Source organism: Thunnus thynnus, chromosome 6 (genome assembly GCF_963924715.1).
Source record: "Thunnus thynnus chromosome 6, fThuThy2.1, whole genome shotgun sequence".
NCBI lineage: Eukaryota > Metazoa > Chordata > Actinopteri > Scombriformes > Scombridae > Thunnus > Thunnus thynnus.
This window is the reverse complement of record NC_089522.1, coordinates 23,324,539-23,602,987: the sequence shown is the minus strand read 5'-3', so window position 1 is coordinate 23,602,987 and position 278,449 is coordinate 23,324,539. Positions and strand designations below refer to the sequence as shown.

Below are 278,449 nucleotides of genomic sequence, written 5' to 3'. Positions count from 1 at the left end.
TACAGTGAGCTAGTTTAGTCCAGTGGTTCCCAACCTAGGGGTTGGGTCCCTCTAAAGGGTCACTAGATAAATCTGAGGGGTCGTGAGATGATTAATGGGAGAGGAAAGAAGAAATACACAAATCTGCTTTCATTTTCCAAAATGAACACTCATTATCTCAAACCTGTTGTCATACATATCCAATCAGGAAACAGCTCTGAATGAATGCATAAAGGTTTTATCTATTGATCTGAACCCTGATTAAGACCAAGATCTAAACCATTAAAAAATGTTTCATGAATAAGCCATGTTAACAAAACTCCACATTACTCCTGCCTGACATTTGGCCTTTATTTACATGTTTGAAGATTTTTACTCTTTCTCTGCATCTTAAGATTTAGTCATTGAACACATCGCTCTCTTTTTGGACTATAAACACTTCCTGTGCCTTCCACATTTCTAACAATGTGGTCGAGCAGATGTCAGTCTTTCACAATCATTTTTTAGGCAGTGAGGAGAGAAATGTCAGACACATTTTCTGTATTCACTTCATACAAATGTTTATATTTAAAACGGTGCATTGTAATTTAGTCAGCGAAAAACAACAAGCCATCACTCCTGGAATTGGTCTCTTACTGAAAGTCAGGAAACTCAAAGTATAATGACTGAAAATTAAAAAAGAAAGAAAGATGCACAACACAGTACTTATTACTACTCATCTGTACTCACATCCTGGCTGGTATTTATCACATTTCAAAACAGAAGAGAAGCTTTTTTTTTTACAGTAGAGCTCAGCTACATAATCAGTGATCCTGGACCTGCACTCGTCTATAGAAACATTACAAGCATCGTAACATTTATTACACAGATTTGAACTGTGTAAAAATAGTCAAATTCACACACATCGATGAGTACTGTCCAAATTTGAGCCTCACAATGCGAAACCCAGTGCTGAGATGATTTCTGCACTAGTTACTGTGTTTTAATCAGACAAAAGAAGGATATCACTACCCACAGCATGGACTAAAAACTGACAGAAAGGGAAATCAGAAATACTCAGACCAAATCCTAAATGTGAGACAAATACATATTCTGAGATACAACAGAGGAAGAGGTGATAAAATAGTCCTGTGTGTGTTTTTTCAATGTATACAGTCCAACCACCGGGGTAAATCAGGCAAAGATGGTCTCCTCGCGTCTCTTCTTGGTCAGGATGGTTCCAGGTTTGTGCTGAGCGTCTGGGTGGTTGGCCAGCTCTGGAGGGCAGGTGGAAACCGGGCTCTCCAGGATGGCCTGCTTTAGGTCGTAAAACACCGCCGAGTCCTCTTTAGTGAGGAAGGTCATGGCCACACCACTCTTACCTGCACGACCAGTACGACCGATACGATGGATGTAGTCTGCGGGAGGAGAGAGAAGAGCACTTTGTTACCAGGGTGACAACAATAACACCAAGAAAACAAATATACTAGACAAAGAAAAAACTTAGACAGTGAGGAAACACTGCGTGCTTCTTACCTTCGATGTTCTTCGCCATGTCGTAGTTAATGACCATGGAGACGTCCTGGATATCAATACCTCGACCAGCAACGTCTGTGGCCACCAGGATATCTTTGGCTCCTGCCTTGAGGTTGGAAAGCGCAAACTCTCTCTGTTCCTGGCCTTTGCCACCGTGCAACGTGCAAGCATTGTACTGCAAGAAGTGACGGAGAGGGAAGAAGAGACGGGTTAGATTTTGTTCTATATGATCAGCATTCTGGAAATCCAACAGCCCGTTTCACAAAGGTGATTATACACACATCACAAGTAGTGATGGTGAAACCGCCAGACGAGTCTACAGTGACTTACCCCCATCTTCTCCAGAGACTTGGCCAGCACGTCGCAACCCTTCTTCTGGTTGACAAAGATAATGATGGGAGGCTCGAAACCGTGTGCCAACACCTCCAGCAGCTTCTTCCTGCACCACACATAAAAAAAACCAAAAAACACTCAGTACTTGAAGACACTTTGACACAAAGTAAATGTGATGTTTGGGGTTTAAAGTGTCCGTCTCACCTCTTCTCTCCCTCTGACATGAGCAGGACCTTCTGTTCGACTCTCTCGTGAGGTTTGCCTGCGGAGCCGATGTAAACCACAGCGGGACGTCTCAAGTAGCTCCTGGCCAGTCGCTCCACAGCTGGAGGCATAGTGGCTGTGAACATGACCGTCTGCAGGATGCAATAAAATACAGTTTGAGTTTAGAAATGCATACAGACAGTGAGAGCACCTGCACAACAGCATTATTCATAAATGATGTTGGCAAACGTCTGACAGATAAACATACTTGTCTGTATTTATGTTTTCCAGATTCAAAGTTCATCGTCATTTTCTCGGGGTCCTCTGCTTCGTCTGTGTCTGGTTTCTGATTGGTTACTGGGATGTACTCCAGAATCTTCTGGACGTCAGGCTCGAAACCCATGTCAATCATACGATCGGCCTCATCCAGGACCACATAGGTGCAGCGGCCCAGGACCAGGTAGCGGTTCTCCAGCACATCAATCAGACGACCGGGGGTGGCGATCACAATCTGTTAGACGAGTAAAACAAACAGTTGGTGTATATTTGTGTTTTGTGAACACAGTATCATTACCTTAAAACATACCAAAAGGATAAACTTCTTGTTGGCGTTTGCTCGTCTATGGTGTCTGAAAAGAACTTTTTCATTGAATTTCAGAGGTTTGATAAGCTGAAGAAACAGCTGCTATAATTCACTTTTACAAAACAAAATAATTTGTTGTTTTCACCACCATTTAACCCTTTGAACCTGGCTTTTTTGGTCAGTTTTCACTCTGTTTATTTACAGGTTTTTAGCAGAGTCACTACATGTCGTGTCCCTTTACATCTGGTTCTAACATGTGATCTGTATCTGGATATGTTGTCTTGACAGTGAAATCTGATCCACAGGTCTTTGAATTTACACCTGGTTTTAAAGAGCACCAATTTTATGATGTTTAATCGTCACTATGATATAAGAGTGCAAGTGACACTGAATCTAACAGTATGTGCATCATGTCTGTGTATTCAGATTTAAGTAAACAAACAAAATTGTAAGATTGTTTAGGGTACTGAATATAATGAATTACTTATTTTGTTGCAAACATAATGAATCGAGAGTGTAATTCTTCACCAAGAGCTGTTACTGTCAAAATGAGACAACACCAAAGACAGATTTTAGTAACATTTGGTGCTCGCTGAATGCTGAGCCAAAGAACAGAATGTCTATCTACTGTTTCAGTGGTGTTTTGAGTCCACTAAGAAAGTAAAAACGCTGCATGTTTCACCTCACAGCCCATCCTGAGACGGAAGCCCTGGTCCTCTCTGGAGATTCCTCCGATCACAGCCACCGTACGGATGCCGAGCGGTTTACCAAACTTAATGGTCTCCTCTTCGATCTGCTGTGCCAACTCACGAGTGGGAGCCAGGATCACAGCATACGGACCCTGATCAGAGTCCTCAATCCTGCACGAACAGCCAAACAGAGAGCAGATGTGAATAAAAAAAGAACAGAAAGCAGTAAAACTGAAAATCCTGGGATCAAAAATACATTAACGCCTTTTCATGTGATTACTTGAGCCTCGACTGTGTTACCTGTCTATTTTTGGCAGGGTTGTAATCCAGACCAGCAGCGGAATCAGGAAAGCGGCTGTTTTACCGCTACCAGTCTCGGCCACACCAATGATGTCACGGTTCTGTAAGCCGATAGGAATGGCCTGCCTCTGAATAGGTGTCGGATCCTGGATTTTAAGGTGGAAAAAGATATTATTAGTGATTAAATTTACTTAGACTGAGGACAGTTAAGAGATATCAGTTTTCTAGGTCAATTAGAGGACGATTAAAAAAAAAAAGGTGAAATAAAGTATCTGTATTCCACTTATGAAAAGGTCAACGAGGTGACTCAGTGAACTGACCTTGTAGCCACATTTGTCGATGACCTCCAGGATGTGTGCGGGCAGCTGGTACTCCTTCCAGTTCCTGATGGGGTTGGGGATCTTTCCTCCCTTGGTGGTGATGCTGTAGTCCTCTCTGAAGATTCTCCAGTCTCTGTCCGTCATCTCCTCCAGCTTCTTCTGAGACCAGTGTCTGTCATCCCAGCGCTGCTTGGCTTCCTTCTTACGCATCTTCTTCAGTCTTGTCCTGAGAGGAGTAAAGATCGGGGATTGGATAGTGGTTGGTTGGAGGCCAGACAGAGGGTGGAGTAACTTTAAGTGAGTTGCTGAGTCAGTTTTAGGTTTAGTTTTTATGTTCCAGTCAGCTTTATGAATATACGCTCAGCTTTAAGTTTAAAGACTTGAAGTTGCTTTTGGAAACAGTATCCTTTTTAAAAGCCAAACAGAGATGATCATTTTATGTTTTACTCACTCCTCCTGCTCTTTTTCTTCCAGCGTGCGCCTTTTCTCCATCAGGTCACCATAGAAACGTGACTGCTCTCTTTTCTGCTGCTTCAAGTCGATGCCAGCGATGAAGCCTCGTCCGTACAGCTGTACCTGATGTTTTTCTTTGTAGCTAGGAGACAGACGGGGAAACATCGTGTTGTTTTATACATGAAGACGTGCTGGCTAAATAAAACGTCTGCCTCAAATCTAGGAGGTGCATGTTTGAGCGATACTGTGTGTTCATGTTGACTCACATCGGGTTGTAGTCGACTGACGTGTCTTCAGAAGCGTCCCACTCAAACACGAACTTCCTGTCGTTCAGGTGACGCGTTCTCCGGCGTTTCTTGAGCCCGCCCAGGTAACGCTCCTGTGAAAAGGTTAGATATTCAATTTAGTAAAGTACATGATTCAAAGATGCATGAAGAAGCAGCCTTCTCTTGTTATGGACCAAAACTGAGTCCGTCCATAAATATCCAACATGCAAGTTCTGAGGTGATAAATACAAATATGGTGCATTATATATTCAGCTGCCACTAAAGTGCAGTTTCACAGAAGAAATTTAAGGGTTTAATTTGATGAAAAACTAAAACTGCCCAAATACACCAAGACTCAGCTTAATGTTTAAACCTGTACAACATCTAACTCCTCTGCTTAATACAATAGTCAAATTTGTCTAACCTTGATGGCCTGGAGTTCTTTGCCTTTATCTTTCTCCTCTCTCAGCTTCTGTCGTCCGTCATCATCTTCGTTCCCGTTGTTCTCTCGCTCCATTCGCTCTCTTCGCTCTCGTCTCTCTCTTTCCTGCGGGTCCTCTGTGACACACATCCTCAGTTAGGATCAACACACTTCTACAGTGTAACAAAATTGCAGATTGTCTACAACTGAACCAACCAGAGGCTGATACGCACCCAGCATTTTTCGTCCTGTGTCCTGGAACAACCTTCTCTTCTTCCTCTCCTCTTCTATCATCCTCTTCCTCTCCTCTGTCGCCTGCTCACGCCGTTTAATAGCCTCGGCTTCTCGCTCTGCCTTTGACAGGAACTTGGGCTGGAAAGGACCAAAAATCAAAAAGAAGTGAGGACAAAATAATCTTGGGTTTACAAAAGGAAAAGAAAATGTGTATCTCAGGGAACTTCTCACCTTTGCCTCCGCTTCCTCTTCTGCCTTCTTCTTGGCGAGAAGCTCTTCCAAAGATAGTGGCTGGACCTGAACAGAGGCAACACTGGTCAAACACTCAAAATAACAACATTGGAAACGATGCAACACCAGGAAAGATTCAGCCAAACCAGATTCATACCTTCTCTTTCTTCTTTGTATCATCTTCATCCTCTTCTGTTTTTATGTCCTTCTCTCTCTTTAACTTGGAATCTTTTGACTTGGGTGATGTACTTCTGTAAAAAAAAGAGCAACAGACTGAATTTAACATGTGATGAAATTGGATTGACGTGAACACTATTCACAAGTTTAAAAATAGTAATTAAGATAATATGAATGTGGCTTAAATGTCAATTTTTATAAAGTTGTTTGAAAGAGTGCTGTGGGCAAATAGTCACAACCTAAAGTTGTAAACTAAATTACAGCGTAAAAATTTCTTGGTTTTGCTCAAAGAAAATAAATCAGCATTTACTACATTTGTGATCCTTTTCTATCTCACACTGCAGTGCGTTTCAGCCTTCACATACCTGGACCTCTTGCTGCGATCTTTATCACGTCGATGGCTGTCTCTGTCCTTACGGCCCCTGTCTCTGTCCTTGTCTCTGTCACGTTCCTTGTCCCTATCCTTGTCTTTCATGCGACGATCTCTGTAGGCATAATCAAAAAAGGTAGAAAAAAAAAAACCAAACAAAGTTTTTACATCAGACAAGCTGAAGCTTGGCGAAGCAGAAAATGAAACAGCAAGGATTGTCAGAAAACATTTAGAAAGCATAACATTTACAACTTCCAGTTTAGCAGTTTTATTACCTTTCTGCAGATTTGGAGCGATTTCGTTCACGAGACCGATGGCGTTTGCGTGAAGGGGAGGATTTACGATCTCGTTCTCGTGTCCTCTCTCTGTCTTTGGTCCCTGAGGATTCAGCATCCTTTTTGTCTGCGGAGTCGGCTGCCATCTGCAAACACAGCAAGTAGGTGTGGGTGGCTGAATTTACTTGAACTGACTTGTTATACATATAATACATTTTTATAATCAGTTATTTTACTTTCTCTTGGATAGGCAGGTTTTAGATAAGGTACTGCACTATTATTTTTCAGATGGCTTGCATTAATAAACAGCCTGACACTGTAAAAAGGAGCCATTACATTTAAACTTGCACTGAACAATTTTTTCTCATAAAAACTTTTTTTTTTTTAACAGATAAGACTTTGGGCAATTTTCAGGTCATGCGTAATGCATGATGGATAATCTGTGCCTGGTTAGTAATTATCATTAAAAAAAAACTACTTCTTGTTGTAGTCCACCAATAATATTCACTATATTGCTCAGTGTTACCATCAAAATGTCACAAAAAATGTTTTTTCTCCCTTCAGTTTAACTGAACACTTAATTTTACGCATTCAAAAAGGTAGAGTATAATTCATGGACAAATAAGCCACAAATATGAGCAGTACAACAGACAACGACATACATTACCAACATATAATAACTTTTAAAATTCAGCCCGAGTTAGCAAAGGTGATGTTCAATACTTTCAAGTAAAGTATGCAGCCTTATTTCACGTATTATTTCCATGAATTTAACTTCATTTGACTATCAATTAAGCAACGGGTTCACAGTTTTTCCAAGTCTGTCTTAAAACAACAGTCAGCGGCACAAATTAACATTGAAATTGTTTTTTCTTGCCATAATAATTCCTCCTGTTCATTCTGGCCATTAGAAGATCCCTTCATAATGCACTTACAATGTAAGTGATGGGGGACAAAATCCACAGTCCTCCTTCTGTGTGAAAATGTATTTAAAAGTTTATCTGAAGCTAATATAAAGCTTCAGCCATCCAGATGAGTCAAATCAAGTAGATATCTTGCAACGTTACAGCCTTTTTGTGCAAAAGTCCCTCTTTTTGTTACTATACTTCCACCACAACTCAACAGGGAAACACTTTCCGAGGAAACACAAACAGGAAATTTGATGCTAAAAAGACCGTAAATGTGGCAGATATCCACTTGATATAACTAACTCAGACTGCTGAAGCCTCATATAAGCTTCAGATAAACTTTTAAATGACTGTGGACACACTGTGGATTTTGGCACCCATCACTTACATTCAAAGCAGGATTAAAGCGAGGAAAACCTCTTACCGTGTTCATATGGACAGCTGACTGATGTTTTAAGATGGACTTTGAAAAATTGTGAACGCGTCCTTTAACATTAAAAGAAGGCAAAGCTTAAAAAAACACATACATAGAGTTTTCTGCCAAAGACAAAGAAAAACTCGCGCATTACTAGATCATTATTTGACATTAACTGCTTGTGTGGTGGGTTAGCATATGGTTTACATGTTTTCAACATAGTATGTGTATTTTGTTATGTTTTATGTTAAAGTATATTTCCATTCTAATTATTATTGCTTATACTGAGATAACGTACAGCATTAAGTCGTACAGAGAAAGCGTCAGGTTTGTTTTGTTTCCGTCAAAATTCACCATCAATGTTTGCAAAACACAATTTGTCAAATGAAACGTAGTTAATTAAATAAAAGTAAGACGGTTCACTCAGCTTCTGCAGAATGAATGTGGTGTAATAGTGAGCACAAGCTACGTTAGCTAACAACTGAGCAAATAAACGACTTATCTTCAAGAAACTGCACAAACATTAAACTTTAAGACTATAATCAAGACAAATATTTACGCTTCATAAAAGATACATCAAAATGGGAAGTGCGTGGTTCAACATTTAAAGCTTACCTTGGCCACTTGTCAACAAAACTATTGCGATTTCTCTTCGCTTCAAGAAGACGCCATAGCGGTCGACACGAGCTTCAGCCAGCAAGGATTTGTGGGAGTCGTAGTACTGAGCGCGCAAAACAGAGTGGAGGCAAAGAGAGCTTTGAACTACATTTCCCATCGAGGAGGAGGCTTTCTCTCAGGGCCCCGATTGTTTGGCGCATGAATACCTAAATGCCTGCCTAAAAATAATTTTCTAGGCAGCATCTCGGGCACAAGGTGGCAACCGTGTTACAATTTAGGGCGAAACTGTTTTTATATTTATTCTAGCTGAATTTTATACCAGGTGGTAGGTTTAGATTGTACAAATGAAACAGTGTGACCGTCAATTGTCCAGACTTTGATGCATTTGACAGTATTAAGTTTGTATTAAATCTAAATGGAGTTTATCTCTACCATAGATGGTAAGAGAAATACACACTTAAAAACAATGAAAATTGTGAAATACATTCAAAAGAAAATAAATGAAATAAGACGCAAAGTAACATCAGATTAAAAAATGAGCCACAATCAAAAAAATATGTAGGTCATTTTAAACAGTGCCAGACACAGCTAGTTTATGTTCCCCAGACAGGGCATTTCATACTGTCAGGAGTGAAACACAAAACCTGAATCTATTTAGACCAGCCAGTCAGTCTTCAGTGTGGTGGAAAGTAAGTAATTACATTTACTCAAGTACTGTACTTAGGTACAATTTTGAAGTACGTACTTTACATGAGGATTTCCATTTTATACTACTTTACACTTCCACTCCACTACATTTCAGAGAGAAATGTTGTACTTCCTACTCCACTACATTTATTTGACAGCTTTAGTTACTTTTCAGATTAAGATTTAACACAATGGATAATATAGCAAGCTTTTAAAATACAACACATTTTTAAAGATTAAACCAGTGGTTTTCTGCCTTTTTGACTTTGTAGGCCTACATCTTATAAAAAGCAGTGTGTGGTCACATTTCAGATGAGTTGTTAATGGCTCCACCAAATAGTGATTTTTCCCTTTAAACTTCTCACATGGTTTCATTTCAATGAATGTTCAAATGATCCAATATTTCACCAAAAATCAAAGATTAGAGAAAAATTCCAAAAACTTTGTGTATCAGAACTTTGTTTATTCTTCCTCCCTCTCCCATTAATCATCTCACGACCCCTCAGATTTATATGCTGACCCTTTGGGAGGGCCCGAACCCTAGGTTGGGAATCATTGGACTAAATTATCTAACTGTATACAAAGTAGTTCAAACTAGCTCCACCTCCAGCGACTACAACAGTAACATGCTGCTTACACACTGAAGCTTCAGTATTAATAATCTAATGATGTCATATATAATAATATATCAGTCAGAGGGACCAAACCACTACTTTTACTGCAATACTTTAAAGTACATTTTGCTGATAATACTTATGTACTTTTACTTAAGTAGGATTTTTCGTGCAGTACTTTTATTTGTAATGGAGAATTTTTACATTGCTGTATTGGTACTTTTACATAAGTAAAGGATCTGAATACTTGTTTCACTACTGCTTATTAGTCTGCTTTTTACCCGATACAAGACTAAAAGGTCTGCAGTAGGAGCAGGCCGTATCACTCTGTTGCATAGACTGTAGTGTGGCCATGATGAAATAGGTCTGTCAGCTCAGTAGCACTTAAAAATACTAGCCTCAGAGACAGATTAACATTCAAGAAGTGCTGTTAGTGCAGAGACGAGACTGTAATCTAAACCGTCCTCTGGTGTGTATGTGCGTATACATGCTTCTGCAGAAAGATAAAAGACTTTTTAGATGCTGCGAAGCTTGACTACAGTCCGGATTGGCTCAGTGCTGATTCATATTCTGGACCTGCCTCTTCATCCATGGGGAGAACGAGTGAGATTTATGGAGCCCTTCTGAAGGTGAAACACTTTCAGTAGGAACAGATCAAAGTTGATGGGATAAAAAATAAAAATCACAAAGGGGAAAGATTCTGAGAAGAGAACAATGAACTGGTTGGACAGATAAAGTCAGGGTTTGTATTTTATGTACTGAACTATAGTCATTAGCATTTCTTTGTTTTTCTTGATTAGTTTTTATTAAATAATTCTAAACAAGTTTGAATACAAGGCTGAAGATCAAAGCAGCGAATGATGAATTCCCTCTGTCTCATACATTAACTACTAATGTGCAAATGGATATTATTCTTTAATCTGTTTCAGTCCAATAGACCTTTTTTCACAGCAGACATTTTGACTTTTTGACACAGGTATAATTAATAACATTAATGATGGCTCTGTTCCATTTAGGTGTCATGGTCAAGGTAAACTTTATTATACATCTATTAAATGTACAATATGCAGCCCCCCCTTCCATCCCCCTAACACATGTCACACACACACACACACACACACACACACACACACTCACGCACACAAACAGAGCATTTCCAAGCTCCCTCACTCAAGCATACACTGACACACACACACAGACACACTAATGTAGAGACATAAATACTTCATGTACAGTGAACTACATGGTCCCTGAGGAACAAACTCTGCATAAGTAGAACCAACTAATAAAATAAAATATATTGCATCATACAAGTGTTGCACAAGGATTACCACTGCACATAGCCATGGCCAAAAAAACATCAAATCCCATGTTTTGTACTGTCCTTCTCATTTAAAAGTCTAATTGCTGAAGGAACAAAAGACTTTGCTAAACCTGTTTTTTTTTTATTTTCCTTTGCAGGATCCTTCCTTTGCCCCGATAGCTTAGTTGGAACCTGTGACGTAGAGGTTGCGTAGGGTCACTGAGGATGTACTCAGCCTTACTCAGAATGATGTCACAACTGAGCACCTGGCACCTGGTCACACCCAATGACTCTATTCACGTGTTGCTACTTATCTTAGTCTTGGCTGCGTTACCAAACACACAAATCAGGCCAAAGGACAAGACGATCTGAAGGACAGCCTTGTAAAACAGTTGAAGGACATACCGATCAACATTAAAACGTGTACAATTTTCATTAGAAAATCATTCACTGTTACAGTTCACGGTTTAAAAGTTTTGTTGAACTTCAACTGGTCATGAATTTCTATCCCTAAGTATTTATAAGTATTCACTCTTTCAGTGGGTACAGTGTTGACATTTGTGAGTGGGACTTCTCCTTCACTACGTCTAAAATCTGCAACCATTTACTTTGTTTTAGTCACGTTAACCTCGAGGAAATTGTCAGAACACCATTTAATGAAGTTCCCTACCTAACTGTGTCCCAGTAAGCCAAGCCAGTGAGTCAGCATTCATAATATGAGGGCCCTGAAACCTACAGAAATAAATGAAATATACCTGTTAATTTCCTGCTATGACATGTTAAAATGCCCGCCATGAACAAAATCTATTCTGTTTCTCTTTTATTAATCTTTTTTTCTTCCATTCACAAGCTAAACTGTTGTCCTTTTGTCTCAAGGACTAATATAAAGTATATTTTCATGGTGTACTAACTCTAGGCAATGGGCCAGAGACCACAATGTGCTGCTGTTTCTGCATGGTCAGGGTTTGAGAAACCCTGGACTGGACTGACTAGTCATGATGATCTGATTGTCTCTGCCCATTTTGTCACAATCTAGCAAAGCTGGGATAAGACAGTCTTTATCATGAGGCAGTAAGGTTGTGCAAACAAACCCAATAGGCCTTTCTCACAGCAGACATTTTTACTTGTCATAGCAGGAAAAGCACAGGTTTACTAATAACATTAACAATGGCTCTGTTCTATTCAAGTGTCCCAGTAAGCCATGGCGGTGAGCCAGCATACACAGTACCAGGACGCTGTAACTGAAGCAGAAAAATGTTATTCAGACATCATTCATTTTATTATTTACACCTGTGCTTTTTCTACTGTGACATGTCCAAGTGTCATCAGTGGAAAAAGGCCTATGAGCAAAGGCAGGCAGAATAGAAATAGAACTGGCCCACTGCGTCTTCATAGACAGTCTGCGAGGAGTAGTGGCAAACAGATATTACGGTTATGAAAAAACTAGCACTAATTTGGTAATGAGGTGCAGGTGTGCAGGCAGGTAATTAGTTAGCGGGGAGAACTCAGTGGGAACAACTGGTGGACAGGTGCAGAATGGCAGGTCTGGAATAACAGACAGATGTAGGTAAGAGTAGATGATGAAGTCTCCTCAGATTGACCAGTTGTTTTTTATGCTTCAGCGCTCCATTGACATCTTCGTCACTCTTCAGTTTTGATAAACCTTTCCATGACAACTTATACCTTTATCACTTTTTATTAGTGCACCGACATTTTTCTGACCTTCCACAATTGTCAACTTAGCGTTGCCCAACTTCAACCTGAACTGAGTCAATCAGCCAGAATAAATGATAACATCTGTACGGATGTGGAGGGTCATTACAAAGTCTTTCAATCTCATGTTGTCACTTCGAGTGGTTATGAAAGAGAAAAACAACAGAGAAAGAGAATGTAGATTTATAATATGAAAAATATATATGAATGAATAAAATGAATTTCTTCATCTGTGTGTAAGTGAAAACTCAGTGAAACATGTTATAAAATGGACTTTTTATTATGTTTGTGTATCTTATATGGTTACAAATTTCCTGCATTATTTTAACGTATATGTTATATGGAGGTTAATTACTGCGCTGTGTGTATGTACAGTATGTCATGTGGTGTAAATCTACGGTGCTAACTTTCTCATACACAACATGTAATGTATAAAATTTGTACAAAAGCAGCAGTAATCATGTAAACAAAACTCAGAAACATTGTTCATTGATATAAAATAGTAAATTGACAGTAAATGGCACTTTTTTACAATTTCCATGACCATATTCTTATAAATTTATTATCACAACTATGCTTCATCACAACTAAAAACATGAGACGTGAAAGTGTTTGATTTATATAATTTGGCTGTCCGTTTTAGGTAAAATTGTTTGTCATGCATTGGAAACATCAAGGTGGTGTTATTTCTATTCAGTGCCCATAACATATTGTCTCTGCTGGTGTTGGCATGCTTCACTCACACATAAACACGCTTTACCATTGCCATGACTACCCTATGTTTGCCATTAGGAGCCTGTCTTATACAATATGTCTACAGTTGCCCCTAGCGAGTTATTCATAGAGGGAAAATTGAGTACAACAGTTGAATTAAAAAAATATACTCATTATCATAACTCTGTCATGATTCTCCTAACATGCTACTGCCCTATTTTTGGTGTTTTTACAGTGATGATACAGCATACAGGTACAGCAACAAAAGGCAGGAAGATGAGGATTGACAACTGTGACGACGTGGCAGGAGATAAACACACGCAGGCACAATTAATGGAAGATTTTCCAGGTAAGTCCACACATACATTCAATTGGTTTTTTATTCTTATTTTGAGTGAATTGGGAAATTCATTGTGCTTGTGGGGAAAGTTTTGCATTAAAAGCAGGGAAATGTTTTGTAAATGTACTGTAAACAAGCAAAAAATATATATATTTTACCCTTATTCAACTTTTTAATGCATTTTTTACCAGCTGAAGTCTATGTGGTTCCACGTTTTGTTTGCGTCATGGCTAGTTAATTATTCTTCAGGACCGGAAGCTGAATTGCTATCAACCAGCGTTGTGTAATGATGACTATTACCTAATTCTGATCCCTAACAGCTCACTATTGATAACAGTTAGGCATGTGCAAGCAAGAGATCAATATTAGTGGGTTGACAAATCATATTGTCAAGGGTCAATTGTGGCAAAAACACTTTCGATTTAAAGATACAACATGGAAATGACTCCAACTGATAAGCAAATATTTACCCCTTTAAAAGCCCTAGAAACAGCCCTTTGCTGGAGTTGCATGATTGGATGACACAGATATGACTGTGTTTAGCTTTTGAAGGGATGTTTACCAGATGTACACACCACATATCCAACAGTAACCCTCCCTGCCAACTCCTAACTACAGTCATCCCCCCATCTCAGGCACCTCATGTGCCCCAGCCTGGGCTCCCTTCCCCCAATATTCCCCGATGCCAAGTATGGTTGTCTAATTAAACCACTAGAAGAGCACTCATTCTTGACATGCCCTCAGGGTGTGGCAAACGGGGCACATGGGCATGAAAGGGGGGTTGGATCTGGTGAAGGTGAACAGTGTGGGTAAATGGGGGTTTCTGGGGTGCCATAATATGGCGAATGAGGGGGCGGGGGGTTGGATGGGGCGTACCAGGGGACTCTATTTACCTCTGGCAGGGACACAAGGGGTCTTATCATTCCTGCAGACCTGAGCTGAGTGCCGGTGCATGTGAACCTGGCTCACCCCACCTCGCTGCACTGGGAACAAGGAAATATGCAGAGCAGACAAGATAAACTGCTTAGTATACACAGCACACACTGACACACATTCATACATCAATTCGTATGTACATCGTCATGCATGGATGCCCTTAGTTGCAAATACGGTACTCACAGACACACGCATGAACAGATAACAGGACTGCACTGACAGTAAATGAAACAAAGAAACTTGGTTTAATAACAGCAGTCGTAAATGTATAGTTGAATTTTTTTTAAAAATCACAGACGCAGCCTTATATTTATTGAATAGTTGACTTGATTTTCAGCACATTATGCACAGTATGCTAATGCTACCCCGTGATATGGTTAATAATCATATGAGCCAGTCCTCAGGGTTCAGGGCTATATAGAAAGGCTGTAGTTTATGCTGTCTGGTGATGTCTGTGCGCCTCATTGGAAAGTTAAAAAGAAACACACAGACATGCACAGACTGAGCGCTGCTCTGCTGCCTGAATCTGTCACATCAGAGCAGCTTTGGACTAAGAAATCAGAGAGCGAGTGACGGATTGATTGAGTAAAACTTCACTTCAGTAAGTCCTCTACAATCAGACACATTCAGGTATGGTTTTTGTGCCAGTACTGGGTTCTTTTAAAGAAATAAACACAACCACAATTTGAATACACAATAAAAACTTGCATTTGTAATCTAAATATGTCTTTTTCAGTGACGTGAATTATGCAGACCTACAGTAGTGCAGTATATCAAAACAATATCTGGAAAGACATCATAGCGACCATGTCTGTGTGATTGAACCGCAGAGAGGCAGATGCCCATATGGGACACTGGAGAATGTCACTCCTCAGCCAGCTGAGCCTGTGACATACAACCCCATTTTCCATCCTGAGACAGGAGTTATGATACTGTCAGAGCAGCTGTGGTAAGGCTCACTGTTATAGTGGATGTGTGTGTTCGGTGTGCGCGGCGCGGGCATATGAGGGAATGTGATCTATATGTCAGTCTGCAGATAGCTCATCAGTAACCAGGCAGCATAGCTTCGCAAACCCCCCATCCTTCCTCTCATCAGCCCTTTGCTTCCCTCTCTGCCGCTGCAGCGCTGGAGAGGTCTGATAGGTTGATTGTGCGAGTGTGTGAGACTGCATCTTGTGTGTTGTTATGTGTGCCTGCCTGCCTGCGCTGCCATGTCTGATAGATGATGTGCTTATGTGGTAATGAGCCACGCTGCACAGCGTCCATTTTCTCTTGACTCCCCCAGAGGGTTTCGGATGGCAGCACTCTTCTTTAAATCATCCCTCCTCTGGTTCCAGATCCTGATCTGCAGCAGGCTCACCGTCTCCGCTGCAGGCACCTATCTATCCAGGGAGGAAGGGACAAAATGTCTAGACTGCACAGATCACTTGCTGACCTGTTCATTAGTTTACATCATATATGTCAGTTTCATACATGTGTCATTGTTGGCCTGTACAAATCTATTTTCAGAAATTGTCCTGGACATGGTGGTAATTTTATCAATAAATCTACAGCACAGACACCTGTTTTTTTTTTGTGATTGTAGTTTTTATTTTCTGTATGCATTCTCAAGTAGAAAGAAAAGAAAAGAAAGGAAAATAAAATAAAAAGAAAGAAAAAATATAGACAAATCCAGGTTGTAGGTGGAAGTAGACAAGTTGCCATGTGGTCCAGGAGATCCTGTAGAGCTGCTTCTATGTTGAACATATAGTCATCAAAATGTCAGTTTTATCAGACAGCTATTAGTTTTATCAATCATATAACATCTAATTCCATAATTAAAGCAATAATAAAAACGATATATCCCTGAAAACAGGGCCAGGAACCTCCCTTTTCTAAGTTTGGGACAACATAAAGAGGACAGCACATTATATCTGATTTTACAGGAATAGTTCAACATTTTGAGAGATTCACTTATTTGCCTCCTTGCGAACAGTTAAATGCCTTAAATGTGCACCAGGCCACAAAATAGTCCAGCAAAAAAACCCAAAGTATTTTTTGTTTGTACAAATTAAGCAAACAAGATATAACATGTAAATTAGTGAGCTTTAAAGGTGCTGATATGCTTAAGACAGACGCAGGCTAGCTGTTTCCCCTGAGTAGTATTGATCTTCTCTTATAAATCTTGGCAACAAAGCAAATAACTGTTTCCTAACCGTGGAACTATCCCTTTAAATGTAGTCTGCGAGCACAAAAAGGTGCAGTCTTTGACAAAAGAACTGCAGAATCCCAGTGCTTGAGTTTAACATCAGCTATGGTCGTACAGTATAATCACGCCTTGGAGCAACATGTCATAGATGACACGCTCAATACGCCTTCATCAGAGGTTTATCTGATTTGCAGACACGTGTAATGTACATTGGCCAATTTTTGATAAATGTGGGCGTGTGTATGTATGTATCTGTGCACAAGAGACAGGGAGACAGATCAAACGGTATAAAAAGATAAGAAAGAGGAGCTACGTAGACAGACAGGCAGGCAGCCCAGTTTATCCACAAGACAATCAAACCACTGCTCCATTTCAAGCTGTAGAAAATCAATGTTGGAGCAGACAAGAGATGAAATTTATCTGAGTCCAGTGATGCAGAGTATACTCTCACAATTGCCTCTCCTTGTTGTTTAAAGGTGATGGATAAGGAGGTCATGAGTCACTGCTGTATTGTGTGTGTGATAGTTCAGGAATGACAAACAGTAACTACATCCGTGTCGTATCATCGGCGGGCAGACTGTGACAGCCAGGGAGATCCCGATAAGAGCAAATATCAGTGAAGTGAAAGACTAAGCAAATATAGTAATGGAGGTCAGGGAGGATGTTTGCTTACATAAGGAAAAGCAAGAGGAAGGGAAACAGTAAAACCAGAAGTAGCAGTTAAGTAACCTTCAGAGAAAGAGAAAAGGACATGTTACTCACCTGGATCTGTTATGGCCTCAAACACAAGTGAGCCCTTTATGAGCAGGGTAACATGGCTACTGGAGCTGGCAAAGCCTGGTTACTTATAACATAAGTGTTTACTTGGGCATAAGAGATGATAGTAAATGTATAAAATGTGCTGCTGCTGTAGAAACTCTTCTCCATTTGTTGAGGGGCTGCAATAAAAAACCTCTGGTTTGGTATAACAAAGCAAGCAATGATCCAAACTAAAAGAAGGTTATCATGAATAACTGTAATGTTTTAAATACGCAAACTCAGAAAGAATGGATCAGTGAAGCAATAGAAAATGATAAAGGTAGAAAAGGTAGCCTTTAGACTGCAAAACAATGAGACAGAATATGCTGAAACATGAGCACCAGGAAAAGTACTTAATGTCACTATAAAAATCAATCCAAGACCACCACTTTTATTTTTTCTCTTTTTTGACTTAAATTAATAATTGTTGTCTTCTTTTTCTGTCACTGCTGCTCTACCTGTGCTGTAAGATGTAAGTACAGTGAGCATTGAAGCATAGTAATGATGTTTATGACTGATATTGTTTGATGGGTGGGTAAAGGGTTGGTTCAGATTTGTAAATTGGTTTGGTTTCTGTTTTTCTGTTTGTATTTTTGTGAGTCTATAGAAATCAAATGAAAAAAAAACAAGTGTTCACTGAGTGTAAAGTGTTTCACATCACTAACTAAATTAGAATGGATTGCACCATTCAAACTCTAGCTACACGGCGATGAGTTGTTACTAAATATTTACACTTACTAGCTGCTGTGTAACTACTTTGTACTGACTGAAATAACGTTAGCTTGCTAGCTTGCTAATAATACACAGGTAGAATGGAATAAGGTCAATTATGGCCTGCCTCTTGAATAAAACGCTGTTTGATAAGTAAAACAGTTTTTCCACAAAAAACATATTCAATCCACACATTACACTGCATCATGCCGACAATATTAAACTGAATGACCAATCAGTTAGTTCAGCTCTCGCTCTAAACCACTAACGTTAATACACATACAGTATTTGTCCATTTATCTTTACATGAATAAAGCAAGTCATACCTACATTTACAAAGGATTAGTGGTTCACATTTTTTCAATTCTGTCTTAAAACAATAGTCAGGTGCCCAAATGAACATTGAAATAGGTTTTTCTTGCCATAATCATTCTTCCTGTCTACTCTACCTCCTGGGTGGCTGTGGCTCAGGAGGTAGAGTGGATTGTCCACTAATTGGGAGATTCCTCCAGTCCTCCGGTCCGCATGTCGAAGTGTCCTTGGGCAAAATACTGAACCCCAAATTGCTGCCGAAGGCTGTGCCATCCCATCACTGTGTGAATGTGTGTGTGAATTAGCATTAGCACTCCTGATGAGCAGGTTGGCACCTTGCATGGCAGCCTCTGCCATCAATTTATGAATGTGTGTGTGATTGGGTGAAAGTTGGCATGTAGTGTAAAGTGCTTTGAGTGGTTGGAAGACTAGAAAGGCACTATATAAATGCAGCCTATTTATATGGATCATTAAAAATCCCTTCATAATGAACTTACAATGTATGTGATTGGGACCAAAATCTATAGGCAATCCACAAAGTGTTTTTAAAAGTTTATCTGAAGCTAATATGAAGCTCCAGTCGTCCAAATGAGTTAAATTAAGTAGATATTTTTCAACGTATTTTTAGCTCAACAGAGAAACACTGTCCGAGGAAACACAAAGAGGGAATTTTATGCTAAAAAGACTGTAAATGTGGCAGATATCCACTTGATATGACTAACACAGACTGTTGAAGCCTCATATAAGCTTCAAATAAATTTTTAAATGCATTTTTGCACAAAATGACTGTGAGGACACACTGTGGATTTTGGCCCCCATTACTTACATTGGAAGCACATTTGAAGGGGATCTTTTAATAGCAAGTATGAACAGGATGAATTATTACAGTGAGGAAAAACCTCTTTCAGTGTTCATGTGGACACCTGACTGTTGTTTTAAGACAGACTTGAAAAATTACGAACCTATCCTTTAAGTTCAATATTTAGTTTGGCCTCCTAAAAATATTATATCCATACAGGTCATGATGTGACTTAGCCAAGTAAAATATTTTGTAAAACATTTCTGAGGCTCTTAAGCACTAAATCAACCTGATAAATCACTAGTTTGAAACTAGCTAGTGGTCGGACTTTACACACCAAGTTAGTGAAGGATTTATGAATATCTGATAATCATCCTCAGCTGCTCAAGTAGGACACCACAGTATCAACAAATCCCTTTTTTTTCCCCAAACAAAACAATAGAAAGTGGCATGTTTTCAAAACGAATCACACATGTAACATGATGTACTTATGTGTGTGGCATTCGGCATGTGTGTGTTGGGGGAAGGGGTTGATCCCTTAGGCTCTGTTCATGCTTCAGTGATATAACTTCCACAGGCTTGTTTTGACACCATACTGTGTATCTGCCATCATCATCTAATTGTAGGCCATGCAGTCCTTTAGGGACTGGACAAAAAAGTTCAGTTTGATGTCCAGAAATCCAACCCAAACCTGATTGCACTTAATTTTTCACACTGAGCTGAAACAGGTTTAGTGGCATTAATATTATTTTGTAGAGCTGTTAGTCAGTTGGCTTGAAATACAGTAGAGTCGTATGTTATCTGTGTTTTGGTCTTAGTAGGAGCATGAAGTGAACTGCTGTGCTCTTGACCTGGGAAATAAGGATATATTATCATTCTTAAGACAAAATAGACAATGTGCTGCTTAGCTATCAGTCTGTGTTCCTCTTTGGGAGCCTTGAATTTGATTAAATTCCCAAAATAATCATTTTCTGGAATATGATACAGCTCCTGACAATCTGCATGAGACAAAACTGAAATAAAGGGTGAGAGAAGTGTGAAAAGTGTGGCATACAAAGATCATGCAGTGTATTACCCATAATGAGTGTCAGTGATCAATAGATGCATTAAATATCTAAAACAGTCTAATGGATTTTACACAGAAATACACACTGACTAAGAAATTTACTTCAGACATATTTATTTAAATAAAGATTTAAAGATGAAAATAGCGTATGACAATAACAAATACAGAATTCAGTCAATAATTTAAGCCATAATTGGCAATTTCACACAAACATTTTGTTTTGCCTCAGTAACATTCTTCTGGGACTTTTTAACAAACAAGAGGAAGGATATGTACAAAAAAAACAAGTCTGTGTGCCAGAAATGAGCAAGAGAGTAAACTGTGAAATGACAGCTTTACATTATAGCTTGTTTAGGATACCATGATGCTCCAGATAGGACTGAGAAGTGAAATGAATGACTGCAGCAGAGCGACAGAGACACGTTTTAGATGGCGATGTCATTTCCAACATCCCACTCGTGGGCTGCTACCAGCGTGGGGTCTTTTAAAAACCACACAGAGATCATCAACAGTCCGCTGCCCGGCCATCACCTTCGCTGCGGTTTCTGTCTAATGCTACAAATAAAAGGTGAGGCGCCCTCTCGGAGAGCCATCCCTCCCTCTCTCGGTGAGACAGGAACCCCGCTCACGCCTGACCCTGCTCACACTGTTGCTAAGCAACACGTTAAATTCCAGTGTTCTGTACATCCAGAGAACTCCGGGCTTCAGACCTACAAATCATCAAGTCCTCCATTAGCCGAGCTGTCAACAGCCACTAATGCCAGAAGACTCAAGTGAATACAAGAACAACATCAACAGCTACAAACAGAAAAAAACAAACAAACAAAAAAAAAAAAAACCCACCAAAGACAGCCACAAGCAAGTAGAAACATCCAGAAAGGCTATTTTATAAATGGAGAAATGCCAAGAATACTTTTAAGGGAACTTGGAAAAATAAAACCAAATATTTTTAAAGCATAAAAAGAGGAAGAAAAAACATCTCTTTCCCCACACAGGACCAGCCTGTTTGTGTGATTCAACTTAACCTCCCTCCCCCATATTGTCCAACATCAGCTCAGGGACGTTTTATGCGGTGTTAACGCAACAATCAAGGCTGGAAATGGCAGCAGGGGCATCTTGGATAACAGCAAATATTCAGCTTAACCCAGTTACAGTCCAAAGTTCAAAGCTGAGGACTATTTCTCTTGAGGAAGAAGATTCAAAAACAAAGATTTCTAAGACTCCTTTTGGTACATTAAATAAATCCATCCAGGCTGGCATGTGTAAAAAAAAACAAAAAAAACAAACAATATTTGCTTTATATTTTAAAAACCAAGATAGAGTGATTCTTTTTTTTTTTTTTTTTGCTGGAACGTGTATTAAAAACTGGTATCCAATTTTAAGCAGCTCTTAAGGTAGCAGGGGGTAGTGAGATGATGCATCATTAATGTAACACCACTAAAATCAAGGCTTATGGTTAATAACACTGAATTAAGACTGTTGTTATGATGGTTGATGGAAGGGGATCTGACAAAAAAAAAAAAAACAGTCTTTACATGGCGCAGGTTTTTATGTTTGTTTTTGTCACAGCGTGTCCACCCTAGACTGTTAGGCTCATGTGAGTGCTGAGTCACATTGCGCTCCTTCTCCTTCAGATGTGCTCTCAGTTCGTCCTCCCACTGCCTTTTGCAAATGAACACTCCTCTTGCCAAATCGCTCCCCTCTCTACCGTTTTCTCCACTGTCAGCTTTAATTTCAAAATGAAATACTGCAAGGGGGTTGGGGGGGGTTGTGGGGGGTGGGATGGGGGTGGTGGGTGGGGTAATAATTTCTTCAAGGACCACTGTTTTGCTGTTTTAAATTCCCCAAGCCACATTTCTGTAGATACCACTTCCTGTCACTGTCACATTGTACATTTCATCTCGTCACGTAGCCCGTATTGTGACCTTAAGAGACATTCGGATAAAGAGATGGATGGGAAAGGGCGACGCTATCAGAATTTCAAATGGGTCTCATCAGAGTAATGCAGTCAAACGCAGTGTTTACAACCACTTTCCCAATGGAAAAGAGGAGGCACTGACCTTATTTAAGCAGACTCTCTCACAGCAACCTCTACGTGAGGAGTCTTAAAGTGCCTGCTATGCTCTGTTTGTACACGTGTGCAGGATTGTTCTACATATAAAATGCAAGTTAATTATTCAAGGAATATATTAAACATCATTGTCACTCTTGTCTCTGCACTGTGCGCTGGTGACATGTCAAGATCAAAAGTTCAGTGTCAGAGTTGGATATAGAGTGGTGTAGCAGTCTTTTTGAAGTGGTTGACGGGGAGTTTGGGGAGGATGCTGCAAAGGAGAGAGAGGCTTTGTAGAAATCCACATCATAGCTCTCTTTCCCTTGCGCACCCTGCACCCCCGCTGACCACCTGTAGTCTGCTTGTCCTTGCTATCTCTTATTCCCAGTAACAGTATTCACATGATGATGCAGCTCTTGGACTTGTCCTTGCTGAAGGTGGAGGAGAGGAGATCTGTCTTGCTTGGCAGGTGTAGGAGTCTCTTGGAGAGGCGGCGGACCGGGCTGGGTTTATTGGCAGGCTGGAGTTTGTTCATGCAGGCCAGAGCTGCAGCCCGGAAAACACTGTGGATGCTCTTCTCTGACGTGAAGGCGGAGCACTCCAGGTAAGCCTCAGCTCCGAGCTGCTTGGCCAAAGAAGAACCCTGCAACGCGAAGGAAAAGTTGTACGCATGTAAAATGTGTAACTGAGTCTGAGACTATGTCGACATTAAGCCGGCTAAATTCTAAAACAGTTTTTCGAGCAAAAATAACATACATCCATAGCAAGAGTTTCAGCTTGTTTCTGCAAATACCTTTGTCCACATAAAAACACCAAAATGGGTAATTCTCCACCTATTGGGCATGTGTGGAGGACAGACGACAGTCAGCCACAGAAAACCAGCGAAGAAGAAATGGTAAACTATTTCCATTTCTGCAGCTGCTTCCTGACATTTTGTTTATTGCAAGCAGATTACAACAGTTTCAGCGAGAGAAAGGTGGTAGATAGCTACGTTTAACTCTATGCAAGCTACCAAAGTAGACAATAAAGAGAACAACACTTGCACAAAGCTGTCCGCCATTGTCGTTATTGTGTTAATTCTTCTTTCTCTTCCAATGAAATGCCAATGAAAAACAATGAAATGTCAAGCTCCATTTTCCCCTTACACACTACAACACTGTACAGATTTACACACTCTGGAGGCCATTTCTACACAGCTCCATTTTGGGGGGAGAAACACGCTGTTTTAGGGCCAAAATGTGTTTATGAATTTAGCCGGCTTAGTGTGGACATGGTCTGAGTTAGAGTAGATCAAAACCAAGGGCAGGATTTCTTTCTTCTTTAGACAGGACACACACAGAAACCTGAACAGACACACAAAAGAGGAAAAGAGAAGATATGGAACAAACCTGTTCATGGGAGATGGGAGTCTGTTTCTGATTGGACAGCTCCATTCGTGTGCACACATCTGTGCGCAGGTCTGTCTTGCAGCCTATTAGCAGGATCCGTGTGCTGGGACAGAAGTCCTGGATCTCTGCTTTCCACTGCAAGGAAAAAAAAACACAGGTGTCAGCAGTCTGTCATTTGAGTGTGTAATTAGTAAATGGTACAATATGTAAGGAGTGTATATAGGGGAGGGTAGATTATTGACAAAGGAGGCTTCCACATTCAACCAAGTAAGATTAGCAGCCTGTCATGTTCACAATGCAGCAGTTCATACCTTCTTCAGTGCACTGTCTACTGTGTCTGGTCGGCTGATGTCAAAGCATAAGAGCACTGCGTCTGAGTCGCTGTAGCAGAGAGGCCTGACGTTGTCGTAGTATGGAGAACCTAGAGGGACAGAGTAGAGTTTTAGAAAATACCTCAGGTAGCTGAGGGACATGCTCACAATTTATTGAACATGTGGTTTTGGAAGGTGGGCCCTTAACATCTTTAAAATTTAAAACTTTTAGTTAAGTTTTTCCACTTGTCAGAAAGCAGAAATAGAAACAAAATAACTCTCTCTTCAGTTTGAATCCAGCTGACACTATTATAATGTTCTATCACAATCACCCTCTTCACATTCACACTGTACAAACACAAACGGACACCTCTGCCAAAGTAAGTAAGAGAGATAAGAGAGCAATAATTTCACCAAGCCCAACACCTTCCTACTGAGTGGAATTTTTCCAGTAAAGTCAACTAACTCACTGAGTCACAGGTTGTAATTCTGCACTAATCTTATCTTCCATTATTGGTCAGTAGTAAACTTAATAGATCAAACCACTTCCTGTGAGTAAAAAAATAAACTACCAGGAATCAAGTAAAAGTAAATTATCATAAGATATTATCTGTTTGGCATGCATGCTCACTGATAAATACAGACGGTATGTCTGATACAGTCTACAACATCTGAGATCAAAAATTGGCAATTTTAATATCTGTTAAATTAAGTCAGTCTGTATCAGAAAACATTCTATATAGGTATATATATATATATAAAACTAAGTCACTGAAAGAGTTGACTCTTAAAAGTTCATTTACATTTAATGCTGTTATATTAACAAAAATGAAATATAACTAGAATGGGTATTTTCTGGAGAAACTGTGTGTGATTGCTGCCAGCTAAAGATACAGTAAAATGTTCCAATGTTCCAAAAGTCAAACGCTTGAATCGCAATTGTAGAGCCATCCGGTGTCCAATTACACCCAAACTTTACACCATATTCTACAATCCACAGATGCACATAGTCACAAAAATTCAAGCTGACAGAGCATTTCTAACCTTGCCATATTGATGCTGAAATCTGATCTGGAAAAAAATAGCTAATTATGTTGGAGAATATTTAATGAAAACCAATGAAATGACCAGCTGGTCATTTAAAATTACATCTTGCCATCAAATTTTATAGGATTGTTGGATGTTCATACGTGCACGTCACCCAAAGTTGGCTGCATTTGCATGTTGCATTCAAGAGTTTTGTCCAGCTTGCAGCAATCACACTAATTAGACACAAGAGTTAAGCAAAAAGTCAGTAATATTGCTATAGGCTCCATTGGGTTCTTCCATTTGTTCCCCATTAAAAGTTTTTTTTTTAGGGAGTTTTTCCTTATTCTAATCGAGGGTCTAAGGGTAGAGAATTTCGTTATTTGTGATATTGGGCTACACAAATAAAACTGACTATGACTATTTAGACATTAGTTGCAATATTTGATGTGTATCTTCTTACCTTTCAGATATTACTGATGCACTGACATCATTACCACACATTTCTGACCCTGCAGCCGATGCCTTTACTAAAGCAGCCAGTAGTAACTTTTCTTTTCCAACATTTATAACCCCCACTACTCCTAATCCTCAACACAACATACACTATTCATCACCTCACTCAGACAGTCAACCCTGACACTTGAGTTTTGAGAATGTAGTTTATGTGTGCGTTTGTGAAGGAAACATGTTTTGCTTACATTGCCATAAATATCTTTTTTAACTCTCAGGAAGGCTCCTGTGCTAAAAACAGACTGACAGGATGTCCGCTCTCTATTGTCTTCCCTCTGCCACCTAATCACTCCCCACACACCAACACTGAGATTTAATTTCCTACTCTTGTCCTCAGGGGCTAAACATGCACCAGAAGCTTTCCTTGCAAATATAAAGAGGATATAATTATATCCTTAAAATAATATCAGGAATAGATACTTCTAATAAGCTTCTACCGGAACAAACTAACAATCATGTTGCCTTGATGAATTTGGCCCCTGAGACATTAATGAAAAAGGTTTTTATGACAATAAAACCATCAAAACAGCACTTCCATTCAACGAGCCCTGCTGGTTTTTCTCAGTTGGTCTGAATCTTCGGCTTGAATCTGCAAAGTAGGACAACTTATACAACTACAATCTATCAATATCATATTTTTTTTAGAGGGAATCAAAGCGGCCATCACATAACTATCCAGGGTGATGTAAGGCTTGGGAAAGAGGAGGCAGAGAGATCTAAGAGGACACAACTTCTGGCACCTACCACCTCCTACACATTAGCAGCCCCCTGCCTGGACACGCAAACACACAAACCAAACAACACACATACACACACACACACACACAACGGCTTTAGTTGAGCAAAGCACGAATTGATGCATTTGAAAGTGTCCTCGCTACTGTGAACGAAAGAAAGAGAATGGAAGGAGTCATCCTCTGTCCATCTCTTGGTAAAAGATGCAACATTAACTTGAAATATACACTTCTGAGCCTTTTTATAGTGAGAAAGCTTGTGGTACACACAGATTTGAGGTGAAACATTAAACTATAAGTCTTCTCTTTTCTGTTTTGTATGTGAAAGACCATATTATATCAGAGAGGGACACCTGGAGTAATATTATTAGAGCTGAAATCATTTGATTCGATTGGTGAATAGACAAAAAATTAATGACACTTTTCATTGTCTTTTACTTATGTGATGGTTAAACTCAGTATCTTTCAGTTTTTTGGTCTGTTGCTTGGACAAAACATTTGAAGATATAAACTTGGACTTTGGGAAATTGTGATTGTAAAATATGTAGTTTTTCATTATTTTGTAACCAACCACGAATCAGTTAATTGAGAAAATAATGAGCATATTGATCAAAAATAAAAAAATAATCTTTAGTTGCAGCCCTAAATGAGAAGAGGGAGACTGAAAAGACAAATAAAGAGTGAGGGGAACTTTGTGTTTGTGCATGTCTGTGTATTGAAAATGTAAATATGTCTTATGCAATGTTTCCTCTGGAAAGGGCGACTGTCCAGAAAGTTTTTACTCTGTGGGAGATAAACAGACAAACCTACATTAGTTCAGTGTTGGTTTCAGTTACATAAGACCTTTTTTTTTTTTTTTTTTTTTTAGGCAGCACACACCATAAGGCAGTGAGGAGGTCATGCATTTCATTTCTCTCGGTCTCCCTCACTTGCGCCTTCTGTTCACAGCGACTGTACGCCGTACACACATAGTAAGAGAGGACACACATACACACACGCTTGCCAACACTCTTACAGACTTCCACCCCCTGCATGGTCGAGGCAACCCCTAAAACAACCCCTCTGCAGGCCAACTGGCACTGCTCAACTTCCTCTGAGCACAATGCCTCAGCCAATGCTGTTATGAAAGAAATCTATAATGGAGTGCACGGCTTTTCTTATTGATCTTATCTACGTAACTCTTTATGTATGTTTAAGGTCATCATGTCAGTAGGACACTGCAATTAACCCACTTACACAGCTCATTTTAAAAAGGAAGATACTGTATAGATACTAAAACCTTTGTTTTAAAGCCACACTGTCTTGAATACGGGGAAGCAACTATGTTCACTATCAATTAATCTGCTGATTATTTTCTCAATACATCGGTAAGTTTTGTCTATAAAATGTCAGTAAATGGTGAAAAATATCGATCACTGTTTCCCAAAGCTAAAGATGACGTCCTCAAATGTCTTATTTTGTCCTGACCAACAGTCCACAACCCAAAGATATTTAATTTACTGTCATAGAGGACTAAAGAAACCAGAAAATATTCACGTTTGAGAAGCTGGAATTTGGACTTTTTTTCTTAAGAAAAAAATGACTCAATTAAATTAAATCAGAAGAAATAAACTACCTTGTACTTCATATTAAACATGAAAACCATTGTAAAGATCAGTCCATGCAAGTCTCACCGCGAGTTTATTGTCCACTCTTAACTTAACATGTATGTAAGATTAAAGGAACAGTCTCACATTTCAGGAAACACTTTTATTCACTTTCTTGTCAAGAATTAGATGAGAAGATCAATACCACTCTTATATTTGTCTGTTAGCTAACGGTCTCCCTACACCTGGGAGACCGTTAGCTTAGTGTACTTTTATTTAGCGTAAAGACTGAAAACAGGGGGAAACAGCTAGCCTGGCTCTCTCTCTCTGGCTCCTTGAACAGATTAATCAGATGACATGTAACATATTAATTAGTGAGCTTTAAAAGCTCCAATAATACTGTAATAATAGTTTTACTCTCAATATCTTAGAGATCAGACTGATATGTCGGACAAGTTTAGGGTCTAATATCTACAATCATAACATATTTTGCAAAACAATGCTGTTAAGCAATATATGTGTTAATATATATGTCAAGTAGGGCTGCAACTAACAATTATTTTCATTATCAATTAATCTGTCCATTAATTTCTCAATTAATTGATTAGTTGTTTGGCCTATAAAATGTCAGAAAAGGGTGAAACATGTCAAACACTGTTTCCCAAAGCCCAAGATGATGTTCTCAAATTTCTTCTTTTGTCACGAGCAACGAGTCCACAATCCAAAGATATTCAGTTTACTATCACAGAGCACTAAAGAAACCAGAAAATATCACATTTAAGGGGGTGAAATTAGAGAACTTTGACTTTTTTCCCTTAAAAAATGACTCAAAATGAATGAACACAGTTGGCGATTAACTGATTAGTTGACAACTAATCAGTTAATCGACTAATCATTGCAGCTCTAATCTCAAGGCCCAAAATAATATTAATATTACATATATAATATATATAATATAGACACTTAGTATGTAGTTAACTTGATGTGGCTTTAGGGATTTTACATTCCTGGTTATCACTTGGTTGTGTTTTGTTAAATTTAAGTTTCTGAAACTGAGACCCCTGTTTGGTCTTTAGTTGTTGAGCCCATGTTTAATTTAGATTTGGATAATTTGTATTTCATGTAAAACTGTGGTTTTTGGGCCCCGCTGGCCCTGTGAGTAATCCAGATCCATGTTTATTGCTCGGGAGTGTCGTTCATCGCCAGCTCCACTCTACCAAAAGAAGATCTCTCAACAGATTTCATATCAGTGTAAAGCTGCTTAACTGCATCAAAACAGGATTGACAGATAGTGATGTCTGGGTAAACAGCAACAACACTGTTTAGTATAACAATGAATGAGATGGAGCCTCATTTACAGATGTCACCCGACTCCGGCCTGACTGTGTCGTTGGGAGGGTAAACAAGTTCCACAAATTAGCTATGAATACAGCACTAAAACTAGTCAACTCGTTGCTCAAGGACAAACATTGGCAATGAACGCTCAGGGAGAGGTTTAAATTAGCAGTGAGGCAAAGATAGAGGGGAGGGCAAATCATTATGTCTTTAATAGTTTAATGCTGAGCAAGATTTTAATAGAAAATAGCAGAGTATCCTCACCTGATGTGTCCCAAAGGCTGAGCTCAACACGCTGGTCCTCAAGCTCCAGACAGGCTGTGTAGTTCTCAAACACAGTAGGGACATAAGTCTAGAAATGGACAATTGAGAGAACAGCTTAGAGAGCATTTATAATTTCTCTTTTTTATCACAAATTCTAATGGAAAAGTATAAAATTATTCGTCATTTAGTGTAAAATTGAAGAAACGGGAACAAAGAACAACGCCTTGAGTCTCACCAACCACAAAGAGTGTTAAAATAGACAAACAGTGCTTTGCATTTTTGTAGCATTATTATTTTTAAAAGACAATAATCATTATTAATAAGTTAGCTATGATCAATTTATCTCTTAAATAAACTAATCAATATATAAGTTAATCATTTACAGCATATCACTGATCTAACACTGGTATTATTACCACAGAAAGTATTTTGTGACTTAAAGCTTAGTGAATGAAAATTTTTCCTATAGTCAAATATCGTTTATTTCATATACGCCAATAATTATATAAGCTATATAGTATTACACAATGGTAAAATGGGAGTTTAAAAATATAAAACAAGGCTAAAAAGATCACTATAAATTCAATTAAGTACCACTTAGATACTATATGTCTCTAATACTATTAGAAACACACACACACACACAAAAAAAGTATTATATAATATAGTCCAGGAAAACTATGGGCTATGTCCTCATAAATATGAACATTCACTCTCCCTCAGGGAATAAATAAATTGTGTAAACATGAGCTGTAAAATAAATCTTAGATATTATTTTTCTGTTCCAAAATACACCAGAAAAGTATTTGCAGACATAATAAGATTGTAGATAAATCTGGTACCTCTGGATAGCAGTCCTTGGCCAACACTTGTAACATCGCTGTTTTACCGCATTGGACGTCCCCGACCAGCACTAGTTTGCACCGCGCTACAAAAGGCTGCGTGAGTCTTCTTTCCTTCATGGTGAAGATAAATAACACGAGTATCGACTGATGGAAGAAACAGTAGTGGATATAATGACGGTAAACTTTGTAAATCCTCCCTGTGGTCGGCTGTGTTCACTCTCCTGCTCGGTCAGTGAGTGAGTGAGGCAGAGCAGCAGCAGCAGCAGCAGTCAATGAGGGAGTCACTGCGGAACTTTATATTGTCGCGCCAACCAATGAGCGCTGCGGCGCGCGCGAGCCGGCGCTCCCACAGAGGAGGGCAGTGCACGAGACACGAGGTCTGATCTTGTTATTTGTCTAATGATGGAGGAGGATCAAAGGTGGAAGAAGTATTCAGATCCTTTAAGTACAAATACAGCAATGTAAATATTTTCCATTACAAGTAAAAGTCCTGCATAAAAAATCCTACTTAATTAAAAGTACATAAGTATTAGCAGCAAAAAGTAGTGAAAATATTGCAGTAAAAGTATTGGGTTGGTCTCTCTGACTGATTTATGATATATGACATCATTAGATGATTAATACTGAAACGCCAGCGTGTAAGCAGCATGTTGTAGCTGCTGGAGGTGGAGCTAGTTTAAACTACTTTATATACAGTTAGTTTAGTCCAGTGGTTCCCAACCTAGGGCTCAGGCCCCTCTAAAGGGTCACTAAATAAATCTGAGGGGAGATGATTAATGAGAGAGGAAAGAATTAAAAAAAAATTCACATCTGAAATGTGTGTATGTAAATTGTATTTTAAAAGCTTGTTATATTATCCATTGTGTCAAATCTTCATCTGAAAAGTAACTAAAACTGTCAAATAAATGAGTGGAGTAGAAAGTACAATATTTCCCTCTGAAATGTAGTGGAGTGGAAGTACAAAATAAAAATGAAAATACTCAAGTAAAGTACAAGTACCTCAAAATTGTACTTAGGTACTCTATGGGCTAACTTCCCACTACCCTCCGGTTAGCCCTCTGCTAACTTGAATGGAGATAAAATAATTTAATCCTGTGGCTCGTCTAGACTTTCCAAATGTTATCAGTCCTAATGGATCAAATTCTGATAGTGAGACAATTCATTTCGTGGGAGTTGTATTACACTCAAAACTATTTATCCACTGTTTTACAGCCACAACAGTAGTGATGGAGTAGGCTACAGTGGAGTTAGTCTTGTTTTTAATTATTTGAATTGGTCACATTTTATTTATTCAGTGACTATAACAATTAACTTATACTTCCGGTAAATATTATTTTTCAATATGAAGATATATTTCAAAGGCATCTCCACACTGCCAGGAATAAAATTGAATAGGAATAAATGCTCAGGCCTTTGTTTATTTTTAAGTAGTTACATTTTGAAAGCATTAGTAAAAGCTCTGATAAAATACCCTACCTACCTGCTACCATGTGTAGGTTTTTAATAATAGAATATAAACTCCCTGCAAGTCTCACACATACACACACACACACACACACACACACACAGACACACACACACACACACACACACACACACACACACACTAAAACACACACACACACACACATACATACAAAGATATCAGTCCTCATGCTGTGGAAAACCTGATGTGTCTCTTAATAGGCCTAAATTTAATTTTGTTCACAGCTGCAAAAAGTACTCACAAAGATATTCAACAACCTTGCAGGAAATGGTGATTGATGTATGTTATCAGCATTATTTTTTCCTCTGTGTCTGTGTCCATAGCTTGTGTGTGTGCAAGTATATATAGTCACATTCAATAAAACCAGAAGTCATTAGATAGGAACACATCTGTTATCTGACTTGTGTCAATAGTACAAGTGGTTGTGTGCAGGTATCTTAACACATGTTTGTGGAGTTTTATGACTCCAAAGCCTTGTAGTAGCTCAGTTCATAGGTCAGAGCCTCAGCGACATGTAATTTCTGTCAAATGGTTGAAAAATGACAGTGTACATGAAAAGGTTCAAAGGAGGACATTACAAAGATATTCAGCTAATCAGAATTTGCTCTACATGGTAAATAACAACAGTTTTAGTGAGGTGTATTCACAGCCAGGAGGACACACGCATACTGCATTCACAGATTTTAAATGATTTTTACATGAAACATACAAGTGTCGGTATGTGTACATATGTTTATATAATATGTAGCATGTGGTGACGGCTGCTCAAACAGTACAGGGCTTAGTGCTGCCTGCCAACCATAAACAGATGACAGATGGCTTCATCAATCTGAAGTATAACCGAGAATCCAAGTGTGTCAGCCATTCGGAGAGGAAGTGAAGCATGGCGAGTTGTGCTGAACATAAATGGAAACAACTGCTCAACTGTCACAGAGGCTCTTGGATGCCATTAATGTATAGCGTGAAACTCTGAATGGCAACATTAATTGCACCTGCTGCCTAGTGCAGTGAGAAACAAGGTAAACAGTGTCCCTTTGTCAATTAAATTTCTATCTTCTTAATCTGTTCCTTCCCTTTACACTAATGGACACCATCGACTAATAACATGCCATAACCTTGCCATTTTTTTAAAATTAAACTTGTTTTTAGTTTTGGGCTGTTATTACAGTCGACATTAAAGGAAAACTCATCCCCTTTAATCTATTATTTACACTGGATAGTTAAGAAAGGGTGAGTTTAAAGGAATAGATCAACATTTGGGGAAATACTTCTTTCTGTGAGCTAGCTGACAAGATAGATACCACTCTTTGTCTGGTAAACATTGTAAACACCATACATCAATATGTTAGCATTATCAATTGTCATTTTGAGCATGCATGCTGATATTAGCATTTAGCTCAAAACAGTGCAGACCCACTAGCTCTTTTAGTTTTGATGCATCGTGTATGGATTAAACAAATGAAGTACACATGTTAATTAGTGAGCTTTAAAAGGTGCTGATTGGGAGATTTTTTTTTACCTGTTTTGTCCCTTTGTGATCTGAATAGGGATGAATATGGACGACTCAGCTGTATTTCCAGCATAAATGTTTCTTATCATACTATATTTTGATAGGTATTGGCATATTATGTGCCACATAATGGCTTTTTAGACAGGGTCACAAATTTTGACAGCTGCCAAAATGTGTGGCTCTACATATTCAGATATTAGATAGTCTAGACAGTCTAACTGTGATGGCAAAATCCTAAGTGTCTGTCTGTGGAACAATATGACACCATCTAACAATATTTAGTACGTTGGTCTTTTTCATATGAGTGATTCTCTAGTGTCATAGACTTTGATAGGTCGCAAATTTTGATACACCGAAATCACAGCCATCAAACTTTGTGATCCCATCTAAATAATTTGTGGCATCATAAAGCATGAAATAAAGTGTTCAGTGTCACTGCAGACTGTGCTTTAGAGGATTTGTACTGACCTATGTGTCACCAATGTTTTCCTGATGAAGGGCGACAGCACTCTGAGATGGTGGCACACTTTGGTTATCGGAAGATGCAGTGACTTTTATATAATCCTTTAACTATGACTCCTTGTGTACTGCGAACACATTGACCTATTGTGCCGGCCAACTTGCTCCATGGGCACCTGACGACTGTCTGACCTAGATTTATCATACACAACTGGAAGTTACATTTTCACCTTACCTAACTCGCCCCACTGACATTTAGTGTGTGTACATGTGTGTCAATAGATGTTTGCAAGCAGTAGGTATCTGTTATACTGGTACATGCATGATGAGCCACAGGAAAACTGAAGTATAACAGTTAAGAGATGGCCAGTAAGGATATAGGATAGGAGCTACTGAATGTAACGTGCATTAATATGGACCAACGTTGTTAAAATACAGTAAGAATGACAGACAGTGGGTATTAATCCAAAGTTCATTTCAAATAATTTCTAAGAAAGGACCCCCCAAAAAATAAAAATCCATCACATTTCCTTTGCCTTGCAGCCGATGAATTTGCATAATTCAAGTAAGATGTGGTTGAGAGCTCTTGCATTATGTAAATCAGGGTATGATTAAAGAATATTACCATAAACACAAGCGCAATCATGAAGTGGAAATGTATTGGCGACGCTTGTCTGTTAATTGCTTTTGAACATGTCATAGTCAACTGATGCTGCAAAGGAGAAACTATAATTCATTACCATGTATCTAGATCACAGATATTTTACATACTGTAAGTAATGATAGCAGCTGGGTAATTACAGGTTGGGTGTAGTCCTCACTCTCAGCAACTACCTGTGTGACAATTTTGGGAAAAAAACTTAACGGATAAAATTGAGTGCTTAAAAATGAAAGCCTCTTCTGAAGTTAGTAGTGCACAAAAATATTGATATGCTTGTTTTATTTTTTTTCTTAAAAGCTTCATACCATCTAGTTAAAGTTACCGCCAGTGAAGGAGGACGACCCCTGATTTAATACATTTAATAGCAGAGGCACTGTAGTTAAAAAGGTTTTAATACAGAAAAACGTCTTGACATTTGCATTCTGTCATATTTCCATTTTGTGTGAAATGAGGACAGAATGGCAGAGACACAAAGAGAGAAATTATAGAGAAAGGTTCTAATGACAACAATGGACACGTCAGGAGATCAGACAGAGAAGTGGATGAATAAAATTACAAAGCTAGTCATATTTAATGTACAGCAACAGTGCAAAGGGCTAGAGGTATTTTTTTTTATCACAAGTACAATAACTGACAAGAGCTCTTATCGCTGCATAGCCCTCAACCTTCAGTGTGAACAGCACCACTTGAGTCAGAGGGAGTTTGAGACATGCTGGGTGAAAATATAACCATAAAGCCACATTATCATTAAGTAATCAGTGTTGCCGCTGGGTGCAGCAAATGCAGCATCCAGTCTAATGAGTAGGACAAAAAGGGGCACCACCCCTGCCCCTTTTTGTCTTGGATGTAAAAGTGCCCTTTTCAAATGTCAAATCAAAGACTATCCTTGTGCTTTGCATGTACCTACAACTGCATCTGAATGAAGAGAGAATGGCATAAATTTGACCAATTTAACATTTTTTTATCCAGAGAGGAACAAAAGTAAACACTCACTTCCCTGTTTGGCCCATCTGGACCCTGTATCCCGGGTCATATCCATGCCTGTTCTATTTAAAACCAGGGAAGTCCCCTTTTTGTTTTGCACCTCTTTCCAGAGAGTATCTGTGTGTTAATCTCAGCTGACATTTTTACATAAATTATGACAGTGTTCTTACTTTAGTTGCAAGAAAAGAAGAAATTGTATCAGTGTTTCAGTACCATTGATCTCTAATGATGAAAATACCATCACATTTCCTTAGGTGGGGTTCAGTGTGTGGCAACCCTGAATATATTGTCATGGAACTGCACTGCCCTCTAAAGGTGTAGAGAATAAATTACAGTCTACATGCCATGAAATCAGAACACATTGAACAGGGTCTAGTACTAGTTTTTGCTGGTGGATTAAGTAGGCATGGTTTCCTTCTCTGAAACAACAGATTTCTATAGAAAATATCTTGGTACTACTATTATTTGACGGGCAAAGTACAGTATAATTGGAAGTCAGGAACTCATTGCATTTTACAATATAAAGCTAGAGTCTTTAAAGTTTCCCCAAAATTTGCAGCATTTCTAAATGAATTTAAATTGTATAAGATTTTTTTTTTTTTACCAACATAAAAAGTGTACTTTATTATTTTAATAGTTCTTATATTATCAAAACTCCACCTAGCCTAATTGTGTTTTATTTTATGGACTATTTTTTATATTATCTTCTAAGTTGTATTTTACTTAACATTTTATATTACATGTTTCAATATGTTTGTTTTGTTTTCATATTCAGAGGTTTACATTCAGTGTAAAATGATAAATGTCTCTTGTTGTTTTCTAATATGGATAACATACCATAATTGTTTGCAAATTAAACCGTAAATTTTGAGAAAAAAAATCTCCTTATTTACCATCTTGCTTGAAAGAGCTCATGTATGTAACTGACATTATAGCCAAATGACTACACGTCCCATAATGCTCTCTTCCCACTGCAGTTCCGCCTTCTCTTTCATAGTAGGACAAATATTACAAGGTTGAGTTAAACCAAAAGTTTAAGAAAGCCAGCCAAGAAAGCTTAACCTCAACTCGCTTGCGATTACATTTTTTTTATCATAATCTTGCTGTGTGTCCTAACCGAGAAACTAATTATGTTCTTTAAAAAAATATCCGTTGCTAACCGGTTGCTAACGAGCACGTTTCCTAGATTCGGTGACGTCATTGTCTGACCCTCTTCTCATTGGTTCTCTTTCCTGAAAGCGTTTCCCGCGCTATCATCGGTGTAAAACAACACACCGAGCCGTCAGCCCGTTACGGTAGCTAGCTATCTGGTGTCTTTGTGACAACTAAACATACGTTAACACCGGTACCGGAGCTGTTACTATAGCCACGCTATGCCATTAGCATTAACATCATCGTCAGATTATGACCCGGCGTGTTTGCCGGATTTATTACCGCTTTACTACCGGCGGCTGTTTCCATTCTCCCAGTACTATCGCTGGCTAAACTATGGAGGAGGTGAGTATGCTGATTAGACAGTGCAGGAAAGCAAGCAAAAGCTCATTTCAACAAGCTAAGTGACTGGGGCTGTTAATGACATTTTTCACTCTCATGCTTGTCCCTGTTGATACCATATTAGTCTGTCCTGTTCAACATGGTGTCCAGTAATCCATCATGCCTGAGCCAACAACACTAACATGTTCTTGTTTCTTCTACAACCTCAGTGCAGAAGAACTACTTTACGAATCGAGAGTTCTCCTTCACACTCAAAGATGACATCTACGTCCGCTACCAGTCTTTCAGCACACAGAATGAACTGGAGAAGGAAATGCAGAAGATGAACCCATACAAGATTGATATTGGAGCAATATACAGTCACAGGGTATGACTGCATGCTTCCATACTTTCACACGTCTCTGTGTCAGAGCAGACATATATGAAGAGATTTTCTTCTGTTTGTTTGTCACCCACAGCCTAATCAACACAACACAGTGAAGTCAGGAACCTTCCAGGCTTTGGAGAAGGAGCTGGTGTTTGATATCGATATGACGGATTATGATGATGTCAGAAGCTGTTGCAGGTAAATTAATTTATGTGGTGCGTTTTGTTGACTGATGTTTGGAATGACTGTAAACAACCACTTTATTCCATGTCACCTTGACCTAATAATTCAGAATATCCCCACAGTCACATTGCTGAGATAACACTAAGTTTTCAATTTTAGTGCTGCAGACATTTGCTCCAAGTGCTGGACCCTGATGACGGTCGCTATACGTATCCTGGATCGAGCTCTCCGAGGTTTGTTTTTCATTTGTTTGTTTGTTTTTTTTTTGTTGGCTATTATCTATAAGAGCTGCAGTGATTGACAGAAAATTAATCAACAACTATTTTTATAGCTGATTCATTGTTTTCAGTCGATTCTCTGATTCCAACTTCTTAAATTTGAATATTTTCTGCTTTCTTTAGTCAATGAAAGTAAACTGAATATTTTTGGATTGTGGCCTGCTGGTTGGGACAAAACAAGACATTTGAGGTTGCATCTTGTGCTTTGAGTAGCAGTGATCGACATTTTTCACCATTTTCTGACATTTTATCGAATTTGATCAACTAATAGATTAATCTAGAAAATGATTGACAGATTAATTGACACTGACAATGATCGTTATATGCAGCCTTACTATATACTCATGTTCTCTCAAATTTTTATTCAGTGTAATCTGTAGAAAGGTGACTTTGAAAGCAGGCATAATCAGCGTCATACACTTGTGTGATATTCCAGACGACTTTGGTTTCCAGCACCTCCTGTGGGTTTATTCTGGCAGAAGAGGAGTGCATTGCTGGGTGTGTGATGAAGCTGCCAGGAAGCTCTCTGTGGCAGCACGCTCTGCAGTGGCAGAATACCTCAGCCTGGTTAAGGTACCAGTATTTTAGATAACACACTCAAGAGCAGCACTTTGGTTTTTCAGAGCTGTGAGGAATGGGGTAACAAAATGATAGATGTGTACTGACCCAGACTCCTTTATTCCTTTAGTCGACTGCGATTGCTGCCAAAAAATTATGTTGCTATAGAGCAACTTCACTGATCTTTAAGTTGATTTCTATGGTTCTAATGTGGGAAGTACCTATACATAAATGACATTAAACTTTCCTCTGTCTTCCCTGTATTAAAATATCCCTCTTCATCCAGCTGCAAAAGTCTGCCAGATGAAGCAAAATGTGGGAATCTACAGCAATTCTCTTAATTTTCCCAAGTCATAAGGCTCCAATTTGGAAAAGAATTGCACATTTCTACTACACAAGGGACCTAGTTTTAAGAAATCATCCTATTTACAGCAGTGACATTCCTCTTTAATGAACTTTATTCGTCTGCTATATTTAACAGGCGTTACTGGGTATGACCACAGTGTTTAGTGTGATAATAATAAAGACATAACTTAGAAGTTTTAAACTCAGTTTGGGTTCATTATCATTTAGTTTAGTAGAAATGTATGTACAAAGCCAGAGTTAATATTTGAGATGTGATATACTGATCACTGGTATTTTTACAGGGCGGTGATGAGACAGTGAAGAAAGTAGTGCTGACAGATCCAATTCATCCTTTTATCAGGTATCCATGTGTTGTTTTGATGTTGATCTCTAACTGCATAGTCTGTTATCGATGTTGTTGCCTCTGTCGGGTTCTGTGGCTTCAGCTGTACCTTTAATCTCAACAGAGAGTCTTTGGCAGTGGTGGAGCAATACTTTCCCCAGTACGCACTGCAGGAACAGGACATACTAGGCCGCAAGGAATCTGTAGACAAAGTGCTGGCCCTCATGCCTGAAGATATCCTTTTCACAACGTGTTACATATGTATCTCAGGATTGACAAAAACTGCATTTTCTTTCTCTTAGATATGATTCAGATATAGGTGTACAATTGCTTTTTCTGTTGTTTAAAAAATGAGTCGCCACTATGCAGAAATCTTTGTGAAAACGTGTGGATTTGACCCTTAACTCAGCTCTTACATGTTAGAAATGAAGTGCAGCAGGACTTCAAAAATGAGAAGAAACCTGAGATTCGTTGGAAACTGGTCAAAGAACACGCTGCTAGGAAACAGGTTGGTAATCCTTCTCGCAGTTACAGTTATTTAACACATTTTATACACATTTGAAGAAGATTTATTACAAACATGATACAATCTTTCTTCCTCCAGGCCACTGCCAAGAAGGGCCAGCACTTTGAGAAAGAAATCATGCTGCAGTATTGTTACCCGCGGCTCGATGTGAATGTCAGTAAAGGGGTGAACCATTTGTTGAAGAGCCCCTTCAGCGTGCATCCCAAAACAGGTGAGCATAGACCTAATAAGATTTAATCAGGACAGCATGTTGGATACACCGCTGACAAAATGGCTGAGTCTCACTGTGGTCTATCTCTTTTAACTCTGGCCAGGGCGCATCTCCGTTCCCATGGATCTCAAAGAACTAGATACGTTTGATCCTTTTGCTGTGCCCACAATCAGGTATTTGATAATTAAATGTCTCATATTCTGCTGTGTGTAGAGTTTGATACTCGTCAGAGCTGATGTTATAACTTTTTTTTCTAGTCTGATCTGTGAAGAGTTGGATCGGCCAAGGACAGGCGAAGAGGAAGAAAAGGTGGATGATGACAAGGAGAAGGAAAATGAGAAGGATGCAGCAGAGAGACGGAAGATCAGAGGTGCCTGAGAAAATACTAAAAACACACAAGATTTTTTTTTCTTCTGAAAGTTATGAGTTGTTTCACAATAAGTATAATCCAGCAAAATGTGGCAAATGTGTTAAAACAATGACCTGCTGAACCTTGATTTAATTTCCTATTTTAACTATTACAATAGAGTTATAGGAAGATGGGATAGGAATTACTCCATCATTCTTGCATTATTATATAGTTTATAGTTATATTACATAGTATAGTCAAATTTTTGTTCCATCTTTAGTCTCCTCTATTTTATTTTATTCTATTTATTTTTGTATTTCATTTAGTCTTTTTTGTTGTATTTCAATTTCCTATTATTATTATTATTATTATTATCATTATTATTATTATTAAGGATTAATAAAGTCCTCTAACAATCTATGTATATATCTATCTATAAAGCTCAATTATAATAGTTTTTATTTTTTCTAAAAAATAAAAAAAAAACTGAGCAAATTAATGTTTCAGCTCACTGATTATGTTTCTTCACAGATTACAAAAGAACCAGCCTGGCGAAATATGTGAAACACTTTGATCAGTTTCTGGATGGAATGGCTCGTACGTGGAAAGGAGAACTTCTGAGAAAGAGCGGTAAGTTTTAGTTTTATGTGAGGAAAGGAGGAAAGCATCTCTATTAGTTTATGTATTCAATTTTCTTGTTTCTTTTCTCTCTTTTAGATCTTCAGAAGGAATTCTGAGCTGGATCAGTAATCAGGAAGTGATATTCTGAGCAGGCACTGTTTCTAGCTACCTATTACTTCATGTGGATGATGTTGCAAACCGTCCTGTTTTTTGGGGCTTTGTGTGGTGGTGGAATGAAATGTTGCCATTTGTTTTTGATAAACAATTATTTCATCTAAATCTATTTTATAATAATCCTCTCTTTCTTACTGCAGATTTTTGTTGTAAAATGACAATTATGTATTGTTTGTCTACCAGTTGCCTACATGTTGCTATTGTACAGTCAGTTGTGAAAATAAATTTGATACTCATCTCTTTAAAAACTTTGACTCCCAGTTGCTTTTTTACAGAACAGAAGAGGTTTTGTAGCTTTAGTCTTTCCACTTAAATCAAATTATCTGGAAGAACACACAGTTTGTTGTGCCAGTGAAGGGTTACGTATTACCTGGACGTTGTAAAATTTCAGTTGATATGTATTAATGTTTAAATAGGGTCTCTTGTTTTACCAGAGGTTTTTTTAAATTTCCTACCTTTATCCTCCAGATTAATATTATCTAGGTTAATGTATAGAGTATTTCTTCTATTATATAATTCTGTATTGATTTCCTGCAGTTGACTGTAAGAACATTTACTCCACTACTGTGCTCTATTACAATTTTGATAGGTCTTTGGTACTTGGATACTCAGATCCTTAAGTAAAAGTAGCAATACTGCAATATAAATACAAATATAAGTCCTGCATTATAAATGTCAATGTCCCCTGTGAGAGATATATTAACTATTACATTTTTATATATTACAGGATGTTGAAGTAGCATTTTATTGTTGTAGTTGGCCAAGGTGGAACAAATTTTAACTGTTATATATATTTTGAGTATTAAATCTGTAACGATGCATCATATTTTATAAGCTCATGCTGAAAAGTAAACGTTAACTTTAGCTGTCAAATGTGCTGGAGTAAAAAGTATAATATTTCTTGTTTGTTTGAAATACAGTGCAGTATAAAGTAGCGTAAGTACCTCAAATGTATATGTAAGTACACTACTTGAGTAAATGTAATTATTAAATTTCACCACTGTCCATTTTATGCTACTTTAAATTAATACTCCACTATGTTAAAGAGGGAAACATACTTTAAATCCATTACATTAATTTGATTGCCATAGTTTGCAGATTCATTTTTAAAATACAAAAAAATAAAATCATACAAAATACAATTTAGATTAAACAACCCAACAGTATATCAAGTAGTTGAAATTAGCTCCACCTTAACTAATTATATCATTAAAATGCTACTTACACATTAATGCATAAATGAAGATATTTCAATAAAATAGTCTATAAGGATATATGATTTACAGGAGCCATTTTTTGCACATGAGTGCTTTTGCTGCAAAAGTGCATTTTGCTGATAATATGCGTACTTTATAAGATGTTGAATGTAGGCTTTCTACTCGTATGGGTGGTTTTTTTTTTTACATTTGTATTGCTGATATTACTCAAGTACAGGAGCTGGATACTTCTCATATCGCTGTCCTTCTTACTTGATACTTAGGCTAATTCATTCTCATGATATTAATGCCAGTAAAGTTGTTGAATATGACAGTACATACAAAAGATGTGCAGCAGGTAAGTTAATGATGCCACTGTGATTGAAAAATAAATCACAGTTCACTACTTTACACCACCAAAATTGGAGAAAACAAGATTGGAATCTGTTTTCTCCCAAGACTATAAGTTTTCTTGTTTTTGTTGATTTCTGATGCTGTTAAATGGTCGTTTACATCCGCTATATCTGTAAAAACAGCAGGAAACAGGTAATTTGTATCTGCAGGTCTTGAAAAGTCTTAAAAAGCATTGAATTCAATTCCCTCAACAAAAATGGCCTGTTGTGGAATAAGTAAATCCTTCACTTAAAGTCCCTCACCACTCAAAAATGTGTTTTTGTTCTTGTTCCTACAGTTGAAGGTTTGAGCTTCACTGTGCAGAATGATATACATACAGGTGACAAATTAAAGGAAAAACCGGTACAGGTCTGAATGCTTGACCCCTACAGTGAGGGGAAACAGTGGCTCTGGTATGCTTTGGGGGGCATTTTGCTGGCATGGTTTGGGTCCACTTGTACCCTTAGAGGGAAGGGTCACTGCAAATCAATACAGAGTTATGAGTGATCAGCTTTATCCTATGAAGAAACTTTTCTATCATGATGGAAGTGGTCTCTTCCAGGATGACAATGCTGCAATTCACAGGATGTGAGGGATCACTGAATGGTTTAATGAGTATGAAAATTATGTGAATCATATGCTGTGGCCTTCGCAGTCACCAGATCTCAACCCACTTGAACACCTATGAGAGATTTAGGACTAACGTGTTAGACAGTGCTCTCCACCACCATCATCAAAACACGAAATGAGGGAGTATCTTTTTGAAGAATGGTGTTCACCCCTCCAGAAGAGTTCCAGAGACTTGGCAACGCTGAGGAACACCATAGTATTATTAATATGTTTCTGTGTTTTAACTGTGATTCTCATTGTTGAGGTGACACTGTTTTCTCTTCTCATGCGCCATATTTCTTAATAAAAATATTTAAACAAAAAACAAAACATCAATCTGTACATTAGTACCCATTTTCCTTATTTTAAAGTTTTGCATATCTATCCAAAATAAATTTGAACGAGCACAGTGAAAAAAATAAATGAAATATTGTTTCCCCATCTGAATTATGAAGTAGCCTACAGACTGTTCTTGGCCACTTCAGGCTGAATTGTGGCTAATAACTTTGGTGATCCCTAACTTAAACATTAACTGCCATCATCGGGTCCAATTTTTAATTATTTGTCATGTAGTTTGGTTTCTGACCAAATAAAAACAAATGCCATTCCCATCAGCATCAACTGTACTTTGGATTTAATTAGCAAATGTTAGCTAATACGTTTTAAAGTTCGGATAAAAACGGTATTTCTGCATTGTGACGTATTTCTGAGTGAAACAGGATAGACAGGTGGGAGGATTTTGATTTGAACATTGAAACCTGGGCATCTTAATGAATCTTAACTCTGTGCCGCTAAAAGTTAAAGTTTGATTGATGGGTGGATCCCATGCTATTATTGGTTGATATTGGTTGGTTCAAGCCCACGTAAACACACGTCATATTTTGTTTTACAGATGGAAAACATGATTGGATTTTGATATATGAATACAAAGAAAACATTTTTTTGTTATATTTTTTGGCATGTATTGTTAAATAGGTGCACAATATCACTGGGGATGTGATCTAAAACGGTTCAAAAGGCATTTTTCATTTCATCTTGACTTTAACATGGTAAACGTGGCATACTTGCAAAACATCACCAATGTAGCATTGTCATTGTGAGCGTGTTAGCATGCTAATGTTAGCATTTAGCTTAAGCACTGCTATGCCTTACAGAGATAGTGTGGCTAGACTCATGAAGTAGGCTAGTATAATTAAATATAAAAGTGTGGTGGTCCTGAGGTGCAAAACACAACATTTCTCAAAACACAGTGACATTTCACAAAACACAACATTTCTCAAAACACATCAACATTTCTGAAATATTGTTGTTTCCTCAAATATTGTTGTGTTTTGTGAAATGTTGTTGTGTTTTGCACTTCAGTGCCACTGTATGAAAAAGGATTGTAATTTCTATGGTTACAAAAATGAGTCTGTGGCCCTTTAAGTAACCCGGAAGAAGAAGATGCGGCCCTAAACCGGATATTACCGAGAAACGGAGGTTAGAAGTTCTCTCTCACAGCCATCTTGGATATAACGTCCCAAGTCGGTGAGTATCTCCGCTGATAATCCAATATCATCCAGCTATTTTTCACATATTACCGTCCGTACCAACGGTTTCATACGTTTAAGTAAACAGCGGTCATCAGGCCGGTGTAGCTATTATTTACATTTCGTTTCTCTATGCGGTGATATTTGTGCCGTTGTACCGCCGATTACCGGTTCAAAATGGGCGAACATCATGACTACCAGCTCCCTAGCAGCCTGTCAGGGCCGCAGTGAACTGTGTGACAACTGGCTGGTTACTTTGATTAGTTCAGATTGTGGGGAATGTGATGTTATATTTGTTTATTAATTGATAGCTTTCCTCTGTTGAAGCTGACAGATCCTAACATCAGCTCAGTTAAACGTCGCTGTAATACAGACTGAGCTCTCAGGCTAAAGCGTGGTCACCTGTTCAACTAGTTCTGTCAACTGAGAGTCAACGTGAGAATTGGCTAACCCACTCAGTGTTATTGTGCTAAAAAAGCTATCCCAAATTATTACAAGAAGTTTGTATCTGCAGGTCTTAAAAGTCCTAACAGCATTGAATTATGTGTTCTCTTTAACAGTGGTTTTTAAAGTGGGGTCCCGGGACCCCCAGGGGTTTTTTTAGGGGGTCCCCAGCAAAATGGGGAATAATTTATTTTCACTATAATTCCATTCATAAGTAACAGCGATAGGATATATGACTATTTTGATCATGGGTTTCATACACTTTCTGTGATGAAATATCTAAAAAGCTCAAATCTTATCAGACGGGGGACTCTGGTATTAAATCTTATTAAATGGGGGTCTGTGGTGTAATTCATGTCAGCGTAGGGGGTCCATGACGTGAAAAAATTTGAGAACCAATGCTCTATACAATGTTGAATATAGGATTTCTACTCATAGTGGTGTATTTTTACATTTGTACTGCTGACATTACTGAAGTAAGGGAGCTGAGTACTTCTCCCATTGCTGTCTTTACTTGATACTTTGTCTAAATCATTCTCATGATATTAATGCTAGTAAAGTTGTTGAATATGACAGTACATACAAGAGATGTGCAGCAATAAATCACAATTTACTACCTTATACTATCAGAATTGGGGGAAAAAATAAAGAATCGGAGCCTGTTATCCCCCAAAACTAACTTTTTTTTAGTTGTTTGTGTTGATTTCTGATGCTGTCAAAGGGTTGTTTACATCAGCTATATCTGTAAAAACAGCAGGAAATGGGTAATTTGCATCTACAGGTCTTGAAAAGTCTTAAAAAACCTTGAGTTCCCTCAACAGAAGAGGCCTTAGCAGGTTTTAAAGAATCTTACATTTCCTGTCTAAAGGTCTTGAATATTTCCTCTTTCCAGCTGTAGACAGTAACATTAATTGTAAGTTGTACGTGTTTGTACTTCATAAATAATTGCAGGCCTTTTTGTCCCTACTGGTTTTCTCTCATTCATAGAACGGCATGACAGTGAATAATGTATTAAATTACATTGTGTGTAGAATTTTAAAAAGTCTTAAATTTAATTGTCTTTACTTCATTTTTTCTCACCAGCAACCATGCCTGGTGAAGCCACAGAAACGGTCCCAGTCACTGAGCAGGAGATGCAGCAGCCTCAAGTGGAGACTGGTTTGTATATTTTTACTTATCTTGCATGCAATGCTGCATATTGACTGTACTAACGGGGTCCTGGAGCTCAGAGAACGCGTGAATTGTTCAACAAATAGCCGTCTGTTGAAGGTAATTTGTCAAGTAGAGGATCAATATTGGATGATTATTTGGTTCGGGGAGTTGACTCAGCTGGCTGGACACTGAGTTGATGTAACAGGTGACATATTTTGATTGTCACTAGCCAGGTGTTGGGACATTTGTAACAGTTGTTTTCCCACTGAGGGATCTGCATTGGGTTAATATGGCTTGGCTTGAAAAGAGTAATCCAGGACCCCTCCTTTTTTTTTTTTTCTTTTTTTTTTCTTTTTTTAATTCACACAAACTCACAATGGCGTGTGGTGACTTGCACTGACAACTGGATCTAGCGCACAATGCATGGTGATGAGTGTGGTTTCCCTGTGCACAATAAATGCCTTGAAAACCCACTTTGTGTAGATGGGACGTAACCTTGTTAGCAATGGCACAGATCTTTGCATTGCGTATTTATTTTAGCCTCACCTGTAAAGCCTTATCATAGCAATATATATATAGAAACCAATTATTCTCAGTTGGAAAAATGTGGTTAGTTATTTACTTTCTAGCTGTATGTGATCAAACTATAACTTGGTGCCAGCACGACTTACAAAAAGGACTTACAAGTGCTGAAGAAAGAATGAAACAAACTGTGAAAAATAGTGGACAGACTGTGAAAGTCATCATTGTGCATATTGTACGTGATGCTCTGTGACCAAAAATTAAGATAAGTGTTTTTAATAAAGTGAAAAATAGATGACTGTTTTTCATGGTTTAGTTTTAGTCACTGTTGAGGTGGATATGTCAAGGAGGGTGTTGGAGGAAAAAATCCCAAAACAGTGAATCATAAGTGCTCAAATTTCAGCATAACTGTGCAATTGCACATACATCTGTATTAATTCTTGGGTGTCACTTTTTTACCAGTATGCACCAGTTTTCCACTAAAACTGTTCTGTTTGTGGGAGGAGATGCTTGGCCAGGGGTGGGGCTCTGACTCGAACACCCAACTGATAAGTTGCAGTTAGCACCAGTGAAACAGCTAACAGGGCGGCTAGCCCGTCAGTCAGTAGTAGCTATCACTCTACAACCAAATGTAAAAATAGAAAAGAGGGTTCAGAGACATTCACTGCACATGTACTGTTACTGGCTGACATTAAACTGCTGTGAGTTCGATTTGAAACAGTTTCCCAACATTTGTATGTGTGCAGCACAGAGGAGACTTTCAAAGGAAGCAATTAATAGTCAATAACTTTGAACTTATTCATTCAACTCATAAGGGGATTTTTGAGTGGTCTGTAGTATTTAATAAATGCACAATGTAAAGATGAAGAACAATAAGCTCCATAATCTACCCTTTTTATTTTTCCTTTAAAATGTAGTCTCAATTCTCACTTAGTCCATTTGAGATCTGAATTTGAATTTATTGATATTATATTTTTGACTATCAGAGTATTGCTCAACCCCCATCATAAAGCTCTACTGAAAAATACATCTTTGTAGTGCTTTAACTACAGTACATCTGTTAGAAAACTGACTAGAACTTAGAAAATACAGTTTTACTGTGAGAGCAGTGAAATACACATGGTGATTTAATTGTGGTTTGATTTGTACAGTCTCAATAGAGGTTTATTAATGTGACGATGCTTGTCAGCTTATTCATCAGGTAAAATAAACAGAGCTCAATATTTTACATTCTGTTCAGCCATGTGGGAGGAACTTGGTGAAAAATCGTGCTTGCAGTAGTAGCTGTACACTCGTTTGGACATTTTCTGTGCAAATACAAACTCCAAGGAAACAAAAGATGACAGATCCTATTATGCAACAGTCATCAGTAACTGACAATGTTACATGTTTGAGAGAGAACTTCTGACAATGATAAGGACAAATACTGATGCAACTTCAACCCCAGATGGATTAGTACTGTACATTATTCAAAATAAGTGTTGGGTCATTATTTCACAGGGATGTGATTGTGTTGGTGTCATGTGGACCAGAGCTCTTCTCTGACCATAAATGTTCTCATCTTTGAATAAAAGGCCTTTTACAATGGAGGAAGTGTAACTATTAAGTAATTACACCACATAGCCTTTTCCATAAAGCAGTATAGTAATGTACAATGCTGAACTGTCTAAATAATTTAGGATTTTAGTCAGTGTAGTCTAGTTTGTTGCTTTAAAAAGTGATCTTGGACTGTTAATGGATTTATAGCTTACCTTCATGTATGGGCTGTTTTGGACGATGGGTGGTCTTCCAGTGCTTATCTCACGTTTGGACACTGCATGGAGTTTGGGACATTGGGCACTTTTGTTTCTTTTGGAGAGCACCCAACACGCCCCCCTCCCCTACTTTGGCAAATCAAGAGCCATTTCCACATCACTGAACTTTTTTCCACAAACTCATCGTTTCTATTCACGTGTGGAGCACAATTCCCTTTTTCACAAAGTTTGTGTTGAGCTAGTAAAATTGCTCGTTAACTACTGTGACGGCCCTTCCCCCTGTTACTCCTCTTGCTCTTACTTCATCAGCTGCAGGAGTATTGAGTTCTTCTGCTCCTCCTGAGATGGCTGTTCCTTCAGTAAATAAGGCAATCCCATTGGAGAATCCTCCAGAAACCTCTATTCCTGCTCAAGAGATAGGCTCCCCTGAAGAAACTAGCATTCAGGCTCCTGCCGATCAACCAAACGGTGTGGCTGCTGCTCAAGACATGACCAAGCAATCTGAAGAGACTGGGTTGGAGGCAACACCTGTCTCACCGCAAGGGGCAACTGCTGACCCAGCAGCTGATTTGCCTGTTCCTGAAGAGACCGTGCCTTCTGCTGAGGCTCCCGTTTCTTCCTCAGAGCCGCACATTCAGGAGGTAGCAGCTCCCCCTGAAGAGGTTCAAAATCAGGAGTCAGCTGTTGCTGCTGAAGAACCAGCCAGCCAAGAGGTTACACAGATATCTGTTAAAGAAGAGGCCACTGGAGAAGAGCCGGCAGCAGTGGCAGAAAAAATTCCTGATGATCCAAAACCATCTGCCTCTGAGGACGTCAGTGCAAACACTGAAGATGGGAAGACGACTGATGCACCAAAGACTGCGGAAGAATGCCAGAAGAATCTCTGCCCGGACGCAGCTCATGAAGTATTGCCTGGTGATGTGAACGTCGATGTGGCTACTCAAAATGAAAACGTAGACAAGAAGGAACCTGTTATACTTCTCTCCAAGGCCATTCAGTCGAAGGGGACTTCCAAATGTGAAGGTCCACCTCTTTCTACCCGCCACCTGTCAGGTTGGTTTATCTTTTTGTGAAAGGCAGACTCTCCTCTTCCCCATACTTTTTGTCCCCATCTTTGAAAAGAACCTTTGTGATTAGGTTCATTTCAACAAAGGTTTAATGTTTTCCATACAGTGCATATAGTTTGTCATATTTTTCAACATGAGAAAGTTGGCTAAATGGATTCATGCCATTCTGCTGCCTGTGTTAGTGTTTTCTGTCTGGATGGGTCATGACTTATTTTATAGTTAATATTGTTTTTGTCTGCATCTTTAATGCTGTAATATCTAAACGGATAGTTAACATTTTCTATTAGACTTATATAACCCTTGTCTGCAACTGATCATGTCTCCCTTATCACCAGTGAAGAATGTTGGTAATTTTAAAAAATGGAAAATAAATGAGTGTAGTTTGGCTAGGAACTGTTTTTGTTTCATTTAAGTTATTTGTATCCATTCTAATACATATTTGACATATATTAGAGACATTCAGTATGTCGCTCCTGCATTTCACTGCACATTGAGAAATGAGTGACACAAATCTTGACCTGTTTGGCCAGGTGTTGGTCCGTTCTGCTTTGAGGCACCAGTTTAATGGTGCAGTAGTAGTTGCATTTTTGCACTTGCTATGTCTGCGTAACATAGCCCTGTGCTGTGTGATATTTCATTGAGATGTGGTGATGTGCATTGCAAATACTTTTTTGTCTTTAGTGCATCCTGACTAAATATAGAATGCAGTTTTCTGTGTGGAAGTGGGTAGTATGTACCATGCATTTTGAGTAGCAGTTTGCATCAAACTCTAAAGTTAGGTAGGTGTGTCCTTTTTCCTAACCCTAAGAAAGATGATTCCGTCTTGGTTTGATCGTTTAACCCGCATGAGCAAGCCTTCCACTTTCCCTTCAAAAATGTTTAAAGAATCTTTTTCTATTCAGCTACACCTCCTGCCCCAGCGCAGGCAGCTTCTGGCCCTGCTAAGCCCAAAGGCAAAGATGCCAAGAATGCAAAGGGCTCCTCTGCCCCAAAGGCTGTCCCTGGCAGAAGGAAACGCTCATCAATGTCTGCCTCCTCTTCCTCTCCCACCTCACCAAAATCTACTTCCACAACCCCCCTGTCACCTGTGCAATCTCCCCTTGCTTCCTCACCTGCTAACCAGGGTAACCGCTCCGGTCCAAAAGTTGTCAAGGCTGGCAAACAAGGAAAGGCTAAGAAAGGAGAGGCATTTGTGCCTGCTCCAGCCCCTGTGGAGAGCAAGGTCACAGGAGCAAATGAAAAACCAGCAGAGTCTATCCCCAAGCAAGCTGCAGTTGAGGCTAAACCTGCCCCAGCTCAGCCAAAAAAATCCCCACCAGCTGCTACAAAGCCTGCTGCTTTTAAAGTTACCTCAAAGCCTGCTGTAGCTGCCCCAGTTTCATTTTCAGATACTATTGCTTCTAGCCCTCCCAAATCAGCTGAAGTTAAGGCACCTTTACCAAAAGCTGCTCCTGTTACTGCAGTAGCTGATGAGGATCTCCCTCCCCTTATCCCACCTGAGAAGCACGTTAAAATGCCAGTGTTTGTACCCCCTGTTGAGAAGGAGTGTGCAAAACCTGCTGCACCTGTTACTAAGGTTCCCAAAGCAGCAGCCCCAGTAAAATCTGCTCCAGTTGAAGGTGCTAAAGTGGTTGCTGAAGCTTTAGCTCTACCTGTTGAGGCTGTTAAACCTGTTGAAGCTCCTAAAACCGTTTCAAAGGCCAAACCTGTACCTATTAAGGCTGCTGAACCAGCAGTCAAAGTTGAAGCTGTTAAGGCAGCAGCCCCAGCCAAACCTGTTCCTGTTGAAGCTCCTAAACCAGTTGTTGAGGCCAAACCTGCTCCTGTTGAAGCTCCTAAACCAGTTGTTGAGGCCAAACCTGCTCCTGTTGAGGCTACTAAGCCAGCTGGTAAGGCCAAACCTGTCCCTGTCGAGGCTGCTGAACCTGTCCCTGTCGAGGCTGCTGAACCTGTCCCTGTCGAGGCTGCTGAACCTGCCCCTGTCGAGGCTGCTGAACCTGCCCCTGTCGAGGCTGCTGAACCTGCCCCTGTCGAGGCTGCTGAACCTGCCCCTGTCGAGGCTGCTAACCCTGCCCCTGTCGAGGCTGCTAACCCTGCCCCTGTCGAGGCTGCTAACCCTGCCCCGGTCGAGGCTGCTAAACCTGCCCCGGTCGAGGCTGCTAAACCTGCCCCGGTCGAGGCTGCTAACCTTGCCCCGGTCGAGGCTGCTAACCCTGCCCCGGTCGAGGCTGCTAACCTTGCCCCGGTCGAGGCTGCTAACCTTGCCCCGGTCGAGGCTGCTAACCTTGCCCCTGTCGAGGCTGCTAACCTTGCCCCTGTCGAGGCTGCTAAACCTGCCCCTGTCGAGGCTGCTAAACCTGCCCCTGTCGAGGCTGCTAAACCTGCCCCTGTCGAGGCTGCTAAACCTGCCCCTGTCGAGGCTGCTAAACCTGCCCCTGTCGAGGCTGCTAAACCTGCCCCTGTCGAGGCTGCTAAACCTGCCCCTGTCGAGGCTGCTAAACCTGCCCCTGTCGAGGCTGCTAACCTTGCCCCTCTCGAGGCTGCTAAACCTGCCCCTGTCGAGGCTGCTAAACCCGCGCCTGTCGAGGCTGCTAAACCCGCCCCGGTCGAGGCTGCTAAACCCGCCCCGGTCGAGGCTGCTAAACCCGCCCCGGTCGAGGCTGCTAAACAAGTTGAAAAAACTAAATCTGCAAAGCCAGATGTAGAGGTTGTTAAGCCTGCTGCAGAACCTAAGCCAGCTGCCGCTGAGGTTACCGAGCCAGCCCCTGTAAAGGCTGCTGAGCCAGTTACTGAGGCCAAATTGGTTGAGGTTAAGGCTGGACCTGCTGAGGTTGCCAAGCCTGCTGTTCCAGCAGCCAAACCAGCAGCTGAGCCTTCATCCGCTCCCTTAAAACCTGCCCCTATTGAGCCTGCTGTTTCTGACGCAGCTCCCCGTAAACTCACATTTGCTGAGGCAGTTGCAAAACCTACCACTGTTAAACCTGAGGTTGAGGTAACTCCTTCTGAACCTGTCTCATCACCCAAACCTGCTCCCACACCTGCTAAAACCCCAGCCAAGGTGGAGCCTGTGATCAAGAATGATAAGGGTATTTTCTTCTTTCTTTCCTCCTGTGTGCTGTTTTTCCTACTATCGCTGCGTTTTTGGAACTGCTCAGATGCTTAAATGTGCTATTCTGTTAAAAAGCAAATAATGTGTAAGTAAGTATGCTCTTGCTTTGATGTAAAGTTTAACTCCTAACATGCTCCTAGTCGTTGAAATGGACGCTCCTGTTATTGGAAACAGTCGGTTCTGTTGTTGCATACTGTTAGCTACGTTGCAGTTTAATTTATGCAAATATATGATGTCTAATGAGGTTTTTTTTTTTTTTTTTTTATTTCAGCAGTGATGTGTTGTGTCAGTCTGATAAATGATATTGGATATTAGGGTGTTGCGTTCACATACTTGGAGTACACAATAATTTGGATTTGAGTTCATTATTATTGCAGTCTTTGTTAACTTACATGTTGGAATTGTCCACATGTTGGGTGGGTATAGTTCATCTCCAGTAACAACAAACATACTGTATTTTGAACCATTATTGACCAACCTGTTATTCCTTCCCCAGGATCAATGCAGCTTTTTTCCTGCATGAGCACATGTTTGTAACAGGTGGCATGTTGTGACTAAATTTTGGTTTCTGTCGGCGTTTTCTGTAGGATCCGGCACTGAGTCGGACAGTGACGACTCAGTCCCTGAGCTGGAGGAACAGGACTCTGCCCAGACACAGACACAGCAAGCTCAGGTGAGAATTTAGTCTGGTCTGGAATATTGTATTCACTGATACAGACTTTAACCTAAACAGAAAAGATCATTACAACATCTACTGCTAGTGTCAAACATTTTGAGCAGATGTTTTTGGTCTTTTGACTCTTCAGTGATGATTTACACAGTGACTTTCGTTCTTCTGAGCCTCCTGAAGCCAGCCTTTCTGTCCTGAGAAGAGAAACTGTTAAAAGCATTTCAATATTTTTGAGTTCATATCCAAACTTAATTCACATTTACTTGTTGACATTAAACGTGGATGAATATTCTGTCTCCTATAGCTTGCAGCAGCTGCTGAAATAGACGAGGAACCTGTCAGCAAAGCCAAACAGAGCCGCAGTGAAAAGAAGGCACGAAAGGTAATGATCTTGTTTTAATTACAGTATTTTTCTTTACTGCTTGCTTTTCTGCTTTCTTTCTTTTAGTTCAACTTGGCCACATTTGTAAAATATGACTTGTGTTTCTTACAGGCGATGTCAAAGCTTGGTCTCAGGCAGGTAACAGGGGTCACCAGAGTCACCATTCGCAAGTCAAAGAACATCTTGTTCGTCATTACCAAACCAGACGTCTACAAGAGCCCCGCATCAGACACATACATCGTCTTCGGTGAAGCTAAGGTATGTAGCCAGCAATGACTTCATTAGTCGTCTTGAGCCTTTAAAGGATTATAATGGTTATATTGTCTTGTCATAGCTTTTTATAAGGCAGCAGAACAGATTCATTGAGAGATTCAGGTCACGGTTACCATAGTGATAGTCAAAATAGTACAAAATGTCCTCAACTAAATGTTATTGCCAAATGGTGTATTGATTTTTCATTTTACTGTGTGTGCACCCTAGATCGAAGATCTTTCCCAGCAAGCCCAGCTGGCTGCTGCAGAAAAATTCAAGGTACAGGGAGAAGCTGTATCAAACATCCAGGAAAACACACAGACGCCAACAGTACAGGAGGAGAGCGAAGAAGAAGAGGTAAGACTTTTTCATTCAGATGAAAAGGAGCTAAAACTAATGGGTGTTTCTTGTTTCATAATATGATGTAATACAAATCCCTCATTATTTTTATAGGTTGATGAGACCGGAGTTGAGGTTAAGGACATTGAACTCGTCATGTCACAAGCCAACGTGTCGCGGGCGAAGGCTGTACGCGCCCTGAAAAACAACAACAACGACATTGTCAATGCTATTATGGTAAGATATAAAAACCCTTTTTCAGTGGTAGTAAAGTTGAGTCTTTATTCAGCCATTTTAAATGGTTTGCTCAAATCTGAACTAATGTGTATGGAAAACTCTTCAGTGATGATTGATACAGTGACTTTCGTTCTTCTGAGTTTACTGAAGCCAACATTTCTGTCCTGAGAAGAGAGAAACTCTTTAACATATGGGTCAAAAAGAATGTCTTGACACAAACGCTAACAAACCTTTTTTTTTTTTTGTTCCCTTTGCAGGAGTTGACGATGTAAGGGGACGCTGGCAACAAAGGGTCGAAGAGAGGTTGCTGATTTAATCTAAGCTCGTTTATACAATTTATACCCAAGATGGAAATAAAGTTGTGGCTTGATAAAATGAAATTTTGTTGTTTGTACTTCATTGGAAAATTTGGGAGGGTTTTTTTTTTTTTCATTGTGATTTGGTTGCAAAGACTGATGAACCTGGTCAAGGTAGCAGTAAGTTGAGCTTCATTTGAACCCCAACCTCAAAATGTCAGAAAACATTTATTTGTAACATCAATTCTACCAATCATCATTTTTTACCTACATATTCCTATATAGGGTCACAGGGTGCAGCAATACCAGTATTGCACTGGACAGGACACCAGTGTTTATACAGTCTCCTCAAGTCAAGTCCCAGTATTCAGACCAAGGCTGAATTTTGAGCCTGTGGTACTCGCCAGCGAGCCACTGCTGTGTAGCAATCAAAATATATGAATTCAAAGTAATGATCACTTAATTTTGTGTGGGTGACACGGCTGGAAATCCAGTGTCAGTTCATCTGGTTGCAGAGTGCCTTGGGCCTGACTTGATCTTTAACACACCCAATACCAGGCAGAGATGAGTTGGCGTATCTTATTAGCACAGATAAGTAGCAGTCAAATCAGAAATATGCCGTCTCGAAGGATTGCAAGTCACACCTCAATTCTCGTGCTTTGAAAAATCAGGATGAACGTGGGAGTGTACAGCTCACTGTCTTAGAGCAAGCTGAAATGAAATGTTTGCCTGCTTCATTATCTGTAAAAGTTGATTCTGTGTCAAGATGGCTGCTGAACTGTCTCCATTTTGTCAAGACTCAAATGCCAATACAAAAAGGCTCAATTTCCTCACTGGGAGAAATAAGTAAGTGCTGAGTATGGACATCCTCTATAATGGTTAGCTGCAGTACCACAAAGCCTCATATTTATATTATAATTCTCTCAAACTGAATCCTTCATGAGACAGATCAAAACAAATTTCCTCAATCATTAAAGCAGAGGTTAAGATATCCTGACATTTTCCATCCATTGGATGAGTTGAGCTCCAAAAATGTTGGATCCTACACTTCCCATAATGCAACTTGATAGCACTCATTCAGTTAGACCCTCCCTTTCTGGTAAATGCTCATGTCTTTCTATCTTCCCGGCGGAAATGCAGGTTTTCTGTTTAAAAAAATGTCCCAAAGACCAGGCTGACAAACCTGATGGATGTCACTTCAATTATTTCCTCAGATTTGACAAATCTCCCTCCAGAACTACAGAATAACAATATTAAAGACTAACTTTGATGTGTTAAATCATCAGAGTTCACATTTAAAAACACTTCATAGCATCTACACACTCATCCTGCAGCCAAGCAGGTAATTTATCTTATTTAGGCTCGTTAGATGTCTTCTTGTACAGTTTTGTTGCACTTGTTAGGTCAGGACAGACAGCCTTGTATCTTTATGACTCTTTTAACCACTGGTTTATGGAGTTTGGTGACTTCATCAAAGCTCCGAGTGTTTTATGCAACACCCCCCAAAAAACCTGCCTTCTTTTGAGATGGTAAAGCTTTGGTTCATCTTTGGGACTTGTCGGCACAGGTGGAAATCCAAAAACACAACTTAATTTTCAACTGAATAAACAAATAAAGCTAAATTATTATCATATTCCTTGTGATTTTAAACAGGTGAATCATGAAGCTGAAACTGTAACATAAAGAGTAAAATAGACAATACAAATGTGAAGGCCCACAGTTAATGGGAGACTGAGAATGGAGGGCATAACAAGCATAAATCTGGTAAAAAGACAAATGAAAAATTATAATGGAAAAGATACAAACATAGTTGGGAATGTGTAGAAAATCCTGCAGGGAGAATATGAAATAAAAATTGGTGCTATTAAGACAAAATGGGAACAAAAGTAAGATGAAGAATGGAAACGGATGTTTAATGAGGTTCAGAAAACTACAAATCTAAACTCTGGAGGAACTGCGGTGAAATTAGGGCAAACAATGTGCATCTTTTTCCTTTTATTCCTGTGAGTCTTTGAATAAATTTTGTTTGCAAATGTTGCAGTTAATAGAGGAAGTTATCAAAAACAAACAAATATTGTATTTCAAAGCAGAGTATATTCTACAGTGAAAATCCCCAAGTGGATTTAGTGAAGATGAAAATTATTTATTGAGAATCCTGAGAATCACAACACTGAAGCAAATTACAAGAAGAAGGAGGTGGATAAAGACTTACCTAGCTGGAAAAGCACAATTCAATAGATACAATTTATGGTGAAAATGACTCAAAAAAATAAGAAATATGGGGGATGCATTTGAAAAAAGATGGATTCTGGTGACATAAAGTTATAACTATACATAAAGAAAAAAGTTATGTATCAACTTGTCCACTTTTTGCAATTAGTCAGATGATTTTTACTTTATCCTCTGTGCCTAGCTATAAGTTCCTGTTCTGTTAAATATACATGTCTATATAAATGATGTAGCTATATTTTCTTATATGTATAGTAGGATAATTGTATGTTATATCAAATCTAGTATTAATTGAATGTACCTTTTTTAAAAGTTGAATTCTGCTTCACCTTTTCTGTTAAGATAACTTCTATATCATAAATTGTTGAAAGTGGACAACAACATGAAAACAACTAAAGTATTAAAAGAAGAAGACAATCATTTGGTCATCATTTAATCATTTGAAGGGCACACATTCACCAAAGACAAAAAGAGGAAGGGAGGATGTGAGATGCCCATTGTATTTATGAAAATTTCTATTTATCTTTCTACTATCATTTTGATGACTGAATCACTCAAAGTAGCCATTCAGATTACATGACTACAATGTACACTTTAGAATCGACAACTGCATTTATTAATATTGTGTTTTGTCCTTTTTTTTCCTAACACTTACTGCTACACAAGTGAACGACACTAGAAAGTAGATAAACCTTTCAACAAATAGGATTACAGCCTTAAATATGCATCTGGATTACTGTCATGCCTTTTCTTGTGTATTCTTTTATGTAATTATCTAAGACATGTTTGCCTGTTTGTCTGTAGCAGTCTTGGTAAAAGTTGCAATATTTTAAACGCTAGGTTCACAATTTTTCCAAGTCAGGTGTCCATATGAACCCTGAAAGAGGTTTTCCTCGCTGTAATAATTCCTCCTGTTCATACTGGCTATAAAAAGATCCCCTTCCAATGCACTTTCAATGTAAGTGATGGAGGCCAAAATCCAGTGTGTCCACAAGTCATTTTGTGCAAAAATGCATTTAAAAGTTTATCTGAAGCTTATATGAGGCTTAAGCAGTCTGGGTTAGTCATATCAAGTGGATATATGCCATTTACAGTCTTTTTAGCATCAAATTCCTTCTTTGTGTTTCCTCGGACAGTGTTTCCCTGTTGAGCTGCGATGGAAGTATAGTAACAAAAAGAGGGACTTTAGCACTAAAAAGACTGTAACATTGAAAGGTATCTACTTGATTTGACTAATTTGGATGGCTGAAGCTTCATATTAGCTTCAGATAAACTTTTAAATACATTTTTTGCACAGAATGAGGACTGTAGATTTTGTACCCCATCACTTACATTGTAAGTGCATTATGAAGGGATCTTCTAATGGTCATTATGAACAGGAGGAATGATTACAGCCAGAAAAACCTATTTCAGTGTTCATTTTGGCACCTGACTATTGTTTAAAGAGAGAGTTGAAAAATCATGAACCTATCCTTTAAAGTGCTATAAAATGTATTGTAATGTAAAATACTGTGCAGTACAATTTTGTGCATTTTCCTTAAACCCCCCAGACTCATCCTTAAATTGTTCGGGGATAAGGGATAAGATTATTTGAGGCTGGGTGGGGACCATGGCAAAGCACATTAAATGTATTGAAGTCCAGGGCAGATCACACGCCGCCTCCCTCACATCGCCCACAGCCGTGACTGAAAGCTCTAGAAACGTCTCGTACGCTGTAGCTGCGTCAGAACTGCAATTCTCATCCTGTTGTACGCAAGAAGATCCGGCGTACAGTCCACAAGCTAGAGGCGTTTGCATTGGTTGTGTGTGGGCAGCATTTCCTTCTTTTTTACAGGCATTTCTATTCTTTCCAGAAGGCTGTTTTATCAGTGAAAAAGAAGCTCACTTTCACGCCGACATGTAAGTTGTGGGAAGTGTAAAAATGGTGGGGAAAAAGGTGATAATACAAACTGAGTAGCCAGTTTAGCTAACGTTAGCCGTCCGACAACATGCTTCGGCCAAGGCGGGAGGTTGGCCTTACCTCAGTGAACTGTGAGCTAACGGGAACACGCTGCCTAGCTGGAATTTCATATAATGGGTTTTTTAACAAAGCCTTAGGCACCATCAGAGTTATTGTAGCAGAACAGGTTTCGCTGCGTTAGCTGTAAAGACAGTTACGTTTACTTTACGTTATTTCATGTGTCAGGTGCACCGCATGGCTTCACTAACGTCAATGCTGTTAGCTCGGCTAGCAGAGTGTTCATTTAAGTGCTTCATACAAGGCTATCGTTAGATTAGCATGTGGTCTGTGCCAGCAATCATGACTTAAGCGTTATACAGAAAATGTGGGATGTGTTATGACAACAGCGAAGCCAGGTGTTATTAATCTTTGACGGATTTATAGTGTAGTTATGAGGGGAGAGAGCAACAGCGTTTGTATTCAACGCTAGCGCCCATCCACCGCCTTGGTTGCCCCTCGATCATTTGTAAGAGGATTTGAAAGCTAAAGAGGCCATCATCATTTCAGTGCATAGAGGAGAAAGGTGCTAATAAACATAACGCTAGAGTTTAAGTAATGGCTACAACTCGTGTGACTTGCATAAAATGAATCGAAACATCAATTAACGCGGATGTGAGTCGTTATAGATGAGTGGTAACCACTGATATGTACTGAAGATGTGTTTCTCATTGATGTAGTTGACGGTAAGTTTGTATTAATGGAGGAGCAATCATATATCATTTAATAAGGTTTAAAGGAGGGGTGCATAATTTTTCAAGTATGTCTTAAAACAACATTGAAATAGTTTTTTATTGCCATAATCATTCCCCCTGTTCATACTGGCTATTAGAAGATACCTTCATAATGCACTTATAATGTAAATGATGGGGGCCACAAGTCTCCTTTTGTGCAAAAATCTATTTGAAAGTTTATCTGAAGCTAATATGAAGCTTCGGCCATCCAAATGAGTCAAGATATCTTTCAACGTTAGTCTTTTTGGTGCTAAAGTCCCTCTCTTTGTTACTATTCTTCCATTTGATATGACCAATTCAGACTGACGAAGCCTCTTATAAGTTTCATATAAACTTGCATTTTTGCACAAAGTGACTGTGTGGACACACTGCATTCCGGCCCCCACCACTTACATTGAAAGCACATTTGAAGTGGATCTTTCATCAGCAAGTATGAACAGGAGGACTGATTACAGCGTGGAAAACCTCTTTCGATTTTCGTTCGGGCACCTGACTTGTTTTAAGACAGACTTGAACAATTGTGAACCATGAATGAGCATGAATTCTTCCCTCATATCTTGCATTAACTGTATTAGTGGGTATTACTAATTGGATTGAGCATCACTATTTATTTTCTGATGAATTCGGTATATTAGTCACACCGAAGGACTTAAAAAAAAACCTGATTATAACTTTGGCATCGACAGGTTAAAAGCAGTACAATAATATTCATCATTTCTAGGAAAACCTGAGGTGAACCCATGCAAAACATATTGACTTTTAGTGAGCACAGATGTTTTACTTTTGAGGTGTCTTGATACAGGATCACACCGTGTAACTGGATTCTGTGTGGCAACCTGATACACAGGCTTTTTTTTGCCCACCTGTTACCTGTACTGGTGACCTGTATCATGTATTTTTTATGAAAATTGTGGCTCTGATGAGCTGCACTATGTACTTTTACAAAAAATGGGAAAGGGTAAAAATTTTCAAGTCATTGTTGCTTATTTTTGGACCAGATCCAAACATTGTGTAAAGCTCTAAAAGTTAAGTTAAGTAAAAGTTAAAAGTACCAAGATCTGTGCTCTAAATGAACATTGTGAATTACAACTGGCCACACATTTTGTTTACAAAACCATTCATGCTGTAAAACCATTAAGCGTTGAGCTCTCCAACATGCTATTGATGTTTTGACCTCTTCTGTTTCTTCACAGGCATCCAGCAACTGCCAAGTGGTACGACAGGAGGGACTCTGTTTTTATAGAGTTCTGTGTGGCAGACAGCAAAGATGTTAAAGTCAATTTTGATAAAACAAAGTGCGGTTTCAGGTACGTTTGCCTCATGCTGGCTGTTTAAAACAAACTATCAAGAGCAGTATCCAATGAGAGTGCAACGTGAAGCAGGAGGCAGCGGACACACACACAAATAGCACAGTGCACAGTCAATTATTTTATTAATTAACAGGAAGCATTGAATGAGCTGCAAGAGTGGCACAGTAGGATGCTTCAAAAACATGCAGAAAATGCTGATCAAGATAATAAGTGTGAAGTTGCACGCCTTTTTATTATTACGCTTAGTTGAATGCCAAGTTCATCAGAACACAAACCACAACTAACGCCCTGTTTGTTATTGCATTTGGATTAAGTATGTTACTCTGATTCTTTTTTCGTTTTATTTCACGTCTCATGTTATTGTTAAATATCACGATTGCTTGGATTTGCTCCTTTCATGGGTTTTTAAAGGTGGAGTAACCTTGTTATCAGTGCACCTCATCTGGGAGAAGTTTTGTACACACTCACATCAACATGATAACAGTTTGGGACAAAAAATGTCTCTGGTGTGAGCAGCACAGCAGTTCTGAGATTTTTGAAAGTCCTGTGGTCTGCACTTGGCTTGACCTCTGTTTGTTGTTTCGTTCCTCCCAGAATTTTAACTGTCTCTTCTTTTTCCTCAGTTGTCTTGGTGGAACTGACAATGTCAAACACGAGAATGAAATAGAACTTTTTGAAGCCATTGATGAAAATGTAAGTTATAACAAGTTATTGTCTGAATCATTGCTTTATAACATTTAGCCAGTACCGCAGATTGCATTGCACGAAATGTATCCAAAAATTAACCACACATCGGTGTTTTCTTTCCTCCTAAACACAGGAATCCAAACATAAACGCACAGATCGCTCAGTGTTGTGCTATCTACGAAAAGCGCAGCCAGGGAAGGCGTGGCCGAGGCTAACAAAAGAGAAGGCAAAGGTCAGTAACGCACAAGCAAACCGTTCTTAAATATAAAGGACAGCGTGTGTCATAAATTTGGCTTGAAATGTTAATCGTTAACAGTGCGATACAGTCAGCCAAAACTAAAATGTCACAAATTAGGTTGTTTAAATGCATCTCATTGCTATTATGAGGAATTTTAATTTTTGTGTCTCTACAGCTGAGTTGGCTCAGTGTTGACTTCAACAACTGGAAAGACTGGGAGGATGATTCAGATGAGGAGATGGGCAACTTCGATCAATTCTCAGATGTAAGCACTGTTCATTGACTAGTATCACTTAAAATTCATCATTACTTTAAAGAGGTAAATGTTTGACATAATTAGGAGCTTTTTCCATATTATTGTATCAGCTGTTATACCATCAATCAAAATAACAAACAGGCCCATCCAAAAAAGCCCAGAATGGCATTTTGACCAGGCCCAAAGTGTAAGAGATAATGTTACAGAATATAGCGATGACTCCTAAAGATGTCTCAAGGTTGTTTTTTAACATCTTTTTTATTTCAGTCATATAATACGAGGACGATACAGAGTCTCAAGTTGATGTTTATGTTTGTTTTCCAACATAACACAACTGAATATTGCACGCTTGGCATGAAAAAGTCCTAATTTGTATTCTAGTGAAGTACAGTTTTCAAGTTGAAAAAGGACAAAAAGTAGGAGTGCCCAAGCTCCCCAATTCACGTTCAGCCTGGAACCTTTTTTTGCATGTCATTCCCTCCTCTCTTTCTCTTTTAATTTCCTGTGATCTCTCCACTGTTGCTAAAAGAAAACAGCACTGGTATCAGAACGGTGCTTGTTGTTGACATGTAACGTAATTGGTACTAGGAGACAAAGCGTGATGCATCTCCACTGTCTAATCTTATTAAGTAGGAAAGTGCATCAACATGCTCTGTCATTCCAGCTGTAGTCGACTCATTCTGTCATCATGACAAATGACATTATTGAAGTACAGTATGAACCAAGCTTAAACTTAGAGAGATGCAAAAGGTTTTCCACCATTGTCTTACTTCGAGTGCCTGGGTTTAAGAAGCATTTAAGAAAAGTAAATGACTCTTTTGGTGTAATATTACAGATGATGAACAACATGGGAGGTGAGGATGACCTACCCGATCTAGACGGTGCAGATGACGTAAGAATCCTTTTTTTACCCCCTTTTTTATTTGCTTTCTAAGCAGTTGGCTTATATGCAGTAATGAAACCGGATCATTAAATTTAGGCTTATTGTAGTGAACTCCTGTTGAACCTTATGCAACATTTCTCCACTTCATCTTTTACCTTTTGTCTTTTTTAGGACGAGTCTGCAGATAGCGACGACGAGAGTAAGTATTAATGAGCCTTTACAACAACTTTATAGGATGACTACAACCTTTTTGACAAGTGGTTTTTGTTCTGATGGAAGGTTTTAATTTTTTTTTTTTTTTCTGTTTGACTTCACTTTCAGAAATGCCAGATTTGGAGTAGAAAGACTGTAAGACTCTGGAAAGAAAATGGAAGAACAGACGGCAAGAAGAATCAAAACAAATGTATATCTTGAAAATCGAAGGCAGTGACAAACAACTGTACATATGAGTCAGTAGCCATATTTAAAATCCATAGCCTCAGCTCCAAACTCTTGACCGATCAGTCCACTGAAGGTTGATATGCATGGTATTGTACAGAGCAGCTATCTCCACTTCCATTTGCTGTACTGCACCTTTTTGGGTATCTCGTTTTACTGTTAAATATTACAACTAAGCACACATTATTTGTTGGAAAAGCTGTATAGTTGTCCTCAACTGAGCAATACGTGTTAAGAGATTTACAACTTGTTTTCAAATAAACTGTGGTTAAAAATGATAAGGCCCACCCATTCCCAATGTTGTGGTTTTAAGTTAGTCGACCAGTGTAGTTTCTCATGATTTTAAGAAGACACTAGCTATGTACATCTGAGAATTAGATGCGTTTACTGATTGGGTTCCTCTAAAGCCTTCCATGTGCCGTGAATTAGATATCCAGGAAGCCAGTCTTTGTTTCTGTAGCTTAACCTTCCAGCTTACATGTTTCCCTTTACTTATTGTTTAATGTATGTGAAATTGGAATCATTGCAGAAATATTTGCATCTTCCCACTGATCATCTGGTAATTTGAATGAATCCCACACAGTCAGTATCTTAACAGTTCCTCTCTCCATACCCGCCTAACATGCACACTCACGTTAAGACTGAAGAAGCAAGATGAAATGTTTTGCAGCTGATATAAAGAGGCTTGAAGCTCGGTTGGGCCTCAACATCATGTGGTTCGTTGCTATCCTCCAGGTTCTTTCCGTTTGTTCATCTAGAGTAGATCCTCCCTTGTCGGCGAGGGAGTGTCGGAAAGATATGGCGACATGTAATGACCAAATTATATTTGCACTGTCAATAAAATGTAAGGGGAGACAAGTAATGTTGAATTACAGTGGAAATTCTTTTTTTATTGTCTACATCTTTCTAATAAACTGTTTAAGAATCATTTTCAATGAGTTTTTTTTTTTTCTTAATGACATCGGATTTATTTATACAAGTGTGACTTTCTGTCAAAAGGAGGGTCAGTGATGGTGGGTTTCAGCCCCCCACAAATATCACTGGAAATTAAACATTTTTTGGATAGAAGACATGATTTTAAATTCAATACAACACCTCTGCCATAAATTTTTCTTTGATGAAGTTTATACATTGTTAGTTTTTGTTAACACTGTCAGAAAGGTAATAATTCTAATTTGTTATTTAGGTTGTAGTGGGTGGTGATAGTGTACTGGAGTGAATATATTGTATTGAAAAGTGTTCCTAATATTTTGCACCCCTCATGTATGTTAATAGGGTAGACAAAATATTAGGAACTCTTCTATTTAATGATGAGTGTATGCACTAAAGTTAATTTAAGTGAGTAATAAACTATTACTATTATTATTATATATATTATTAGAGAATTACGTAAGTATTATAGTGTTGTGGCCCTGCCAGCAGGGTGCTCTCTTAAACATAGAAAAATCAATCTCAAGCTTGATCACCTTTACAGTGCACCACTTGATTGAAATGGCATATTCATAATGGAATTGTTTACAGGATACAATATTGGCTCTTTCATGTTTTTAAAAAATAACTTTGTTGTATTTAATAGAGGTAATCTTACTTTAAGTAGAGTATTCCTACTTGAGTATTCCTACAGTATTTGTCGGCGCTAGGACCCAGAAGGCTGCACGCTCCTCCGCCGAGAACGAAGACTTCCTCTTCAGGCCTGATTTCCTCACTGTCATTTCCGAGAAGATTTCTATAATATGCGAAACTAATTTCCTGTTTTCACTCTGAAGCACTTTAAAATTAAAGTGTAGATTTTATTTTGCAGCTGTAAAAGGATGACTGGGTGGGATTAGCACTGGATTGTTTAAATTTGCTTCACAAATAACCTAACCTGAACAATTTAAAAACAAGGTTTTTGAGGCGAAAAATTCCCTTACACCAGGTTAATTAAAAAAAAAGGTAGACATAGTTGACTAGCTGTAAACTCACATCAGTAAATGCCAATGAACCACTTTGTTTTGTCACTGTTTAGTGGTGGAAATGAGTAAACTTTACTCAAGTAGCCCACTTAAGTACATCTGAGGTACTATGGGCTACTTTACTTAAGTATTCCCATTTTATGCTACTTTGTACTTTTACTCCACTACATTTCATATTCCACTTTCTGCTCCATTACAGTTACTTGACAGCTATTATTGAGTATAATAAGTGGTGGAAAAAGTATTCAGATCCTTTACTTCAGTAAAAGTACCAATACAGCAATGTAAAAATACTCCACTAGAAGTAAAAGTCCTGCATGAAAAATCCTACTTACGTAAAAGTACATAAGTATCAGCAGCAAAATGTAGTTAAAGTATTGCAGTAAAAGTAGTGGTTTGGTCCCTCTGGCTGATATATTATTATATAGGACATCATTATATTATTAATACTGAAGCATCAGTGTGTAAGCAGCATGTTACTGTTGTAGCTGCTGCAGGTGGAGCTGGTTTGAACTACTTCATATACAGTTAGATAGTTTAGTCCAGTGGTTCCCAAACTAGGGGTCCCTCCAAAGGGTCACCAGATAAATCTTAGGGGTCGTGAGATGATTAATGGGAGAGGAAAGACGAAAAAACAAAGTTCTGATACACAAATCTGTTTTCGGTTTTTGGACTTTTTCTCTGATCTTTGATTTTTGGTGAAATATTGGATCATTTGAACATTTATTGAAATGAAACCATGTGAGAAGTTTAGAGGGAAAAATCACTATTTGGTGGAGCTGTTAACAACTCATAGACATCTGAAATGTGACCCTGACTACACACTGCTTTTTGTAAGACGTCAAAAGTCAAAAAGGTTGGAAACCACTTTCAGGTTTCATCTTTAACAATGTGTTATATTTTAAAAGCTTGTTATATTATCCATTGTGTCAAATTTTCATCTGAAAAGTAACTAAAGCTGTCAAATAAATGTGAGCATAATAAAATACGATGCATTTTATATGGTGCATTAAACCACCGACAGTATATAAAAAGAGGTATCACATTACATATTAATGCATCAGTCATAATAATCCAATAATATATTAACAGTGCATCAGACAGGGGCCTATTTAATAGTTTTACTTTTGATACTTTATAATAACATTTTGCTGATAACATGTTTATTAGAAATAGCAAATAGTAATATAAATAGTAGTGGTGGAAAGAAAGTAAGTACATTTACTCAAGTACTGTACTTAATTACAACTTTGAGGTACTTGTACTTTACTTGAGTATTTCCATTTGACGCTACCTTATACTTTATAAAACTTACTTTACAAAAAGCAGTGTGCAGTGGGGGTCATATTTCAGATGTCTATTAGTTGTTAACAGCTCCACCAAATAGTGATTTTTGCCTCTAAACAAATTTCACCAAAAATCAAAGATTAGAGAAAAAGTTCAAAAACTGAAAACAGATTTGTGTATCAGAACTTTGTTTTTTCTTCTTTCCTCTCCCATTAATCATCTCACGACCCCTCGGATTTATCTGGTGACCCTTTTGGAGGGACCCCTAGTTTGGGAACCACTGGACTAAACTAGCAAACTGTATATGAAGTAGTTCAAACTAGCTCCACCTCCAGCAGCTACAACAGTAAAATGCTGCTTACACACTGATGCTTCAGTATTAATAATCTAATGTCATATATAATAATATATCAGCCAGAGGGACAAAACCACTACTTTTACTGCAATACTTTCACAACATTTGCTGCTGATACTTATTTACTTTTACGTAAGTTGGATTTTTCATGCAGGACTTTTCCTTGTAATGGAGTATGTCGATATTGCTTTATTGGTACTTTCACTTCAGTAAAGGATCTGAATACTTCTTCCACCACTGAAAAATAGTATTATTCATATAATAATAATAACAGTACGTAATTCGTATTACTCTTTTATTATTGTGTTATACGATTGTTGCGTTGTTGTTGTTGATGTTGATGATGATGATTAATAACAATAGATTATTAATAGGTGTTTTGTTTTGAAGTTTGTTGAAGAAACGTGACCGGATGTGTGAGTGGTGATCATCGGGACGTTTACATCGCTGCTGTTCGCTCTGTTCTGTGATCATGGCTGCACTGGACCACACCAGCCATGTTTGCTAATTTAAACCCCAAAGGTTCGGGAATAGTTGTTTATTATTTATCGCTGTGCCCATCTCCACTCGCATATCCGCTAAGACGAAGGTTTTAGAGGCAGCTGTGCCTTCGCGATCCAAGGACTGAAAGGTTGGATAGCTTTAATTGAAATATCAGCGAAACTTTTGATGGTGGTGGTGTGGGAGGATGATGCTCTGCAAGCAAAAAAAAATGTGTCTGTGTGCGTGCAGCGTAAACAATGTAACTTCATCTGGCTGCTAGCTGACGTTAGCCTGTGAACAAAAGGGAGCACGGCTCCATCTGTTAACAAGCGAGTCTGACTGAGTTTTAGTTATTATCAGCAAACCGGTTGATATTTATTTTCCACCCGCGGTTCCCTCTATCGCTGCTGGACATCATGGATACAAACCAGCGTGGTTGCGGTACCTGCTACCTGGCTATCGGCTAACATCGCAGCTTAAAGTAACGTAACGTACTCCTAGTAAAAACGTTAAGGATGCTATCAGTTAGCTGTCTGGCTAACGTGTGCTAGCTAGGTTATATTGTGATGATTTAGCAAAAATAACCTTGGAGCTGAAGCTGGGGGTGATATTTTTTTCATTACGCTAAAGTAAACGGCCTCTTGATGAGTTGAGCTCGTATTTAACGTCAAGAGCATCAGTTGTTAGTTAGCACAGCCGGCTAAGCGACGCTTTAAAGTGAATTGTTCGTTTGAGGACGCGGCTAGCGCGACGTAGCTAGCGCGGCGACGGCCTTGTTGAAATTAGGAAATCAAGTATCCACAGAGGGCTACTTTTGTAATACGAGGGCATGGAGCTGTTAAATTGCGAGAGGTGTAGTCACAGTCATTCAGGCCTCGGGGTGACTGTAAGATATTCTCGCTAATCCCTCCATTGTTAGTTGGCCGAGGCCGGGTCTCGAGTGCTGTTTGTGCGCCTGGGCCGTAAGTACATTTATCGTCTGTGCTCAATGTTAGCAGCAGCGCCTCATCAGCGGTAATGATGAGCTTCATCGTAATATTCCGGCTGTCCATTACGGCTTCGCTAGGGCCTGGCATCTGCTGTTGCTGTTTGCTGTAGCTGGTTGCGACATTTTGACGGTTGTTGTTGTTGGAAGGAAATGGTGCTGTCACAAGGCTGCAGATGCCAAAACCATTTTTTAGGATAGGCATTTCACGGAGGAAATCGTACGTATTGTGTAGCATCGAGTGTGCTCAGAAACTGCATGGAAATAAATGGAAAAATGAATTAAATAATACATTTGTGATGCGCATCGTGCACATGCATCTCTGTCTTGTACAGTTGCTATACATGTTACTGGAGATGAACATTGAGTACCAGAGTCTGAATTTCTGTATTTATGTTTTGTTGCTCTTTTTGCTTGTTTGTTTGTTTGTTTTTTTAGATGGAGGCAAATAATCATTTCAACTATGGCACTCACTCCTCAGCAAACTCAGGACTGAAACTCTCCTCAGGGGATTCTCTTTATACTAACGGGTCCTCCATGAGTTTTCCTCAGCAGGGGAAGAGTGAGTATTTTTATCCTTTAGCACTTAATCAAAATGGGAATAAAATTAGCCTTATTTTGACAACAGTTGCCAGTTCACATACTCTATGAAGCCAAACCTCACTCTCTCCTTCCACTAGACCACTTAATGTTTTAACCTATCCCACCAACAAATACTGTGTTTTACTAAAGCAAACTGTAAACTTTTAAACTTTCCTAATGGTCTCATGTCTAACAGATATGAATGGCGAAATGAATGTGAATGGCGTCACTACTGTACTCGGGTCCGGTGTGCCTGGTTCCCACCCACCAACAGCTCCTTACCCACACATGAGCAACCACCACCAGAGCAACATGGGCTATGACTACTTGTGGGGAGGACACCCACAGTATGGTCCAGGCATGAGTACCTCTCCTGGGCACGGGATGCACCAGAAGCAGCCCGCACCCGGGATGGTGCAGCCTCAGTCACAGCACCATTTCCAGGGTCATGGACAGTACCAACTGAATGGTGGTATCGAAAGCTCCCACCAGCCGCCTGTGGCAGGCCCACCAAACATGCCTCTTACTGGGAGTCAGTACTGGAACAGGAGTAACCCTGGCCCGCAGCAGATAAGTTATAATTCCCACAATATGTATGGGACCTACCAGAGTCAGGCACATCCTGGGATTACACCGTCACAACATCACCAGCAGCAGTCCTTACAGCCACCCCCGCATCAGCCGTCACAGCAGCACCTCCACTCCCACCGTCACCCGCACCATCACCACCAGCAGCACCAGCAACCACAGCATTATGGCTTGATGCCTAATGGGATGCCCTACTACCAGCATCAGCCCCAGCACCCGTCCCTGCCGTCTCCTCAGCAGCAGCCACCACAGCAGTCTCAGCCTCAAGGTCAGGCTCAGATGATGCCCCCAGCTGCCCAGAATTTTACTCCTCCTCGTGGCAGCCCACAGCACCACAGTTTAGGCAGAGGGGGTACTGGCAGCCCTCTCCCTGTGGGCATGTCCTCAGTACCAATGATGTCACCATCAAACGTGCAGGATAGTGGATCACCTAAGAGCCACAGCAGGGAAAGGAGCCCCCATGCTAGCAACGTGGCGATGTCTACTGCCATGCAAGGTGACCACTTTACACTTGTAGATGTTTTTGTGAAACTTTTTGACTCATTTAATCTCGTCAGTCTTCTTGTTTTTACCCTGTTTCCATAAAAAAAACTTCTTGTGCCAGGACGTGATTAGTTCTTCATTTTGTTAACGCTGTGTTTCCTCATAAATGAAGCTCGACTCCTCTATCTTACATTTCCTCCTTTAAAGCCAAGAGTGGGGTGATACTCATGTTGTCTAACGGTCTTCTTCTTTTGTGGCCAGCTTGGCATAGTCATCCCAGTTGCTGATCATATTAAACCGTGACTCACTAGTTGTGTTGACAGAATTACATGTCTTCATAAAATAGTATTGTTGAAGTAACAGTTATTTCTTGCAACCTATTTTATTGGTTGCACTTTATCTATGTTAGTTATAACTTGCACACACATTTCTAGTAACATGTCAGTCTCACTGCCAGTGCTTAATGTTGGGATCGTGCCAACATTTAACCAGCAGGTGTCACTGTTTGACTGTTTGCTACACTGGCCAACCTTTGAAAATAAACTGTCTCTGACATGGTTTGCCAGGGATAGCTAATGCCTACAGAACATTTTTGATTATAACATGTCATTATTTCTACATAATTATAGTTAGTATGTAAATCCACTGCCCGAATGACCATCAATTGTTTCAATATATTTCAATATATATAATACCGTCACTCTGAATGAATCATAATAAAACACTTTTATTTAAAAGAACAACTTTTTATTCACTATTTTGTTGATTCTCTTCTTTTTCAGGGCATGCGAGGGAAGCTGTCAAGGAGGTAGATACAAGCTATAACGGTATGGAAAGGGCACCTGTTGCTCAGAGGCTATCCAAAAGTGACAGTTACCAATCCAAACCTTCTGCAGCTCATACGGCACCTGCAGGTGATTATCATGAGCATTCTGAAAATCCAGCATCTCAGTGTCCAGATATTGCTTCCCCTGTCAGAGAGCCTACAGTGATGAATACACCTCCCCAGTCTGCGTCATCTCATCTCTCTGCATCTACATCACCTGCAGCAGTGTCACCGTCTCTAAACAAGGCCTCAACACCTCCACGGGTCTCTGCAGCTCCTGCTGTCTCTGGATCCCCTATATCAGCCCTTGGGCCCCCTGTAGTTTCATCGCCTGATGTAGAATCTACTCCACCACAAATCTCAACACCTCCCAATGTGTCCTTGGCTTCATCCCCAGCTGCTCCTCCTAGACTTTCCTCACCTCCCCTAATGATGCAAGGCCTCAGGCCTCCCCCTTCTGCTGCAGCTGAGATAACTTCTGCTGGATCCAAGCATCTGTCAGCGGGATCCTCTTCCTCTTCCTTGCCTGCATCACCTTCAAAGTTGTCTACACCTCTAGCGTCTCCTTCATCAGAGTCTTCAGCTCATCAGAGCAAGTCAGCATTGCCTCCTACAGCTTCTGGACCCCTTCCTGCACCCATCTCATCTCTTCAACAGATGGTTCAAGGGTCCATGACATCTTGCCTTCCTGATACATCTGGAGCTCAGCATGAAAAGCCTGGAGCCCTAAAGTTGATGTCCGCCTCTTCATCAGCGTCTGACACATCTGTGGGTGCAAATTCCTCATCAGCTGGTGTGGCTCCATCTCTAATGTCAATATCAGGACCTTCAACCTCAAAACCACCTGGCCCTTCTTTATTTACATCTGGATCTCCCACATCTGTGTCTAAAACTCCTTCTGTTGGCAATAAACCTTGTGACCCAGGACCCACGCCCCAGCGTCAGACATTGTACACTCCTCCAGCTGTTGACTCTGGTCTTTCCACTGCTTCTGCAGCATCCTCACCACCAGAAGGGGTGAATTTACCTTCCCTAGCAGCCCAGGAAAGTCCTACAGTCCGACCTCTGTCTACCCTACCTCTTCTAACCACTCAAGCCTCCAGGACTGCACCTGTGTCCGCCCCTCCTGCCTTGGTGTCTGTGCCTCCTGCTATGGGTACATCTTCTGGAGTGGTCCAAAGTTCTGACTCTGAGCAGCGTCCTTCTAACACCACTCCTCATCGTACGCTAAAACAGTCGTCTCTCGAGCCAGAGCACCATGGTCATGGTGAGGATAGGAAAAACATTGGAATACCAGAAGAAAGCCTCCCTCAGCTTGATTCAGGCACAATAAAGAAACCACAGAACGTCAAAGCTACTGAGACTGAAACTCAGAAATCAGAAATTCGCACACACAAGTCCTTCAGCGATCTTCCTGGAAAACCTTTGCAGACCACAGTGGCTCCTGATCGAAAGCCCAATAGTAAACAGATGGAGCGTGAAAAGCGCCACATGCAAAGCAGTGTCAGTGACATCTGTGAGGCAGAGGACTGCATGATGGAGCAAACTCCACTCCGAGAGTCCCCACATCTCCACAGCACTAGGATAGAACGTCTGACCGATGAAGAAAGTTTTGATAACTCTTCACGTACTGCCTCTCGATTTGATGGCAATTCAACGTGCAACACCACCTCTAGAATCGATGCCAGCTCTTTCTTGGAAAAGACCTCTCTCTTAGACGGTGACAGCTCATGTGTAGATGACTATGCTCACTTTGACAGCAGCTTTCACCTGAGAAAAGACACTTCTCAGTTTGACAGCACTTCAAATACGGAAGAGGAACCATCTACTGCATTTGACACAACTAGAGATAGCAGTTCCTCTTTGGAAGACTCCAGAGATGACACACTAGATTCCACCAGGGAAAGGGAAACCTCTGAGGCAGAAGAGACCAAGAACAGTAGCCAAATCACCGGAGAATCCATGCTGGAGTCTTCTCTAAACAACACTTCTCAGATGGAAGATCCCCCTGTTGATTCAAGTGATGTGTCCATCTCGCGCTCATTTGCGCCATCTCAGCCAGGTTGTCAAGGTACTTTCTTAAATTTTATGATCAAGGAAACTAGTAGATACATAAACTTTTTTTTTCACTCAATAAAAAGTTAATTTTCTTTCTTTTTTTCCCTTTCTTTGTCACCAAATTGAGCGAGCTTTATTTCCAATATAAATTATTGCTCTACCTTGCTCTACCAACACAGTTTAATGTTGTCTTTTCCCCTTTGATTAGGACCTGAAGCAGAGTGGGACCCCAGAGGACATGATACACCAGACTCAGTTGGACGCATTAGCATGAAGACCACTGTTGATGAGACAATGACTCCCCCGAGTTTCAAGATGAGAGATGAGAACTTCATCGCCTTCAGCACCCCAGCAGAGAGCCCTGCTGTACACCCACTCCAACCAGTCACTGATCAGATTGTGTCAGCTTCTGGAGGACATCTGAAAACCCCAGGGAAACCACGTAAACCTCAAGCTCCAAAGGCAATATGGACTAGAACCCCAGGTATTCAGCAGTCTGAATTCAATAAAATGTTACTTTAAATAGCCTAAATATTAGACTTTATTTTAAACATTTTCCTCTCCTTCTTTTCCTCCAAGCTCCTGAAGGGGCCCAGAGGAAGCCTCGGGTTCGAACCCCTAAAGTGGAGAAGATAAAGCCTGATGGAGGAGACAACAAAGAGCAGGGAGCCAAGGGTAGAAAGAGGAAGAAGTCTCTCAAGGTGGATGTCAAAGAAACATCAGATGTATGTGAAGAGGCTGGGCCTACAACCGAAGAGGTTGATCCAATCACAGCCACAATTGATGCTGTCCTGGCCAATGCTTCAGCCATCAGCACAGCTCTCGACAAACCCAAGAAGCTGAAAAGGGCCAAGAAGCAAGACCAAGATGGAAATGGGGTAAAAACGCCTAAACAAAATGCCGAAACAACTGGTGATGATGTTGAAGACAACGATGACGACAGCTCCACTGCAGGTAATAAAGAAGGTCAAAAGAGTTTTGTGGGGATCTCGTTGAGGATATCACAGATTAACAGTCTAACGCTAAGCCTGGTTGTGTGCGTTTTCTTAACAGGTGAATCTAACAAGCGGAGGATTGCGACAGAGGAGCAGGTTCAGTTCCCTCTGGTGCATGGGTAATGATCCTTTTCACTACTTATCGAGGCTTTAAAGCAGAATAAAGTGATATGTGAAGGAATCAGATCAGTTTTTAGCTCAGCAACTAAATACATGTCAGTCCTCTGCATTTTAATTGTAACTGTAAGTTGGTTTAAGTCAACACCGTCAGACACACACACAGAAAAAGTGTTTTGATTTAGTCCGTGTACAAGATACAAAATCTTCAATGGAGGTTTCTTTATTGTATTAGTATTCAATAGTTTGTAAAGCAGTAGTGGTGCAAAAGGAGGTCCAGACAGAGGGCTCTTATCACCCAAAATTTCCCTGCCTGCACAGCTTACTATTTTGTCTTCCAAGTCTGATTAAAATTGAAACAATCATATATAAGCTTCACCAAAATATGCCCAACAATCATGATTACTATTAACTGGATAACTGCTCTGAATGTACCTCGCTTTTAATCAGCAAGATAATTTATTAACTGTCCACTGCAACTATATAATACATTTTGTTTAAAGTCTTTGCATGCTGACATTCATCTCTCAGTTAATACTAGAGAAATAAAGTAGCAAATTACTGGACGAGGGTTGCATCTGTGACACATCTTGTCAAAGATCTCAAAAAACCTCTGTTTTTATTTAGTTTTGACAGGTTTGCAAATGTGTGCAGTGTTGATATATTATACTCCAACTCCTTGGCTTGCTATGCTTCTGTCTCTAAAAACCTATGACAGGATTGTAATAATGATCTCTCTTCTTGATAGTTGGAGGAGGGAGATTCGTGTGAAAAAAATGGAGAATCGCATGAAAGGTGAAACCTGGTATTACACACCTTGTGGAAGGAGGATGAAGCAGTTCCCAGAAATAATCAAGGTAAATTTCCATGGCTACAAAACACAACCAAACAGGTCTTTTAAAGCTGTTGAAATCATGGTCTTTCCCAACACATACAACACATGATGATGTATTGATCATGTATTGGTCAAAATATCGACCATTATTTTTTTCCTCTTAACCTTGTCTCTCTTATTTCTGAATTGCTTCACTCAGTACTTGAAGAAACACCAGGACAGCGTGGTCACCAGAGAACACTTCAGCTTCAGCCCACGCATGCCTGTTGGAGACTTCTACGAAGAGAGAGAAACTCATGAGGTCTGTATACCAGCTGTGCTTAATTTAAGTTTTTATTATGACATTTTTTACATGACGTTACAGTAAAGTCATCTCCAGAGGTTTTGATCTAAACCACAGCAGTTAAACTGTTATGACAAACATGTCAGAAATGTGCAAAAGACATAATGAGGACTCTGTATTCTCTACTATATGTTACAGGGTATGAAGTGGGTCCTCTTGGCCAATGAGGAGGTTCCTTCTATGATCATGGCCATCACTGGTCGGCGAGGTCGACCCCCAAACCCTGATAAAGAGAAATCACGCAGGGTTCGTGGTATTAGGGGAGGGCAGGCCCGCCGCCCTGGTAGACCTCCCAAACCCAAGATGATTGACCTCCTGAGCAAAGTTGACGCCAAACTGTTGAAGCGACTTGAGGCCAAGGGTGAGTGGATGTCAATTTGAGGACGTGTTCAGGGGTGTGTGTAGCTGCTAGTCAGGAAATGGCATTAAGATCTAAGACAAGACGACTTGCTTAGCAGCAAACATTAAGAAGTTTGTACTGTGTGTAAATGTTTGTATTCTCTTTTTTGTAGAAGCTCTCACAGAGGAAGAAAAGGAGAAACTAGCAAAAATCAAGAAGAAAATGAAGCGAAAGGTATGTACTCCACACTTTTTGTAATGTTAATGTGTTTATTGTTAAGGTGTTTATGTGTAATCCTGATTTTGTTGCTGCGATTCATTATCTAGGCAAGAATGAAGAGAAAGGAAGATGCAAAGATCAAGAAGATGAAAGAGGAGAAAAAGAAAGCCAAGGTAAAGAAAAGACTATACACTGCAAAAAATGACTTATCATTATGTCATACCCATCCTGTCCTCAGCACCACCTGTTCTTTCTTTCCATTGTGGTTTCAGCTTGAGCAAGAAGCCAAGGGCCTGGAGTTGAAGGCTGAACCAACAGACCCTACTGCCCCACAGGTCAAACAGCCGGCATCAGAGTCTGCCGCAGAGCCCAAGAAGCCTGGCCGCAGGAGGTCAATCAAGGTTGAGGCTACACCACTGATACAGCAGACAGATGAGGAGAGGATAGCCCAGGGTAAGCGGGTTCTGGGCGCTCGGAGTAAAGCCAAGGCCCTGGCTAAAGCTCAGGCTGAGGCAGAGGCGGCAGCTCAAGCTGCTTTGGCAGCTAAGAGGACGGCAGAGAGGAGAGCGCAGGCCCAGAGACGTCTGGAGGAACGGAAGAGGCAGCAGTTGATCACAGAAGAGCTGAAGAAGCCCACGGAGGACATGTGTCTCACTGACCACAAAGTGAGTTTTATCATTTAAACCCTGTGTGTGTCAGTCCGCTCTTCAACTGTAGGTTTTGTCAAGGTGATCATGACCTTTGCATTTTGCTTCCTCTAGCCCCTGCCAGAGCTGTCTCGTATCCCCGGCGTGGTTCTCTCTGGCACAGCCTTTGCACACTGCCTGGCTGTGGTTGAATTCCTTCATGGTTATGGGAAGGTGATCGGTCTCAATGTACCCAAGGACATCCCCACCCTTGCTTCCCTGCAGGAGGGCCTGCTAGGCCTGGGCGACAGCCAAGGAGAGTTCCAAGACCTAGTCATAAAGCTGATGGAGGCAGCACTCCATGATCCAGGCCTGCCGTCATATTATCAGGTGTGTAATACACTTTGAGAATTTTCTCCTTTAATGCAATCCAAATGATCAACCTTTTTAATATACATTTTCCTCTCCATCTTCCCATCCCAACCTGCAGTCAGTAAAGATCCTTGGGGACAAGCTGGTTGAGGTGGAGCTGACCCGCAGCACAGTTTCAGAAGTACTTCGCATCTTTTTGGAATCTCATGGTTATGACACAGAGGTGTGCAACACACTGAGGACCAAAACATTTCATGCCCTGCCTCCTGACACCAAGGCAGCCATCCTGGCTTTCTTGGTGGATGAGCTTAACGGCAGCAACATTGTGACAAGGTGAGAACAAGAACTCATCGTTTACTCTGTAGGTTACTCTTGAAACTAAGAAGACAAAGATGATGATGACATATGTTACTCCCACATTCCTGTAACTTTATATTTTGTATTTCAGTGACATCGACAACACATTAGAGAACATGGCAACCTACAGGAAGAACAAGTGGATCATTGAGGGGAAATTACGCAAGTAAGATCCTGGTGTTCTCTCTTCGAATGAAGGAAATTAAATGAATCACTCAGATCTTCTATCAGGCAAAGCCTTTTGATATGTTGATCCTTATTGTTTTCTCTCTTGCAGACTGAAGGCGGCACTAGCGCGTCGGACAGGACGTTCGGAGGAAGAGCTGTGTTTTGAGGAGAGGAGGCGCAGTGCCAGAGTGGCTGAGGAAGAGAACCTCAGTCTGGAAGAGAGTGTAGTCATAGAGAGAGGAAACCGCCGTGTACGCAAAGAAGAGCCCAAACTCAGTGATGTACGTATCTTCTCCAGTGTTTTTCTAGAATTTGAAACTGATCATTTCTTTCCTTTTCTTTTTTTATTATTTTTTGGGCTTTTTGCTTTTATTCAGGTCAGTAGAAAGAAACAGCAATACAGGGGGTGAAAGCAGAGAATGAAATGCAACAACCTAACCTTGGACATTGTTATTTGGTATGTGCCCCAGAAACTGATCATTTCTAAATCTAATTCCTTCTTTTCTGCTACAGACTGAGAGCCCTACAAATGCCAGCATTCCAGAGCTTGAAAGGCAGATAGATAAGCTAACCAAGGTAAGACTGATGCTCTGCTCTATGCTCTATGTTTTATACAGACATATACTGTATATTAAGTATTCCCCTTTGTTTGCTCTTCACAGCGCCAAGCATTTTTCCGTAAAAAGCTGCTACAGTCGTCTCATTCCATGCGGGCCATATTGCTTGGCCAGGACCGTTACCGGCGCAGATACTTGGCCCTACCTCACCTTGGAGGAGTTCTAGTTGAGGGTCCAGAAGAGCTCTTGAGTGAGTCTGATAATGAATTTGAAGGAGATGAATTGCAATCCTATTTCTATACTTAATAAACCCCTGGCTTGTCCATCTTCATCTAAACTTTTTCCTTACCTTTCTGTCTTGCAGCTTCAGGAGAAGCCCTTGTAGCTGAGGTGCCTGTCACCTTCCTCAAAAAGGAGCCAAAAGTTGAGGAGGCCCCCATGCCCACCTCTCCCCCTCCTACTCTACCTTCCTCCCCTTCCTCTGCTACCCCTGGCCAAGCCCAGACTTTGTCTCCGGAGGAGGACCCCCTCCCTGGCACGGCATCCCTCATGAGCAGGCCAAGAGGACGAGGACGGCCCCGAAAAATCAAACCAGAAGTGGAGCTCCACCTCCGCCAAGCAAAGATTCGCCGCCGGCGTCGGAGTAGCGTCAGGTCCGGGGGTGAAGAAGGGCCAGGATCACCGACCAGCGGCGCACATGACCTCACACAGGCTGCTTTCCAGAGCTGGCTCAGCCAATCGCAGGAAGCAGTGACCAACGGCACATGCTCAGCAACAGGGGAGGCTCCAGAGGGTAATCGACCAGAGGAGAGCGTGAAGGAGATGGCAGAGAAGCAGGGACAGTGGTTCAACCTGCTCCCCAAACAACCGTGTGATGACAACTCTCTGACCGAGTCCCAGATACCCAGCTCACCTCCCAAACTCCTCCCTCAGATCCCGAGTGCTCTGCCCGCACTCGCTGCTCCACTCATGCAGGTTTGCCTACCACAATCATTCAAAACTACAAATACATTTAATTATGCTGTAATAATGCACTTTGAGTCTTGTGTGCAACGTATTCATAAGGAATCTCTCCCCACCTCTCAGCCGGACCCACTCTTGCCTCCTGTCGGCCTGGCTCCTGTTGACCACACGACCCCAGCGACACCGCAGGACATCCCACCTACACCACCGACTTCTGCTGTTCCTGCTGGTGCCCCGCCACCTCCTCTTCCTCCTCTTCTTCTTCCAGCTCCCATTCCTCCTGCAACACCTGCTCCGACCACCCCCACCAGGCCAGGTCGCAGGCGGAGGAGAGGTAGCAGAGGCAGCAGTCCTGCCCGCAGAGGGCCACGAGGAGCCGCAGCCAAGCGCAGAGGCCGCCCTCCCAACTCTGTGTTCCAGGAGCTCGAACAGCAGTACTTCACACAGCTGGTGGTCAAACCCATCCCAGCATGTAAGTAGTGCCTGGTTAAAAGGGGAATTATGATTTTTAAGCCAGCAGTGTGAGATATGCAGCTGCTTTCCTTTTAAATTAATTTGACTGCTGCCACATTGAAACAATTCCTAAACAGTCCTGCTGAAATTTATTGTACAAAAATATACAGGAAACACCATACATATATCATAGTCACTTACTGTGTGGCACTCCTGATACTTTCTTCTAACTGTGATGTGTAATTCATCTTTTCTTTTCCAGCGATGGTGCGTGGCTGGTGGTGGATCAAGGATCCAGAGGAACTGTATAGCACCTTACAGGGTCTCCATCCAAGAGGCATCAGGGAGAGGGTGCTCCATAAACATTTAGCCAAACACATGGAGAGCTTAGCTGAGATGTGCACCAAACCTATCAACGGTGAGTGTTGTTGATATCGTGCCGTCATCCTTTTTCTCCAGTTGTACCGCGTTCCCCTTACAACTTGTCTTTTGTGTTCTTTTTCGACCAGACCCTCTGTTCGAGTTGAAGGTAGAAGAGAAGGATGTGCTATTGGAGGCTCTGCAGCAACCTTGGCAGGTGCAGGAGAAAGCGATGGAGACTGACATCAGCGCCCTGCAGTGGGTGGAGGACCTAGAGCAGCGGGTCATTGCTGCTGACCTCCATCTGAAGGTGAGAAATCACCATAGTGTTTGCCCGTCACCATTGTGCATCATCTAATTGGTCCAATTATGTCACAACAGTTACAATTTAGGTGTATTTTTTTAAAACTACAAAAACAAGATATAACAATGAGTTGCTTTTTATTGAATATTGAAGAAAAGAGAGGAGCACAGAAAATATTGGGACTAATGTGTTGCAGACTTTGAAACAAATTTGCGACAAATTACCTATTAGTGGCATATTTGGCTTGTGCTGTGGCCATATGTGTTAATGTGAAAAGTAGCCAAAACAACACACAGCAACATACAGCTTGGAAGTAGTAAAACATTATATTTTCTGTTTGTGTTTCTTCAAGGCACCTCCTCAGAGTGCGATGAATGATACAGAATCTAACCAAGAGACTCCAATGGCAGAATTTCAGGTAAATATTAAAACATTCTTCACTGGAGTGCAAATTTTATATAAACAAATCTTTAGTCTTGGAAAAGTTGTGCTGTGAAGTCATCACTGTCAACTGATACTTCAACTCTCCCTTTCTTCCCTTTTTTAAGCCCTACACAATCCCGGATCCAGACTCCACACGTGACGACCTCCAATACTACGAACATGATGCTGACCCACGCGATGACTGGATCGTGCGAACGAAGAAGGAGTGGTCAGGCCTGCCCCGCATCGCCACACACCCGCTGGACCTGGGCGTGCTGCGGCTAGCCAATCTCGAGCGAAACATTGAGAGGCGTTACCTGAAGGAGCCGCTCTGGAACCCAGCTGAAGTGATGCGTCTCGCTCCTCTCACCCCCACCCCAGGAGAAGAGCATCCCATGGATGTCATCAGGTGAGAAGAACAGCCTTTATTGCTTGTGCGGGGGAGGATTTTTATGTGTGTGTGTGTGTGTAATATTTTAACCATATTTTCTTCTAATTTTCTCCTGTTCCAGTCTGGAAAGTGAGATCACCTCTCGACTACGAACATGGCGTCAGGCTCTAGATCGCTGCCGCAGCGCTCCTCAGCTCTGTCTGTGTTTACTACAGCTGGAGAAGGCTATTGCCTGGGAGAGATCTGTGACTAAAGTGGTAAGGAGTCACACAATTATCTGTTCAGACTGTATATAAATATGGACTTCATGACAGCTCCCCAAAAGTGAAGTTAAAACATCTCCATTGCCCTCTGGTGGCTGGCTGCAGTATAGCTCATAAATCCTCCCAATGTGTTGTTATTTTACACTAAGGATTACTCATTTGGAATCTGTGTTTTTCTAGACTTGCCAGGTTTGCAGGAAAGGAGACAATGACGAGTGCTTGTTGCTGTGTGACGGCTGTGATCGTGGCTGCCACATGTACTGCCTGAGGCCCAAAATCACCCAGGTGCCAGACGGAGACTGGTTTTGTCCTACCTGCGTTGCCAAGGTCAGAACTCATCCTGTTGATTCTTAACTGAGAAACTACCTCAAATCACAGCTCACAGGGAAAAATTAGGGATGTTTTGCAGCATTAGTTTCCTACCAGAAAATGTGTTTTCTGCTTCGTTTGTTCGTCATCGTCTCAGTCTGTTTCCTCCTTTTGCTCTGTCTCCCAGGACGACTGTGATTCACCGCGCTCGTCCAAAAAGCGGACCAGGGTGAAAAAGAGGAGATATGAAGACGACAGCTCCGAAGATGACATGACGACGACAACGCGACGCAGTTCTGGCATGGCAACACGGCACAAGGAGACCGTGGTACCCTCCTCATCCTCTCGTCACTCTGGAGAAGGAGGGGCTGCTAAACGCCGACGCATGACAACCCGCAACCAGCCGGACCTCACCTTCTGCGAGTGAGTCGAAATAATGATTTTAAAGTCACTTAGGGAAACTTTTCTTTGTACGGTTACACTGCTTTGCGATGGATTAGTGTTAATTATTTTATTTCCCGCCAGGATCATTCTCATGGAGATGGAGGCTCATGCAGATGCCTGGCCATTCCTTGAACCCGTCAACCCCCGACTGGTGCCAGGCTACCGCCGCATCATCAAGAACCCCATGGACTTCCTCACCATGAGAGAAAGGCTGCTACAGGGAGGGTAAGAGCAGCTCACAGTTCGCCTGAATAAAGCTGGAATCATCGGTCTCTGATATGTTTTAACGTCAGTCTTCTCTCTGCCGTTTCCTCATCTCAGGTACTGCAGCTGTGAGGAGTTTGCGGCAGACGCTCAGCTGGTCTTCAACAACTGCGAGCAGTTCAACGAGGACACGTCAGAGGTCGGAATGGCCGGACACTCCATGAGGCGCTTCTTTGAGAGCCGCTGGGCGGAGTTCTACTCAAACAAGGACAAATAGGATCCTACGACGTTCCCCCTGATGGCAGGACTGTCGACTGTTGGTGCTTTCACCGTCCCAGTCACACTATCCATTACTGCAAAGACTGTCTGGAGGTTCTTCCAGCTCTGTGTATTCTCTCATGTATAGGTATATATGTATAGATTTGGCTATTTGTCTGTTATTGTTTCCTCTACTGGCCTGATCTTTTCCAAGGCCCGCAGCTGAACTGTCTTGAACTTGTACCCATTCCCCATCTCAGAGAGTGACAGCACGTCTCTGTTCACCTCCTTTCCGTGTCTCTTCATCTTCACCTCAGCACCTCATCTCCTGTTTGCGTTCTCCTGTCACGTCCTTTCACGAGCCCCATGTCGTAGCGAGGCCTTTGGTCAATGATGACACGGTCTCAGGCCCTGAGTTTTTTGGGTGTCAGACTCATACTGAAGGTCAGGGACTGATCACACTAATGCAGCCTAAGTGCTGCATACTGGACCTGCTTAGCACCCTTCCACGACAAAATGGATCAAAACTCTTCACAGAGCTTGGGCCATTTCTTACCTGTTCAATGGAAATGTAATGTAATGTGGTCTTATGCCTAGAAGTTTTTTTGCTCAATATATTTTTATTATATATTCTATATATAAATATATATAAAGATTACAATAGCTGGGATTATTTAATAGCAATAGCTTGTAGTGAATGTGTACAGATTACCTTATAGAGATGTCTAGACAATTTATGAAAAGGCCAGTTAAACTAAAAGGAATCTGTTCATGGACTGTCACGAGTAGACGTTGTATAACCTCCACTTAAAGTCTTGCACGCACACATACACAGTTTTTACTCACACACACACACAGACACACACACACACACAACAACAACAACAACATGCACACAAGTTTCACACACACCCACCTTCTGCTGCTGTGTGAAAGACACTGGTTTCTGAAACTGGAGGATTTTTAATGTTGGTCAGTCAGTCTGGGCTTCGACTCATGTATTTCACTGTCCCTCCTGTTGAGAGTAAATAATGGGGGTGTTTCACCTGATCTGTGTCACAGACTGAAAGGATGCTACGGCAGTTGTAGCATCTATGGATTTGTTAAATATCTGTCTGTTTTTAGAGATTACACAGTTCACTCTTATACTGTAATTGTAATTGCCACGACTGACACGATAAAGTCTGCAGCTTCAAGCCAACAATTGACCAACTAATCCGTGTTTAAAAAAAAAAAAAAAAAAAGACACTTCTGTTTGTAGCTAGTCCGACTAGGTGAAAAACATCTAAAGGTGGTTATGTAGGAGGCTAAAATCCTCTCATTTTAATGATAGAACTGCGAAGGAGCTCTGATTGTGAATTACTGGGCACATTCCTGCCTGGTTTTCTGTCTTACATTCCTTTAATCGATTTTATGTTTTTTGTGCTGTACGAGGGCCAATGTACAATGTTGCACGGCATGGTTGGTCTACTATGAAGGCGACAGGATGACTCCACAGTCCGGGTTTTATTTAAACTTGTTTCTTACACTGAACTCAAATCCGTTGATAGGAAATACACTTTGATGTTCCTTATGACACTTAAAGGGACATGACGTTTTTTCAAAAAAGAAAAAAAAAAAAGACATGAAAACCAAACGTGGTGTTTAAGTGAATTTTTAATAATGTACAGTTTTGGTGACTTTAAATTTTGTTCCTTTATATTTTTAGGACCAATTCATCATTTTTAAGAGGAGGTATTACAAGACTCTGTTGTATTAAGGTGATGTAACACGTGTGCATCTGTAGAATGTACTGTGAGTTGAATAAAAACCACATCTAGTAGAAAGTATCTTTTTTTTTTTTTTTAGTCACTGCATCTTCTGTTCTCCTCTTCTTCCATCTTTGGCCTTACAGTTATATCTTTTCTTTCTGTTCTCCATCTGTCTCCCAAATGTACGGTGTCCCAGTTTCCTCACACAGCCTCTGGCCCAGTGCATGCTGGGATAGAGATTCTGAACAGGGTAAGTGAAACAGATGGATGTACTGCACATCTCCACCAGGTGCAGCTTTAGGTTCATTGTGAGGTTATGATGAAATAATTTCTTTGTATGAGTTTATTGAATATTCTGCTTAAATATGCAGTATTTTTAAGCAAGTGGATACAACTTACTGCAGCCAGCATTATGTTCAAGTGGATATGGTTTAAATATTTCACAGTAATATGATATACATGTATTACTGGACCCACTGGTGTGTCCTCTGCCTCTGTGCTGAAATGCAGCCATCTGCTGGTCACTCCTTGTTAAAAGAACTCAGGAGCTACCTAACAGAAAATCATTTGGGAGATCTGAGATTAATTCTTGACACTCAGAAACTTTATTGCATGGCACTTATTCTTAATTTTAAGAATTATAGGCTTGTGTCTTTCCCAGTTCTCTAAGATCCTTGAAAAAAAATATTGGAATTTATTGGACAATTTCATTGAGAAGCATAAATTGTTGATGGACAGTCAGTATAGATTCAAAACAAACAGATCAACATCTATGGCATTAATGGAGTTAATAGAAGAAATAAGCAGTTGTATCGCTAGCAAGAAGTAAGTATTTGATACCATTGATCACAATATATATTAAAATGGAAAGGTATGGTGTCAGAGGTTTTGCTCCATTGGTTGAAAAGCTATAAATGAAACAGGCAACAATTTGTGCAGATAGGTGACTACAAAACATTTTTGGATATTACTTGTGGAGTCCCACAGAGGTCAGTATTAGGCCTTAAATTGTTTATTTTGTATATAAATGACATGTGTAAGGTATCAAAAATTATTGAAATTTGTTTTATTTTCAGAGGGCACTAATGTTTTCTATTCTGATGAAAATTTGCCGCAGCTTTTGGAGGTGGTCATGACGGAAATGAGTAAGTTGAAAATGTGGTTTGACACAAACAAATTATCATTAAATTTGATCAAAACTAAAACTAAACTTACGTTGTTTGGAAATCGTAAAATAAATACAAGTTCAAGTGATGATACACAATGTAAATATAGGAAGAGTATATGAAAATAAATTTCTGGGTGTGATATAATACAAAATCTGCTGGAAGCATCATATAAGATATATGTGAGCAAAGTTGGCACTCTGGTAAAAACAAGGCACATTTTGGATCATAAAGTGTTGTAAAGTCTGTGTTGTTCACTTTTATCTGAATTACTGTGTGGAGGTGTGGAGCAGCACCTACAAAAACACCTTACAATCATTATGCATACTACAAAAAAGAGCCATAAGGATAGTAAACAATGTAGGATATCATGAACCCACAAACAAGCTGTTTTTAAAGTCTCAGTTCATGGATCTAGTGGAATTTAAGGCGGCACAAACAATGTACAAAACAGGAAATAATTTACTTCCTGGCAACATACAAACAATGTTCTTAGACAGAGAGGAGGGGTTTATAACTGAAGAGGAAATTTTAATTTGAAACAGCACTGTGTTTGCATCAATCTTAAAAGTATGTGTATTTCAGTTTGTGCAGTGACTTTGGTCTGGATGAAGAAATCAGAGTAAAAATATCAGACAGTTTTAAAAAAAAAAAAGTACAAAAAAGCAATTTTTACAGGTACAGAAATGAGGAATTTAACGCTCACTAATGGTGACGTTGTTGTTATTGGTTTTCTTTTTTTCTTTTTCTCACATTCTTGATTTGGTAGTGTTTGATTATGTATGAAGAGGATGAACATAGAGGTTTAGTTGTGTATGATGGACACTGGGGCGGACAGTTGGACTATGTGAATCTTAAAGTTGATTGATTAGTATAGAATAGGGGTTGCTTCTTCCTACACTTTTCAAAAGTGAAATGTTTATTTATGTTGCTTTTTGAGAGTCTATTGTATATGTTCATTGTTAATTTTATTTGTTATTTTTGTGTTATTTCTACTTCCACTCTTCCAAAGTGGGACGCCAAGAGTGCTGCAGAATTTTTCACATCATTCCACATTTATTGTGCATTTTCACTATCATTTCACTATATTAAACTAAGGTGATATTTACATTAAATATGTTTTATGTTATGTTTTACTATTAAAAATGTTTAATATGTAATAACACCTCAGTATATGATAACTCATGGTTTCCAGCTGTCATAGTAACACAACACACTTTGTTATTTTTCCACTGATCCAGATCAGTGGTTTCCAACCGTTTTTGTCTGACGTTCCTCCACAGCTCTGTCAGATGGGCTCATACTTTAATTGACACTGGCCGTCCTGATCTCAACCATCTTGTCAGTTCCTGTAAAATATTGTTTATTTAAATAAATAAATAAATAGATAAATAAATAGTATATTTATTAGTATATATATATGTTTTGGAGCAAAGCATGTGCTGATTTAAGATCATGTGCATGCTTGCGTTCCCATGGACTCACTATGAGTTAAATAGAAAACACATGTATAAAATAATTTAACACTGTAACCCTCCCCCTGCCTCCTTCCACTGGTTTGTCTTGTCACATCCTTGTATCATCATACATAATCTGTAATAAAATCTAAATGGGAAGACACCGGCCTTCATGTTTCAAATGTGTTAGTTTGAACTGATTTTAAACACTTAAATAAATATCATTACAATAATCTTTTCATTCAAGACATAGTGAACCTGGTGTTGAGTTGTTACATGTGACTCAGGTTGGTGGGAAGGTTGTCATGTACGGTCATTTATTGGTTATTGTGACAATTAGAATATTACACATCAGCCTCACAACATTTTATAATTCTGTTTGTTTGTTTTTTTTCCTTTAAACACAAACATATGACGACGTAAAATCTTCTTACTGCTGAAAGAAAATTAATCTGCAACTATTTTGACCATCTACCCACTGTTTAAGTCATTTATCAAGCCAACTATCCTATGAGTTTGCATTTGTTGCTTTTCTTTGATTTAAAAACTGAAAAGATTTGGGATTTTGACTGTTGGTCAGACAGAACAAGACATTAGAAGACATCACCGTGGACTCTGGGAAACTGTGATTGACATTTTTCTTTTTTAGATGTGTCAAGAATGAAAATCATAATCTCTATTAATCACATGATTTCTAATAGCTGAGCTCCTCCACAGTCTTCCCAGTTACCCTCAGCAGTGCTCATATATACAGCTTCATAGAAGGTCTGCAGTTTATTAGATGAGAATGAAGGATCAACTTTTGGTATTTGTGGTATGTTTGTGATGTGGATTCCAGTGTAGTTAAAACGTCTCTCTACCACATTTCAGTATAATTTACATCCGTTCTGCAGAAACGAAACACTTGTTTTTGAAAAATATTTATGAAATTTATGTTACATTTACAGTGTGCTGAAAGGAAAATGATACTGTTATTGTCAGATGAACATTTTCCAAATAGTCTCACACTCTGACATGCAGCCCCTCAAACCTATAATATACCTCACTGTACATCACAGGACAAGCACACTGCAATGTGCCGTTTAAGAGTGAAAAAGAACATTTAACCATGACAGAAATCTGTTGAAGTGTTTGGGTGGAGCTCTGAAGATCCCTGGAGTGTCCTGTCTGAGGCACATGCTGCTGGGAACGTCCTTCCATCACTCCCAGCTGCTCTACAGTGGACTCAAGTACAACACACTCACACACACTTAGATTCTACATGCATATAACAGATAAAAAAAAAAAATTAAGGATATACTCAGAATTTAAAAAATAAAAATGTGTGTACCATGTCTCTTGGTGCTTCTCTCCCTTTGCCCTCTCTCACTCCCTCAAATCCCTTAGCTCGCACTTTGTGTGAGTGAGTGTGTGTATATTTGTGTGTGAAATTGTGTCAGTGTCAGCACTCTGGGCGGAGGGGGCTGAAAACTCCCCACGCCAGCGGGTTCCAGTGTGCCCCCCGCCCGTCCCACTCAACACAGTTGGGCTTAGCCCCACAAAAGGGGGGATAACAATTTAACAGTTGCCGTGGAGAGGAGGGGGTAATCCACGGCATAATGGGGCACGCCATCACTCCTCCCCCCCACCACCCCCCACCCCTTCAACCAGTTCATTCTGGACTCAGTCTGCCAGATTGAGGGCCCCTGATGCCTGGAGAATCAGTTCGGACTCCAAACATCTCCACCTATACATCACATCATGTTAGCTGCCTCTATTCTGCTGTTAAAATATAGAAATAGAAATAATATAGTAACATATTTAAAAACATAAATTTACTGATGATGCAAAGCAGCTTCGACTTGTTACGTCTCTGATGCTGAATATTCCCAGTTTTGAGCTAAACAGAGGAATTCTGTGTCTTTTGCAAAACGTCTTCACAAGCTGTATGTTTGTCTGATATCAAAGGATGAAAATGAAAAGCGTGCACAGATGCATAAACACAATAGGTACTATGGCAACAGCATCATGAAAGAGTTTGTCCCCATGGTGATCAGAGGGGTACCGTAGGAGTAGTTAGTGGATGGGAAAAAAGAAGGTTAGGAGGACGTCATATTAAAGACCTTTGAGTATGATGTCAACATAACACAGCAGGCAGTGTTACATTTAGTTGTAACCTTAATCCTTCAAAATAGAATGAAAAGTCTGTCTATCTCACTGCAAATTATTTTGCAAACCTAATTTCCTTCTCTAGGATGTAAATCATTAGAAGACAGATTAAATGTTTATCATGTTTATCTCATATTTATTGGAAAATGCAACGTATGACCAACTAAATGATTTCAAAGCGGATGATGTGGTCTGTTCTTTTTGCTCTTCATGCTCCCTCCTCACTAATGCTCCCTTTCTCCTATAATTGATATGAAAATTAGGCTGAGCAGCAGTAATGGGTGCCAGGTGCTCAGGACACGCTAACACATCTCAGCCCAACAGGAGACAACTGAGGAACAGGACGAGCTGCAGAAACCATCATGTTCAACTACAGTGTTATAGAACAAAATATTCAAAAAGATACACAGAGATGGACGACTCCCCCCTCCAGACTTTATCTCTAGAATCCAGCTGGTTAAGATGAATATTGTACCAAGGTTGTGATATCTATTTCACTCTTTACCAGTATTGACACCACAGAACAAGTTCATCACTTGGGATAAAAAAAATATCAAGGTTTATTTGGCTAGAGTCTGTTGGTGCATCTCAGATTATGAAGCGAGGACCTACAAAATCCAGTTTTGTTAGGAAATAAAGACAGGAACTATAAAACACACAATGTATCAAATAACAACATTGACACTAGAAATCTGGGAAAATATAGTTATGAAATATAAACTTGAGAGGGATAGAAGTCTACTGAGCTGAGTTGCATATGACCCAAAATTCAAACAATGGACAGAGAAAGGTATCACTGCTCAAAGACGGGACATGTATGAGCTTCCTAGAACTAAAGGTGAAATTTGGTCTGGAGAAACATCTTTAGATACCTATAAATATGGGTCTATTTTATGAAAGATGTGAAAAACGACCCTGACATAGATTTGAATTGTATTAATAAAATTATAGTGGATGAATATCAACAGGGCAGATCTTGGGTCATTTCTGCCTTCTACCAAGCCTCAGGGGAAAGTAGAGGAAACTCAACATCATACATAAAAAAAAACAAATGGGAGTCAGAACTAAATATAGAAATTTCAGATGAAGCATGGTACAAAATGTGTATGACACAGTGTACTACTACTAACTCACGAGTATGGAGAGAGTTTAGTTGGAAGAATCTAACTATGTTCTCCATAACACCCAGGATCAAAAGCGACCTTCCGACCTGGAGGCCAAACACAGACATATTTTAAGGAGCTGCACTAAACTGAAGCCTTTCTGGGATAATGTAAACACAACTATTAAAAAAACATTATGTTCTGTGATGTACCAAGGGAACATTGAGGAGGCTGTACAAAGAAGAGATAGATATCTGGTAAAAAATCTATAACAAGAAATTGGTATAAAGCTGATCCTCCAGGGAAAGAACAATAGTTTGAGATTATCCAGGATCTTTTCAATGGAAAAGTTGGCATAACCTGCTAAGAGTTAAAGGCAATATTTTCAACAAGAACTGGGAAAAGTGGATCATTTACATGTAACATGACGCCAACAAATAACTGAACTGTTAAGTTGCAGAATAAGAATGAGAATGTGTACATGTCTGAACTGCCCTGGACAACTGACTCTGTTGTATTTGTTCAGTGGATATTATATGTGTGCTGTATGTGTGCTATAAGCAGAGCTGAAAATGCAATAAAAATTGAAGTATATATATATAAAAAAGAAACCTTTATGTTATGGTTATGTTGTAATCTTGAGGTGATCAAATGTTTTGTTTTGTTAACAAATCCCACGCAAAGACTGAAGACGTTCACCTTCTTCCACCTCTTGTGCTCGTATGTAAAAGCTCTCACCCTCAACAAAACCCCACCATCTGTCCCCCAATCTAGACTTAAATCTAAAATGGATGCATTTGTTGTAAGGCCCCTAAACTCTGGAAGATTCCTCCTGTTGAATTTTGTCTTGATGACTTCCTTTAAAAAAAATTTTTTTATATAAATTTGCATTTCTACATTAATTTGTTTTTATGTGCCATGTCACTTTTAACTTCTACTTTGTTATTTACCAATAATTTTTACCGTTTTATCTTATGTTCTGTGGCTGTTTGTTTTTTGTGGAACACTTTGTGACACTGCTTTGAAAAATGCTATAAATTAAAGGTCATTGTGATCATTATTGCTATTTGTGACCTCAGAACCATTATGTCCTACTGAAGAATTAAAGGATAAGGCTGGAAATTTTCTATATTTTGCTTATTGTCAACAAATCTCGATCTACTTACAAGTATCATGTGAGCATTCAAAGCCTGATATATTGTATTCCTCTGCGCTGTAGATCTCTGTTGTTCTCCAAAAACTGAAAAAAAAACATTGATGAACCACACAGTTGCACTGGCTGACATGTTCATTCATTGGTCTTGTTAGTTTGTTTAGAAACAGCTTGAGAGACTAATAACATCGATCACATTTTCAGTGTCTGATGAGTTGTTTCTCTAAGACAGACGAGCTTCACCAGCTTGTTGTGTTACATATCACAACCTCTTGACTTTGTACTGAAGATCTTTCCAATGAAGTAGGCCTACAAAGTCAAGAGGTCGTGATATGTAGCACAAGCCATAACCCTTTAAATAATTAAAAAGGGGTCACAAATATATTGTTTCGTTTCCCAAAAAGGCTCAGTAGTTTGCTCAAACAGCTGGGCACTATAGTGTTTAGCAAACGCTATTCACACAAGTATAAATGGTGCATTTGTTGGGGACTATTTTCAGCTGCGGATTTGTTTGGCAAGTGAGTATTTACAGCAGCGGATCAGTGTATGTAGGATTGACTTGAAATGGCTCATTGATGTGTTTTTGTGCATTTTTGGACAGCAATGGAGGACAATACTTGATAATGAGATCAGTTTGTTGTTTTGGAAAAATAAAGAACATGGCCAGACTTATCCTTTAATGTCATTCATACTTTGACATGTAGCACTGGGAGTTTAGATACACCATTCCTCAAGACCGTTATGTATTGTTATTGATCACCCGCACAAATGATTTGGTCTCTTTTGTTTGAGCTTTGAATTCATGTGTGTGTCACTAACTGAGCTACTAACTGGCATTCAACTTCCACCTTAAAAGACTCAGTGCTTACAACTGTGAATGAGTTATTTCAATCTTTTTCTTTAAGTGGTTGTATTATTTTGTGTCCTCCCTGCAATGTTTCGACCACCTGCGTTGATTTATCCAGACATTGTGCAACCCCGTGAAGTGGCCACAATCACTTCAGATAAGTGAAAGGCTCCTCGTAGTTTTCTGAAGATGTATTAAATTGCTCAAGGTCAGAAGTACTGTTGGGTAGAGATCTGTCAGAGTAAAAAGGTTAGGGTTTTTTATACACGCAGCCTTGGACAGAAATACTTTCAGGACTTGCAGTGACTGATGTTTGCGCGCAGGGAGACAGAGACTTGAGGTGTAGAGTAAGGAGAGGATGAGGAGAGAGAGAGAGAGAGAGAGACAGAGAGGGAGGAGGCTGCTCTCATCAAAGGACCTCTCAGACTCTACAAGTTAATGAGGGATGTAGCAGAGACCCTGAAGCCCTCAGACCCCAGCAGATACAGAACACACAGACAGACGGACTAACAGAAAAGAAAGAAAAAAAAACCCAAGGACAACATTGAGTTTGAAATGACGTGGCGTGAGGTAAGCATCTTATTTTATTGCCTTACTCTTTAAATCCTTCATGACACGTGTTCTTGAACGAATATCCTGAAACAAAAAAAGGAACTAATTTCACCAACATTGCTTTCACTAAGGAGTGTCTAAAAGTTGCATTTTAGAGCAAAAGCAGCACTATGTGATTAGGTCAGAAGTGTTTGTAAAGTGTGTCGTCAAAAACACTTTAAACAGAATGAAGTGAAGGATTAAATACAGGTTACTGACGTGTAGTTGACTTCTTTATGTTAGACCCGGTGATACAACAAATGCTGTGTATGCCTCTTTTTTTTAAGATGGCTTGTATCATCACATTTTTTATCATTTTCAATATGTGGTAGAAGAGTTCTTAAGAAGTTAATTGATAAACCTAATCATCATAATCATTGTGATTAAAAAGGTATGTATGTTTTTATAATAGATTTTATCAGGATTCCAGTTTTTCTGTCATAATTTACCCACAAAAAAGATGTTTGGTGAACTAAATATAGGCCATCTTTGTTTTTGTGCCCTTCCTCTGTGGAGCTTCGAAGTCGTCAGTTCTGGCGTTCCATACTGGCAGAGCTGCTTGGCACCATGGTGTTGGTGAGCGCCGTACTGGGTGCGTCTGTGCCAGGCCCTGGAGAGGCCCCCGGGGGACCCCTGTACCCAGCAGTGGCAGTGGGTGTAGTGATTGTTTCACTGGCCCACTGTTTTGGAGAGATTAGTGGGGCACAGGTGAATGTCTCATAGTTACACGTTGAGTTTTAGATATTATTTTTCTTTCTCTTTTCTTCCTCTGGTAGTTTTTTATGTTATTTAATTGTTTCTCAACATTTATAATATTTGTTTAATTTGTAAGTGTGTGTTTTTGTTCCCTGATCAGGTGAACCCTGCTGTGACTCTGGCTCTGCTGGCCACACGGAGGCTTGAGGTCCTCAGGGCCCTTGTTTATATCGTTGCACAGTGTTTGGGGGCTTCTTTAGGGGCCGGGGCCCTCTACCTGGCCCTGCCGCTCAAAACAACTGCAGACTACTTTGTCAACAAGGTCAGTTCTCAGAATATTGGTGAATTACCTTTTAAAATGTGTCATCTTTTCTGACAATATTCTTTTGGCCTACTTGTCCGGCTCCTCTTCCTCTCTCCTTACTCCTTACTGTTTTATGTCCCTCAGGTGCCAATAGAGTTGTATGCAGCCCAGGCTCTGGGCATAGAGGTTTTGTGCACCTTCCAGATGGTCTTCACTGTGTTCTCAGTGGAGGACCAGCGGCGGAGGGAGAGCCCAGAACCAGGAAATCTGGCCATTGGATTAGCACACTCTGCTGGAGTGCTAATAGGGGTAAGAGGAGCTTTCATGCATGATTGTGTTATTTTCTGTCATAAAGAATTGACTCAAAATTAATTTATAAAAACAAGTAACTAGTCACGAAAGTGGAGGGGAAGTTTAATTTAGAGCTACAACTGAGGATTATTTTCATTATCGATTAATCTGAGGATTATTTTCTCAATTAATTGTTTAGTCTATAAAATGTCAAAATGAAAAATCACAAAATTACCTTTTTAATTTGCTATGAGTCCAAGGTGACGTCTTCAAATTTGTTTGTTTTTTTGGGGTTTTTTTTGACCAACATCCAAACCCAACATTTTTATTACTATCTTACATGACAAACACAAGCAGCAAATTCTCACATTTATGGACCTGAAACTAAAAATATTTTGCTTTTTGCTTGAAAAGGTATTAAAACATTTATTCAGTCATCAAAATAATTGGTGATTAATTTTCTCCATAATCGACTAATCATTGCAGTTTAATTCTACCTTTCACCACATCTCATGTTTTATTCAGGCTTTCTAGGATGACATAATGTCTAAATATTTAGCACTATTATCTTCCAGAAAGTAGGATGTTTTTGTCAAACTGTGGTGTTTAATCAATGTCTGTTGATTAAGCATTTACTTAAAGTTTTCGTGGGTTTCGTCCCACAGTCTGAGAACATGCAGGTCAGGTGAACTGGACACAAAGATCTGAGTGTGTTTGTCTCTGATGGACTGGTGGTCTGTTCAAGGTATTTCTACTGTTATCCTGAGAGGCCCACTAGCAACAGGAAAAAGGAATTTGATAAAATGAATGAATAAATAAACGACTTGTTTAAATTGTACTTGTTTCTGACTTGGTTTAATTTACCAATATGAATCTGTTAATGTGTGTATGTGTGTGTTGTTTACCTGTCAGGCGCGGTTCTCTGGTGCGAGTATGAACCCTGCACGTTCTCTGGGTCCAGCCATCATCACTGGCTTCTGGGAAAACCACTGGGTGAGAGAGAGCCTCAAAATCCAAATCAGTCTTCTCTGGTACCACTCATCCAAGCAATACTATTCTTTTACAATTGTTGACAATGTTCTTATGATAATCATAAGCTATAGGCAATAACATTTATTGATCAAAACTTAGCAGGTCTATAAAAAATCTCCAGCCTCTCTGTGGTTCCGAGCCCCGAGTCCATTCATACCTACTGAAGATGAAAGTTTTTAAAAACATTCATTTTTTAAAAAGGCTAAATAATTTCCTAAAACAGCTGGGCACTGTAGTTTTTAGCCAACATTATTCAAACAGGAGTAGATTGTGTATTTGTTGGGGACTATTTTCAGCCACAGATTTGTTGTGTTAGTGAATATTCACGGCAGCAGGACAGTGTATGTGGGATTAACTCAAAATAAACTGCAATGCTCATGTTCATCAGGCTCACTGATACGTTTTAATGGCTTTTGGACAACAGTGGAGGTCTATGGCACAGACGAATCAGCTATGGATACACAGATAATACTTGTTATTGGGATCAAATCATTAATACAATAAGAAAAATATAGAATATCACCAGACTTATTATTTAACATTGCCTCACTTGTAAAGTCCAGTTCTGCTGGATTGTCCAGACAAAGTGACATCACCTCCTTTGTCTTTACCTCTCTTACATCTTATTATAACCTGTCTCTCTTTTGTGCTCCCCCTACCTGCAGGTGTACTGGATGGGACCGGTGATCGGTGCTATACTGGCCGGTGTGTGCCACGAGTTCTTCTTTGCACGCAGCGCCTCTCGCCAGAAGCTGGTGGCATGTCTGACCTGTAAGGACATCGAGATCGTGGAGACGGCCAGCATGACCGGATCATCGCTGTCCACGGTCACACAGAACGCCATGAGAGCCAAGCAGGCCAACAAACAAGAGAACAGAGGAGAGAACTGAGGAGACATGCATGAAAACAGAGAAATACACAAAACACATTCTGCAATAATGCAGTGATGTTTATGAAGATGCATAGTGTACAGTTAATGTCACAATCATGTAGATCAGGCTCGACTGGTGGCAGCCAAAGAGGGGGAGAAGCTATACACAAGCTTAAACTTCTCACACATGAAACCTCCATATAACATTAATAATATAGTCTAATATATAAAATGATACAGTAGCTGCCAATGAAAAAAAAAACTTGGTATCCAAAGATTTTTCATATATTCAGTATGAACATTTTAAAAGACTGTATGAATTCATCCAGTCCTGTGATGAATAAATACTTAAATCTTTTACTCCAGTGAAAATAGTAACACCACAATAGAAAACCTGATGATCTCTGGCTTTTCCTGTTGAACACTGAACCTCAAAATGCTGCCAACATGTGGATGTACATAGAAAATGCTGGGCTGCAACTACTGATGATATTTTTTACAATCGATTAATCTGTCAATTACTTTCTCAATTAATAGATGTAGTCTATAAAATGTCAGTAAATAGTGAAAAATGCTGTTTAAAATCTCCCCAGAGCCTATAAAATGACAGATTCAAATGTCTTGTTTCATTTGACCGACAGCCTAAAACCCCCAAATATTAAGTTTACAATGATATAAAACAGAGAAAAGGAGCAAATCTTCACATTTGAGAAGGTGAGACTGGTGAATGTTTGGCACTGTTGCTTGAAAAATGACAAAAAAATAAGATAGTTACTGTTAATTGTCTGTCTATCAATTAATTGACTGATCATTTTAGTGCTATAAAAACTTTGGACTAATGATTCTACCAATTTGTTTGTTAATTATAAAACATTTCTCAGTTAAAAGTAATAGTTTGAATTCTAAATGTAAAAAGTATTGGCTATAAAATGTTGTCAAGTATCAAAAACAAAAAATACTTATAGTGAAGACTGGTTCCCATCAAAGTGTTAAAATATTGATGCATCAACAACAATAATGAAAACCCCCAAAATGTAAATTTAAATCTAAAACTCACTCTGACGCTCAGCTGAAAAGGACCTGAAAAGTCAATAATTTGGTGATACAAAATTTCTACAAAAAAACAGACTTTTTTTTTTTTTTACATCTGTTTATTGATATTTTGGTTAGTGAGTGAACAGTAAGCACTGTATACAAATTATACAAAATATTACAAGAACGATACAGGATTTACATACAAGGACACACATGAAAACAGCAGGACATGTACAGTACAAGTATTGACCAAGGTACAAAGCTGCTTTACGTGGTGATTACTGACATCTAACATTTAATTGTAACTTAGTTATAGTAGCAAAGAGTTAAGAGGATATTTATTGCTGAGTCTCTACATAATCAATAAAGGGTTGCCAGGTTTTATGGAAGTTCTCAGTGGAACCTTATAAAGTGAATCTGAGTTTTTCCAGTTTAATATGTTGCAACATCTTTGATCAACGTGGTGTAAGTGGGGGAGCTGCGCCTGTTTCCAGTTCAGTAGAATTAATCTGTGTGTTAAAAGGGTCTATGAACCTTTCCACAGTGGAAGTGAGTCCTGTAAGAGGACTGTCCTCTCCCAGTACCCCAGTACAGAGCCAACACTGTGTCCCAGGATATTAGACTAAGTTTTAAATATGGAGTTCCAAATATTGGATAATTTTGGGCATAGCCGGAACATGCGCCCAAACATGGCAGGAAATATCCCACAACGGTCGCACAAAGGATCTTTATCAGGATACATTTTAGAAAAAGCTTGACCTTTGAAAGACAGAGACATTGCAACATCCTGAACTGTATAAGACCATGCCTAATACATTTAGATGCTGAGTGCACACCCTCCTGTGCCTCTATCCATTGCTCCTCCGTTAAGCCAATGCCCAAGTCCTCCTCCCAAGTGGATTTTAGAAAACCCAGGGATATATCTAACTGATGAGACATACAGTTGTAGGTATATGATATGATAGATATATATTACCCCCCCTAGACGAGAATCAACAGAAAACAAAGATCCCATCTGGGTGCTATTAGGTGCACTAGGAAAGGTGGTTTTATTGGATCTAATATAGTTGTGAATTTGTAGAAATCGAAAGAAATGGGTTTAAGGCAGGTTGAATTTATTGCGCGCTAATTCAAAAGAGGGAAACTTACCATTACTATAAAGATCTTTCATTTTTATAATGCCATTACGAGTCCATAATTGAAAGGAGATATCTAGTACAAAGGGATGGAAATAGTGAAAAAAGACATATTTCAAGAGTTGAGTACCTAGTTAACTACAACTGTTGATGGAGTAAAAAAGTACAATATTTCCCCATAAATCATAGTGAAAGAGACGCAGAATGTAGCACAAATGGAAACCAAACTGCCAGTGCCTCAAAATTTAAAGGAAATGTAGTTAGTTATTTCCCACCTCTAATGATCTGAAACTTTAGAAGGTAAAAACATATCGTTAAAATTTTTTAATGATTATTTCCTTTCCTTATTTCCTGAAGTATTGCAGCATCTTAGGCATCCAACATTTTCCAGTTTTTATTTTAAAGGAACCACGGTAAATGTAAAACTCACATGTTGCTCAGGAGGCAATAAATAAGGCAACAAAAGTTAAGGTCACTTTGAAACAATCACAGTGTTCACCTGCCACATTTCGGTGTTTTATTGAGCACATACTGGAGGTTCATAATGTTCTAAAAGTTCTTTTTTCCTTGTTTGACTTCACATGTGGAGAGAAGTTAATATGGAGGCTGCATTTTAAAGGGGCTGAATGTGACCTATGAGGTCCTAGTTGCCTGTCATTAATGCATGTAAAAGTGTATCCGATATTGTGAGATTCAGTATTGTTACTTTCACATTTGCACATCATTAGAATATATAATGGAGACTCATTGAAATCCAGCTGAAAAACACCCTCATGTTCGTCATTTTCAACTGCATCACGTGTCTAAATGCTTTGAAATGCTAAAGAGGTCCTTGCCCCTTCAGTGATGCTCTCAACAAGCAGGCCAGCATCTCTCTCATGTCCGTGCCTCTTCTCCGAGGCCTCCTATTCACAATCAAATGGACCTTCATACCTCTGTAATGGCTCCACGGAGAAAAAAAAAACAAAAAAAACACCTTCACTGGGAGTAAGCTTTGTAATTTGAAATGGATAAAATGAGTGTGTGTGTGCATGCATGTGTGGGAGACAAAGGTTCGCTTTTGTATGTTACAAACTGCTTTCATGAAGCCTATATTCATATTTGTAAATAGCCGTGTTATTCTTGTCTTAAAACATATTTAGTATGTGTTTTAAAGGGTCAGTTCACCAAAATAAATTTTTAAAAAAGCAAATTTTCTCTGTAACTTCTAGTAGATTTGCTTTCCTTTGTTTTCCTGTATCCATCAGATTTATAATTTAATCCCAATACAATGGATGTAAACTAGCTTTCCCAGATCCTAAGATGACACATTCAGATGTTATATTTGTCCACCCAACACACTAAAACTCCAAAATATGCAGTTTAAAATGATATAAAACAAAGAAAAGCAGAAAATCCTCACATTTGAGAGGCTGGAACCAGAAACAAGGAACCAAAAATGATAATTAATTGATTATTAAGGTAATTGTCTGTCGATCGACTCATTGATTAATTCACTAATTGCTTTGACTTGATGGAGAAAATATGTTTTTTATAATTTCGATGAACCCACCCTTTAATATCAATATTTAATATAGTAAACATTTATTAAGTGTTAATATCAATAGTTGGGGTAAAACATACTGTACACTGGCTTTTATGGATTTGACAGAATGTCTAAAATAAAACCATGTTAGCAACACTATAGCAGTGTCATTTGAATACACACACACACACACACACACACACACACACACACACACACACACACACACACACACACACACAAATACACACATACTACAATAAACTACAATAAACTATTTACACACACACACCGACACACACAACGTGCACAATAACTGCCACAGTGCCGCCAGCATTTTGCATTGTGTGTGTTCTTTCTAACATGTATAAAAGGGAGTTAAAATGGCAAGCTCAGCATTCTGCATTCATGACCCCCCCACCCTCTCCCACCTCACTCCCCCCCCAACAGTGATGGCTCTCGACTGGTCAGCGCGATGCCCCTGGTGCTGCTCAGTAACCCCACCGTCCCCCTCCCCCATCCCCCCCCCTCCACACACACACACATCCCTGCTGCTGCCCCGTTGCACCTCTGCCTTTCCCCAGCATCACACAAACACACAAACACACACACACACACATACACACACACACACACACACAAACTAACACACACAGAACTTTCAGGGCTTTGGTCGTACCTGCAACACAAACACACTCTCACATAATGCAAACCTTTGCCCAGCAACTCCTAGAAGCCAACAGAAGACACAATCCGCTGTGTTTGTGTGAATTATTGTTAGTTGGTTGTGTTTTTCCAAACTCTACCTTAATTTTTTAGTTTCCCTGTTGTATTGTTGTTTTACCTCTTTGCACATGACTTTTTCCTCACCTTTTGGCATCTCCACCTCATGGCGTTTGGCTGTGTGGCAGTGCCAGTGCAGGCTCTCAGAGCCCTGAGGTGATTCCAAGTTCAGCTCTTAGTGCTGCTGCAACTAGAAAGTGACATTTCTTTATTGTCCTCATAAAGATTGCTGAATATCAACAGCACGGGTTGGTGGCGTAGGCCTATATGTCTCCAAAACAATAAACAGATGCAATAAACTGTAAACTTTAGCTGTAGCTTTAGCATTTAGGTGTAGCATTTAGCATTTGAAATGCGAGACAATGCTTTGTTAGCTGTTAGCTTCTGTGCTTTAGTTTAATATATATTTTCGTCTTGTCTCTGTCCATACGTTGCCCACATGCTTGTTACAGACAATGGTTTCACAGGGTCAGGCATTTCAGTGTATGGGTCAGTTCAGCGCTGTTAGCTTTGGGCACTTCCGTCCGGGGCCCCAACTGTATTATCTGCATGTGTGTAGGCCCTATACGTGTGTGTGTGTGCATGCGCGTGTCTTTGTGCACGCATGTGTGCTTTCTGTCCTTGTCCATCAGCATTTGCATCCCCTGATTATGACAGTTATGATATGTCAACAGATGACATATGCCCCAAAGAAAACTTTCTCCTCTCAGCTGCAGCTGCTCTTCACCTCAGCTCATCCTCCTAGTTTCCCCATGAATAAAACATATAATCCTCCCTGTCATCTCTTTCTGCAGAATCTCTCTCCCCATTAAATGTTTTTCACATATTTCCACTCATTCTCGCTTTATCTGTTTCTCTTCTTGGAAACACTGCCTCTCTTTTGGCCTTGGTGTGTTATAGGGGGGCGACAGAGGGGTTAAGTTTGTTTGATTTAGGATGTCCAGCACCGCCGCCCCCCACCCTTGGCCCTACAGGGGGATTATGGCGTCACCTGGGGCCCCTGGGGGGGTATTATAAAGCCCCTGTCTGGCCCTCTCCCCTCCGTCAGAGAGGCTAAAAGGTCCACCGGACACTCTGTCTATCCCCGTCTCTTCTTTAGAAACACCCCTTTAGCATTGATGCCCACCTCCTCTTGACAACTCATCCCACCTGAGATCTCTAACCACCCTCCCACATATCTCACACCTATGTCTTTGCGACAGGTGGACAGAGGTGGCAAGCGAACGCAGCTGAGTTGACTTTACCAACCCAGTTCACGGCTTGGTAAAGATCCGTTGAGTGGATTCGTCTGTTGACGTTCTGAAATCCTGTTTTGTCTTTGAACTGACTCTCTGAGTGTTTTTCGGTCAGCCGAGTTAGCTGACTACAAAAGGGAGATCTTTTTTTTGTTATTTTTGGCATTTGAAGAGGACTGAGAAGGTACATATTTACCTTTTCTAGACTCACCCTGACAGATTTGTTTTTAAAGAATATTCTTCATCTGGTGGAGAGCCTCAAGTGAACAGTCACCATGTGGGAGTTCCGGTCCATGAATTTTTGGCGGGCAGTCTTCGCAGAGTTCTTCGGGACCATGTTCTTCGTATTTTTCGGCATGGGTGCTGCCTTGCGCTGGACCACCGGGCCTCATCATGTCCTACATGTGGCCCTGTGCTTCGGTCTGGCAGCTGCCACCCTCATCCAGTCCATTGGCCATATCAGCGGCGGTCACATTAACCCTGCCGTTACCTTTGCCTACCTTGTTGGCTCTCAGATGTCTCTTTTCCGCGCCATTTTCTACATGGCCGCCCAGTGCCTGGGTGCCGTGGCTGGGGCCGCTGTGCTGTATGGAGTCACACCTGGCAACATGAGAGGCAACATGGCAATGAACACGGTAAGGACCCAAAATGGATGTTTCAGAAACATGTGTAGCAATCGTGGGAGAGGTGAGATAGGTTGTTTTGGGGTAGGTTGATTTAATCCGTGGGATAAATGGCATTTATGTTAAGATATTTGTCAAATCTGGAAAAGGAGGATTCCATCAGTGGCATCAGTCCAGCAAAGGATGTTCAAGTCCATTAAAACTATAGTTAAAAATACCTATACAGTAATTTCAGGTAACTCGTAATTTATCTGAAATGAAAGACATCTCAAAATCAGCAGCTCTGTGACCAACCCGTCCATCAGTGCTCTGACATGATTTTCTTTAATTTTTGATTTCTGGCATATTTGTAATTTGTGTTTTGTTTAATTTGTGATTTAATTTTTTCCATCTGTGTCTCCAGCTGCAGCCTGGTGTCAGTCTGGGAATGGCCACCACTGTGGAGGTTTTCCTCACCATGCAGCTGGTGGTGTGCATCTTCGCCGTGACTGATGAGAGAAGAAACGGACGTCTGGGATCTGCTGCCCTTTCCATCGGCTTCTCCGTCACCATTGGACATCTCATGGGGGTGAGACACATGGAAATATAGGGACGAGGTCACACAAATGTTCACAGATAAGTATGAATATTTCACAACACAATCCAGTAACAAGTGACTTGTGTTTCAGATGTACTACACTGGTGCTGGAATGAACCCTGCCAGGTCTTTTGCTCCTGCTGTGCTCTTCAGGAACTTCATCAACCACTGGGTAAGACCTGCAATCACACTGAAGAGATCAATCATTCCCTTTGCTTTCACTCCTCTCTCAGCAGGAGTCATAAATGACTCAATGATGTGTGGGCTCATAATGTTAACGCTGATGTTTTCTGCTGGCAGGTGTACTGGGTCGGACCTATGATAGGAGGTGCCATGGGTGCCCTCCTGTACGATTTCATGCTGTTCCCACGCATGAGGGGTCTGGCCGAGCGCCTGGCCACACTGAAGGGCAGTCGGCCCCCAGAGAGCGAGACCCAGCAGGACACCCGCGGGGAGCCCATCGAGCTCAAGACGCAAGCCCTATAAACCTGCCTCTACCCCCTTCTCCGACTGGGGCCGAGGGATGAGGGACAAGGCCCTGAGCTACGCCAACCCCACCTCCACTGACCCCCCCATGCCTTCACACACCATCGCACAAGACTAACCCAAATACTCACATCTAGACTAACACCACATGAGATTTTCCAGTGCCACTGTAAAAACCGACACACATACACACACGCACACGCACACGCGCGCACACACACACAAACGCACGCACGCACAGGTTCACAACCTTCAACCTCAACACACAACAAGACTCCTCTACCCCCTGGTCCTCACTCTGTATTCAGAACTGGACATTGTGTTTTTAATAAATGGTGACCAGAGCCTGAGCCAGCAGTTGCCTTGTCATCTCCCCCCGCCTGCCTGTCTGACTGCCTGACTGCTTCCTCCTTCCCAGCCAGGCCTTCTTCTGCGACGCAGAGGAGCGTGGAAACCCTGAAATCCAGCAGAGAGGTTTGGGGAGGCGGGTGTTGGAAGAGGGGGAAGACATAACGGCAGGATGAGGGTGAGGCGGGGATGTGGGTATGATATGAGAAGGGTAAGAGGGCATGGGGCAGGTGAGGGTGGAGTAGAGGGGTGGGGGTTGGGGTTTGGGTAGGGCAGAGAGGGCAACACTCTGGGTTTGTGGTCGTTTCAAGTTGGGTTAGACCAGTGAAGATGGGCATGCTTTTCATTATTCATCTGAATTTATCTCCATTCTAGTTTTTTTTTTAGGTTCATTTTGTTTTCTGCACTTCAGACACAAGACGTGGATGTATGATACCATTAGATTTTACCAGGGTTTCACTATTTTCAAATCACTACATTTTATCTGTGGGTTTGTGTTTGTGTGTGGATACAAGTGTGTGCGTGAGAGTGAGCGTGCGCATGTGTGTGCCTGCCCGTATGTATGAGTGTGTTTGCAAGTGAGTGTGTATATGTGTGTATGTGTGTGCGTGAGATCAAGATTGCAGATACAGTACTTTTTATTTTGTTTTATTTTCATTACCGCTCTCCTGTTTCGTACCATTAACTGTGTTCATTTTGTCATCAATTTTTAAGACATGATCATTTCTCCTCCCCTCACTGTGGTATTTGCTATGATATTCATTTTTACATAAACCATCTGCTTTTTTGTTCTGAACCAGCGCAATCCAAAGGACATGTTGTATCCCAGACTTACTTGATAGTAGGTCTGTTCACTGCAGATCGGCTGTGCGAGCTTTACATTGAGTCTCCTTTTATTATTTAATCCTTACTGGGAGCACAAGGCGTTTCAATAAAATTTCAATGATAATAAACATAAAAACTTGATAGAAGGTTTGGCTCATTTTTGTTGCTTTAAATGTTATCATTTTCTGGAGTTACTGGGCTTTGAAATGTGAGCTGCAATACATAATTGTGGCCAGAAGATGGCGAAAAGAGCACGTCAGACTCACATTTAAACTTGGTATCAGTTGAAGAAACCTGAATAGTTTTTGTACAAAAATGAACCATCTTAGACAAGAGCTCACACGCCACATTAGTTGGAGGTATGAAAGGAGATGTGGTGAAGGGAGAGGTTATTTGGGTTAAACTGGGTCCACCCCACAGGCTGACTATTGCTTGTGTTTGATAAGAAAACTGACATATTCATTTATCTTCCACTGTCTTCTGTTCTTGTGCATAACAGCTGATAAACTACAGTGTGACTCCACCTCCAGAGCCCTGAAAAAACAAAGACAATTAAAGGATAACTGGTGGTATTTTATATTTTTCTTATAATTAACAAATTCCATAAAAAGACCAAAACAATGACTTGATCCTATTAACAGGTCTGTCCAAAGCCTGATATAATATAGCTTATTCCTCTGTGCTATAGACCTCCATTGTTGTCCAGAAACTATTAAAAACACACCAATAATCCACACTGTTGCACTAGTTGACATGTTCCTTCATTATGATCAACACGGACACTGTTGTTTAATAGGAATACTCACTCAAGCACCAAATGTGTATTAATCTCCTCTTTGCTAAAAACTTGAGCTACAATGACAAGTTAACCAACAGAAAATTAATATGCAACAATTTTGTTAAATTAATAATCATTTAAACAATTTCTTTCAGAACAAACAGAAAAACTGAGAATATTTTCTAGGATTCATACTCCTCTCTGATGATAAACTGATGATCTTTGAATTTTGGACGATGGTCAAAACAAGACATTTTGAGGAATAAATATGGCTCTGGGAACCTGACATCTTCACATTTTTACACACCACACAAATAACTGATTAATCGATGATGAAAATAATCGTAAGTTGCAGTCCTACTAAAAACTACAGTGCCCAGCTGTTTTAGGATATTATTTAGCCCTTGCAAAAAGAAGAAACTACATGTGTGTTTGTTTTTTAGATTTTATTCTTTAGATTTAAGTCTTCAATAGGAACCAGTGGGCTCGGGGCTGAGAGCCACAGACAGACAGGTGAAGTCAGAAAATACTGAGAAATAGACAAAATACATTGTTGGTTTTGGTCTTTTCATGGGACTTGTTGGAAATAAAAAAATATAAAACATTTCTTGAGAGATGAGAAACAATGTTGCCTACAGTGCAGTCACATCAGCAACCACAAGCCTTAAAAAAATGTTGTGTGATGTAAATGTTAAAAAATAAAAAAAGAATTCAACGTAGCCTTCACCTACACACTTTTACCAGTCCATCAGTGTAAAGTATTTCTCTTCAATAAAGAAATGATGACTCATCTGTGACTCTCCAGACTTGAGCCTTCAAGGCAACAACTGTGTCATGCAGCAGCAGATATCTCACCACAGTTATCATCCACACTCAGAAAATGATAGCATGTGTTATTTAGAAATATTCTTTTTATTTTGCATATTTGTTTTAAATGTGATGTATGGCTTGGTTTAAGACTACTAAGGTGGTGCCACAGCACGGTGGGACTCCAATATCTTTGCTAAAGCATCTGTCTGTATTCTGTAGCTGGAAAAAAAAAAAAAGAACATAACAAAGAAACATCTCTGACCAGTACAATGGGCTGGAAAAGGAGCTCGATCCTGACACTGGCGTATACTGCATCGCTCTATTTCTCTCTCACTCGCATACACACAGAAAAAGACAGCAAAAACACACATACACATTCAGCAACAACATACTTCTTGACATTTACTTGATATGTATTGACAACAATGTAATTTAAGTATCACAAACACCAGATCTAGACTCTGTTGCTCCAAAAGTTGCAGGTCAGAAATAGCCTAAGTTGCTGCAGGAACCTTATGTGATGAATATTGTGTTTTAAGTGTTAACAAGGTCTTTCACTGAGTAATGATGTAGCAGTAGCAATACAGAAAACAATATACCAGTGTTGTCTACCTTATTCATGCTCATCCTTCATCGTCGTAATTGCATATTCTGTTAAACTGTGATTATCACTGTGTAATAACTTGCCAGCGGTGGACAAAAGGCAGTAAAATAAACATTTTGTTCATTTGAGATGAGACACTAATAACAATGACTAACACAAACTGAACCAGGTACAGAGAGATCTCTAAGGCCGTAGACAGAAAGGTAACCTTGAAGAGGAGGTAATTGGACCTGCATTTCTGAAAGAGGAACTGGCTCACGGCTTGGCCAATGTCCAGCGTTCAGCCCAGTACCTTTGGAGAAACTGCAGCCGCAGCATCATGTCAAACAGACGTATTTCTCATTGTCTTTACCCGTTCACTCTCCAGCAGAAAGCGCTGAGGGCCAGGGGTAAGAGAGAAACTTCCAGAGGATTACCATGTCATCTCATTCCGGTTCCTGACGTTTGCCACTTATGAAAAACATTCAGATCGTATGCTGATGACAATAGCAGTAGAACATTTTCATTAACTATTACAACAATAATAAAAAAAGACAGGAGTGAGAGTGCTTTCTGAAAGCCCTTTTGATTACATCACACTCTCCCCCTGCTTCTCCAGTCTCATCCTGATGATGGCACAGGTCGTAGCGCAACAGTTCCGACTCATCAGTCCAGCAGCTCTAGCTCCGCTCAGAGCTGCTCACTGCATGCGGTCGGGCTGGTGCAGCGGGTAGTGGAGGAAGGCCTGAGGGGCGGCAGACACTGTGCTGAGTGCAGCCAGCGGAGGAGGAGGAGGAGGAGGATGGAGGGCAGCCGGAGGGGTCGGCGAGGCGGTGAGAGCGGGTGCCGGCGTGCCGGGGGAGAAGCTGTAGCTGAGGTATCCAGCAGAGGGCGACGGTGAAGGCGTGTAGGGGTACTGCTCCAGTCCCGTGGGGGCGTAGTGGCTGTAGGCGGAGTTGTAGTCCAGGTAAGGGGAGGCGAGGGCTGCCGCTGTGGGGCTGAGTTGAGACTGCAGCACCAGGCTGGGCTGGAGGAACGCTTGAGGGTAGACGTACTGCTGGGCGAGTCTGGACGGACAGAGGAACATGGGTTAGAAACGGTGGTGAAATAATTAGTCAGTTAATCAATTTGTTGATCAAAAGAAAACTAATCAGCAACAATTTTGATAAGAGATTAAAAGTTTCACAAATGTGAATATTTGCTGGATTTCTTAGTCTTCTATGACAGCAAACCGAATATCATTATTTTCTGACATTTATAGGCAAAAAAGTGCATCAACAAAATAATCAGGAGCTAAATTAATAGTGATAATAATCATTACTTGCAGCCTTAGTTGCAACTGCTCTATAACCTCACGTGATACAGGATAAACCTGGGAGGCAGCATTCTTTCTGTTTATATATAAATATAAGTTCTCACCACTTTCTCTCTCATCAGCTTTTAGTAACTTCATTTTCAAATCAACTCCAAAAAAACCCAAAAAAAACCTACATCTTCCCCTTTATAAAACCCGAAACAACCAGTGATCCCTGAGGTGTTGTGGCGCACAGATGCGGAAAACAAAATAAAACATGTGATTAAGATCACACTATCATTTTAAAACTTTAAAGAAATTGTCATTACAGTTAGAGAAATTTACATTTGGTACTTTTATCTTGTTCTTTAAGACTGTATATTTTATATTGGGCACTTGGCACTATATCTTTGAAGAGCTTCACCACCTGACTGGAGATGCAGCAACAATTTTGTTGTTGATCATTGCCTGCAGTTACATTTTGTGTGCCTTTTATTTTCCTTTATTGTTTGCATTTATGACTTTTTTCCCCTTTATGTTCTGTATATGGCATTTTTAGCTGTCAGGACCACTGCATACAGGTTTATGACCTCTGCTTTCACATTTTCTCTTCATCTGTTTTTAAATCAGTTTTAACGGTTATATGCTCAGAAAGCAAACGGAAAACAAAACATAAATACAGTAAATGACACCAAAGTTTAAGAAAGGAAGATGATTGATGTAGCTGATACTCATCTGGGGCCCCCAGAGTAAAAGACATGAGATACAGAAGGGTGTTTTATGAAAATATAAAGAATTTACACACATACACAATCCTGACAGCATCTCGGTGAAATCTGATCTAATTATTGAGAGTCACTGAAACGACAACAGTAACCAGACACACACAGTCAGAGTTGCATGTTTAACATAAACAAACGGGCAACGGTTTCTTTAGGAGCAGCTTCCTATCTTTACACCCCAAAACTAAAAAACGAGAGTCCTATAAAGGCATCCTCCTCCTCCTTTAATAGCAATTATCAGCACTGTTGCTGTCACTTTATAAATAGACCATCTCCCTTGTGTTTAAGATTAATTAGCACATTGCCTGAGAAACACTTTGTTCCAAAATGAAAAATCACACATTTAAAAACTAAACAATGAATAACGAGAAGTTACTTTTAATCACAATCTCTTGTATTTCCTGATAATAATAATTAATAAGTTGTTGCTCTAAAATTTGGCCTCTGCATTGAAAGCCTGTACGCGCACACACACATACACACACACACACGACTCGCCACAATAAATGAAGTGTATCACATTGTTGGTACTTCGAGCCTCAGCAATAATGAGAGAAAAAAGTGCTCTCCTGTCCTTTTGTATTCAGTCATGCCCTTGCTTGAGGCTGCCCACTTAACCTGAACTGCCTCATCTGGCAACAGCAACAGCGATCATATCAGAAGAACTAGGTTACGCCGCTGCGCTTAAGTAAAAACAACAGAACATGACAGTACTTAACACTTAACACTCCTGTGATCAGTGCCTACAGTCAGACCCATTAACCTGACAGTAACCTTGTCACTGAGTCTGAGCAGGTGATCAGTGCAGCAAGAGGCGGCCTGCTGCTGCTGCTGCTGCTACTGCTGCTGCTACTGCTTACCCCTAAACAGAGCAGGAGCAGGGATCAGGTGTGCTTACACAACAAACACTGACACTGGGCCTGTTCACACCCACACTGGTGTATACACAACACACACAGACACACACCGGTATGTATACCTGCCAATTTACTACAGTGCCCATATGCACTGTAAGTTAGACAACATATTTAACCTACTGTGTCCTTCTGAGGAACCCTAAAGTCCAAAATATCCCTGTTAAATTTCTCATTGACTAACTTGAAACTTATATAAAACATTTTGCCTGAAAAGACAGATTTCTGTGCTGGATTGTTTTCATTAAAGCCAAACTAAAATCATACTTAAATTGAGTGAAACATTATAATTATGAAATATTATATAATATATTGAAACACCATGTTTTGGCAGCTGTACTATCACATCAAATGGATTTATGTTATACTTTCCTAAATTCTGCCAGTAGGAGAAATATGCAGTCTTTACTTCACCAGTCAGCTAGATGCTGATGTAAAAAAGGACCAAGAGTGAAATAACAACTCGGTGACACTAAGTTGACTAACTAGAAGAAACTTCTTTATTTCACCAATGCTTTTTGGCTCGGAGACTGCAGATCCAGAATCCAGATCAATACCAATAAAAGAAAAGTCCATCAGTGAATGTTTGACCTCCGAAATATGTCTGGCTGTCTTAAAAGCTTACATCCAAGGGGAATGAATAAAGATTTTAGTAGTAGAAGGGATTTTTTTGTCATTTTTACAATTATTTAATAAAGGTTTTGCTGTTTTTAATGAGTCACTTAATAATTTTAAACATTTAAAACAGGTTTTAAATTGTATCCTTGTTTTTTTTGTAGATGTTTTCTGCTGTTTATAATTCATTTTGCTCTGTACTTTTTTAAAAATTTATGTGCTGGAAGTGCATCATCCTTTGGAGGCTGGCCATCAATGTGTCAAGCTCTCACTGGATAACTGATGAGGATTCAGCCTTCGAGTAGAGTTAACTGTATAACGGCTGTGTCTTTTTCATATTCTGTAAATCACCCTGATGAATCACCCATGTGTCGGTGAAATAAAAAACATTTTTCCAGTTATTTAACTTTTTTACCAATTCTGCTGGTCTGAGTTGGTAATTTTTGGAAACCGTACAGTCTGGACTAGAATTTAAAATAAAACTCTCTAGGTTCAAACAATACAAACAAGTCTGTGAAGGTTTTCAAAACCTCTTTAACTCACACTTAAGGGAGTAGTTTCATATCTTGGGAAATACCCTTTGCCACAGCCAGCAGCTGGTCAGCTTAGCTTAGCATTAACACTGGAAACAAGAGGAAACAGCTAGCCTGCCTGTCCAAATCTGCTTTACACTTTCACTTTTTTTTTTAGCTCACTAATTAACATGCTGTATTTAGTTTGTTAAATCCAACAACAATTTGTGCTTTAGGCTTGTGTACGCATTAAACAAATGAGATACAACGTGTTAATTAGTGAGTTTTAGAATATGAAACTACAAAAGTGTTGATCTTCTCATCTAACTCTCTGCATAAAAGCAAATTAAATGCATTTTCCAAAATGTTTAAAGAATAGTTTTGCTGTTTTCAGTTCAGACCTTATTAAAAAAGTTTCATGTCTTGATCTTGTGTAACACATCACCAACTGTTGCTTAGCAGTTAGAAAATAACCACTCAGCTGCAGCTTCTTGATGAGCTTCAACACATTAAAATGGTTTAAATGTTAAAACAGAGGAAGCTCTAAGTAAAGTCAGAGATATTTGTTTTATTCTTTATTTCTCTTAGCTACAAGAAGCAGAAGTTGAGCAAAGTGAAGTCAATTAGAAGCAAAGTTCAGAACCCTCTCTACTGGTGCGTCGGTTTGACTGGACTGTGAGCTTCCTGTTTTTGAAAACAAGATCGATCACGATGTTTGACTGACTGACTGATCTGTGTTTGTGCCAAGTGAGACGTGAAATGATGCCAAACAACATTTTAATAAGGTCTGGGCTTACAAACACTAGCTGTGCCCAGTTCCATACTTACTGTACAAAGTAAGTACTAATATTTATAGAATACTGAAACATTTCCTACTAACAGGAAATGATGCCACATGTGCTGACTGGCAACAACCAAACTGTGACTTAAGAATGACACTGTGAATTCACAAAGAGAAAACAAAATGTCTCTCTGCAGATATATACTTATGTTTTCACTTTCTGGAGCTTTCTCAGCTCTCATTTTGTCCAGCTGTGAGTAGCTCCTCCATTTCCTTCGTGCATTGCATCGCGGGACGAGTAGGACAGCTTCTCAAATGTGACGATTTTCTGCTTTTCTTTGTCAAATTAAAAAAATCTTTTTGTTTTCGACTGTCGGTTGGAATAAAACAAGCAAATTGAAGACATCACTGCGGGCTCTGAGAAACTGTGAATGCTACTTTTTCAGTCTTTTCAAAAATGTTACAGACCAAACGATGATAGATTAATCGATGATGAGAATAATCCTTACTTGCAGCCCTATACGAGTGCAATGTTATATCTGTGGGGAGTCCTGGGCAAAGAGCAGCACCATGCCAAACATCATATCTACAGACTAATGACATACAACAAGCATGAAGTCAAAAGACAGCTGTAGCTAATACTGCGCCCCCCCCACCCATCTGTATCTCTCCTTTCTCAACTCCGTGAGTCTCTCCCAGAGCAGAAGTGCAGTGTCATTCCCACGGCTGTGTGCCGCTGCCCGCCTGTGCACCGGCCTGACTGATCCAATGTGACAGCGGCATCGTACGAGAGAGATAGGGAGAGAGAGCTGCGCCTCGCCTCTCTCTTCCCCGTGCCTGGCATCATTGCGGGCTGTCAAACACACATTTGTATATACGTATTTGTACATACGAACGGGAGGGGGAGGGGGGCGGGGGATGTAGACAGATATACTCACAAACACTCACGTACAAACATTAATTTAGAAGCACACATTTGCTTGAACACATCATGTGCTCAAAAATGAACGTGCAAGTCTGAATGTACCAAAAATAAAACATAGTTAACAGGTTGTGTGTGTGTGGTCAGTTAAACAGCTTAGAAGAGGATGTGGATACATGTGTGTGTGTGTCTGTGTGTTTGTGTGCGTGGTGAGTGGGGGGGGTTTCAGCCATAGCAGGGATAATTGGCGCAGCTGCATGGGTGCACGCTCACTAACAGACCCATGAGAGCAGAATAACCTCCACCGAGTCCGCTATCCATCCCCTCTCTCTCTCTGTGGGTTCACTCCCTCACAGCCAGTTTCCTCTGCACTCCTCCTCACAGTCCCTTCTCAAAACTAGGAAGCGGGATAAAAGAGATAGGATGTACTGAATTAAAAAAAAAACATCTGCAGTTTGTTTTTTTTTTCTCCCGAGGGTCAAGGTCGGGACTCCTTTAGCGAGGAATGAGGAAGGAGAGGAGAAGTGGGGGGGGGGGGGGGGGGGGGGGGGAGGGGGGCTGAGAGGTGAAGGATCAGTCATCATATCCTTCATGCCTTAGGACAGCCACGCTTTTAATAGTTCAGATGATGTGAGGAGGGTGAGTCAGTCAAAGAGACAAACACACACTCATGGAGACACACACACACACACACGACCCTCCGTCCTCTCTGTGTGAACACACACACACACACACACACGGCTTGAGGGAGGGTGAGAGATAGAAAGGCCAACATCAGCGCTGGACACTCAGTTCTCTTGTCAGCAAGCAAGAAATGCATTTCAGTTTGATTAAGGATTCAAAGAGGCTGCATGATATGCAGAAGATTATATGTGAAAATGTTGCAAAAGTGATACGTTTGTTGAATATGATCAAGTAAGTCATGATCGTTTCAATGTGTCTCAGATTGTAAGTGTTACAAACCCTGCAGAGACACAGATTGTGTTGTCATCATCAGAATGATTTCCATCTCATTTTCACTTGTTGCATGCTGGTTACACATCCAACAAGCATCTAAAATATTCTGCTCTGAATAAGAAACAAAAAAAAATCTGAAAATCTTTAAACCAACTTTTATCAATTAATGAGTAACCGGCAGCTTCATATCTGCAGCAGCTTCACAGTAAAAACTGATAAAACTGTATTTTAACCCCCCTTGTTTAGCATTTATAATAGACAATAATAAATGGTTTATAACACACCATAATGTAGCTGTAAGCAGATGTAAAGATGTTTTTTTTTAGATGTTTTAGTGTAACATGTTTGTCAACTCCTACTGTGAAGCATCCGTGACAATATAATACAGTTGTCCTGTATGAAATATAATCTATTTATTGCAATATATTTAGTATATTAATTCAATATAACACATTGATATAATTAGGTATTTATCTAGTTACTTCTTCACTCCTCATGACAACTGAGCAAACACAATTGCACCACATTCTGTAAAATGTCCTAAAAAAATAACCCTTAAATACCTGCAAATTACTCAGAAAACTTCCAGGAAAGTAGTATAAAATGAAAGAACCTGTAAAATAAAGCATTACCAAAATGTTTTTATATCTGCAGCTACATTATAGTGCATCATTCAGTGTTTATTCACGCAGAAGTGTCACTGCTCATTAAGAATCGGCCTCAATCTAGATTTGTATATTTTTTTACACTTTTTTGGGGGGGAGGAGGGGGGGGGGGGGTCGACATCCGTTTATGGCTCCAACAAAGCACAAAAAAAAGAGGAGCAGGAGCTGAGTTTAGTGTTAAAATGAAAACCACCCAACAACAAACTGAAAAAGAAAAAAAAAAAAAATGCAAATGCAGATCAAAATGTGTGTCATCTCTTAACAGACAACTGAACAAAATGGGAGCTTTCCGCGCTATGAAAAGCTTCCAACACGATTTTCTTTTTTCAAATATGGCTTTTCATCTGACACGAGTGTCTCTCCTAATTGGGTCCCTGGGTAAGAAGAATATACACCTGAGGGTTCGACGTCTACCTAAACCCCTCGACAGACAGTGTCTGTGATAACTACGGGCTGAAAGAAAGGAGGAAAGAGCAAGAAAGAAAGATAATTTAGAGAGGGAGGAAGGCAGCCACAGAGGAAACAGATAAAGAGTGCAAAAAAAAAAAAAAAAAATCACTTGTGAATGTATTAAAGGAGTCGACAAGGCGTCGCCCACAGAGGCTGTTTTATGATTCACTGATGTTTCATTGAGGACATTTTTCTATTTCCACCCAACCATAAATGGGTTTCACACATAAAAAAGGAGCTCTGGTGTCACGTCTACCGCCGGTCCTAAAGCTTCACTGAACCCAGCCACAGGTGTGCTGTAAGTCTGTATCACCCCCTCTTCACTGTCACCTCCCCCTCACTGCTCCTCTGCTTCAACAGGAAGTGCTGCCCCCCTCCACACCCACCACCTTAAACAGCCTCACCGCACATCCATCTCCTTCCTCTCTAACATTGAATAATTTTTGTAATAAGAAAAAAGGATCCTCTGCCAAGCAACCACGCCGACGCTGGGTGCTAAAGGCAGACAGCCAGGCAGCCATGGGCGACAGATGCCTCCCTCGAATGAGAATATCCTCCTCCTCTAACACCACCCCAACCCCCCCCCCCACCCCCCAATTCAGCTGTACCTTAAAGCCACATTTGGCATCAGCCTGTCCTCTGTCCTCTTTAAAACTTAAAGCAAACACGCCAAAGCAGCAGACAGAGCACTGCTTTGTTTGAGTTTGTTATTTGCTGTTTACCATGTGAGTGCATCTAATGGAGGTAGAGGCGACGCCATGTGTGAGCGCCAGACCCTGAATCCCCCCCTGAGAGCTCCAAAGAAACAGGAGCTACAGAAAACCTGCAGACATCTTTAGAAAGATTTCATGACTCTGAGGTTTATATATTACTGAGATCTAACCAGAGATTCCACATCGACATAGGTCTGAGCACAAGTATGAGTGCTTCGTCAGTCCATAAAAAACAGGCTTGTCTCAGTGCTACATGTTGGGAAATTGGGAGTAAAATATAAAGAAAGTGACATGTGGCAAAGTGACGGAAAGAAGTCTGTCACTTTGCTAAGAAATGTTTGAAACTGACTGCAGTCATACTGATCATGTCAAACACACATGTAGCCTCGGAGCAGAGAGATCGGAGCTGGACAGATGCGCCCTTTCTATGTCCTAAAAATGAAAAAGATTTGACAGGTTATATGGTTTATTTATCTCTTATTTAAAGATTTATGTCCAAATTGTAATCTAAGGAATTAAACCAAAGAGTTTGCCTATTTAGCATTTATATGCAGTGTATAAATAGTTCATAAATGGTTTATACCACATGTTACTGAGTTATAAGTAGTGTGACAAAGTGAGAATACACTATATTTGTCTCATACGCGCTTTAATATATTTAGTGCTTTTGCATACTATCCTAGGTTTGTTTGTGTTTAGTGTTATGTTTTGTTACCATCAGGATAGACAAGTATTTTTTAAATTCAGTTATAGTTTTTTTTAAAAATATTTAATCTCTAGTTTTATTGAGCTAAATGTTATGGAGAGGAAAAAACAAGGTAGAGAGAGGATGACCGCGTAGCTGCGTGCAATGTGATCACGCCTTAAGTTTGAGTCGAGGCACGTTTGAATTGTTGTTTTTCTTTTCAGAAAAAGAACACATGTTCTTTGGTTGCGAAGTGAAAATAGGTCACTCCCTTTAAGTCACTGAACAAGTCTCTGTGTCTGCGTTCTTTCACTTTCCTTTACACCTGCTTCCTCAAGCAAATCTAAGTGCTTATTATCAATAACTATAACTCCTCTGTGGGCATCCATACTGTAAGTGGACGCCGGTTTATAAAACAGATAATGAATGACAACATGGTAAAACACAGTTGTAAAAATATTAAATATGTCCTCATATGAGAAGTTAAAATTGTTAATAAATGCTGTAAACTTAAATATGTCCTTATATCTGCTAACAACTACATTATAGTGCATTATAAAACATTTATAAAATGTTTATATACAGCTTATAAATGCCTACAGTAAAGTGTTACTAGTCAATGTTTTCTCAGATCTGCTTGTTTTGGTGTGTTGAATGGTAGCAGTTTTTTCCCCTCATTTATCAGAGTGACTTAAGACAAACCACAGAAAACCCGATGTGTTCACTGTTCAGTTGATGTGTAGGTGGAGAGAGAAATAACAACATTGATAGTGATGGTAACTCGACAAAGAGAGTTTCCTGTTGAGGAAAAGTGAAGCTTCCATCCATTCAAAACACAACACCTCTTGCAGCTGTGCAGATCTCCTGAGGTTAATGTTGTTGCAGATATTAGTATCGCTTCTTCTTCCACAACAGATTTTTTTCCCTAAATACACAGTCAAACAATGAAACTGAAGCTGGTTTACAAGAGCCCCATAAACTGATGCACTAAAGAGTAAATGAAACAAATTAATCAATGAATCGACATTTTTTGAGCAAAACTGCCAAAAAGTTCACTTCTCAAATTGGATTATTTGTTGATTTTCTAAGTTCTGTGATTGTAAATTGAAAATCTTTGGGTTTTGGAAACCAAAGTGGACATTTTAAGATATGAACTTTGGTTGTAGGAAATTGTAAGAGGCATTTTTTTTTTTACCATTTTCTGACATTTTAAAGACCAAACAATTAATCATTTAATCGCAAAAATAGCCCTAATGTAACACTACTACGTTACTACTACTACTACATTACTACTACATTGACAGAAAACTAATGGATGACAATTTTTTAAAATCAATTTAAAGTTTAAGTCATTTATCAAGCAGAACCACCAAAGATTCACTGGTTTCAGCTTCTCAATGTAAGGATTTGCTCCTTTTCTCTGTTTTATATTGTTGTAAATTGAGTATCTTTGGACTGTAAAACAACACAAGCAATTTAAAGATGTCACCTCTGACTAACAAATCATGGGTATTTTGGGGGGCATTTTATGCCTTTATCAGAGAGTCAACAGTAGAGAGATAACAGGAAATGTGTGGAGAGATGGGGAACAACATGCAAACCCGAGGCCACCAGAACACCACATGATGGGTGTTTTCTCATAGTTTATAGCCTACACGACGAGTTGTCAATGAACAAAGAATCAAAAAACAGATACACACCACACTTTCAGATATCACATAAAGGCAAAAATGCCAAAAAAAAAATCTTAGAAAAACAAAAAAACAGTCATCAGCCAAAATCAGTCATTGCAGCAGCTCTGGATGTCTTCAAATTAAACACAGAGATCCATTTAAAATTACTGATGGCACAACTTGAAAATAAAAAGTTTATGAGCTGTCACAATAGTTAAAGGAAATTAATGACTCTCTTACATTTTTAACTGCAAGCTTGACGGCTTGTTGTTAAGTGAAAAATATGCAACAATTTGTCAAAGAGGATTTTTCCACTTAAACAATAAGCCACTAAGTCTGCAGTCAGCTCACAATCTGTCAATCCAGACGTTTGTCTTATTCATACTTCATAGCTGCTTACTGCTGGTCTGTAAAGTATTCAAAAACTCCTTTTAACCGCTAATAAACCTACAGTACGCCTTGTTGGAACATGAAACTGTAGAAGCCTTTGGAGAATTGGTGAGAAATGTTAAGATTATGTCAACCGGAATGAATCATGTGCTACTGTGCTGTTCAGAAACACTAATGACTACTAGATGACTATTACCACATCTGCTGATTATTGTCATGATTACTCAATAAGGTTTCATGTATAAAATGCCAGAACGCCCAGCATGGTTTGAAAGACTTGCAAGTGACACACTGAAATGGCTTGTTTTGTCCAAATAACAGTCCAAAACCCAAAGATATTAAGTTTACAATTATATAAAATCAGAAAAAAATCTCACATTTTATCTACTTATGTATCTGCTCTCTCCTGTATTTGTGTTTTTTCTCCTCTTTCTGTAAATCTTTAAGGTCCAGTTCGTAGAATTTAGTGGCATCTGGCGGAAAAATCTTGGTAGAAGTTGAATAAAATATTCATAAGTATGTTTTAATTAGTGTATAATCACCTGAAAATAAGAATTGTTGTGTTTTCGTTACCTTAGAATGAGCCCTTTATATCTACATAGGGAGCGAGTCCCCTTCCACAGAGGCGACCATGTTGCACCGCCATGTTTCTACAGTAGCCCAGAATGGACAAACCAAACACTGGCTCTAGAGAGGGCCTTTCACGTTTTTCGTGAGTTTCGCGGCCACCGTAGGTTTTCCTACAAGCTTGGAGGGGGAGGGTGAGCAGAGGGGTATTCAGTTGGTTGCAATCTGCAACATCACTGCTAAATGCCACTGTATTATATACACCAAACCTTTAAAAGGGGACATAACATGCTTTTTGTCATTTTCCGTCATTTATATAGTCTTATAATGTCAGATGTCTGTGTTAAACATGGTCGAACTTCCAAAATTTGAGGTGAACGTACGTAAAAATGCTCCCTGCAAGTCAAAAGCCGGGGCTTCAGCCTGCTCTAGACACTCCGTTTGCAATGTTACCTCCACTTTGTTTGCATTTGTTGCTAAGATTGTTCCACCAGTTGTTCGTGTTGTCCACTCGTGTATTTTGGATCAGATTCGGGCTCGAACATGTACGGATGTATTCGAGAAGTATTCGTTCTTTACTTGAAATGTATTCAAGTAAAGAGCGAGAATAAGAAGCAAAACCTGACCTCTAATGTTTGTTTATGAAGCCTCTGGAGCTGCAGAAAGTCTGCCGAGAGAACTGAGGGGCTGCATAAAGAGCCAGTATAAGATAAATAAGTTTGAACTGTAGATCATGCAAAGATATCCCAGTAGAGCCCCAGAATAAAAATATAACCCAGGAAATGTGCATGATATGTCCCCTTTCGACTCTCGTGTCAAGACAGTGTATCATACGCCAGATTATTGAGCCCTGGAGGGTTGTGTAGGAAGGGATGTCGGGATGGTGGATGATGGCGGAAAATCACGAATATAGTGTTTTTAAAAAAGAAAATGCTCCCATTGGAGAAGTTGGAATCAACAAATATTTGACATTTTTGCTTGGAAAATGACTCAAATGATGGATCAAAACAGTCTTTCAATTGACTTATCAATTAACCGACTGATGGTTTCAGCTCTAGTTAAGAAAGCATTATATTCAGCAGATAATTAGATTGACAGCATTAAAACATGTTACAAAGATCTTAATGCTTAAATTTGCAGGTGTTTCTACACTGACAAAGAGCCACCTTCTGTGTGTGTTTGCCTTTTGGGTGTGTTTAGTGTGTCAGGTGTTTTTTTTTTCGTCTTTGTTTCAGTCTGTGAGGTGTCAAAACTGTTACTCTTCCTGGAAGAGAGAGATTAAAAGAGCAACTCCCCCTGCTCTGAATGTCCTCCCTCACTACGGGAGGCATTCAATCAACCCATCATCACTCATTCATAGACTAATCTGGGTCAGCCTCAATTCCCCCATCACTCATTCAGAAATTGAGGACTGCAATATTAATAGCACTCAGAACAGTTGAGGTTGTTAATGGACTTTTCTGTCATCCTGTCGTCTTCCAGTTTTCTTTTCCAAAAGATCCAGATGCTAAAACTTAAGCTTTTTATCAACCAAAGACTACAAAATGCTTTCATCAAAGAGACTGAACACTCTTTTCCCTAAATAGCAGCTATTTAAGCTTGAAATGAAAAGTCAACAGCACACCCACATACACAGAAAATCTCAAAACAGACAGCGGTGATACTGGCTGACAATATCCTCGCCTAGAATCACCTAAGCAACAGTCTGTGACGGTCCTTGAGCCTGTTGCATTGATCCAGTGTATTGTGTGTGTGCTTTGTGTATCTTGCAGGTCCTTGGCTGGGTGGAGCCGAGGTGCCATTGAGCTAACTGGGAACACCTGGACAGTGTTTCCAAGTTAAATAAGCCTGCCTGCCTAGACGGTCCCTTCACCCTTCAGCAAGCTCGGGATGTTTCTTTTGCATCGCTTCCTTTTGTTTGAGCACTGAAAACATGCACTTCATATCAGCCACCGCATTCATGCACTCTCACACACACCACGGATCCAGATTTTCACACCCTATTGCAGTTATAATTGCTATTTACGTTGATAAATTTCGATTTGATACTGCTAACTTTCGCATGTATCTCCCTCTTTTGTTGTGGCTTGCGAGCCGGTCGTGACACAGTCATACACCGAATATCTGAGTCTGTCAGAAGAGTCAGCAACCCTCAACTTACACAACGAGAAGCTTCTGGGTTCAACTTGTGGTGTTTCTCTACTGTCTTTAACAGCCCCAGGCGTGAATCATCCTCTATTTTTCACTCAGGAACTGAGTCATTTGTGTTTTCTTGTGTTCACAATGTAACCCAGGGAGACTGGATGTAGAGGATAATGTCTCATGTGGATTACAGAGAATTTCCAAGCAGGTCAGGTTCTTCAGCCCCCCGCGCACAATGATATGGATAAAATCCTCTTCCTGGTATATGTTGTTTTATACTGCGATCTCCGTACATATTGTAATATAATTTTCTGGGGATTCTATTGAGAAACTGTTTATCGATAAAACAGGAAAGTCTATTTCTGACTAATCCAGCAAATCAAATACCTGACAAATCAGTTCACTTCATTACATCGATGCAAAAATAAAAACTCCAATACTATGAGTTGTGAGCTGTTTAATAAAAGAGTGATTCTACCTTCTTAGATAAGCTTTAGAAGTCTTAAGCGGTGAAACTATATACAGTATTCACAAGAAAGAACCAAAGATTAGCAAAAAAAAACAACTTTGTGTCACAGAACTTTGTTTTATGCCACACCAGCAGCTCTGCTGGTTTGTTGGTCCACCATTTTGGTCCAGACTGAAATATCTCAACAACTATTTAAGGGATTGCAATGAAATGTGACATTCACGGCCCCCCAGAGGAGAAATCTCAATAACTTTAATGATCCCCTGACTTTTCCTTTGGCACCACTATTAAGACATTTGTGGTTTTAAGTGAAACCTCTTGACAACTTTTGGATGGATTGCCATTAAATTTGGTACCGACACTCATGTTCCCCTCAGGATGAATTGTGATAACTTAAGTGATCCAAAGTGACTCATAATGACTCACTGATAAAAAACTGACTCAGTTGTTCTAGAGAGGTTGATGTTTTTTGAATGGGAGTTTTGGAGGCAGCATCTAGCGGCCGTCGATGGGATTGTACTTTAGGTATTTCCGAATTGGCTTTAGCCTCAAGCTGTGGTAGTTGCTGCTTGGCCTCACAGAGCCGCTAACATGGCTCAAGACTATTATTCTTGTTTTGTTTTTGTTTTTTTTACCTCTGTAATCATCTTGTGACACCTCGTAGGGGTGCTAACCCCCAGGTTGTGAATCATTAACACGGTATAAACAGTAAAATCTCTGGTTGAATTATTTATAACGTCTCACAGTATATATCGTTATACCACCGAACCCTGAATGCGAGTGCATGAATGTGAAGAGAAAGGAGACGAGGGATAATGGCAGTAGTGTGTGTGTGTGTGTGTGTGAGAGAGAGAGAGTGTGTGTGTGTAGGGGAAAGTGATGCAGGGAAGTTTGACTAAATGGCTCGTTGCCTCAGTGAAACCCAAGTCAACCGTGAGTGAAATTCAGAATTGAGCTTCTTGTGGGTTTAATGGACCGGAAGGACAGATAGACAACAGAAGACAAATCAAAATACAAAGTACAGATATAGATTCAGACTGCTGCTGTTGCTGCTGTTGATGCTGCTGTTGCTGCTGCTGCTGTTGCTGCTGCTGTTGCTGCTGCTGTTGCTGCTGCTGTTGCTGCTGCTGCTGCTGCTGCTGCGACAGCCACTGAGGCTTTTTCTTTCTCTCACATTGCAGAGTGGCACTAACCACCACAACTCAAGTGGAGAGCAAGAGCGAGGAGTGCACACAAATGTCAAGGACGGAGGAGTGAAATTTTTTGTGTTTATTTTTCCCCTTTTCTTTTTTATGCCTTTATCGGACAGTGACAGTTTAGAGATGACAGGAAACGAGGGGAGAGAGAGACCGGGAATGACATCCAACAAAGGTCCGCTGCCAGAATCGGTTATGTGGCATACGTCTTAGGCTACCGGGGCGCTCCGAAATGTATTATGTTGAAGAGGAGGCAGGTGAGAGAAAGAGAGAGACAGAGAGGTGGAAATAGAGGTATTGATTCTTCTCAGTCTTACCCATATTGCCTCTGAGCCCACGTAGGATGGACTTGCTGAACTCCAACAGAGAGACCTGCAGACAAGGAGAGAGAGAGAGAGAGACAGTGAGGAGAGATGTTCCAGCTATCGGCAACGCAGACAACCAAAGAGACAAGCATGCAAGGACTGTCTCTGCTTGTTTGTTTCAGATATCACAGACTAACTGCATACACACATGCTCAACACACTCACACAAATAAGGATGCGCACAAACATCTATGACCTCGCTGCCTCCAGAGTTCACTAGGAATCAGCTGAGGCTGAGTAAGAAAGGAGACACGTATCCTCCTCCTCCTCCTCCTCCTCTCTGCCCCTCCTCTGACATTTCTACATTCCTCCAGTTATTCATTACTCCATTATTCCTTTCTTTTACTGTTTTCCATGACCTCATCACCCCTCCTCTTTTGTTCAAACTTATATCTAAATGCACATTTTCTTTCTTTCTTGCACACAACAGGGCCACCGGGACAAAGAAGAGACAGACGCTCCGTTATTTCTTGCTCTTAACAGTCCCATCCCCTCTTGCTCTTCTTATTCTCTCCCTCTCTTATTCACTCGCTTCTCTCTCACACACAATAACAAAATACCAAGCGCTGCCATCTCCCATCAGCTGCATGCTTGGGGAGTTGCGTCGCAGCGCCAGCCCAGGAATAAGGACACACAGTCAGTTGTTGTGGGCGCCACTGTTTGTCAGACACACCTACACACGATGAACATTTCAGCCAGCAAGCTTTAAATCAGGAAGCGAACACCAAACTTTGACTGTCAAGGTTTGGTGTGCACCGAGATATCGCAGGGAAAGTCACAAAGCATGAGCGCTGGTGGTTGACGCTGAAAATGCCCAGTGGCATGAAAGCTGCGTATGAACTCAAGTGTACGACATTCAGTGAACAAAGAATGAATGTATGGTGGGAACGAGCAGAGACAGTTTGCTGGCTGGATTTGCATACTAGCAGTTTTGAATGATTTACCCCACTAACCTTAAATTTGTACACACACATTTACTGGTTTGTAGATTGACTTGGCAGCTGCGGGTTTCCAGTCATTTCATTTACAGCATGAAAACAAACATGCAGATACCTGAAACTTGGCTCGCAATCCTTCACAGTGACCATTTAGCTGCTTTTTAAAAATATTTTATCAAAGCTAAATTATACAGTAATTCCTTTGCAAGCAAGGAGTATTTTGATGACCTTCCTGTTGATATGATTCCTGTGTGTGTGGGATACTGCAACATCAGAGATGTGAAAGCCGGCTTCTGGACTCAATCATTCTAAAAAGCAGGAATCAACCGAATTCACATGTTTCTTTTCATGATAGCCGTGTTGTTTGTCCTCCAAGTTTTATCTCCCCAGAATAAACAGCAGTTTGTGAATGCAAAGCTTTTCTGCAGCTGTTAACTCAGGAGTTCAGATAAGTATGAGAGTATTGATTAACAGTCTCTGCTCTCAAATTCATTATCATTTGACAGTAATGTAACTTTGACCCCGCATAAATACAGAGGATTAATTATTTACTGTACTGTTTGAAAAATGGTCAGCAATTTAAGGCAAAGTCTGGGGATATTCTTTATTTTTCTTATTGTCAATTGACGAAACCATGAAACCACCCGAGTATTATCTGTGTAGCTTATTTCTCTATAGTTGTCCAAAAAGACATCAATGAGTCACACAGTCGTATTGGGCGACACGTTTCTTCCTTGTGATGAACATGGGCACTGTAGTTTAGTCTGAGTTGATCCAAAATACACCATTCTGCTGCAGTAAATGGTTACAAGCACACCAATTAATTGAGTGAAAATAGTTCCCAGAAAATGCACAATTTACTCCTGATTCAGTAAGGGTTGACAAAACCTACGGTGCCCATCTGTGTTTGGGAATTATTTAACCTTTTTAAAAAGTGAAACCATATTCGGTACCTGTTTTTTTGTTGGTTTTGGTCTTTTCATGGGACAGGTATTTGGCTAAAACTAGATTAAGAAGAAACTGATATGATCCTGTACAGTATGTGACAAAGACGTATAAAAGAGAGACTGACGTTTGATAGCGTGTGTGTGTTCAGCAGCGATCTAACACACTTACTTGTCTGCGAACTACGAGGCTTTGCTCCCAAGTACGCCAGGTTCACGTTGGCCTTCCTGCCGTCGATGATGGGGTTCGCGTCTTTGCACGCCCTCTCCGCTGCCCCCCTGTCCACCATGGTCACCTGTTGACAATGTCACATCATTACTGACAGTATCACCCCTGATAAAGCTACATAACTGCATCATGTGAAAGCTTCCCTCTCCTGTGTGCATGGAGTGATTCCAACTTGAGCGCTCAGATGAAGTGACAGATCCAGAGCTGGGCGGCCCTGAGGGAGCTGCTGTCCTTGTCTCTCCTCGAATGATTCAGTCTTTTTGCTAAACGCACGAGGAGACTCCACAACATAAAATGAACAATCAGTGTGTTGAGATGGTTCCAGTGGAGCTTTGGCTGTGTCTAAGGTCTGGTGTAGGCTGATGTGTGGGAGGTAGATTTGTGTTGTTTTTTTTGCAGACTGGGCTGCTAAGGATGAGATACTGGAATCTACCTTGAGTAAACACAGTGCAGCTACACTTAAACTACAGCTTCACCACCAATAAATGGGGCACTGAAAATGAAATTGCCACGCTGGCTTTCGTTTCATAGCATCAGACTCTAGATTCAAACAGAGGCAGTGGATGGTTTGAGGTCGTTGGGGTTCAAGAAGCTGCTGCGGGGAATTCGATCGCTAAGGGGAAGTCAGGGGTGAAACCAGCACAACGTCCCCAAAGTGGAGAAAACAACTCAACACACACCGGTCACCTAAGCTGATTGGCTCATTGACTGCAAAGTAGCAAAGATAATTTGAACTGCTTCACGTTAAGTCCAATACACATTTGACTCTTCTTATCTCATGTCTCTTTCTCTTTCACACTCTTGCACACACAAACTCACAGCCACACACAGACACACACCCAACTAAAACCATCCAGGCAGTGGGGGGGAGGGCTATATGTGAGGAAGTCAAAATGAAACTACTGCAGCCTTATCTTGCAGAGCCAACTGACATGTCACACCTCTGTGACCAAGGACTACTCCCCCCCCCCCCCCCACCTCTCTCTCTCTCTCTCTCTCTCTCTCTCTCTCTCTCTCTCTCTCTCTCTTCATACACACACACACACACACAGCAGAAAGAGAGACATCTGTCCACAGCTGCTGCAGCTTATTACCAACTCAAGTGTATCCCTGTCTTGTGTGTGAGTGCGCTTGTTGCTGCACAGTGTGTCCTTGTGCTGTTGTGTGTAGCCTATGTCTGCGCGCTCATTTGTAATTTGGGACTGCAGAGATAATTGATGACACACTTATAAAAAATAACCTGCTACTCATGCTTCAAGCATGTGACTGCCACCACCAGACACACTGCACATGGCTGCTGCTGGAACAAAGTGGCAGTGTGTGAAGCCTCCAGGGCCCAGAAAAATCCTGCAGGAGGTTGTAATAACCAGCAGATAAAATATACAATTAAACATAAAGTTCAAACTCATTAAATGCTGCAACAGACTAGTGTTTTACAGCCCTGACTATCCAATTAAAGCCACTGCATATGGCTGATAAAACCTTAAAAAAAAAGAAAACACAATTTTACTCCACATGTGGTCATTTATTCCACCAGAAGGCAGATGAACTGAGATGAACTTACAAAGCCGTATCCTCTGGACTTGCCCGTCTGCTTGTCGGTGATCACCACCGCCTCGTCGATGTCCCCGAAAGTCTCGAAATATTTCCGAAGTGAAGCATCGTTGGTGTGATAAGGCAACCCGCCGACAAAGATCTTGGTGTAAGTTGTGTCTTTCTCCATGGTGGGGTGCATTATCTCTAAAGGAACCCCTACCAGCTGACCTAAAAACAGCGGCGAACTCATGCGGCTTGACAAAACCAAAATAACACAAAGGGAGAAAAAAAAAGAAACAAGAATAACTTTACGCTCCTGATCTCCGAGAGGCTATGATAAAGACAACAGCGCGTCCATGGCGAAAACCGCAGCCTCCAGTTGCCTCACATACAGCTGTTGGATGTGTAGTCCTCCTGACAGGTGTCTTGGACCCTCTTGTCTCATGTCCCGGAAAAAAGCCAAGTCTTTAAGCTTCGCTAGGCGCGTCTTGCGTGCGCACACTGCGCGTCTGGTCCAATCGACGAACGGTGCGTCTTTTCCATTGGTGCATCCCGCCTCCTGCTCCACCCGACTCCTCCTGCTGCACGCACACATACACACACATACACACGCACACAGGAAACCCCCCACACGGCAGCTGAAATCACTTCTGCGAATAAAATGGAGAAACATGTGAAGATTTTGTATATTTAGCTGCATTTGTGAAGAGCAAGTGAAACCTAAGGTCTCAGGCTGTAAGATTACCAGAATGTGCGCCATGATTAACCACGTCTGAGAGGATATATATATATATATATATATATATATATATATATATATATATAAATATCTTGAATCCTACCAGCTGGGGTACCTGCAGACCCCAGAGGTTTACTTTTGTCATATCTCACAGGTGCTTTATTCAATCATGTCAATTTTTCATGATTTTGTCAATTAATTTGTTCCTAATGATTTCATATCATTGTTTTCTGTTTCTGTTTTGATTAGTGCTTTTTAAAGCACTAATCAAATTTAAAGCACTAAATTGGTTAAAATACCAATGTAATGGGGTCTTGGGGCACTCTGTCAGGCGTTTTATGGAAAGATTGTACTTGAGATAAAAGCTGCAATTTGTATCATGGAAAGGTATATATATTTGTTTTACACAATATGCAAATTAACGGCAACTTTTCTAAAATAATAATAATCTGTTTTTTCAGACATTAATTGCATAACTAATAATGTTTTGAGACAAAATAAGTTAACCTATTGCTATGATGGTTGTTTTTTACAGTAGTTTATTCTTCCCAGTCAGTAGTCTGTATGTTAAATATGTTGGTAGGATATATACAGTATTTGAAATGGTTTTGAGTAGAGTCTGTTGGGACTGTAGATGGAGAGGAGGCTGTGAAAACACTGATAAAAACTGATAGCAAGCCAGTAAAATCCCAGGAGGAACTGGCATTTGATTAAAAAAAAAAAGAGGGACTCAGTTTGGGCATGTTTTGTGCCAAGATTACTAGTTATTTATTAATATATCTTTTTTTTACTTAACTTTACTTCAACTCTGCTGTTTTAGGAAGAATTCAACCTTCATCAGAGGGGTTTATGCAGCTTGTGGGGGGCTGGTCCTGGGTTTGATACAACAACCAGAGAGCATGTGGGTCACTCTGGCTGCTAGTGTATATTTTATGTTATAAAAAAATATGTTTGAAGGATATCTTTTCATAAAAAGGTTTTTGCTTCATTTTTATCCAATTCACAACCTTTCAGGGATTCTCATGGAGACCAGACAGACAGAGAAATTGATCGGCCCAAGAAGTTGAGCTTCACTGTGTAGAATGACAGTCAGATAGTCAATTTAAAGTCACTTGGCAACCTTGTGGATCTGTGGGGGCGTCTACTACTACAGCTACAACCATTATTATTATTATTTTAGGAAGACTCATATAGTGGCTCTTTGAGGCTGGTAAATGTGCTTTGAGCTAGAAGGAATCAAGATGCTAACATGAACACAATGACAATGCTAACAGTAGGTTTATTTAACATGTTCACCAGCATATTTTAGTGTGTTGCCTACATTTGCTAATTAGCAATAAACACAAAGTACAGTTGAAACTGATGGGAATGTTATTAGTTTTTCAAATATTTGGTCATTTGGCGCTAGATGGAAAAGTCATTAAGGGGTCATTTAAGTTATAACGATCCATCCTGAGGGGAACATTAATGTGTCCCCATTTCATGGAAATCCATCCAATAGCTGTTGAGACATTTCACTCAAAACCAAATGTCAACCTCATGGTGGCACTAGAAGAAAAATCAGGGGATCACCAAAGTCATTCAGATAAAGTGTCTGGAGAACATGAATGTCTGTACTAAATTTTGTGGTAATCCATCCGGTAGATGTTGAGATATTTTGACTGGATAAGTGAAAAGTTTCACCTTTAGGTGGTGCCAAATAAATCACCAAAGTCACATGACTGTCTGCATAAAATTTCATAGCAATCAATAGTTGTTGAGGTATTTAAGTCTGAACCAAAGTGGTGGCCATTCCCTGTGGCTAAAAATGTTTAAGAACGAAGATTAAATAGTTTTATTTCCTTAAATTTTCTTCCCATGAAACGAAACACAGGCATATTTTTCTACATAGAATGTGTGGAGTTATCACAACATGAAACAAAAGTGAAACTCTGGTTACAGGATAATTTCAAAGGCTGAGTGAGTCAGTCTACTGTAACCTGGCAGCTGTTCTTTTAACCCGAAAAACACAATCATTTAATTAAAAATGAGCCTGTAAAAGAAAAGTTATTTAAAGGTTTGACTCTAGGTTTGAGTACAGCAGCAGCAGCAGGTTGGGATGCCCTGAGGAAGATTTAGCCCAGTGTGAGATATTTTCATGGAGGCGCAAAATCATTAAGAGAAGGAAAGAAAGTGGGATGATTAATGACAAAAGCTCTCACTGTGGGAGGTGACCAGTTGCAGGAAACAAACAGCAGATGAAAGCGAAGCTGCAGACGGCAGCGTGGACCAACAACAGCCAGTCTGGAAAGGAAGCTCTCGCCTTTTCCAGTGCACTTCTGAGGATTTCCCTTACAGATGTCCTTCACACTCTGAATTCCCTCCACATGCCTCTGCCTACCGTCCACCCACACACACACACCTCCCATTTCTAACAGACAGGCAGTCTCCAGTCATCATCACGTTTCATTAATACTCAGTTGAGAGCCTCCTTTATACTGAAGTTTCTGTAACCTGTAACCCACCTCTTTAGCCTGGCTTTTGATTAGAATGGCCATTATTTATGTAATTTATTCATTTAATTGTATTCATATTTTAAAATGTTTTATTCTCTCTTATCTATTTGTCAGTCTTTTGTCTATTTTTTATTCTATTTCTAAAAAAATAGGTTTTATTGTTTTTTTTGTTTACATTTTTATTATCATTTTTTAGTCTGTTTTATTGCTATGAAATCTGTTTTATTATAATTTTTTTATCATTTTTATCTATACATTAGTCTTATTATCAGCTTGTTCGTCATCTGAAAAGTAATTTGAAATGCACTAACCTGTACAAAACGTGTTTTAGAGCTGCAATGATTAGTCAATTCCGTCGATCGACAGAAAATCAATTGCCAACTATTTTGATAATTAATTAATTGTTTTGAGTCATTCTTTAAGAAAAAAAGCCAAACTTTTCTGGTTCCAGATTCTTAATATTTCCTTGTTTCTTTAGCTGAAGTCTTTGGGTTTTGGACTGTTGGTCGGGACAAAACAAGATATTCAAGGATGTCACCTTGGACTTTGGGAAACAGTGATCGATATTTTTCTCCATTTTACTGACATTTTATAGACCAAACAACTGATCAGTTAATTGAGAAAATAATCTACATATCAATCAATAATGAAAACAATCATCAGTTGCGGCTCTTGGTGCTACACTAGTGTGATTTGATTCTGACAGACTGAAACGTACGAAATGAAACTTTACACACATGCACAAAGACAGCAGAGACATTGTAATGTTTAAATATAAATTTGTATTTACATCGATATTAACATCAAGAAACAAGGTAAGAAAAAAAAAGAAATAGTATTTTACATCCTGTAATAATGACAGTATGTTTCCCAGATGTGTTTTCTCTTTTCTTTCCTTTAAAGCAAAGCACAGACATTTTTTTTTTGTATATTCTTCATTGAGACTGGGGGAGACAAAAAAAAAACAAAAAACCCAACTCCGAGCTATTATTCTGAGACATTATGACATCAATCAAGAATCCTTCTTTCCAGCTTAGAAAATCTTAACAATCTCTTGTGAAATAAGCGTTTGTAGCACCACAATTCAACTGGCCATAAGTTCTACAGAAAGGAAGAAACAATCACAAACAAAACTCAAACCACCTCAGCAGAACCAGACTCATTTCTACTCTATGTCATACAGATGGGAATATAATATATGCAATTAAACATATTTAGTTCAATGTATATTATAGGTTATGTGCAACAGTAAAAGCACACATGAGTACTTGCACGATCTACGTCAGGAACTGTTTCTAAGCACTGCAGAATGACAAACAAAAATCTTTGGATTGAGCATGTCTTCAAAGGTAGATTTCTCAACAAAAGCTTCACAGGAAATAAGACAAAAAATAAAGGCAAATGTCAAGAAAACAAAAGTCACCTGTCTAAAGAATGACAGGCAATTAGGGATTCAAACTGCTTGAGTTGCTTCCAGCAAGATTAAACATCTGTTAATAAACCAAAAAAAAAAAAAAAAAAAGGACTCATGGACAGTTATACAGTGGGATTGATTTCTAAAGTCTCATATCTGAGGCTGAACGATCTTAGCTGAAGGATCAAATCAGCAAAAATCCAAAGCACAGAAATCTCAGGAGAGAAACTTAAAAGTCACACATGGAAGCATGAGGTTCAGTTCAGAAAATATCAACCCACATACTGGTAAGACATCTGGGCCCCTAGAAGCCAAACACAATCATGTGTCAACTCTTTTTGTATAGGCATATTTTATGTTCTTTTTTTTTTTTCCTCCTTTATTTGTCGAAAGAAAAATAATTTATTTTTTAAAAAATTACATGTTTACTTACTAGCACCTCTTTAGCTAAGACTATGTTCTCAGAAAATAAGGAGAAATTCATGATTTGAAGATCACAAATTAAAAAAGTGCTTTCTGAGAGAATGAAAGTGGCAGTATGACAGAAAATCTACACGTACTGCTTACAAAAAAAAAGAGGCCCTTCCTTTCCAACCAATGGTTAAAGTATTGAAAATAAAAACTGACCTATGACGGAATAAGAAAATTACACTTTTAAATATCAAGCCTTACAATCTGTGCAAAAACAGTATGTGACCTACAAAAGCTTATATATATTTATATATAGTACATTTGAAGCGTATTTACAATTCATATTCACAGACAAAAGAAAAAAAAAAAAAAAAAAGAAGAAGAAGCTCCAAACAAGACATCATGTCTAATACTGCAGTACCGTCGCTTTGAGTAAATGATGCTTCAGCTTTGTCCTCAGAGGAAAACCAGGAGGAAGGATTATTGCTAGAAATCTGCACACCTACACTGAAATCTCACGCACACTTTTTCTTAAAAGTGTACGCTAATACAGACATCAATTTCATATCTGGCGATCAATTTTATTTCTTCACTTGTAACACTGTAAATCGGTGTTAGGTAACCAAAATATCTGCAACATTTTGATTTAAAAATTACCTCTGAAATGATAAAATGATCACCTCGTGAATCCGTATAAATATAAGTGGAATTTTTGAACATTGATAGAAGTCTGTTTGTTTCAAGAGTGACTTTAAAATGACTTAAAAACGGTACATTTCTCTTCTTATAATAAATCGGTACACTGTAGACGAGAGTGTTGGTTTAAAATATGTGCTTGCTGCCTTTCTACTGGTTCCCGCTTTAGAACAAAGATCATCAAGGTTACCCATTTCCAATCAACAGCCCCCATTTCTCAGAGAGGAAAACTTGGAGAACACACACCCACACACACACACACACACACACACACACACAAAAATAAACAGTAAATGTCTGCTGCTATGCATTAATTCTTGGATAAAGGCCTCTATATTGCCACAATCCTTTTGATGTTGGCCTTTCCTTAAAGTGCAATCAGCCAACAAGTAATTCAGTCGTACTTTAGCCCCCGCGGCGTCCTGGAGGGCGAAACAATGTGCTACTGCTTAATGACATTCATCTGAGTGTCACAATCTGATGGCTCGTCATCTAGAACCGTGTTTACTGTATGCAGAGATCCTCCAGGAGCAGCAGAGAGATGGCGGATAAAAATCCCACGTAGTTCAGAAACAAGACATTTTAAATCTGAACACAGCTTCATGGTACATTCGACAAAAGGAGAGGATGTCTTCACACGTCCGTCCCATGTTCAAGTCTGTGATCTACTCAAGCGTCTGTCCACCTTCACTGTTTGGTCCACAGCAAGTGGTGTGTGTGTTTACAGAGGCACACACACACACACACACACACACCGCTCAGAAAGAGAGGAATATTAAACTACAGTCTACGAGAGGAATCACAGAACTGTCTATCTGTCTTGATTTATGTGTAAATGTGTCACAGTGTTTCTGATTTTTATAAACGCTGTGTGTCTCCATGTATGTATGTGACAGTCTGTCTGTTTTTCCTCAGGTTGCCAGACTGCCATTACTGGCCGTGAGTCCAAAAGGAAGTTCACTCCCCCGTCTGGTGGGAGTGCAGCACTACACGCAGACACACACCGATGGGTCCTCCACACACTCCAGTGCTGCAGCCATGTCCTATCTCTGAGCGGAGATCACAGTGAGACAAATGCTTCTGTCACGATGTTCAGCAATATTTCTAGATTAAGGCAAGGAAAAGGAAAAAAGTGTGAGGAAGAAAAGTGCAAAAAACATTAATCAAAGCTTTATTTGTACCCAGAATGAGACGTTCCGACCCTCTGCACCTACCTGATCAGGCCCCATAGGCATGCGTCCCATCACCATTGGATTCATGCCCATTTGCCCTCCCATCTGGCCCATGTGACCTCCTCCTCCACTGGCCGGCATGCCCCCATTCATCATCATGCCCCCATACTGGCCTGGATTCCCCTGCTGCCCAAACTGTTGCTGCCCTGGAGGTCCCTGTTGCCCAAACTGCTGCTGAGGGTACGAACTGGTGAGGGAGAGGACAGTGTTCAATTGTGCACATTCATCAAGAGAAAAACTCGAGCTACACGCTACAACGTGTTAGTTTCTAGCACAAACCTGTTGCGTGCCATGCCCCCTTGCGACCAGCCTTTCATATCTGCGCCCTGGTACATGGGACCGCCCTGTGGGTGCTGTTGCATCATGGGGTTCTGAGGCCCCATGCGGCCTGGCATCATGGCGTTAGGAGGACTGCCGCCTGATGGGCCAAATGAGGGGTCTCCCTGCTGGCCCATGCCTGTGGAGATAAAACATCCAGCCTCAGCTTACACCTCCATCCGTAGACAACAGATAAAAGATAACTGATACATAGTGATATATAAAGATAGATGACGATCCGGTTGCCTGGGGGTGTGTTCTGATACTTACTATCCCTTCAATAACAATATTTGGTCTGACTATAAAAAAACAGAGACAAGGGAGATGTACATGGACAGCCTTCTGACAAGTTTTGTTTTTCTTAATCATAAATACATCTACCAATCTTCCTTTTTACATGTCAAACGTTAAACTACAGCCCAAACCCTGCAGTGCATAGACTCACCACCAGGGAGCAGCAGTATTCTGTTGGGCGTCAGTAAACTCACCATAACTCCCTCCATAGCTGAACTGCTGGGGGCCTGGCTGGCCCATGTTTGGCCCTCCCATAGGGTTGTCCATGCCACCGGGAGCTGTGACGTTCGGAGGGGGACTGAATCCTCCTGCCGCTGCAGCAGCAGCCGCGGCCGCCTGCTGCTGCTGCTGTTGCATCAGCATCATCATGCGCTGTCTCCTCATCTGCATGGTGACCATCTCCCTGCTGCGCTGAGCCATCATCTGAGCATTGAGGAAGCCCGGCTGCGAAAATCAAACGTATAAATCGGTTTGTGTTTGTTTTTTGAGAAGGGCTATGAATGAATGGTATGAATATATATGGAGCTTTCATAAACATATACCTTATAAAATACATCATGTTAAAAATGAGTGGGTGATGTGGATACAGTGTGATACGCAAATAGAGGCTTTTATTTAAAATCTGAATCAAAGCTGAGGAATGTTGTATCAATTGAAAGTTGTATCAAAGATCGCAATACAGCCTATGAGAAGATAAAAAAAGAACACTCAAACTAGATCAACACATTAAAATTTTACACCAACAATACGTTCACACTAAGACTGCATCACTGGGGACCCCAAACTGAGGTTAACAGATGACATGTCCACAATCAGCCTCATCCGTCTGCATAGAGACAAGAGGTTGAACAACTGGGTTTCTGTCATAATAACTTAAACACTTGAACAAAAACTTAAAACTGTGGAGTTCACTGTGGATTCCAGGAGGACATAGCTTCATTCCTTTAACCATACTCAACAAGACTGTGTTGACCATGGAAACCTTCAGATGTCTGGGATCTACAATCTCCCGGGACCTGAAGTAACTGCAGAATAGACTCTTAAAAAGGCCCGGCAGATGAAGTACTTCCTTCAGTAGCTAAGGAAACCACAGGATCTGTTGATTCAGTTCTACATGGCAGTCAATCTGTTCTCAGTACGTCCATCACAATCTGGTTTAAATCAGCTACCAAACAAGAAAAGAACAGACAATAAGGTCTGCTGAAAAGATTAAGACGGGGTCACCCTCATGGGCTGCTTTGAGTCAGGAAGTGGGAGGTATTTGCAGACCACTCACACCTGGGCCACAGCTTATTCAAACTTCTCCTTTCAAGCATGCATGCTTTCTAAGTTGCTACCAACAACTGGAGTCAAACTCTGTGAACTTACTTGGCAAATTTGATTCTGACTCTAATATTAAAACAAACTCTGTTACATTAGGTCTCCCATTAGAACATCAGTATAACAGTGATTTATCTATGAAATACAACCAAAAAGGTTTTTGTTATCTACCTGTCCTGCCATGCCGGGCTGCATGCCGGGCCTCATGCCAGGGTTGCCTCCCGGGTTCTCCATCTTCATGCCCATGCCCTGCCGCGTCTGATTCATGAACTGAGGAATGAAAAGAGCAAATTACTTACTTACTTATTTACAGATAAATTATAAACTATATGCTATCATTGATGGTGCCTTATTTTGGCATTTAGAAAACAAGAAATCTACAGCACAGACTGCAGCATTTTTGAAAGGAATAAAGTTATGCAATACATGAGTCATCAATCATCAAATATAGACCGAAGCCGCAACTCAAAAAGCTTTTAATAGTGAGTGAAATGTTTCCAAGTTTCTATTTGTTCGTGTCCAGCTGCATTATGTTGTGGTACAACATCACCAAAACTAATATGCGTGTTGACGTTAATAAGTACACTTCATTTTATCATTTTTCTAGTGTGAACACACCACATACAACATGGTTAGATGTGATTCATACCTGCTGTCCCTGCAGCCTCTGTTGCAGCTGGAGCCTCATGGGCTTGTTGGCACTCATCATCCTGGGTCTCATCATGTTGGCACGGGGGTGACCCATGCCCCCCATGCCACCCATACCAGGGAAGCTGCCGCCTTGGCCCATCTGAGAGAGCATGGGCCCAAACCCCCCTTGTTGGGGCTGTCCCTGCATGGGGTTCCCTCCATAGCCAGACTGCATAGGCATGGCAGGGGGTCCGGGATAGCCTTGTCCGTAGAGAGGCTTCTGGTCCAGCACCATGGACGAGTCCTGCCCCGGGAAAGGTTCCATCTGCTGCTCTCCTCCCTGGTTCTGGAGCAGACACGACAAAAGGACAAAAAGAGAAGGTTGTCAAACTTCTTCATCTTATTGATTTGTTTCCAATTCATTGGCTCTGTAATTGTCTTTTTCTAAGCAGCACAGACGGATCCCTGTGGGCTCATCTATCTCTCTTCAGTGAAAGAACAGCCTGAACACTCTGAGTCATGACTGAGATATCTAATGCAAAGATTAATTTAAAGCACACTTATGAGTCATGACATGCAGACTGTTCTTTTGTTACATTACTTCTAGTAGAGCTAAGTCCATTGTTTATCCATCTTTTCTAATCTTTTCTTAGGATCTACCTGGCTGACGAGGTCTGGGATGCCCAGAGCTCGGTCTATCTCCTCCAGCGCGATGCCATCTGTATTATTCAGCAGAGAGTCCAGCTGGTCCAGGAGCGCCCGCTCGTCACTCTGACCCTCACTGGTGGTGGGAGGCACCAGAAGATCATCCAAAGTGTTGCCAAACGGGCGTCTACAACACACACAGACACCCACCATGAAGTTGAGGATAAACTGCTTACTCAGCTCATTGCAGCTTATTAAGAATGAAGAAGAACAATAAGGAATTTAGCACTGACCTGTTGCCCTCCATCCCCATCATAGAGTCCGGCCAGGAGGGGGACTGATTGGGCTGGCCCTGCTGGCTGAAGGGGCTCATACCCATACCCATGTCACCAGAGCCACCTAAACCACAATGACAATACATATTTAATTCATACGCATGCACACAGACTGTCTGGGCAGTCAGAAGCTACAGGTTACACCGATAGGATCTTTTAAGCATGTAATGGACAAGGATCATACAGCACATATAAGTCAAAATACAGTATGTAAACATCATGTCAGATGCCTTAAAGGACCAGTGTGTAGGATACTTATGAATATTATATTCCATTTCTGCCAAGTCTATTCCGCTAGATGCCACTAAAAATTCAAAACTGACTCGTGATGAATTCACCAAAGATGACAAAAAAAGCTATTTGGATCGGTGTGTACATTGTTTTCCTATATTTTTACACTTCTCCCAGCTTTTTGATACATATCCTCACATAGCTGTGCTAGTATTAATTAAAAGTCCAACTGGCGACTAGTTTGACAAACATACCCATATCCATGAGCTGTTGCTGCAGCATAGACCTGGTGCCCGGTACACTGTTGGAGCGGCTGACCATGGGTCCTGCCATCATGCCCTTGCCATTGTTGTACTCCATGCCTGGGCGCATCATGGAGGGGTGTCCTGCTGAACCCACTGGGCTGGCACTGGAGCGGGGCATTCCCCAGTCCCCTGAACCCCCCATAGGAGACCTCTGGGGAACCATCCCCCTATTCATCGGTCCTAGTAATAAATAAATATGAGATGTGCATATATCAGTATTGTACAGGTGTTAAAGGAGAGCAGTGTGGCCCAGTCTTGGTCGTCAACATTTAGCATCCTTAGATGTGTGTCTTTAAGTTTAAAGGTTATCAGATAACTAAATATAGTAAAAGACCTGAATTGAGGGACAAATACCCTAATAACAGTGAGGGGAGGGGGGGCAGAGAAAGGTGAAGAAAATAAATGTTGGGTAACTTAAACACACACCCATGTTTCCCGGATAGCCATCTGGGCTGCCCATCATGTTCTCCTGCTTGATAAGCATGGGGCGTCTTCCTGCCCCTCCAGGCCCACCAGGAGGCTTTCCGTCCAAGGACATGGCCCTCTGGAAGGGCCCCCGAGGTCCCGGACCCATACCTGGACTCCCTGTACACAAAAAGCATAAATTCAATTCTTGTAAATCCAAATTCTTATCTGTTTCCTTAAAAATAGTTAGAACAATGTTTGTTTTGCATGAGATTGTGGGTGGATGATATGCAAAAAAGTAATATCTCAATACCCTCTAACATTTTGACGACAGTAATATTTTTCAGCCTGTATAAACAGCATGTATTGTGTAATAACCAATTTCACAATAGTACCGTCACAGGTACCAACCATAGACAATAAACATTACTTTTGTAATGTATGTCAATTTACACTTGTTTATTTTACACTGTGCTACTGAACTCATCCACTCTGTTCATCCTCACCAGTGTGGTCTTATAAATCATCATTTATTCAGAGAGTGAGCATGTAAAGTAAACGCACATTGTTTTGTAGAATTTATTACTGTTTTGATGTAGGGAACATACAGTCAAACAGTTTTTACTATCAAGCATAAAACTCCTCTTAAGAGAGGATTAGACTTGCCAAGCTATGGAGAGAAGATCATAAAATACTGAGGCTTCTTTTTGAAGGGTAAGATATGTTTTATATAAAGTATATTGTTTTATATAAAGTATATCTTATATATGAAGACCAGGAATGAATCTGACGACCTGAAACAAAACTCAGACAGCATATGATGATGCCAGATGTTGTTTCACTGGTATTTTATATTGATATCATCACATATGATGTCACAACACTTGCCTTGCATGTAACTGTCACTTCTTATAAGCTTTGGCTCTTGAACCACTTACCCTGCAGGCTGTCGTCAAGGCAACCCTGGGGTTTGTTTCCTGTGTCATTTGCCCCTCCACCTCCAGCCGGATCCGTGTAAAAGTCAGAGCTTGAACCCCTCAGATCTCCCAGGATAGACTCTAGGTTGTGCAACTGAACATGAAAATAACCGAAATTAGTCATCACGTAAATGTCTATGAAGATTCACATTCATCCAGATCATAATAAGTTAAGTCAGAGGCAAGACCGAACGGAAAGTTCAGTTGTCTTTGTCCAGATATATACTGCAATGGTACGCTAAAAGTCAGGAAATAACAATAGAATAACTGCAGTAATTCAATTATTCATAAAACAAAAAGCAATCTTACATCATCAGGTGGCTCTGACTTGATCTTGCTCTCAGGATGTTCAGGTGCAGGGGCAGGCCCAGATCCGGGGACACTACGTGGAGGGCCGCCAGCGGCCCCTGGGGGTCCCTTCCCATCTAGCTCTTCGAGCTTGGGCTTGACATCCACTGGCTCTTTGGAATCATCCTTGTTGAGGAGGTAGTGGAGGAGGGCATGGGTCTTCTCCTTCTTGGGGCTATGCTGCTCTTGCTTCGGCTCTGTGATCGACCCAGGTCCGCTCCCGGCCCCTGACCCTCCTGTTCCAACCTCAGCGCCCTCCTGGCCCCCCAGTGACACCTTTCCTGTAGCCTCAGCTGTGATCTTAGCTACCTCATCTGGGGTATTGCCATTTTGAAGAAGCTTGTGGAGGATCTTGTGCTTTTCTTGCAGCGAGCCTGTGTAGTGGGCTGATGATATTGATGTTGACACGCCCCCTGGCCCGCTCGTCTGGCCTGGATTGGCACTGGCTGAAGAGGAGGAGGAGACGCCAGTAGATGAGGGGCTAGTCATGCCTCCCGGTGGATCCTTACTCTCTGAGCCTGCAGGAGTGCTGCTGCTGGTTGGCGGGGGTGGTATGGGGGGCCCTGTTGGCCCGCTGCCGCCGATTCCCAGCTCCTCAGTTGGTGAAGTCAGCAACTGTAGCAACTTCTTATGCCCCTTACCGTCTGGCACCCTCCGAGGGGGTTCAGTGCTCGCCACCCCCGCCTCATTGCTTCCCTCTCCAGACTCTTTAGTTGCTGTAGCTGCCTGGCTGTCTGGCCGGTCTCCAGAACTCTCAGCCTGAGGATGCTGATGATGGTGGTGATGGTGCATGGGGTGGTGATGGTCGCTGGACCCAGGCCCTAAGCCTCCCACTGGGCTTTTTGAGCCTTCTTGGCCTGGTTTGGCTGGCTGACTGGGCTGAGAGGAAGAGGAGGAGGAGTGGATGCTGGGAGAGCTGTCTGGTTTGTGAGCTGGCGACGGGGATGTTAGGGTGGAGGGGAGGGAGCTCCCTACTCCTTCACTGATGGCTTGTAGGGCATTTAGGGAGCTGCTGGAGTAGGTGGTAGTGCTCCCCCCGCCTCCTCCACCACTGCCAATGCCACTCATGGGAGAATGTATGCCTGGAACAGAAAAAAATCTCATAAAACCTTATCAAACAAAGAAGTCAATCAATAAATAAATGACACTGATGCCTAATTACTAAAAAATGATCGACATACCTCCAGGTGAGAACTGGTTGGCTCCCATCTTCGGGCTCCCTCGGTTACGGGGTGACATCAGGAGTCCTGGCTGGGGACCGCCCATTCGGGGGCTTCCCGAAGGACTGTTCAAGCCACTTAGCCCAAACCCACCGCTGCTCTGAAACGGGGGCTGCTGTGGATGCTGCTGCATGCCTTGGCCCGGGTGATTCATGGGACCCATCTGATTCATATGCCCCACTTGATTCATCTGCCCCATCTGATTCATCTGCATCATGCGGTTGCCCATGCCTCCACTTCCTCCTCCACCGCTCCCTCCGTACATAGAGCTGCCTCCCATCGGACCCATGTGACCCATGTGGCCCTGCTCGTTCATGCCAAAGCCCCTGTTCATGCCGCCCATGCCCCCCATGCCCATCCCTCCACCGGTGTTCATGTTCATTTGGGCATTTGAGTTGGGTCCTCCCATGCCCTGTTGTCTCATAGTGTTAGGCATCATGTTGGCACCCTGAGCTGAGCGGTAACCGTTTGGTTCCCTGTGTGGAAGGAGAGGGAAAAAAAAAAACAAGTCTGAAAAACGCAAAAACCTTGAAAATGCTGAATCCCCCACAATAACCTCTCTCAGACTGTAGAAGCTTGAAATAAATGCAACTGAAATACCAGTTCCTACGTGGAGTCTTCTCACTGTTCACAGGATGTCAGTGTATAAAAGCTACTTCAGCTGCTACTTCAGCTATTCGTGTGGCATGAATGCCTTGGCTGCCTCGCATAGATACGCTGGAAGTGCTTTTTTTAGTCAATACAGTAAATGACACATCCTTTGCTGTGTTTGAAAGGAGTGTGTGTATTTTCAGTTTCTGACCTCTGAAGTAGGTGAGTGGAGATGAAGCCTTGCGGCTCGTTGCTCATAGGATGACGGTACAGTTTGCTCTTGGTCTGGGCTGTGACTGGGGTGCCGTCGGACAGAGAGAAGCGGTACAGGGGCGTCTCAGCATGACCCTGCAGAAAGGCTGCGCAGACAGATAAAACGACGGATTAACACAATTAAACACTTATCTGATAAAGGAGGTCATCAATCACTGCTTTTCTGTTGGAGCCAAATCAGTGATTACAATGAGGATCAATGTAGTGCTCAGGCATTTGTATTCATGAGATCAATATTTAAATACTAATGCATGAGGTGTGTAAATGTGTTTATGCATTTAACCAGTGAGTTTAACCAGTTTTTCTTTCCGATGGGAGGCCTCACCAAGCTAAGTAGTACCAGCAAATTAAAAACAAATAATCTGAGTCAGACAATATTCCCTCATAACTATAATAGGAACACAACATCGTAAAAGAGAAGGCTGAATACACAAATGAGTAAACAGTTAATTAAATACAGTCACATCCTGATGATTTTGCAGCTCTTAAATTGTGGATATAAGAGAGCTAAACAAGATGAATTGACTAAGTTCAAAGTACTTCTGCGGCTGATTCCAGGTGTGTGTGTGTGTGTGTGTTTTTGTGTGACCCACCCTCATGGTAGTGGCGTTTGTGCGACCAGGGTTGCCCGTCACTGTGCTGAAGGAACATCTGAATGCAACGCCTCAACAAATCCTCCCAGCCCGGACGCATCGACGCTCTCAGAGAGTTCTGGTCGATCTGGATCAGTTTACCTGCCGGGGAGGACAGAAGGACGACGAGTTGGAGGGGGAAGGAAACAAGGAAAAGAAAAAGGGATGAGTCAAACCTATTCATGGTTGAAGAATGAATGTCATGAATTGTTTCAGCATCTGTTTGTTTAGAGAGAGATTTCAGGGTATGCAGCTCCTCACCTGAGAGCTCATGCCGGGTATTGAAACTCTCTGTTCTCTCCATGGCTGTCACTCGACGGGCCACACAGATCATACATGACTGAAGGTCTGCAGGTGAGAGAGGAGAGGTGTCAGTAATGTTTCATAGTCATTGCATTGTACTTAAGGATCATTGATTGTGGGTTTTATAGATCTTTACTGAAAAATGCCTGGAGCAGAGTCGTTTAAGCCAACTTTACATTGTACACATGTAAAGGTTTGCACTCTTGAACCCAGGCCTTTAGAGAAGGAGTGCTTGTCTTCTGACCATAAAGTTACCTTTTTGTCATGTTTTGTCACCTTTTGAACATGTAGTGAATTGAATTTTGCATTTGAAGAGCCTCTTGTAGTTTTTTGTGCATTTTTTCCTTTGATATTAAACCCACACATGAAAAATTCCCATCTTGCTGAAGGAAACAACTAAAAAATGCTTCGGGTGAGGCAAAAAAATGGGGGGAAATTCAAATGAGATGCTAAACAAACAGAACATTGTTACTACAAAGTGGTTGCTTTGCAAAATAGTAAATTGAAGATGGGATTTTCAACCAAATTTTTGTATTTTAAACCCAAATTTTTTTACCTGGTTTTTCCTTATTGAAAAATCCAGAATCTATGAATATGCAAATATCTTTCATTCCAAAGTTTAACCAATGGACACCAGATGTCTCCTACTTCACTGAAAAGCCCCTTCTCAGGGTACAGTATGTACACTGGAGGTTTTCCACTTTCCATATTGGACAAGAATTGGTTCCAAACTAGTTGTGATGTCATAAAATCAGGCTCAAAGGTACACAATTTAAACTCAGATTTAAGATCAGCAAAGAGAAAATTTCACCGTTTCAGCAATATGAAAACAGCCCTTAAACCCTGCACATACAATATTCTGCACAGTGCAGCTCAAACAGCCAAGTGAAGTAAGAAAAACACATTTTTTAGTGCAGGGGGACTTTAAATATTGCCAATAAACACAGATAAATGTATTTTTTCAACACAGTACAATCGTAACATGGCTTCTTATACTATGTACTAAAAGTGTGTGATTTTAAGACGATGCCAGCGTACCTTCCCCCTCCTCGATCATGGCCTTGGGCTGGGTAAGAGCGAAACACTGCATGGTCTCGTAGCGTGGCCCTCCTGGCCCCTCCTCCATGGGGCCGTGGGCGTGGCCAAACTTGACCAGCATCCGGCAAGTGAAGGTGTGACTCTTCTGTCGGGCTGCCTCGCTTCCCCACGACACTCCATTTACTGACGGGGAAACAAACATAAACAAACACATCAGGACGTGTGCTGACAGAAATTTACGCTTGGGAGTAAAAAGGAATGAACATGTAACTCCTGGGACTGAAAACCACATACAGCTATGAAGGGACTGCCTGTAATCAAATATCACAAACAGCTCACACTCTACCCTGCCACAGATACACACACACACACAAACAAAACAAACAAACCACACTGCAAACATGTATTTTCCCTCTTTAATTGAGAAGCAGAAGCCTCTCCTGCTGTTCGGATCCCTGGCTAAATGGACCATAGGATTAATGTAGCCAAGGTGTCGATTTCCAATATCTCTCCCTCTCAGTCTGCTTTGCAGCAGGCAGAGGCCAGGGACACTCAGCCATCTATCCTCATTTAGGCCCTGACTCCTCATCACGGCTCACACACACACACACACACACATACACATTTAGACGGGGTCACCTTCACAGGGGGGAGAGGGAGGAAAAGAGAGAAAAGGGAGGCAAACTTCAGAGAGACATCCAACTGTCCTCCAAGGTCTGTGTGAAGCCTTGACGGGGCCTTGAGTTGGCCGGAGGTTTCTGTCTGGCAGGTGCAGGGAGGATACAAGAGAGGACTTAGGAGACCGAGACATGTCAGGGAAGGGAGGGGAAGGGAGGTCGGGGTAGGATGGTAGTGGTGGGGAGGGGCTAACTGATAGTGAGAGGTGATTTAACAAGGCCTTGGGTTTCTCTCCTCCACAGAGAAAACACAGCACAGTCACTGGGGCAGACAACTCCCTTCAGACACAATTATCCAACAGCGAGGCAAGACAGAGGGGTCAAAAAAACACACTGGCCGACAACAAAAGCTCACTCCACGTTTTGTGCACGAGTGTGTGTCTGTTTTTGTTACTATATGTGTGTGTCTTGGGTGTTTTTGTGTGTGTGTATTTAACTGTAGCTGGCGTGGTCAGCGGTCATCCCACAGGAATGTGCAGCGAGAGCGTATTTCATTCATGGGTCCAAAAGATAATGAAGGGGCAGAGCAGCAGAGCGAGACACAATGAGGGGTGGGAGCGCCGAAAGAAGCAGGTTGAGAAACAGACAACCACAATATTCATCTTAGTAGGCAGCCATATTAAGTATGAATGAGGCTGAGAAGGAGTGAGCTGAGAGAGGCACAGGGGACGCTCAGAGGAAAAGTAGATAAAGATGAGTCTTAAAAGATGAAGAGAGTGAATGAAGAAAGGAGCGTGCAGGGGAAGAGGAGGAATAAGTGAGAGAACGTGTCAATGACATGTCGGAGCCGCCGCTGCTTTAGGAACATTACTGCGGAGTTAATCGAGTAGCAGGTTCAGTTGAGCACACATATCCATAATTAATCAGCTTTATAAATAGTGCTCTGTGCACATACTCGTGAGCTTAGACACACACATGCAGCATCTTCAAAAAAAAAAAAAAAAAAAAAATGCAATCCCATGACTGACATCGCTTACTTGTAAATATACACAATGAGACATACACATACTGTACGCGTGCACATGCAAACATGCAGTGAATTAAGTAGAGGAAAGTGTGGAGGTGCATTATTCAGCAGTAAGTAGTTTCCAGATGGCTGCCATGGGATCTGAATAGAGCTCAGGCCTGTTTTACACTGTCTGGACCACTGAGTGTGACTGACAGCTGCGCTACGCTCTGCCTGCTTAGCACCGAGTGGGTGGGTGCTTCTGTGCACATGTGTGTTTTGTCAGGTGTGTGTGTATGTGTGTGTGTGTGTGTGTGTGTCTTTCTAAAAAAGCTCTCATTCACATGAACAAGCTTCCCAGGAGCTCCTCATTATAACGAGAGAAGGAGCTACGAACGGAGGAGCATGAATAAATAAGTGAGTGAGTTTACGCTGACGTGCGCGCACAGTTGTTGTAACCTCTCAAAGTTTGTTTTATATCTCGGCCCTATGGAAGATGTCAAGCAGGGTTTACTTCTGAGCCGACGTGCAGCTCCGAGTGTGTCTGTGTGTGTAAGCGTGGGTGTGTTTCTCACTGTTGGTCTTTGGCAGGTTCTTGTGGAACTCCTCCCTGTCGTCTTCATGGAGAATGTTGTACACGCTGGTGTTGATGAGCTCCTCCTGTTTGTACTGCAGGTACTGCGTCACGTTGTCCGACACGAACACGATGCTGCCTTCGCGGTTCACCACAAACAGGAAGCCGTCCAGAGCCTGGCAGCACAGCGACAGGAAGTCACCACCAGCCAATTGGCCAATCAAACCTTGACTAAACATCATCTGTCTGACAAGGGTGGAGCACTGGACTCACCTGCAGCAGGAGCGGCCCCAGATGGTCCTTGTCGATGACCCCCTGACCTGTTGAGGACACGTCTGATTTCTGAACGTCGTCATCGCTGGACGAAGCTTTTCCTGTAGGAGCGGAAAGGGAGGGAAAAGAGAGGAAATGCGTTACGAAAACATGAAAACACAGCCACTTCAAGCCCAGCTGCCTACAAAGAAGCAAAAAACAGCAAAGGAGAAAGACAAGGTGAGAGCGAAGATACCTGAAACCAGAGGAAACTGCCCGTCATTCACTACTCTAGCTGCACCAGCAGGGGGCAGCGTTTCTCAATCTTTACTTTTAAAAAAAAATTTTTTTGATTCAAAACTACAGGTGAGGAGGGAGACGGACGGAGGCAGGCTTCTCTGAGGAGCCCGTCAGGAGGAGTAGAGGGCTGGGTGCATGTGGAGCAGGTAGCAGCCGTCCTCATGCTTTATATTCAGTGTCAGACTCTGAGGGACTGTCTGGTAGGCTGGGGCTGAGAGAGAGAGAGAGAGAGAGAGAGAGAGAGAGAGAGAGGGAGAGAGAGAGAGGGAGAGAGCGCGGGAGAGAGCTAGAGAGGCTCTGGAAGCAGTAATGGTGCAGGGGCAGGAGCTGAGGCACCTGAATTAATGGAGGGGCTGAGAGAGGAAAAGGAAGACAGAGAGATAGATACAGAGAGAGAGAGAGAGAGAGAGAAAGAGAGAGGGAGGACCGGGGTGAGACAGACGGCTGTGGACGGAGATGATGCTGGGAAAAAGCGTCTGGTGTTTGGATTGTTGTTTTAATGCAGGGCTTGGTCTGAGAAAGAGGTGGGGGCTGCTCAGCTACAGGAATCATTCTATCTGATTAGCTCCCAAGGGGCACAGATAGACACAAAGAAAAAAAAAAGCCATTGCTGCCTACAGCCAGGCACTGTGAAGTTAGGCAGAGAAGGACTGAAAGAAAGAGGGAGAGGAGGGGATAGAGAATGAGACATAAACAGAGTGTGAGAGAGGCTGCACTCCATCAGTTCACTCAATATCTTAAGATGCTGGGAGCAAACCTGAAGATGCTGCAACTCATTGTGCTGCAATACAGACATTAGGTGGGGGGAAGCAGGGAGACAGAGGAGGAAGACGCAAAAGCAGAGTACATTAAATCCAACTGAGATGAAAAAGAAAACTGATTGATGTAAATAAAAAAAAAAAAAAGAGCAAAATGAATATGAGCAGAAAGAACAACAGGAGAAGAGGAACAGGTAGAAAGCGAGAGACGAGTCTAAACGCCTGTGTCATTTCTGTCTTCACTTCCTGTAACTATGGCAACCTGTCAGCAGCCAGTCAGGGCCAGCTGTAGCCTCTTCCCCTTCCTGTCGAGGTGGCAGACACTGACTGAGCCGAGCAGAAACACAAGAGCAAAATTCCCCACCGGCTCTCCCCCTGATCTCAAGAAATTCATCTTGAATGGGAAAAAACTGAATCTGACACAGATCTGGATCTAAGAGTTAAAAAAAATGTCCATTCTGCACTGACGGTGCATCTGCAAAGCGAGCGTCTGAGCCTGAGGCTTTTTGAATTGTTTGCTATAGAAATGACCGCTGCATAATGGAGAGAACAGAACTATAACAACAGCAGCTGTAACAGAACTAATAATTTGGCAGTTCAGCAGAATGGATGGGCATGTGATTACCTGCAAACGTCCAATTAAACAGCCCCTGGCGAGGCCAGCACACAGCTGTGCATGCCACACACACACACACACGCATGCATGCATGCACACCCGCGAATGACAGGTTCACAAAGCACTGCCAATGTTTCCTCCCAAACATAAACAGTTGAGGCTGTGAAATTTGTGGGAGATGAATGACTGATTCGTCCTTGCACCTGGGCTCCGAGGAGGCACGGGTGTGTGTGTGTGTGTGGGTGTGTGTGTGTGTGAGGGCTGGGCTCTGAATGGTGCTAACCCCCAGCTGTCTCTTCCCGCACAGTCTCTCCCCAACACCTTTTCTAATGTTTCCTCCGCAGCCTCCAGTAGCCTTCAGGATCTCAGACAAGTGTGTCCACTCACCCTGCTCTTTGATCTGGCGGATCTGGCGCACCGTCTCTTTGAGGATGGCACATTTGTCTGGTTTGACATTGAAACTGTCGATGTCGCTGAGGTTGGCTGAGATCAGTTCCGCCAGCTCCTCGATGTATTTGCTCTCCTGCTCCCGCCGTTTCCTCTCACACCTGCAGGGGGCAATGTGCAGAGATTAAAGTTGAGCTACAGCAATGCTAACTCCGCTTTATATACTTGAAAAAAATGCATGAGTGGCTGCAAGGTAGATATAGTTTGTTTGAAAAAGCGGGGAAACTGATTGCTTTTTTAGGCACAATGTCTTCTATGAGTTTGTCCAGCAAATAATAGTAGAGAAGGTAGTGGTTTTGTTGTGGTTGAAGCACATTGACACCTTAGAGTCAGTGCTAATAGTGGAAACTGGGCACAGGAAACAACAAGCTTCGTGACAAGTTGAGGTTTTACAGGACACATTGACTTTCAGGAAGTTCCTGCATCTACTGCACCAAAGCAATGTCTGTTTTATATTTTGGTATTTGTAGAAATTAAATAAACGAGATATAATGTGTTAATTAGTGAGCTTTGGAGGGGCTGGTACGAGGATTTCATTACTTTCGGACAGAGCCAGGCTAACTGTTTCCTCTTGTTTCCAGTCTTTATGCTAAGCTAAGCTAATCACCATATATATCGAACAAAAATGAGAAACCATATAAATTTATTTCCCAAAATGTCCGATTATTTCTTTAATTTAAATATTGTCTGTACTATTTTGTAGAATATGGCCTTTTCCCGTTGTGTGTTTTGTATTTATTGGGGAGGCCTCTCTTAAAAAAAGGTTTTGAGGTTAAAAATAATAAAAAAGAAAGAAAGAAAAGAAAAGCCATCTGTTTTTTAAATCATAAAGTTCTTGAAAGGGCTTTTACCAAAACTAACTAACTGCATATACCAATGGAGGGACCACATGGCCCGGTCTAGAGAAACCACTGACCCAGTAGCCCACTTTCCTTCATTTCCCCTCTCTTCTGCTGATCAGACAGACAGACAGACACACACGCACTCACCCGAGACCAGGCGTGTCGCAAGTGGAGAGTTTGCGTTTTCGGTTTTCTGAGCTCAGAGGCTCCATGGAGTTCTCCCCCAATCCACTCATCGTGTACACATATCAGCACCTGAAAAGAAGAAACACAAACACACGGGTGAAAATAAGGCTTTAACACAAGCAGAGATTAATTATTTGGTCTCCATTAGCCTTTTAGCTCTTACTATATAGTTAATTGTGAAGACACGGGAATCGTCCTTTTGAACTCAGCAAAAATAACAAACACAGAGGCAAAGTGGATACAGTGCAAAACAGTACGCAGTAGGGTAAAATATGCTTATATCATGCAAATCATATTCTCCTGGCAGAGACTGACGAACATAAACATGTCTCGTCGGCCTCCTCCTCCTCCTTCTCGGAGAAAATGAGAGTAAGCATGTGAGGTTGTGTTTGTTTGTGTGTGTGTGTGTGTGTGTGTGTGTGTGTGTGTGGCCCTGTGCATGTATGAGTTCATCAGCTCATATGGTGCATCCACACATACACACTCACTCACACACATACACACACACACACACACACACAGGATTAGCAGTGTCTCTGATGATAAGCCACGCTGCACAACTAACCCCGTTAGACAGCCGTCTGTCTCCCATAATGCATCACATTTCGTCTCCAGGAAGTGAGCTGATAAAGGTTGTGGGGAAGAGAGGCAGATGGGAAGAAAGGAGGCGAGGAGGAGGAGGAAGAGAAGGGAAAGAGGAAAGGAGCAGAAGAAATAAGAGCGGGAGGGAGAAGCCGGTGCTGTGAAGTGAGCTCTGATTGGTCACTTTCTTTGCCACAGTGACAGCGGCTGACACTGGGGAAAGGTAGGAGGGAGGGAGGATGGATAGAGGGAGGGAGGGAGGAGAGGAAAGTAAATGAAGGGGGGAGAGAGAGAGGGAGAGAGAGAGAGAGAGAGCACAAATATAGTGGGAGACAGAGAAAATGCAGAGGAAGAAAAAATACAGCGGGGGGGGGAATCAGAGCGAAGAGGCGGGGGCAGTGGGAGGGAGCAAGCAGAAAGAGAAAGAGAGATAACGGCATGTCAAAGAAAGACAGGAGGGAAGGGGAACAGGTGAGAGGGAAGAGGAAGAGGAGGAGGAGATGTAACATTCAGACTGTCTGGTTTGTGTTTTGAATGCATGTGCGGCACACAGAGTGGGCTGAAAGCCTCCAGTACCCCTCTTAACCTTCACAGCCGGAGCAGTTTTTTCATTCCATTGATTACATGGTTATCCTCTGACCAGAGCACTGCCTCTCCTGCATAGCAAATCAGGCCAACGGCAGGGGAGAGATGCCTGTTATTTAATCATTATGCACCATCATCTCAGGCTCCTTCTTGTGGGATCACAGCAATCCACCAAAACGTCTGATTGCATTCTCTTTTTTTTTTTTGGTTCTTGGATAGAGAACGTTCTAATCTTTAGTCGTGCACTCTTAGCTTGCAACATGATCATATTCGGCTGAAACGAGCAGTGAAGACATCTTCTTCTTGAGACAGAATCAATATGAGGGCTGCTTTCATGCTCGTCTTGAAGACCAGGAGAAACACAAGTGTATTCCCTTGCAAGACAACAACAGGGAATACTCATGAATCTTCCTCTAAAAGCAAGAGATGCTCTGAAGACACGCCGATCCTCTTGCTCAATCCCTCCTGCTTTGAGTTTCTTTCAAATTTCTCTTTTAATCTCTCCCCTGAGTACCTCCCATCTGACTGTCTGTCTTTCTGTCTCATTGCCTTTGTCTACCTGCTTGCCTACCTGCATCTCTTTTCGCCTATCCTCCTGTCTGCCTCCTTGTGTGCCTGTCTGCTGCTCATCGTTAGACAAAAACCCCGCTTGCTGTTGTCTGATGAAACCTACCACAAGGGAGACGAGGAGGCAAAAAGCAGAGAGGAGGAGGTACAAAGTCGGAGAGTTCAGAACTCAATGAGCCAAAGTGTTTGAGTGAAACTCCGTCTTTGCTTCTACGCCGATCAAGCCCGCCCGCCCGCCTGCCTGACAGCCTATTGATGGAGTTCTCAAAGGGGGAGTTGCTCTAATTGCGGAGTGAATGAGGCGGCCCCAGAGAATGGTTGATTAGGAGGCCCCAGGGAAATGGGTCACCTCCAGCCTGGCGCGGGCCGCCCGCTTTTCCAGTGCAGGGAGAAAGTCAATTACACGCCACAGGCAGTGGGGCCTGGTGGCAGAGAGGCAGCGGGGCTGCGTTGGGTACAATACAGCAGCAGGGGGCAGTGGGAATGAGACGCGTAAAGAGGGAAATGGGAGAGGGTGATGGCAGCATGGAGGGCAGCAAGAGGGAGAGGAGAGATGGGCATGAAGATGGTAATTTAGAGGAGAGAGAGTGAGATACAGGAGATGTGAGGGTAGAGCAAAAAGTACAAAGTTACTGCACCTGAGGTAATGCACATTTTGATTTAGAGCATGAATAACAGTTGAATAGAAACTCTGGAAATGATAAAAGCTTGGGCTGAGGTGGAAAAAAAAATGGTATACTGATGTTGAAAAGAAATTTGAAATTAATTTTGGTCAGCTTTCAATAACAGATACAATTAGACAAAAAAAAGAAAGGAACAATAAAAAGGCAGTTACTCAAATCTCACACATAACTGCAGTCTGAGTAAGGTGTAGGCGGAAGCTACAACTTATTGTGTCAAATGTTTTTAGAATACAAATCATATTTGACATCAAGAGGTAACATTGAGCTTCAAATTTACAATATCCTGCAGCCTATCATACTAGTGCCAACATTTCTGATCATACATCTCTAGATATGTTCAGTAAATTATCTTTGTAACATTTTTAAACAATTACTTGTTTTTCTTACTTATTTTTAATAAACTTCTACATGTTTTCAGTTTTCCACTACAACTGTTCCATCAATTTAATTCACCCAAACACATACATGCCTCTCAAATCATATCTTCTTTCATTTTAAAATGACACCTGGGTACTGACTAGCAGGTTATAATTTTTTAGCTCTATACATATAAAACTGTAATGTCATCAAATGGAAAAAAAATGGTAATACAGATAGATTTGGAGAAAAACCGAACTGTCAAAACAATCAAAACAATGAGCTGAAAGAAGCTGAAAAGCTCCTTACAGCTGAGGGGAACTGAGAGTTGTGTGATTATTGTCTGTGGGTTTGTCACTATGAGCAACCCCTTTCACATACAAGTAGTCATGTGATCCATTGTTAAAATATTGATTATTGCCTCATTTCACCTTTAAAGGGAGCTTTAAGGGAGCGTGTATGAAGTGTACCTAGCATGATTAACAGAGCTCAAAGACAACTGAGATGTAAAAACTAGAGAATCAGTCATGACACCACAGCTAAGTGTTAGACAGAAACAAATGTGTTCCCCAAGCCATATGTTCTCTGCACTTGCTTCTGATCGGCTGCATGTTCATTTAAGTCTATAGACTAAATCGTTTTGGTTGAAGATGGCTCGAAGGCATTAATCAGAGCCAGAGGCAATAGTGGGAAGCAGTTAATCAGAGTAGTTACGAGGCAGCAGCTGCTTGGCTTCTTGTGGCTTGGCCAGAGGAACAAACAGGAACAGGACTTAAAGTTTAGCATCCAGCCAACTACTCTACTCCTGACACGTACAGGTGAGTGCAGCCATGCAGGTAAGCAGCTCTGAACTTTCACACTAAGCAGGGTAAAAGTTTGACCTGGTGCTCAACCCTGATCTTGACCCGAGTCATCTGAAGGGGTCGCCGGCTTCACGCTGACAGCTGACCCACGTATTTTCCGGGTCGTTAGACGGGTGTGAAAGGGGGGATCACTCGGGTCAACACCGCTGTGGCGTCACCTGGGGGTCTGCTACAGCACAGCAGCCTGCCAGTGACCCTGGAGCCTGCAGTCCAGTGGGAGCACTGCTCACCAGGATCCACAGATTTTATGGCTTCATGGTGAAACCAGAGTAAACAGTTCAACTCGTGAGCTAGAAAACATGCAGTCCGATCCAAGTAAAGTTCACAAGCTACAGGACAGTCAGGAGACGGAGAGTTGACTAGTAAGAGACCTGACTCTGAAATGTTAGCGGTCAAACTATTCCCTAAACACTTTGTTACATGATAAGATATCTCAAAAACTAAAGGCTAGACTTCAATGAAATGTGCTGTAGATGTTCATGGTGCACAAAGGATGAATCTTAATCTTTCTTGTTGACCTCTTGACCTTTCTGCAAACCAAACAGAAGTAAAGTTCTCCTCTTAGATAGAAGAAATATCAGTATGTACATCTAGAGCTCCTTTTTTAGACATGGATTATGTGACATTGCTGTCATCATTTATCTGATGCAGGTGTCTTTTACATAAATGTTCCTTACGGCTTCATTCAGACATGACAGGAGATTATGAAAATGAAATTAGATAATAAGTAAGTGATACATTTATGACAGTGACCGTTTCTTTCTTACTCTGATGGCATTCAATTCAAACTTCTGTTGGAAGTTTTATGGAAATGTTACTATGAGTAAGTTTGACGTTGTGACTTTTATGTAAAAGTGACTCAGGTGCTGATTCAGACATGAGACTGATATGTAAAACTGCCATCAAATTTACTTGATGAGTCGCATGTCTGCCAGGGGCTCAATGGGCAGATTTCCATGAAATTTTGCAAGCACAGCACATGATCCCCACAGGATGAACCATCTTCATTTTACACATGCAATGAGTTTTTCTCTCTCTGCTAAAATCAACTTTGCACACACATTAGCTTTAATTTCATGTTCCCAGTGTGACTTTAATGGGCCCATAGCTTGTCTTCTGTAACCTTCATGATGAATTTTATGTTTTAGGCTCACTAAAATTGGAAATTTGTTGTTTTTTTTGTACATACAGTATTGTATATACAGTAACCTCTAGGAGTTGTTAGCAGCACTTTAGACTTTCAGTTGTAATAGTCACAAAATGTTTTATTATACTGATTCTAACACATAACATTTAATATTAACTATTCATTCCATCTTTGACAATCAGATTACATTTGATTTCTAATATCTGAACTCTAAATTTGTTGTTCCCATGTTCAAGTTTACCTTTAAAATATCTTCTTCTATTCAATTCAAACTTGGCTTATTTTCTTGAATTTTTTTCCCTCTGTGTGTGTGTGTGTGTGTGTGTTTTGTAGTATTGTAGCACTTCAGTGTGCACAATAAAAGAGATGAGCAGCGCTTCAAGAACACTGGTGAGCTAAACAACAGACTCTAGGGAAGCAGAATTAAAATGGATGAACAGCAGCTGAAAACCGAAAGCAAAAATTCAGTTTGGGAAGAGAACACAGAAGTGGAGAGACGACAGACCTCCCACGACAGAGTGAGTCACAGCAGAAGAGAAAAGAAAAAAAAACAATGCAACAAACAAGAATGTGTCGGAAAGAGTTACTGGGGGCAGACATAGGAAAAAATGAGCAAGAACAAAAACAATGTAGACCTATCTTTAATCTGTGTTGTAGTTAGTCTGTACACAGGCAACTTGATTCCCGTCGAAAAATCATCAGAAACATCTTGGGACTCCCCAGAGTGGATTCAGTCAATTTTAAAACTTCATTAAGGGTAAAATACAAACTCTTACCGCTACAGTGTGTGCAAGAGAGCTTCCAGGTTAACACAGAAAATCTTGCAAAATTAAATGAAAAGAAAAATAAATGGAGGCATTCTTCTGTGTGTTTGAACGAGTATGTTCATTTACCATCTCTCAAATGCTGAGATGGCAGAACTGTGGCATGAGCTGGCATCAAATTTCCTGTGTGTTTGACATGCGTCTGTTTTCATGCTTTTTGGGGGAGGACAAGATCATGAAGGCAGAGTGGTTTGGGCAGGGTGCTGGTTGTAGGCGACAAAAGGGAGTAGAAGATAGGGAGGGAGGGTGGGTGGGAGGGAGGGGGAGAGGGAAGGTGACAGAGTTAGCGGGGCGGGTGTGCTCAGGCTGGGTGATGCAAATAGCCCTGCCGTCGCCTCCCCCGCCTGCCTTCCGCCTGCCTGCCAGCCAGCCGCTCTTTCATAATCTCTGTTGACAAAACAGAGGCACACGGACCTATTCTGGCCATGTAAACTCACACGAGTGACATGGCAAGAGCTGCAGCTGCTTCACTCTGGCTACTCAGAGCTCAGAGCAGCACTTTTGACATGTTGGATCACAGCACTATTATTGAAAGGTTGAGAACATGGGTTGGTATCTCTGGGACTGTCCTCCAGTGGTTCACTTCATACGTTTCTAACAGAAAATTCATTGGTTTTACCTCCTCACGAGCATTGTCTATGTATGGGGTGCCGCAGGGCTCCGATCTAGGGCCAGTTTTATTTTTTCTTTATTTACTCCCTTTGGGCCACATTATCAGAAGATGATACGCAGATGATACTCAAATGTACTTGTCCTGTAAACCATCTGAATCAGTTAAGTTATCTTCCCAGCATAATTGCCTAGCTGCGGTTAAGGATCGGATGGCAGAAAATTTTCTTCAGCTTCATTTCCTCCAAAACGGAAATCCTTATTATAGGCCCTGAGAACACTTATGGTCAAGTTCTGCCTGTTCTTGGCACTCCAGCGCATGTTATACCCACTGCTAAGAACCATGGAGTTATTTTAGATCAGATCCTCACTCTCGAGTCCCATGTTAAAAAGCAAGCTCAGTTATGTTTCTTCTACTTGAGAAATATCTCTAGAATTAGATCTTTTATCACTTTTAATGATCTTCAGAGCATTATTCATGCTTTTCTCACTTCTTGTCTGGATTATTGTAATGCCGTGTTTACATGCCTTGGCCAAAACATGATTGCACAGCTTCATGGTGTCCAAAACACAGCTGCCAGACTTTAAACCAAATCACGAAAGCATGGTCATATCACCCCTATTTAAGCTTCTCTTCACTGGCTGCCTGTCCGTTTTAAAATTGATTTTAAAATTTCAGTCTTGACTTTTAAGGCCCTGCATGGTTTGGCATAGATAGTCTGTCTACTATCATAGACGAGTAAGAAAACCAGCAAATATTCATATTTTAGAAGCTGGAATTAGAAAATCTTTTCAATTTTTGCTTAACAAATTACTTAAATGAATCAATTGTCATAACTGTTGTTGATTCATTTTCTGTTGATTGACTAATCAATTCGTTAACTAATCGTTTCAGCTCTAGTGGATGATTTGCATACAGTACAATACCAATGAGCTTTGCTATTTAGAGGAGGCTGGTACGTCAGTTGCACACTGAAGAGGGCATCGACGAAATATCTGCACTTTCTCCCCTGTGCTTGTATTGGACAATTTTAACAAAATAAAAAGAAAATATCTAATTGATTTGGGTTTGCGAACTCCCTTTTTGTGCTTTCGACTATGACTGGTTGCACACACCACCGCTGCCTCGTGTCTTTTGGTTGAGCACGATGGTTTATAATAATGGTTTTTACTTCGGATGCAAGTCAGATGCATGAACAAGATCCGAGGCAAATTAAAAACCTCTTATCATTACAACTGGGATTAAAACACTGCACCTAGTTGCTGAATTCATCCAAAACTGACTCAAATTCCAAAAGTAAAAATTAAGCAAACTGCTGAATGTATTATCAGGTTTTTACAAAGCGAGATGTCCAGATTCAGCCCACCATAAGTGGTGCACACGACTGGATGTTAAGACTCTATATGTCTCATGTGAGCAGGCTTGTACCCTTGACTTTTTATTAAAGAACCAGATGTTTTCTAAAGCAGTTGCTCAACTTTTGCACTGATGATTCAACCAGGAGAGTTTCATGCCCATCCAAGAAGTGCTCCAACTGCCCGTCACCTAACATTATCTATGCAGAAGGTGAACGGGACTTTCTACTTTTTAACTCTGACGCCGCCTGCCTCTCCTCATCCTCACCCTCCCTAGTTTTCTTCCTGTTCATAACCAGTATCTCCGCTGCCATCAACTGGACTCTCCGTCCTCTCCTATTTTACAGACTCACTCCCCACACAATCATTCCTGCCATTTGTGCAACGGCAGAGCGCCCGCAGTGGCGCGTGTAAGAGGGCACGTGAACGAAAGAGAGTGTGGTTTGGTTAAGTCTGGTTACATTTGTGTGTTTTTGTGTGTGGTGTTGTCACCTGCAGACAGGGGTAAAAGATTAATGCTCTCTTTCAGCCTCTGTGGCAGGTAGAGCACAAAGAATAATTTGATTTCTCCTCCTGTCTCCCTGCTGTCTTCCCACTCTTCATTTTCTCATCTGCCTGAAAATCATCCTCTTTGTTTCCCTCTTGTTACCGCCACCACCTTCACTCTTTCTCCAAAACTATTCCATCTGCCATCTAGTTAGAAATGGTGACAAAATCCAAAAACCTCAAACACAAAACACCTCCATAAAACATTTGCTTCAGAAAACACTGTTCGCTGCGTTCAGGTCAGGAGGATGTTGCAAGAATGTGGCAACAACAAGAAACTGTCTCTGGCAAACCGCTCAACCTAAACCCAGCAGGCCGTTACCATGCCAACCATATGGGATGTTAGCCCACCTTGTGACGGCACCGAGATGATGGACGATCAGATCGCCCCCCCACCCCTCACTCTGGGGGTTTGGTCCTATGTGGGCTGGTCAATCGAGTCTGGAGAAAAAACACACACATAAAAAAAAAAAAGTTTAACAATCCTGCTCTACAGTGCATGTTCATTATGATGATATTAATGAACAACAAGCAGCTTTATTAATCAGCGGCCTGAAGACACATGCACATGCTGCATTAACGGCTTAATGAGCAGTAGGAACTGTGCTGTGCCTCGCTATGTGCTTTTGTCTTCATTATGGGTACAGAGCAAACACATCGTGGCTCCTGTGCATTTGCATTAACACACAGACTGCTCCCACAGCCAGACCAACCCCTTGAACACACACACACACACACACACACACACACACACACACACACAAACACACACCTACACACACAGATATGAAAAGGGATGTTGAGACACAAGTTTTACAGGAAGCCAAATGATCGAAACCTGAAAGTGACGACAGCATGTGATCTACAATTCAGCCAATTGCTTTAACTATAAAAGGTAAAAGAAAGTGCTTCCATGTCCTTCCACTAATGTGCGCTCCGGATCCATACGATTGGATTTAAACGTCAAGCCTTTATTGGCAAATATCGCCCGTGCTTTATGGACTGGGAGCAAGAGTACAAAAACAGACTATTAGGCTAAATCACTGCTCTAATCCCAAAAGCACATAATAGGCTAATTTGTGTCCATTTAGATCCTGATAAGAAACAATATGCAAGTGTGTGTGTGTGTGTGTGTGTGTTTTGGCCACACTGAGTTGTTGTAGTAGCTCAAGTGTTCTGTCTGAACAATCATAAGAGAGTATCCCGTGGGGGTAAAGAGTGCGTAACCATGGAGAATGCTGGGCGTTTCCATGACACCCTGTCATCAGTGAAGCACGCCACCAGGATGTCTCATGTTCATCTGTCACTGTGCCTCAATGTGTGTGTGTGTGTGTGTGTGTGTGTGTGTGTGTGTGTGTGTCTGTGTGTGTGTGTGAGTGAGAGAGAGAGAGAGAGAGAGAGAGAGCTAGGGAGAGGGAGAGAGATAGAGAGAGAGAGAGAGAGAGAGAGAGAGAGACGCTTACTTTCGTTTTTATTAAGAGGATGTGTGAGTGTCTCGTGTCAGGGCGCATGTTTACAACCAAGAAGTTCAGGACATACCCACATGAGTGTGTGAGTGTGTGACTGACCTCACGCCTAGCACATCCATGTTGTGTATGTTTACGTGTGTGTGTTAGCATGTGCCTGTATGTGTGCCATTCACCGTCAGCGGACTGACCGCTGGCTGCACTCATGATTGGGAGCAGATGGGGACTGTCGGTGTGTGTGTGTTAGAGTGCGTTTGTGTGTGTTAGGAGGAAGGAGGAGGAGGAGGGTGCTCTAGTTTAGGTGATGTATGGACTCTCACACACCAACAAAGACCCTCCTTCAACCGATGTGTTTCCTATTAATTGAAAGGGGAGAAAAATAGAGAGCCAAAGAGCGACTGCTTAAGCAGGAAGAATTTATAGCTCAGCTGTGACAAAGAGTAACCGATTCCATTTTTTGGAGAAGTTTGGACAAAAAAAAAAATGAAAAAGTGCTATGCGCCATGCACGAGCAGGGACAAGAGAGCCTTCAGTGTGATCATTAAGGCTCTTTACACTCACTCTGACACAGCCATGAAAACCAGACTGAATAAAAACGGTAGTTAACGGCATGTGGCGCTGCTCATACAGTCATAAAGCCTTGAATATAAAAGCCGTGTGAATGAGCTGCAAACATGCAGAGGTTGAGTCGGCGGAGAAATGTTAAGCTTGTGGTTGCCGAGGCCTTTTTACAGTCAGCTCTCCTCTTCTCATCACCTGTCTGTTTATCTCCTCATGCTACTCAATTACTTGTCACCACAGAGCTAAACAAGCCTTCAGCGTTTGCTGTATGAATGTTTGTGTGCTTGTGTCGAACAACACAATAAATATCTTACAGAACAGTATCTTCCGCTTGTAAAAGCAACAGTTTTAAAAGATGCAATAAAGATGCAGCCAGAGTTCACAGTTTACTGTGGATGCTCATACAGAAGCTATTAACATCATGAACTTGAACTGAGCAGTATATCATCAACAGTAGAAAAGGAGCTGATACAAACAGCAGAGATCATATCTCAGCGACAATTCTGCATTTCAAAACCTCGCAAGCACACAAGTCTGTTGAGAGAAGCTGATTTAACTTGGCGGTTAGTTTGTTGTGACTTTTCAGATTTCTTCCTCTTTCCATGTTACATGATATTGCAGAATTCACGTCTGATGAATCAATGTTTACTGAGACTCTTTGTCGCCTTGTATTGCCTTGAAACTCACTTAAAATCAGACCTCTGTTCAAAAGACACATACTGTTAACTGTATTTAACTTAATATGTCGTTGCATCAGACTCAAGCAATGAAAAATCATGCCTTGTGACAGGGGAAAAGTGTCAAAAATCATGGTAATACGTGCCCAACAAAAGAAAAACTGCATTATCAGAGTCCGTAAGTAAACCCTCAACCCTGACTGAAAGTTACTTGAGGGAATATTTGCTTAACAAGACTACAAAATAATCTCCAGATTATTATCTCTCTCACTAATGATTCTTCTATTGTATTACAATTTCTGGGTAGCTGAGCCCATGAACTGAAAAAAATAACAAAGACAAACCTGTGTGCTCCAGTTTCCCTCTGGGCTCAACCAGCAACCACCCATAGATGGTGATCTACATGGACTTATCCATACAGTAGCGCTGTAGGATTACTGCCTCTTCCTTGAGCTATCGTATTGTCTTGTAAAGTGTTTTCTGTCACTTTATCTTGACCGAGCCGTATGCGGAGCAGAAACAGAATATGAAGGAATGAGCGCTTTCTCAGCCGGTGTGTCAGTAATAACTGTAAAGCTGCACGCAGCCAACAAACAGCCGTGATAAGATAAAGATGGTAAAACTGTTCACATGTCCTCATCTGTTACCTTTGACTGAACCGGGAAGAAAAGTTGGAGCCACATGTGGACTTTACTGTGTGAATGTTATTGTGTGTGTGAGAGAGAGAGACTACATTTCCTCTTGGTAACAAAGTCCATTTCCATCTGGACTTGCATTAGACTCAGTGAATGATGTTTCTGAAGCAGAGGATCTGAGGCAGTAAACTCAGCAAATTCACTATAACTATAGATGTGTTTGTTAATTTGTCCACTGCAGATAAAGGAGCTTTAGATAGACGTCTTCAGTGGTCTAAAAATTTGGATCTGGTCTAAAATAGACCTGTGAAAAACCTACCCAAACCCAATGGGCATAAATAAATTTTTAAAACCAAAAAGATCTGAAAAGGGCCTCAGATCAGAGCTGATAACGAGTCTGATCGGAACCATTCATCATTAGACATACTGACCCTCAAACCCAATCCCAACTCAGATTTCAAGTCAGGTTTCCATTAAGAAGAACCAAGCGGACTTGACTGGTGAAGACCTTTAGTTTGTTAGTCATGGCCTGAAATCTTTTACAAGACATTGCTGTTGACCAGTTGCAGGTACCAGATTTAACCAGCTTACACTTACTGCTGCAACAAAACCTAAACACAGCTCCTCTTTTCAGTTGCAAACCTGCCATTAGGCCTGCACACCTAGGGTGGGGGTTCAGCAGCATTTTATTGAATCTGCATCCAGTAGGCTATCAAATCCTCTTATCAAATCCGAATCCTTTTGAATCCGTTATCAAACCCGATTAGATTCAGTTTGCAACATTTGCAAGTGACTAAAGTTTTCAATAACTAAAACTCAAAGATTCACTTAAGATCTGTAATCACCTTTTGTTGACTGAGAAGGCAGAAACGGTGCCGGTTTTACTGGCAGCCTAATTAATGTTTACAGCCTGTAGCTATAATCTGAGAATGAGATGAGCAACACAAGATATGAAATGTTGAAATGGCGATTAAATGGATCTGACACACTGAAATAACAGGTGTAGCCTTTTTCACTGTGCATACCTCATTTTTCAGGAGCCACTAGATCCAAATACAGCTTCAGTTATCAATATGATATTATATGAGGTGGGTTATGCACATTAACCCACCTCTGTGAATAGACTACCTTATTATCCATACAGTATTGATTATAGCATTCTTTGCCTTGCTGTGCACATATAGTAAATAACAATATGATCTCTATATAGATATTGTTCAGCTCTTGCCTGTATATAACAGCTATATGTTTACAGTATAAACTAGTATATTCATATATTCTGGATTTTTTTAATGATGGAGAAGGAGTAGATGTCATTTTAAGTCTTGAACACACACCTAGAAAAACACCGATGTCCAGCCAGAAGGATCTGTGCCTTTAAGAAACATCTTCAGGCAACAGAGAGATACAAATAAAATTCAGGCAGATCCACTGGTTGTTTCCTCGCAAGCTATATTCTTTTCTCTCTCCTCACCTCCCTCTTCTTACTGTTGCTCTCTTTTTTATGACAGAACTTTTCTCTCAATGTGTCCGTCTTCTTTAATGACTGTGAAAAAGGGAAATTGTGCGCGCTAGCCAGCATACATAACGGCACAGTGAAAAATGCATAAAAGTACATTGTGTGTAAGTCTGTGTGTACTCTGGGTGACTCTGCTTTAGTTTTTTTGCTTCGCCCCGTCCCCTCAAACAAATCCAGCACTCACACTGGAGCAAAATAGGAGCCAAGCCACATCTTGGCACCTTGCCTTCCCTTAAACAAATCAGACCACAGAGGCTAATAAAAAACTCAGAGTCCAAAGCTCGCTTCCACAGACGAGGGGGTACCAAAGAGGGGAGCCATTCTCAGCTACCCCGCTCTGTCTAAAATGAACTCGTACGAGACAGAGTGCTGCTTTTCAGCTCAGACAAAAAGTGCCAGTCTCTCCACTGTCCTCATCATCCAAAACCCCTTTTCTTTGCAGTTAAATAGTGCTTTGATGTTATATTGTTCTTAACTAGCCTCACTAAAAAAAACACTTACTGAAAACAAATTGCTTCTTAGTTCAGTGACAAAGTAAGAGTGAACTTTCCATCTTTAGACCAATTACTGCTATCATAGTGCACAGCCTGCTGCTTCAAACTTCACACTTCAGAGAGGGATAAGAGGGGGTGGAGGAAGATGAGGAAAAGCACAGGGAAAGTGTCTCGCTCAGGGCAGAAATAGGCCAGGCAGGTCTAAAACTAAAACTCACCCAGCCATCCAGGGTGTGTCGGCTGTAGGCTGCCATCAAACATGCATTTACATATTCAAAAAAGGAAACAGGCGTTTGCATGAGTCATCCTTCCCAAGAAGGTAGAGGAAACCAAACTCACAGCACACTGCACCATGCTACATTGTAATGCACAACAATGAATGTGTAGTCACACAAACAGCTAACTAAACTCACCAGGCAGACAAGCTATTGAAAAGAAGCAACCATAAAAAGAATGAAAGAAAAAGTATTACATCAGGTTTTTGTAATAATAGCTTGAGGCCACTTTAAAATGACTTTATGGAGCAACATCTGTTTTGAGTACAGTCTGACACTCAATTTAATAAAACAGGCAATTTTCTTCTCTTAGAATTCAATGAGTATAAATACTGTAAGACCGTAAGTTTGAAGAGTAAACAATGAGGATAACTGCACACACGCTCGGCTAGCTCTACACATTACTTTATTTTTGTTATATTCTTATTTCTCCCAATTAACTTAGTTATCTATAATTGAAAAGTGTCAGCCGAGCTACCTCACTGGAGTTATCTATGGTTTTGTGAGCCTATAAAGCTCCTTTATCTTTGTTACATGATCTAATATGGGGAAAATATAGAGACAATACAGATATATAGAGCCAAATTACAATTTAGACATTAACACTGGCCATTCATTGTCGTAGCTGTCCTTATTCATTACAGCAGTGGAGTGAAGTAGAGGTTAAAAAAGACTTATGAACAAGATCTGAAGTTTTTTGTGTCTTTCTGTTTTTGATTTACATTGGGGTTTTTTTTTCGATTTTTTGTTTTTATTATTTCTTAAACAAAATACAAAATAATACTTATCACAAAATATACATACAAACCCCCTACCCTAAACCCCACAACTCGTCATCACCACATACACAACTGGCCTTGGTTGTCAACATAAATACGCTCCATCATATGCATTGGACACAGACATTTCGAACAAGACAAACAAAACTTTAGAACAAGACAAAACTAAACAAACCATCAGAAAACAAGGAAATATGAAACAAGTACATATTTTTTTCCATGCATAGATTATAGTGGTGTAACAGAACATAGTTGATCCGTGATCCGTATGGACAGACAGTGTGTTGATAACAGGGATTTTGAAGAGCAATGACCAAACCAGCATCTAACGGGTCTGAAGTGACATCTGCAAGTATGTTTACATGCTGTTTAATGTGCTGCAGCTGAGCAGCTAATTAGCTATCTAGCAGCTAACTGATGATAGCAGTGCACTTTTCCCAAGTGAATGTTTGTTTGGTGGCTCATTCAACAAGCTAAGCTGCAGGACAAGATGTGTGTCTATGTTTTTATGTTTTCATCAAGTTTTGATGGAGTGGACACAGGCTGTTTTTTCAGTCACTACCATGTTTAAAGGAAGAAGGTATCATGCCTCAACAATTAACAATTGAGTATTGAATATTTTAAATATTTTTAGATTATATATATAAACATTGGACACCTTGAATGTTGTTTTCTTTTGAGGCCATGGGCAAAAGTTCCTTGCTTCAAGTGTTTTACAGAATAAATGGAAAGCAAAGTTACCATCCCACCTTTTCATATAAGATGCAATGGTGAGTGAAAAATGTATCACCCGTGATGAAGCGCAGCGCACTGTGATACACTTTAAGGTGGAGGGAGAAGCATGCATATATACAATATGACCATAATCAAGTGCAGACAGAATTGTAGATTGCACAATGGTCTTTCAACTAGCAGAAGAGAAACATGATTTGTTTCTCTACAAAAATCAAATTTTGACCTTCAGTTTGCTTGATAGGTGTTCCTTATGAATCTAAAAAAGTGAATCTGGTATCCAGCCAGAGTCCCAAGTATTTATAACATTCAACAGTTTCATTTGCAGAACCCTGAAGGGTTTGGATATGGGCAGTAGGCTGGATACTCTTGGGTGACCCAGAGCAAAGCATACATTTAGTTTTGTCATAATTTAAAACAAGCTTATGTTTGATGAGAGAGATCTGATATACCAAAAGCAGTAGATTTGCAATGGCCAGATTAAGAGAAGAGCCAGTGGCATATAAAATAGTGTCATCTGCATAAAAATGTACATTACAATTTGGGGTTGCAGAGATGATATTGTTTACATGATGAATAAAAGGGGACCAAGAATGGGCCCTTGTGGTGCACCTATACTAATGTTAAGGGGACTTGACTTGGAACCATTAGAAACTACTGCCTATCTCTCTATCTGAGGGATAGTTGTAAAACTCTTTAATGGATTGTTCAATCTACTCCAATCGAGCATAGTTTATCCAATAAAATACCATGATCGACTGAGTTAAATGCTTTAGATAGGTCTATGAAAAGTGCAGCACAGTGTTGATGATTGTCCAAGGCTTCAATAATATTGCTAAGTACACATAATACAGCTATTGTTGTGCTATAACTTGATCTAAATCCTGTTGATTTGGCTGTAACATGTTTTTTTTACTCAAGAAATAGTCTTTATTTGAGAAATTGACTCTAGAAATGGCCTTAGTGGAGAATTTACTAGGGACTCCAGGGTTTTTGCTAAGCAGGACATTTTTGAGAACGGACGGTTATTATTATGTATTACTATCATTACTGTTTACTATCAATACTATTATTACTATTATTATATATTTAATCACTAGGATCACCACCTTTATGTAATGTGATAACCTGTGCAGATTTCCAGATTTTGGGAGTTGTCCCTGATGCCAGTAAGAAATGTGAGCTAAAAGTGCTGCAATTAAACCAGGACTGGGGCTAAGGAAGAAAAGATCTAAATTATCTTCACCCTTAGATTTGTTAGGGTTTTAACTGACCAATTTACTGTACACCTCACCTCAGCTTACTGATATAAAACAGTGGAGAATATTTGGTTAAGAACATGCAGATGGGGAGCCAGCACTTACGGTAGTAGTACTGAACTGTTTGTTAAACATATTGCCAGATGAAATGAAATGATGATTAAAAACCTCACACATATTTATTTTTTTGTTGTGATTTGATTTTCAAAGCAGATTTTAGGGGAGAGTGAGACAGAGGAATTATTTTTCAAGGATTTGATAATTTTCCAAAATTCACTTGCATTTCCAGAGGTACCGAATTTGCAAGTGAGGACAAATAGAAGTCAGATTTGGCTTTTATAATAAGTCTGAGACAGTTATTCCATTGGTGGCTGAAATTCTTCCAGTCAGTCGGATGATTGGTAGTTTTGGCTGTCTTCCAAGCAGCATCTCTGTCAATAAGAGCTTTGGAAATGTTTGTGGAGAACCAGGGATTAGAATGGTGCTTTACTCTTTAAAATCTTTTATAGGGAGCATTAAGTGTGTTGTTAAAAAATTGTGTTAAAATGATTAGAAACGAGGTCGGAGTCACAAATAATTTTTTTTTTTTCAAGGTCAGAGTGATACAAATTCTCTAAAAATTTTGGCTCATTAAAATGCTTTTCTTTATTATGCAAGCGTTAATATTTATTATAATGTTAGTCCCGAGGTTTCGGGTGTTTCTAACACATGCAACTGGGCAGTGGTTGCTGATATCTTGAGCAAAAACTGCACTAGTGGGGTACTTAAGTGGATTGTTTGTTAATTTAAGATCTATCATGGTTGATTTGAAAGGATTTGATGTGTTTGGTCATGTAGGACCAGAAATTAACTAGATTAAGCTCTAAGCAAAGTTCTTGTAGTCTGGAAGAGTTTATTGAGAGCCAATCTACATTCAAATCACATAAAATAACTAGCTCAAAATTAACATGGGATGATATTAATTTGGCAATTTCTTCCAGGGCCTCACAATTTTAAAATCATGCAGAGACATATTTTCAGTAGGGGTGGTTGTGCAAGGGATGTATGAAATCACAGAAAGCTAAGTATTGACCTTTACAAGTTTATTCAAAATGAACCATTTGGTCTACAATTCAAGCAAGATAAGCGAGCACAGCCTGTTGATGACAGTAATTGTATTTGCATTTATGTACTGATCATATAAATTAAAATATTGAGAATCTCTGAAATCATTAAAATCTGTAATAGGCAAACAACTAGGCCTACTAATTGGTATGGTATTACTATTTTCCTCAATCGAAGAAACATTGTTGCATGAGACAGAGTGTCCATACTTGTAGAGGGCCTCAGAGGACAAGGTGGCTCTGGGCAGAGAGGAAATTACCACATTAGAGTCTAAAGCAGCACAGGTGTTTTCACTGGTCAGTCATACATGTGGAGAAGCTGAGAATGCATGGAGAATGTTTGCCATTAACATTTGCGAGCAGTGGTTTGGATGCAGTCCATGCACTGCAAAAAACATGCAAAGTTTCCAGAAAAGATTAAAATTATCTATAAAAGAGAGTCCAACTGAGGGCGATTGTGACTGGAGCCATGTATGCACATTCAGGAGTCTGGAGAAACAACTAATACCACAGCCAAGCGTTGAGATTGGACCGGAGATGTAAAAACTTTTACGGTGATTTTTGACCAAGTTAAAAAGAAGAGTAAAGTCATTTGTACTGATATGTATCATACGAATGACTTTAAGCTAGATTGCTGACGATTGCTCCAGGAAAACAGCAGGTTTTTGCCGACTTTGCATGGAAATTCCTTATTATGGAATCCCTGATTATCAACATCAGAGTTGGAGATGGAGAAACTGGAGTGGCAGCACATGGAGGTGAGGCGGCCCACAGAGCCATCTGCATATTTCTCTGAGGAGGAGCGGTGGTGAAGTCCTGTCTGGAGAAATGCTGCCCTTGGACTCTGTTACTGGATGTGTGTGGCAACTTGCTCTGCGTGTGGGGAATAGAGCAACTATCTGGGGGCAGCATGGACAGGCCGCACTGAGTCGGAAGATGCATGGGGTCTGGAGCCACAACACCACTGGCCTGCTACCTGGTTTGTAGCAGCCTGGTGAGTCACCGCTGGCTGCTCTCCCCGACTGTGCGAGGGAGCTGTATCACCGGAGCTGGACCCGGCACTATGCTTGGCGTGCATTGTACCAGCTTGCAGCTCAATGCAGTGAAGAGTAGGCCGTGGAGCTGCATCCCTCCCCTGATGGATGGCCAAGAGCAGTTCGCCAACAGGTGAGGAAGCGACAGAGAGAGGCCCACTGGTTGCCAATGTGCAGCCGACAAGGGTTGCTTGGATGCAGGGGACCGAAAGGCCAATGGGGGGAATTCCTGCTAGGTTGTTGAGTAAGGAGGAGCGGCGAGACCACTTGCCATCCCTGCCAATGACAGACCAGCCTTCAACTGGTGGTGATGGAGCAGGACCATGGCATAGTGGTGTTGTTATACGGTATTGTTACTGATTTTGTTAATGCTGCCACTCTTGCCATCACGGCAGCCCATTCTTGGACTGAAGGTACCCCCTCAGTCTCACTAATATGTCTGCCTATCATGATACTAGTTTGGACCCAGCTTCTAATGTGTTAGTCTCCTCCCATTAAGACCGATCCATCACCTAAAACAAATAATCTGGGGCTGAACGGAATTTGGGTCTCTAAAATCTCACAGAGATTATCATATATCCTGGCCCACAATTCTTGAACTTTGTCATAGGACCATCAAACATTCAAACATGCATTGGGTGACCTTCCTCAGATTTGCATCGCCAGCAGTTTGGCGTGTCTCTTAACCTAAGTCTAAACAATCTGGAGGGAGTCCAGTAGAAGTGATGCATAATTTGAAATTGAATGAGGCGCATCCTCGCATCCCTTGACATTGGTTTAATGTCAAATCCTATCCCACTCCTCATAATCCAATGTCAGGTTCAGATCCCTTTCCCATGTCGTCATGAGAGCTGATAAGGCCCCATTACCCAGGCTCTGAATCATCATGGAATTATACACGGACGCCTCATGACCTTTCCCATAGCTCATTAATACTTTATCTAATAACTCTGCAGCTTTGGGAGCTGGTGTACTAGATCCAAAGATCCCCAATAGCAAGTGGCAAAGTTGCGTAAGAAATGAAACCTAGGAATTCCAAATTGTTGTACAAAGTCCTCAAAAGATTTCAATATACCAATGTCATATAGATCCCTGTGTAACAATGCCTTTTTTCAGTCAATCCTTCAAAGAAAAAGGGGATTTACCAATACATAACTTTGGATCCAGCCAAATACTCAGAGAGATATTTAGACATTGATTCAAATGAAAGCATCCTTAGTCCACATTAATTTTAGGTGAGCAACTATTGGATGTGCTTTTGCTTCTCTAGCCAGTTTGATAGACAGACTTAGCAAAGGTGACAATGTGGCAAGAACAGATTGCTCAGTACAATACCAGGGAGGGGCCCTCTCAGGAGAGAGTGACCAGTGGACTGAGTGTCTTAGATTAAAAGCACAGTAGTAAAACAACATCTTGGGTGGTGCCAAACTTCCACTATCAACTGGTCTTTGTAGTTAACTGAGATGTAATTGCTGCTTGCCAGCCATATACAGATTAAGAGTCGCCGATCTATTAAGATCACAAGAGATTTTATATAATAATGGATGAAAATTAACTTTAACCAGGTCTCTCAACTGAGGGGGGAATAGGATGCCTAGGTATCTGATGCCTTGCTTGGGCCACTGAAATGCACCTCTTGCACCTAACTGAAATGCACCTCACTGAAATGACCTCTTACAGCAAGGCTGTAAGAGGGCAATAAGTGGTTGAAGGGGGCGTTTCTGACTTGGACCAATTCATCCTATAAACTGAAAATTTTGACAAAGAATTAATGATCCTGGGGAGACAACATACTGATCTACCAGGATTGCACACAAATAATAATATATCATCTGCATAAAGCATAAGTTTATGCACTCTACAGCTAAACAAAAACAGCAAAGGAGAGAAGGGTGAGCCCCGCCTTGTTCCCTTCCCAAGTGCAAAATAGTCAGAAATGAGCCCATTGGTCAGCACTGCAGCCTCTGGGTGCTTAAGTAGTAACTGAAACCACTTTATAAAAAGGTGCTGCTAAACCCATACTATTTCATAATTTTGAATAAATAGCCCAATTCAACCATATCAAATGCCTTTTCAGCATCCAGAGAAATAGCTGCTACTGGGGACTGAACCTCAGCTACCGACCACATGATTTTAATGAAACGGCTTATATTATCTGAGGGGCCATGGCTGCAAATATACCCCACCTGGTCAGTATAGATTAGAGATGTAATTACCCTTTTTAACCTGTTTGCTAAGATTTTGGAAATTATTTCAACATCAATCTGAATTACAGAAATTGGTTGGTAATTCCTACAATTACAAGGGTCTTTACCCTTTTTAGGAAAGACTAATCAGTGCCTGCCTCAGAGTTAGTGACAGTGCACCCCTCTATAATGCCTCTGTATACACAGAGACGGAGCTAGCTCTGATGCAAAGCTCTTGAAAAACTCTGCAGTGAAGCCATCAGGCCCCGGCACCTTACCTGCAGGCACCTCTATAAGTTCCTCCATAGTCAAGTCTGAGTCAATAAATTCTCTTTGCTCTTCTGTCAATTTAGGTAACCCTGGTGGCTCTAAAAAGTATGAATTTCCTCATCAGTAGAGATAGACGTGAAGCCATGAAGATCAATGTAAAATTCTTTAAAATCCCTATTGATATCTACAGTTGCAGTAAATACATCATCAGTCGGGGACCTAACAGCAGGAACCGTGGAAGCCAACTCTGTCTGTTTTATGTATCTGGCAAATTGCTTTCCTGCCTTGTCCCGTGACCCAAAATAAGTTTGTCCTGCCCTGAATAAATTAAATTCAACCTTCTGAGATAATATATTGTTGTATTGATATTTTAATTGAGCAGTTCTTGTACACTAACCCTTTTATGAAACTAAGTATGTTGGATAATATGTCCCATAAGCACAGCCTTAAGGGCCTCCCATGCCAAAACTGCAGACAACAGAGGACCAATTAGTCTCTTAAATAATCTTTTAGCTCTGTCCTTAACCACTCTACATTTGCTGGTTCCTGTAAAAGAGATTAATTTAAGTGCCATGTACAAGAATGCAAGAATGTCTTCTTTCACATTGTGGCAACAGGTATAAGCACAACCGGGCATGATTGGAAATTATGATATTCCCTATTAAACATCCAGAAGCAGAGGAAATAAAAGATTTAGATTTTAAGAAAAAATCTATCCTAGAATAAATCTTGAGTACTGATGTAAAAAAAAAAAAAAAAAAAGTATAATAATGGCTGTAAACTCCATGTAAAGGAAGCAATTACATACTGGTATTTCATACTGGTGAAAAATGACTTAAACAAACTGATTAAATATGAAGATTTAAAAAACAGTTTCTTTATTTTTTTCATTGCTTAGTGGCCATGGTGACGGTACCATCATAAATTCTGAGGTGTCCTGAAATAGAAATAAAAGATTTGCAAGAGGAAACACTTCACAACTTGGCAACCATTCTTTTTCTTGCATTGGGACCTCTTGTGCATTGTGTGGAAGTATCTGCATTTGTTATGTTTTTCCACACATTAAGTCAACCAATCAACCAAGTTGCTTGCAGTGTTAACATCTACACCGTTCGTACGGTGAATTCGCGGGCAGCAGTCAGGTTTGGGTAGTCATCAAGCCTTTATGTTAACTTCATGAACATTCTCCAAGAATGTGAGCTGCACAGTTTCATGGTAAATGAGGGATGACGGAGATCATTAAAAAGCTTTGCTGAACTGTAATCTTGCATTTCAGTCAAAACCCCGAAAAGCACAAAAGTGCATGTAGTCAACAATCAACCAGCCAAGCTGAACATGTGTGTGAAGGGGAGAGAATCTATATAAAGGAGTGGATGCATTCTTGTGTGTTAAGCGATGACATTAATGTTGCAGAGCCAACAAACAGCCCTGATAAGATAAGGACTGTAAAACCACACATCATCATCTGTCACCTTCAGCTGCACCAGGAAGAAAACTGACAGCCACACGTGTACTAACTTTGAGCGTGTATGATTCAGGGTGTGTTCTCAGGGTCAGAACATGTAGTGTTTATATGCGACATGTATCAACCTCACAATTTTAACATGCACAGTCAAACAAAGAACTAGGTTAAATAAAACGCCTCATTGGAAGCCATCAATTATGCAGAGGCTATGCATTATCATAGCATGGAGGACCATTTCTGTGAGTTAATTAACAATGAACCAAGAAGCAAGGCTGTCATATTTAAGAGCGATGAATGACTGAAGCTTTGGTAAATACTTAAAACATTCTTGTCATCATAGAGAGTAAATTACCTAGTTACAGGCCTCATGGGGTTGAGAAAAAATAGAGCAAGATTGCAGGAAAACAGTAGTCACCTGCTTTTAGTTACAGACTGAAATGAATTAAAAATGGGGGGAAACAAGACCTTCTTATAATGTCATTTAGCGCAGGCACAATGAGGCCACATAGGCGGAGGAGGTGGGTAGTTTTCCGGACTATTCAAGCCTAATTAGTGTAACAGGTCAATCAATAAGCCACTCCCCTTCATCTCAAGCCACGCCTTTGATTGTCATTCTGCTGCCACAGCAACAAACATGCATTATCCGTGTTACACAATCACGCCATCCTACCCCACCTCCAGAAAACACTCACCTACCTGAATATCAGTCTCCAACAGTACTAGTTGGGCAATACGACGATACAGTGGTTTAAACTTAACCATGGTTACTATTCCTCTCTCTTCTCTGGGTGTATTTGGTCATTGTGGATAATGTTATAAATCAGTGTGCAGGACTACTTTATGACAACATAGTATTTTCCAGGATTTTTACATCAATGTGATAAAGGAACATGATTTGTGAGGTATATGTTTCTGCCAAAAAGACCATGTGTACATTTTGTCTTAAATCATTTTCTAAATTTCCAGAAAACATGCTATGTCAAAATATACTATATATCAATATCACAATATAAAATGACATCTACTACTACTGTGATAAAATATTTTTGCCCGTATTGTCCTCTTCATCTCCTTTCCTCACAACAAATCAACAAACTGTTCAAACACTTTTATGTCTAAAATGTACAATATAAATAAAATTTATTAGCAATAAAAGAATTAGTTTATTATTGCATAACTATTAATGAACTAATAATGAACCTCAGAGATGTTAACTTTTTGTTACCTACCTTTCCTAAATGTTTGCACTGCCATAAGTGACAAATACTGGAAATGAGCTGTCGTTTCGTGTCTGAGTATTTCAGTTTTTACAAAAAGTGTTCATAGTTTTTAGTGTGTGTTTAGAAAATTAACAAGATGTGGTATCACTGTTTGGTTCAGCAGGGACGTGAATGCTGAAAAGCAGGAATTAACCCACGTTAAAAGTCAGGTGTGAATGGTCAAATGTGGGTCAAATGTAGGATTTAAGGTGTAAGATTAAAAGGTTGATATAAAGGTTGTTAAATGAAACTTGGTGGAGTTGAGGGAGAATAAAAAAGGAAGGTGTGGTTAGTGTGAGAGAACAGTGTGTCACTCTAAAGGTGTTTTTCTCACAAGATAATTGCATGCAGACAAAACTCAAGCTCTTCACTGCTCGAGCTGTAAGGAGAAAGAGCACTTCTTTTGCTGATGCGTGTGTGATGAGTGTGTATGTGTGTGTGTGTGTGTGTGTGTGTGTGAATAAGCTGTGAGACTTGCTTAGTGGGAATGGGACATAATTGGCTCACAATAACCCATCAGTGTGCAGTGTGGTCTTAGTGAGAAAACATCATCTTCTCCTCCACCTCTACTTTCCTCCTCGCCTCCTTCCTCACGCTCTCATTCTCCGTGGTGACAGTGAGGGAGCAGATTCACCACATACACCCCCCCCCCCCCCCCATTTATTTGCTCAGAGTCCAAAAACTGCACAGCACAGGGAAAAAAATGATGGTGGAGGGAGGGGTGGAGGAGAGGAGGAAGAAGAGCGAAAAAGAGGAGAGGAGGGAGCAAGGGAGGGAGGTAGATACACAAACATACACTGCAGATTCAGCTGCACACACGTGGATAGGACACGCACCCATGCACTGCACACACACACACACACACACACACACACTCCTGGTGGAGCATCTAAATCACATTAGCTGCCTGCCTGCCATCCATCACTCCCACAGACAAAAGCACATGCCAGAGAGGCAGGGAAACTGCATGGCAACATGCATAACCACCCACAAACAAACACACACACACACACACACACAGTCACAGAGCAGCCGACACACCTTGAAACCAGACGACTGTGCAGTAGAAAGCACTCCCCTCCTTACACACTATATTCCCCAATCAGAAATCAACTTGCATCCACTTGCATGCACATCACTGTCAGCATCCATCAGCCATACATTCTGGGATCCACTGTTTCGCATCTGTGCTCTGCTGTTGCTGCTCCGTGCGCTTGCAAACTTGTATTAGCATCAGAGAAAATCAACAATTTCATGATAACATAATGGGGGGGGGGAAGGAAACATACCATGGTTGCTTTAAATATTTAAAGCAGAAGGAGCTAAGCAGGCGACATCTTGAGAAATCTTTTTTTTTCTGTCGGTATCAATCTTCTTTCCCATTAGAGGGGGGGTGGGGCCCTTATCTAACTGTGTGTATGCATGTGTGTGTTTGTGTGTGAAGACCCAAATGTTTGTTGGGGGTGCCTCTTATCTTGAAGATGGTGCGGGTGCATGTCAGTGGGGTGCTCCTTACCTAATGGGATGCATGGTGAGTTTGTGTGTGTGTTTTTTTTTATCTAATGGGCTGTCTCTTGGGTGAAGTAATTGGCTGGTAAGACGTAGGGGGGGAGAAGAAGAGGAGAGGAGAGGAGAGGAGAGGAGAGGAGAGGAGAGGAGAGGAGAGGAGTTTTTAGGAGGCAGAACAAACTTGACGTGTGCTCCATACATTATGAGACCATATGGTGCCCACTGTGCAGCAGGAGCAGGCAGAGCTCCACAGCGCAGCCCTCATCCACTCGTCTATCGAGCCAGTCTCTCGGCTCCCACTGTTCTCCCTCCCTCCCTCCCTCTCTCCGGCTCTGTCTGGTTAACTCAATAACATCCACAGCCTCCTCTCTTAACTCACTGTTTTTTTTTTTTTTGTTTTGTTTTGTTTTGTTTTTTTACTGGCAGGGAAAGCAAAGAGGAAAAAAAAAAAAAAATCTCAGCCTTTCTCCTCCTGCTTCCTCTCATCCAAATCGACCAGCTCTGGCTCTCGTCTCCTCCACACCTTTCCCTCTCCGTTGCAACCCCTCAACTCATCGTAGGGCTTAATCCGAACCAAAAAGGATTACTTCAATCGCATTAAAATCTGAAAAACTGATGGTGCTCTGTGTATGCGCCATCTCGATGATGACAGGCATTCAGACTGTGTTTACACATGCACGTGTGCAGGACAAGAGGGAGGGAAGATGCTGAAATCACTTCTACATCCTTACTAGATTGCATACTTGGGGAGCAGCAACAATTACAGTAGACAGCACTCCACCACGCTGTGTAGTTAAGAAATTGCTAATGACCGAATGCAGCTGCAAGCCCGAGTGTCTACGAGCGTGCACGCGCCATCAAAGCAGCGAGCAAGAGGGCTGTTCTTTTAGTTGGCTCATGAAATCATTTAAAATCGGCCCACAACACACACACACACACACACACACACACACACACAACCCCCCCCCCCAGCCGTTTGATGTGTAATGAGAGAAACCATTAGCAGTAAAAATGGGCTCTCCCCGCCCCGCCGCTCAGCAGATCTTAGTCAGAGCCACAGTTACGTGTCTATTTATACATTCACTCCTCTTTGGATTTTCTTCTTCTTTAACAGGGAGCAGTTTGTGCAAGTATGGCACACATTCAAGAGGGCTGCATTCCTCCTGCCTCCTGCCCTCCTCTCCCCGTGTCTTCTTCTTCTACTGCTCCCTCTGTCTCTATTCCCATCCCCCCTCTCTGGCTGTCTCCTCCCTCTCTATACCCTTCCCCCAGCTCTTTCCTGCTCTGTGCCTCCCTCCCTCTCATCATGCTATATGCAGCAAGGCACAAATTCATCGGGGGGAACGAGAGACAGCAAAGGAGAGCTGGAGTTAGAGAGGGGGGTTTTGAAACGGAGAGAGATGGCTCGGACTGAAAGAGAGCAAAAACAAGTAGCGGATGACAGACTAACAGGGAATGAAAGGAAGAGGAAGGGGCGAGTCAGATAAAGAGATAGAGAGAGAAAGTGAGAGAGAGGGGGGGGGGAGGAGGAGTGAGGGAGGGGTGGGTTGGTGGGAGAATGGCGAGGAGGAGGAGGAGGAGGAGTAGCTCTCGCTACAGCGATGGGCGTTCCTCTCCCAGTTCCTGCGAGGTCAAAAGTTTACAGTGGTTTTAATTTCACCTTTCCACAGCCAATCAGAACGCGTCTCCGGCTGCCAGGGGGAACTTTGACCCACTCGGAGAATTTGACTGTAAAGATCTGAAACTCGCCTCTGCTTCTCCACCAACTCTCTTGTTTTCTCCACTCTCTACTTGTTTTTTCTTCTTTTTTTTTTATTATTCCCACCTTTTTTCAAGCAGACACCCCCTGCATGTTTATTTGAAAGTCCTTGATCACAAAGGGCAAAAAAACCCGCAGAAACTCAGTTGTTGTTGATCTAAGGGAATAGTGAGAAGGGGGAGGGAGGAAAAAAAAAAAGGAGCCTTTATTGTTTTATTTTTTGCATTTCAGTACTTTTCCTTTTCTTTCTGAAACAGATGCCACCTAGATGTTGTATGGGTCTAAAAAACCATAAGATCAACAGCCTTCTCTGTCGAGGATGAACAATGCACGTCGCAGCACTGACACGAGAGTCCACAGTCCATGTTCACGCCACTTAATCAAAGCAACATACATATAAATACTCACAGACCAACTGCGGAGACACGCCTGCTTGCTGCCAGTGTGCTGAATACTGGGTGTATAAGCAGCCGTGTGTGTGTGTGTGTGTGTGTGTGTGTGTGTGTGTGTGTGTGTGTTTGTGTGAAGGCACAAGTGTGTGTGTGTGTGTGTGTGTGTGTGTGTGTGTGTATGCGCAGGCATGTGAGCGTGGAGAGAGTGTAAGTGTGTGTCTATGAAGGGGGAGGAGGCTGCAGTTAGATCATAGCATCAGAGAGGGGAGGGGCGGCTCTGCAAATACAGCGAGCAGAGAGTCGGCATGGCTGGCGACGGTAAGTAGAATGGCTTCAAGCCTCTTGTAAAGAGACTAGACTGGGTATCTGTGTGTGTGTGTGTGTGTGTGTGTGTGTGTTTCTATAGCCTCTTCATCACTGTCTGTGTGTGTATGTGCGCATTTGATTAATTAACAGCCACGGTCACTGAAGAAGCTCCCTGTTGTTCTATTCTCCCCACATCAGCAGCACAATTGCCCCCACCCTCCTTCTTCCTCCACCTGACTGCGATAATAAGGCACACGCAGGCGCACACACACACGAGAACACACATCCTCAAGAACACACATATCCTCAAGAGAGCAGCGGGCTGTGAATCTCACAAGCATGTGCAGATGAGGTGTCGACAGAGCAGACTCCCGAGACGTGATGAGATGTACGGCCACCTTCCACCTGTAGCTGACTCTCTCTTCACAAACGCGGCGCGTCCATCGAGCTCTCCACCCCGAATGTTTGAAACGTCATATAAAATGAACTATTTGTTACAATCAGCTGGACCATAAGGATATTCTGTTTTTCTTTTTGTCAACAAATCCCTGAAAAGAACAATGAATAGTGTATCCAAACCTAGATATAGCTTGTTTTTTCTGTTCCATAGAGCTTAATTGTTGTCTAAAAATGATTAAAAACACATCAGTGAGCCACACTGTTTCAGTGGGTGACATGTTTCTTCATCACGACGAACACGGGCACTGTAGTTTATTTTTAGTTGCTCCCACATACATCGTCCGGCTGCTGTAAATATTCACTTGAGCACCAAATCTCCCACTGAAAATATTCCCCAACAAATGCAATATTTCCTTGTGTTTGAGTACAAAAAACTACAATATCCAGCTGTTTTAGGACATTTGTTCACCTTTTTTGAAAATGAAAGTATAGAGTTGTGACCCTTTTACATCTTCGGTATGAACCAATGGGCTTTGGGCCGTGAGCCAGAGACAGACTGGGGGAGACGGACAAACACATTGTTGGTTTTGGTCTTTTCATGAGATTTGTTGACAGTGAGAATAATACAGAATATTGCCCCCCTTATCCTCCAAATGCATAATTTAGTTTTCTGTCAATTACTGTTTCTTAAAAGTATCCACGAGGAGAGTTTAAGAAGACTTTTATAATGTGATATATTTCATACAATCTGGTCTGACTGAATTGAACAGCAGGTGTGGTTAGAAAGCTTCCTGACTTCTTTTCCTTGAGCTTGATGGAAAAAAGTCTTGACATCAAGACGAGACGTGGAGGAGAAATAACGCTAGCTGATTAATTAACCGATTGACAGATAATTAATCAACAACTATTTTGACAATCAGTTAATCACTGAAGTAATTTATCAGGGAAAGTTGTCAAACATTCTCTGGTTCCAGGTGCTCAAATGTGAGGATTTGCTGTTTCTAATAACAGTGAACGAGACCGGGTCGAAACCTGGTATATGTCTGGACCGAGTATGAAAAACTAGAGAGCTTTTATTTGAAATGACGGATACAGGAAGTGGTGACACGTGGCAACCAAGCCCCCAGGAAGTACACCAGGCTTTGACTGAAGCCAATTTGACTCAGGGCCTTTCTCAATACCAAGTATGCCAAGTTTGGACTTGGCAAGTTTGACTCAGGAGTACAAACTTCTGAGGTTGCAGTACGATCATTCTGCCTGCTGACAGCAGCAGCTCAACTTCAACACGACTACCTGACTGTTACAAAATAATCTCAACTCAAAGCTCAACTAAGACTTTTCTCTCACAAAAAATGGCCTCAATGACGTATAGATGCAGTAAATTATATAATTCAGTCTGTAATGTAGCTATAATAAAAATCCAAACTGTTATGTAGCTTAATGAAATAAAATGAAATTTAATATAAACTGATCTGATCATGATTTTTCATACATTGTATTTATTGAAATGTGGTGATATCTGTACATACAGAGCTCCAGAGGCAGCGCTGTTGTTCTGTCCAGTAAAAACATGAAGCTTCACTTTACATTCAGACAAACTAATGTGGCAGCTACAATTGTTAGATTTCATCTGTGAGACCAACATTCATCTTCCAAAAGGAATTATATCATATATCAAAACGCTACAGAGACATTAGAGCAGTAAATTACCAAAGAGCTGCACAGATCAGCTCATCGAATCATTTTCTCCCTGGATGTTGATCATCTCAGCAGCCAAGATGGCAGGCTGGTCCCACCTGCCCAGCGGTTCCTCACATCTCCGAAAACATTGGAGCAAATTTCCAAGTAAACTGACCACATATTGGGAATCTGAATGGTTACACTCTTGCCTGAAAAAATATCACTGACATTCAGTTAGGAAAGAGCAAAGAACAGATTTTCTTTTAAAAAGATGATTTAGAGCAAGCTCAGGTCTTTCGCTGGTAATATTTGCAGGGTGTCCAGCAAACTATAATGCAAACTCATCCAAAAAGTACTCGGATAGAAATACAACTTCCAACAGACAACCGACATGTAGAGAAGTGTCTCTCCCCTGAGATTTATGTTTTCACAACCACCAGCCATTAAAACACCTTCAGTGTCTCAAGTAGAGAGATCGCCTTACATCTTCCTCTTTCTCTTTAAGTGGAGGTTTCATCCATCTTTCACTCACTGCTTCATTTTCTCCTTTTTTTTGACCAGTTCTCAGGTCAGATGGAGGAACAAAGCAACGAAGCAGAGTCACATTCAGGGGGTTGATGTTGAGTGATGGTGAAGGTATGAGAACACATTGAAAGCATCTGATGGCTACTTTTCAAAATTATTTGAAAACTATTTTGACAATCAATAAATTGTTTGGAGTCATTTTTTAAGAAAAAAAAAAGTCGAAATTCTTCAGTAGTCAAAACATCCCAACATGAGCGCTCTAACCTGACTAAGCTGCTATAGTAAAATGCTCTACAACACCTTGCCTGAGGGAGAGAGGTCATAGTGTTACCCCAGGGTTTAAGGTTACATCGTAAATGGACTGCTTGAAAAACACTTGAAACTTAACAATGTCAACTGCATTGCCCATTCTTCTGCTGCCTCAAATCCCCCCCCCCCCCCCCCCCCCGCCCCTCCCTCCCCCCGGCACTAAAACCAAAAACCTTTCTCACTCTTTCTTTCTTTTGCTCTTTTGTGCAGGAGGAGCAAACTGAAAAAAACTGTGAAGCAGTGGAAAAACGAGCATCACCGTGTCCCCAACCCTTCTCCAGGACCTTCGGGTTTGTTATGTTGTTAAATACAAACTCGAGAAGCGCTAAAAACAAACAACACACTGCACAGTGTTTGTCATAGCACCATAATCACACAGCAACAATTTGCCCCCCCACCACCCCCGCATCCCCCCCGTTAACTCCTCCGGCTATATTTCTGTTCTTTTGTGCAGCTGAAGTGTGTCAGGACAAAGGTTAAATGCAGAGCGGTCACAAATTAGTCCTGAGTAGTCAAGAGTTGAATATATGTGTGTTTCTGAGTAATGTGGTGTCAAAGGGACAAGTAAAGCTTCACACAACATATAGCAGATGGGAAGAATAAAATCTGTAATGACAAAAACCGACCTGTCAGTCTGTTAGCTTTATAACCAGTCTACTTCTACATATGTTTAACCATTCTGGACAAGGTGTCATTAAACAGCCAAACTGTTCTCTGAAATAGCTGAAGTCAAAGGCGAAACAAGACGCTCTCTGTCATAGAAACTGGTAGGATTATAAACAGGAGTTCCTGCGTAATGTAATATTTGCTGATGTTTTTGGAGACAGCAGAAAGTCTTCAATCAGCTCCAGTCGGGTGATTTAGATTCAACTTACTCCAGACTTTTCATTTAATAGTTAAAAGCCTCACTGTTTCCTGTCAAGAGCCGTAATGAAGTCCATTCCTCTTTGTGATGTTTTAAACTGACAAAAAAACAAATGAAAAATCTGAACTTGTTGAAGTTTGACTGCGCAACACTTTGGCCTATATGGGAAAAGTACACATAGCTTTCAAACCGTATCCTGTATGTATTTTTAATGAGCACCTATGTATAAACTTTCTCTGAAGTTAAAGTCTCCCTCCACTCAAAAACGTGTGTTTTTTTTCTTGTTCCCTCTGTTGAATGTTTGAGCTTCAGTGAGCAGAATGATGTATGTGCAGAGTTTGACACTAGAGAGCTGCTGAAGTGGGAAAGTTTCTCTGTGCTCACCGACGATCTGAATTAAAGAGGTGTATCTTGCGAGCGTGATTTGTGACATCACAACTAGTTTGGAGCCAGTCGAGGGTCAGTACGCCACTTACACGAGTGTGATGTGGAAACTTGAAGCCTCCAGTGCACGAACACTGAGAATTGACTTTACAGTGAAGTAGGAGACGTCTTGTGTCCGGCAGTTCAGCTTTTAAAATGAACAATATTTGCATATTTATAGATTCTGGATTTTTTTAATGGAGAAGGAAGAGATGTCATTTTAAACTGAACATGTCAGACACAATTTATTATTCCAAGCAGAGGAGTTTTATATGTCTGATAACATTGTCTGAGGGATTTTTAAGGCTTTTGAGTGAGGGATAAAGAATATGTTTGTTTACATATTTTATTTCTGCTTTTGCTCAATGAATATTCTTTCTCTTTTGTTCAGATCCACAGCTGTCTGCACCTTAAAGCTGCAAATGATTGCATGAATGATGCAACAAAGTCATTTTTCAAGCAAAAATGGTAAACATTTGATGTTTCCAGGTTTTCAAATGTGAGAATTTGCGACTTTTCTGGGTTTTATATCATAGTAAATTGAATATTCTTGGGTTTTGGGCTATTGGTCGCATAAAACAAGACATTCGATGATGTCACCTTGTCCTCTAGGATTGTTTGATAAGCATGTTTCACTGTTTTCTGATGTTTTTTCTACAACTTAACCCTAGGATAGAGTTTGCCTCAACACAACGCAACATCATTCGGAAACACACTACACCAGCCAACCAAATTTGTACAAGCGCAGATTCTTGATAGATTACTTTGTAACGTAAATGCAGTAACTGTATTCTTCATCTCAAGTTCGTTTCAACGGAGCATAAAATCAGAAATTAGGATAACCCCCCAGAGTTGTGAAATCCTCTCTGAAGCTGCACAAACACTGCGCAGAGACAAACTCATGAATCTTTCACTTTAAAAAAAAAAATCATCCTTCCCAGATCATATTTCATCTTCTCGCTGGTACCTGTCTTTTATAGCGGTGCTATTTTAGGTCTGAATGTCCGCTAAACACCTGAGCACACCTGGCCAGTTGCCGTGGGCGCAGACTTCCAGACTGTACATACACCAGTCAGATCATGTGAAAGAGTTTCCCAACACTATAAAACCTTCTGCACAATACTTTGTTCTTTGCTGAACACCACTGACCAGAACTAAGGTCGAGCTAGAAGTGTCCTCCAGGTAAATTATTAATGACTTGTTTTCTTTCCCTCCCCCTCCTGCTCCTCTGCCCTCCCTCTGTCCGTCTCCTCCCCCCTTTCTCTCGCTGTGATTGTTGTTTTCTCACTCTGCCTCCCTCTCATCCCGTCATCTCCACCTTCTCCCTTCCCTCCACCCTCCCTTTTTTTTTTTTTTTTCTCTGTCTAAGTCTAGTATGGAGATGGTGTTATTTTTAGCCCTGGTGAGATAGGGAGAGAGATCGTGCTGGGCTAACACATACTCTCCACAAGGCCTTACTGGAGACCTGTCACGGACGTGTGAGAGAAAAGCGGTTTTCAGTTAACACATACAGTGTGCATGTGTTTCCACTGTGTGTTTACTGTAGTATCACATAAATATTACTAAGCTGCTTTCCTTCTCATACACAGAAAAGTCCCCTTGATAACAGACCTCCATCCTGCTTAATGGTACAATACCTGATGCAAATGTAAACAACAGGCGGCATCGCCACCAACAACATTCAAAACTGGATTAAAACTTGACATCACTCCAAACTGAATCACAGTTCTTCACATTTAACAACTACATTGAAGTTATTAATGTTTTCTAGTACTGTTTACATCAGTAATTTTCGAAACAATGGAGTAAAACAGGCTAATGTTTTCAACTATGACTGGTTAAAGGTGCAGTGTGTAAGATTTATTGGCATCTAGCCGGTCGGACTTGGCAGAAATGGAATAATAATATTCATAAGTATGTTTTAATTAGCGTAAAATCACCTGAAAATAAGAATCGTTGTGTTTTTGTTACCTTATAATGAGCCCATTATATCTACATAGGGAGCGGGTCCTCTTCCACGGAGGCTGCCATGTTGCACCGTCATGTTTCTACAGTAGCCCAGAATGGACAAACCAAACACTGGCTCTAGAGAGGGCCTTTCACGTTTTTCCATGAGTTTCGCAGCCACCGTAGGTTCTCCTACACACTTGGAAGGGTTATCAGTTGGTTGCAATCTGCAACTTCACTGTTGTATCCTGCACACTGGTCCTTTAACATTTCTTTGTAGCTGAAATTGAGGAACTTAGCGATGTCAGGTCGAGATTCTGCTGGTGCGATGAGACATCTCCAGTGTGATTGGGTTTGAAAAGTTGTCAATTAAGAGGGCTTTTGATGTGAGATGTTCCAGAAAAGCAACTTACCATCTTCTCTGGAAATTTAAGAGTCCTTATGGTTGATTTCCTGCTTTTTCAAGATTGTCTCTGAGGTATGCAATTTGTTTTTTTGCATTATCCAAGCAGATGCAAGAGTCTCTGTTGTTGTCTTAAGACACAAGTCTTGAGCTCTTGATCTGCTCCGATGAAGTTTTAATCTTCATTCACCAGACTTTGGTATGGCAACTCTGTTACTTCAAATCAGTCAACCATGTTAGCATCGTTAGCCTTTGTGTTATCAGTTTACAGGATGGATGAACCGGATTGTTTTACGCAATTTTTACACCAAAGGTCGTAGGTTGCCATGCATCAGTCAGTGGATAATTTAGCCACATTACATTATTCTTACAGGTGCAGAATAGAAAACGTCCATAGCTGCCAGCACCGATGATACTGAATATACCTAAAATGTATCTAATAAACAAAGATTTGACTTCAAGTGATACTGAGCAAAACCTTGATCGGTCTCTATCTAGAAATATGTTGAATATCAAGTGAGATGCTCCTTTTCTAGTTTCCTAAGCGGTATGAATATATAGTTGTGAGCAGATGCTACTGAAACTATCACAGAGTAAAGCCCTGGCAGAAACACAGAGGACTCATGCTTTATCCATTAGAGGAGCAGTGGGGAAGCTGCCTTGCTCAAAGACACACTGATTTGCAGTGGCTGTGGCTTTTCATTCGAGTCACTATGACACAGCACCTCTTTAATTTGTTGTTATTCCTGTTGAAGCAGGATATCAGAATGGAAGAGGTAGGGATCATGAAAACCAATCTGATTCAGCAGGAGTTTTATTTGATACAAAAATCTGTGATGCTTTTTTTTTTTTTTTTGGTTGGTTTAAATTTAAAATATATTACACTGATCTCTAAGATGTAGATGTAATTTGAAAATAGGAAAAATAAGACAAAACGTATCTCTTTTAACTGAATGCACAGCATATTATGATGTAAAAAAAAGTAGCTAGCAAGGTGAAAAACATTTCTATTTTCCTCTCAATACTTCAGTTATCAGTTCAAATGGCTGCGCCCACACACACACACACATTTGTCCAGGTTTTCACAAGTCATGTAGCAAATAAGTGGAGAGGAAAAGGCAGCGTTTTCCCCAACACACTACATCCAAATATACCAGGGATGTCAACAGTCTGTCAGTAAGTCTTGCATTAGTCGGGGGTTGATCAGCTCAATAAACATCATCACCGGCCTTCTAGATCTGCAGGCGAGCCGAGGCCGCTCACCTGATGGTTACCTGAGTGGGCAGCCGAGTCCGACAGGAGATGATATTTCATCCTGGGCATCGTGTCTACAGCTGACTTGAGACACAGCGAAATGCACATATAATGCAGGGAGAAGCAGAATGAGAGGAGAACCTCGACACGAGTGAAGCCTTCCTTTGGGTAAAGTCTGATTTTCTGGATAAACACCTAAAAACATGCAAACAACAGCTATGAAAAGCCCCCAGAAGAGAGATACACAGGAGAAACCAGAATCTTTGTCTCACATTGCATCAAATCAATATTTAAATTCTGGCCCCCTTTTCCTCCAAAGACAGCATGCAGATGTCACTGTCTGTTTATTATGACACAGATCTCACAGGACTAACAGATTCATTGTGAGAGAGGGAGGCAGTAAAAGAAAATGAGCGGGGTGAGGATGTGTGTGTGTGTGTGGGGTGGAGGAGGGGGGTGGGGGGGGGGTGGAGAGGAAAAGCTGATTCAACCAAAGACGCTCCCTCTGCCTAAGCTGAGGCTGATGCACCGAGGGCTTCTTTCCACTTTCCACAGCTTGGCAGAAACAGATGGGTAAAGGTAGTAACTCCGCTTAGTCCCCGTCCACAGCAGAATGTGAAATTCAGCAGTTTGACTAGAGCCTGAGCCTGCGTCTTCTCCGCACGTCATGTTCACCCTTTTCAAAATCCCCTTAGTCATATGTGGCACTGAGGAATTTACACATCTCTTACACAACAGCTTCATGGGGTTAAAGGTAGTGTTATCACTTACTGAGCCAGAATGGGGATTAAGCAAAAAAGAGGTTTGTGCGATGACATGACTATAACTGCAGCAAAAATAAATGTATGTCTGTTAAAAAAAAAAAAGTCTTAAAAACACTTCGAAAAAGCCGGAACTGATCAGAAATCACTAACGCCTGAGTGTTTATGGAAGGTATCATTATGTAGAGTATGTTGCAACTGAGTTTGACAGGAGGAGATACCGATAAACAAGCACCTGTGACATCACAGCAGCAACAGCGTGACCTCGGAGGGGAGGCGGAGGGGCAGCCAATCAGACGAAGCCCGCTCGGCCGGGCCCGCTGCTCCACACCAAGGTGACGAGGTGGGGGTGGCGGACCTTGGAGCGCTCTCCCCCGCTATCTTGAGATGAGTGATGCTGCTGCTGGTGACACTGGAGAGGGGAACTGGTGGATGGAGATGACGATGTGTGTGTGTGTATATATATATATATATGTGTGTGTGTGTGTGTGTGTGGTGGGGGTAGAGTGATATAGGAGGTGTGGCGGCCGAAGGGAAGGCAGGACGGGAGTGAATTAAGTTGAGGAGGTGGTCACGTAACAGCTGGGTTCAGGCAGAGTTTAAGCCACTCGCTCGCTGTGCTGCAGCTGGTAACATTTACCTCAACTCCTACCTCATAAATGTTTGTGTGTGTGCATGTGTGTCTGTGCACATGTGTGTGTGTGTGTGTGTGCACAGGCACGTAAAGGAGCTCTAAAACGCATTAACTAAGCCTGGATTTTTACAATGGAAAATAAGTAAAAAAACAGAACTCCCCTTCTTAGACACACACACACACCCCTGTGAGGACCCCTTCAACAAGCATCTATTACCTTTCAGCAAGGAGAAACGTGAAACTAACCCCCTCCTCTTCCTCCTCCTCCTCCTCCTCCCCCCACCCCCCAAACCAAAACCCAACCTTGTTCTGCTCGGGGCTCACGAAAAGGTGACAGATTGTGTTTTTCTAACTCTCCGTTACTTTTAAACAATGATACACACACACACACACACACACACGTCTGCCATCACGTCACAGACCATAAAAAGCAACACGATTTCTCACTGTGCTGCCACAAAATGGTGACTCCATGTAATGCTTTGTGAACGGCCCGCTGAACTCTGTGTGCACCCTGTAGAGGGCAAAACGAGAAAAACAGAAGCAGAGGAAGAAAACCATCGGCCATATTAGGCACCAACATATTGGCTTTACGTGATTTTGGGGCAGATTCAAGAAGTAGCCGAGCGCTTATCCGTAACGGCTGCTGATAGAGGTCGTCTCCTGTCTCGGCTTCCTCGAGCCCACGGTGACGTCTTCAAATGTCTTATCTACAACCAATGATATTCAATATACTGTCTGTATTAGAGCTGCAACAATTAGTCAATCAGAAGAAAATGAATCTGGAACAATTTTTTTTTTAAAGCAAGTTAAACGTGATTATTTGCTGTTTTCTTTGACATATATAACAGTCAACTGAATATCTTTAGGTTCAACTGTTGGTCGGACAAAAGAATTTTTAATATTTCACAGACCAAACGATTAATCAAGAAAATAATCGGCAGATGAATCGATAATAAGTGTTAGTTGCAGCCCTGTACTGTACAAAGACAAGCAACAAATCCTCTCCTTTGAGACAACTTGGGTTTAGCATTTTTGACTTCACTCTATTTACTAAGAGAATTAATCGATTATCAAAACGGTTGCCGATTAATTTTCTTCAATTAATCAATTAAACGACAGATCATTTCAGTTCTACACTAAATTGCAGAATACACTGGCTGACACAGCATTCTTAATTAAGTTAAAAAAAACATTTTTTTTGTTTTGTTTTGCATGATTTGATTACATGTCAGTGCTTGTATATATTTTTTCCTCTATTAAGATTCACCAGGCGTTTATCACACAGTCTGACTTTCCTCAAAATTGATATCAATTAATGATGATATCAAAGTTGATATGATCTGGCACAGATTGCAAGCATGATTTTATTAGACCCAATTTCGCACAGTGTGACATGCAATGAACCTGCAAGATTGCTGCTATCACACAGTGTATAGAGGCCTTTGATGTACAATGTGTGCTGAGCTGCTGAGTCCAGTCTGCGCCGGCAAACATGCAGCGGATCCCTCGAGGGACGCTGCAGCCCCTCGGAGAGAATCGGAGAGGATCGGAGAAGAGAGAGAGGAGAGGAGAGGAGAGGAGAGGAGAGAGGAAGAAGGTGGAAGAAGCCCCAGGTAGACTGAGCAATGCACCATTAGAGAAGGAAAAACACAAAGCCAAGCTCTGCTGCTCGCCTCTTCTCCAGCCACTGTATCCCTCTCTCTCCCACTGACCAGCTAAATATTTTATCAGCTGGCAAAAGAACCTACAAGCCCCAAGGCCAGGGGTTCTTTTTTGTTTGTTTCTTTATTGAAGAAAGGAAGAGAGTGTGTGTGTATGTGTGTGTGTGTGTGTGTAACGGGGGGTGGGAGGGGGGGTGTTTCTTAGAGGGTTGAGTTTGTTCACCGACCTCAACGTCACCAAAGTGCTTTTGATTGGTCACTTTGAAGTAGTTCTTCTGTTTCTCTTCTCTCCCTCTCTCTCTCCCTCTCTCTCTCTCTCTCTCTCTCTCTCTCTCTCTCTCTCTCTCTCCCCGTGTGCATCCTATGTGCAGCGCGCTGCTCAGTTCAGACCTGGATGAACGACCTTGAGCAGGCGCGCAGGGCTGTGTTGCCGTGGCAACGAAGCCTCGCGCAACCAGTAACAGCTGGATGCAACAGCACTCCCTGAATTTTAGCGGGAGTCGCCACGTTAATAAAACGACTCTCCACGTCTCCTCCCCCCTCCTCCTCCTCCTCTCCTGCTCGCTCTGCCCCCCCCCCCCCCCCCCCTTCATCTCACATTTACTCACACACATGGACCTTTACTAACACAAAAGAAAGCCTGGTTACACAATGACAGTATGTTTGATATTAATACATAAAGTTATTACTGCAATTAAGTCCTGGGCACCAGCTAATTGTTGCTAAGTTTAACTTGTATACATTTATACATTTAAAAAAAACATTTTATGCATTTTATGTTTGTTGTCTTTGTTTCACACGGTGTTTTTTCTGTTGCTTGCTACACAAACGATTGCCCTCCGGGGATTATAAAGTTATTGAATCTTGAATTGCGTACAACGAGACAAGAAGTGTAGAAGACTAGTAGAGGAGCAGAAAAACACGGAAATCAAGAGCGGACCACAAGTAACAAAACAAAACACAGAGCAGGGAGAATCGCATCGAGATGGGCACTTGACATTCCTCTCACAGAAGAAATGGCTCTCAGAAAAATAAAGCAGCAGAGGACACGAGCTGCACTGAGGCATTCAAGAGAAAGAAAGGAAACAGAAACTGAGAATTTGCACTCAATAGTTACCCTGACAGTGCATCTGCTCATCGCTCTCTCTCTCTCTCTCTCTCTCCCCTTCTCCGTTTCTCATCAGCTCATCTCTCCAACTGTGTTTTACTTTTATGTGTTATTTCATTATCACAGACAAATGGATTAACTGCTTTTCAGCTCCTTAACTTTAAAAAAAAAAAAAACCCCACTCAGAATAGATTCTGATGATGACGAAACAAAGATGAACTGGAATTTTTGACAAAATTCTTACATTCAGTTCAGATCATGTGGGATAGACTAATGTTTGACTTTCAGTCTGAGTGGGTCAACACATGTCAGGTGACCAGGTGCCTGTATGACAAAGCACATGAGATTAATAGGTTAGCCGGCTATCTTTGAGCTTAACTCAGGTTTTCTGTTATCATGAAACTGGCTCGCTTTGAACTGGGATGAGTCATCGTGGTGACTTAAGCTTATCCAGAGCAGGTTAACTTCAGAGGAACGGATCAAAACCTGTCAACAGCCCGACCACTGACCAATCACATCACTGGAAAAAACGAGTCAGTAAAAAAAAAAAAAAGCAATATATTTTTTTATAGGTCAGTGGAAACATTTTATTGTTCCAGGTTTTCTTTTTCCACTCTGGTTTTAAAACAGAGTTTCTAACAAACGGAGAGATTGTTTACGACACTAAACACAGATGATGATTTTAGTTGCATTTTATCTGTGCAAAGTTTATTTTATCCCCCGAAGTGACGGCTGACAGTTTGGATGATTTTACTCTCTGATTCCATCACTGCAGCTCAGAATAACATGAGACAACTGTGTGATGATAACTGGAAATCAAAACCAAAGATTGTCTCTTATTGGGAAAAATAATCCACACACTGTTAATTGGCTCTCATGATTATAGATGCAACATTTCGTTCAGACCTCATTAGTCATTAACTACGTTTCCACTCTTTGCTTCTGTAGCAGAAACAGTCCGGCATTATTTTTTTTTTATGTGACATATTCAGAAAGATTCTTCATTATCCAACTAAATTGCAAAAAATACTCTATAATTAAGTCATATATAATAATATCTACATGTATTTTAAGTCTTAGCCCACTTTTAATATGTGGAAATTATTTCTAGTATCTACATCTTTACATTTCACTTCGTTGAATATGACTTTTTGCTGTCCCTGAAACAGAAGTTTTCATGTCACTCGTCATTTACAACCCCGTCTCTTTTCACATGAACACGTTCGTAGCTAGAGAGGAAAACCCGGAGTTGACTAGAACTAGTTGATAACCAGCTTCGTGATTCTGGTTGTCCAGGACGGCCAACGTTAGGCTCAGTGAAGCCGGCTCACCCGAAGAGAGCCAGACTTAGCTGAACTTGCTTCATAGTACAGGCCCCTGGTTTCACGACTCACTCCAGACCTACATTTAACACAGGGCTGAATAGAGAAGGACAATATGACTTGAAATGTGTATAAACATTAATGGTCAGATTTACCTGGATAACAATTAACGTAATGATAATAATTTGTTCGTACATTTTAAAGTTTACTTTTTATCTGTCACCTATTTTTTCAATTCATCGTTTAGTCTATAAATACTGAAAATGCCAATTATTACACCAAGCTGATGTCTTTACATCGCCTGTCTTGTTCAACCAATAGTTCAAAACCCAAAGATATCGCATCAAAAACAGAAGAAAACAGAAAATTCTCACATTTTGGGGGGAAATTTTGCTTCAAAAACAAATAAATGGTCATTAAATATGAATTTTCTGTCAAATGACTAAATTGATTAATAATTGTTTCAGCACAAATACATTTTATACATCCCTGCATGTATTTGCGTTCTTATACTGGCTTCTGATATGTTTATGTTCAATTACTGTACAACCAGTTAAAGATAAAGGGCTGTTGGCTGATTGGTTGGTTGAACTTCTGGTTATTTGCCACTGGTAACTATTGTCATTTTGTAAATGTATATTGTGATATGAAAAGTCAGTAAGTTATGATGTTAGTGATCAGACAAATTTGGTCTGTTGTCCAGTGGTTTGACACAGCTTTGCTGGTTTCTTTGATAACTTTAGGGTCAACAAGGTAATAAAGACATAGTGTATCATTAATGGATATTAGCAGCAAGGGCTGCAACTAACGATTTCTTTCCATTACTACTCCGCCAATTATTTTGCCGACTATTAATATCAGAAAAAGACACTATAGTGATTTCCGTGAGTCAAAGGTGACATCTTCAGATGTCTTGTTTTGTCCGACCAACAGTCCGACACACCTAAATATTCAGTTTACTATCACGTATGACAAAGAAAAGCCTTAAATCCTCACATTTGAGAAGCTGAAAACAGCAATTTTTGTCAGTTTTGCTTAAAAAAAAAAGATTATTCAATTATCAAAATAGCTGCAGATTAATTTTCTGTGAATTGAGACTTTTAGCAGCAAATCCTGGCTTTTTCTGTAATTAATTCCACTCTTCTAAATCTCACAGATATGCAAACCTGTTTGTAGAAAGTGATCTGTTTCAAACATTTAAAGAATTTTCTTTGAAGTTCAGTGTCTCCTATGTAGACTCCCAAAGGTACACGAGAGACCACATTTAGAGAACTGAAATTTGAGGTTTAAACATAGTCTGGTATAAATCTACAGTGTAGCAGTGATGTGTGTGTAACTGCAACTGCACCTGCAATATCATATGTGAAGAAATGGTGGAAATTCAGTTTTAAGGGATTTTTGTCTCATGAAACGTTTCACTTCTTATTTCTGCCGATGCTTTCATAGTTTGTAAACAAATAACAATGCAAATCAGAGCAGAAGCTGCTTATTTATGCTTTTGTTTCCACTCTTAATAACTGTTTGGCCACTTGAGTGTCACTTCTCTGCATCAGTGATAGATGAGAATGAGTCAAACTCCCCCCAGGATTTTTTAAAATGTTACTTTTTGTAATAAGCCTTCAGGACTCTGTTTTCCTTTTACACATGAATAGTGACTCTGGTTTCCCTGGCTGTTGGGGCGAGTTGTTTTGGGTGTGCTTTGTTTCAAAGTGGAACTCCAATTCTAACCCTGGTGGAAAAGACGCTCCAAGAACTCATTAAGAAGACATATGTATAGAAAAAAAAAAAAACATAGAAAATAAATGCTCTTAATCCAGATTCATCAAAATGTCACATGACGGAACTTAAGTTGTATATCATATAAACTGTATACGCAAAGTATATAATGATGAAATGATGATGAATATTTGTTTTGTAGTGTAACATTTTGGGAAATACGCCTATTCACTTTCTCGCCAAGAGTTAGATGAGAAGATTGATACCACTCACATATCTGCTTATTAAATATGAAACTCCGACAAGGAGACGGTTAGCTTAGCTTAGCAAAAAGACACGAGACAAGAGGAAACATGTAGCCTGGTTCTGTCCAAATGTTAATAAAAAAATCTGCTTACTAGCACCTCTAAGCTCATTAATTGACACTTGATCCCTTGTGAGTTTAAGTTGTATAAAATCTGAATTGAAAAAATGGTAAATTCCAGTTATGTGCTGGAATATTTCTTGGCTAAATCTTGTCGTCACTGTGAGGTTGCTAAGCAACTGGTGGAGACTCCAGGAAATCAATGTGCCAGTACATGACCCGCCCATAAAACCACAACTTGTAGTTTCTACACTTTGGGTTTTTGCACTCATCTAATTCTTGTCAAAACAGCAAATAAGTGCAATTGTCAAAATTTCAAATCATTCCTTTAATGTCTGATTTATAAAAAACAAGTCCATCTTAACTGTTAACTGTACTAGTTCATATACTTTTGTTGCTTGGTTTCACTTTTTTCCCATGGTGTTATTTTGGACACATTGACCTGTTATATTGAAAGTGGTGAAAACTCTGAGAAATTATGGTGCTGTGGCACCGACATTACTTCCTGAATTGTCTTGACTCATGAAAGCACGTAAGCTTCCTGCACAACCACTAGAGCAAAGTCGTATCACTCACAGATCAGCAGCACATAAAATGAATGAACAAAGGCAGATAGAGTTGTATTATTAGTCATATATATCATTTTTCAGTCTTTTATAAGTCTTATAAGTTTTAGAAGTCTTCTTATGTGAGGAGGAGGAGGAGGAGGTGGTAGAGACAGAGGGGAGAGTCCACTGTAACAAAAGAATCAACAAGTAATTAAGATAATCCTTAACTCTTCAGGATAAATGTGCATCTGTAGTGTTAAAATATGAACTCAAAGCTTTCATAAACTCTTTGTGAAGGACTATCATTAGTATTTAAGTGGAGAGTGGCCTTATGGGCCTCGAAAGCAGCCAAGATGTTTTTTTTGGTTGTTTTTTTTTTTGTTTTTTTTTAAACGGGATGTGGGTAGTATTTCTGGTTTCAAACTGTTAGCTGCATGATAAAATAGAGCTCATTTGAGTGTCAAAGCTAAAGCCAACACACAAATGCCCCGTCTATCTCCAATTCATTATCAGAGGAGCAGCAGCAAAACATGCCTCCTGATAACTTTACAGACGGGAATGCTGGCTCTGTGGTTTCTGGCTCTGGAGAAGAGACATAAGTGATGGCAAATATTGCCTCGATGTATGCAAAGTCATTGGACTAAGACATTTGAATTCTGCTTCTGTGTTCATATACAATTTAATCGCATTCCCAATTACGTTGCTTTGGCACCACACGCGAGACGCATTCTTAGTCAACGAAAGCACTTTGGTGATGGTCAGTGAAAGATTGTGATGTGGCTTAAATGTGCTTCAAGTCATTGCAGACATTTTTCTGTATTATGCCAAGACCATGACCTTTCTCTAACCTTAATCAAGTGCTGCCAGTGTCCAAACACAACCATGAAAAGTTTAATATTGCTGTAGTTTCTACTATTGGATACTGTACTTCAAGATCGGATATTTTGGTGGAGGAAAAACACAACTAGGTATGTTGTCTATGAACATTTCACTCATACGTTCAGTATCAACATTTTTGCAATTTGCCAAATACTAACAACATTTTCTCATTATGTTGAGAGGAAACGTAATTCAGCCAGCATTAAGTTTCTAACAAAACCAAATTTGCTGTTGCAAATTAGTTGTATATGAATGTAATTTCTGGGAGACAGGGTTGTGCTAGTTTAGGCTAATGTTAGCAGCTGTGTTCTGCTTTTTATTGGATTTTAGGGAAGTTTAAACTCCAGCAACCCCAGCCAACAAGATACCGCTGCAACACATCAGTGATTTCTCATCCTAGAAGCATTTTATCTTTGTTGTAGCAATAAAAGTGAAAACATATGGTTTGAAAATATCAACAAGTATGTAAAATAAGATGCCAAACAGGGTTATGTGCAAACAAAATAAGACTGGAGTCGGTTGGTCCAGCTGTATGTCAGTTCAAACTTAGCCTTCTTATAACAGAAGTGTTTACTAAGTGGAGATTTACACATCACTTAATTAAAACCGGTTGCACCACACAAACTAGTTCTTCCTTGGAAATTATTATAACTAAATATTTGCACCCACAAACTGCCAGGTGTAACTGCTGCGTAAAGTAGATGAATGAATCCATTTAGATTAGATTTTGAGTAAAAAAAAGGTAATATGAATATGGTCAACATATTTGACAGTTCACAGTAAAATTTCACAAAAAAAACCCCAAAACAAAGTATGACTAACTAGTATAAATGACCAATTAATATTGGTTAGGTTAGCATGATCGGATATTTCCTTCTCACAGTAAACTGCATGAACACACTAATTCTAAAAACACACATATCTCCAGGTATACATATATAAATAAAACAATGTCGTACCTACATTCACAAAGGACTGGCAGTTAACTTTATTTTATCTTTTGGCCCCTAAAACGGTTATTTCTGGAAGTTATGTTACAGCTCATGATGCTACAGTGACTTCCTGTCTTATTGGAAGGTACAACAGGTGTTTCTGAGCAAACAATTTACACATTACGAAAGTGTTTACTAAGACTTAAGGTATTTCTTCAGTTTTAATGGTCCAAACTGATAGTCAGTAAATCACTAGTTTGAAATTAGTCACCAAGAACTTAAGAAACCAACTGACAAAACTAATTTTAGCTTGCCATTTAGATTAAATTTTGAGTACTAAGAAAGACTACACACAAATTTGGCCTGATCTTGCATTTCTTTGTATCAAACTTTGACACACATGTAGCTTTAGCTTCAGTCTTTCAGCATAGTATCAAGTATGTCAGCATTAAGTTTAGACCTCTTTTACGAGATTTGCATTGTAAATCTGATGTTAACGTTAAAACGTTTAAAGTCAGCTGGAGACAATGTTTTCTATCAACTCATAGACCTAACATTAGCTTACTTAGCTAACTAGCTAGCCAGCTGATAAAATCTGAAAGTTGACATTTCAGTCAGCAAAACTGGTCAACGGCTAAAAATACACCCGCTATAGTCCACTTCTGTCTGAAATTAAGTACACATTGTTTCAAAAACTTACAAAAAGTTTGAGTGTTAAATCTGCCACCATTATCATTGTACTGCGCGTACGTGTCACTAGTGTCAAAAGATACCTAGCACAAGTCAGCTGCTTACTGTGGACATTACACTCCATCTCTACTGGTCCCCGTAGGTTATATTGCTTTTTAAATTATGTCAAGTAGTGTGAGCTTCCCAAGTGATTTCTTTGTTGTGTGTTGTAGATGTATGAATTTTTCCTTTAATAATTTACTTTAAAGATTGGAGAGGCGGCTTTTAGCAATTGTGAACGTTTTCATACGCGCAGTAATGTCACTGCAGCAAATATTGTCAGACATTTAAGCAGCAAAACTAAAAACTGTAGTTATAAACTTGACAGGACAGAGGAAACTCTCCACTGGAAATTAAACTTTTAGCTTCTGAAATAAAATCTTTTAAACAGCTCTGATGGAGCTCAGGATTTATCAGGATGACAGCTACTTTACTCCAAACAATTTCTCTATATGAATCTAGACTGTGTGCGAGTAACAGCTGACCTTTTGGATGTGTAGAATAACATGGAACATTAATTACCATTAGATCCTGACCGATCCTGTTGGCGTGTCTGGAGATTTAAATAATCAATGAAGTAACGCTACTGTGCCTCGTGCGTAAATGCACACAGCGTCCCTCTGTTGGGGGATCGCTTCAGTTACTTAATAAACTCAAATTTTGTGCATGTGGGGGGTTGATAGTCAGCACCCCCACACCCCCAACTGAAATCATGTTCCCGCCGCTATGATCAGGCGTGGGGTTCTCCACCACTGGACTGGAGATGCCCAAGTAAGGGACAGGAGGACAAAGATGAGTGAGATAAAAAAAAAAAAAAAAGGACCCCTCCTCCACAGAGCGAAATCAATGAGAGCTGGTGAAGATTAATTCCTGTTTAACACATCCTGACACATGGGAGAGGGGCCCCAACAACAACAGGACAACAGTTCAGCACACCACACCGCAGCTGGGGGAGGCAGGGGACAGCGAGAGACATACCACAAAGAGGAGAGAGAGAGAAGAGCGAGAGTGAAGCAAAGAATGTGGATCCTTTGAGTCAGAAAACTTTGTGATTCCACAGAAGAGGTGAAAAAAAAAAAAAAAAGCACAAATGACCCAGCAGGGCAGAAACAAGATCAACAAAAGACCAGGAAGGACACAAAAGACAAAAATGCCAGGTAGAATTCCAGCAAGAGGCTCCACCTGAGCCCCTCCTCTTACCATACACACCTCCCCTTCCTCTACACACACACACATACAGAGCTTCACATGCTCCCAGGCTGGTGTGTGAGGTCCTGCCTCCCTCCCGTTCAGCCTCGTGAGCCCTGCCCCCAGCGCCTGACCCAGTCACCAGCATCCCCTGCTAACCTCTGTCCCCTTTTTTCCATTCAACAAACATCATGCATCACTGTCATCGTCCTCCACCTCCTCCTCCTCCTCCTCCTCGTACACGCATTCATCCCATCCCGCCATCCGCTTAGCGAAGACCCCTCGCGGGTGCCTACGGGTCCGAGCAGCTTGCCCACACCCTTTCGTTTTGATTCCTCAGTAAGTGGGTTAGGCGCGTGTGTGTCTGCACGTGTGCAGAGACTCAGGCCACAGAGTTGACTGTAAATCTGTCAGGAGAGGGGTGCTATGGAATGAGACGAGGGCTCCTCGCCGCCACACCCCTCCACTTGGGCAACAGATAGCCAGTTCAGACATAGAGCTGAACTGGTCTATTAAACGATTAGTTGATGGACTGAAAATGAATCACCCAAAATGTTGATAATTGTTTAAAACTCCTTAACAAGCAGCAGTCGGCTGAATCCTCAAAGTTGATGAACTGTACATTGTTATGAAAACAGAAAGAACCATGCGATTTCTGCTTTCAAATGATTTTAAGAACCTGATATCATTGTGACAACATTTTGTAGTAGTAATACATAAAAAACAGAACAGTAAAATAAACAGAATATGCAAAAAAACCCTCACAGTACATTTTTAAAATGTTCTTGGCTCTGTAAATTTGGTTCACTAATTAATTCTGACTTTTAGAGTGTAAACCTTTTGGGAGAGTATAGGTTCATGACTGCAATCAAAAAGGGACCAACAACAGCAACTGTTTTATTTCAGGTATGTCATTTTCAGGCTTCTGAACAAAGAAGGGGGTGTTAGTTAATGAATTAAGTAATTTATCAATCAAAAACTCCAAAAATGATCTGGTTGCAGCCTCTCCCATGTGAGGATTTGCTGCTTTTCTCTGTTGTCTATCATCGCAAACTTAATATCTTTGGGGTTTGTTGCTCGAACAAAGACGTCAACTTGCAGGGACATTTTTCACAGTTTCTCACATTTTATAGACTTAACGAATAATCGATAATGGAAATGATTATTTGCGGCCCTGTTCCGCTGTGAAACAAAGCTGCAAATTGAGCTAAATTTGAACACTGACTTCAACATAATTAAGTCGACCTCACATGTCCACAAGTGAAACAAACTATCTGCTCCACTTTCATTTAACTTCTGTTTACACACACTAAAGAGTAGACTGCTATTATCCAGTGTGAGTAGGTACTGTAGTAGGGCTTTGGTGTCATGCTCAAGGACATACGGTGGTTTTCATGTATATATATATACACACACACATACACACACACACACACACACACACACACACACACACACACACACACACACACACACACACACACACACACACACACACACGCTGGCTGTTTCAGGGACCAAACCGTGGACCTTATGAGTTACAGGACAGTGTATAGGCACAGGGAGGGCCACGTTGCTGCCCCCTGCAGATATACAGTGAGACACGTTATGGAGGATAAAGCAGATGACAGGACTGACAGGGGTTATGAAGGAGACCAAAGAGGAGAAACACAAGCACAGCGACTATCCACTCTTTCAGCTCACACATTTACAGTCAATGCATGCGCCAGTCAATGCACTGACTTGCACTTCGGAGACATACAGTAGAGTCAGTACACTTTTTTTTTTTTTTTTTTTTTAAATCGCTCAGCACTCGGGACCCCGGCTGGCTGGCTGGCTGGCTGGCAGGCAGGCAGGCAGGCTGGCTGGCTGGCTGGTTGACAGACATACATACAGTCAGCATCGTCTGCCTCTTCCCGCATCGCACGCTTGTACCCAAAACCACTAAAATACACCGGTAGCCTCTTTCAAACATGCTCCATTTAAAATCATAGTCAAACACGCTTGCACGCTTCAGATCAACAAACATTTCGGTCCAAATTCCCTCATGTTGCGACAGCGTCAGACTCAGCTGTTGTACAGTTTCCAGCCGACTATATCGGAGGACAGCAGTCAGCAGCCACGGAGAGAAAATTTAACGATCACCTTGTTTGCGTGTGTTTGAGCGTGTGTGTGCGCGAAGTGTGTAAAGTGTGCTCTCTCAAAACTTCCCGACATATCTTAACTGGAAACACTTTCTCTGATCCCACCACCAGCAGCCTGTGCGTAAACTGGCCAAGCTTTTGCGTGATCGCCCGAGTGAAGTTTATTAAATCGGCCAAACATTCATTCATTCTGCAACTTCAGGCTGGATCACAAATAGGACACCTGGTGTGCACTTCATCCCCATCACGAACAGGTTAGGAAATCTTTGCTGTCATGTAAGAAAAAAAAAAAAAAAAAAAAAGACCATGCACTGTGCCCTCCGTACCGCACCGATGCCAATATTGTGTGTGCACTGCCGCTGGGAACCCAAGTCAGTACATTTCCGTCCTCTGTCGACATGCAAACCAAATGCAAAGTCCGCTTAAATTCACTGAACGTTTGCAAACACGCAGGACATGCTTACCTTGTGGACGTATCTTTCTACCGGATCGATAATTTCTTCTTTACACCATTAACTCTCCGCCATCTTCGGCACTGTTTGTTTAAATGGGAAACACTCCCGAAGCCCCAAGAAGCCAGTTCTGTAAGTTGAGGCGCCGCTGGGGCTTCTGGGTAAAGGAGTTCGTTCGAGTGGAGCGACGCGCCTCCGACTGACTCATCCAACCCGGATATGGACTACAGGCAGACTCCACCACCGCACAGAGGGGAGGTGGAGGAGGCGGGGGAGGTAAGGGGGCAAAGCACTGTCTGTCTAGCAGCCTACAGACGGATGTCAGCGACGATACGAGAGCGGAGAGGGAGATGCCACGGTGTGAATTTTCACTTAACCTCAGGACGCTACGAAAAGCAAACACTGCCTTGTTTATTTGGAGAGAGGCCCGCAGGCAAAAACACACAACATACAGACTTTCCACCAAAAAAGGGGAGGCGGGGGGCGTTTGGCAAGAAAGGGGACACACACAGAATGAGACAGCCTAAACTTGAGAGCAAATTAGGACGCGAAAGTCTTATCCTTGTCTGATAATGATGAGTTGGGCCATTTGGATAAATCAAAGTCTCGTTTATGTGCCAGAGACATGCAGTTAATTGCAATCTGGGATTAATTCTTACACTTCAAAGGACCATAGCAGTGGTTTTGCATGTTTTAGCCAATTCACTGCAAATCACTTATATTTTACATCACAGCAACGGATTTTGATTTTTATCTACAGAGCCAATTCATTTCTATACATGATGATAACAGTGTCTTTAGTCTTTCAACTTGATTGAGTTGTGTAATCACAGTGAATCATCAAGTCTGTTTATTTTTTTTTGTCAAAGTTCTGTTATTGTTAGGAGGTATCATGCTGCTGAGTCAGACCAATCTGTCCTTTATCTGCAATACCATGCAAAAATTATGTTACTTTCACAAATGTTATGTCGACATGTTGTTCGCAGCAATGGATTACACAACTTGACCATGCTGCTTGATTTTCACACCGTACAGAAATGAATGGAAACCAATAGTTATCCAGAATGGTAGAAAAAAAACACATTAAAATCTAAAACTGTGCATCAGGCATTAAAAATGGTCAGGAAAATGTAAAGTTACCTATATTCTCCTTTTCCTAAATACTAAAATACTGCAATTAATATATTGTAGATCATTCAATTGTGAGTAATATGTCATGTGTGAGTTTAATAATGATATATGATATGTAGTAATATGTGCAACACATAATAATATGTAATATCTTATATATTTAATATGTATATGTCAAGGGTAAGAAATTCATATTTTCATCTTTGTGAAACAGAAACCTTTTAGCCAATTCAATCTGTCAGTCCTCAAACTCAGATCAAACAATGACATCAACAAATGAATATCATATAAATTCATGTCACTCACTTTGGTCAATAAGATGACAGAAAAAAGTCTTGAGAACTAATATTGCTGGTCACAATAAAGATGTTAATCCTTTGTTTAATAAAAAAAAAGATGTTGGGGATAATTCCATAGTATAGTATCTATTACAGGCAACCTTTAAATGTAATGTTAGTGTTAAGAAAAGGCTTGTTCTTCTATCAAAACTCAGGTTGTTTTTCCTCATGAAACAGACAAACACTGAAATGTCACTCTACATCCTGCAGCCTTTTTGTCGGAGCCAACCTTCTGTGAACTGGGTTTGTTTCGCTGGCGGGACTGTGGCTCCTTCAGGCCACCTATCTCTTATAGATGAGGCCCATATGTGGGCTCCATATGTGAGCTGGCAGGGTCAGCATGGAGCAGTGACGTTGGTGCTGGGTGGCCGGAACTGGGACACGTCGACACAGCGCCCCGGACTGCTGCCAAGATATACAAGGCAGGGACAGATAGCACCAAAATCCGTCACCATGGTGATACCAGGCAGACAAGAGCACAGATAGATGGATAGATACACACACATTCACACACTACACACACACACACACACACACACACACACACACACACAGAGTTAGTAGGATCCTGTTGTGTCAATGACAGTGGGAATGAAAGAAGATGAGAAAAGGAAGGTGAGAGAAAAGTGAGACAAGATGATGAGATAGTGGAGTTTACTTTAAGGCAGTTTAAGAAGACGCAGAGACAAGATCACAGATAATGATAAATGGTGCCCATTGCCTGAAGAGAGGGGTAGCTGGGAAAACCTATAGGTGTTAAAGAAACACAAAGTAGAAAATGGGGGAGAGACGAAGAGAGTGCAGAGTTGTCAGTGTGATGGAGGAGGAGAGGAAGTGTTGTAGCTCGAAAGAACACAGAGAGTGAAAATAAGGTACAACTACACCACAGTGACTCGGAAAGTTAGGGAGGGAGGGCAAACGAGAAAGAGAAAAGTGTAAGAGACTATGGAGAGTAAGGAAATGTTGAAATAGGGTTGTGGAAAAGGTTTAAAGCAATTAGCCTCACTGAGTCAGGTGTAATTCATCAGGTAAAATGAAAAGAACTGCCAAGCAGAAGAAAATGTGATTAGAATATAACTCAGTGAGGGATGTAAAAATCTGAATGTTCTTGGAAAGCAAAAATTACATTAAAAAGATCCTTGGGATTTACTTCCAGTACTATTTTTGAAAAAATATCAGGCAGCCTGAACAGATCTAAAACAACCCTAAAGGTTTGATTAATTTAAAACAGTTTTGATAATTACTTAAAATGCATTTCATACACAGTAAGAAACCTATTGCTTGTTTCATAAAAACAACTAATCAAACATGTATGCTTCATGTTCAGATATTGTGACCCTGGAATACACAAACACACACAGATACACACATACAGATGCAGGGATAAGCCAAAGGATTTAGAGACGTTTTAAGCCTTCTTTAAAAGAAATTAGACTTGGAGCGCATTTGAGGTCTACTGGCAGGCTTCACTGAACCAATAACTGCAAGTGTAAAAGCTTAATGAAGGTAAAAGTTGGTAAAGAGAAAAAACAGGTCATTATAGCATTGGGTATCATAGTCAGTTTACTGTATGTTACTGTAGTTGACCTTCAAGAAGAGCTGGGAGCTAAGGACTGAGTTTGAAATAAATTGACATTGACAGAGAGGATACTGTATGTTGGAAAGCTGTAACACTCAATACTCTGATGCAACACCACAATACCAAAACATACCATAATCCAGAGAGAGACTTTTTAAATATAGAATTAAAGAGTAACTTAAAGAGGTCTCCAGCAATTTAGGATTACACTTCCCAAGAAGTCAGGGGAGTCACAAGAGACAGATTTTAAAAAGGATGCTCAAAATCCAGTAGTTTAACTTCTCATCTTGCTGCAGTGATGTCGAAGTGTACTCTAGGGTGTGTCAGTACACTGTGACATCAACAGAGTGCACTTCTGACCACGCCCAACCACGCACTGCTGGTTGGCGTGGTCAGAGGGGGAACAGACTTGAAACTTTCGTCCAGAGAGGGCAGTGAAACTTTGCTTTTCAACCTGGTGTTAAGTTACTCTTTTAAGGCTTGATAACAATGATATACACTATTAACAAGTTGGCTCACCTTTGACATAGCAAGCTTCTGAAAAGCTGCACCACTGTTTTAAAGAGGACATAACATGCACATTTACAGGTCTATATTTTTATTCTGCGGCTATACTGGAATACTGTTGCATGATTTACGGTTTTAAAAACTCCTTATTTATCTTGTATTGGCCCTTTATGCAGCCCCTCAGTCCAGCCTCTGTCTGAAACAGGCTGTTTTAGCTCCTGTCTCTTTAAGGCCTGCCTCCCAATGAACCCACTCTGTTCTGATTGGTTAGCTCCTGGAAGCTGCCTCTCAGCAGACTTCTGCTAGCTCCGGAGGATATGTAAACAAACAGTAGAAGTCAGATTTCCTTTCTTTCTCTCGTTCTTTACTTGAAATATAAACTTCTTAACTAAACTTCTCTGTATATGTTTGAGCCCGAACCCAATCTGAAATATGCGAGTGGACAACATGAGCAAACACTACGGAACGGACGGCGTTTGGTAGCATGCATGAACAAGCTGATGTCAGTTTGATGGGGAAGTAGAAGTAACTTTGCAAACACAGTGGCAGAGCGAGGTGAAGCTCTGGTAGCATTTTTACATTTTGGAAGTTTGACCATGTTTAGTATAGACATCGCACATTATAACAGTATATAAATGACAGAAAATCACAAAAACCACATTATGTCCCCAGAATTGACCTAAATGAATACCACTTTCACTTTGGAGACTATTTCATAACTGAAATTAAAATCTTTTAAATACAGTAATCATCATTCTATTAACGTTAAAATCACAAGTTGATTTTAATTACATATGAAAATTAGGAAAAACTAAAAGCCACCCAAAAAGACACCCAGAATTATAAAATAATGCTGTATGCTTTGGAAAATCACTTGCAATAATGTATAATATGTTTGTAGTAAATGGGCTAAAGATGGCAAAACTACTGGTATGATCCTTTAACTATTATTTATGCTGCAGCAAAAGACATCAGTTATTTTTGCAGGGAGAGCAGTCAGAACAATTGGAGAGTTTCATACTTAAAAACGTGACACATACTTTTTCAAAATTATAACATGAAAGAAAAGTCACGATGGGATTATTATTGGAATTCAGAGTTGTTTGCTTAGAAATAATTGATTTTAATATTTATTTTGAGAGTATCTGCAAGCAGTTTTTTTTTAAAGTGGATATGCCTCTGCATTTTGGAGTGAAACACTTAATTCATTAGGCCTGTTCCTGATAGAGGGAAACAGTGGAGAATTGTTTTTCTACAGCCGGTTGGCTTAAGGTTGCAGTTCCACAATATTTAAAAACACATTATTACGGTACTTATTGCCCATCATTTGGAAAATTTTGTAGTGCTGCCTGAGGCTAAAAGAGAACGGAAATGGCAGAAAATGAAATGTAATGTGAAGAAACACACACACACAGACCTGACAGAGTCTCATCTACACTACAGCAGCTCAGCATCGAACTGTGTGTTCACAATTCTACTTGACTGTAATCCTTCAAGACACAATAAAGCACACTTAGAGCCTAATATCAATCCATTAGATGGTTACCATGTGGACAGAAGAAGATCATGCTTCATTTACCAGCATACAATTTATTGTTGAGACAATCCCTCAGTGAGAATTTAGGGGACTGCAGAGAGAGTTGTGGGAAGGTGAGAGGAACAGGGAAGCTGTTTAAAATTCCAAACAGGTATGGACGAGGCTTCAGGAGGGTAGTGGAACAGCTACCAGCATGCACACACACATATATACACACACAGATGTGAGACGTGGAGAGAGAAAAGAAGCAGCCCATATGCAGAAAATACTGTTAACATCTGTATGTTCTGTATATGGGTGAGAGTAAAAGAGCGAAACACAATAAATAATGGACCAGGTGAATTAATATGCCTCTGGGTTTAATGTTACATATTTTTCTTAACACAAGTTCCCACCATCCCACCTCTGCCGAATTTGGACACAAAAGCTGAGGTGAAAATTATGTTGGATAGAAACTAAGGCCTTGAAGTCATAATGCCATCTTTATGCTCCACATCCAGTTGGATTGGTGGTAAAAATGAAGATACAGGAAGGTTAAGAGGTGACCTCGACTACGTAGAGCCAGAGTGAAGTGGACTTATTAGCACTCAAATGATAATCTATCAATTTGTATTCAAAAGGGAGGGAAGTTACGCACATGTAATCTGCCCACAAATATATTAGGAGAGACAAAGGGTGAGCTGTGGGAAACAATTAGTTTGTCATACATTTATGAATCCACCATATGGTCCAGTCCCATGTAGCTTCTACCCTCTGCCTCCATTTCTGCTTGTGAAACCTACCTCAGCATCACCCAATGCAAAATCAATACAACATGATTGAACAGATAAAGCAAAAACGGGGGCAGTTGTAGAATCACTGGCTCGAAAGCCTCAAGGGACGATAAAGTTGCTGTTTTGGAAAAACAAATCCCACAAAGGTGGAGGAATGTGAAGCCTGGGATTTGTGTGTTTACTGTCGCTGCGGAGGAGTGCACAAACCGAGTGTTACAGAGAGAATTCAGGCAACGAAGGAACAGATGAGACTGTATAAACACATGTGACCCTGCTAGTGCTGTCAGCTGTCCCAGTTGCGGGCTGGGCCATGTGTGTGTGTGTGTGTGTGTGTGTGTGTGTGTGTGTGCGTATGTGTGTGAGCACATGCATGTAGGTGTATAAAGATTCATGTTCCAGATGCACAGCTTGTTGGTGCACAGCTGCATGCACACATACACACACATGAAGCATTCCACACAGTCTGAGGACATGCATAAATCATATTCAAATTCCCTCTACATATTTGTTGATTTCTGCTTTGCTCAATCTGAATGCTTCAGGCAAAAGTGACACGTGCTGACTTCATAACTGAGGTCCTATAAGCTCACACTGCAACATGCCACACAGTATCATGTTTTGGTAAGGTCTTGTAAACAGCCATAGGCAGCAATGACTTACCACAAAAGTACAAATGCTTAAAAAAAAACAACATAATGTCCGTATGTAGGACAGTTTATTAGTGAGTGAGTACAGAACAAATTCGAGCTGTAATCGATCCAGATTTGAGGGGACAGATTTGGAACCGTGAAACGAGTCTTAAGCAAAATATCCTGATTTTGTGCGCACTCAGCTCAACACGTGCTCTCATAATTTCCCCCAGCCGTTTTGGCAGAGTCTGAGCTTTTGAAAACTTGAGAAGACACTTGAAAACAATTATTGGATAAGATGCTTTCAGAAGAATATGCCTATATGCTGGCTCACATCTATTCCATAGTTATGCCTGCATGGAGACAAATGACAATGTCAATGGACTCCGCTGGGAAGTGGCCTAACATTACTTAGAGCAGTGATTCCCAGCCTTTTTCTGACAGATGTACCCCCACAGCCCTGTCAGATGAACTGAAGACACCTCTCATTATGTTCCAAATGTTAATTTGAATATGATAAACTGGACATAATTTAACTATTAATGATCTAAAAGTGGTTATGTTACAATATCTTTTCATTCTGTCCATGTTAAGGTTGGTAAGATTAAGCATTACAGTGGCAGAAGCTCGACATTTCAACCATTTATCTATTTATTTTTAGCTATTTTAACTCTTTATCATTACTTTTAGCACTATAGTCTGTGACAGCTGACTTTGAATGTGGATTCAATTCATCTGTCAATTCATCTGCACGTCTTTGCAAGATGGTCGGTGCGAGAGGTTTGGTGAATTGTTGTGGCTGGCAAGCGATCAGCGATCATGCTTGCAAGCTGGGAACATGCTAGCATAAGTCAGCCACCACATCGAACTTCTTCCTATTTTCTCAGTACTTAGATGTTTACTCCCCCTGGCATTTTGTTCTAATCATTGTAGATCATTTCATTTAATAAAGAATGTCTGAAGAGGGAAAAAGCTCTTAAACTAGCAATAGCTTGTTATCTTGGTCGCTGAGGGGACAAGTTTACTCAAAAAATGTATTTGTGGAGCAGTTTATAATCCGACAGGGTTAAATTAAAGTGATGTTGCAATAAACTACGATCACAGATGTATTAAGGAGAACAACAGCTTTCCCCATTTTGGACTTGTGTGACTCTCTGTTCCCTCAAAGGTCAAGGCGGCTTGCCGTTAGTCAACAGCATGAATTAGTGTATCAAGTTCACCAAAGGGTGATGCAACACGAAAAAAATGTGTGGATTTACTTAACTCCTGCAAGCGAATCCAAAGAATTTTGCCGGTTTAAATACTGGTGAAACAGGCCTTTACACTTTACATCCAAATCAAATCCATTGTATTTTATTCTGCTCTCAGCCTGAGATTGCAAACTACCAAGCAAAGGAGGCCCAATGCTTCTTCAAATCTGGTGACAACATTCCTCTTGCAGGCTCCAAACATCAATAACACTCACAATTACTCTCAAAAATTGTTCTGTGCTTATAAATCTGTCGCTTTGCTCATTTAAATCTGGACTTGAAGACTGATTTCCATTTAAATGTGTTTATGCCCTCTCAATTGTTTTGTCATTAATGAACTTCCACACAAAAGCAGTAACATTTAGTCTTATAGGCTTATAATATTTTTTTTGTCTCCTATTATAATTATGATTATGATTATTATTTCCCTCTTTCCATCAGTTTAGCATCAAGTATTTTGCTTTTTGCCACATAAGAATTTGTTCTAAACTGATTTGTCTGAATAAAACAACCACAACCGAACACACAAACACACACACACACACAGACACTAAATAGTACAAAGCTGGATATTGAATAAGGTGGGGGAAAAGCCATTAAATGAGGGGTGGATGAAAATCTACCCACTGACATCTTTTTCCGTCTTTATTCCCTCCCATCCAGTCACTAGTCTCTCATTTATCTCACTGTTTTCTATAGCCTCTTTATTTCACCTTTCCTCTCTCTATCTCTACCATTTATAGACCACGCTAATTTGCATTTACTGGCTCTGATGGACACTGATAGGGCACTGCTCTCCTCTTCACAACACACGCATGCACGCATTCACTCTTCCCTCCATTAGTCTTTACTCCCGTCTGCTTTTCATTCCCATGCCTCTGATCCCTCCAGATGTTTCCACCCCTTCTACACTCCTTCATCGGTCTACACCTGCTCTATTGCTCACCTCACACACTCCCCTCGCGTCTGCTGGCTCACAAATAGCCGTGAGGTCACGAGCGTCTTAGATCTCCACCATGTTTCATGGTTCACTGCAAGTAAACCTGGCTGGGAGAGCAGCTGCTGCCCAATTTGCTCATTTGAGACAATCAATGAAAATAATACTAAAGGACTACAATACTTCCAAGAGATTACACAGACACACTCATACACAAACACAAAGGCACACACACATGCTCCAGTCCTGCTAATTGTTGGCTATTAGTCTGCAAGTCTGGGATTACATGTCTTATTAAATACAGAATTTAAAATGAGCTTTGTTAAATAAGAAAGTACTCCCCTTTTAATGAAGCTAATTTATATGGAAATTACACATAATACTGACGATTCAGCGCGAGATTTATCCTCATTGGATGAAGGGGAGGAATTAAAAAGAAAGAAAAAAGAGTGGGATGGTGATTTTTTCCCCCCCCTCGCCTTAGCACGTCCCTGTTGTTTTACTCTTTCTGCAAGTTTGCTCCTGAAGCACGCCCTCCGGAGGTCCAGGTCATGTATGTTTGGGTTGGGGATGCAGCCATCAGTGTGTGTGTTTGTGTATGTGTGTGTGATGGAGAGCGTGTGTGTGAACTCCTGTCCTTGTGCTGACCCTGCAGAGCTCCAGCCTGCCTCTCTGGTTCCCACTGATCCATCATGCTGTCTGATTGCCCAGAGAAAACCCATTACTCTGAAACCACACAACACATTAGCAGTGAGGTGCAGGTGTCTCTTTTCTGTGTCGTGCTCATTCCTCACCATCCATGGATGCAGATGTCATGTTTACAGTGCCCCGGCAGTCAAATTGCACAGCAGTGGAGCCAAGGCGGAGGTCTCCCCTCAGAAATATATCCTCATATATGGATAAATCCATATTGCAACCCATCAGTTGATTCATTCAGCTGGTTGACTGTACACAGAAGATGATTTTATGAGTGTTGAGCTGCATACTGTTTGATAAGACAATGTTTCAGTCTTTCTCACTCTGACTAATGATTTATTAATGCAGGTCTGTATGCAGCTGCCCCTGCAGACTGCTTCTGTCCCTCAGGCGAATAGCTCACCATTGCCCCCTGGTGGTAATTAGCCAAGAAGTAGGCTTTAGCCAATATTTCCTCATGTCTCCACATGTCTCCTGACACCATTCCCAGTGGGTAGTATAAATTAAAAATGCTTAAAATCGAGTAGGTCTCCAAATATATCCTTAAGTGAAATAGGTGAGAAAATAAATGAGCAGTAGCTGAGAGAGGGAAGCCTCAGAAAGCTTTAAGAATGACATTTTTCTTGCTTCTTCACCTTGGAAGTGGATATTTATCTACAGCTCTCACAATTTACCATGCATATTGAAACTGCAATGTTTTTGCTTGTTTGGTTTTTTTTGCATGGTGTTTCCATGGAGACAGTTTTACTAATGAACCCTCAGGCAGTATGCAAAAAATATGTTCAACAAGTTTGTGTTTTGAACAAAAGCTTTATTCAAACATGAAATAAAAAAAAAAGTGTGACAAAGAAAAGTGATCAGAACTCACGAGAACTTGCATAAATATATATACCATCAGAGCATTTCAGAGACAACATATCTGAAAAGGAAACATATCGCAACATCTAGAAACAAGCAGCAAAATAAAAAAAACAAATCAAGGACAATGCAGAATGAATTAATAGAATACGATAAACGTGTCTCTGCTGTGCAGGTCTTTTTTTTTTTTTTAAAGTGATCTCATTATTGATCCATTGAGAATCAATTCTTACACTTATTCTTAATTTGGATCCCCAATAGCTTCCACTAAGGTAGCAGCTAACCTTCCTGGGGTCCACACACAACAAAAACATAACATATAAATCAATGCAAAAACAGCCCAAAGTGTGCAGTGTTATGGTGCTTTGACATAATGCATATAATGCAAAAAAAAAAAAAATGCATTCCTGTGGGATTATACAGGCTATTGTGTCTCAAAGCACAGGGGCTGTGAACTGCAGTGTGGCTCATGTTTCAGAGCCTGATCGTCTGCTGATTGTTGTACAGTATGACATCTGATGAGCAAGAAAAGGTTTCACTCTGAATAATGTAGTTTTATTGTTCTGTGTCCGGGTCACAACTGAAAAACACCTGCAGGACTGGAACAAATAAAACACTATACTGACCAATTGCTCTTCTGATCATATATTTAAACTGACGTGTTGGATGACAAGTGTCATTACGTCGGTGTGTTCAACTATCATAAAACATGTAGGTGTGAAAGCTGCAGCGTACACCTGCAGCATAGTGTTAACTGAGCACTGTAATACAATTGAGTTCACTTTGCTCTAATAAGGCCATGAAGTTAAATAAACCATTAGGCTAAGTAAATTTTTTACACTCATACCACAATGTATATCCCAGGCTAACAGTTCAGCAAGCTTCATTCTCATATAAAAAACAATTCATATCAATATGGATGCAAAACGAATATTCACACGTGTTTACTGAACAACAGTGAATTTCAACAGTTTCCCCTCTATAAAAATAGCTTAAAAATCTGACACATATTTTAGTACAGTGTAGGGTTAAGTCCGTTCTTTTTTTTTTTTCTTTTACATCTGAGACAGTTTAATAACAGGCTGGTACATACGTCCTCTGCTCCTCCTTCCCTCCTATGACACTGCCATACACAGACATAGGGCTTTAAAGACCACCAAAGTCCCAATAAGGAGCACTAAAGGGAGCAAAAATGAATGGCATCTTCATCTCCTCCCTGCTCTAGACTAAGACTCCCAACTCCAGCTGTCTACAGACAGGTAGTACAGTCTTTTCTGTACAGTAGAGCTTCGCATGCACAGTGGTTTAGTAGAAGAGCAGGACTTGGTCCGTGAGAGGAAAGAGAATGGCCAACAGTACAATACGTGTGTTCCATACTGTAGCAATGTCAGGATCACTGAAAAGGTGAAGCAGGAAGGACAGAACATGCCACATTTGGCAGAAATCACAGAGTCTCTCTCACACAGGATAGGGCATCTGAGGGGTTAGAGACATTGAACACAGAAGCATTTAGTAACCAGTAACCTATAGAACATACACCTATCCACAACTCAGTGTTTTACACACACACAAGTGTGTTGGGAACTGAGACGGGCCCAACCAAAGTGAACTAAGGGACAAGATATGATTGTGAAACACAACCAACGGGGCAGGAGTCAATGAACAGATTGTCACATTTCATGCTCTGCACACAGGCAATATTTTTTTTTACGAGACAAGCAATAAACATCGTTGTCATCATCATCATCATTCAGGCCCAGTTAATTCACAAACATACACAGTAGGCTTAAACTATACTGTACACACCCACACACACACACACACACACACACACACACACGAGTAAGTGCACAGGCATACAAACACATCCCCTCACAAACACACCTCCCATTGAACCATGGGATACAACTTGTAAGTGGTGAATAGCTTGTCCCCTGATACCCGAGAATAAAAAAGCGAACCGAGAAGGCAAACAGAACGCAACACAAGCAGAACGAGTGATACAAACCACTGACAATATAAGGACACTTTGTTTGGATTAACTGAATGCAGTTGCTATGTACCGCTGTGTTTGCTGGTTATAGCTGTTTCAAAGCATATAAAATAATAACTATCTGTAGTATATGACAAAAATAAATAACTCAAACCTCTTGCAGCAGTTGTAAAAAGGCCACTGAATGCTTGTGTGTGTGTGTGTGTGTGCGGTTGTGTGTGAGAGAGAGATGCAAACTCAACAGCACAGGTAGGAACTAGCCATAAGCCTTAAACCACCATGCATTGACATAACCATATAAAAGACTGAATCACAGCCTCAAACACAGTTTCTTGCTCAAGTTTCGGATCATGCCATGATAAAGATTTAACTGTATGCATACAGTACAGCATTACAGGTTACAATACATCTTCCTCTTGGTAAGGCTCCTAACCTGGATGAGCCCCTGTTAACAGTGTGAAGCTGATTACCAGACTAGTGATAAAAAGCAAATAAAAAATATAAAAGTGCCTCAATCCTAGAACATGTTGGATTTCAAAGGCAGAGGCTGTCAAACAATGGCAGTAAATGATCAAGGAGTTAAGTAAAAGCTTCAGTTTTCTGGCTGCAGCTATGCCAAATACCTAAATAGCACAAATATTCCTTTGGAGCGATTTATTTAAAATCTTTTCCTAACAAGAGCAGAATATCGAAGTGCTGTCTTGCAGAGCAAGAAAGGCTATATTTTGGGGCACGAGCCAGTGGCCTCTTTTGTGAGTTTAACTGAATAAGGCCAAAACTTAAAATGACCCTGTACAGTAACATTAACACTTTACATTAAGTTGCCCTGAAGTCAAAATTCGCTTTTTAAGGTACTGTGACGTTAACTGATTCCGTGTCAAATTACTGAAGAGCAACTCTTTTTAAAGTACCCGGCGAGTGATCATAGTTCTACACAAAAGGACACTTTGAAGCGCTAGATCTATCCTGTTAAAGCATCAAAACCAGCACTGCCCTGCCAGTGTCCCATCTACAGAGAACCATAATTTATAATAAAACATTTCTAACTGACAGTAACATTGAACTTTTTTCAAAAAGGAGTTTCAACCTCAAAGGGACTGTTAGGTAAGGTTTCTTAGTGCGATTAAACGTTTGTTTTGGAGAGCAGTAGACAAAATTTGAAGTTGTCTAAAGACATAATGTCACATTGTGAGAACTCCCTCACTCAGTTTTTTTTTTTTTTCCCCCCCAGTTGCTCCATCTCTATGAAGTTTTGGCTTTTCTTGCCCGTGGAGACGTTTTATCCTCAGACTTCACAATCCCATTGGCAGCACCTCCTGACAAAACAAGTCAAAAGAAACACTCCTGAGTAAAGCTATTTCAGATACGCATGTTCACAAAAACAACAACAACACATCATGTGTGCAACATATAAACTGAAACATAGGATCACATTGTGCCTGTAGGGGTGACCGGAAGCTGAGGTTCTTGAATACTCACCCCTTGTAGGCTCCCTTTTGTGAGGCTTGCTCTTTGGACTGACCATCTTCTTCTTTGAGGCCTGGTTCTGGCTGTGCTCCCTCCACTTTTTCAACTGGAAGTTAATGAATTTCCACATCATCCAAGCCTGCGTCAGGCAGATAGCTGCCAGACAAGTCATCCTAAGGGTGCGAGGAGAACATATTTTTAAAAACTACAAAAGTTAAAGCGATTTAACTTGTGAACAGATGAACAAAACTTTGGCCACTTTGTTGTTTTTAAGTTTAATGCCATGTGTAAATTTTCTATGTACAAGACATTAAGGGCACTTCCTATTTTGCCATCTGGACTTGCCTTATGGTGAGCACATTGAAGTTGCCTTCTGCAAGGGAAAAGCCCTGGTTTTCTGTACGGGGCAGCCCGAAGCCAAACGTCAGAACTGACAGTGTGAGAGTGAGGAGGCGGGCAATGACAAAAAGCAGCGCCCACAGAGTGAAACTGCAATGGAAAAAGAAAGAAAGAAAAAACGTCGTATCAGGTTGTTCAGATCAGCAAGAAATTACTGTACCACCCACCAAATAAGTGAAAAAAAACGTGTTTGATAGATGAATGAAACCACATGTTGTTTTCAGATACCCTTTCTGCTTGTTCTCATCGCTGAAGTAGAAGAGGCGTGAAGCGTGGAACAGGAGCTCCACCAGGTAGTGAGGGACCAGCAACACCAGGCCCAGTCGGTGGAGGCTGAAACAGATGAGACACAGACAGAGACGGCAACATTAACAGAAGGTAACTCATGAAACAAAGAAAGGAGGAGTCAACTAGGGCTGCAACTAATAAGGTTCATTATTGATTAATATGCCGATTATTTTCTTGATTAATTGTAATCAGGAAATAGAGAAAAATGCCCATCACAATTTACTGAAGGTGATGTCATCAAATTGCTTGTTCTGAGTGCCTTACAGTTCAAAACCTTAAAGAAAAGCAGCAAAGTCTTACAATTAAGAAGCTGGAGCTCAGGAATGTTTGGCAGTTTTGCTTGAAAATGACTCAAACGATTAATCAATTACAACTATAGGAGAGGACACAACACAGAAAACTATCAGCTATATATAAGGTTTAAGAAAATACCTTTGAACCAGGTGATATAACATTTTCAGTTTCCCCACATAACATTTTTGTATTTTCTAGTAGAGAATAGTTGAAGGAAAGGAGATACGCAAAGAGAAGAGACTCATCTGCAGTTTTCTGTAGTGGTCCTAGTAATATTTGCTGGTAAAGTGTACTGAAATAGCATATCACATGACATGGTTAATCTATGTTTGAGTAAAAAAAAAGGTCATAAATGCAGCTGGAAGAACAATCCTTTCCACTCATATCTTGGGATGTTTGATTAACAACTTATTTTAATTCTAATTATAACTATTCTAATTACTTATCTGTCAACTCCCCCTCCTCTTTCATCTGTTTGACTCTCGTTTTTCACTCTGCATTGAGTGTTTTTTCAAAGTGATGGTTATTTGGGATGCTTTAACTGTGCACTCTCTCTTGTGCCTCTATTTGCCTTTTTTCTGCCTCTTTCCAAGTCGATGATCTTGGAGGCTGCGGTGGGAGTTATAAATGAAAGTTTTGACAGAATTTTGGGTGCCAATTCAGGAGGCTTATCTCTGCCCAGTTATCGCAGTTACAGTTAAGCGCACCTGCAGAGCAGCTGCCCCACACCAAACTGATATAACAGCTGCATGAGTCATACGTTTCACCTGCAAGACTCATGTTTATTGTTTGTGATGTGAAAATGTCAGAGAAATAAAAAGCTTGCGTCCTGGTATTAGTTAAGTTATAAAATTCAAGCACACCACAGGGCGTCTCTCCTGCCAGCTGCTGACAGCTCTGTCAGCCAGAGAGTCAATCACACTGGACGGTAGAGACGCTGGTATGTTAATTTCACTGCATTTAACATCGGAGCTGAGAGTGTCAGAGGTCGTAACAGAAAGCAGAAACACGGTCAATCTGTGTTGTGCTGCTGTCCTCCACTTCCATCATCTCGCACCGATTCATTTTGAAAGAGCAGCGGCCAATAGGGAAACTCCAACGCTCAGCCGGCTGACCAATGGTGAAACCTCATCACTCACTCAGTCACTCACAGATAACCGTGGTTATAGGGCTGGTCTGTGGCAGTCAGCTGAGTCAGCTGAACCTGGCTGAGAGTTTAAAAATGATCTTTATGGGGTCATGTAAGGATAATGAAGGGAGGTCAAACAGGCTGATAATAACAACTTCTCACAGTCCATCACTCAAAGAAAAAAAAAAAAAATCAATCCCTCCATAAACTGTGCAGTAGCTTTGTGTCAAGTATGATGTCCAGGTTGTTAATCGCAGAATAGTGTACTAAATTCACTTCACAAATTCACAACATTACCTTTACCCAAAAAAAAAAAAGGTTTAGGACTATTTTATCCAACATCTGTTTGAAACATGCTCAGTCATTATCAGAATGAATCAGGTCTTAACAACCTGAATATTTTTCATTTCATCCTCAGAGGACACACTCGGAAGGATGAATCATTTTACTCACTTTAAAACATAGGCACCAGTGATGTGAACAACATAAAGGCAAATGTAATAGAGCTGGCGGGGGATGTCCTCCTGTAGAAAGACAACAAAGGAGAAGAGAACCAGCGTTAGTTCTGGTCACATCAGTTACTACAGACAGTACAGTTTATCAGAAAGGTATTTAGATGACAAAACATGTTTTATGTTGGCTCAGAGCATCTAAAATTTTGAACAAAATGTATCTTTTTTGTAATCGGATTTACTGTATAGTGAAACCTTTTTGAGGAGCGATGATATTCTTTAAAGTCTGCAACCTTAAACACACAGACAGGACTTACTAACCACCTTTTTGTTTTGAAACAATTACACATTTCCTAGGCAAATTAAGTCTTGAGATCCACTTGGCTAATCAAAAAAAAAAAAAATCAACATGCTTTTTCCATAGAGTAGAAGAAGGGGCAATAAAAAAAATAATTGCTTCTTCATACTAATTCTGACAAGAGAGAGAAAAACATCAAATCATTCTTGCTAGTCTGAAAGTACTGCAACAGAGGTGTGATTGTTTGAGGTATTCATCGCCTGTATGTACTCTGTACTGCACATTAAACTAGAGTTGAGTCAGCTGATTCCTCATGGAGACACATGAATACACTAGAGGGTATTAGCAGCGGTCAGAAGGATATATGAATACCACTGCACTCATCATAGGTTACAGACTGAAGACGTTATTTCCCAAATTTATGTTTTTACTTCAATGACAACTAGTATAAGTTTATCTCGATCTAATTTTGTACATTGAAGGGAAAGAACAAAAGACATTGAGAAATTGCTTCCCTGCTAACCCACAGCAGCATACAAAAGCCTGAAACATTAATACTTAAATGTGTCATCATCGTTGAAATGACCCTTACCTTCCGTACTTTCTGAAAGTACAGCTCAGGAAGTGCATGGAGCCAATAGGCAATTTGGCAAATGTAGAAGAACTTGACCTGAAAACTAGACAAGAGGACAGGTGGTGCAGAGGTAAGAGCCTGGACAGTTATACCATATTAATTATATACAATAGACTATGTTGTGCACAGTGTACTGTTCTATGGTTGGTAGTACTAAATAATGCAGGTGTAGCAGCCCACCAGAAACACAGCCTGATCCAAAACATCTATGATGTGTCATCTATGACATTAAGCTTGTGCTCTAATAAGATCCCGTACATTCAAACCAAGTCTTTTTTTTTTTTTTAAGGTGTTAAGAGAGAGCTTGCTTGTGATATATAAATCTTCACTTACACCATGTGAGTATGTGGGTAACCCTCCCATAAGAAAGTAGGATTTGTTGCAAAGTCCTCCTGTCAAAGAAAAAGAGACAATGCATAAGATAAAGTCTAATGCAGACGGGTACAATGTGTTTTTATGTGGCTCCTGGCCCTCGTACCGCTGTCAGGATGCTGCAGCCCCAGATGAAGGAGAACAGGTAGAACGCAGCCAGTTGTCCCGATTCATTGAACTTGCTGTGTTTGGTTTTCGACAGGTGCAACCTCCTGTTCATTTTCTGAAATTAAACAAAATATTGAACAAGGTGAACACATTAGAATATCACATTTGATCTGTGGGGAAATTTAGTTCCTTGCATTTATATATTTAAAAAAAAACAAAAGTTAAGCAGCATTTTTAAAATCATAGTAGTAAAAGTATATGTCACTTTTTGCAGTTACATCTCACTTCAAGGTATTTGTAGATACACTTTTGATTAATGAGAAATAGGAGGCTAAGCATAAACAGAGCAGCTGTGCAAGTTTTCCACTTTTTACTTCTTGTACAAATGTTGCAACTGTAGGCTTTTGACCTTAAAGGATAAGTTCACATTTTTTTAAAGTTTATATTAAGTCTGGAGGCAGTAGAGCAGGTCGTCTGTTAACCGCAATGTTAGTGGTTTAATTCCCTGTTTTTCCACTCCAGGGAGGTTAAGGAGGCCAAAGCTTTTCATGGTAGTTCCTCTTCCATCAGACTGTGAGTATATGTGTGTGTGTGTGTGTGTGTGTGTGAATAGTTGCAAATTGTAAAGCACTTTGTCTGATAAAGTAGAAATACAATACTTCAATGCCCGTATGTACATTGAAACTGAGATTCCTTCCCAGAGCGCTTCCCATGCAAGAATGGGGGACAAAATCCACAATCCTCATTCTGAGAAAATGTACTCCAACGTTTATTTGAAGCTAATTGAATCAGATGTTTGAGTTAGTCAAATTAAGTGGATATCTTCCAAAGTTACTGTGCTGTTAGTATGAAATTACCTTTGTGTTTCCCTAGACAGAGTTTCCTTGCTAAACTGCAGTGGAGGGACAGTAACACAAAGAGGAAATTTTGCTCTAACAAGACTAACTTTGGAAGATACCTACTTAACTCAGATTGTTTAAGCCTCATATTAGATTAAAAATACCCTCCAGACTTGTTTTAGGATATATTGAAATACTTTGTTTAGAATAATAATTTTTGTCTAATATGGTTTTTCCTTGTTCAATTTCCTTGTTAAAATAGTTAAAATTACATCTTTTCCTTCTCCTTCCCTCCAGTGTCTATAGATAAAAATAATTTGCAAAACCTTAACTGTTGGATGCAAGAAGTCTCCTACTTCACTGAAGCACATACATTCTCAGCGTATGTGCAATGGAGGCTTCACGTTTCCACATCACACTTACGCAAGTTGCATACTGGACCACGTTTCGTTTCCAAACTATTCCCTAGTCTGCCAAAAAATAGAGGATGTCAGTTGAAAAGGCAGTCCTTCAATGTGGCCCCGGACACGTTTACACTGCTAAAAGAACCACTTCCGAATGTGGTCTGAGTGATCAGATCTCAATGCATCCTCAATGCATCTTGGGTGTGTTCACACCTCTACTTAGAGCTGTCTACTTGTGATTGGATCACCCAAGATGCCTGTAGATGCCAGGTGTAAACAAGGCCTTAATGATGTCACAAATCATGCTCATAGTTACAAGTCTTGAACTCAGATCTGATGTAAACTCAGAGAAACTTCCCCCCTCTAGCAGATGAATGTGGAAAAAGTCTTCTAGTGTCAAACTCCGCACATACATCATTCTGCACAGTGAAGGTGAAACATCCAACTGAAGTAACAATCAAAAATATGTTTTTCTTCTTGTTCCTACAGTTTGATATTTTAGCTTCACTGTGCAGAATGATGTATGTGCAGAGTTTGACACTAAAAGGCTGTTTTCACCTCATCTGCTGAAAGTGGAAAGTTTCTCTGTGGTCATTGAAAATCCCATTTCATCACATGACATCACAAATAGTTTGGAAGCCAATCCTGGTCCAATATACAACTTAGACAAGTGTGATGTGGAAACTTGAAGCCTCCAGTGCATAAACACTGAGAATGGACTTTACAGTGAAGGAGGGGACATCTTGTGTCCAGCAGTTAAACATTTGAAATGAAAAATATTTGCATATTCATAAATTCTGGCTTTTTTTTAATGAGGGAGACGGAGGAAATGCTATTTGAAGGATGATAATTGAACTTTTTTTGTGGAAAAACCATTTCAGACACATATTATTATTCAAAGTAGAGTTTTTGATATACATCTTAAAACATGTCTGGAAGGGATCTTTAAAAAAGGTATGAAAAAATGTGACCTTATCCTTTAAGAGGAACACTGTCTCTGAATGTGGTCCAAAAGAGATTTTTATTTTTGGACCAAAAAATGTTTTTTTCTGCTAATAATATCCCACTGGGAATTGCCATCAAAGCCAAAAGACGTCAGGAGAAACATGAGCATTGTTTCAGTGATTTGTGCTTTAGTGCGCACACACACAGGTGAAGAGATGAGATCTCATTACCTACAAAGAAAAGGTCTCTCCAAAAAAAATAAAAATAAATAATGGACCAGAAAAGAGCGCACACACACGTGGCAACGGAGCCTAAGATACTTTTGATCCTTTTGAAATAGAAAAAAAATAAACAAAGATGATTTTCGTGAGTACACAGGTTGTGACAGCTATTACGATTTACTTGAATTCTTGTGAGAATCTGACAGCGTGCGAGCTGATAAAGTAGAGATGGGGATATTCTTTATCAGTTTCTGTTTCACTCAGACCATGTTTATCCACACTCAACATAAAAAAACCACAGTGAGAAAACAATGTGAGAATGATTGCAGCGGAGTTTGCATACTCACGTCAAGAATATATTCTTGTATCAACGCGTGAAGGATGACCGCAATAAGCAAGTAGAAAAACACGGTGGCAACATCTTTAGGGCCATACTGGTAAAGGTTCACTGGCTCGTTCTTCTCGTCTGTGCAAAAAGAGAAGCACAAAGTTAAAACCTTAAATCTTAAAAAAAAAAAAAAAAAAATAGCTAAAGAGGCAAAATAAGACCAATTAAGTACTGTGCATTTTTTTCAGAAATACAGAGTGGTTCACTTGAGTTATTTTAAAAATACTGACATGATTACTCAACCCGTGAACTTCTACTCACCAAGAACTTGCGTAACATTGTACTGGACTGTGATGAACATGATGGCAAACTTTGCTGTGACCTGAAGAGCAAAGAAAGAAACAGGATTAAAGGATTATGTTGAGTCACAGGAAAGGTTGTCACTAAAAACTGGCAGATTTCATGCAAACGAAGCCAAAAATCTGTCTTAATGCTGTAATAAAAGTCTGTGTGAGCCTCCTAAAGATTGTCCATCCATGTTAGTGAACCCAACCCTTGGTTATGACATATTGATGACTGCATCTTTTCATGTCAAACTGTCAAACAATCCATTCATAGTTTCATGCACATATATGAGTGGGGGCTGCTGTGTCACTGCAAGGATCTGAATTCAATGATTCCCATAAAATGGGGTCTGGGGAGCTCCAGAGGCTACCTGGAGAGGCTCCCAGGGGTCTCCAGCAAAATGATGTATGTTTTAAGTTTACTACTGTTTCCATGATGACTCTCACTGCGTCAGAGTGAGTTTGTGTCATAGGCTTCACCTTCCCTAGAGGATAGGCACCTAGCTATAACCTTATCTTATAAAAGGGAGTCTAGAAAGTGGCTGCACTGTCTTCATGATATTTTCAGTCTGGTGGCTGGGTTTGGGTGGGGACTGCTTATTAAGGAGGATAGCTATTTTATTTCATTCAAACATGGCTACAGAGTCAGCCGGAGTTGTTCTGTCCAAGTACATACAGATCTCTGGCCTGGAAACGGGCATGTTATCGTTTTGAGTTTTGTCGCCTCTGCCCTGGCATCACTAAACAAAATACCCTGGCAACTGTCATGTATATATGTGTTATGTAGTTATGTGTATAAATATGGATGTATCTCATATGTACAGTATACATATGTTGTGGATGTATACTGTATTTATGTATCTATGGATTTATGTGCAGAATGTGGCAACAAATTTCCTTGAAGGATAATAACAAAGAATCTATCTATCTATATATCTATCTATCTATCTATCTCAAATGTGAAGCATGCAGACAGATATTTAAGCCTGAGCATCTTGTTGCTAAAGGCCAGATACATGTATTGACTTGCCAAGGAGGCAATGAGTTAGCCGACTGGTAAAATAACCTGTTATTTGTGCCAGTGGCCCTCCTCACCATCTTCTTTGGCAAACAGTGAGACACATGAGAAGGGAAGGAGACAGACACGCTAGCGCCCTGCCCCTGGAGTGCTGCTGTCATATCAGCTAACGATAGTTAGCAGCAGCTAACATCACTCGGCTAAAACACAGCTCCTGCGCTTTTCCTGTTCAATCACACAGTACCTCGAACATCAGGCCGAGAAGGATAATCATGGCCAAACACGACACCATATCGGCGTGATTCTGGATCACAAACTCGTGGCTCAGCACCGGCGGGCTCTTGTTCTTCTTGCGGAAACCCATGGTTCACCGACACGGCTCTCCCTCCTCTGGTTCAGGGCTGCCGTCACTGAGTCTGGCTGGGTTGGAGCTACTTTCCCCCCGCTGCACTGCTGCTGCTGCTGCCGCCGGCCTGCACGACTCAGCTGATGGATGTTTGCTCCGCTCTGTGGGCACCGAGAACCGCTGCTCGTGTGTTTAAAAACAGTCATGAAGATGCATCGCAGCAAACCAAACACACCAAAGCACAACACCCACTTTTTTTTCCTCCAGCCTGGTAAAGTCAGATGACGGGCCCTCCCACTCCAAAAAACCCATTCATGAACCGCCCAGTGTCATTGACGTAGAAGGAGAACCCAGGCCCGTGGTGCCTTCACGCGCCCCACGTAAGCGCCCAGTTTTAAGGTTATTTTTGCTTTCAGGATGGACGAGCAAAGCAGATGCTCTAAACTCACCATTTAGGTAGTTTGAGTGATGCATAATTATTTGAGGATATGCAGTAGCACAATCTTGGCTGAAATTATAAATCTGTTTGGAAATGGTGCTGTATATGAGAATAGTAAGACTGGGTTACAAACTGAGATTAACAGTGAATAATGTGAAACCTATGAACAGACTAGTCATTCTTATACATTCTCTCATTGGGTTAATTTGTAATCAATGAAATAATAGTGAAATTAAAATGTTCCACATTTTTCTGGGGATCCCCTGGAACCCCCTCAAGGATCCCTGGGGGTCCCCAGCATGGTTCTAAGTCGTGCTTAATGTTTATTGTAATATATGTTTGGTTATTATTAGTAGTAGGATATTTTTATATGTCTTGTAGCTCTTATAGGCAACAAAAACTCAAAAAGGTTTACCTCTCAGCCCCTCATTTTGTGCATTTTCCTAATGATTTTTAGCAAGGTCTGTTCTTAGATTCCATTAACCCCAGTGGCCATAAAAATATAAATCACTGTACAATGTTAGGCACACTAATGCAAAAGCCCTGCTATAAATACAGTGTTTGTGACTGTCCCACTAATGTTGAGGTTCTGTTAAGGCTATTTCACAGAGCTGTTGATGTACATGGTAAATATTATGCTTTGATTCATTGTTTGTGGTGGTGTTGTATGTTAAATATTAGACCCAGAACACTATTTCTGCACCACAGGTTTATTTTCTGTGGGTATGTTTTTTCACTTGCATGTCACCTAAAAGGCAAACCAAGTCAGTTACCAGTTAATAAGTCATTTGGTGGTGGTATTATGTTTCCTTTAAAGGTCCAATATACAACATTCAGCCCCACTAGATGTCAGTAAACAACTATTTGCTGTGTAAAGATATAGTGGAGTAATGGTGTCCTGAGCAGAGAATGAAGTCACACTCTGTGTGTGTTGTAATCATGTGAATGTTATTGCATGTGAGTCCCTCCCTGTCCTCCTTTTCAAATTACAGCTAAACAGTACACTAAAATATGTTTCTAAAAACATTTAGAAATAGGCAATGCAATAACAGAATTTTGATCATCGTGCCTAGTTTGACAGTTTGATCTGAGTTTTGTGAGCTGTTGGTTCAGGGGCTGCTTTCTTTTTTTCCCCAACTACTTTGAGTAAATGACGTGCACAGTTGTTTTGGTCTGAGATGCTGGTGCTAGTGTGACATCTAGAAGGGCTGAATGACATATATTGCGCCTTTAACATAACGGTTGTAATTATCTCCAAAAAATCTTATGTGTCCGAAGTCGGCACAGTTACGTTAACTTACAATTCACAGAGAAACTGTAGGAGAACATGACGATGCTGACCCAACTAACGTCAGTAACCTTTTACTGCCATTAACTATGTAACTGTTAACAGTTAATTGAAATTTTGTTTTGGGATACAGGGGCATTATTATCCATTTAACGAACAAAGCTTTTGCAAAATACGCTAGTGAAACCAGTCATGCTACAGTGGGTTGTTGTTGGAACCTCAAGTAGCTAGCTAATCTTTTGCATCCTAAATTGGATCCCTGAACATGACCGTTCAATATCAGTCACCAGCTGTTGGGGAAACTACTTTAAAACTTTAGTTTACCAAACTACCAACTACTTCACAATGAAATGTAGTTAAACTACATTCAAACCTCACTCTGGAATCTCATATTGTTACACAGAGGTACAACTGGACTGACATTGAGTAAAGTGTAGGTGTGTTTGATTTAGGGACTAGGGCAGGCTAATCCTCACTTAAGCATTCCGAGGATGTGTTTTAAGGAGAGGATAGGAGTTGAAGTGGAGTCAGGAAAATGCTAAATTTCTAGGAAAATTCATATAGTGAGAATACTAATACTAATACGTACTTTGTAATTAACTACCTAAACTACATGACCCAAAGTATAACTACTGAAAAAGCTACTGAGATTTGAATGTAGTTACCACCCAACTACTGCAAATTGTAGTTAAACTAGTAATTGAACTACATGTAGTTAACAGTGTCAGCTGCAATTTACAGTTTAGCCCTGAACAACATCCCAGCTCACTCGAACTAAATATAACCCTTTCTCATTTTGGGCGCTAGAGGTCAGTATGAGACAAACTGGGGATAGCAGGACCTACGAAGCCCTCCCTTTCTTACTTCAGTGGTTAACACCAGTGAAACGTGACACAAGCTCACGTATACAGTATAACGGAAATGATAACGAGACATATATGCATTATCATAAAGAGAATCGTCATCGGAGTTAGCATCAGCCCGGCTAGCTCAGTCGGTAGAGCATGAGACTCTTAATCTCAGGGTCGTGGGTTCGAGCCCCACGTTGGGCGCACATACTTTTTCTCCCGCAGGCTTAATTTGATTGTGAATGATTAAGGGGAATAAGTGGGCAATGTGTAGGATGTTTTATAACAGAAATAAAACTATGGTAACATAATTCAACACTGTTCAGTTTCTGTGAGTATGGTTAGAATAGTTAATGTTGGTATTTGATTGCGTTATATTGGCCGATTTTTTTTCATTTTTATGGCACCCGCATATGCCTCTATTGAGAATTAAAATAATGGTGACGGCTTTCAATATAATGAAGTCTAATACAGTTCCTCTGGTGAAAAATGCACACTGTGACCAAACGTGTATAGTGTAATACTATAACATTATTTCTTTGACAATGTGTTATAATGTGTTCATTTTAGAGGCTATGGTTTATTTGCTCGTGGTATTTTACTGTACTGCATTACATTTAACATTTTTTCTCATATTTGGACACCACATTTACATCTACTGTAGAATAAAAGAAAGAAACACCTTCCAATATTATGCAGCTCAGTATATCACTATAAATTACAGCCTCACAAATGACCATAGAGTTGAGTCAACCGCTGACATAGTCTCAGCTAAACAGGAGCATTATAAATGTCCCCAAAATTGTCTTTATGGCAGGATCATTATGTAGTATTTCAATACATTATATATGTTCTTCTATTTGTCCGATCATTGAGTCTGTCAATGTGCCCCAAGTGTCAAAAGGAAACCAAAACTGGTGCTTTATCCACCTGTGTTTAATTATTAATGATAACTGTTAGAGCACAGGCGTGAGGAAAAAACCTCACACACACTTAATATAATGTGCCTTCAGTGCTTTTCAAATCACTCTCCAATTTTAGTAGATCTTCTTATGGAGGAGGAGCAGGGTTTTGTTTTTTATATTTACTACAGTTGGCTAGACACAAGCTTAAGGGCCATTATATATTAAGGTTATTACAGTAATGTGTGACATAAAAAGGCTAAACCTCTAACCCTGTATTGCTTTTCAGTCTTTTACAACATATTACCCACATCAAAGTGATTTCATTGTATTATTTCACAGTTTAACTGTTTAATCTTTGTCTTTTTTGCAGATTGAATCGCCTAAATAGGTGAAGAGCTATAGCCTCTTTTCTCTGGAAATGGCCAAGAGGGAGGGAGGAGTTTAAACAAAGGCCCTCTCCACATAAAAAAATGCAGGCTTGTGCAGAGAAGCCATGGTGTCCTGCTCCTCACTCTACATGCTGCCATTTCTACTTCTAAAGCCTTCAAATGAGACAACTACCGCCAGATTCTACTCTTGGAAGCTTCAAAACGTTGTTATACAGGGTTTGTATGTCAAAAATGCTCATATTAATCACGTTATTTCATGGTTTTAGGCCTAGCTCCGTGCTTATTTTTCTCTCCCTGTCTCTGACACTCACAGTGCTGCCCCTGCCTGCAGTGAACAAAGATAATTACTCAGGAAACATTTCGGCCAATCAGACGCGGCCTTGCATCTAGCCTGTGAGGGAAGCGACCAGTCAGGATCTGGCTAACATCACCGGGGCCTGATCGCCTTGCCTGAAGAGCGGAGCCTTCCCCGGCTGAGGGCTGAGAGTGTCCTCCATGTTTTATAAGTGTTGACATAACAGTGTGTCAGGCAGCCATGCATCCACAGAGGTAAGCTCTGTCTTTTTTATCTCAACTCTCTGATAACAACATGGCTTCCTTCTTGTTGTTGTGGTGACTGTTGGTTTCTAATGATGAATGTGCACACCAAAAAATCAGTTTAGTGTGCAGGAGCAGGAGGAGGAGGAGGAGCTGGGGTGGATTGGAGGCCTCGCCAGGCCTCTCTGCTCCACAGTGCTGAGGGTGGGGGGTTGGGTAACGACTCTCACCCTTGCTCTCTATCTGTGTCTCAGGGTCACATGGGTGCCCCAGACAACCAGGCTGCCATACAGGAGGCAGAGTGGACCATGGCAAATCCTTTTCCTTTTTTATAATGCAAAAGAGAGTTAGATTTAAAAATGGCACCCACATCTCCTTTCTGTTGTGGCAGTCTTGTGTTGTAGCCTGGCAGAGAAAGAATGGGGGATGGGCAATAGAGGTAGAGGAGGAGGGGTGGGGGGGTATTATGTACCCTTTGTAAGTAGATTGGCTCTGTGTTGTGTGTCATGCCAGGCAGGGGAATAGACACGGGGGGCAACAGATGTGCTTGTAAAGAGGACGAGGAGCACAGGATATGACTGAATACTATTTTTCTGATCACTATGTTTCTTATATACATACAGTGGGGTCCAAAAGTATATGTGTATGTATATATATATATATATATGTGTGTATGATTCTGCAACTGAAGAAAACTCTTTACCTCGATACAAATGACAAAACTATACAGAGGCTGGAGTTTCTACACTACATATTTGTCACACATGAAACAAACCTCTTGTCACAGGTGTTTTCTCTTAAAATTCCCCCTGTCTAATCTCTACAAGTAAGATGTCGAGACACAGGTTACTTCTATTTACAACCACAGGCCTTGCGTTTACAGCCAGGGCTGTGCAGCACTGTGGTGAAACTGCTTCCTCCACTCTCTGATCCTCAGACAGTGGCCATTTTGTGTTTTAGAGAGCTCTCCTTCATAGTTTCGTCTTTCAGTCTCTTCACAGATCAGTCAGCAGGACAGCAAATCAACCTGAGACTTTACCTTGTTTTTAGGTGACGTGTGTGTATATAGTTTCTTGGCAAATGCCTGAGAGTATTTAAAAGGCGGTGCTGTGTTTAACTCCTGTCTGTTGTTTACTTTGTCTTCTCCTCTCCCTCATGGTTTTCTGGGTTTTTCCAGTTTTTACACATAACAGACATGTCATTGATACATAAGAGACAGATACAAAACAGTAGGTTTCATCTGTTTTTTGAGGAAAGAAATCTACACATAGACAAGATGTATGAAAAAACACACAAACAGAACATGGTTAGAACACAGACTGTACATTGTGTTACATCATGTAGCACCATTTTAGCCGTCTCAACTGCGTGGGGGAGACAAAGAGTGTTGCCTTACTACATGTGGCCTGACACAAGGCATGTTTCATCTACTCGACAGCCAGTCGTAGAAACGTTACAGTCGGTATTTCCTTTTTAAACTAATGGCCTGTGTGCTCTCTTTTAAAAACCAAAACCAAAAGTTAAATTCTATGACTGAATAGGTATGAGCTACTTCACAGGGCTTAAGTCAGCCTGTAATATAAATGTTACACTGATAGTTTGAAATGTCAGCAATGTGTAACGTTCACGGTGATGGGAACAAATCATCTGGGCCTCTCTCCGAGGCAATGTAGCCTCTGAACGAGACAGGAATTATGCATCAGAACCACAAATATAATCTCCCAAAACGCCTTTTTCATTTCCTCTCTGGTTTATATTGCCGTAATCAAGAAGGGCAAGATATAATTGAAGAAAATAAACCTTTCTAATGCAGGGGGAAATCTCTGCATTGCAGCAAAAATGCTTTTTAAGAAGGAAGAGGGGAGCCTGCACACTGTGATCCGTGTGGCATAGCTCAGCCGACCAATAATGTTCCACCCTGTTGGCCCTCCAGCCAATTGCAGCTGCAGTTGAGGTTAAAGATTGACAATCAGAGGGAGAGCAGCAGCGAGAAGGGCCTTCTGGAAAATTCCACAGCCATCTTTGATTCAACCTTTACAGCCTTATAAAAAATCCAGGTCAAAATTTTCTTTTATTTAGGATATTCTGTGCATACTAGCAGTGTACTTTATTTGCTGATTAAGTGCTGAGACATTGTTTTAACATTGTAAAGGAGGCATGCTAAAATAGACATTAATGTTTAAAATCATTATTTTCTCTAAATGTAGACAGGCTTGACCAGGAATGTAAACCTTATCCTTTTTAATTATTCTGTTTTTTGTTGATGTCAGGAAAAGCAAAAGCTAATAGTATGCATTTCTTCATTTGTCTGCATGTGTTTTTTGGTCTTGTGAAAGCTCAGTGTGTCTCTTGTCATTTGGTTAGAGAGGTTTCATAATACAAACCTAATAATCTCTCTCGGGTTTTGTGTAGCAGGGTAAGTAGGATGTTTTTTCAGTCAATGGTGTTAATCCCAAGTGTCTTCAATAACAGTTCCAGTGGAAAGAGTACAATATGATTTTTGCATCGAATGCCTTTTCCTGGATTGTCACACAGAGAGGCCACTTCTTCAGATATCTGAAGAATCTGAAGTATAAAACCTGCGCACTGTTTTTAGGTATAGAGAATAGCTTTGCCAGAAACAGAGTGTGGTTTCACAGTGATGGTCTGTTTCCTTAAAATGAAATCAAATTATTCTATGACAGCAGTATTCATAGTGAAGGAGGGAAGGGAAGACTGGATACATAAAAAAAAAAAAAAAAAGAAAAAAGATAACTGCTCCTCACTGGATTTTCTTGTGTCTCCCTCTTCTCCTGTATCTCTATGATAAGCTGTGAAGGTCTGTCTTGACATAACAGTTTTTTTTAAAAAAAAATGTTGGACTGTAATCTCCACAGATCTCTCTGGTCCTCCTGCATGGATGTGCCAGTGCCTGAGTCTGAGCCTCGGAGTGGGGGATGGGGGAGAGGGGGGAGGGGAGCAAGCTGTGGCCTCCATTTTCTGTGACGAGAAAACCCTGCTCGTCTCTCACAGGAGTGGAATCTAAAGGCATTGAGTCAGTGTTGTCTCCTTTTTGTCCATCAGGTACTACTTGAAGAGGGGAATACTGTCAGTTTTCTTGAGCCTGGGTCTGTCTGGAATATATCCCAGAATCTGCTGAGGATTTATTTGCCTAACTCTCCTTGTGTGATGGATCATAGCTGCTGATCTGAGAGTGCCCTTTGGATCAGCACACGTTTTTACTACTGGTCAACCCGTCTTCCTGCTAGTTGCAGCAATGTCTTGTCATTGCTATTAAGTGTGTATATGGGGTTGTGGCCCTTTGTTCAGCACTTCTTCAGCTGCCTGCTGATGGTGAATATTCTCTCTTTTCAGGGCTTTAGTACACGTTGCAGTACTACTTTGCTAACGTTTTCTTATTTTCATGTGGGCCTCGTTTGTTCACTCAGTCCGGAAGAGGAAGGCCCCGGAGGGGTTGGGGTGGGTGTGTGTGTATGTGTGTGTGTGTGTGTAGTGTGTGAGTGACTGTTGGCAGGCTGAAACAAGATACCCATGTGCCATGTTTTTAAAGAAACTCTGCTCAACCCATGTGTGTCATTTTTGAGATGACGCAAGTTATGATGCGTGAATATGAAGTTTCAGTTTGACAAGCTGTCTACGGTTGTCAGTTTGAATGTCTGAAAGAACGAAGGAATGTCTTTTAGCCTTGATTATCTTGAGCTACCGACGATTTTAAGTCTGTGTAAAAGTTCTGTATTGTGAAACAAACATCAAGGTTGACTTTAAATGAGTGTGTCTAATAGATGATGTGATCACATCTTATCCCCTTTAGAGTCGTTTTTGTTCTGATTCACTAAACCTGTTAGTTCAGTGAATTGACATTTGATCAACTTTGTGTGGAATGTCTCTTTAAGGGTGGAGGAGGGGACATGAAGAACATTCCTTTACTTTCAGTAGAGAGGGAAAAAAAAGAAGCTTATCCCACAAATGTGGTTGACCTTTGAGTCGTAGCCTGTAAACCCGTCATCCTAGCTGGTAACTAGAGCTGCAGCCAATGCTATGAACTGGTCAAGTGTGTGACCTGTCAGGGGTCCTTGGGAGGGTTTTCTTCTTGGGGCTTGTGAATAAAGACTACATCCTTGGAACGAGGCCCTCTGTTGCTCTGACAAAGGAGGAGCCAAACACTCAAAGACCTTCATTTATCGCCAAGCCCCCTTTATTCTCGTCCTTTTTTTTTCTCTCAGAGGAAGAAGATGAGAGCAGAAGCGGAGACTTGGGGAATCAGGCTTTTCCAGTGATAAATGTGTGTGTTGGAGAGGATTTATTCTTTTGGCTTTTGGATCGATGATTGTTGTCCTGTTTACATCAGTAATATTTAATACAGCAGTAAAACATTTATGATTTGAGAAATGCACAAAATGCTCGTTACTCCACAATTATATATTGTGAATATATCTTAAAATTAAAATATGTGGCCACAAAGTTACAGATGAGGTGATGCACAATGATGACTTTGAGCAGCAGAGCTTCTTTAAAAATGCCTGTGATGAAGATTTAGGCCAAAAATATGTAGACAGACCTGCGTTTGAAGCTTATTAGATGGATCTCTTGCTATTGGTTTCCAAGAATGGGCCCAAATCCTTCGAGGGTACCCTGTTGTTACTGAAGGGGCTTGAGAGGTGTCAGAAACATATTCTGTTCATCGCCATGAGATGCTCTCCCTCCAGCAGTACAGACCAATTCCCTCTTGCTTTCTTCTTACTATAGGACTATAGGATATTTACAGTTTGTCATCAACAAAGGGAAGCGCAAAGATCAGGACCTAGTCGGATTAAAATATCACAGCTGCAATATCTTCTGAAGGACGGAGGTGCAGGGTAATGTCAGCTAAACGGCCCTATGTGTTGTTGTGAATATCAACTTGTGCTTAGCGGAGAGGAGCGTTGCCATGGTGATACCAATTTCTCTCTTGGAATATAAAGAACATAGTCAGACTCATTTGTCACTGATGATATGGACAGGATTTGAACTTTGTAACACAATGTCAGAGCGATACTGAAATCAAATGAAAACTATAACAATGGAAACCTGCAAAGTCCCTATTGACAGATCCTCTGGGACCCTGGTGCCCTAGGTGGTGTTCCACTTGTTTACTGTTATGCTGATGTGGTTTCTGAACACCCTTTCTGACTTTGTGTTTGCCTCTCTTTCTGTGTTTCTGTGTGCTCTTGTTCTATGCTGCTGCAGTCTGGCTGAGGAGGAGATAAAGACAGAGTCTGATGTGGTAGAGGGGATGGATGCGTCTGTACGATCCAAAGGTAAGTCTCTAAGGCCGAGTGCCTCACATTAAGAGTCAAACATCTTCGGGTGGATTAGTTTCAGAGAATGTGAAGGTTATTTACTCCATGTTTCGAGAGCAGTCTAATGCATTTTGTTAGTCTCTTAGGACTACAAAGATAATCCATCATGCTTGGCTGCCTTGCCTGTTTAGAATTTGTATCAATAGTATCAACACAGAGTCTAGTTAGTTTAGAAGAAGCCCTCTGGCTATTTGTTACTATCAAGTGTTAATATATTATATATAAGTGGTGTTTTCAACAATTGCTTTTTATATCAGTGTGATTGCTGTCTGTATTAGATGTTGATGTTACCAGGATGACAGAATATTAAAAACTGAACACTGCATCTGACTGCATTGGATTGTTTAGGTGAAAACTGAATTTCTTCAATTTGCCTTTCTTCATTGGTTGAGAATGTAGGATGGAAATGGTGTAGTATGGTGTCTTGATTGTTTTCCTCCTCTTGATTTCCTCTAGGACTAGCTAAATTAGTCTCATAGCACCCCAGTCTTTAAATCTTCTAAGGCTTGTGTAATGTGCTGGACATGGGTACAGAGAATAATACAAGCCCTGTCTCCTGTGATTTGATGACCTGATTGTCTCTCTGCGTCCAGTCCCTGATCCACCAGGGTCAACAGAACGACCACTGGCACCACAGAAGAGAAAGGTGTCGAGTCCCACCCATTCCTCCAATGGACACTCTCCCTCAGACACCTCCCCCAGCCCACTCAAGAAAAAGAAGAAGCCTGGGGCTGTCAACAACAACAACAAAGACCAGGTAAGGGGGGCAGTATACTCATATGAGAATCTGGCGTGTTCTCATGGGGGTAAATGTCAGTGTCCTTCCACACTAGAGGTTGGAGTTTTTAAAGGAGATGACACCAAGAGTAATACTCATGGTGAAATCCAAAACAAATTGCTTATTCTTCTATCGAATTACATAGAAAAAGCAATGAATCATTACAAAGAAATTCCAGGCCTGCCCACACTGGAAACACTGGTCACAAACACACCTTATTGCCTTCAAGAGCACGCCAATTTTGATTTTATCTGTATTATACTGCTAACTGAAAAATGGACAAATATGAATGGGTGTGAACTACTGTGAGAGCGGATATATCTTGTTGTGATAGATATCTTGTGTAGGTTTGGAGCAGTGTCATGAAAGAATGGTCAACACAGTTAACTTTATTATTTGTTAATACATTTTGCACTTTTGTGTTTTTCGATTATGACTTCTGAACTGTGATAATCACCTTTGGTCATGTATACCTTGCTGTTTTACTGAATATAAGTGTTATGCATTCTTATCTGATTGTTATCCATATATTTATCTTAGCTGCTTGCCATGTTAATGTCGTGCTGAGCGATTCCCTTTTGCCCTTTAGTCCCATGTTGACCTTGCATGATATAAAAAGATAATTCTAGATAAGTTTAGATTATGTGCTTTGGTTCTCTGGAAGGCGTCAAATGAGCTGCAGTTGGACTTTAACACTGCTAATGATCAGTTAATACCCATGTCAGTGAAAAAGGGTTTTGTTTAAAGCTCTCCTTATTAAGTATAAGCTCATGTGGTCTAAGTTCAAGCTTATTTGGACTGTGAAACATCATCTTGAGCTGTGAAACCAGATGCATCGGCCTCTATTCATCCATCCTACCAGAGAACCATATCATGCATTGTGTCTGCTCTCAGTTGAAAGATGAGCTACTTAGTTGTAACATAAAAAGAACCACACTTGTGCTTAAGCTCACACCCTAAACCTGTTGGGTTAGTCTTGTTTGACTCACAGTTGAAGCAGTCACATGACCAGATGTTCACGTAGTTTATTTATTTGCTTAGAGAACGTCCTGTGTTGGGTTTATTGCCTTTAATGCCCTCTATGCTGCTTACCCTGCTTACCCCACCGTATTGCTGCCTTGTTTCTGTTGCACTGCACCTTTTTGTGTTCCTGCGTGTTTTTTGAAACCTGCCCCCCTGTTTCTCTTGCCTGCATTTCAGTCAGAGCTAAGACATGGTCCCTTTTACTATATGAAGCAGCCAGCACTCACCACAGACCCTGTTGATGTTGTACCGCAGGACGGGAGGAATGACTTCTACTGCTGGCTGTGCCACCGCGAGGGCCAGGTGCTCTGCTGTGAGCTCTGCCCCAGGGTGTACCACGCCAAGTGCCTCAAACTACCAGCCGAGCCTGAGGGCGACTGGTTCTGTCCAGAGTGTGAGGTATCTCGCTGAAGACACATTTATGTGTGTGGGTGTACACGAATGATGTGCACGATTGTGGGACTCACGGCACAATCTCAATTGTTGTTGAGAAAAGGGGTGTCAGACTATGTGCCATATGAGCCAGAGATGAGGAACAAATCAGTGAAATCGCCTGTTTTAGTCTGCGGTTGATCCAAAACTCTGCAGACTCTTGGCCCTCAATGGCACATGTTGTGACACCCCTGCAAGTGTAACTGTATTGCGCTATACGCTTGAGAGATGTTAGACAATTAAAGTTTTGATCCGTTTCGTTACATTTTAGGAAATTTAGTATGCACTTCTTTTAAGTGGCACAATTTTCAAAAAAAACCAGCAGATTATGTAAAAGTTCAAAAGTTAAGATCTGTCCTTTTGCTTGATGTTTATTTTCATTAATGACATTGATAATGACATTTTTGTTGTTGTTGTTGTTGCAGAAAATAACAGTTGCTGAATGCATTGAAACCCAGAGCAAGGCAATGACAATGCTGACAATAGACCAACTCTCCTACTTGCTCAAATTCGCACTCCAAAAGATTAAACAGCCAGGGGTGAGTCCTTTTAAAGATGCATTTTATGCTGATTTAATAACTGCCCTATAATCTTTCTATGTCTAACAAAGTGTTTTAAAAATTAAAACGCAAAGGTCTTGAAAATCTATCCAGGAAAGTAGAGATCTGTCTGACACATCTGTTTCTTTTTCTTCTTTTTATATTTGTCTAAACTGAGCAGACAGAGCCTTTTCAGAAGCCTGTGTCTCTGGAACAGCACCCGGATTATGCAGAGTACATCTTCCACCCCATGGACTTGTGTACTTTAGAGAAGGTACCAAAATGTATTTTATTTTACTCACATAAAAACAGAACCCACAAAGTCTTTAAAAGTGCTGAACGTGGGCAAAAAATGTTGGAATGAGCAAGAGAGGAAAAAATGCCTTAACGAGCCTCAATGAGTGGCCCCCTGAATGTCAGATTTACAACTCTGGGGCACATTAAGGATGAATGTTGCATATAAAAACATGCAGACAGACCTAAGAACATGTGAGGCTGCAGAAAACTAGGAGAGGTACAAAAATATGTGCAGAACATGTAAACAGATGATTATTTTCATTTAAGTGTCTCATTTTTAATTTTATTATCTTCTCTTTTTGATAGAATATCAAAAAGAAAATGTATGGCTGCACGGAAGCCTTTCTTGCTGATATGAAATGGATCTTACACAACTGCATCATCTATAATGGAGGTAGGCCTCTTTGATATATATCCACAATCACCCTACTGCTAAGTAAAGAAAGAAAATGTAAAGTAAGCTTGTAACTTTATTCCAGGTAATCACAAGTTAACAGCAACTGCGAAAGTCATTGTCAAGATCTGTGAACATGAGGTAAAGAAGCTTTACTAACTTCATAATGGCAAAGTTTCTGTGTGGGTCCAATCTGTGAATGAATTATAACTTTTTCATTCAATATTCATTTTTAGATGAATGAGATTGAGGTGTGTCCAGAGTGCTACCTGTCCTCATGCCAAAAAAGGGACAACTGGTTTTGTGAGCCTTGTGTAGGTCTTTACATGACTTTAAACCAGATACCACATTTAAACAATGTTTGTTAGATTTTAGATCTGTGAAGCACTGAATTATTTTGTTTTGTCCCCAATAGAGTCAACCTCACCCCCTGGTCTGGGCTAAGCTAAAGGGCTTTCCCTTCTGGCCAGCAAAAGCACTTCGGGAAAAGGACGGGCAGGTAGATGCACGATTCTTTGGACAACATGACAGGTGAGATAAGATTGTGGGCGCAGTGGCTGCTTGGGTTATTACAGCAAAATATAGCCAAGACTAGTCTCCTGGGTTGTATATAATTTGTTTTGTTTTATTTTGCTTTTGTGCTGTGCTTTTATGCAGGGCCTGGGTCCCCATCAACAACTGCTACCTCATGTCCAAAGAGATCCCTTTCTCTGTAAAGAAGACAAAGAGCATTTTCAACAGTGCCATGCAAGAGATGGAAGTCTATGTGGAAAACATTCGCAAGAAATTTGGGGTTTTCAACTATGCACCCTTCCGCACTCCGTACACACCCAACAACCAGCTGCAGATGCTACTGGACCCCTCCAACCCCAGTGCTGGAACAGTGAAAACAGAGAAACCTGATAAACTTCGCTTCAACTTTGATATAACCGCGTCTCCAAAGATGGTCCTCAGCAAGAGTTCCACACCCAGTAGTATGAGTCGGAGGGTCTCAATGACAGACATGCCACGGTCTCCTATGAGCACCAACTCCTCGGTTCACACAGGATCTGATGGGGAGCAGGATATGGAAAAGGCTAGCAGGAATTCTGCCTTCCACTATAGCACTGGAGAGGAATCAATGGACTGTACTGGTAAATGTTTAACTTTACAACACTCTGGCTGTGTTTCCCTGAGTGAAATGATGCCATTTAAAAAAAAAAAACATTAACCTGAATGTGCAAAGCGAAATAATTAAGCTTAGAATTTTTGTTTTTCTGTAATTACAGCATCTCCTGTCTCAGGGAAGATGGGTCCTGCAGGCAGCTTGACAGGCAGCCCAAAACCCTTTAACCCTGGACTGGTGCCCAAGCAGGAGAGGACTGCAGCCACAGGGGGCATCCTTAATCTCAACCTTGGTCAGTACCAGCAGCACAAATATATGTATTTATGTTGTCATGGCTACTAATAATCAACATCATTATGTAAGCTGATACTGCCAAGAGAAATATCAGTGATTGTATGTTAACCCATACAAACCGGCAGCTCTAACAATCATACTGCCTAATATTCGTTCTCTGGACAGCAAAATTGATTATATAACTCCCCCATCAGTGCTGGTCATTCGTTGACATGCGAGAGCTGTCTACATCAAACTGAGACATGTACTTTTCTCTCTAAATGCTTTTTAATGCACTGTGCTGCTAACTTCTTGTTCTTTTTTTTGTTTTTTTTTTCTCTTGGGATTTATGTTTTTATCTTTTTTTTTTAAATGGAAATTTTAGATAAACAGTATATCTTTGTTTCTGTTGTTGTTGCACTGCTGTGGGCTGGGAGGAACAACATTTTGTTTTTTCGTGTATGCAAATACACAAGAAAATGACAAACTGAATCTTGAATCTTGGAAAAATTAAACATTGACCTGTTCCTTTCAGACCGAGTGAAGGCTGAGATGGATCTGAAGGAGCTGAGTGAGACCGTACAACAACAACAGCACCAACAACAACAGGGAGCATCAGCTGCCCTCCCGACTCCAAAGAGACCCATCAGGAGCCTGGACAAGACTATTGAAAGCTGCAAGGCACAGCTCGGTATATACACAATTACACAATTATTATTAATGTCATGTAATTTTAGATTTCAGATTTTATATAAAGTCAGATTATCTTTTAATGTTGTTATATTATCAACAATGTATGATGTTGTGATACATTACGAATAATTTACTCCAAATATGTGGCAGCTTAAATGTGATATTTGACAATATGTGACTGCTGCTGATTTAGGATTAGCGGTGGGGAACTGTTTTCTAAACAACTACCAAAGAAAAAGTCTTTATTCCATTTATTCTCTAAGTGACAAAAACAATCTAAAACTTTTAAAAACATGAAGAATGTATGTGTCTCCATGCAGGGATAGATGAGATTTCTGAAGATGTGTATAAAGGTGTGGATCACAGCGACACTGAGGACTCTGAGAAATCTGACTCAAGCGACAGCGAGTATCTCAGCGATGAGGAACATAAGCCAAAGAGCTCCGCCCAGGATGACAAGGACAAAGCAGACAGAAAAAGGCCCAAAGCAAGCACAAACGGAGAGAATAAGGAGGGAGTTACAGGGACAGGGGATAGAGCCACCCCTGAACCCTTGCTCAAAGAGAAGCAGGGTAGCAATGGCCCAGATAGGGAACCCCAAGACAAGGCCAAAACACCCCAGACTCAGCCCCTCAGTGACAAGCCCAAGACTACGGAGGAGGGTAGAGCAGCTGCTGCCACATCAGTGGGTGAGCAAGACTCTGATTCAGAGAGAGAGCTGGTGATTGACCTGGGGGATGAACATGGAGGCCGTGACTCTAAGAGGGCGAGAAGAGAGCCGGGGGCTTCTGCTGCCAAAACTCTCAAAGAGTCTAATGTTGCCAAGTTGGAAGGTAAGACCTTTTTGACATACACATTTTTTCTTGTGAATATCATTTGAGATAAAATAATATCCTTATGTTATGATATTTTCTCTGCCCAGGTAAACAACCTTCATCTGCTGCAGCAGTCGCACCAGCGCGGGATGCTGCCTCCAACCTGAAAGACTCCTTGCAACCTGCCATCACAGCAGCCCTCAACCTTGTTTCCACTGCAGCGTCTGGTCAGCCCAGTGCCACCTCAACTACCAGCGGCACCACCAGTGCTCCCTCTCCTGCTTCCACCTCAGTCACCACAACATCCCCAGCACCCACTGCTGTAAAGAAACAGCGCCCTCTACTGCCTAAAGAAACAGCTCAAGCTGTGCAGCGAGCAGTAGTTTGGAATCCCACCACCAAATTTCAGACGTCCTCTCAGAAGTGGCATATGCAAAAGGTGCAGAGGCAGCAGCAGCATGGAGAGCAGTCAGCAGTGCAGACACAAGCCCAGACTCAGGCGCAGACACGGAGCCCCCAGCAGTTGCAGTCACAACAGCAGAATTCCTCCTCAAGTACCCGCTATCAGACCAGACAATCGGTCAAAGGTATATACACCAGCATAATTCATCTCAACATTAAACTTAACATAATATAAATAATTTATATTCAAAGATATTTAATTTCCCTTTTCTCCACCTTTTATACCCTGCAGGGCAACATAAAGACCCACCTCAGAATACTTCCTCATCAACAGCTGCCCAGGTCCCCTCTGGTAGCTCCTCTTCATTCATGTCAGGAGACGTGCAAATCCCTACAGTCTCAGCTGATGTGGCTGCAGACATAGCCAAATACACAAACAAAGTAAGTTAAAAATCATCAGCTCTGTGATTAAATGTGGGAAATTAGAAAAGGACTACAGTAGTTTATCATTGAGCATTATTTCTCTAGATAATAGGTCATTTTGCATTGATTATCGTGTATGTCACATACTTTTAGACAAAAGAGCGGTATAAAGAAACTTAAGGGTCAGTTTTATGAATTTATACATGCTGTTTTCACTTCTTTATTTTTAAGGAATAAAAAATAGTTATAAGTGTGCACTTATTCTAATATCACATGATTTTGGCAAAACTTTGCAGATTATGGACACAATAAAAGGGACAATGACTGAAATCTACAACGACCTTTCCAAAAGCACATCAGGAAACACAATTGCAGAGGTAAATACTGACATACAGTGGTGGTTATTAATGTGCTAAAATAATACTTTGCAAGTTGTAAGGGATTTTAATTTCTGTGTGTATTTTTTTTTCCCCCACAGATTCGACGGTTAAGAATAGAGATTGAGAAGCTCCAGTGGCTGCATCAACAAGAGTTGTCAGAGATGAAGCACAACCTGGGTAAGTTTACTGACTCTGGGCATGTGTGTCACCACACCGCTGAGAGATGATATGTGTACCACTGCATTAGTCTTTTCATGAGTATTAAGTAAAAAAAGGATGTTTTTTTTTTTACATGTGGCATGAGTTTAAATATGTTTTTATCTGACCTTAATACAGAACTGACAATGGCAGAGATGAGGCAGAGTCTGGAGCAGGAAAGAGAACGGTTGGTGGCTGAGGTGAAAAAGCAGACGGAGTTGGAAAAGCAGCAGGCGGTGGACGAGACCAAAAAGAAACAGTGGTGCGCCAACTGCAGAAAGGAGGCCATCTTCTACTGCTGCTGGAATACCAGTTACTGTGATTACCCCTGCCAGCAAGCCCACTGGCCAGAACACATGAAGTCCTGCACGCAGTCAGGTAGCATAAACACAATCATGACACACTAATGTTTCCTGTATGTGGATTACATTTGGGTAACCTGCTTTGGTAAAGTAACTAACATTTTTATGTTCTGCCCTGTGTTGCACAAAGCTGTCACACAATGGTTTCGTGACTGGATTGAAAATGAATTAGAAAATACAAATACTAAAGCTGCTGTTCAGCAGATTTCTAAATAATGTTGATTTTTATTTTGTTTGCTTTGAATGTAGTCTAGCAAAGATACTCAGTTGAGAAAACACACAAAAACATATTGATTTTATTTGAATAGCATTTTAAGAAGGATAGAAGGTAGCCTAAGGGCATTATTTTTTTTTGTTTTTTTTTTCTCAGAGCCATCCTCAAGTTGTGTTTTCTCAGCGTGAATGCTCATAGGTATCTTGTGCCAATGTTACATATTGTGGATGAAGGACCCAGTATTTGTTCATCAAGTACTGTGATTCAAAACTAAAATGTTTTTTCACTTGTTTCACACATGACAGTGATGTTGCATTAATTAGGAGGTAATCTGTTCTGCTATAGGAGTGTTGTACTGTAGAATATACATTATATTCTCTGCCAGTAAGACTGGTGATTCCTCAGATTATTATTGGTTTTGAGAAAATAACTGCACTCTAGTTGAGTAGTTGAGGTGTCCGACACAATTATAATCTCCTACTGATTATTCATAGAGTGTAGGATTGTTACATTTCTGATATGGTTGTTACTTTTCAAAGATAGCTGTGTCCCTGCATTCAGCAGAATTTTCTATCCACTCACAGTTGAGCCTGATGTGAGACTCATTCTTTTTCAAATGGGTTATTTGATCTCATTTCAGTGCTTTGAGACAGGCAAAAATCTTTCTGTCTCTTGACTGCATTAAAATTCTGAAGCAGTTCCTCCTCTGCTCCCACAATATTTATGCCACAATATCTTGCAATCACCACAAATACAGTCTGCTATCCCTCCTATAAACCCATCTGACATAAAGTGAAAAGTATCAAGTACGGTGTGACTTTGTAGTACCTCATTAATGTGTTTCATTGACACAAGTGGATAAACACAGTGTGCATGTTCTCACTTTATATTTTGCTTTTCCTTCCAGCCACAGCTTCACAGCAGGAGCCAGAGGCAGAGCCCAACTCGGACCCTTCAGTCAAATCGTCAGGCCACTCTCCTGCCACACAGAGCCTGCCCTCAGCAGCAGCATCCATATCAGACAAAAGCAACTCTCCTACGTATATGGACAAGAACAAGGACAGTGCTGGTGTTACTGTGACATAACTGCTACACTACACTCTTGTACATTTTGCAAGGCCGCTGTGGGGCTTGTGGCGTCAAACATGTGACGTCAAACTCGGTGCTTGAAGGCCTGCATCTCTGTGACAAATCACTTTTTTATTTTTCCATTCCCATATGCTTTTTGGACATTTTTTGGTTTTTCCATTATTCACAGTTTCCACAAGTCTGTGTTCAAGTGGATTCATCATGTGAAAGTAGTCTGTCTTGAGAAATAAAATGTGAGTCTGTCTTATCATACTGTAGTTTTATGTTATAGCTCTGTTACCACTTTGTTTCAAGTCTGAACAAGATTGTATCAACCCACACAATATTTGCTACATTAACATTTTCAATGCTGCTCTCAAGTACTTCACGGCTGTTTTTATTTTGTTGATTACTCTCCATACTATGAGACAAAAAGTTTGAAACAGCCAGCAACAGCTTATACTCTCTTATCATGGTGCCATCAGAGGTATTTTGAGTTATGCAAATTAAATCTTTGTCTGCTATGTCTGCTTCAATGTCAGTTGAGGCAATTTGAATGATGTACTTTTAGATTTCAACCATGTTCTCTTCATGTCAGCAGCAGAATTTTTGGCTCATACCAGTTTTGTATTGTAGTTCCACATTGTATAGGCCTACATTAAAAAAAAGTATGTGATTTATTAAAAAAACTAAAAAATGAAACTGTACAAAGTTTTTGTAAGAAGATACCTGAACAATATTTATTGTGTTATATGTTTTTATAGTATGTTTAATGAAGTCACATTTCTATGTGTCTAAAAAAGGTTATTTGAAAATAAATGACTTCACATGAATGTCAGCGTTGAGCGAAGTCTCTGTTATCCAAAGCTGATTTAAATCCTGGTCAGACTGTGTCTCAGAACTGGGTAGGCATAAAAAGAAACTGCATTTTGGCTGGATATTATTTCCTGTGAGCATGTCTGTTTTGAGCTTGTGTCTCGTTCCTGTTTACATATTGTAAATACTATAAATGGACTCGTGAAGAAAAAATAAAAATGCTCTGATCAAGTTGGTGCATATTTGTTTAATTTGTCCTCAATCTTCCATCACAAACATAGAAAATAATTCATTCAGATTAACGTAAACGGTGCACCTTGACTGATTTATAGTGTCAGATGTCTTTCTATGGAAATTACCACAAATTAATGATTACAGTGATGGGGGCCAACATCCAGTGTGCCCACTGTCCACACTGTTATTTTGTTAAAAAACACATTTAAAAGTTTATTTGAAGCTTAAAGGCTTCAGCAGTCTGATTTTGTCATATCAAGTGATATCTGCCATATTTACAGTCTTTTTAGTATAAAATCCCTCTCTGTGTTTCCTCGGACAGTATTTCCTTGTTGAGCTGCGATGGAAGTACAGTAACAAAAAGAAGGAATTTGGCACTAAAAAGACTGTAATATGATCTACTTGATTTGACTAATTTGGACGGCTGAAGCTTCATATTAGCTTCAGATAAACCTTTAAATAGATTTTTGCACAGAAGGAAGCTTGTGGATTTTGTCCCCCATTACTTATATAATGTGCATTATGAAGGGGATGTACTAATGGTCAGTATGAACAGGAGGAATGGTCATAGCAAGAAAAAAACATTTCAGTGCTCATTTGACTGTTTTTTTAAAGACAGACTTGAAAAATCGTGAATGTATCCTTCAAATTATAGACCAGAGAGGTGAAGAATGAACAGGAAATCACGGTTCTTTCCTCCCGGTAGCTGTTCTCGCGAGATCACGTGTAGCAAGCCAGAGAAAATGGAAGGCTGTGCTAGCTAGCTATCTAAGCGAATCCACTCTTAACTGGAAATGTATCACTTGTATATAAGGTATGGTTTACATTTTCGTCACGGTGTTGCTGTTGCAATTGTGCTGCACAGTTTTTGAGTCGTTATCGTCGAGGACAATCGGCTGCGCAGCGTATTGCATTTATTACTGGGTAGTGTAGCAGCTAGCGGTGAGCTATATTAGCTGTAGACAACAATGTTAATCGCTGCCAGCAGAAACAAGACTCCTCTCCTCCTCTCCTCCCGTTAACTCGTTTCGTCTCTGCGCTATTACAGCTGGCTGAGGTCTGGTAATGAAAGTAGTAAGGCCCGTTGTTTCGTTCATGTGTAACTAACGAGACTGAGTTAAATTTAGAGTGCAGGTGACATTGTGGACTGCCCAATTATCACTACTGTCTATAAATCTTTGCATAAACTAATGATTTCTTCCAGACTGGTTTTGCTCTGTAAGCACGCCCAACCATAACGGTAGCATGTAAGAACAAACCCAGGCCTCAAAACAAAAGCTGTATAACGTTGGATAATGTCAACACTGAGTGGATTTTGTATATAACACGACTGGATATAAACGAAAAACTCTTATTTCTATGTGTTCTCTGAGGAGCTTCAAGTGTTGTTGATTTTTACACATTTCCTGACTTAAAATTTAAACGCATAATCACTTGCAAAGAAATAAACACGTGGACAACTATCATTACATTCCTTTACTCACCAATGAAGTGATTTAAAAATCCTAAAAGGTGCAGTAGACATGTAAAATGAGTCCCACTGTCTGTATTATTAATATTAATTGGGCAAATCAGATGAAACTGTTTCACCTTTCCTATCTTCATTTTTAAAAAATAAAAAATCCAAGTTGACTTGATTGTGCTTGAATCAGGACTTGTTCAAATAAATATAGACTTAGTTGCCAGTATTTGGGTGCACCTAACTAAAACTAGGGCAGTCCAACATAACAGTGTTAAAGAAATAAATTCTACCTTCACGACGGTAGTGATATTCAGTCTCTGTTGAAAATGTTTGTGGTGCTGTTGAATTGTTATTTGAAACACCTCTCAGTGTATTGCCATACTACTAACAGTAGTTGAGTCAAAATCTCTCAAACAGTTTCAACAAAAACTCACTATTGTAACCTTAGTGAATGTGTAATTTATTGGCTTTAGTTTTGTGGTCTTAATGTACTGGCAACTAAATACATTTGTACAAATATTAAGATGTATGAGTTTTTAAAATGACTCTTTCCGAATGGGATGGATGCAGCTGATATTGGTGATTAATTAAGGCTTTTTAGGTAGATGTTTGATGTTCATCGTTTATTTATTACTGAATGTGGATGGTTCGGTGTATTTTCTCTCCCTGATTTACCCAGGTGCACAGAAAGACAAGTGAAATGGCAGTTTGCACGTCCTGAAAACTTTTGGCTTTGGCAGGCTATTGATTAAAGATTTCAGAGGTACCTATTTTCCTGCATTTAGCCCTCACCCAACTTGTTACTGTTCCTTTTAGCTTGTATACTAACAAATTCTATCTTCTATATTTGGACAGCCTTGTTACCTATGGATGTCATTATGGACCCAATGGAAAATGACAGCATCACAGATGATAATAATTTAGGTAAAACTGATTCTGTTGTCTATGACTCACTTAAATGGGCAGACTGTTGCTATAAATGAACATGAGAGAGACTTCGGTTCTGTTTCTGTTAATCCTGTTTGCTTCTGTCTTTCTGTAGAGGAACAGCAGGGCCAGTCAAAAGGGGCAGATACGGGTGTCAGGCCGACCCTGTCACAGGTTAAAAAGTCCTGGGGCTTCAGACGGACAACCATTGCTAGAAGGGAATTCATGGACGAAGTCGGTGAACTAAGCCACAGTCCTCCACTTGTACGGAGAGGCAGAGGTCGTCGAACCAACCAGACACCCCAGACCTCTACAGACACCCGTGCTACTCAAAAAGCTACTCGGCCAGCTCGGGCTGTTATAGATGACCTGGAGTGGTCTGCCCCATCCTCACCTGTATCAGAGGAGAGCAAGCCAGCCTCAGAAGCTTCCGCAGGAGCGAGCCTTGACCCCAGCTCGTGGCAGGATTTTGGGTCTGCCTTTCACACCGCCTTCTCACTGCTTGGGGGGAATGAGGACTTGTCACTGGAAATGCCAGATTCACTGGCAGCCCCAGACATTTTGGAAGCTACTGATGCCATTGAGGACCATCCTCCTCAGGCTACAGATGAATCTGAGGTGCCTGATAATATGGAATCTGCTGATGACATGGAGATTTCGCTGCCTGTTGCTCCTGATAATGTGGCAGGAGAGGAAATTGATGATGTAGTGTTGCTCTCCAGTCAAGAGGAGGACAGTGACGAAATGACTCTGTTACAGATTAAGGAGCAGCTGGCATCTAAAAGCAGGCAGGGAGACACGAGGGCTAGAGGGGGGAAAGGTGGAAGAGGAAAGGCCAGAGGAAGGGGTAGAGGCAGGGGAAGAGGTAGGGGAAAAGGCAGAGGAAGGGGCAGAGGCAGGGGAAGGGCAGTGCAGCTTGAGTCAGTCATGGCAGACGATGAGGACAATGATGAAGAGGTGATGCTCGTTAATCCAGCTGAACAGCAGCTGCAGCAGTTGCACGAGGACCAAAAAGTAAATGATCCAAACAGCCCTGTTGAAATAGACTCTGATATCACTCTGAGTCCTGCGCAACGATCAAGCTCAGACTGCATAATCATAGACACTGACTTAGACCAGATACCTGATGTAACTCCTGGCCAGTATGATGATGCACCAGAGGAGGAGGATAAGAATGTAGGAGTGTATTCAAGCATATTGGACACTGAAGGTTTTGACTCTAATGCTCTGTACTGCATCTGTCGACAAAAACACAATAAAAGGTACACACTCATTTCTGGTAACAGGATCTCTTGAGCTTAGGGGCTCTTTCGCATGTTTGCATACCTAAACCATCTGTCAGTTTCACTTCCTGCTCACTGCTGTTTGTTCACTGCTCCTAGGTTCATGATCTGCTGTGACAGTTGTCAAGAGTGGTTCCATGGCGACTGTGTCGGTATCCGTGAGACACAGGGCCGCAAGATGGAGAGGAAAGGACAAGAGTACATATGCCCCCCCTGCACTACAAAGAAGCAGAGCCAACTCCAATCTGAATCTCATACTCAGCCAGAGCCTGAGCTTAGCTTAGCCGAATGCTTGACACAAAACCCTACTGGTGAAGAAGGGGAGGGGCATGAGGAGCAGCAAGCCCTCAAGGTTAGAATTTCATTTGGACTGTCAGCGACGTCCAGATGGCTCACTGCCCTCGGGCACAACAAAATATAAATAGCTGTTCAACTTGTATGTGTCAGCTGTTAGTTTTTAGGTTGAGTATCTCTCATTCCTGTGTGACAGTAAACATTTAATTTATCATAACAGTATTATAGTTGCATTATTAGTAATTGACTGATTTGCGTGACAGAAGTCTGGTCTTTGGTTCTAAGATGATTTGAATTTGGTTTCAGGAGACTGTAGAGGTGGAGGAGGAGGAGGAGAAGGCTCCTGCGACGAGGCCAGAGACTGAACCTGAAGTGGAGATGGAGACGGATGACTCTCATCCCCTGTGCATTGGACCTGGATGCTCCAAACGAGCTTTACCGGACTCTGTTTACTGTGGTACTGACTGCATCCTTCAGCATGCTGCCGCCACTATGAAGACACTCTCTGGCACTAAGGTGCCGAAGTCCAGAGGACGGGCGCAGAGAAAAGCTGCCACTGCCAAACCCACTGCAAAGGTAAGCAATTATAACACGGACACCGAGAAATTGAGATAGATGTTGGAGGTTGTTTTTTTCATAGACCCTTCATGTGGGTTTACTACATTTTGTTTCTGATTTAATGTGAAACAACACTGTAAAATTCAAAAATATGAAGTATTTTTTATGCTTTAGCCATGCAAATATTTTTATCACAGGGTCAGAGGTCGGGTAGGACGTCTAAGAGGTTAGCAGGAAAAGCTGAGGAAGAAGTTGAAGAGGAGGAGATGAAGGAAGATGGTGGAAGGCAGAAAGAAGCTGCGTCTCCCTTAGCCTGCGACCCCACTCTCACAGGAGTTCAGGCCACTTCCATACCATCATCTAAGTTTTACACAGCGTGTATGTACCATTCACTACTCGTACACATCCAAATCATACAGCAGGTTAAACACAAGTGCCTCTTTTGGCAGTATAGATTTTCCTCCCTCTTTTGAATTATTGCACTACGTAACACAATCATTCACAACAAGCACGCACACACACATACGCTTACATACTCTTTCTGTGGGATGACTGATAAGTAGCAGGGGTCAGCAGTGGGTAAGTATTCACTTTTATAGTTCCTTTGTTAAATCTAAATGGCCGAAATGCTGTGCTGAAATAATCTTGACTCGTCAGGATTTCAGTATTCAACTGAACACCCTCATTTAAACCGGTCTCATGTAACTGGGAACCGCTAACTAGACAACACACAGCAACTATGTGTGGGGTAGGCAGGGTGCTTTACCGCATTTGGTATCCATGTTTTGAAACACCGCTCCAATGTTCACTTTGTCTGACTTTGCAAAGGTGTCTTGCAAACTCAAAGGCTCTCACTGAAAAATACACATACTGAATTGCAGAACATGACAATCACTCCCTGGATGATGAACACAAGTTGGAATAAGTTTTAGTTGGTTAAAAGGAAGGCTTAATACAACGTTGGCAACAGTCTTTTATTCAGGAAATGTGCCTTGTACTGTGAACTAGGCTGCCATTAAGTGTATCAAGAACACTTCAAGAGAAGTTTTCAGTCAAGGTTTAGAGTCTGTTTCTCACCGTAACCTGCAGTGCACATACCGTGCAAATTCTGTTGTTGCCTCTAAGTGTCTCCAAAAAGCTTTACATCAAATTTAACAACTCAAATGAGGTACTCAAAATTTTGAACCCTTTGACTCTCTTTGGCGATATGTAGATATGTATAGACCTTTTTTTTTTTTTTAACAAACTGCTATTTCAAAGGTCAATAATGAAGCTTCAAGCTCAGTTGGATTTTTCAAATATTATCCTCTTGCGGTCTAGGATCTGCACACTCCATTTTATTACATACTACATATCCACACTATGAGCTGCACACTTTCCACATGCCTGAAGGAGGTCTATGCCCCAAAGCTTGTATTTATTAAAATGGAGTGCACATATCCTAATGAAGCTATTCTTTTCTTAGTATTTAGGAAATTAATAATTATGTCAGGACTCAAACTAGTCACACAAGGTCTTTAACCTCAAATCAACCACAGCGCAAATAAGATGGTTGATTGATCTTTAGACAACATACATGTACGTCATACAACAAGAAAGGATTGCATTAACTTGTTTAAACTGTTATGACAGCTCAGTTCATTCAAGATGTGTTTTGTGGGTGTTGTGAGTAGGCCTCTCTCTTCTTTATAGTAAGAGCCATGGCACAGACAGGATGTCTTGCTCATAGACATCAAACCTTTCACAACTCCATGGTACCAGTGAATGCACTGGTTTTGTGAAGCCTGCTTAAAGATCTTGTAGTGTCAAATCACCTCAACTCTCCAAACCTCATGGTTTCCTCAATGATGGCTCATTTTTCTATGAGCGACCCCAATGTTCAAGCACCACGTCTGAAGGATTCAAGTACTTTATAAAAATAGAGTTCATTTTGAAATGGTTTCTTCCTACAAACAGCACAATTATTAGTATTCTGAAGCATCCATTAGGCAGTATCTTGTTTTTCTTTTTTTTTTTTGGCAGTTGCAGAAAACAAATCGCTGCACTTAATTCATGCAATACACTTCATAACACATACATACAACATAACAGTTTACAACTTTCCTTGCCCCCAGTGTCATGCTCAAACAACTTTCCATGTATCTCTGGGAAAACTTACTTTTTACTCACTTAAGTCTCTGGATGCTGTAACTTACAGCATCTTAGTGCCTTATCCACCAACACTCAACACACAAACACACTCTCTTGGACCATTCGTTGAAGACACACCAATATGAGGTTGGATAGGATCCTGAGTGAATAGGGACTGGACAGCTGGTATGAAGGTGGAGGAGTTGACTTCTTGCTGATTCAGAGGGGACTGGAGGATTCATCAGTGCAGATGCTAGAATGAGTTTCCACTTGGAGTCCACTGAACAGTGGGAGATTTGTTGTCACATTTCCATGAAGATGATTTTGAAGTGTCCGCTGGCCACCATCAGTATCAGGCTCCATTTGTCTGTGCCTCTGAGAAAAGTCTTCACCCTACTGCAAATGACGAAAACAACATCACTTACAGCTCACCATACTGTACATGCAAACAAACTGATCTGTGGGACTTCTTGGGTGGAGGATAGGCATTTTTTAGTATTCAAGTGCTGGTATAATTGGGTTAGGTCAAATAGTATGAATACACTCTTGTTCCTTACGTTGTGAACCCCCAACCCCCATGTTTTTGCTTGCATACTCAAATATACTAAATTTCTCTACATATTAATACAAACACACAGACAACATCAAACAACACCTCTGTTTTCTAAAAGTACCTTTGAGCACTGACCTGGAGTCAGTTTCCACATCCTTTTCCCCAACTTCTACAACTTTCATTTGTGAACAACAGAGCAACTTCAGTGATAATGTTTGTTCAGCGAACCAAATGGTCAGTATCATGCACCACACAGATTTCCTGCATTACTTATAAGTTCAAGTTAACACAAAGCAGAGGCTACACTTCTCCATCACTCACTTTAGTCAAGGAAGCTTTAAACCTAAACATATACAAATTGCCATATTTTCAAAACCTTGAGTAAATATTGTGAACATATCTGGAGTCTCCTAAAGACTTTTTAGGAGATAAATTGTTAGAGGCTCCTTCCCCTTCCCTTCAAAGAGAAGATAACTGCGTATTAAGTACGTCACATGTGAGGCGATGGTAGCAAAACAAGGCATATGGCAGTTGGGAGCCTGTCTCTTGAAGCAGGTGGCTGGGATTGGTTGGGCTCTTCCAGGTCTTATTCAACAGTTATCCAGCTAACTCCATAGTCTTGCTGTGTGAAACAGGCTCCTTATACACAAAAATGTGATCTAAACTTCAATTCTCGAAAGTCACATAAAAGTCACATAGTGTATTCTGATTAGCATGAAAAATACATCAATATAAGTGAAATTACCCTTAAAATCTTTAAGATTCCACACCAATACAATGGGGGTGAATTAAAGTTTGTTTGTGGTGCTCAAAGCATTGAAAATTACATTTGAAGCAACAATCTGTTACATAAATCCACAGACCTCCCTGTAAATGGTTTTCACTGGAACTATTTTCTAGTGAATAAATAGTTTCAAAGAAAACTGTTAACTTTTTATTGTTGTTACAAGATTCACTTCCTTCATATTGGTGTGGTGGCAGACATTTCGGAGAACATAAACTCGGCATATAAAAACGTGTGTTTAGATACCACTAAGCCTTTGAGTGAACTAACCCTTTAAACTTAGAGTTCTGAAACACCAGTTTCATTTTGCCTACATTGCCCACCTTTTGAAACATCTAAGTAGGCTCAAGAGTGAGAGAGATGATGTGTCCACAGCTCACAACCATTGTCTAACTGAAAAGATCTTCAGACCTTTATAAAGTCTTGATATATACTGATGGCAAAAATAAATCAAAAACTGAAATAAAATACAAACAACAGGAACAATAAATACATTTTTTCACAAACAATTTTAGCAGTAGTCAACCAGCAGTACATCAGAACCCTCCTTGATCACCTGTTGCAGACACCTCTTCTTGACACCTCATGGAGCCAATGAGCCTCTCGATGTGTTGCTGTGGGGTGCTGACACATTTCTGGAGAAGCTCCTGACTGAGCTGCTGGCTCTTGGCAGGCAGAGGTCATGTCTCCAGCTGTTGTGTTCCAGGGCATCTCACAAGTTCTTAATGGTGTTGAGGTCAGGAGGTAATACAAGCTGTGACAGCATCTGCACACCAGCAGTCTTCAGGGCAGGTGTGACCACTGCAGCAGAGTGTGGCCTGATGAACGGTGGCGATGATTTGCTGCACAGTTTCAGCTTAAGAGAAATCTATCATTTTTCATCAAAGAACACAACCAACAGCTATACTTTTCCAGAAAATATTTATTTTCCCATCAGTACATATAGTATACAACATCACCACATTACTTCTGAATGTCCTTCACTACTAGATGTTTAAACTGACTTTTATGTCACCTTAAACATCTAAGAATATGTTTAGAAAAATAACCTCTGACCTTTGAATCACATCTATCCAACAAAAGAAAGCCAGCATAACCTCAGAACACAAAACATTATCCGTATAAGGAAGATGATCTGCATGTGATGGATGGTCATTGGAATGGATGGATTAGAAATTGTTTTAAAGGCTCAAACTAGATGAGTTTTCATACAATCCATGGCATTTGAAGTCTGTACTAGATAGTTGTAATTTTGGCTCCTGCAATCCATAGACCAATAAGATTTTTGCTTTCTAATACTCAGTCTGCGGGTTGACGTTGCCCCTCATTAGTTTCCCTACCTGTGTTTTTTGACTTTTACTTGTAGTATTAGAAATGCAGAACTGACCAGAGATCAGGGCCGACAAATGGTTGCATTTTTGGGCCTATTTTTAGGCGGAGTAAAGGCATTTTATGAGCTGTCTTATATCAAATCACTCCTGTCATATCCAAAATTTAGGGGAGATCCAGTGGTGTCCTAACCTGTTAGGAATTGCTAGGAGATGGAAATCAGGCAGAGATTTTCTGTGAGAGGAGAGATGAACGTTTGATGATAAAATGCTTTTACTTGTACTAAAAATAGACCAAATATGCGTCACTGAGAATTTGTTGCCAGTTAGGATTGATTTCCTGCTCTGAGATGCTTGATGAATACAGCCCTAGATCACTAAGCATCAAAGAGGAACTTCACTGTTCAACAAATTTTCTGGAAAGGCAGTGCACTTCAACTGAAGCATTTATGCAATAGGCAGTTACCTTAACTTTTAATTTTTATTTTTATTTAATATTCTAGTAATTGCATATTGAAGGGATGTAGTGCTATAGAGTTCCTTTAGTTTAGCATCTACCTCGAAAGTGTGATGAATTACACCACAGGCAAAAGTGACGTTCTGCCATTCTCTGTTTGACCTGTCAGGTGTTCCAGTACATAAAATATATCAGGAAATGTGATTTTGGTATTATTGTCACAGACCTTTTTAAAAATAAATAAATGACATTGACAAATGACAAAAGACATTCAACTTTATGCCCTTAATCTTAAATATTATTCTTCAGTGCTTAGTCTAAAATTATAAAAATAAATATCTGTCACTGGTTTGTGATAATTTCTCCAGGATCCAAGGACATTCTAAATTCTTTGAAAGATTTCATGTTTCAAGTGTTATTTTGGTGAAACTCAGAGTGACTTTTCTTTTTTTTCTTCTTTTAGACTTGTTCCTACATAAATACACTTAAACTGACTGAACTATCAAACCCCATTGGCTGATAAAAAAGGCTATATCTTTTAAACTCTGAATCTGAAACTACAGTCAAGGGCAATCTACAAGTACATTTTGGTCTAAATGGTTTTAAATAAAAGGTGTCCGTACCATTGGGAAATGGTGCATACTACAAGAAGTGGCAACAATGAGGTGTCACACACATTAAATCTACCCATTACTCAAATTTATTGTTGTTTGGAGCACCCAGCATCTCATGGGCCCAGAAGGTCTCAATTTTACACACAAATACATCTGCTAAATATTTATAATTGCATCAGAAATGGCCATTAAATTGTTTTTAAAACTAAAAAGGACCCCAGACACAAAACAGAAAACCCAGTTCTTGAAAAATGCAGGATTCATTACACAATTTGTTGAGACGTTGGAGCCTTGAACAACTTTTATCAGTGTTGCCTAACTTTTGGGATCAACAACACACTAAACTTGATAGGTCCATGCACAATGTGCTGACTGGCAGGCCCACAGTCCATTTTTTCACTGAGGCCTCTATCAGGAAAATCTGTCCAAAACTTTTATCTCATTGATCCCCAACAGTTCATTGTCATTTACAAAACACAATCTGCTCCATGTTTATTGAGAAATGCAACACACTATATTCACATGAATAATTACAATGATAATGGTGCTTAAGAAATACTTTTTACTGTTTTTTACATTTATTCCTCCAAATAAAATTGGTATAGAAAAGATTACTCGGACCACATCAAAACCACAGATAACTAAAACTGATCTAATTTATTGAAGGGTGTATGACAGCCACTAATTTTGACCGGTTTATACGTGAGAAAATGAAGTTCGATCCTTCTCTTTTGATCTAAACTGCAACTGGGAGTTGCTGTTGCAAAGAGCGACTTCTCCTTTCATTGTTTTCCTCCTTTGCCTTTAGTTTAAGTCTCATTGCTTGTTGACAGGATCACTGTCACACTTGAGTCTTGTTTTGCGACACACAACAAAAGCACACAATGAAACCCAACATGTTTGGACTGGTCTGGACTCATTGGAAAGGACAATGTTTACAGTCTTGACCCAGTCCTCCCACTATGTAAAATCAACTATGAACTTATGAAGTAGTGTCACCCAAAATTACATATTCCCTTTATGGTCCCTGCTACTTAGGGGACAAGTAGCAGTAGCAGTGATGGCTTTTAAAACAATCAAATTTCATAGATGCATGCATGTGGATTTTTATATGGGTGTGACGGGGTTTAGTGATGGCATGATGAAATGTATTAGACAAAATGTCAAGGAGCGCTAACTTGACACTATTAGACAAGCTCTAAGTGAAGCTGTCATTGAGAGTTTTTCTCGAACCAATGTCAGACATTTCACCCCAACACCACTGAAGATGTCACAGAATAAGCACAAATCTAGTCTTTAAGTACAACTTGCAAATGACTTTAAAGGTTTGTTGTAAAGTCCTGTTAGGGTTCACTGAGATAACATCTACCCATACACAAACATTTGTCATCATTATGTTACATCATATAAGATGTCAATATTATTGAGACCTTAAATATTACTTTTTGATACCATTAGTCAGAAGTTTAGTAGTTTTGCTTGGCATTTACACAAAATGTGTCATTGAATTTAATTTCGCAAAATTATGTCTTTGTCTTCCTTCCAAGATTTTGCACTTTGACTGTCGAGTTTTGCTTGGATGCAGTGTGACCACATGGTGTTATATAACTGGCATGTGATCTTTGTTGATTTGTTTCAGTGATACAGCAGTAAAATGTCAGGCTGGGATAGTAACTAACTTATTTCACCTTGGTTCAGTGCACAAGTATTGGCATGTGTAATGTAATGAGAATTGCCTGAGAAATAAGTTGAGAAAGAGTCTTAAGTCTGAGCAAAACAGGCATTTACTAACAGTGGAGTCAGCCAGTAATGTCAGGTTTTAACCGCCAAAATTCAGTTTCTCTTGATCTCCATTGTAGCTCTTTGTTATTTAACCTCATCTTTAACCACATTGCTGCTGTTTCTCCATCACACGATCACAAACCTTGTATTTGCACCACTTTCAATTTTAATACTTCCTTATCTCAAGCATTTAATTGTAAAACATGAGCACCCTCTGCTGGACAAATGAATAATACAATACACTACTGACATTCCCAGTATATCACAGTTTGTGAGAGATGCCTTTTCTGTATTTTGAAATTTGTCCCCTGTGCAACTTCCCAACACTGGTGTAAAATAGTACAGATTATATAACCTCAGATATGTCTCTCTCCAGCCTCCTAGTAATGCAGTTTTATGACATGTTTTGTTGAATTATCGAGGAGTCAACACACAACTATATGACAAAAAAGCTACTACATCAATGTTGTGCCATGTTTGAAACATTTTCTTGTTTTTCTGATATTATTTGTGCTTTGGGAGTACACAAACTCACTCAATACATCACTTATCAGTGATATATGGCATAAATACATACAGTTCATATTCCCTCTCAAAACCTCATGTGAATGTGTCTCTAAACACCAGCCAAGGATGTACCAACTATTCAGCCTGACTGATAATCATCAGTCTTTTAGTGCAGCAGCTTGACATACACAAAGCCTATGAGTGAGAACTACTATCATGTGGTGTTTTGTTTATTCTTTCAGTCAATTGCCCCTGAGGCCAAATTCCCTCTAAACCACAGGACACAATATGTTTTGGTACTCATGATGTCATGAAGGTACTAATCATGGCTTCCCCTTTAAGAGTGAGTCGGAGACTAACCACACTGGTCTTGCCTTTGTGCCTGTCTTTCAGCTAGCCCTTTTGTGACTTGTGTTCTGCATTTAAAGCAAAGGAAGAGAGGCACAAGAATGAACAAACTGAAAAACCTCTGTAATTTTATAAAGTTAGGAATTCTGACGTGGTTACCCAGAGACACATTTTTAAAAAGTCTTTTACAGTGACATTTAGACTTGTGTGAAACAGTAATATGGGGAAAAAAATCACTGAGTTGTTAAAGGAATAGCTTGACATTTTGGGAAATACTCTCACTCACTTTCTTGCTGGGAGTTAGATGAGAAGATCTATACCGCTGTCATATCTGTCCTTTAATATCAGTATAAGACAACTACAGCCAGCAGCCAATGAGCTTAGCACTTCAGGAAATCACTGCTATTGGCCAAGAAATAGCCTGGCACATGTATTTCCCAAAATGTCGAACTATCGCTTTAAGAACAAACAGTAGTTCAATTCAAGAGACACAGTCATATGCCTTGGAGGGTGATGTGCCTTTAGATTTTCATCCTGAGTTCATGAGGTTTGAATCACGTGATGGTCTTACATTTGAAATAAAACCCTGCAGACTGTTGGCCATCTTTGGCACATGACTCGAGATACTTGAGAGGAGCTTCCCTCCTCGCCTTGGAACGAGGATATTTTATGAAGATTGAATATCTATGCAGATTGTTTTTTAGAGAGGATTTTTTCTAAATGTTACAGCCATTGGTTAACTCTTGTACCTGATTGTTTTCATCGGATGCAAAAGGTCACATACACGCAAAAGTCATGTTTTATGTTAACAGCTGACTTTGGATTAATCAGGGTTGGAATTTAAACTAATCTGAAAGCATGTTAGATGTTTTAGCACATTTAATAAGCTTCATCTTGCAAATTAATAACTAACATTTGCCCTAAGTTCCAGCACTTTTTCTTTTACATTTAAAAGACATCTCCAGCACATTTCATCTGATCATGTAATCATATGTTCATACACTGAAGCAACTGTGTATAGAAGTAATGTGAGAGGCGTGGCAGCATTGTGGTCCTCAGTGTACCATCTGTTGAAATGCCTTAAGCAAAAGACTTTGCTCCCGCTGGTCCAGCAGAGATGCTCATTGTCCTGCAGTACAAACGAGACAACATTGTTTTACAGTATACAGTAACACTTCATTTAATTTTTAGTCACATAACTAATATGTTCATAATGATTAATTGAACTAACCTATTAAGGTTACAACATCCTTAAAACCAAAATTAATTACAGACAGTGAAATATTATACACAGTAATCCATTTGTAAACATATTTTGTATATTATCTTGCTTTTCCAAGGAAAATATATACAGCATGGTATGTCTGTTGCCATTACATACCACATACAGTTAGCAGGCTGTGTTCATATAGTCTTTCCAGTTGTGTTTTCATTTGCTCTTTCTTGCAACACATCCCAACCATTTGAGATAGAGCCAAGAAACATTAAACTGAATGCTTGATGAGCTGTTAAGATAAAGTAATTGACATCTGAGTTCAGTTATGATGTGAGCTGGGTTATGTCAACAGTCGTTATTCTATGACAGTTTGTTCAGTGATTATGAAGTGCATACATATGTCGAGTGGAAGTATAGATCCATGTCTGCCACAACTTTGGTTTGTGCAAATTAAATCTGCTGAGGGAGATATTAAGTTTGGCTTTGTCATGTGAAGGGTGGCATATAAAAAGGTGATATTACAGATCAAAGAAACCTAAATGCAGTCCTTTGATTTGTTAGCACCTACACTCATTACAAGGACATTCCTATTGGTGAATTTCAGAAAACAAGTTGAAGTAGTGAGATGTTATCAGTTATTACAGTTATTATTATCATCACTGGCATCAGAGAAAAGGACCACAGGGCCATATTCTCAAAGCTTCCCAGTGGTGACGTTGTGAAGATTTTTTGAATTAAAAAGATGAAGATACCCTGTGCACAGCAGTGCCTCTCTCCTGGGTGCCAGCTGATGCAAGGCAAATTACAGAAAGTCAAAGAAATATTTCAGCGCACACCAGGATAGCAGGATACACTATTTTATTAGGGGATTACATTAAAAAAGGAGCGAACTGCACGTTTCACACATTGCTTCATCAGATTTACTCTGTGATTTTTTTTTTGAGTTATTTTGGTTTTAAGAATTTCCCTCTAGAATAAATGCCAGTACAAAAAAGGTTCTGTGTTTATTAAGTATCATAGCCCATAAGACTGCTTGTAAGGTTAACAGTTGTTTAGCGCAGAGAGGACTTCCATGGAGCTCAGGGGTCAGATGCATAAAACTCTGTGTAGATTCATGACTAAAACTGTACACGCACAAAGAGAGAAATATGCCTATGCATTCTTTTCCTCAGATTTATAAAAGCCATGCGTATGCATAGTTCTGATTTATGAATCTCAGCCATTGAGGAACTGGGCACATGTGCATGAGCCTCATTTCGACTCCCACAATTAGCCATAAATTGATGAAGACACCCTGAACCAGCCGTTTTCGTATCAGTTTGCTGCCTGCTCCACCAGTCTATACAGCTGTCAATGAAACAAATGGGAAAGAAGAAGTGCCGTTTCACAGTGTTGCAACGGCAAAGTTCTCTAACAGCAGAATGGCTGTAATTATGCATGACCATTATGCACAGCTGTGTGGTTCTTTATACTGTCCATATCATTAATTCATCAAATGGACCGTAAACCATCGTCTGCAGTTATATCTCAGAAATGTAATCAATGATAAGTTTGTAGCGGTCATATCTAAACCGAGTTTACAAGGTGTGACACAACTAAGGATAAAAAAAGAATATATACAGCTAATTAAAATGCTGACTCCTGTGTAAATTAAAAGAATGATAAAATTAATCACAAAAGTTATTAATGTTATGTTTATAAAAGTGCCTTTGATCGGCATCAAATCTCTGTGTAAACGCAAAAAAAACAAAGAATAGCACAATCAGTGCAGCTGGTTATCAACATAAACAATGTCTTACTAAAAGATTTCATCTCTCAGCTTATATTTCATCTCCACCTCATCACAACACCCACAGATCGCATTGGAAAAACGTGTACACCTGGTCTAAAGAATGCATGACATTCTCACTGCACATTCTGTGTTTATAAATACCAGTTGATAAATGGCGTATACATAGTTTTTGTGCATAGACGTCGTTTAAGCATCTGGATCCAGGACTGTCTCATGCAGGGGAGAAAGTGGCCACCTGAAGTGTAAGAAAGTGGAGAAACACAGCTTGAATAACAGGAAATTAGCACAGAAGGGCTGTAACTAACAGTTAGCCAGCCAACAAAAAATCAGTAATGTGTGAATATCGGATACAGTAGAGTCCACCTTAAAGTTCAGATATTTTTATATATTTTTGTCAAATTGGTCGGGTTGCTAAATATTTATTTTATGTGTGTGTGCTGAGATTTTCCTCACATGACCAATGACAAGATCTAAAAGAGCATCATACCTTGCAACCACACCTCTGCACTGAAATCTTCTTGTCTCTCTCTTTGACTTCCCCAAATTAACTCTTTTCTTAGGCTAAGCTAAGAGCAGTAAGAGTATTTAGTATGAATAGTATTTGTAGGATATTGGTAAATACTGTTTCTGCTTTCCTAGCTTTAATATGTTTTTTGCTGACTATTTGTCACACCTGCCTACGCACACATACACACAAAATAGTGTAATCATACACAAATAAAAGATTATTCATTTTTTACACATTAGATGCAGAAAGTTACTCACTTGCATATTGTTTGTTCCTTCCCTCCTCCCTTTATTCATTAGATTATTTACTCATTTTTTTCATTATTTCTCATTTGGTCTACCTTCCTGTCAGTGGCCAAAAGCAGAAAGTGTTGGTAGGTTAAAACTATTGGCTCTGGTTAATATCCTGGCAGACAAGTTCTGTACAGTCTGTAGTCAAGCAATAGATTTTTTGTTAAGACAAGTAAAGAAGCTGATGCAATAATCAAGGTGCGAGAGGATAAAAGCATGTAAAATGGTCTTTGTGTCTTTAAAACTTAAACTGTTGGACTAATCCATGGCGAATTTTGGTCTAAGTGCAGCCTAATTTATACACACAAGCAACTCAACACTGAAGACAAATAACATTAAATATATAACAATGTATGCTAGCATTAACAGGGTGAAATTTGGTGGTTTTCCCCTTTAAATGGATGTTCTGCATGACCTGTTGATTGGTCAAGGAGGACTTGAAAGGCGTCACCCACAGAGCTGTTGTATTCTCTTAACATGATGCATTACGTACAATTTGTACATTGGACTTTCTTCTATTTCACATGATCTGTTTCTATTTTGAATGATATGTAGTTTTTTCATAATGGTATCATGTAGATTATTAAGTCTTTGTTGTTGTTGTCTACCAATATGTAGCAGCAGAAATCTATTTTTCTGAGGTTAATATTTTTTCCTGGTTAAAATGGTGCCCAGAGGTACTGCACCAGAAATAACAGGATTATCTGTGTGTCTCACTTAGAGTTAAACATTAGCTGGAAACATTGTTTATCATGAGCTGGTAGTTTTTGATCAGCTGTTAATTTACATTGAAAACGTCTGTGACGATTTCAAGTAGTAGGAAGTCAATGAATCATCTTCTTGGCTTTGATTTGCCTCTTGTGTATATCTTATCTTCCCTGAAACACATAGTAGATCACATTTATCAATGTTTTTTTAATAGGTGTGTGATCTTCCTGATAAAAATACCAATGATCAACTATTACCATTTTTCAAACCTTCGGGAGCATGTGCATGTGTGGATACTAATTATCATGACTTAACATATTGGCACTGCCTAAGTAATCCCAGAGTAAACACTCATCATTAATATCCTTCAAAATGGCACCAAAGAATAACAAAGATTCTTACAATTGTACAACAGAAAAATGCCTACAGAGTATGAAAGGATATTATGGAGGAGGTGAATGTGACTTGTTACAGAAAACTGTGCAAGAAGTTAAACAAAAAGTGTTGTTTTAAAAGTGGAGGAGACCAGGGGAACAACTGCTGCTCCCCCAAAGCACATATCTGTGCCATCACTGTGGATGTGTTGCTCTTGGCCATTATTCGATAGGGGACAGTGATGTTATATGAAATTGTTCTCTGAGTGATGGGCTAACAAGAACAGATCTTGTCAGAGTGACTGTCCTCCGACTTCTACCTTCCTTATGAAGATTTTAAGACATTAAGGCATTTTAGTCATTTTAAGTCAGTCATTCATTAATGATTCATAAAGTATCTACAATAAATTACATTAATTTATAGGCAGGTTTACATAAACCTCCATTGTTATCAATAAAAGTGACATGAAAGATGCTACAAAGCTTATATGAAGCTTAATGAAGTCGATATTATAGATGAACTCCAGCATTGAAACATAGCCTAAGAGTTGTCTTAAAGGTATACTACGCAGGATTTGTTGGTTGGTGTTTGTAAACACACAGCATTCAAAGTTGACCCCTCCTCGCTGGCTCAGAGAGAGAGAGAGAGAGAGACAGTAGCAGTGGTTGAGCGAGCTAGAGTGAAAGAAGAGAGGGAGCGGGACTGGAGAGAACAAAGCTGCGAATCAGAGAAATAAAATGTTACTTTCTGATTGTTTCATGGCGGTTACGTCCTAAAGCACAAATAAACACACCCACCCCTCCGCACACCTCTGCCCAATCCTGTGGGAAGGTACCACATTACTGGATTTTGTGTGAATGCAGAGCTTCAACCTGTCCGATGTGGCCTCTCTGCTCTGCATGTGTGTAGCTCAGCCCTGCCCTCGGTCAAGCAGACACACAGACCTGCAGCTCTTTATACATCTATAACAGAGACAGAGAGCGGAGCAGAAGAGAGAGATGGAGACAGCGATGTTACCTTGTCGCTACACTACAAGCCCTGACCTCACACCCTGTGCACTGTTATTGGCTGGGGGCTACACACCCATTAACAAAAGGTTGACGCTCAGAAATATCCCAAACACAGCAAATAATAAGAAAATACAGGCAGAGGGCAGAGTCACTGCAGATAAATACACCACTACAAACTTCTAGTGGGTCATAAGCGATGATTGAGAAGGGATTATTTTTGTTTGAGTCTATGCATTGTTGTTTTTTTTTTTTTTTAGGAAAATCCTACATGGTATACCTTTAACTTCAGCTTAGTTGTTTTTAAAACGGCACAAAAGTTAACTTTATAAATTAAGATGTAATACAGAATGAGGGTAAAGAGCTTTCAAAGATTTCTTCTATGCAAGTAATCCAGACATTTTTTGTAAATTACAGCAAATAACAGAGAAATGTCAATAACTTATTTTCTTGTACAAAACAAAAGCAAACAAAAGAAAAAACTTGAAATGTTCATAAACTGAGATGATCCAAACTCCTCCTAATATGGAACACTGTTTCCTCAAAGAACAACACTGAGAAACTTTGGAAACATTGGGCCTCATTCACAAATATTACTTCTTACTTTGCGCATAAATTATGTGTGCATGCAATATTACTGTCTGATTCATGACACGTGCACACTGGCCAATTTTGTTCTTACTGTGTGTATGTTAGTGAATCAGAATCATTCTAAATTGACAGGCGTGTGCCCGCTATTGGTAATTAGCATTCTACCACGCCACCATTTCTCAATATAAAGAAAGCTCTGTTGAGAGAGCTGTCACTCACTGCAAAGAAGGCAGTGATGGTAAAAATGTAAAAAAAAAAAACAAAAAAAAAAAACCCCAACTTACCTCCTGGTGAAATGCAAACAATAGTTTCAGAAGTAGAAAGGCCGGTTTGGTTGCCCCATTGTGAATCCTGTATACAGTCTGCATACCTGTTGCACCAATACCATGCAGTACATCTGTAACAAAATAAAAAGCTGATAAATGTGTAGATCTGTGGAATTAATACAAATGCATCCCTACTGCTGCGACAGGTGCGCATCATGTCACGGGCATGCGAAAGCAGAGTGCCCCTCCCTGTGCCACTGCTGAACTGTCAGGCTGTGAGGAACACTGAACAGGCTGCTGGTTAACCAGCTGCATATATCACGGCCAAATCTGATGGGTGAAATTAATTGGTGTCACTTTGGGATATGGATAGTCGGATATATAAGCTATTGTCATCTGAAAGTGGGAACAGGATAATTTTAATATATTATAAGTTCATTACATTCATGATGATTTATGGATTGAAATGGCTTAGCTTTTAATTTTATAATTAATAAATTAATTGTGTATTATTAGCAATTTCACACTTTTAAATTTTGTATATTTAGGCCCACCATTTTTTAAATAATTGTGGTTCAAATATACTGTTTACATTAAATAAATATTGACTATAATGTTTTGTAAGATCGTGGGATGTTTATGATCTGTGCGTATGCATGGTTTAAGGTAGTTCTAAATTTGTTCGGTGAGTAAGAACAAATTCAGGTAAGAACATATTGATGAGTCCTGGATTTGTGCTTAAACATTTATGCGCATTGTTTAAGCACAGATGTGTGCATATGCACTGTTTGTGAATGAGGTCCAATGTCTTTAATCCAGTAGATTAACCTAAATGTATTACTAGGACACAGTATCACTATGAATATATATAATGAAATATCTTAATATGTAAACAGACTGACTACAGGCACTTGGCCAAATTTACTTAGTTTTTGTAAATATATATTATAATTCTTTGAATTATTAATAAAAGTATAGGAACACACCAGTATTAATAATGTTTATTAAATTGTTTTGTGTTGCAGCATCATTACAAGCACATTATATATATATATATATATATATATATATATATATACACACACACACACACACACATACTCTTGCGCCATCTTAATAATTTTGCAATCATGAAATTACCATGCCTTAAGGCCCAATCTGTAATTTTGTGACTGCATCAATTACAGGTTTATTCGCATTTACTGTATGTTTGCAGAGTTTGACCTGTAGATCTAGGCTTAGTCCCTTTCCTTACAGGTGGGGGTAAAGCAGATTTGTTTTTTTAAAGCTTGAGTGCAGGACTTTTGTCTCCCCCTTCTGGCAGTGAGAGTAAAGATGGGCACTCAGCTGTGATTGCCTAACAAAGGCAAGCAGCACGCTTCATGCACACTTCAAATGACAGGCACACAGAGAGGGCTGGTAAAAATAGATATGTTTTGACCATCCACTGGCTCAAAAACATATTTTTTGATGGTCCACCAGGATTTATCCCAGTATGCCCAATGGCCAGTACAGTACATACTTGCCGTAACCTACTGTTGCTGATGTAAAAAGGTGGAAAAGTAGTTTTGAGCGTCACACAGCCCCTGCGAAATGATTTGTGTCACTATCAGAATTTGATCCATTCGGCCCTATAACCTTTGGAAAGTCTAGAAGAGCCACATGATTAACAGTCAAACGCCCCTGACATGAGATTTAAAAACTATATATACTGTGAAATACAGAGAGATTTATCTGGCAGTGATAGGCTTAATCAGCATTGTGTGAACTCATTTGGGAAGGGCTTGAATGTAGCAGACATTCATTTATATGTAAAATTTCTGCACTGCAGGTTTAAGGATTGCAGATTTGACCAATACTCAGCTTTGTTTTATTTGTTTTTTAACTTGTATTTGTATATGCTGTGACATTTTGGTTTTGGTTTGGTTTATGGTTTATGGTAAAGAGATTATACATATATATATATATGTGTGTGTGTGTGTGTATATATGTATATATATGTATATATATGTATATATATATATATATATATATATATATATATATATATATATATATATATATATATATATATATATATATATGTATATATATATATATGTATGTATGTATGTATGTGTATATATGTGTATATATATATATATATATATATATATATATATATATGTATGTATGTATGTATGTATGTGTGTATATATATATATATATATATATGTATGTATGTGTATATATATATATATATATATATATATATATATATATATATATATATATATATATGTATGTATGTATGTATGTATGTATGTGTGTGTATATATATATATATATATATATATATATGTATGTATGTATGTATGTATGTATATGTGTATATGTATATATATATATATATATATATATATGTATATATGTATATATATGTATATATTTCTTCATACTCACAAAATGTCCTGCTGTTCTTTATTCTAACAGCTAAAGAGGACAGTAAACCAGTAGAAGCTGACAGTGACGCTGTAACTCCTCCAAAACAATCTCCAGAGGGCCCCTCCACAGGTGCTGCTCCCTCTTCCCGGCCTATTACTGAACCAGCTCCATCACAGAGCCACTCTCAAGAAAAAGCAAAGGAGTCAATCAACAGTAGTGTGTCAAAGCAAAAATCTGCAGAATCAAAACCCTCTACCCCACTTACTTCAGCAAAGTCTACTCTGTCTCAAGTCACACAATCTCCAACCACCTCAACCTCCAAACATCATGAAACAGGGGCCCTTATGGTCACTAAGACCACATACGTCATACCAAAGAAGCAGTCCGGACCACAGCCACTGTCCAGCCAAGTGTCAGCCTCAGCATCATGCCAGAAGCCTCCATCAGCCCCCACGCTGCTGAACGAAACCCGAAATCTTCCGGTGCCACCTGCACCCAGTGCTCCCTCCTCAAGACCCTCTCAGCCCAATAACCAGGTCAGACAGAGCATCCAGCGCTCCCTCACCAGCATCCTGGTCAAAAGGTGAGAACTGTTTTACATACATACTGTACATTACATGCTCGAATCAAAGCATCAGTCTGGGATTCTTTGATAAAACAAAGTCTTGTCATAAATACATGCTATACTCTATTGATGAATTTGACATATAAATTGAAAATTTTTATTATTAATTATAATTTGAAAAGTTAGTGGTGGTGGTAGTAGAAGCCAAAATGGTGAATGGCAGTAAGCAAATGAACATGTATAAAAAAAAAAAAAGGACATTATTTGATAAGCATACAGTAATATAATTTAAACTATAGTGCTTAAGAGAAAAAAGATAGTTTTAGTTTTTAGTTTAATTTTTATTTCTGTTATGCCAAACATACAGCTCATTCCACATGGGATTACAAGACACCTCTATTTTACAAAACATGCATCTTTCGGTAATACAGATATAAAAGCATGTGGGGGAAAAAATTTCCAAATGAACAGGAGAAAACCAAAAACTATATATCTACAACTTATTCTGATAAAGGGCTTTTTTTCTCTTCTCTCAGGCTTTCTTCAAGTCACTGGCTAATTTATATGTTTCATATGTAACATCCAACTCAGTCTTTGTGTATGTATAAAGTCAGTATCTGTCTTTATCTTACTAAACAAAGTATTGCGCAGTTCCCAATGAAAAGGACAATAGAAAACAAAATTGAGCTTACACTAAAAATTCACCATTTATTTCATTACTAGATTTTTATTGCCACAGTTTGTAATTCTTTATGATTGATTACATAATTGTCAGTAATCTATATTTCAGAGGCCTTTTCATTAAGTATACATGACCCACATATTATAAATCTGTAAGCAAACTCATAGGGATTATTTGTATTCAGACAAAAACAGTTTTTTTCCCATAACATTACAGTCTCCAGTTGTAGCTGTTGCACTTTTCCAAGAATTTAAGTGTAAAAATTGTATCTCAATCTGTAAGACCAGTGATGCACAAGAAATTATTTGACTAACTGCCTTTTCATTTGTCAAGGGTATGTGATTGTGAGGATTTGGAGATGTCTGAGAGTGAAGTTGCAAAGCTTGTTGCAAGCATTGAGGTGGAGATGTTCGACATATTTCGCAACACAGACAGCAAATACATGAACAAGTACAGAACTATAATGTTCAACCTGAAAGACCCAAGAAACAAGGTTTGTTCAAAGTTGATTAAAACCTGTCTTTTGTTTTGTGGTCTCTATTCTTGCCATACAATACTACTGTCAATATTGTATTGTAAGGCTCTGTAGGAGCAACTGATAGCTACTTATTTTTTGGCAAACTGACAGTCCAGTAATGGGTTTTCTCTAGGGCTTGTTGTATCGGGTTGTACGTGGAGAGATCAGTCCCTTCAGACTGGTCAGGATGAGCCAGAAGGATATGCAGGCTACCAAGGCACCAGAGCCAAGTGCAAAAGAAAGACCAGAGGTAAAGTCCAGTAGGCATAAAACATAACCAAGGAAAAATCAGATATAAAGCTTGAATTTGTTGTCAGGCCTTGGAAGGGTCAAGCAGTGTGTGAAAAATTATAATCTTCTTTCATTGTCTGTGTTTCTAGGTTAAAGATGCAGCTGCTAAAGCACCAAGTTTGCTGCAGAAGCATGAAGCAGTGAAGGTTGATTTGCCCAGTTTAAATCCCCCTAGACCCAACAGAAGACCTGATAGCACGGTGTGTACCCATCTAGTTTGTAAAAAATTGGTGGAATTACAATTTTTTATATGATCATTATATTGTTTCATCTGCTCCATATAAACATATATCATTTTTCATGACTATGATATCTTTGTGGGTTAAGTCTTGTTTGTGTGTTTGTGTTGGTATGTGTTGCTTATTAGGAACAGAAGGGAAGTCTTCCTACTCCTGCTGTCAAGACCAGAGCATGCCAGCCAAGCAAGGGCAGTGTTGTACCGGATATTCTCGCCTGTATGCTTAAGGACACAACATCAGAACACAAAGCTCACCTCTTTGACCTGAAATGCAAGATATGCACAGGTGAATTAAAAAGATGTTTGGCAATAACTGTCTAATATTTAGTAGACTTAATTATCCAGTTACCACCCATTGTTATGTTTTGTCGCTCAAAGCAGATTCTTATTCCTTCCCAGGCCAGATACCTGGGGAAGAGGAGGAACCCACAAAGAAAAAACCAAAGGTTTCTGAACCTAGAGATAAGCATTATCCCATGTGGAGAAGGTCTGCAGGAGATGACTCCCCTCTGCGAGCACCACCTGATTCACCTGACATGGATTCTCCAACATTTCCCCTGATGGACCGTTCATCCCCCCTTACCATTGACTCTCCAGTTTTGACTATAGTTGAATCCCCTGCTTCACCTATAATGGATTCTCCAGCCTCCCCTACTTTAGAGTCTCCTGCTTCCCCTGTCATGGAGTCTCCTGCATCTCCAACTCCAGACCCTCCTAAAGCTCCAGCAACAAAGAGAGCATATACACCAGTTGTGATTCCAGCTGTCTCCACAGTAACCATCACAAGGCGTGACCCCCGTACTGCGGCAGGCAGGATCTCTGCTTCGTCCAGTGGAACCTCTGGTCCCAGTAATACAATCCATAACCAATCAGCTCCTTATGCCCCTCTTAAAGAGACGAGCTCTGCCTCACCGTCAGCACCAGCCTCTTCACTGCGACCAACAAAAACAGTACCTAAATCTATCTTAATGAAGCCATCGTCCTCAACAGATCCCAGACTCTATGGCTCATCTTCAAGGTATTTAAAGAACTATGGAATTATAAAGTGTATGAAATTAATTGTATTCTGTACTAGGAAGGATACATTTAAGTGAAATCAGCATAATGTGTGGATGGGATTGTTATTGTGCTGTTTTGGTTTGTATTTCAGAACCGTGATCTCTGAATCCCCAGCTGATGGTGAGACAGCTCAGTTCCTGGCGAAGCAAGACATTGTATGGAAAGGCTTCCTTAACATGCTCACTGTAGCCAAGTTTGTCACCAAGGGATATCTGGTGTCAGGATCTGCTGAAACTCTAAAAGCGGTATAATAATGCACAATAATAACATTTTTTTTACACACAGCTGTATCAAAAAGATCTGTCATTGTCTTGGGAGCTGAATTGACAAATATGTGACCTTTTTCTTGTGTGCAGGATCTACCTGATACCATACAAATCGGAGGACGAATCATGCCTCAAACAGTGTGGGACTATGTTGCAAAACTAAAGACCTCTATTACAAAGGCAAGCAGTATATACAGTATTTCTTTATTTGTCTTGTTCAGTGATGTTGAAAATATATCAACATTATACATCTTCTTTTGTCTTTGCTTTTTTCTTATTAGGAGTTATGTGTGATCCGGTTTCACCCTGCAACAGAAGAAGAAGAGGTGGCCTATGTCTCCCTGTTTTCCTACTTCAGCAGCAGAGGTCGTTTTGGTGTGGTCGCCAATAACAGCCGTTCCATCAAGGACATATATCTTGTCCCGCTCAGTGCAAAGGAATTAATCCCATCCATTCTACAACCTCTTGAAGGACCAGGTGTGGTACTGCTTCCAGTTCTGCTTATAATATATATTTTTTTGCATTATTTGGCTCGGGCAAATGCCTATATTAACACCTCAACAGTAACAGGCTCAACAGTAACAGATTATATTCAGGCTGCAATATTTCACCAAATTAAAAAATTTTTTTTTTTTTGTATTTTAATACAAACATTTTCAGAATGCTTTTCCTCCCACTTAAAAAATAGACAAATGTTATTCCTCAGTAAAACACCATCTCTCACTTTCATCTCTTATCTCTATAAATAACTTGCTTCCTTCTTTAAAATGTAACATTTTTTTTTATTCAAAATATATCAAACTTTCTATTTTGTAAATTTTCTGACTAGGAATTATCATAATTTGGTTACAGGTGATTAAATCTGATGGCGACATTTTTGTAGTTTAAGCCAACAAAATCAATTGTCGTTGGCTAAGAATATTAAATGCAGTGAAATCAAGCATTGCTATAAACTGTTATTTGAATGTTGGCTCTAAGCAATATAAAACGAATCATATAATTAATTTATAAAATATATTAAAATGATTATTATTTAAATCTCTGTCAGCTCAGATTGTACAATATTTGTCATTTTATTAATGGTATTGCAGAGCTATCCCTAATTATTGATAAATCAATTGGTTGTTTCGAGTCCTAATGAAAGTCCTGCACCTCGTGAGAATTACTTTAACTTTCTGACAAAAATTGTCAGTAAAGCAAAACAATGGAGCAGTGGAGAGCCAGTTGTCAGAATTCAATTTTGAGTTGTTCTAATGTTTTATTTATTTTACTTTTCTGTATTTCACAGGGCTTGAAAAGGACCGGCCTAATCTTCTTCTGGGTCTGGCAATCATCCAGAAACCAAAACGTCCTGGAAGCTTGCCTCAGGAAATTGAAGAGAAGAGACCCAAAGTTCATATGTCCAAAGACCCCATGTGGATCCCAAAACCTCCAGTCCTCTATGGTTCTGACAAATTAGAGATATTCCAACCCTATGATCCAGAGACTCCTGCTAGCACCACCCCTCCTGGTTCACCTTCCTGCCCTGGGTCACCATCAGACTCCTCCTCTTCTGGCTCAGTCACCATACCATCTCTTTTGACTTCCATAAGAGCAACCCCCCCTGTTTCTAACTCAGCCACTGCTGCTAACACTCAGTCCACCTCTAATAGCAGTTCCAACAAGAATCCGCTACAGACTATCTTGAAGACTTTGTTTGGCAATAAGCAAACTGACTCCATGGTCTCTTCTGATGGAAGTTCTACAACAACAACAACAACAACAACAACAACAGCAACAACAGTAAGTGCTAAGATGCTCCCAGTATTTTCCCAGGCATCTGGATCAATGGTGGATCCAATTGTTCAACAGTATGGACATAAATCCAAAGTCAAAGAGATAGAAGAAGAGGAAAATGACTTTGACCGACCATACGACCCAGAAGAGGAATATGATCCAGCAATGGGATATGGAGTGGTTTCTCCACAGAGCATAGAAAAAGTGAAGGCAGGTGGCCCTGCATTATCAGGTTTTGTAGACGATGATGTGGCCTATGATCCAGAAGACGAGACTATCTTTGAAGATATTCAAAGTGATGTTGTAACAAAGCCCCCTGTTCCAACTCAAATGTCTGATTCTCCATCATTCCCAACGCCAGTTTCCACCCAAGTTGTAACACCAGCTCCCACTTCCACCCCAGCCCAAACTTCTAACCTTGCTGAAGTTCCACAGAACCTTCCTACAGGCACTGTGGTCGTCTCAGCTGCAACACTGACTGAACAACAGAGAATGCTTGAGGAGCTTAATAAGCAGATTGAAGAGCAAAAACGGCAATTAAAGGAGCAGGAAGAGGCACTTCGTCAACAGAGAGAGGCTGTGGGTATGTTCATGGCTCACTTCTCAGTTTCTGATTCTCTGATGTCTCCCCCACAAAAATCTCTGCCTCTCAGTCAACTGCCATCTCAGCAGAGTGGCATAATGCAAACAGAGTCAGGGCTTTTGGAATCAACAGACAAGGCCAACAACCTTTCAGAGACTATGAACAGTCCAAATGTAGATGCACAAACTGTTAATCCAGAAGACACAAATGCCATTCCTGATCTTAAAAATGATGCAGATGCTGTTACAGAACAAGATGAAACACAGGAAAATGACAAGTATTCCTCTGCTGGAGAGATTGAAGATTCTGATGTAGCTTATGATCCAGAGGATGAATCACTTTTTAATGAAATTCAAGAGGATGTATTTCAAGGAAGTAGTACAAAGACTCAGGATTCATCTTTGTCTAGAGCAGGGCACAAGGGTACTCCTCCAAATTCATACCACAGCAGAAAGCGAAGGCCATCACCAAAGAAGCGGAGTCATCGTGAAAGGGGCCGCCATAGAAGTCCCTCAAGAAAATCACAGCGGCGTTCTCCTTCACATTCCCGGAGACGTAGAGAAAGGGATAGACACAGAAGAAGTGAAAGGGAGAGGTCAAGGCATAGAGCTAGAGACCAGTCTGAACGCCAGGCTCGTCATCGTAAAGAGCACACTACACACCGTCGTTCTCATGGGCGTAGAAGATCCCCATCATCCCCCAGACAAAAAGATTCTATGTCCCTTTCACCAAATCAACATAAAGGACCTTCCCCTCATATCTTTGAGAAAACAAAACATATAAGTGGCCAGCTTAATACTCCATTAGACCCTGTTGTTGGACAATGTGTAGAGAGTAACACATCATCATATACTCCAGTTACTATAAAAAATGACCCTGATGGACATCAGTTAAAGTGTAATATTTTTGAGATTACAACGCCACAACAAAAGAGCCTTGAGAAAGACTTTTCACATGAACTTCTTCACAAAGTGAAACTTGAGATTTCAGAACCATCAAAATCCAAAGAGCTTCAAAAACATTCAGCCAGTGACCATGATGACACAGGTAGTGGTTCACAAGAAGTGGATAAACCCACTCAACAGGAAACTTTGCTTAGTAGCAAAATTGAAAGTACAGTTCCTCTAAGAGAAATTGATCCTCCAATTCGAGATTCTCCTGAGAGCCCTGATCCAGACCCACAGTTTGTGGAACCTGGCAACATAGAAAGGAGTGAATCAGTTAAGACTGAGGAAATCAGAGATCCTGAGACACATATCAGTGGCTTGATGCCACTTGTGAAAATTGAAAACAATTGTCTACCAATTGGCGGTCAAGCAACACTGCCTAAAATACCATGGCTTACTCTCGAAGGCACAATGTCAAATGTTTTGAAATTGGATTTTAAAGCCCTAGATCTACAAGGCCCAGGTGTCAGAAATCAAGATATGATTGTGGCAGACAAACAGATAGAAGGGGAATGTACAGGCCTAAAGCATCCAGAAATAATTTGTCAAGGTGGGGCACATTCAAATCCAGCTACAGGAGCAGGTATTCAGGGTTCAGATATCAGAAATCCAGGACCAGATATTAATGGCCCTGGACATAGGGGCTCACAGAAAGATTTAAGAGAAACAGGAGTTAGATTTCCAGGGCTTGATGTGAGAAGTCCAGAAATGCCTAGCATAAGTCCCAATATTTGGGGTCTTGAACCACACATACAAGACCTAGCTGTAAACAGTCAGAGGAAACATGGGAGGGACCCAGGGACAGAGATGCAGGATTCAGAGCCAAATATGAAAGATCCAGCTATTCACTGCCCTTCGACAGATAGACCTGTGCCTGACACAAGGGGCTCGGAATCGAGGGACCCTTTATCAGCCATGTATCATCCAAGCCTGGGTACAAGGGAACCGATTATAACAGATGAGAGGAGAAGCCAAGATGGTAGTTGTCTACAGAAAGGTTTACTGGGTCTAAAGACAGAGGAGCAGAGAACGCCAGAAAACCCAGATGGCAGGCCAGGTGTTATGGGTATAGAGGCTCCAGATTTTATAGGAAGAGATAGACACCCAAAAGATATAGGTGAAAGTCCACATACTGGCGCTATGAGATCTGCTATGAGGACTGTAAGTGTAAGAGCTCCAAGTCCAGATATAAGGAGTGCAGGTCCATCTTTTAGAGGCTCTGGAATAGTTCAAAGGCACACTAGGCATGATGGCAGTCCAGTTTTAGAAGAAAGGGGCCCTCGGAAGAGGGGTTTTCAGCCATATGGAAGAGATGCAGACTTGAGCAGGAGGTGTGGCAGTCGAGAAGGGAGTTTAGATTCAAATGCATCTACAGGTTCAGAGGGCAGAGTTTTGAGAGCATCCCCATCAAGGACACATGAAAGGCATGGCCCACAAAGAGAGCGAGATGTACCCATGAGAGGACCAGGGCCAAATATGAATTATGAAAGTGCTGGGTCTTGCTTTGGACAAGACAGTAGTGGGCCTAGAGAAGATTTCAAGGAGCCATGGTCTGATCATAGGGTTGAAAGGAGTGTACATGGCCCTGACATGAGAGAATCAGAAACCATGCATGAATTAAGAAGTCCGCATATAAGAGGAATAAGTTATATGGGGTCTGGTCAAGATATGGGTAGTATGGGTGGCTCAGATACAAGAGGTGATAGAAGTGAGTCACATACCATGAGTTCAGGTAGAGACATCAGAGAATCAGGTCCAAATAAGAGAGATGAAGGCATGCAGGGAAGAAATATACAGGGTCCATGGCTGGAGAGGAGAAATGAACAAATGGGTCAAGAAGACAGAGGTCTCGTTCCAAACATTATAAATCCAAATTGGAGAGATTCAAGACCAGGTGGTGTATGTCCTGATATAAGGGATCAGGATAATCAAAATAGAGACCAGGGTCCACATATGATGGATCCAAATTGGAGTGGCCCAAGATCAGATGTAAGAGATGATTGGAGAGGGCCTGATAGGAGAGGATCAGGGCCTGTTAGAGGAGGGTCATTTATACAAGATGAATGGAGAGTCCATCCACCTGATAGGAAAGGACCAAACATGGAGAGCCAGGGGCCTGACAGAAGAGGCGCTGGAGGCCCGGAATTTAGAGAATCAGGGCCTGAAATGAGAAGTCCAAACATGGAGGGCCTGAGGCAAGACAGGAGAGGAACAGGTGGTCCAGGTTTCATGGGACTAGGGCCTGAAAGGAGAGGCCCTGAAATGGAGGTCCCAGTGCATGAGAGGAGAGGACCAGGGGGTCAGGATTTCATTGGATCAGGACCTGAAAGGAGAGCTCCTCATATGGAGGGTCCTGGGCCTGACAGGAGACGACCTGTAGGTCCAGATAACAGTGGACCAGGATCTGAAAGGAGAGGTCCAGTTATGGATGGTCAAGGATCTGGCATGAGAGGACCAGGGGGCCCAGACTTTGTGGGACCAGGACTTGAAAGGAGAGCTCCACCTATGGAGGTTCTTGGGCCTGACAAGAGAGGCCATGGAGGTCCACATTTCAGAGGACCAGGACCTGAAGGGAAAAATCCACCTATGGAGGGTCCAAGACCTGACATGAGAGGACCGGCAGGTCCAGATTTTAGGGGACCATGGCCTGAAAGGCAGGGTCCTGATATGGTTGGTCCAGGGCTTGGCAGGAGAGGACCAGGAGGTCCAGATGTCTGGGGGCCAGGACCTGATAGGAGAGGACCTGGAGGTCCAGATTTCTGTGGACCGGGGCCTGAAAGGAGAAATTTCTCTATGGAGGTTCCTGGGCCTGACAGGAGAGGACCTGGAGGTCCAGATTTCAGAGGACCAGGAACTGAAAATAGAGGTCCAGCTATGGAGGGTCCAGGACCTGACAGAAGAGGACGAGGAGGTCCAGATTTCAGTGGGCCAGGGCCTGAAAGGAAAGGTCCAGCTATGAGAGGTCCAGGTCCTGACAGGAGAGGACCAGGAGGTCCAGATTTCCAGGGACCAGGGCCTGAAAGGAGAGGTTCCTCTATGGACCGTCAAGGGCCTAACAGGAGAGGACCAGGAGGTCCAGATTTCCAGGGACCAGGGCCTGAAAGGAGAGGTTCCTCTATGGACCGTCAAGGGCCTGATAGGAGAGAATCAGGAGGTCCAGATTTAAGAGGGCCTGGGTATGAAAGGAGAGGTCCCAGTGTTGAGGGTCAAGGGCCTCCCAGGATGGGACCAGGACACCAAAACACTGGTGGACTGGGTCCTGACAGGAGAGGACCATATATGACGGGTCCTGGGCCTGACTTCATGGGACTTGGGCCTGAAAGAACTGGTCTAGGTATGGAAGGTCCAGGGCCTCACGGTAGAGAACAGGGAGGTCCACACTTAAGGGGTCCTGGGCCAGAAAGTGGACATATAAATATGGAGGGCCCTGGGCCAGATGGGAGGGGTCCAGGAATCATGGGACCAAGGCCTGAAAGACCAGGTTCTGGTGTTGAAGGTCTAGGGCCTGATAGGATAGGACAGCAAGGACCAGAGTTCATGGAACCAGGGCTTGATGGAACAAGACCATGTATGGAGGGTCCAGGTTCCAGGAGAGGGCTAAGAGGTCCAAACATGAAGAGACCGGGGCTTCAACATTCAGGTCTAAACATTGAGGGCCCAGGGTCTGACAGGAGAGGTCCAGAAGGTCCAGATTTTAGGGGACCTGGTCCAGAAAGAAGACCTCCAGATATGGAGGGAACAGGTCACAGCAGGAGCTTTCCAGGAGGCCCACAGTTCACTGGTCATAAGCCTGAAAGAAGACCTCCAGATATGGGGGGCCCAGAGTCTGATAGGAGAGGTCCACACTTGAGAGGGATGGGGCCTGAAAGAACTGTTATGGAGGGTCCAGGCCCCAATAGGAAAGGTCCAGGAGATCTAGATATTAGAGGATCAAGTTGTGAAAGCAGAGGTCAAGACATTGAGGGCTCAGGCCCTGACAGACAAGAACCAGGAGGCTCAGGCTTCAGAAATACAGGGTTTGAAAGGAGAGGTCCAGACATGGAGGGCCCAGCGCCTGACTGGAGAAGATTAGGTGGTCCAGACTTAAGAGGCCTAGGCATCAGACAGAAACATTCAAATACAGAAAATCTAAAACATGGTAGAAGAGATGACTGGAGAGGGGCTGACTTTGGAGAGTCAGAACCTAACCAAAAAAGCCCAGATATAGAAGGCCCAGGGCCTGATAGAACAGGTCGAAATTTGAGGGGTCCAAGGCCTATAAGGAGAAATATTACAGGACCAGGGCCAGATAGGAGAGGCACAGACTTGGAGGAACAGTGGTTAGATGGAAGAGGGCCCTATATGGAGCCCAGAGGAAATGAAAGAGAGTGTTCAGGAGATGAATGGAAACGACATGGCAACAGAGATCCAAGGCCTATCCAAGAAGGGCTAGATGAGCAAGGCCAAGAACATGGGAGGGAAGGTCCTTACAATGAATGGAGAGGCCCAGGGTGTAGTGGGCCTGGTCCCATACAGGAAAGACCAAATATGCAATTTCCAGGGCATAGGAGAGGTCCAAGACATGATTGGAGTGGTCCTGGTTGTAGTGGCCCAAGGTCTTTCCAGGATGATCCAGATATAATGTGTCCAGGGCCTGGTAGAGGAGGACCTGGAAATGAATGGAGAGATCCTGATAGAGGGCAAGCTGGACCAAACAGAAATGGACCTGGACCATTTTTCAGAAGGGAAAGAGATCTAGACAATAGAGGACAAGGCCATGATATAAGAGGTCCAGGCATGAGAGAACCAGGGTCAGATATGAGAGGGGGTCCAGATATGAGGAATGACTGGAGGCAGCCAGACTTCAGGGGGAATATGAGAGGTCCAAACATGGAAGGACCTGGGCCTCAAAGAGAAGGTCCAGATTTGATGAATTCATGCCAAAATAGGAGAGTATGTGAGATGGAAGGTCTTGATAGAAGAGGCCCAGGAAATCCAGATTTAAGGCAGCCAGGGCTTGAAAACAGAAATTCAAACATCGAAGGTCCAGGGACTGATGGTAGATGTTCAGATCTTCGAGTGCTAGGATCTGAAAGGCAAGGTGTGAATACAGAAAGCCGTGGACCAGGTAGACAAGGATTTGAACATGATTTTAGGAGGGAAAGGAGAGGTCCGGACATGAGAGGGCTTGGGCCTGATCAAACAGACATGAATGGGCCAGCCCCTGAAAGTTTAGATATAAGACATGGGTCTGGGAGGTGGGGTATAAACACTGGGGGGCCTGGGTCTGATAGAACAGGTCCAGACTTGATGGGCCCAGGGTTAGACTCAAGGGGATCTGAGCCATCCATGAAGGATGGAATGCAAGGGTCAGATATAAGAAGCCCGGGGTATGATTGCAGTGGGTCAGACATGCGGGGTAGGAGATCAAGGCAGATGGGTCAAAGAAGAGGCCCGGAGTTGAGATGTTCAGATATGTCTGCACCACCTTATTTCAAAAGAGAGGGTCATCAGGTTACCCAATTCCAAGGCCCTAATGATCCACATCCTGCACCATTCAATAGGCCCCCAGGTCCAGCTCCAAACAGTGGAGGAAAATCATGCCCCAGTTTTGACAACCCACAAAATCAGCAAGCAGTAAAACCTCAGAGACATAGAGCTGCCTTACTTCCCACTCCAACAGAAGGTCTTATACGCTTTCCAAATCGCAGGATCAACAGTCCTGATGTCTTCAGCCCAAAACAAAAACATATAGGCCACCCAACAGACAGGGAGTGGAATAGAGGTAGACCAGTGAGTCGAGAAAGAGAATTGGTCAAAGGGCAAAGACAGGAGCAGGAGAAAAGTCCTGCTGGTAAGATTTGCACACCTGTAGGGACAAGCACAAGGGGTGGAGAAGAAGAAAAGGAAGAGGTTAATCAAACTGATAATACATGTTGAGCCAAGTTAGACACAGGCTAAAAATCAAGACATAGTCCCTTCAGGACAGTAAGGCTGATTAACCAGACCTGCAAAAACACAGAATAACACAGTGAATGTATTTTGCTCAAGGAGAATGTTTGTCCATGTCTTATTGAAATTGTAACATGACCTACAGGCAAAGCCATGCGAAAGATCAGATATCATAGCTTGATTTGGACATGCTCAGAGATATTTCAGTTTATTATGTTCTAGTTTGTCTATTTCAAAGTAGATGTGTTTATTTTTGTTTGATAATGACTAAATGCCTCTTAAACTTAATTGATCACTTGTAAATTCAAGTTGTGTATCTCTTGTTGGAAACAGTCAGAAATGTTTTGTGTACATTTTTTTGTTTATGTTTTTCTTTTTTTTCTTTTTTTTTAACATAGCCATAGTGTCAGTAAAGTAGCCTTGATCTGACTTAAATGTTCTACTGCTGATAAAATAATGGCTGTTCTTGTTCTTTAAGAATACAGGAAGTCAATAAAAATGACATACCTTTTTTAAATTTGTATTTAGTTTGATTTTGCCAACAATATATTTTTCACTGCTATGTGAATAGTACTCACAGCTGTTACTAAAACAGTCACTTGTTAAAGCACTGTGATAACACTTTGTAGAATATAATTAATTTCTGGTTCATACTTTTTTAGAGCTACAATAAAAATCTCACGCTTCACAGTTTATCTAATGGCATAATAGTGTTGCATATCTCCATGTAACGCAGGAAACGTATTCTTTGTACTGAAAAAGTAATTTAGCCTATAATGACATACTGATTGACACAACAGAGGTCGGAGACTAAAATAAAAGTAGTAATACCACAATGTAAAAATCACCATGAAAAGCCCTACATTCAAATTCTGTCTTGAGTGAAAGTATGGTTAGATACAATAAGTACAAGTCTTACCAACATACAGGAAAATTGTCCTGTCAGTGCATCATTGAGTATCATTTTACTGTTGTGGTTAGTCAAGCTCATTTTAACTATTGTTGGGTTGCTTATCTATAAGAATGTATCATACTTTAAAGCAAGTTTTGTATGTAAAGTGTTAATCTGCAAGTAACATTAACTACAGCTTTCATATAAATATTGTGGATTAAAAAGTACTATATTTGCCTCTGAAATTTAGTGGAGTAGAAGTATAAAGTGGAACAAAATATAAATAATCAAGAACCTCAAGATTGTTCGTATGTACGGTATTTGAGTACTTTGTTCCATTCCTTCACTGGATATATCCATATGAACATTAAGTATCCAATGACACAAAAACAAGCACATTTATTGTTATAGGAGGCTCCATACTCCCAATGCTTTTGAGAAAAGGTTGACCAGTTTGGTGGGTTATACCTGTCCTGATCTAAGACAGAGCCAGCCAGAATGAAAAGAGCTTAAAGGTTAGGTTCACATCTTTCAAGTCTGTCTGAAAACCATAGTCAAGTACCCATATGAATGCTGAAACTGTTTTTCAGTTGGATATTGGCCATAATATCCCATGTTTCCCTGGACAGTGTTACTGTGGTAAATAATAGTCACACAAAGAGGGAATTTTGCATAAAAAAAGACTTTGGAAGGTTTCCCTCTTGATTTGACTTACCCAGACAGCTGAATCCTCATATCAGCTTAATTTTGGTTTGGAATGTAATTTTGCACAGAATGAGGACTGTGGGTTTTATCCCCCATCACTGATATTGAAACGGCTTTAAGAAGGGATCTCTTTAAGGCCACCATGGACAGGAGGAATGATTACAGCATGCAAAAATTGTTTCAATGTTCATATTTTAAGACAGACTTGAAAAATGTGAGCCTATCCTTTACCTGGTTTAAACACACATTATGGCCTGATTCTAATTCCAGTGAAATGCTATATAGGATATATAATTACTCTAGTGTGCCATGTAGACAGCTGGCCAATATAATTGCCTAGAACCATTAAAGGGCAAAATGTTTTTTCTTATTTGGAATGAGACATGTTTGCACAATAAC

General features: G+C 40.6%; 13 protein-coding genes, 3 long non-coding RNA genes and 3 other non-coding genes across 28 annotated transcripts; 13 read left to right on the top strand and 6 right to left on the bottom strand.

Annotated features, from left to right (window-relative positions):
- Nucleotides 1–309: 309 nt before the first annotated feature.
- Nucleotides 310–8,421, bottom strand: ddx23 (DEAD (Asp-Glu-Ala-Asp) box polypeptide 23). Its single transcript, XM_067592755.1, has 17 exons — nucleotides 8,289–8,421; nucleotides 6,351–6,496; nucleotides 6,071–6,190; nucleotides 5,686–5,779; nucleotides 5,529–5,594; nucleotides 5,297–5,435; nucleotides 5,067–5,200; nucleotides 4,643–4,755; nucleotides 4,375–4,518; nucleotides 3,924–4,149; nucleotides 3,604–3,749; nucleotides 3,297–3,474; nucleotides 2,300–2,542; nucleotides 2,032–2,183; nucleotides 1,825–1,933; nucleotides 1,495–1,669; nucleotides 310–1,376 (listed from the first exon to the last, which is right to left on the bottom strand). The coding sequence occupies exons 2-17, from the start codon at nucleotides 6,494–6,496 to the stop codon at nucleotides 1,153–1,155; spliced, it is 2,409 nt and encodes an 802-aa protein (XP_067448856.1). The 5' UTR covers nucleotides 8,289–8,421; the 3' UTR covers nucleotides 310–1,152.
- A 130-nt stretch (nucleotides 8,422–8,551) lies between these two features.
- On the top strand, nucleotides 8,552–16,177 carry LOC137185365 (uncharacterized). 3 transcript variants are annotated; one of them, XR_010928845.1, is made up of 3 exons: nucleotides 8,552–8,980; nucleotides 13,558–13,671; nucleotides 15,936–16,177. It is a non-coding gene; the product is annotated as an uncharacterized lncRNA (long non-coding RNA). The 3 variants fall into 3 exon arrangements; XR_010928844.1 differs by lacking the exon at nucleotides 8,552–8,980 and adding an exon at nucleotides 12,360–12,462; XR_010928846.1 differs by lacking the exon at nucleotides 8,552–8,980 and adding an exon at nucleotides 12,377–12,458.
- A 4,392-nt stretch (nucleotides 16,178–20,569) lies between these two features.
- rnd1a (Rho family GTPase 1a) lies at nucleotides 20,570–30,812 on the bottom strand. Its single transcript, XM_067592754.1, has 5 exons — nucleotides 30,525–30,812; nucleotides 29,683–29,770; nucleotides 24,225–24,334; nucleotides 23,914–24,048; nucleotides 20,570–23,168 (listed from the first exon to the last, which is right to left on the bottom strand). Exons 1-5 carry the CDS (start codon nucleotides 30,642–30,644, stop codon nucleotides 22,923–22,925), a joined length of 699 nt encoding a protein of 232 aa, XP_067448855.1. The 5' UTR covers nucleotides 30,645–30,812; the 3' UTR covers nucleotides 20,570–22,922.
- A 5,811-nt stretch (nucleotides 30,813–36,623) lies between these two features.
- prim1 (DNA primase subunit 1) lies at nucleotides 36,624–41,324 on the top strand. Its single transcript, XM_067592753.1, has 13 exons — nucleotides 36,624–37,124; nucleotides 37,331–37,488; nucleotides 37,580–37,686; nucleotides 37,831–37,904; nucleotides 38,386–38,522; nucleotides 39,155–39,213; nucleotides 39,320–39,431; nucleotides 39,614–39,703; nucleotides 39,800–39,932; nucleotides 40,036–40,105; nucleotides 40,190–40,302; nucleotides 40,813–40,911; nucleotides 40,999–41,324. The coding sequence occupies exons 1-13, from the start codon at nucleotides 37,001–37,003 to the stop codon at nucleotides 41,016–41,018; spliced, it is 1,296 nt and encodes a 431-aa protein (XP_067448854.1). The 5' UTR covers nucleotides 36,624–37,000; the 3' UTR covers nucleotides 41,019–41,324.
- Nucleotides 41,325–44,693: 3,369 nt separating this feature from the next.
- naca (nascent polypeptide associated complex subunit alpha) lies at nucleotides 44,694–55,111 on the top strand. Of its 2 annotated transcripts, none has more exons than XM_067592750.1 (9): nucleotides 44,694–44,801; nucleotides 46,331–46,405; nucleotides 50,645–51,631; nucleotides 53,439–53,524; nucleotides 53,826–53,903; nucleotides 54,015–54,161; nucleotides 54,384–54,512; nucleotides 54,609–54,731; nucleotides 54,989–55,111. In XM_067592750.1, exons 2-9 carry the CDS (start codon nucleotides 46,336–46,338, stop codon nucleotides 55,001–55,003), a joined length of 1,635 nt encoding a protein of 544 aa, XP_067448851.1. In that variant the 5' UTR covers nucleotides 44,694–44,801; nucleotides 46,331–46,335; the 3' UTR covers nucleotides 55,004–55,111. The 2 variants fall into 2 exon arrangements, with proteins under 2 accessions (XP_067448851.1, XP_067448852.1); XM_067592751.1 differs by lacking the exon at nucleotides 50,645–51,631 and adding an exon at nucleotides 48,985–49,728 and having other exon boundaries at nucleotides 44,695–44,801.
- Nucleotides 51,579–52,176, bottom strand: LOC137184770 (uncharacterized). The gene is made up of 3 exons (XR_010928719.1): nucleotides 52,051–52,176; nucleotides 51,764–51,978; nucleotides 51,579–51,667 (listed from the first exon to the last, which is right to left on the bottom strand). It is a non-coding gene; the product is annotated as an uncharacterized lncRNA (long non-coding RNA).
- Nucleotides 53,651–53,724, top strand: LOC137185423 (small nucleolar RNA SNORD59). Its single transcript, XR_010928870.1, has one exon. It is a non-coding gene; the product is annotated as a small nucleolar RNA SNORD59 (small nucleolar RNA).
- LOC137185422 (small nucleolar RNA SNORD59) lies at nucleotides 54,831–54,904 on the top strand. Its single transcript, XR_010928869.1, has one exon. It is a non-coding gene; the product is annotated as a small nucleolar RNA SNORD59 (small nucleolar RNA).
- A 3,739-nt stretch (nucleotides 55,112–58,850) lies between the features above and the next one.
- Nucleotides 58,851–64,726, top strand: LOC137184769 (prostaglandin E synthase 3-like). The gene is made up of 8 exons (XM_067592752.1): nucleotides 58,851–59,155; nucleotides 61,180–61,293; nucleotides 61,920–61,989; nucleotides 62,117–62,215; nucleotides 62,397–62,486; nucleotides 63,313–63,369; nucleotides 63,532–63,559; nucleotides 63,682–64,726. Exons 1-8 carry the CDS (start codon nucleotides 58,866–58,868, stop codon nucleotides 63,699–63,701), a joined length of 768 nt encoding a protein of 255 aa, XP_067448853.1. The 5' UTR covers nucleotides 58,851–58,865; the 3' UTR covers nucleotides 63,702–64,726.
- Nucleotides 64,727–67,815: 3,089 nt separating this feature from the next.
- On the top strand, nucleotides 67,816–84,530 carry baz2a (bromodomain adjacent to zinc finger domain, 2A). Of its 4 annotated transcripts, none has more exons than XM_067592747.1 (30): nucleotides 67,816–67,917; nucleotides 69,302–69,425; nucleotides 69,642–70,529; nucleotides 71,299–73,413; nucleotides 73,609–73,884; nucleotides 73,980–74,354; nucleotides 74,454–74,514; nucleotides 75,261–75,369; nucleotides 75,547–75,648; nucleotides 75,829–76,051; nucleotides 76,203–76,264; nucleotides 76,357–76,422; nucleotides 76,522–76,914; nucleotides 77,011–77,265; nucleotides 77,366–77,580; nucleotides 77,696–77,770; nucleotides 77,882–78,053; nucleotides 78,286–78,348; nucleotides 78,435–78,579; nucleotides 78,694–79,304; nucleotides 79,416–79,764; nucleotides 80,008–80,163; nucleotides 80,255–80,415; nucleotides 80,762–80,827; nucleotides 80,958–81,241; nucleotides 81,345–81,480; nucleotides 81,667–81,813; nucleotides 81,983–82,218; nucleotides 82,321–82,464; nucleotides 82,561–84,530. In XM_067592747.1, exons 2-30 carry the CDS (start codon nucleotides 69,302–69,304, stop codon nucleotides 82,718–82,720), a joined length of 8,169 nt encoding a protein of 2,722 aa, XP_067448848.1. In that variant the 5' UTR covers nucleotides 67,816–67,917; the 3' UTR covers nucleotides 82,721–84,530. The 4 variants fall into 4 exon arrangements, with proteins under 4 accessions (XP_067448848.1, XP_067448847.1, XP_067448849.1 ...); XM_067592746.1 differs by having other exon boundaries at nucleotides 67,842–68,026; XM_067592748.1 differs by lacking the exon at nucleotides 67,816–67,917 and adding an exon at nucleotides 68,149–68,359.
- Nucleotides 84,531–92,660: 8,130 nt separating this feature from the next.
- LOC137185364 (aquaporin AQPAe.a) lies at nucleotides 92,661–96,312 on the top strand. Its single transcript, XM_067593693.1, has 6 exons — nucleotides 92,661–92,896; nucleotides 93,434–93,625; nucleotides 93,774–93,935; nucleotides 94,062–94,226; nucleotides 95,121–95,201; nucleotides 95,906–96,312. The coding sequence occupies exons 1-6, from the start codon at nucleotides 92,882–92,884 to the stop codon at nucleotides 96,128–96,130; spliced, it is 840 nt and encodes a 279-aa protein (XP_067449794.1). The 5' UTR covers nucleotides 92,661–92,881; the 3' UTR covers nucleotides 96,131–96,312.
- A 5,304-nt stretch (nucleotides 96,313–101,616) lies between these two features.
- On the top strand, nucleotides 101,617–105,140 carry LOC137184765 (lens fiber major intrinsic protein-like). Its single transcript, XM_067592744.1, has 4 exons — nucleotides 101,617–102,460; nucleotides 102,852–103,016; nucleotides 103,117–103,197; nucleotides 103,326–105,140. Exons 1-4 carry the CDS (start codon nucleotides 102,101–102,103, stop codon nucleotides 103,509–103,511), a joined length of 792 nt encoding a protein of 263 aa, XP_067448845.1. The 5' UTR covers nucleotides 101,617–102,100; the 3' UTR covers nucleotides 103,512–105,140.
- A 1,215-nt stretch (nucleotides 105,141–106,355) lies between these two features.
- On the bottom strand, nucleotides 106,356–127,108 carry LOC137184766 (RNA-binding protein 38-like). Its single transcript, XM_067592745.1, has 4 exons — nucleotides 126,623–127,108; nucleotides 125,002–125,125; nucleotides 122,900–122,954; nucleotides 106,356–107,922 (listed from the first exon to the last, which is right to left on the bottom strand). The coding sequence occupies exons 1-4, from the start codon at nucleotides 126,842–126,844 to the stop codon at nucleotides 107,556–107,558; spliced, it is 768 nt and encodes a 255-aa protein (XP_067448846.1). The 5' UTR covers nucleotides 126,845–127,108; the 3' UTR covers nucleotides 106,356–107,555.
- A 5,079-nt stretch (nucleotides 127,109–132,187) lies between these two features.
- On the bottom strand, nucleotides 132,188–199,236 carry LOC137184764 (nuclear receptor coactivator 3-like). Its single transcript, XM_067592743.1, has 23 exons — nucleotides 199,102–199,236; nucleotides 157,515–157,604; nucleotides 149,006–149,113; nucleotides 147,957–148,117; nucleotides 145,917–146,017; nucleotides 145,645–145,819; nucleotides 143,447–143,629; nucleotides 142,367–142,453; nucleotides 142,067–142,207; nucleotides 141,412–141,559; nucleotides 140,571–141,085; nucleotides 139,351–140,471; nucleotides 139,003–139,135; nucleotides 138,086–138,244; nucleotides 137,609–137,839; nucleotides 137,082–137,187; nucleotides 136,804–136,975; nucleotides 136,163–136,489; nucleotides 135,685–135,783; nucleotides 134,388–134,637; nucleotides 133,861–134,038; nucleotides 133,564–133,768; nucleotides 132,188–133,453 (listed from the first exon to the last, which is right to left on the bottom strand). Exons 3-23 carry the CDS (start codon nucleotides 149,092–149,094, stop codon nucleotides 133,442–133,444), a joined length of 4,593 nt encoding a protein of 1,530 aa, XP_067448844.1. The 5' UTR covers nucleotides 149,095–149,113; nucleotides 157,515–157,604; nucleotides 199,102–199,236; the 3' UTR covers nucleotides 132,188–133,441.
- LOC137184763 (uncharacterized) lies at nucleotides 176,699–180,361 on the top strand. Its single transcript, XR_010928717.1, has 3 exons — nucleotides 176,699–176,855; nucleotides 179,484–179,558; nucleotides 179,967–180,361. It is a non-coding gene; the product is annotated as an uncharacterized lncRNA (long non-coding RNA).
- A 10,627-nt stretch (nucleotides 199,237–209,863) lies between the features above and the next one.
- On the bottom strand, nucleotides 209,864–221,545 carry zgc:113278 (Translocating chain-associated membrane protein 1-like 1-like). The gene is made up of 11 exons (XM_067592740.1): nucleotides 221,102–221,545; nucleotides 219,817–219,877; nucleotides 219,515–219,633; nucleotides 216,757–216,873; nucleotides 216,612–216,670; nucleotides 216,237–216,321; nucleotides 215,348–215,418; nucleotides 213,412–213,516; nucleotides 213,130–213,273; nucleotides 212,797–212,957; nucleotides 209,864–212,633 (listed from the first exon to the last, which is right to left on the bottom strand). The coding sequence occupies exons 1-11, from the start codon at nucleotides 221,219–221,221 to the stop codon at nucleotides 212,560–212,562; spliced, it is 1,116 nt and encodes a 371-aa protein (XP_067448841.1). The 5' UTR covers nucleotides 221,222–221,545; the 3' UTR covers nucleotides 209,864–212,559.
- Nucleotides 221,546–223,909: 2,364 nt separating this feature from the next.
- Nucleotides 223,910–223,982, top strand: trnak-cuu (transfer RNA lysine (anticodon CUU)). Its single transcript has one exon. It is a non-coding gene; the product is annotated as a tRNA-Lys (tRNA).
- A 1,132-nt stretch (nucleotides 223,983–225,114) lies between these two features.
- LOC137184760 (MYND-type zinc finger-containing chromatin reader ZMYND8-like) lies at nucleotides 225,115–241,391 on the top strand. Of its 4 annotated transcripts, none has more exons than XM_067592739.1 (21): nucleotides 225,115–225,288; nucleotides 225,386–225,621; nucleotides 230,836–230,906; nucleotides 231,542–231,705; nucleotides 233,005–233,148; nucleotides 233,607–233,720; nucleotides 233,902–233,994; nucleotides 234,324–234,411; nucleotides 234,497–234,552; nucleotides 234,648–234,725; nucleotides 234,827–234,942; nucleotides 235,069–235,544; nucleotides 235,680–235,808; nucleotides 236,325–236,480; nucleotides 236,803–237,315; nucleotides 237,405–237,884; nucleotides 237,992–238,140; nucleotides 238,419–238,499; nucleotides 238,601–238,679; nucleotides 238,839–239,078; nucleotides 240,184–241,391. In XM_067592739.1, the coding sequence occupies exons 2-21, from the start codon at nucleotides 225,608–225,610 to the stop codon at nucleotides 240,360–240,362; spliced, it is 3,420 nt and encodes a 1,139-aa protein (XP_067448840.1). In that variant the 5' UTR covers nucleotides 225,115–225,288; nucleotides 225,386–225,607; the 3' UTR covers nucleotides 240,363–241,391. The 4 variants fall into 4 exon arrangements, with proteins under 4 accessions (XP_067448840.1, XP_067448837.1, XP_067448838.1 ...); XM_067592736.1 differs by having other exon boundaries at nucleotides 225,117–225,288; nucleotides 232,927–233,148; XM_067592737.1 differs by having other exon boundaries at nucleotides 225,117–225,292; nucleotides 232,927–233,148.
- Nucleotides 241,392–242,108: 717 nt separating this feature from the next.
- Nucleotides 242,109–276,970, top strand: LOC137184759 (uncharacterized). Its single transcript, XM_067592735.1, has 17 exons — nucleotides 242,109–242,208; nucleotides 243,536–243,619; nucleotides 243,712–243,780; nucleotides 243,899–245,045; nucleotides 245,166–245,418; nucleotides 245,667–245,936; nucleotides 246,116–246,296; nucleotides 263,647–264,181; nucleotides 265,179–265,338; nucleotides 265,496–265,612; nucleotides 265,743–265,853; nucleotides 266,021–266,177; nucleotides 266,291–266,909; nucleotides 267,042–267,195; nucleotides 267,307–267,396; nucleotides 267,498–267,693; nucleotides 268,505–276,970. Exons 3-17 carry the CDS (start codon nucleotides 243,723–243,725, stop codon nucleotides 276,439–276,441), a joined length of 11,985 nt encoding a protein of 3,994 aa, XP_067448836.1. The 5' UTR covers nucleotides 242,109–242,208; nucleotides 243,536–243,619; nucleotides 243,712–243,722; the 3' UTR covers nucleotides 276,442–276,970.
- The last annotated feature ends 1,479 nt before the right edge of the window (nucleotides 276,971–278,449 follow it).

Excerpts from the sequence above, each read along its gene's own strand:
- prim1 (XM_067592753.1), top strand. The coding sequence starts at position 37,001 with ATGCCATTAGCATTAACATCATCGTCAGATTATGACCCGGCGTGTTTG. Across the intron at positions 39,432-39,613 it reads TGGCCCTCATGCCTGAAGAT|GTTAGAAATGAAGTGCAGCA; the intron begins ATCCTTTTCACA and ends CAGCTCTTACAT. Across the intron at positions 40,912-40,998 it reads AGAACTTCTGAGAAAGAGCG|ATCTTCAGAAGGAATTCTGA; the intron begins GTAAGTTTTAGT and ends TCTCTCTTTTAG.
- rnd1a (XM_067592754.1), bottom strand. The coding sequence starts at position 30,644 with ATGAAGGAAAGAAGACTCACGCAGCCTTTTGTAGCGCGGTGCAAACTA. Across the intron at positions 29,771-30,524 it reads CCAAGGACTGCTATCCAGAG|ACTTATGTCCCTACTGTGTT; the intron begins GTACCAGATTTA and ends GTCCATTTCTAG. Across the intron at positions 24,049-24,224 it reads TAGACAGTGCACTGAAGAAG|TGGAAAGCAGAGATCCAGGA; the intron begins GTATGAACTGCT and ends TTTTCCTTGCAG.
- baz2a (XM_067592747.1), top strand. The coding sequence starts at position 69,302 with ATGGAGGCAAATAATCATTTCAACTATGGCACTCACTCCTCAGCAAAC. Across the intron at positions 73,414-73,608 it reads ATCTCAGCCAGGTTGTCAAG|GACCTGAAGCAGAGTGGGAC; the intron begins GTACTTTCTTAA and ends CCCTTTGATTAG. Across the intron at positions 78,349-78,434 it reads AGATAGATAAGCTAACCAAG|CGCCAAGCATTTTTCCGTAA; the intron begins GTAAGACTGATG and ends TGCTCTTCACAG.
- LOC137184759 (XM_067592735.1), top strand. The coding sequence starts at position 243,723 with ATGGATGTCATTATGGACCCAATGGAAAATGACAGCATCACAGATGAT. Across the intron at positions 265,854-266,020 it reads ACAGAAGACCTGATAGCACG|GAACAGAAGGGAAGTCTTCC; the intron begins GTGTGTACCCAT and ends GTTGCTTATTAG. Across the intron at positions 266,178-266,290 it reads GAAATGCAAGATATGCACAG|GCCAGATACCTGGGGAAGAG; the intron begins GTGAATTAAAAA and ends ATTCCTTCCCAG.
- ddx23 (XM_067592755.1), bottom strand. The coding sequence starts at position 6,496 with ATGGCAGCCGACTCCGCAGACAAAAAGGATGCTGAATCCTCAGGGACC. Across the intron at positions 5,780-6,070 it reads GATCGCAGCAAGAGGTCCAG|AAGTACATCACCCAAGTCAA; the intron begins GTATGTGAAGGC and ends TTTTTTTTACAG. Across the intron at positions 3,750-3,923 it reads TCGACAAATGTGGCTACAAG|GATCCGACACCTATTCAGAG; the intron begins GTCAGTTCACTG and ends CTTAAAATCCAG.
- LOC137184765 (XM_067592744.1), top strand. The coding sequence starts at position 102,101 with ATGTGGGAGTTCCGGTCCATGAATTTTTGGCGGGCAGTCTTCGCAGAG. Across the intron at positions 102,461-102,851 it reads GCAACATGGCAATGAACACG|CTGCAGCCTGGTGTCAGTCT; the intron begins GTAAGGACCCAA and ends CTGTGTCTCCAG. Across the intron at positions 103,017-103,116 it reads CCATTGGACATCTCATGGGG|ATGTACTACACTGGTGCTGG; the intron begins GTGAGACACATG and ends CTTGTGTTTCAG.
- LOC137185364 (XM_067593693.1), top strand. Across the intron at positions 93,626-93,773 it reads GAGAGATTAGTGGGGCACAG|GTGAACCCTGCTGTGACTCT; the intron begins GTGAATGTCTCA and ends TTCCCTGATCAG. Across the intron at positions 93,936-94,061 it reads CAGACTACTTTGTCAACAAG|GTGCCAATAGAGTTGTATGC; the intron begins GTCAGTTCTCAG and ends TATGTCCCTCAG.
- LOC137184766 (XM_067592745.1), bottom strand. The coding sequence starts at position 126,844 with ATGAGTTCGCCGCTGTTTTTAGGTCAGCTGGTAGGGGTTCCTTTAGAG. Across the intron at positions 122,955-125,001 it reads GCCTCGTAGTTCGCAGACAA|GTCTCTCTGTTGGAGTTCAG; the intron begins GTAAGTGTGTTA and ends CCTTGTCTGCAG. Across the intron at positions 107,923-122,899 it reads TGGGCTCAGAGGCAATATGG|ACTCGCCCAGCAGTACGTCT; the intron begins GTAAGACTGAGA and ends CTGTCCGTCCAG.
- zgc:113278 (XM_067592740.1), bottom strand. The coding sequence starts at position 221,221 with ATGGGTTTCCGCAAGAAGAACAAGAGCCCGCCGGTGCTGAGCCACGAG. Across the intron at positions 219,634-219,816 it reads CAATGTTACGCAAGTTCTTG|ACGAGAAGAACGAGCCAGTG; the intron begins GTGAGTAGAAGT and ends CTTTTTGCACAG. Across the intron at positions 212,634-212,796 it reads CAAAAGGGAGCCTACAAGGG|GAGGTGCTGCCAATGGGATT; the intron begins GTGAGTATTCAA and ends TTGTTTTGTCAG.
- LOC137184764 (XM_067592743.1), bottom strand. The coding sequence starts at position 149,094 with ATGAGTGGATTGGGGGAGAACTCCATGGAGCCTCTGAGCTCAGAAAAC. Across the intron at positions 145,820-145,916 it reads TGGGGCCGCTCCTGCTGCAG|GCTCTGGACGGCTTCCTGTT; the intron begins GTGAGTCCAGTG and ends CTGTGCTGCCAG. Across the intron at positions 142,454-143,446 it reads CATGATCGAGGAGGGGGAAG|ACCTTCAGTCATGTATGATC; the intron begins GTACGCTGGCAT and ends TCTCACCTGCAG.
- LOC137184769 (XM_067592752.1), top strand. The coding sequence starts at position 58,866 with ATGGCAAAGCACATTAAATGTATTGAAGTCCAGGGCAGATCACACGCC. Across the intron at positions 61,294-61,919 it reads AAAACAAAGTGCGGTTTCAG|TTGTCTTGGTGGAACTGACA; the intron begins GTACGTTTGCCT and ends CTTTTTCCTCAG. Across the intron at positions 62,216-62,396 it reads TAACAAAAGAGAAGGCAAAG|CTGAGTTGGCTCAGTGTTGA; the intron begins GTCAGTAACGCA and ends GTGTCTCTACAG.
- LOC137184760 (XM_067592736.1), top strand. Across the intron at positions 234,553-234,647 it reads TCAAGATCTGTGAACATGAG|ATGAATGAGATTGAGGTGTG; the intron begins GTAAAGAAGCTT and ends ATTCATTTTTAG. Across the intron at positions 237,885-237,991 it reads GACCAGACAATCGGTCAAAG|GGCAACATAAAGACCCACCT; the intron begins GTATATACACCA and ends TATACCCTGCAG.
- naca (XM_067592750.1), top strand. The coding sequence starts at position 46,336 with ATGCCTGGTGAAGCCACAGAAACGGTCCCAGTCACTGAGCAGGAGATG. Across the intron at positions 51,632-53,438 it reads TGAGGCTACTAAGCCAGCTG|GATCCGGCACTGAGTCGGAC; the intron begins GTAAGGCCAAAC and ends CGTTTTCTGTAG. Across the intron at positions 53,904-54,014 it reads GTGAAAAGAAGGCACGAAAG|GCGATGTCAAAGCTTGGTCT; the intron begins GTAATGATCTTG and ends TGTTTCTTACAG.